The sequence below is a fragment of the Macaca mulatta genome, chromosome 2 (assembly GCF_049350105.2).
Source record: "Macaca mulatta isolate MMU2019108-1 chromosome 2, T2T-MMU8v2.0, whole genome shotgun sequence".
Lineage (NCBI taxonomy): Eukaryota > Metazoa > Chordata > Mammalia > Primates > Cercopithecidae > Macaca > Macaca mulatta.
The window spans coordinates 11,685,001-11,956,033 of NC_133407.1; the positions used below are offsets into that span (position 1 = coordinate 11,685,001).

Genomic DNA, 271,033 nt, shown 5'->3' on the forward strand with positions numbered 1-271,033 from the left:
CCTCTATCCAGGAAAAAATAAATGAATTAATTTCATTCCTCACATCTCCATATTTGTATATGGATAGAAGCGTGGAGGATGGAAGAAAGGATGTGTGAAAGGATAGATGGGGATTGCTTTATATAATAGCTGCTTGGGGATCAGGAGCAGTGGCTCAGACCAGTAATCCCAACACTTTTGGAGGCCGAGGCAGGAGGATCACTTGAACCCAGGAGATCGAGTCTGCAGTGAGCCGTGATCGTGCCACTGCACTCCAGCCTGGGTGACAGAACGAGACACTGTCTCAAAGAATAATAATAATAAATGTTTTAAAGTAAAAGAAAATAACTAATTTCATTATTCTATTTTATAAGGAAAAGGAACTTTTTTTTTTTTTTTTGAAATGGAATCTCACTCTGTTGCCTAGGCTAGAGTGGCGTGATCTCAGCTCACTGCAACCTCCGCTTCCCGGGTTCAAGCCATTCTTCTGCCTCAGCTCCCCCAAGTAGCCAGGATTACAGGCGCCCGCCACCATGCCCAGCTAATTTTTGTATTTTTAGTAGAGACGGGGTTTCACCATGTTGGTCAAGCTGGGCTCGAACTCCTGACCTCAGGTGATCCACCCGCCTTGGCCTACCAAAGTGCAGGGATTACAGGCATGAGCCACTGCGCCCGGCCAGAAAAGGTACACTTCTAATTAAAGTTAACACTTAACATCGCCTCACATCTCCCCTAACCCCCTATTTCTGGTATATTCTTTCTACTTCCTCACATTCTGTTCCTTAGCCCTCACTGCCCATCCCTGCCCGTGCTTAGCTTTGCTTCTCTATTTGAATGGATTAAGAGTTCACCAATTGACCTTTCACTATGCCTTCCTAAGTATGTTTGTTGATTAATCTTTTTCATCCTCAAGTGGGTTTCCTGAGAAGGCCTCGTCAGCGCTAGATTCCCTAAATTCTTGCATGTGTGAGGATGTCTGCCTGAGGTACTTGCAAAGTAATTTGAGTGTAAAATTCTTCAGTCCCATTGCCTTTGTCCCAGAACTCTACAACAATTTTTTTTTTTTCCAAATAGAGACAGGGTGTTGGTCTTTCACCTAGCCCGGAGCACAGTGGCACAATCACAGCTCACTGCAGCCTCGAGCTCATGGGCAAGGGATCCTCCCACATCAGTCTTCCAAGTAGCCAGGACTACAGGCACACACTCCCATACCTAGCTAATGATTTTCATTAGGGTCTCCATACGCTGCCCAAGCTGGTCTCAAAATTTCTGGCCTCAAGCTATCCTCAGGCTTCAGCCTCCCAAAGTGCTGGGATTTCAGGCATGAGCCACCTCACCTGGCCTCTACAATCCTGCTTAGTCACGTGTGAGACCAACATGACTTCCCTTAAAGCAGATACTAGTTGATCCCAATAACCAGGTTTTCCTTTCAGTAGTAGAAAGCTTCCCCCAAATCTGAGTTTTAAGAAGGCATATGGCCTCTCAGCTGGAGACTTTTTCCCACAGTTATTTACAGCCAGCTGTGTCTATCTATGTGACTAAGTCTTGGCCAATGGAATATGAGCAAAAGCAATGCGTGCCTCCGCAGACTCTCCAATTACCTCTCCAGTGACCCTTCTGAAGGGCCACCTTTGTATGATCTTTACATCTTTGATTTAAGTGCTTTATCTTTTTTCTCAGCGTAGGCTGTGATTTTCCTCAAGCCTTCCTTCTCTGTTAGCAATTTAATTTTCAACAGATTCTGTTATGTTTCCTGTTAACTTTTTCTGTAATGACATTGTTTTTATCCTCAATGTCTTCCTTGGCTCTGTAATTACCTTTTTTATTTTACTGTGTAGTTTCATCATCTTGTCTTTGGGATCTGATTAGTTTTCAATAATCTTGATTTTGCATGAATGAATTCCCCATACTGCCTCTTCTACCTGAGAGCCAACTCTAACCCAGGAATTATCTTGGAGGATGGGGAGAATAGGAAAAAGAGGTCCCATTCACCATTAAGCGAGACAATAATTTTGCTCATATGTTATACCCTCCACCTTCGCAACTCCTACTCATCCTTAAAGGGACAGCTCAAGGCCCATTAGCCCACGTTCCTCCAACCAACTGTGATTGTTCCTGTTCCAGTTCCCAAAGGGTTCCCCCAAGCTAAAGGATTCGCAGGCACTACCTGGGCTCACAAATGAACCTGGAGCTTTTGAGAAACACGATGACTCTTCTCCCTCTTCACACATGGTTGGGCACATAAAGATTTTATTTGAAGATTTATGGATTAATGATTGGCTGGATAAAAAGGAAGGTAAACCCTAGAACCAAGCTACAGAAAAGCTGTCAACATCAGACCCACTGGTCCCAATTTAACAAAAAGGTGGATAACACCATGAGGCAGGTGGAAAAAAGAGGATTCGGCAAGGGATGTTGTCCTTGAAACATTAAGAGAGGGAACAATCATCTTAGCCAGCAAGCCAGACCTTCACAGCCTGCCTCTGCGGGCACTGAAGTGGAGGCTGAGACATGGGCTCCAGAGGCAAGCAGGCCTATCAAGTCCACGCAACTGAACACACTCACAGTCTGACTTTGAGCAAGTCATGAATCTCCTTCAGCCTTTGTTTCCTCACCTATTAATTTGAGATAATAGGCCAGCATGGTGGCTCACACCTGTAATCCCAGCACTTTTGGAGGCTGAGGCGGGGGGATCATGAGGTCAGGAGTTTGAGACCAGCCTTACCAATATGGTGAAACTCTGTCTCTACTAAAAATACAAAAATTAGCCAGGCATGGTGGCGTGTACCTGTAATCCCAGCTACTCAGGAGGCTGAGACAGGAGAATGGCTTGAAGCCGGGAGGCAGAGCTTGCAGCGAGCCGAGATCGTGCCACTGTACTCCAGCCTGAGCAACAGAGCAAGACTCCATCTCAAAAAAAAAAAAAAAAAATTAAGATAATAATAGTGTATACAGTGTTATGAAAATTCTATTAAATAATGCATATAATGGTTCCAGCCTCAACTCCCGCCACTTCATATCTCATGCATTTCTCTCCAGGAATATCAACCTGCTAGTGTTTCCCAGACACATACAATGAGCCGTTTCTCACCCTCAAATCTTTGCTCCTGCAGCCTTCCCCGGCCCCAGAAATGCTCATTTCCCCGAGGCTGAGAGCTCCTACCTTCTAAGACCAGCTTGTGTGTTGCCTCTTCCAGAAATCTTTCCCAAACTCACTGTATCTTCTTCCCATCATCTGTGCACACCCAAATCATCACATTTATCACACTATATTGTGATTAATATGTGCACATCCACCTTCAACTAAGCTCTGGAAGGAACAGACTATGGGGATTATTTGGGTCTATGTTCTAAAAATGAGCATCGCAGGCCTGGCAGAGTGGCTCACGCCTGTGATCCCAGCACTTTGGGAGGCTGAGGCGGGTAGATCACCTGAGATCAGCAGTTTGAGACCAGCCTGGCCAACACGGCGAAACCCCATCTCTACTAAAAATACCAAAATTAGTTGGGCGTAGTGTTGGGCCCCTGTAATCCCAGCTACTCGGGAGGCTGAGGCAGGAGAATCGCTTGAACCTAGGAGGTAGAGGTTGCAATGAGCTGAGATCATACCATTGCACTCTAGCCTGGGCAAAAGAGACTCTATCTTAAAAATAAATAAATTTTTTAAAATTTTAAAAATAAAAAAATAGAAATGAGCATTGTGGATGGCCTGCAGCAGGCACTCAATGTTTGTTGAGTGAAAGAACAAAGCAAGGACTATGAGAAAAGAGGAAGAGGGTGATATGGGTGATTTGTCTGCCACTAATCTCCAAGGCTCTGCTAGCTACACTGAATATGTGTGTGTACATATCTACAATGTGTGTTCTTGATGAAGGTATTCCCAATGCTGAGCATATAACAGACATTCAACAAATATTTTATGACCAAATTATTGTTGAATTATTGAATAAACTCTACAAAAGAAGAAATTGCTTAAGAACCTTAAAGCACAACTACAAGATAAGCCATTAACAGTGCTGATACTGAGTTCCATTTACAAGCTTAATTCAGGTAGCCAAGTAGTGGTACCTGTCAATCTACGGCCATGCTCACTAACAGTGTGCTTATTCCCAGTCTGAACTAGATAATGGCTACAGATAGATATCACCGCTTTAAAGGGCAAGGAAAAAATAAAACAAGTGCAAACCAGGCTTGACCCAAATAACTCTTATTAAAAAGAAAAAGGAGCAAAAGTATGCTGAAGCTAAAAGGCATGCTAGTCACACATGACTAGCTCACGAGCTCTTTAATACGTTCTTAAGGAAATGGAAGAAAAACTCTGTAAGGAGAAATTATTCAGTGAAGCCCCCAGTGAACCAAAAGGACTAACCATGTCTCAGACTCAAAGGACTAGGAATTATTAGCAGTGGAAAAACCTGTACTACACCCAATCCCAGCCTCACCATTCAGCAGCAGTGAAACTTTGGATGAGCTTTTAGCCCTTTCTGAAGCTTGGTTTTCTTATTTGCAAAATGGAGCGAATGATACCGAGACAGCAGATCTTGCTATGATGGTTGCATGAGGGAACACACATCATGCCTAATCAGGGCCAGGCACACAGCAAAAGCCCAGAAGATGGTAAATTTTGCCACGTTTCCTTCACCAGACTTGGCTAAGACTCAAGTCAAAACATTATTCTTCATTTGCAGGAAGGAAAGGGATCAGCCTTAAACATGGTGGGTGCCCTCAATTCCAGCACAGAGGACCGTCAAGAGGTTGTAAAGGGTACAGCATTCCTAAAATTAAAGCTGGAAGCTCAGCACTGTGCTGAGAAAGACTCCATCAACCAGGAGATGGATGCAGATTTACAAAGACTGCAATGAAAAAAATGTACAATCATCCTCCTGGGGCAGGTAGTTCTTTTCCAGTTGCCAGATTTCCTGGTCATCTCCTGACAGACCAGATTTCCTGGTCATTTCCTTGCCAGATTTCCTGGTCAAGTGTATGTCATATATCTATTCTGGTGGAAATAATTTATGAATACAAGGCCAAAGGGAGCTGAAGCCAAGGACAGAACAGGGAGAGGGTTGCCAAGATCCAAGGGAAACAAGGCTTAAGCCTCCTTTGATGGCTTCCATCTTATTCCACCTTTTCAGAGCAGGTGAAAATTGCTTCATTACATTGTCTATAACTTGCCCCATCCCTTTAGTTCTAGTCTGCACCTTTCTGCTTCTTGCCCCATAGTCACAGACTCTCAAAGCTGGAGGGGGCCTACGTGGGCGTTGACGTCAACCCCTCTGCAACGCAGAAGTCCTCTGATGGCAAAGAAGTTTACTTGCAACTTTTGCTTGGATCACTTTATGTGATCGGCGCGGCACCCTTGTGACATAGCTTGTTCCATTGTTGGCTAGCTCCGTTAAGTCAGTTCTCATTTGTCTTCCTGCAACTCTTTCCCCTCCTCACCCACCCCCATCTTGCTTCTCCCCTCTGCAGCAGCCACTCAGTGTGCCTCTAATGAAGTGTGATTTCTTCCACATGAAAAGGATGCCTCTTATTTTTATCTCCTGCAGACTAGAAAGTCCTAGTTTCCACATTTATCCCACCTCCGATATGCTGTCCTAAGCCACTGTCTTCCGAGTAGCCAATTTCTGGGTTTGCATCATTTTATCACTCTCTGGAGGGGACCCAGGGAAGCATAACACTCCAGGTAGGTTTGAACAACCAGACAAAGTACAATATAACTATCACAATTCCTCCTCCAGAGCCTGAGATCAAACACTCCTTTCCTCCACTTCTCTCTCCTCCCTCTCTATCACTGAAGTGCCAGTTCTCCCACGAGGTCCGGATCCTGACCCTGAGAACAGAAACAAACTTGGAAGGCCCAAGGATGGTGAGAGGGGGAGGGGAAGGTGATGACGCAGCTCAGTTTTTGCACTTGCAGCTGAGGACACCAAACCAGGCAGGCTACCTCCAAAAATAACCTTCCATGCAAGCAGCCTCTTGGTAGCTTCCTGAGAGCCCTTCCAATCCGCTTTCCAGAGTGCAGACCCCCGTGTTTCTGCGCCCACTCTCTCACCACCCGTTCCAGAACTTGATGGACCAGGTTCATTTGACCCACTGACATTTACAACTATCTTTCCGTAATGTTTGAGGTCTAAAAACACTTAGAAATATATTTTTATGGGAATACATAAATGTCCATCAACAGAAGATTGGTAAGGAAAACACATTCAAAATATAGAATGCAATGCAGCTATGAAAAAAAAAATAAACACTGTTATGGGAAGACCTCCAATACACACAGTAAAATGAAAAAGGCAAGTTTGTAAATGGGTTAGTATAACGTCAGGAATGTCCAATCTTTTGGCTTCCCTGGGCCACACTGGAAGAATCATCTTGGGCCACACATTAAATACACTAACACTAATGATAGCTGATGAGATTAAAGAAAAAAGAAAAATGCAAAAAAAACCTCATAATTTTTAAAGACAGTTTACGAATTTGTGTTGGGCCGCACTCAAGGCCATCATGGGCTACATGCAGCCCCCACGCCATGGGTTGAACAAGTTTGATCGTAATCCATCTACTGAGTTTTAAAAACGTATTTGCATATAACCACAAATACCTATATAAATGTGTACAAAGGAGCTGGAAGGACAGACATCAAACTGCAAACCGTAGTCACTGCAAAGAGAAGTGGAATGAGGGAGGAATGGCATAAGCTGAGGGGTTAACTTTTTACCCCATTTCAATCTTCTAAAAAAAAATCATTTCATTTATTATTTATGTGAAGAAGCCTCCCAGTCTTACATGTATGTTTCATTTGCTGATCTCAGTGCTGGAAGGCGCTGCACAGGGCTGAGCGCTGATTCTCCGAGGTGGCATACCCAGGGTGGCATGCATTTGTCCAACGTCACATAGCTAGCCAGCAACAGCCAGAGACCACAAGTCACAGTCCAGGTGTTGAAATAATGGGTGTCCCAGAGGATTAAGGAGAGGACTTTGACTTGATTACTAAATCAGATCGACTTTCCGATTTTATTTGAGTCAAAAATTCCTACTTGGGTGTAACAGGAAGTTAGAGGAGACGAAGAATCATCAAAGTCAGAGGTGGAGAGGGGACCCTGCCTTCCCATAGAAGGGGTGTGAGAGGGCCTGCTACCAAGGACCGGGACCTTCTCTGGATCCCCTGCCCTCATCCATAAAGCAGAGGAAAGGCACTAACAGAGGGGACGGGAGATTTGCAAGCATGGGGCGTTGTGTGAGTCAGATGCTCATCTGAGCCACCACCACATCTTCGGCATGAGAGACCGGCAGCAACGCTCCCTGAATGCATTCTAGTGAGGCCGCAGCCAGGGACCTCAGCTGCATCTGGAGACTGCCTCTCGGGAAGGGAAGGCTGGGCTCGAGTCTGATTTAGGTCCAACTCCTATTAAGCCACTTCAGCTGTCACATGGATTATCTCATATAATACTCACAAAATGTTTACAAATATGCCCCAAGAAATTCAAAAGTCACTTTCTAAAAGCATACATCCATTAAGGGGTGGGGCCCTTATTTGAAATCAGGTTTCCTGACTCCAAATTCAGTGCTCCTTCCACCCTGTCTGTTCGGGACACAGGAAGGCCTCCTTACTTGGGCAGTAAAACTTAAGAAGTGCCCAGGTTGGAGGCTGGGCATGGTGGCTCATGCCTGTAATCCCAGCACTTTGGGAGGCCACAGCAGGAGGATCACTTGAGCCCGGGAGTTCAAGCCTGGGCAACACAGTGAGACACCCATCTCTACAAAAAATAAAAATAAAATTAACTGGGTGTGGTGGTGCATGCCTGTAGTCCCAGCTACTCAGGAGGCTGAGGCAGGAGGATTGCTTGTGCCTGGGAGGTCAGAGACTGCAGCGAGTCATGATCATCCCACCGCACTCCAGCCCGGGTGACAGTGCAAGACCCTGTCTCAAAACAAAACAAAAAAAACAGTTTCTCGGTTGACTTTCTGTCTCTCTCCTAACTCCCAATCCCCACTACACACACATACACACACACAGTCCCATGACTGCGACAGCAGAGACAGGTTCCTAGCCAGCACAGCTCAGTGCCTCAAACACGCATCATGTGACATATGACTGAAATAGCTATGGCCAGGCTGATAAGATGTCTGGGATGCACTTGCATGTAATCTGGGGTTGATGATGGGGTTACAGATCAGCCTCAAGTTTCAGTCAGAGTTGAAGCCAAGTGATATATAGGGTTCCTTACACTCTTCTCTGTACTTTTGTATGTTTGAAATTTTCCATAATAAAAAAGACTTTTTTTTTTTTTTTTTGACCTATCATGTGAGTGATCATTTGTCTCTCAACTTGTCACTTGGTGGGGGTTTCCATTTTAATTAACTTTCTGCTTCCCTCAGCACAGAAAGCCAAACAATAGCCTGCTGTCATGGTAAGAAAAAATACCAGGAGCAAAAGTGTGCGGCTTGTGAAAACCTCAGTTATAACAATAACAGCTATTACTTAACTGAGTGCTTCCTGTATACCTGGCACTGCACTGAGCCTTTTACCTATGATTTTATCTAATGCTCATAATTGCCTATGAGATAAGGTCTGCTATCCCCATTTTACAGAGAAGGAAATGGAAGCTTAGTAAGCTTAAGTAGCTTGCCCAAATCTACATAGGTGGTACATAGTGGGCAAGAATGCAAATCCCAAATTCATTGTGCTGTTAGTTTCTCCCATTCCCACAATATATATTTAGCTACTTGAAGACTTTATAGGTAATTGAACTAAATCCATGAAGTTTTAAAACTGGTCATACCCTTTAAAGTATAACCCAGTAATCTCAACTTTAGGACTATCCTATGGGAATCATCTGGAAAATGAACAGAGATTTCTTCATAAATATTTTATTTTATTTCATTTCATTTCATTTTGAGACAGAGTCGTGCTCTGTCACCCAGTCTGGAGTGCAGTGGTGAGATCTCAGCTCACTGCAACCTCTGCCTACTGGGTTCTAGCAATTCTCCTGCCTCAGCCTCCCGAGTAGCTGGGATTATAGGCACCCGCCACCATGCCTGGCTGTTTTTTGTATTTTTAGTGGAGACAGGATTTCATCATGTTGGCCAGACTGGTCTCCAACTCCTGACCTCAGGTGATCTGCCTGTCTCAGCCTCCCAAACTGCTGGGATTACAGAAGTGAGCCACCACACCTGGCTCTTCACAGATATTTTAATCACGGTGCCAATAACAGTAAGAGAAAGTTCGATGTGGTTGGCTGTCTAATGTGGCCTCACGCAGGAAGCCTTTCCCACTGCTCCAGTCATTGGTGACTCCCTCCTCACGGTCGCCGGCATCCTGCACTAATCTCTTGTTACCCCTGCCTCCTCCTTTGAACTACGAGCTTCTGAAAAACTAAGCTCTTCTTATTTATCTTTGGTTTAGAGTGGGCACTCAAATATGCGGTGAATAAATTAATACGTGACACTGCAGTTGCTCATTTGACACGTACAGACATGAAGACTGGAGTATTAAAGTTATGTTTTTGAAGGTCACAAGGGCAGACTAGAACTCAAGGCCACGTGCAGGCCTCTTCTCTCCCCACTGTAATACCAGTACCTGTAGACCTCCAAAGAACCCATGGGTGACGGCTGAACACTTGAGACAACGGTGGGAAAGGCAGAGGCAGTTGGAGGCTCCTGAAATTTTACAGGCCCTCACTGAAATGATGAGATCCCAGGGGTCCACATGACCTTGGGGAAGCTGAACAGCTGATATGGGTGATGAATGAAAGGGTACAGCTTTAATACAATGTTAACCATGAAATGTATATATGGGAAAGTTAAGCAAGGAGGCAAGAGACATAACTGCACATACAGTATGTTCACAACCATTTATAAAAAATAAATCCATTTAAAAAAAAAAGAAGGAAAAATGCCAACTGTTAAGAGGGGTTGTCTTTGGATAACGGAATTTTTTTCTGTTTCTCTATGCTTTTTTGTACAGAACTTTCCAAATTATCCTCAACGGGCAATCTTTTTTTTTTATTTGAGACAGAGTCTTGTTCTGTCACCCAGGCTGGAGTGCAGTGGTGCAATCTTGGCTCACTGCAACCTCTGCCTCCCAGGTTCAAATGATTCTCCTGCCTCAGCCTCCAAAGTAGCTGAGATTACAGGCACCCGCCCACCATGCCCGGCTGATTTTTGTGTTTTTAGTAGAGATGGGGTTTCACTACGTTGGCCAGGCTTGTCTTGAACTCCTGACCTCAGGTGATCCAGCTGCCTCGGCCTCCCAAAGTGCTGAAATCACAGGCATGAGCCACTGTGCCTGGACCCTAGCTTTATTTTTATAATCAGAATAAATAAAAATTAAATCACTACATTGATTCTGAAGGCTAACCTGACCTTTCCAGTATAATAATGATTGAGAAAATCATCTCAGTATTTTAATATGGTGACACTGCACTGCTCAATGTTACTGTTACATATAAGTCTATCAAAAATACATCTATAGGAGTCAGAATGCCATCATATAGCTTTCTGCAGACAAGCAAGAAAAAATTCATTGGCCTCTAATTCAGTTCTTACAGAATAAATGACTGATACTACATCGGAGCAACTAACTCCCTGTTCAAATTCTCAGGAATCTAATGGTCCAGAACAATTACTGCGAATTTCATTAATGAATTATTCCTGTATTTTTTTAATGCAACCATGTCCTCATATTTCCAGAGGGCCAGATTTTCTCTGAAGCCTTCCCTCTTCTACTCTGTCATTTACCACCTGCTCTTGCCTTTATTCATGAAGAGAAGGGGACCCCAGAGGTCAATACTGAGATAAATTAGATCAATTTTCTCTGGGCTCCTGAGGGCAATTTCTAAGGGAGAGCCAAAAGTGTTTTAAGCGAGGGTGGTGGAGCTAGGCTGGGCTTTCCTCGGGCAAAGAATGGGTCTCCATGCTCTTTGTAATCTCAGGTTAAGCACAAGACCCCTCCACCCCCAGCACCTGTTTGTCAGGAAACACAGAACACATAAATAGAATGACTCGAGATTTTACTCACTTACGTGTGAAGGTTCTGATTTTAATTTTTTTTTTTTTTTCTAGTTCTGGTCACCTTAGAGTCACACAAACTTCACAACTACTCAAAGCCTCCCTTGACAGCTTGGCAGGCCTTGCTTTACACCTCTTTGTGAAAGATGAGGTTTTTCTAATCTGAGCCCACGAGCTTACCCTATGGGGTCATTCTCCCACTAACATTCTCTACCACTTTAAAAGCTGGTCTCACACCAGTCAGAAGGGATATTATCAGAAAGTCAAAAAGTAACAGATGCTGGCAAGGTTGCAGAGAAAAGGTAATGCTGATACACTGTTGGTGGGAGTGTAAATTAGTTCAACCATTGTAGAAAGCAGTGTGGGGATTCCTCAGAAAACTAACAATAGAACTGCCATTGACCCAGCAATCCCATTACTGAGTAAATACCCAAATGAATATAAATTGTTCTACCATAAAGACACATGCACACATATGTTCACTGCAGCACTATTCACAATAGCAAAGACCTAAATGCCCATCAACAGTAGACTAGATAAAGAAAATGTGGTGCACATGTACCATGGAATACTATGCAGCCATAAAAAAGAATGAGATCATATCCTCTGCAGGAACACGGATGGAGTTGGAGGTCATTATCTTTAGCCAACTAACGCAGGAGCAGAAAACCAAATACCACATGTTCTCACTTATAAGTAGGAGCGAAATAATGAGAACACACCGACACAAAGAGGGGAACAACAGACACCAGGGCCTTCTTGAAGGGTGGAGGGTAGAAGGAGGAAAGGGAGCAGGGAAAATAATTACTGGGTACAAGTTTTAGTACCTGAGTGACTAAATACTCTGTACACCAAAACCCCATGACACAAGTTTACCTGTATAACAAACCTGCACATGTACCCCTGAACCCAAAATAAAAGTTTAAAAAAAAAATTTTTTTTTGAAAGCTGGTAAGCACTCAAGCCTGCCAAGAGGTCTGACCGGTCGTAAGAATGTGTCATGTGACTTAATGCACTCAACAACCCCAGGAGATTCATACACCTTACTCCCGTCACTTTACACAACGCAGAAGCAGCCTGCTGGTGTTCTGTTGTTGTTTTGTTTTGTTTCCTTTTCTGTTTTTGAGACAGGGTCTCGCTCTGTCGCCCAGGCTGGAGTACAGTGGCGAGATCTCAGCTCACTGCAACCTCCACCTCCCAAGCTCCAGCGATTCTCCTGTCTCAGCCTCCCAAGTAGCTGGGACCACAGGAGCGTGCCACGATGCCTGGCTGATTCTGTTCTTTTATTTTTTGTAGAGATGGCGGTGGGGGAGGTGGTCTTACTGTTGCTCAGGCTGATCTCAAACTCCTGAGCTCAAGGAATTCGAACTCTTCCCTCCTCGGCCTCCTTAAGTGCTGGGATTACTGGAGTAAGCCACCGTGCCCGGCCCAGCCTGCTGGTCTTAAAGTAATACTGGAGACAGGAAGATGACCCCAAACCCCTCCTATGGCTCTAAAGCCTGAGCATCTTCCGCTCTGCTGGAACAGCCTGTGCAGAGACTGGGCAAGGAGGGCTCTCACTGCACAAAGAAGGAAACTGGAGCCCAAGAGGTTAAGCAGCATGAACAGCTAAGTGGCGCCTCTCTCTTCTGTCTTCTCACTGCCTCTTGCCTTATGATTTCACACAAAGCAGCCCCTAAATAGGGAAGCACAAGACAGAGAGACATGGAGGAACCCAGCACAAGAGTAAAGTGAACCATTTAGCAAACACTAAAGAAAGCTGATCCCCAGAGATAACTGCAATATTCAGCGTACCTACCACTGGGATCCCTGGCTTTGCTTAATAACCAAACCTATTTAAATCCATAAGGAGCTGGTTCTCTGACTTAAAGGGTGTTGTTATAACAACCATAACTTTGGCTTTTCTGTGGAGTACCAACAACAACTGATTTGATGCAACAATTTCCCTTTTATGCAAAAAGGGGCACCAAAAGTAGACCGTGCATTGTTGTGTATCATTGGGCAAGTAATTTCTCTTCTCTAGGCCTCAGTTTTCCCATCGGGAAAGTAAAAGGGTCCAGTCAGATGATTTCTGAAGTTCCTTACAGGGTCGGCGTCCTGGTGAGAAAACTTTACGGCACGGCCAAGTGGAATTGACGTAGGATTTTTCTTCTTGGTCCTCCGGCCAGCGACGCCCCACCTGTGCTTCCCTGAGCCATGCCAGTGTGTCCCAGCTCACTGTATGATAGCTTGTACCCGCATTCAGTGGTTCTAAGCTCTTGCACCACACCAAAGAATAATGAGGGTACACTGCACATTGAAGGGACAGGAAAGCAGAGAAGAATTTTACTGAGTGATGAAAACAGCTTTCAGCAGAGAGGAGACGCAGGGTTGGTCCCCTACCTGAAGACGGAAAAGCTCCCCAGTGTGGCTGGGTCAAGGGACTTTTATGGACTCAGAATGGGGAATGCATGCTGACCGGGTTTGTGAGTATGCAAAAAAGATTAAAGCAAAGACATCACTCAAAGGTGGGCACGGCAGTGTAGAAAGCCAGTTAGGAAAGGGTAGGTATATGTAAAATAGGTGAAAAGTAGGGATCAATTAGGGGAAAGCATGTCAAACAGAAGTTCACACTCTGGTCTGAGGATTCAACTTGGAGCTTGGCTTTCAGGCTTTAAACTGTCTTTGGCCTGGAGGTGGGGGTTTCACCGGGTACCCCCCGCCCCTATCTGCCTAGGCATTTGGCTGCCTCCTGATGCTACCAGAATCATCATGACACCCTGGAAACTCTAAGGAAAAGAAACAAGTGTAACTAGGAGATAACAGGGACAGTGCAAAACAACATGTTAACTTTGGGGAAATCCGGCTTCTCCGTGTTGTTTTGGTTTTCCTACTTCTCTGCCAAATACAAAAATAAGCAGCTACTTCCATGGGACTCTCATTAAAAAAAAAAAAAAAAAAAAGTAACTTTAATAAAATCAATGGAAACAATGCTCTCACAAGTGACTCAGGAGTAGCTTTCTAAGAGACACTTTCTCCCCGTGCGGCTGATGTCAACAGCCCATGCTTTTGCCCAAACAAAGGCCTCCTGGCACAAGGATGAGAGGCAAAACATCGGAGTCTCCGTAGCTGGCCTTATTCCAATGTGAGGGGAAGGGGCAGCCAGGAGAGAAAAATAACTAAGCTTTTGAAAGGCTAGAAGGAGAGTAAGGAATAACTAAATCTATTTTTTCTCAACAGAATAAAAAACTCTTGAAGGATAATGGAAGGGTGCAGCTTTCGATTTGAATTACTCTTTGTTTAACCCTATTCTGCCTAAGGCCACTGCCTTTTAAGCCAACCACAGAATCCAGGTTTTGCCTTTAGTTGCCGGCAGGGCGATGCAGTGGGAGTTGGGAGACCCACACTCAGTGTTCTTTCTGTGACCTGTTTCACCCGGTTTAAACTTGGACAAGTGGCTGAACTCCCCGGCCTCAGCTTCCTGCCTGTAAAATAAGAAGGCTCCCTAGATGCTCTCTAGACCCTTTCAGTAACAGTGCAATAGGATTGGAGGCTCTCCAGGCCCCCCCCCCCCGGAACAGGTTAATCTTCAGCCACACTAGCCAAGGTGAGCAGCAGGCACACACTGGGGTGGCGACGCCTCCATTCCTGCTCACACTGCACGCCCACAACCTGCACCAACACCATCGCCTCAGAGACCAATTCACCCCGAAACCATCTCCCTGCTGCAGATCGTGTCTGATTAACATCTGCAAAGCTGAGCTGAGCATATGTAAGTAAAGAAAAAGCAACACAAACAAGAGTTCTCTCTTTCCGGGTCTCGGAATTTCTTTCAAATAAACTCAGAACCGAAAATTGTATGTCCCCAGCTAGAACATGAGGTCTCGGCTGGCCTTGCTTGCGAAAATGCATAACAAGCCAAAAGGGGCTAGTGACATCTGGGGTGTCTGGGCACACGGACACGGGCCTCAGAGGTAAAGCACAAGACCGCACTGGGCAACGCGTACATTGACCATTCTTCCCGAAGGCTGAGGAGGCGCCCAAAATATCCCCCACAGACGCAATCGCCAGAGTGCGGGAACAATAGTGCGCCCAGCACTATGTTTTTTTTTTTTTTGAGGGGCACCCTTAGACCCTAACCCAACCCACATCTCTAAGGGCCCTCCAGGAGGTGAAGGTGAGGGGTGGCCCACTTCACCCAAACGAATGCGCCACGGCCGGGGACCGACTCTCAGCCTGGAGTAACGTTTTTGTAGCTGCTTTCTTGTTTTGATTTCCCTTTTAAGTCTGGCAGTTTAGTCTGATGCCCAAGCGGTACCTTTTAAATGTCTCTCTCGCCCTCCTCCAGCAAGTGGCGCCTCTAGAGCCACTCCCTCCCCCTAGGCTGAGACAATGGCCCGGCACCGTAGGGCAGCCCCTAAGGGTTTGCGGTGCGTCCAGATCTCTGGGCAGGGCGCACGTGCGTTTGTTATGGTGCCTGTGCCCCCTCCGCTGCCGCGGGCCCCAATTTGTCGATCCGTAAACCCAGAAGGCAGGATTTGAAGGAACCCGGACTCTGCGAGGCGCACCGCCCCTCCCCACTCCCCCCACCCCCCAGCCAAACACTGACGGTGCGGTGGAGAAATCGGTGTTCCCCGGGGCTGCGCGCACGTGGGTTTGTTGTGGATCCGCAGGCTCGCGGAGCCACAGAGAAACCTGGGTGGCCCTTTGGCCCGGACAAATATACACACACCCCCAGCCAAAAGGCGGCCAGCCCCGGAGCCAAGGCAACTGAGGCGGCGCTGGAGAGAGATTCCCTGCGCCCTAGGCGCGCCACGGGCCCCGCGGCTCCGCTATCCTCCCGCGCCCCTTTGCATCACACTCCTCCCGGGAGAGCCCGGGCCGCGCCGCCGCCCACCGCACCCCCTACTCACTCGCTGCACTCTCGGCCGCGGAGGCTGCGGTTGCTCAGCCCGCTCAGTGGCGGCCGCCCGCTCCGCGCCCACGCCGGTCGGTACCGGCTCCCTTTGTTAGCGCCGGGCAGTGCCCCAGGCGTCTTCCCCAGCCCGGCCCTGCCCAGGACTCCCCTCCCCCAGGTGACTCCAGAAACCGCGCTCGGCAAGGGCAGGAGCGCCCGGGAGCTGGGAACCCCACAAGGGAGTCTCGGAGGAGGGGTCCGCTGGGGAGGAACGGGGGACAGAAGACGCAGACTGGAAGAGACGGGAGAAGGAAGGAAGAGCGCGGCGGAGGGGCGGGAAGGAAGCGAGTCGCCTCCGTATGCAAATAGAGTTGCGAAGACTGGGTCGGTCTCCGCCCCCACTCCACCTCTCGCCACTGGCCACACCGCGCACCAAACCGGCCTGGAGGTCGCTAGCGAGCGGGCTTGGGGTTAAAGATTCCTGATGAAGGCACCGGGTGATGCCACAATCCCGCCTGCCCTCAAGGAGGGTGGATCGAGAACCAAGTGGGAGGGGCTACGCGGCTGCGCAAAGACCCCTAAATGCCTGTTGCCCGCTTGGCCGCGAGGGGTGAATTTAGCAGTGTCGGGCTTTTGGTCCTAATATGCGGGCACTATACACCCGGTCTCTGCTACCGGCTGACTGCGAGACCCTGAGGAAGTCCCTTAACCTCTCTGAAGACTCGTATTCCTCTTATCTAGAATAGGAAAGAACAAAATCTTTCACTGCGTTTGGCATTAACCTCCCAACACTGGGGCATGGCTCGTACTAGGCGCTCTCAAATGGCAAATACAGAGGGAGAGGAGCGCCCTCGAACCCCTGCACCCAGAGGTTTCCACCCCAAGCTGCAAGCTGAAAGACCGAAGCCTCAGCCTGGATGGTGAAGGGAGCGTGGTTCTTTCTTTTCACCCGGACGACGGTGGGGCTGCTGGGGAAGGAAAGAGGATTAACCAAGCTGCGTACTGACCATCCCCGATAGCCCCAGTGCGATTTCCCTTAAGATAGAAAAACTGCCCAACAGGAGGACGGGAGGGGCCTGTAAGGCCTCGACTCCAGCCTTCCATAGCCGAAAGAGAGGATGTGACTACCAGAGGCAATAGTCATATCCCAGTTGTCTACTGAGTGCACGCTAGGCACCAGGCTGTGTGCTGGGTGGGAAGGGGGAAAGGAAGGAGGTACTGAAATGTTTGGGGGTCCTCTGGGAACACAAAGTCCAGTGCACACTTAAAGTGCCTGAAGCCCAGGCCCAAAGTTCTGTCTCCAAATAAGGTGCCTACTCCCCATCACCAACCTTGGAAAGGGAAGTTACATCCGCACCCCGTCCCCAGCACCCTTCTTCCAAACACTGCTTCCTCCCTGTCCTGATCCTGGCTCCCTTCTGTTGATGCTGTCATTCCCTTCCCTACTGCCCCTGAGACATTTTTGCTCGGTACAAAGAGCTCCAATTGAAGAGAGTGCCAGCCAGAGTGAATTCAAATCTTTATAACCAACTAGCTGTGCCTTCTTGGGTGAGTTCCACATCCTGTGAGCCTCCCTTTCCTCTTCTGCAAAATGGAGATACTAAGGAAAGCATTGTTTTCAGGATTATGTGAAATGACCTATGTGAAACACTTAGCTTAGTGTTCGGCATATAGAAGGTGCTCCTAACAGTAAAATGTATGTATGAGTGAATGAATAGAAGCAGACAAGTTCAGAAGACTATTTCTGGAAAGATGCTACATTGAAGAATTTAGGCCCTATTCTAAAAAGGGGGAAAAAAAAGGAGGCTATTAAAAGATTCTGTGCAGTAGCATGACATGCATCTTTGTATTTTACAAGGATTCCTCTGGCACCACACTGGAAAATAGATGGCAGAAGCAGAGAATGCAAGAGACTAGATTGGAAGTTGACATCAGTGGAGATATAATAAGAGCCTGAACTGTGTCAGTGACTGTGTCAAGACAGAAGAAAAGGACATCTAAATAATAGCTACCATTTGGAGATCTGATATGGTTTGACTCTGTGTCGCCACCCAAAAATCTCATCTTGAATTGTAATCCACATGTGTCAGGGGAGGGACCTCATGGGAGGTGATTGGATGATGGGGGCCGTTACTCCATGATGTTCTTGTGATAGGGAGTTCTCGCGCGATCTGGTTGTTTGATAAGTGTCTGGCATCTCCCCTGTATCCTCTCTCTCACCCGCCACCATGTACAATGTGCCCTGCTTCCCCCCAGCTTCCACCATGATTATAAGTTCCTGAGGCCTCCCCAGCCATGCGGAACTGTGAGTCAATTAAACTTCTTTTGTTTATAAATTACCCAGTCTCAGGTAATTTGTAATTTTCTCAGTAGTGTGAAAATGGAGTAATACAGTATTCAAAGCACCTTGCTTATTACACTGTCTCTCCTTTTCATCAGATAAGTAGTGGTCTTTGTCCTATTTTATGGATTAGGAAACTGAAGTCATCTAGGAAGTGAAGAGAGAATTTGACACATTCTTCCACATTCTTTGAAAGCCTTAATCATCTCCTTCATCATCACCCATGTGTCAACACTACTTAAGAACTAAGAACAGCCAGGCGTAGTGGCTCACGTCTGTAATTCCAGCATTTTGGGAGGCCAAGGCGGGCAGATCATGAGGTCAGGAGATCGAGACCATCCTGGCTAGCACAGTGAACCCCTGTCTCTGCTAAAAACACACAAAAAATTAGCCAGGCATGGTGGCAGGCACCTATAGTCCCAGCTGCTCAGGAGGCTGAGGCAGGAGAATGGCGTGAACCCAGGAGACAGAGCTTGCAGTGAGCTGAGATCGCACCGCTGCACTCCAGCCTGGGCAACAGAGCGAGACTCCGTCTCAAAAAACAGAAAAAACTAAGAACAAAAGCAGGAGAGGCTCTTTCAAAGATTGTCCAGTCCCCATTCCACAGTTCTCTTTTCCAGAGAACTGGAAAATCAAATTAAGGAGAAAACAAGGGAAAAGGTTATCTCAACACTGAGATAAGCACAGATGATATGACAGGTGCGAAAATTTCCTGGACCTCTGAGACAGATGAGTGGGCAAGCAGGGGTGCTCCTGGTAAAATTCCAGGATGGGAACCATTGTGGAGCAGCCTCCACTGAGGTTCTCTCTCATCAGTGGGGACCCTCTGACCTATAAATGAGAGGCAGAGGCTGGGGCATTACTTTGGAGATGATCCGGTCCTCCCCAGTCTATACATGTGAGGCTTCTCCTCCCATCGTCTCTGGGGTCCCTGCCTTGACTGGTTGGTTTCGGTTTTTTTGAGGAGTACAGATACCCACTTTCCCTCTGGACAGTATCTCAGTTCTGGGCCCTCCACCCACACCTTCCTGCTATGGTCTGAATGTTGTATCCCCCAAAATTTGTACAATGAATTTCTAACCCCCAAGATGATGGTAGTAGGAGGTGGGGTGTTTGGGGGAGGTAATTAGGTTATGAGGCAGAGCCCTCACGAGTGGAACTAGCACCCTTATAAAAGAGACCCGGGCCAGGGATGGTGGCTCACACCTGTAATCTCAGCATTTTGGGGAATTGAAAAGGGCGGATCACCTGAGGTCAGGAGTTCAAGACTAGCCTGGTCAACATGGCAAAACTTCATCTCTACTAAAAATACAAAAACTTAGCTGGGCATGATGGCACTTGCCTATAGTCCCAGGTACTCAGGATGCTGAGGCAGGAGAATTTCTTGAACCCGGAAGGCAGAGGTTGCAGTGAGCCAAGATCATGCCACTGCACTCCAGCCTAGGCAAGCAGAGCAAGACTCTGTCTCAAAAATAAATAAATAAATATATATATATATATATGTTAAAAAAATAAAATAAAAGAGACTCCAGAGAGCTAGCTAGCCCCTTCCAATATGTGAGCATGCAGCTAGAAGGTACCACTTATGACCAGGAGACTGAGCCTTCTCTAAACACCAAGTCTGTCATCATTTTAATGTCAGACTTACCAGCCTCCAGAACCATAAGCAATAAACTCCTGTTGTTTACAAGCCGTTCAATTTATGGTGTTTTTGTTATAGCAGCCCAAACAGACTAACACATCCCCCATTCCTCCCCCAACCCTTGACCTCAACCTTAGCCAATATATAATATTTTTAGGTAATACATTGTGCAGTCATCATTTCAGACAGCTTAAGGATTAATACACATAATGCCTTACACATAATTTTCATTTACAACAATCCACCTGCAAAGAATACGTTCATAACACTTTTGAATTGGAGGTGATGTTTCATGGGGGGGGGGGAAGACAGTAAGCAATTGAAAATGTCCTCCCAAATCTTTCTTCCCCACCCACTACAGATGCTCATCAAGTTCCTTAAATAAACCTCACAGCTCTCCTCTTCATGTCAGGTCTCCTCTTCAGTACATGTTGTCTAATATGAGGATAGGTTCAGGGGCCTAAAAGAACTGTGGTTTGCCTGTGCCCACCATGTTGGCTTTCAATGCTTCTAGCCTTATGGATAATGACTATATATATATACACAGCTAGTCTAGTAAGTCTGTAGAACTCAAGTTTAAAAGTAGAAAGAAAATAGCAGCATGCTCAGCCCCCTTGCCGTGTGATGCCCTGTGCCACTATGGAACTCTGCAGACTCCCCACCTGCATGAAAGCTCTCACCAGATACAGTCCATTGACCTTGGACTTCTCAGCCTCCATAACTGTAAGAAATGAATTCCTTTGCTTTATTAAAAGAGAGAGAGAGAGAGAATGACAGCATCTCTAATTTAAGCGCACAGGGATGGCTCCTGCTGATTGCTGTGCGGCAGACCTGCACAGATGGGCTGATAAAGCAGAGTGGGGGCAGAAAAGAAGAGTGTTAGAATGCAGGGGCTGGAAACTAGGAATAGGTCTCATGAAAGGATCACAGCCACAAGACTGGGAGGATGGCTGGCCCCACAGCCCCGAGTACAGCAAGAAGTGACTTGCTGGCTCCAGAAACCTCAGAGTAGAACATGGGCATGGTGAGATCAGGATAGGTCAGAGAAATAGACCTATACAGGCCAGGCGCGGTGGCTCAAGCCTGTAATCCCAGCACTTTGGGAGGCCGAGACGGGCGGATCACGAGGTCAGGAGATCGAGACCATCCTAGCTAACCCAGTGAAACCCCGTCTCTACTAAAAAAATACAAAAAACTAGCCAGGCAAGATGGCGGGTGCCTGTAGTCCCAGCTACTCGGGAGGCTGAAGCAGGAGAATGGCGTAAACCCAGGAGGCGGAGTTTGCAGTAAGCTGAGATCCGGCCACTGCACTCCAACCTGGGCAACAGAGCGAGACTCTGTCTCAAAAAAAAAAAAAAAAAAAAAAAAGAAATAGACATATACATATCATGTGGTCACATGAGTAGTTAGGCTGCCCTTCATCCAACTATCTCCTGTGTCCAACCCCATCCTAGGTCCTTGAGAAGACACGAGGAGAAACCAAGACTCTGTTCCCAAATCACATATTTTTAAGCAAAATATCTCCGTTCATAAAAATAATTTTCATGTGTTGAACATCTACTCATAAGCTATGCCCAGGAGACCAGATACACTGATAATGGCAGGGAATACAAGAGCTCGGGGACTCTGAGGAAGCAAAGATGCTTGTAATAAATTCTTTCAAAAAGATTCAGGAAATTGGCTTCTCTTGGGAGACTTCTATCAGAACCAAAGTAGAAATTGCCTCCTATGTATTAATGATCTAAGGATGACAGTTAGAATAACGTGCAGGAATAGTCAGTGTTTTGTGCAAGAGGTTACATGGGTCAATGAAACCTCTTTGCAGTTAATTTCTTTGGGGAGAAAAGAATCAGTATTTGCTGCCTGTTGGTGATCTGTCCCAATCCTGCGTCTGTAAGGTCTCATGTTTTTAGAAATCAGTTTTTAATAGCGTTTTTTCTGATGTTACAGGTAACATTTGCTTTAGAAAATTCGGAAAAGTCAGACAAAGTTAAAGAAGCAAGGGGGAAAAATTGTCAGCCCATCAACCACAAACAGAATTAACCATTTGGCCTATTTTCTTCCAGTTATTTCCTGGGCATTTTTCCACAACTTTCTATAGTTAAAATTATAATGTACATACAGTGATATCCTGCTTTTCTCCCCCATTTAAATATGTCATAAGCATTTCCTATGTGTATTTAACAATAAATGTAGTCATTCAGTTTAGCCCTTATTACATGCAAAGCAAGCATTCTTCAGCAAATTATTCGTGGTTTATTGTACTAATCGTTGGCTATACAAGAGACAGTTTAGTGGTTGAGAGGACTCTTAAGTCAGGTTTGAATCCTGACTCTTCTACCTCCTAGCTTCATGACTTTGGACAAATTACTTAACTTCTCTGGCTCTGTTTCCTTAACTGTAAAGTGAGGATAATAGTATCTGCCCCATAAAGTTATTTTAATTAATAAATGGACTGGGCGTGGTGGTTCACACCTATAATCCCACCACTTTTGGAGGCTGAGACAGATGGATCGACTGAGGTCAGGAGTTCAAGACCAGCCTGGCCAACATGGTGAAACCCCGTCTCTACCAAAAAATACAAAAATTAGCCAGGCGTGGTGGTGGGCACCCATAATCCCACCTACTCAGGAGGCTGAGGCAGGGAGAATCGCTTGAACCCGGGAGGTGGAGGTTGCAGTGAGCTGAGATTGCGCCATTGCATTCCAGCCTGGGCAACAGAGCGAGACTCTGTCTCAAAATAAATAAATAAATAAATAACAAATGAATTAATAACAAGAGAAGTGCTTAAAGCAATATCTGGCACAGTAAGCACAGAATAAGCAGTAGCTATTAACAATATGTGAATGCATCATAAATTATTCAACCATTATCCTGCAGCTGGACATTAAGGTTGTTTTTGGTCACGCCTGTAATCCCAGCACTTTGGGAGGCAGAGGCAGGCAGATCATGAGGTCAAGAGTTCGAGACCAGCCTGGCCAACATAGTGAAACCTTGTCTCTACTAAAAATACAGAAAAATTAGCTGGGCATGGTGGCGGGCGCCTGTATCATGACGAGCTAATTTTTTGTGTTTTTTGTAGAGATGGGGTTTCATCATGTTGCCCAGGCTGGTCTCGAATTTCTGATCTCAAGTCATTTGCCCACTTCACCCTCCCAAAATGCTGGGATTATAGGCATGGGCCATGGCACCCAGCTAGTGAAGCTGAATTCTTTTTTTTTTTTTTTCAGACAGAGTCTCACTCTGTCACTAAGGCTGGAGTGCAGTGGTGCGATCCTGGCTCACTGCAACCTCCACCTCCGAGATTCAAGCGATTCTCTTGCCTCAACCTCTCAAGTTGCTGGGATTACAGGTACCTGCCACCACACCTAGCTAATTTTTGTATTTTAGTAGAGATGGGGTTTCACCATGTTAGCCAGGCTGGTCTTGAACTCCTGACCTCAGGTGATCTGCCCGCCTCAGCCTCCCAAAGTGCTGGATTACAGGCATGAGCCACGGCACTCAGCCAGTGATGCTGAATTGTTAACCAAAATATTTGACTAATTACAGCAAGTGACGACCAGCACTGAGTCCTGGTGACTTGAACATTCAATTCAAAGGATTACGCCATCACTGACTGCGTTTTATTCACATGTGTTTTCTACATCTCTCCCCCAGGAGAGCCAATATTTGATGAGAGAGGCCACATAACACACAGCACACCAGTTTAGGAGTCAACAGGCCGGCATTCCACATTAAACCCTCACAACCCAGCCTGCAGACCTCAGCCAAGGCACTTGCCCTTTCTTGTTCTCAGTTTACTACTTTATGAAACAAGGGCAGTTGGGCAAAAGTTGTTTTCAAGCCTGGCTGAACTTTGGAGCCACCTGCTGAAATTGTTTATAGTATAAATCCTCATTCTCCTCCCCAAGATTTAATGGTTCTGGGGTCAGATGCTGGGTATCTATAATTGTTAACAAATTTCCCAGGCAATGCTGATGAGCTGTAGGATTTACAGACAAGTCAACTGGGTTACCTGTAAGGCTCTTTCTAGCTTCTCACAAAGAAATTCCTCTAAAGGGGAAAAGGCCACCAACCATGCCCGAACATGTTCGTGCTCCATCACCAAGGGAGCCCTCTCTGCGGTGCTGCCCTTTGCCAAGGGACTGTGGGCTTTAGACAGTAGCTGCATGGCTGCAGCCTCAGCCACATTCTCAATGATTATCATCACCGGTAGTTAATTGAGCACAAATAGCTGTGCAATAACCTTTGGAAAAAGCCACATTTGTTATCATTAAGATATTTCCTGCTCTTCTAACTGTAGGTGCTTCAGGAGCCGTGGCTTAAAGTGCAGACATGACCAGGTCCAAGAACCACACCACACACAACCAGTCCTGAAAATGGCACAGAAATGGTATCAAGAAACCCCGATCACAAAGATACGAATCTCTTAAGGGGATGGACCCCAAGTTCCTGAGGAACATGCGCTTTGCGAAGAAGCACAAGAAGGGCCTGAAGAAGATGCGGGCCAACAGTGCCAAGGCCATGAGTGCACGTGCCGAGGCTATCAAGGCCTTGTAAAGCCCAAGGAAGCTAAGCCCAGGATCCCAAAGTACACCCTGAAGTGTGTGCGACTTCAGCCACAAGCTCGATGGACTTGCCTACACTGCCCACCCCAAGCTGGGGAAGCATGCTCGTGCCTGCATTGCCAAGGGGCTCAGGCTATGCTGGCCAAAGGCCAAGGTTAAGGACCAAACCAAGGTCCAGGCTGCAGCTCCAGCTTCAGTTCCAGCTCAGGCTCCCAAAGGTGCCCAGGCCCCTACAAAGGCTTCAGAGTAGGTATCTCTGTGTGCCAACGTGAGGACAGAAGGACTGGTGCAACCACCCCCTCCCCCTGCACCGCCCACCGGCTGCCATCGGTATGGGGCTGGGGTCCTCCTGTGCTGTTTGTACAAATAAACCTGAGGCAGGAAAAAAAAATGTTATTTCCTAAAGTTTAAACGCCTCCCTATGAAACTACATTAATTTTCTGGTCCCTCTTTGTACAGGGCTCAAGGTAAAACCTTTGGCAGCTCCCTATTAGGAATCTGAGTGCACATGGATATTGATTCTGTTTCTTGAAGGAAAAGAAAAAAGAGGAAAAAAAAAATCCCTGAGCATACAGCCTCAGCATCCTCCTGGCAGGAGCTGATGGAGGAGGTGGTGATTTGGATTAACCTATAACCAGCTCTGCTAAGGTCTAAGTGTTCGGACAATAACATGTGCATTTGTGAAGCACTGAAATGGTTCAGTGCAGGAAATAGCCCCTGAACAGTGCAGCCTTTTCCATTACAGTCTTACTTGGTGATATCATAAAGCACTCAACTGTCCAGTTCAATTAGCAAGCAGGCAGTCTATAATAAGAGCCTGCACTTCTCTAACCAGACAGGCTCAGACAAGGCCATGACGTGAAGGCCCCAGAACTTCATCCAGGAAGCAGGGACTCCAGCTCAGGCCCACTGAGGTGGAAGATTTGTGTGTGTTCGTGACTGTCTGGGGGAACGTAAGCACAGGCACGTGTGTTAACCATATATATGATTATATTCAAAGGGTTGGATTCAATCTGCTTGGGGTCCCAACCCACCAGCTGGGCTGTAATTCTACAAACCAAGTTCCTCTGTGAGGCCTTTCTCAAACTTACAGGAAGGATTGTTATTAGGAAACACATTTTCTTCCCCAGAACAGACGCAAAGGTCTTAAATCCATTCAGAGTGGACTATTGAGGAAGTATTTTACTGCAGAATCTGGGACTTCTCTGGTGGTTGGGTTAAGGTAAAAGGGGTACACTGTGCCTGCTTGATTCATCTACTCACTTTAATATGCATTACACATTTAGAGGACTTGCAAGGTGCATTCCTATACATTTTTCAATTGATTCTTATTTTACTGATAAATCAACTGAGTTCTAGAAAGCATAATAACTTACCAAAGATCACCAGCTAATAAGTGGTAGCAGCTGGACTAGAGCCCAGATCTTCTGACTCTGTTGTAAAGGCTAATAAAGGGCCAGAGAGTAGCCCAGAAAAATGTATAAAGAACAAAAGACTTGAGAAAAAGCAGAAATTTCAGTGCTTGCCCTTCATAATGAGGTTCCTGAGAGGAATCAGGACCTGCTCATTATTTTCTGACTTTTCATGCTGCTTGGGGATCATTAGCCTGGGTTTTCAGCCTGTCTTTTCAAAGTGCCAAGAAAAATGTGTAACGTGATAAGTGGAGGTTATAGAGAATGGCCAGAAGTCTGGTGGGATGTTGCTGTTGTTGCTGGGGAGAAGAAAGAAGACACTCATTTGAGATGGCTTTGTGTGAATCTGGACTTATGATAACACATTTCCTTCACCCCAGTGTTTCTGACATAGAGTCGGGGTAGTTTTACTGCTTCAAAGATCTCACTAGCTAGAAGAAATTGTAATTTCCATTGGTTACTGAGGTGAAATAGAGCGTGGTTGAGATTAGGATCTGGATATTCCAGAATGATCTAAGAGATAATAATGACTTCCTCAAATTACTGAAGCAGGAGCTGAAATGGTTATGATATTTAATCCTCATAAAGACCTTGGGAGGTGTGCGTCATTAACCGCATTTGGAAATGAGATTACTAAGGCTTAGCAGGTTTGAATAACTGGCCAAAGGCTTGTAATTGCCAAAGATGGAAATTGAACTAGGATGTGTACGACTTCAGAGCCACTCTTTAACCAATAGGCTCACTCGTTCTTCGTTGGAGGCAAAGTGAGGGGAGGATGACCTGACTGTCTCCTCACTGTCTCTTCCACTAGGACTTGCTTCTTCATTGCTCTGAAAAGCCTCCTTCATCTCTCTCCGCCTTCAAGCCATCCTCTAAGGTCTGGTTCAATCCTAAGCTCCTCCTGGAAGCCTGGCATCCACATTAATCTCTTCCTTCTCTGAAGTAGACACATGCAGAAATTCCTGGGACTGTACCTTTTGTTTTCTCATGTACTTGATGTATAACTAAATGGAATTTGGTTTTTATTTTTTATTCAATGTAATTTATTTATTTATTTATTTATTTTTGAGACAGAGTTTCCCTCTTGTTGCCCAGGCTAGACTGCTTTGGTATGATCTCAGCTCACCACAAACTCCGCCTCCCGGGTTCAAGCAATTCTCCTGCCTCAGCCTCCTTGGTAGCTGGGATTACAGGCACGTGCACCACACCCGGATAATTTTGTATTTTTAGTAGAGCTGGGTTTTCTCGATGTTGATCAGGCTGGTCTCGCACTCCCAACCTCAGGTGATCCACCTGCCTCGGCCTCCCAAAGTGCTGGGATTACAAGCGTGAGCCACCGCGCCTGGCCTGGAATTTGGTTTTTAAAACCCTTTCAGATAAATAGGCATTAGGTGTTTCGTAGAAACACACTTTGTTTTACATAAATAACTCCACAAATAAGGACAAAGTTTTCTTTATCAGATTTAGAGTCATAAATTAAATCAGATCAGAACCTTCCCTCCTCACTTAGCCATTCCCCAAATTTTGGCCTAGGACCACAGAGGTCGGGAGGGAAGGAAGTGTCTCTCCTAGCTCCATTCATGGCCAGGAAATAGGCTTGCTCCTCTTAGTTGACATTTCCATCTCTCATCCCCTCCAAAGTCTTTAATTAAACTCCAAAACGGGCCAGGTGCAGTGGCTCACATCTGTTATCCCAGCACTTTGGGAGGTCGAGGCGGTTGGATCACAAGGTCAGGAGTTCGAGTCCAGCCTGGCCAACATGGTGAAACCCCATCTCTACTAAAAATACAAAAAAATTAGCCAGGCCTGGTGGCACGCACCTGAAATCCCAGCTACTCAGGAGGCTGAGGCAGGAGAATCGCTTGAACGCGGGAGGCAGAGGTTGCAGTGAGCCAAGATTGCACCACTGCACTCCAGCCTGGGAGACAGAGTGAGATTCCATTTCCAAAAAAAAAAAACTCCAAAAAGGCCATGTCTCTGCAGTGTGCCTCTCCATCAGCTGCTAACAGTTCATTCTTTAGGTAACTAATGAGACTGCAGCTAACTCAGTGCTGCGGTGGTGCCTCAGGAGTTCTTTGGGGCCGAAAAGAGTGGAGTTTGCTTCCTGTCTTGCTTTTAATCAGCCAGATAGCTTTTTAAAAGACCCTTAGCTCTCCAAACCTGTGAAATGGAAGTACTTCATTCCTCGAAGGATCACATCAAGGATCAGCAATAACGCTGGTGCATGCAGTGGCAGGCTGTGTGCCTCCTTCTGTGTGTGCCACACAGAAGGAGAAAGGTATTATAATTAATCGATGTAAAACCAGTCAGAAGGAGGTGAACAACTAATTTTTTTTTAACCTTAAGACCAATGCAGAAAAGCCAGATGCCTATGGCCTGGCATAGGAAGCCTCTTTCTCCTCTTCTTCCTCTTTCTTTTTTGTTCCTCTTTCTTCCTTTAATCTCATTCAAAACAAAACACTTGCCTGGGATCAGTGGCTCACACCTGTAATCCCAGAACTTTGGGAGGCTGAGGCAAGTGGATCACTTGAAGTCAGGAGTTCAAGACCAGCCTGGCCAACATGGTGAAACCCCATCTCTACTAAATATACAAAAATTAGCAGGGTGTGGTGGCAGGCATCTGTAGTCCCAGCTACTCAGGAGGCTGAGGCAGGAGAATTGCTCGAATCTGGGAGTTGGAGGTAACAGTGAGCTGAGATCGCACCACTGCACTCCAGCCTGGGCAAGAGAGCGAGACTCTGTCTCAAAACACACACACACACACACACACACACACACACACACATTGTAACTGTGATTACATGTAGCAGTGAGAAAGTTAGCACTGCTTTTTAGCCTCTAAAAGATTTCAGTTCACATCTTTGCATACTGAAAAAGGAGCAGTGTGGAGACAGCTTTCTCATGTTTAACCCAGAAATTACAGGCCATGGGCCAGATCAAAGAGCTCAGGGCCACAGGAGGGTCTTATGTTAGAGTTTCCTCTTTCCAACGTGAGAAAAACCTAAGGTATTATTGGAAGATCTTACCACTCTCTCAGAACATCAAAGATGATCTCATTTCCCTTATGAAGAAACAGACACCAGATTGGTAGAGAAACTTCACCTGTGTTTCACAGTGACAGAAGCAAACCCTGCTCTCCAGGCGCTCAGATCTCTTTCTGCTACCTCCCAGCCATCAGTTTGAGGGCCTTATGAGTAGCCCTTGGGTACTAAGTGTGTGCTTTATGGGAGTGGAAGGCAGAAGGGGACAATATCCCAGCCCTGCAGGAGTACACAGCATGGAAGAGAGTAAGATTTACCCACAGACCGTCATCAGGAAACCGCTCAAGACCCTTTACGATCCAGACTCAGTAGGGCAGCTCAGGCTGTGAATTCGTTCCAGAGGACAGAAGTGTATTTGCTCTGTCTACTTTACTCCCTAGAATAGTCCAGCTGAGGCAGTATTCATAAATGTTAGTACAATTAATGGACTCAGGGCCACAGTAGCGGTGTTAAATCCCAGCTCACCCAAGGAACAGCTGAGCAATCTTTGATAAATTACTTACCCTCTCCATGCTTCAGTTTTCCCATAGGTAAAGCATGGATAGTATTACAAAAATGAAATGATATAATCCATGTAAAGTGCTTTAAAAAGGGCCAACATAGAGTAAGTACTCAATAGGCTTAGCCATAATCATTGTACTAAGCAATCACATTAGAGAAGAAATTAATATTTGATAAAACATATATAAATTTGATATGTCATAAAATAATGTTTGAGGAAAGAAATGAATGAATTGGAGTCAGAGAAGGCAGGGATTCTTGCAGACTGAAAATCTCAGGGTAGGTTTTTTTTTAGCAGAGGCCAACTCTGAGCCTGGCATTTAAGGAGATGCAGGATCTAAGCAGGATGAAAGAAGAGAAGAAAAAAGTTCTACTTTCAGAAGGTCGTTTACACAAAGACTCATGTTTAAAGATGTTTATTAAAGTGTCTTTTTTTTAGCAAAATATTAAGAACTGCCTAAATAACCACTGAGAACATTAAGTACAATTTGATGAATCCATAAATGAATTTCTTTGAATCCATTAAAAGATATTCAAACAATACTTAATGACAAATATGCTGAGATTATAATGCTAAATTACCCCAAAAAAATCCCACATTATAGGATTTTTTAAGTAAAATTAATTACTTAATTGAGTTAAGTAAAAAAAAAGTCCACTCAGATACAGAAAAGAAGAAAAGAAATACATATGTCAAAATATTAGAAAGAATATAAATAACTTTGTTTTTTCTTTAAATCTTTCTTAATTTTCCAAATTGTCTATAATGAGCATGTGTTATTTTACCAATATTGTTTGTTTGTCATTGTGGCAAGACAGACGTAACAAAAAATTTACCATTTTAAACATGTTACTTAATAATATTTTCGAAAGTCTTTTTGTATCTTTATCCAGCAAAGAAGACACCCAGGCGCAAGGAGCTTGCTCATGTTACCGTCCTCTTGGAGTAGCCCTGGCAGGTGCTGTGAATAGAAGCACAGTCACTGGTAGTGCCTAAATGCTGGCCCCCTTCACCCTGGTAAATACCATTATGGTTTTGGAGCACGCAACCGCCTGCTGAGGGTTGGCATTTCGGCCCTCTGGGGTGTGTAATAGTTCCTCCCTGAAGTCCGGGTGTTACAAGCTTGTCACGCTTGGAGAATGAAGGCCTCCTCCATCCCCAAACCTATCCATTCTGTCTCCGCTACTGCCCCACCCAAATGCAGCTTTCAGACATTTCCTCCAACGCTCATGAATCAAGGGAGTTCCACGCAGGCTCCAGAATCCCCCCAAAATTCCTCAGTGCCTTCTGGAAAGTGTACAAAGTGGGGATGTGGAGACTCTTCCCCCAGCTCTGCAGGACTGGCCTCATGCTGCAGCTTGTGTCATGAATCACCGCACAAATTAAAGAGAACACGTTGTGTAACAGAGCCTGGCCAGAGGGAAGAGCTACCTGGCCACAGGCCTGTGTGTCTGTTACGTGCCCAGCTCCAGTGAGGAAATGCCAGCCTTAAAGCAGTTTCTCAGTTTCCTGTAGTTAGTTTCACTATTTCTTGTATCCATTCTCTTCCTTCTCTAGTTTCATGTATCTAATTCATTTACCCAACAATCATTACTTATCTCTTACTACATACTCTGCACCATGTTAGGGATGAGATACTGACACTGAAGATAATGGTAATAATCTTATTAACTTCCAAGCTCTGGGCTAAAACATTTTACCCGCGATATCTCATCTAAACCTTTTAACGACTCCACAAAGAACTATTTCGCTTATTTTATAGATTATAAAGCTGAGGCTCTAGAAGAATAAACCATTTGCACAAGAAAACTTCTGGACAAAGATGGCAAAATGACTCTAGATGATATAATGTCTCTCCTCCCAACATTTAACACAATGAACAGCAAAAGTAAAAGCAACAGAAAAAAAGTACCAGCAATTTTAGCTTTTGGTATGGACAAATAAGCATCTACCAGGTCCTGGTTTCCTACAGATAATAGATAACTCTGTATGAAATAAACAAAGAAACAAACAAAAACAAAAAGCCCGAAGGCACTAAAGAGTAAATAGAAGCAGACAGAATCCGGGGGGAGTCAAATCTTGGATAAGTGAAATGGCAAGGGATGAGTTTCCTATTTTTGTAGTTTTGTAGCCTGAGCACAGGCTGAGGTTGGTACTACGGGGATAGCTAAAACTCTACTACAGCATGCTAGAAAGCAGGGAGTGGGAGGATACTAGAAAGAAATGAGCCAGAGTGAGAAAGACCTGGATCCTGTGTCTAAACTCTGATCAAGATTTGGGCAGATTCCTGAACCACACTCACATAAGGCATGCTCAAAGGGAAAATGACCCGAGAGGTGAGTTGCTGTCCAAAGGATAGAGTTTTGCAGTTTGAGCTCAGCTAAGTTAAGTGCTTGCTAAAACAAAACATCAACATTCTCAGAAGAACATAATAAGATGCAGAATCTCCAGAACATCAAATTTATAATGCCTAAATATACTCCAAAATCACATACCATGCACGGAGCCAGAAAATATGATCCAAAGTTAAGAGGAAAAAAACAGTACAGAGCCAGAGAATATGATCCAGGGTTAAGAGAAAAAACAATGAACTGGGACCCACCCAAGCAGCAGATAAGAACTCTCAAGCACGTATTACAACTCACCTCAACAAAGTAAAGGAAAATGTACTTTAATGAATGAAAGGCAGGAAATCTCAAACAACAAATAGAAACTATATAAAAAAGAACCAATGGAAATTTAGAACTGACAAATGCAATGTTTTAAATTAAAAATTCACTGGACAGACTTGATTTTTTAAAAAAGACAGAGAGAGAGAATTTCTGTAGCCATACAAATTGTCCAGTCTGATAACAACAACAAAAAAAATTGAAAAAATTGAATAGGGTCTCAGGGACCTGTAGTACAATATAAAAATACCTGCATACATGTCATTGAATTCCAGAAGTAGAAGAGGGAATGAGACCAGAAAAAAATTTTCTAAAGAACAAACGGCTTAAATGTTCCCCAATGTGTTGAAAGACATACATTATAAACTCAAGTTCAGTGAACCCCAGGCCTCATACATGTAAATAAAGACACATATAGGCCTATCATAGTCAAACTGCTGAAAACTAAAGGGAGAATTTTGAAAGCAACCAGAGGAAAAACGATACATCACATAGTGGAGGAGCCATTTGAATCACTTTTGAATTCTCATGAGAAAATACGTAGGGCCAGGCACAGTGGCTCACACCTGTAATCCTAGCACTTTGGGAAGCCAAAGCGGATGGATCACCTGAGGACAGGAGTTCGAGACCAGCCTGACCAACATGGAGAAACCCCGTATCTACTAAAAATGCAAAATTAACTGAGCGTGGTGGCACATGCCTGTAATCCCAGCTACTCGGGAGGCTGAGGCAGGAGAATTGCTTGAACCCGGGAGGTGGAGGTTGCAGTGAGCTGAGATCGTGCCATTGCACTCCAGCCTAGGCGACAAGAGTGAAACTCCGTCTCAAAAATAAATAAATAACTAGAAAGAAAGAAAAAGAAAAACTATGAACCTTATTGCTCTCTTACCTCCCATACCCTGAGGTTAAGGAACTTGAAGACTTAATATGATTAATAAATTAATATGCCAGAAATTATGATGCATTTAAAGTGCTTGACACAGTGTCCAGCAAATAGTGCATAGATGTTTGTTTTTATAATAATGGTAATTATCATTATTTAATACTATAGTATGATATTAAAAATGCTATGATAGGCTGGGCACAGTGACTCATGCCTGTAATCCCAGCACTTTGGGAGGCAGAGGCGGGCGGATCACCTGAGGTCAGGAGTTCAAGACCAGCCTGGCCAACATGGCGAAACCTCGTCTCTACTAAAAATGCAAAAAAATTTGTGCTGGCAAGATGGCCGAATAGGAACAGCTCTGGTCTGCAGCTCCCAGTGAGATCATGCAGAGGGCAGGTGATTTCTTCATTTCCAACTGAGGTACCCAGTTCATCTCATGGGACTGGTTGGATAGTGGGTGCAGCCCACGAAGGGCGAGCCAAAGCAGGGTGGGGTGTCGCCTCACCCAGGAAGCACAAGGGGTCAGGGGATTTCCCTCCCCTAGCCAAGGGTAGCCATGAGGGACTGTGCCATGACCAACAGAGCACTCTGGCCCAGATACTGTGCTTTTCCCATGGTCTCCGCAACCCGCAGACAGGGAGATTCCCTCCAGTTGCCCACGTCACCAGGGCTGTGGGTTTCAAGCACAAAACCGGGTGACTGGGCAGACACCGAGCTAGCTGCAGGAGTCGTTTTTTCATAACCCAGTGGCACCTGGAATGCCAGTGAGACAGAATCGTTCACTCCACTGGAAAGGGGGCTGAAGCCAGACAGCCAAGCAGTCTGGCTGGGCGGGTCCCACCCCTACGGAGCCCAGCAAGCTAAGATCCACTGGCTTGAAATTCTCACAGCCAGCACCGCAGTCTGAAGTTGACCTGGGACCCTTCGTGGGGGGAGGGGCATCTGCCATTGCTGAAGCTTGAGTAGGTGGTTTTACCCTCACAGTGTAAACAAAGCTGCCAGGAAGTTCGAACTGGGTGGAGCCTTCCGCAGCTCAGCAAGGCCGCTGTGGCCAGACTGTCTCTCTAGATTCCTCCTCTCTGGGCAGCGTATCTCTGAACAAAAGCCCCAGTGAGGGACTTACGGATAAAACCCCCATCTCCCTGGGACCGAGCACCTGAGGGAAGGGGCATCTGGGGATGCAGCTTCAGCAGACTCAAACATCCCTGCCTGATGGCTCTGAAGAGAGCAGTGGACCTCCCAGCACAGCGTTCGAGCTCTGATAAAAGTCATACTGCCTCCTCAAGTGAATCCCTGACCCCTGTGGATCCTGACTAGGAGACACCTCCCAGTAGGGGCCGACAGACACCTCATACAGGAGAGCTCTGGCTGGCATCTGGCGGGTGCCCCTCTGGGACGAAAGTTCCAGAGGAAGGAACGGTCAACAATCTGCTGTTCTGCAGCCTCTGCTGGTGATACCCAGGCAAACAGGGTCCGTTGTGGACCTCCAGCAAACTCCGGCAGACCTGCAGCAGAGCGTCGTGACTGTTAGAAGGAAAACTAACAAACAGAAAGGAATAGCATCAACATCAACAAAACGGACGTTCACTCAGAGACCCCATCCGAAGGTCACCAACATCCAAGACTGAAGGTAGATAAATCCATGAAGATGGGGAGAAACCAGCACAAAAAGGCTGAAAATTCCAAAAACCAAAATGTCTATTCTCCTCCAAAGGATCACAACTCCTTGCCAGAAAGGGAACAGATCTGGACAGAGAATGGGTTTGATGAATTGACAGAAGCAGGCTTCAGAAGGTGGGTAATAACAAACTCCTCTGAGCTAAACGAGCATGTTGTAATCCAATGCAAGGAAGCTAAGATCCTTGAAAAAAGGTTAGATAAATTGCTCACTAGAATAACTAGTTTATAGAAGAACATAAATGACCTGATACAGCTAAAAAACAGAGCACCAGAACTTCGTGAAGCATACACAAGTATTAGCAGCCTAATCAATCAAGCAGAAGAAAGGATATCACAGATTGAAGACGAACTTAATGAAATAAAGCAAGAAGACAAGATTTGCTTGTTATAATAAAGGTAATTATCATTATTTAATACTACAATATTTTCAAAGAATGAAAAGAAACAAACAAAGCCTCTAAGAAATATGGACTATGTGAAAAGACCAAATCTATGTTTGATTGGTGTACCTGAAAGTGACGGGGAGAATGGAACCAAGTTGGAAAACACTCTTCAGGATATTATCCAGGAGAACTTCCCCAACCTAGCAAGGCAGGCCAACATTCAAATTCAGGAAATACAGAGAACACCACAAAGATACTCCTCGAGAAGAGCAACCACATAATTGTCAAATTCACCAAGGTTGAAATGAAGGAAAAAATGTTAAGGGCAGCCAGAGAGAAAGGTCGGGTTACCCACAAAGGGAAGCCCATCAGACTAAAAACAGATCTCTCAGCAGAAACCCTACAAGCCAGAAGAGAGTGGGGGCCAATATTCAACATCCTTAAAGAAAAGAATTTTCATTTTTTTTTATTATACTTTAAGTTCTAGGGTACATGTGTACAACGTGCAGGTTTGTTACATATGTATACATGTGCCATGTTGGTGTGCTGCACCCATCAACTCGTCAGCACCCATCAACTCGTCATTAACATCAGGTATAACTCCCAATGCCATTCCTCCCCCAACCCCTGAAAATAATTTTCAATCCAGAATTTCATATCCAGCCAAACTGAGCTTCATAAGTGAAGGAGAAATAAAATCCTTTACAGAGAAGCAAATGCTGAGAGATTTTGTCACCACCAGGCCTGCTTTACAAGAGCTCCTGAAGGAAGCACTAAATGTGGAAAGAACAACTGGTATCAGCCACTGCAAAAACATACCAAATTATAAAGACCATCGACACTACGAAGAAACTGCATCAACTAGCAGGCAAAATAACCAGCTACCATCATAATGACAGAATCAAATTCACATATAACAATATTAACCTTATATGTAAATGGACTAAATGCCCCAATTAAAAGACACAGACTGGCAAATTGGATAGTCAAGACTCATCAATGTGCTGTATTCAGGAGACCCATCTCATGTGCAAAGACACACATAAGCTCAAAAGAAAGGGATGGAAGAGTATTTACCAAGCAAACGGAAAGCAAAAAAAAAGCAGCGGTTGCAATCCTAGTCTCTGATAAAACAGACTTTAAACCCACAAATGTCAAAAGAGACAATGAAGGGTATTACATAATCTTAAAGAAATCAATGCAACAAGAAGAGCTAACTATCCTAAATATATATGCACCCAATACAGGAGCACCCAGATTCATAAAGCAAGTTCTTAGAGATCTACAAAGAGACTTAGACTCCCACACAATAATAGTGGGAGACTTTAACACCCCACTGTCAATATTAGACAGATCAACGAGACAGAAAGTTAACAAGGATATCCAGGAATTGAACTCATCTCTGCAGCAAGCAGACCTAATAGACATCTATAGAACTCTCCACCCCAAATAAACAGAATATACATTCTTCTCAGCACCACATCGCACTTATTCTAAAATTGACCACATAATTGAAAGTAAAGCACTCCTCAGCAAACGCAAAAGAACAGAAGTCCTAACAGTCTATCAGACCACAGTGCAATCAAATTAGAACTCAAGATTAAGAAACTCATTCAAAACCACACAACTACATGGAAACTAACAACTTGCTCCTGAATGACTACTGGGTAAATAACGAAATGAAGGCAGAAATAAAGATGTACTTTGAAACCAATGAGAACAAACACACAACATACCAGAATCTCTGGGACACATTTAAAGCAGTGTTTAGAGGGAAATTTATAGCACTAAATGCCCACAAGAGAAAGCAGGAAAGATCTAAACTTGACACCCTAACATCACAATTAAAAGACTAGAGATGCAAGAGCAAACAAATTCAAAAGCCAGCAGAAGACAAGAAGTAACAAAGATCAGAGCAGAACTGAATGGGATAAAGACACAAAAACACCTTCAAAAAAATCAATGAATCCAGAAGTTGGTTTTTTGAAAGATCAACAAAATAGATAGACTGCTAGCCAGACTAATAAAGAAGAAAAGAGAGAAGAATCAAATAGAAGCAATAAAAAATGATAAAGGGGATATGACCACCGATGCCACAGAAATACAAACTACTATCAGAGAATACTATAAACACTCTATGCAAATAAACTAGAAAATCTAGAAGAAAAGGATAAATTCCTGGACGCATACACCCTCTCCAGACTAAACCAAGGAGAAGTCAAGTCCCTGAATAGACCAATACCAAGTTCTGAAATTGAGGCAGTAATTAATAGTTTACCAACCAAAAAAAGTCCAGGATCAGATGGATTCACAGCCGAATTCTAGCAGAGGTACAAAGAGGAGCTGGTACCATTCCTTCTGAAATGATTCCAAACAATAGAAAAAGAGGGAATCCTCCCTAACTCATTTTATGAGGCCAGCATCATCCTGATACCAAAACCTGGAAGAGACACAACAAGAAAATCACAAGCCAATATCCCTGATGAACATCGGTGCTAAAATCCTCAATAAAATACTGGCGAACCAAATCCAACTGCACATTAAAAAACTTATCCACCACGATCAAGTCGGCTTCATCCCCGGGATGCGAGGCTGGTTCAACATATGCAAATCAATAAACATAATCCATCACATAAACAGAACCAATGATAAAAACCACATTATTATCTCAATAGATGCAGAAAAGGCCTTCAATAAAATTTAACAGCCTTTCATGCTAAAAACTCTCAATAAACTCGGCATTGATGGAACATATTTCAAAATAATAAGAGCTACTTATGACAAACCCACAGCCAATATCATACTGAATGGGCAAAAAGCTGGAAGCATTCCCTTTGAAAACCGGAGTAAGACAAGCATGCCCTGTCTTACCACTCCTATTCAACATAGTATTGGAAGTTCTGACCAGGGCAATCAGGCAAGAGAAAGAAATAAAGGGTATTCAATTAGGAAATGAAGAAGTCAAATTGTCCCTGTTTGCAGATGACGTGATTGTATATTTAGAAAACCCCATCATCTCAGCCCAATATCTCCTGAAGCTGATAAGCAACTTCAGCAAAGTCTCAGGATACAAAATCAATGTACAAAAATCACAAGCATTCCTATACACCAATAACAGACAAACAGAGAGCCATTCACAATTGCTACAAAGAGAATAAAATACCTAGGAATCCAGCTGATAAGGAATGTGAAGGGCCTCTTCAAGGAGAACTACAAACCACTGCTCAATGAAATAAGAAAGGACACAAACAAATGCAAGAACATTCCATGCTCATGGATAAGAAGAATCAATATCATGAAAATGGCCACACTGCCCAAAGTAATTTATAGATTCAAAGCTATCCCCATCAAGCTACCATTGATGTTCTTCACAGAATTAGAAAAAAAAACTACTATGAATTTCATATGAAACTAAAAAAGAGCCCACATTGCCAAGACAATCCTAAGCAAAAAGAACAAAGCTGGAGGAATCAGGTTACCTGACTTCAAGCTATAGTACAAGGCTACAGTAACCAAAGCAGCATGGTACTGGTACTGAAACTGATACAAAAACTAACGGAACAGAATAGAGGCCTCAGAAATAATACCACACATCTACAACCATCTGATCTTTGACAAACCTGACAAAAACAAGCAATGGAGAAAGGATTCCCTATTTCATAAATGGTATTGGGAAAACTGGCTAGCCATATGCAGAAAACTGAAACTGGATCCCTTCCTTATACCTTATACAAAAACTAAGTCAAGATGAATTAAAGACTTAAACATAAGACCTAAAACCATAAAAACCCTAGGAGAAAACCTAGGCAATACCATTTAGGACATAGGCATGGGCAAAGACTTCATGACTAAAACACCAAAAGCAATGGCAACAAAAGCCAACATTGACAAATGGATCTAATTAAACTAAAGAACTTCTGCACAGCAAAAGAAACTATCATCAGAGTGAACAGGCAACCTACAGAATGGGAGAAAATTTTTGCAATCTATCCATCTGACAAAGGGCTAATATCCAGAATTTACAACGAACTTTAACAAATTTACAAGAAAAAATCAACCCCATCAAAAAGTGGGCAAAGAATATGAGCAGACACTCCTCAAAAGAAGACATTTATGCAGCCAACAAACATATGAAAAAAAGCTCATCATCACTGGTCATTTGAGAAATGCAAATCAAAACCACAATGAGATACCATCTCACGCCAATTAGAATGGCAATCATTAAAAAGTCAGGAAACAACAGATGCTGGGGAGGATGTGGAGAAATAGGAATGCTTTTACATTGTTGATGGGAGTGTAAATTAGTTTAACCATTGTGGAAGACAGTGTGGTGGTTCCTGAAGGATTTAGAAGTAGAAATACTATTTGACCCAGCAATCCCATTACTGGGTATATACCCAAAGGATTATAAATCATTCTACTATGAAGACACATGCACACGTATGTTTATTGTGGCACTGTTCACAATAGCAAAGACTTGGAACCAACCCAAATGCCCATCAATGATAGACTGGATAAAGAAAATGTGGCACACATACACCATGGAATACTATGCAGCCATAAAAAAGGATGAGTTTTCGTCCTTTGTAGGGACATGGATGAAGCTGGAAACCATCATTCTCAGCAACCTAACATAAGAATAGAAAACCAAACACCACATGTTCTCACTCATAAGTGGTAGTTGAACAATGAGAACACATGGACACAGGGAGGGTAACATCACACACTGGGACCTGTCAGGGGTTGCCAGGGGTAAAGAAGGGATAGCATTAGGAGAAATACTTAATGTAGATTATGGGTTGGTGGGTGCAGCAAACCACCATGGCACATGTATTACCTATGTAACAAACCTGCACGTTCTGCACATGTACCCCAGAACTTAAAGTATAATAATTTTAAAAAATACAAAAAAAAATAGCTGGAAATGGTGGTGTGTGCCTGTAGTCCCAACTACTTGGGAGGATGAGGCTGGAGATTTGCTTGAACCTGGGAGGTGGAATTTACAGTGAGTCAAGATCATGCCACTGCCCTCCAGCCTGGGCAACAGAGCAAGACTCTGTCTCAAAAAAAAAAAAAAATTGCTACAATAGAATTAAGCCCACGATGGCACGGAAATATAGAGAAGGAAAATCTGCTAATCCTGTTGATGAACCAGGAAGATGATCCAGGATGTCTTCCTGGAAGAGGTAACAGAAGTTGACTTTTAAAGAGTAAGTAAAGATTTAGCCAGATAAGAAGTAGGAGATGAGGGTATTCCTGGCAGGGAGAACAGCATGATGGATTAAGAGAACTGGTCTGTTCTGGCTGAATTGGAAGACATGTGGAGAATGTGGCTGGAGAATAGGTGGAAAACATAAGTCATTGCTAGATGCAGAGTTTACATCATATGCCCTATGCTAAGGAGTTTGGACCTTAAAGTCAGTGGGAACTCACTGACGGGTATTAAGCAGAAGAATGTTCCACGGATACTTTTCTGAAAGCTCACTCTGGCTGTGTGGAAGACTGATAGAGGGGACAACTCTGGAGAGAGAGAGAGAGAACTGGCACTACAATAGTCTTCCTAAGAACCGATGAGTCCTAAGGCAGGGGTAGAGTTGGTGGAGAGTTATTTAAGACTGTGGTTATCAAAATGTGGTCTACAGACACTTTCAGGGGGGTCCATGAGGTCACAACTATTTTCACAATTACAGTAAGATCATATTTGGGTTTTTCACTGTATTGATATTTGCACTAATAGTGCGAAAGAAATAATGGGTAAAACTGTTAGTGTCTTAGTACGATGAGGCACTAAAGTCCACTAGTAGTCTTGCGTGCTTCACCACCATCAACTCACAGAGAAAAAAAAAAGTTTTTTAAATATCCTTTATGAAGCAATAAATATTATTTATTTTTATTAAGTCTTGACCTTTGAGTACATATCCTTTTTTTTTCTTTTTTTTTTCTGTCATTCCTGAATCACCAGCCTACTTTTGTTTGTTTGTTTGTTTTTGTTTTTTGGGGTAGGTTTTTGCTCTATTGCTCAGGCTGGAGTGCAGTGGCGTGATCTCTGCTCACTGCAGCTTTGACTACCTGGGCTCAAGCGATTCTCCCACCTCAGCCTTCCTGGTAGTTGGGACCACAGGCATGCACCACCAGGCCCAGCTAATTTTTGTTTGTTTGTTTTGTAAAGACAGGGTCTCACTCTGTTACCCAGATTGGTCTCAAACTCCTGGGCTCAAGTAATCTGCCTGCCTCAGTCTCTCAAAATGCTGGGATTACAGGCGTAAGCCACTGTGCCCACAACCTTTTAATACTCTGTGTGATGCAATATATGAAGGATATACAAGGCATTTTAGTTGCAGAGTAAAATATGATGTTTGTCCCAAGGGAAAGTGCTTTTGTAGTTAAGAACTGAACTAACTGTTTTTTTTTTTCATGGAACATGAAAAAAACTTGTATGTTAAAAGTTTTACCATACTTTTAACTTCTAGTATGGTAAATATGATTTCACCTGAAAGAAAATTACTAGTATAAACTCGGGTTATCAGACTTGCACATTTGGGAGACATTTTCTTAAAAGTCAACAAAGTGAACCTCTCACTTCAGTAATAACAAATTTTTCTAGTTTTTGTTTTAGTGTTTGTTACCAGTTGTATCTTTTGCCAATGATGAAATCTAAGTTTTCGGGTAAAAATTAGAATTTTGGAAGACTTGTATCCACCCCGTGAATCTGACAGCTTCCCAATTCTTGAACATTTTTCTGATGACACTAATGGTTGCTGTGGGTTGAATTGTGGCTCTTAAAAAAGACATGTTGAAGTCCTAATTTTTTATATCTATGATTGTGACCTTGGAAAACAGGGTTTTCAGATACACTTGAGTTACCATGAGGTCATACTGGATTAGAGGAGGCCCCGAATTCTATGAACTGGTGTTATGAGTAGAAATTTGGATACAGAGATGTAGCCACACCCAAGGAAGTAGGCCTGTGAAGAGAGAGGCAGAAATTGATGTAATGCAGCTCCAAGCCAAGAAATACCAAGCACTTCACGCCACCACCAGAAACTCAGACAGCGGCACGAAGGGATTCTCCTTTGGCCCTTTAAGGAGGAAACCACCCTGCCAATATCTTCATCTCAGACTTCCAGCCTTCGAAAATATGACAGAATAGATTTATGTTACTATAAACCACACAATTTGTGGTACTCTGTTATAGCAGCCCTACAAAGCAATACAGTAGTGCAAACATCAAATATGATTATTTGACATTTAGAGAGAAATGGGTCAATGCCAGGAAGATACGCATGACTCAGTGAACAAAATTTCCAAAGCCCAGTACACAATGTCACAAAGTCATGCATTAAGGAGTAAAAGATTCATTCAAAGTATAAAATAACCCAGTAGATTTTAATATAACAGAGTATAAAAAATTCACTGATATGGTTTCAGAATCTACTTTATAGCTAACCTTTAAGAAACTACCACTTGTTGAGCTTTGGGGTAGCAACAAAAGAACGATCTACAATTACCTAAAAAAGATGTTAAAACACCCCTACCTTTTCCATCTACTTATCTGTTTGAGGATGAATTTTTCTCTGTATACTTCAAAAAAATCATTGCATTTTGGTTGCAATTGAACATATTGCAACAGAAGCAGATATTGTAAATCAGTTCCTTCTGTTAAGCAGACATTAAGAGATTTACAAAAATGTAAAACAAGGCAACTCTTCTCAGTTTTTTGGTTTTGGAAAATAGTTTTCTAATAGAAATGTTAGTGTTAATGTGTCAGTGTGTGATTCTTATAAATATGTGGTGGATTTATTACTTATGTCAATATGTGATGGGTTTATGTTAATGTGTCAGTGTATGATTCTTATAAACATGTGGTGGGTTTATTACTTATGTCAATATGTGATGGGTTTATTATTTTAAATAAATATTTAAAAATTTTTTATTTTAGTTTCTAGTATGGTAAATATCTATAAATATGGCTCATTTACTTAGAGCCTCTTTGAGATACCCAATGATTTTTAAGAGCATAAAAGGATTCAGAGACCAAAGTTTGAGACTCACTAGTTTAAAAAGTAGAAATAAGGGCTGGGTGTGGTGGCTCATACCTGTAATGCCAACATTTTGAGAGGCTGAGGTAGGAGGATCCCTCAAGGCCAGGAGTTTGAGACAGCCTGGGCAACATAGCAAGATCACCAGATCACCACACACAACTTTTTTTTTCTAATTAGCCAGGCCTGGTGGCACACACCTATAGTCCTAGCTACTCTGGAGGCTAAAGCAAGAGGGTCACTTGAGTTTAGGAGTTCAAGGCTGCAGTGAGCTATGACTACACCACTGTATTCCAGCCTGGGTGACAGACCAAGATGCTATTTCTGAGAGAAAAAAAAAAAGTAGAAATAAAAGAATTTGGCAAGAGATTGGTGGAGTTGGGAGAGAGAGAAACCTTGATCCAGTCTTAGGAATTATTCTCCTGACTGGGTTATGTCAAAAAGAACTGGCTCTATCAGAGATGGTATGTTCAACCTCGGAAATGATCACTTTAGGTTGCCTAAAAGACACTCTGGCAGAGCCAACCATTACCCAAAGATCTATGGGTTTGGAGTGTGGCTGTCTCATAGCTGCAGTAACTGAAGCCCCAGTAAAGGAGACAATTACTAAGGTAGAGAATCAAGTGAGAAGAGTGGAGTCCAGAGTTATATCAACATGAAGGCATAGCAAGAAAGCTGGCTAGAAACCAATCTATGGGTCTGAAAAAGAGTACTCAGTGGGAAGAGAAACTCCACAGGGAGTGAGGTCACACAAACCAAATAAGGCAGAATTTTCAAGAAGGGAGGGGTCAATATCAGCAAATATTGCAAAGATACCAACTGCGTCATTACTGCCCGACTGGCAGCAGTTTTAGAGGGGGTAAGAGAAGTCATGGAGGGAGCAGGTATGGACTGCTCTTTAAATAATGAGCTTGAATTGGACAGACATTCATTATTTATTTATTTTTTTATTTTGAGACAGCTGATGCCCAAGCTGGAGTGCAGTGGCGCAATCTCAGCTCACTGCAACCTTCGCCTCCCTGGTTTAAGCAATTCTCATGCCTCAGCCTCCCAGGTAGCTGGGATTACAGGTGTGTGCCACCAAGCCCAGCTAAATTTTGTGTGTGTGTATATATACATATATATATATACACACATGTATATACATATATAAAAAATAATACATATAAATACAATATATATTATATATATTTAGTAGAGACAGAGTTTCACCATGTTAGCCAGGCTGGTCTCAAACTCGACCTCAGGTGATCTGCCTGCCTCGGCCTCCCAAAGTGCTGGGATTCCAGGTGTGAGCCACTGCTCCCAGCCACACATCAATAATTTAAACACTGCCTAGCAAGTGGAAAGTATTCAGCCAACTAGTGTTACTGCTGAGAGTGAAGGGAAGGGAGAAATGCTGGCATCCATAGCCCATCCAAGTTCCTAGTTGGAGGGGAAAAGCAGAGCTGGCTCCTGCCTGGCATATGACCCTTTTCTGGAGTAGATATGAGAAGCAGGTGGTCCTGCTGGGGTTTAAGGAAGATGGCATCATTCTAAAGTGTAATGATGGGGCACAAACACAAAATTGTTTTCTTTTTGAGTTACTGTCTTCAACCACCCTTTTTCAGATCCCGCATTCTAGTTTTTTAAAAGGTAGTTTAAAACCTCAGACTCAGCCAGGTGCAGTGGCTCAGGCCTGTAATCCCAACACTTTGGGAAGCTGAGGCGGGCGGATCACGAGGTCAAGAGATCAAGACGATCCTGGCCAACATGGTGAAATCCCGTCTTTACTAAAAATACAAAAATTAGCTGGGCGTGGTGGTGCGTGCCTATAGTCCCAGCTACTTAGGAGGCTGAGGCAAGAGAATCCCATGAACCCAGGAGGCGGAGGTTGCAGTGAGCCGAGATCATGGCACTGCACTCCAGCCTGGGCGACAGAGTGAGAGACTCTGTCTCAAAAATAAATAAAAAATAAATAAAAACAAAAATCTTCAAACTCACTTATTGAGACTGGGGCTGGAATTCTGATGACAACCGGCACTTCCAGTGAGGTGGTGGACAGGAGAGAAGGGCATGGGGTGAATGTCACTATCTAACCAGCCATTGTTGTGATCCTTTCTGTGGTCTCTGTGACCCTCTGGCTAACACAGGCTGGCCCTCTTGCCCTCGCGGTAGCAGGCATTTAGGTGCCCAGTCCGCCATGGTCTCAGGTGAGAGCTCTCCTGGGTGCTCCCAGATGGGAGGTCCACCTCTACTATCCTCCCGCCTTCACTGCTCCCAACCCAATAGTCTGCCCCTCTACTGAGTGGCCTGGCCCAAGGCACAGCCCTCCAGTGTGAGATGCAGCAAGCCATGTCCTGAGGATACTCTGCTGTCTGCCTTGGCCATCCTCCATCACTCTACCTCCCTCCCTTCTCGCCAGACTTGGGATGTGGTGAGGGGTGTTTGTGGTGGTTGGTAGGGCATCAGGGCTGTTCTGCTATCTCTTAAAAAGCCCCAGGAAGGTGGTTGTGCCTAAGTTGGCAGCTCTCTTTAGGAGGGAAGAGTACTGTTGTCTACTGTTTTCAGCTGTTGGCTCCGGTGCGTGGAGCAACAGGAGAAGCCCCCCTCAGACCACTAAGTAGCAATGGTGAGAAGTGGGAAAGGGGCTGACTGAGCCCAGGGCTGCAAGAGATAAGCTGACAGCAAAGCAAGGTCAGATCTCAAGGCAATGATAATTCAAGTTAAGTCATTTGGGCCTGATCCTGAGGTTTAAGGGGAGTCTTTGGAACGTTTTATGGAAGAGAATGACATGATCAGATATGGGTTTCAGAAAGATCAGTCTGGTGAAAGACAAGAAGAATTAGAAGACTACAAAATGATTCAGGAGAAACACGGTAAGGGCCTACATCATGATATGATGGGGAAGAGAACACAGTCACAGTAAAGATGCACATTGCCTTTGACAGGCCCCCTGGAGCTGAGCACCACCGGCCCTTCTGTGTACCGCGCTGTGCGTTGCCCGCCAGTTAGAACATCTCTTCCTCAAGCGGGGCCCCAGAGCCGATGTGGGTTAGACTTGGCCGGAGGGACCTCTTCTTTCTATATCTGCAGCTGGGCCTACTCTCCATCCCCTAACCTTGTCATAGGGTGGGTTCTCCAGCAGACATTAAAAAGGAGTTTGGGGATACAATACGTTTATGAAGTCTCAGCACCTCTGAAAGGAAAGGAAAGAAGCAGGATCAGGCCCAGGAACAAGTTGAACTGTGATGGGGACCTGACAAAATGCTCAGAAGCCCATAGTGGAGATGAGGGGTGAGGGCTGCTTGTCAGCATCTAAGATCAGGTCCCCACTTCACTCGGTCACCAGATGCAGGCTGCCCCAGGAGGGGCATGACTGTGTGTGAGGCCACTTTACAGCTGAGGCAGAGTGCAAATCAGCTAAGCCCTGGAGTCCTTGCAGCTGGGCAGCAAGCCCTCCCTTCGAGGGGAATATAGACAAGACATCTCACTTCTGTCCTGCTCTCGCCTCTGGTCCTCCAGTCAGGACTGCTCCCGGAGCCTGCCTCACTCACCTCTGCAGCACCTACGGCCCAGGGAGCTTTGCCAGAAGGGCTGTGGAGAAGGAAGCAGGAAGAACCTTAGTCTTTGGAAATGCTATTTATCTGTAATTGTAGCCCCACGCATCCATAATTAGGTGGGTAATTTTACTTCTGAAGAAATTATGTCATGCCTTCCCTGCTAAAGCATACTTGGGGATTTTCTGCTCTTACAGATTGTGTCTGACTCCCTTTCTGCATCAAATAACGTAAAATCAAGAGTGCCTTTCATCAAGAAAATAGGGACTTCTTGAGCCTTGGACACCCCTTACTCACCCAGATTTGGGGTTAACACTGACCAGGCCTGTCCTTGTCCAGGAAAACTTGAATTAAACTGGAAATGGGGTTTGAGGAGTAATTTCTGTTAGTCTATAATTCTCCCTGAGGCTCATCCTTAGAATCCAGAGAGTCAAGCCCATTTCTAGGTGCCTAGCAGGAGCATCATTGATATTCATTGAAAGAAACTTCTTTTTTTTTTTTTTTTTTTTTGAGACATAGCCTCGCTATGTGGCCCAGGTTGGAGTGCAGTGGCGTGATCTTGGCTCACCGCAACCTCCACCTCCTGAGTTCAAGTGATTCTCCTGCCTCAGCCTCTTGAATAGCTGGGATTACAGGCATGTGCCACCATGCCTGGCTAATTTTGTATTTTTAGTAGAGATGGGCTTTCTCCATATTGGTCAGGCTGGTCGCGAACTCCTGACCTCAGGAGTTCTACATACGCGCCTGATGTAGAATCAGAAGAATCAGAAGTTTCTAGGTCGGGCGCGGTAACTCACGCCTGTAATCTCAGAACTTTGGGAGGCTGAAATGGGCGGATGACCTGAGGTCGGGAGTTCGAGACCAGCCTGACCAACATGGTGAAATAGTATCACTACTAAAAATACAAAAAGTACCCAGGCACGGTGGCGGGTGCCTGTAATTCCAGGTACTTGGGAGGCTGAGGAAGGAGAATCGCTTGAACCTGGGAGGTGGAGGTTGCGGTGAGCTGAGATCATGCCATTGTACTACAGTCTGGGCAATGAGTGAAACTCCATCTCAGAAAAAAAAGGAAAAAAAAAAGAATCCGATTCTGCCATGAACTTTATCTGAAATGAGCACAGCTCTTAGTTAGCCACCCTAGTCATTAAATTCCTCTAAAAAGGAGAAAGCAGATTTTATTTATTTTATTATTATAGGCAGGCAGTTAGAGGCCGAGACAGACGAGGATGAGGGGACAGAGGATCTTCCCAAAGGGTAGTTTCTGACCTCAGTGTGTAATAGAAAGGCATAAATTGTGGTCCCGTGGCAGTGGCTCACGCCTGTAATCCCAGCACTTTGCAAGACCAAGGTGGGTGGATCATTTGAGGCCAGGAGTTAGAGACCAGCCTGGCCAACAGGGTGAAACTCCACCTCTACTAAAAATACAAAACTTAGCTGGGCTTGGTGGCACACTCCTGTGGTCCCAGCTACTCGGGAGGCTGAGGCAGTAGAATAGCTTGAACCCAAGAGGAGGAGGTTGCAGTGAGCCAAGATTGCGCCATTGCACTCCAGTCTGGGTGACAAGAGCAAGACTCTGTCTCAAAAAATAAAGACAGAAAGACAGAAAGGAGGAAAGAAGGAAGGAAGGAAGGAAGGAAGGAAGGAAGGAAGGAAGGAAGGAAGGAAGGAAAGAGATTATAGGATAGAGACACACACAGAGGGAAGACCATGTGAAGATACAGGGAGAAGACAGTCATCAACATGCCAAGGAGAGAGGCCTCAGAAGAAACCAACCCTGCTGACATCTCAGTCTCAAATTTCTTTCATCCAGAATTGTGAGAAATAAATTTCTCTTCTTAAGCCACACAGTCTGTAGTATTTTGTTATAGCAACCCTAGCTAACTAGGGCTTCAAAAATGTGTATCTTCACCCAAAGATACATATAAGTGTATATTTTATACTATACACTTATGTATATCTTTGGATGAAATATATATATCCCTTTATATTCACAACTTTTAACATATTATAAATACTATCATGCACTTTGCTTTTTTTCATTTTAAACTGCATCTTAGAGATTATTCCAAGTCAGTACATCTAAAGCTCCTTTATTTTTTTTAAAGACTACAGCGTATTCCATTGTGTGAATGTTTGGTAATTTGTTTGACCTCTCTTTGTTTTTTACTTTATTTTATTTTATTTTAGCTTAGTTTAGTTTTTAGAGACGGAGTCTCGCTCTGTCGCTCAGGCTGGAGTGCAGTGGGGCGATCTCAGCTCACTGCAAGCTCCGCCTCCCAGGTTCACGCCATTCTCCTGCCTCAGCCTCCCGAGTAGCTGGGGCTACAGGCGCCTGCCACCAGGCCCGGCTATGTTTTTTTGTATTCTTAATAGAGACGAGGTTTCACCGTGTTAGCCAGGATGGTCTCCATCTCCTGACCTCGTGATCCACCTGCCTCGGCCTCCCAAAGTGCTGGGATTCCAGGCGTGAGCCACTGTGCCCAGCCTTGATCTCTCTTTATTAATGAATTTCAAGTTGTTTACAAAATTTGCTATTACAAAGAAAAATGCTCCAGTGAGTAACCTTGCATACATGTCATTTCATAGATACGTACGCATACGTGTAAGATATTAAATTCTCATTAGAACTGCTTGGCTAAAAATAAACGGATTTAAAATTTTGACAAATATTGCCAAATTGCCTTTCAAAAACTTTGTACCAATTTACCCTCCCACCAGCAAATGCTTCTGGTTTTGCTTTTGTTTTTGTTTGAGACAAGATCTTGCTCTGTCACCTCGGATGAAGGGCAGCGGCACAATCTTGGCTCACTGCAGCCTTGACTTCACAAACTCAAGCAATCCTCCTACCTCAGCCTCCTGAGTAGCTGGGAATACAGGTGTGTGCCACCACACTCTGGTAATTTTTGTATTTTTTTTGTAGAAACGGGTTTCGTCATGTTGCCCAGGCTGGTCTCCAACTCCTGAGCTCAAGAGATTCACCCACCTCAGTCTCCCAAAGTGCTGGGATTATGGGCATGAGCCACCACACCTGTCCAAATGTTTCTGTTTCTCCATAACATTACCAATATGTTGCTTCATAAAACTTTTTTATTATTACCAATATAGTTGATGAAAAATAGTATCTTGTACTTAAGGTTGAGTGATTTTCCACATGTTTAAGTTTTTTATCTAACTTGAGGGTTGAAATTTTGACATTTTTCGTCTTCCACCCTGCATGGAAGTCTGGGTAGCATAACCACTAACCTGGCCCTAGCTATCTGTTACTCTGTAGTATTTGATGTTTTATCTTCCTGCTAAACACAATATTGACTATTTTTTTTTTTTTTTTTTTTGAGACAGAGTCTCACTCTGTTGTCCAGGCTGGAGTGCAGTGGCACGATGGCTCACTGCAACCTCCGCCTCCTGGGTTCAAGCGATTCTCCTGCCTCAGCCTCCCGAGTAGCTGGGACTACAGGTGTGCCACCACGCCCAGCTAATTTATGTATTTTTAGTAGAGACAGGTTTTCACCATATTGGTCAGGCTGGTCTTGAACTCCTGACCTCGTGATATGCCCACCTCAGTCTCCCAAAGTGCTGGGATTACAGGTGTGAGCCACCACACCCAGCCTCAGTATTGACTATTCTTTAATACTACAGTGTGCTTCTTCTGGCTTCTCCACAGCTAAAATCACCATCACTATGGTTGTCACTGAGAAAGTCACAGTCTAGCACATTTAGCAGATGTATAAACAAATATTTGCAATTTTGTATCTACCTGTTGGCGTCCAGGAAGGTTTTAAAGTGGAGGTGATATTTGAAGTACAGATGAAAGTCAGCCAGATAAGAAGCCACCCTAGGCAGTTAAAAAGGCGTAAAATTCAGAACCTAACATACTTAGGACATGAAGTAGTCTGGTAGGACATTGAATGGAAAGCGGGAAAGAATGTGGTTGGACGGCCTCAGCCTCCTTAAAAGGTCTATAAATGGCAGTGATCACAACTGCTTCTGGCATATAAGCCCAGGCTTTGCTCCAGCACCCACAGGTATGACCCACCCCTACCCCTTTCTGGACTTCCCTCTCTTCAAGCAATGTGCTCTCACAAAGAGAGATAAGAAAAAGCAAAACGACTTTAAAAGACCTTTATTGATTTTTCTGATTATAATAGAAAACATTGTATAGAAAAGTCAAGCAATAAAGAACACCATGAAAAAATTTAAAAGAACAAAATACTAACCCCCAGAAGTAACCACTGCAAATATTTTGTTAGTAGTCTTTGCAACGTTCTCCCTAAACATACACCCTAAACATTACACACACACGTAAAATGTTGATTATATGTATTCACATACTATATATAAATTACATAGTGTCTAAAGGTTTTATGTAATTAATATTTTTCACTAAAAAATATAGAAATTTTTCAAGCCAATGAATATAGAACTGCATTACTGCCTACTGCCTCCTGTCTATTGCCTACATAGCATTGCATTCTAAAGGTACTAGAATTCATTGGCCAATGCTCTATCATGGACATTTAGGCTGTTATACAAACATCGCTACAATGGACAACCTTGAATATTTATGTATAACATCAAAGTTATTATATTTTTGGTGTCATGACATGTTTGATTGATCAGGTGACTGTTGAACTGACCCCAAGCTGGCCAGGTCTTCCTGAGAAAGAACAACTTCTCTTCATTGCCTCTTAGACTCCATTCCTCTTGCCATCTTGGTACAAGTTTCAATTTAAGAAGTTTTATTTCAGGCTGGGTGCTGTGGCTCATACCTATAATCCCAGCACTTTGGGAGGCCAAGGCAGGTGGATCACTTGAGGTCAGGAGTTCAAGACCAGCCTGGCCAACATGGTGAAACCCCATCTCTACTAAAAATACAAAAATTAGCCGGGCATGGTGGCACATGACTGTAATCCCAGCTACTCTGGAGGCTGAGGCAAGAGAATTGCTTGAACCCAGGAAGTGGAGGTTGCAGGGAGCTGAGATTGAGCCATTGCACTCCAGCCTGGGCGACTGAGCGAGACTCCGTCTCAAAAAAAAAAAAAGAAGTTTATTCCTCACATCTTCCTCAACGTCAAGGCTCCCAGATTTGTCCTATGCAGAGTGGGCAGCATATCCCTCTTAGTGAGTGAAAATGGAGATGTGAATGGGATGATCATTGGTATCTTTTCCTTCCCTCTTGTTTTGTGATGTTTTTGTGATGAAGTTAGGATCTGAATGGTTCTCCCTGGGCTCTTAGAAACGTGGACATATTATCCTGACCCCCCGAGGACTTGGGCTGCCCTCTAGGTTTGACGTATGTTAGAAAACAGCCCCTTTCATCTGCTACTCCACATAAGTGACTACAGTGCTTCCATTCAGGTTACTTTGCTGTATTGTAGATTCTTGTCATTGGAGAAGGTAACATTGAATGTTTCATCTAGTCACTGAGGATGTCAGATCTATTCAGTGTCACCAATAGCTGACATTTTGTACGTGCCAAGAACTACCCCTATAGATCCTACTATAAGTCACTCCTCTCATTTGAGCCTCATCTTTTCATTTATAAAATGAGATAGTTGGACAAGAAGATTTCTGAAGTCCCTACAGCACTTGAGGCCATAATAATGAATGGACTAAGCCAAATGGATGAATGAACACATGGCTTAAGGACAATTTTCTTATGATTTAACTGGAAATCAGAGATATAAATCGGTGAAAAGTTCAGCAATTTATCACCTCAATAACAGCTCAGGACCACAGTGAAAAAAGTGTCCCAAGGATATTATGAGTAACTATAACAATAAGCACAGTAAGAGGTGACTTTAAGGAGGTAGATATTGAAGCAGGAGGAGGTGGCCAGGGAAGGGAGGCGTCAATCTATTTACAAAGAAGAAATCCTACCCTGAATCCTGTCTCTCCTTACATCTGCAAGGTGTCAGGGTTCCTGTACTCTATTCTTTAGTACCCTGTCCCTAAATCACCCTGTACGTGTTTGAATTATCAGTCTCTTTTCACCCTTCCCCCTGCTTGATGACTCTTCATTCTTACCCCTCCCCTCTGCCCATAACCGGGCTAGAATTCACATGCATACACAGCCGCAATGATATAAATAGAAGTAATAATGGTTCCAAGGAGGAACTGGCAATGTCAACATCTGACTGGAAGAGATAAGGGTCTAATGGGGAGATTGTATGCACTGGTGCAGTCCTGTGAGGGGGAGAGCATGATGGTGCATATTCACGTTTATGGCACCATACTTCATATTAAAAACAAACAGTACCTTAGAAACAAAGCCCTCAAGAAGGAGCACTTAGGACAAAAGAATCAATTACCAAAGGGGACGGAATTCTGATTCTCATTAATTCTTTTATATATATATATGTATGTGTATATATACACACACACACACATATATATACATATATACATATACACATAAATAAGTATATATGCAAATACATATACATATATATTCCTAAATATATATATACTCATATACTCACAGGGTATTATGCTATGTATAATCTATAATTGTCATGCACGTCCGTGTGAAGAGACCACCAAACAGGCTTTGTGTGAGCGGTAAAGCTTTTTAATCACCTGGGTGCAGGTGAGTTGAGTCTGAAAAGAGAGTCAGCGAAGGGAGATGGGGTGGGGCCGTTTTATAGGATTTGGTTAGGTAAAGGAAAATTACAGTCAAAGCAGGGGTTGTTCTCTGGCGGGCAGGAGTGGGGGTCACAAGGTGCTCAGTGGGGGAGCTTTTTGAGCCGGGATGAGCCAGGAAAAGGAATTTCACAAGGTAATGTCATCAGTTAAGGCAAAGACCAGCCATTTTCACTTATTTTGTGGTGGAATGTCATCAGTTAAGGCGGGGGCAGGGTATTTTCACTTCTTTTGTGATTCTTCAGTTACTTCAGGCCATCTGGAGTATACGTGCAAGTCACAGGGGATGCGATGGCTTGGCTTAGGCTCAGAGGCCTGACAATCTTTTAGGATTTGCTCTTTTCATTTAATATTATATTGCTAAGATTCATTTATATTACTGCATGTCATTACAGTTCATTCATTTTGACTCCTGTATAATATTTAATTGCATGAATTTCACTAAGTTTATATTGTTCCTTACCCCACTGAGGGATATTTGGATTCTTCAGATGCCTGCTAGTGTGAGGAATGCTGCTATGAACATTCATATACATCTTATATCTCCTGTTGTTCATGGGCAACTATCTTGGGCGTTCACCTACAAAAGGAGCTTGTGTGTTATATAGAGTGTGTGAATGTTCAACTTTAGGAGGTAATGGTCATGATAAACCATTTTCCAAAGTGACTGCACAAATTTATATTTTCACTAGCAGTGTGTGAAAGCTTCTGAGGATCTACACCTCTTCTCCCATGTTCATTATTACACTTTAAAATTGTTGCCAAGTAAATGATCAGGGACTAATTTTTACTTTCAAGTTATTGGTTCAAGGACTACCCACCCTGGGAAGCAGGAACCCACACCCTTGATTTCCAGGAGTACTGGGTTTGTGTTGCAAATTCTCAGGAGACACTTTTTTACCTTTACCCAGACACAGGCTGAGACAAATGAGTTGCTTTGTTTTTTTTTCCTTGGATGGAGGTGGGACGAGCATTGCTTTCTAGTCCACTCTTATTACGTTCTTAATTTTCACTTCATCAGGCCACAAGTTCTTTACTCCTTTCATTGTAATGTGTTAAAAGCCATGCCCCTGGGTTGCTGAGGCCAAGGCCCCAAGACAGCCTTAGCCTGAGCCCATAATGATTGCTCCAGTTATCTCTCTCTCTATTTTTGGCCCCTGGTAATTTTCTTCACATTTCTGTTAGTTCAGCTGTGCATTTAAAAGAATGTTGACTATATTTTATTGAACTCTTTCAGAGGTTTTGAAGAGGGAACTACTTTAGGTTGTCTAGTATGATGTCATTCCCTTGTTTCCAAGCTGCCAGGGCACATATTTCCCAGAATGCAGGAATTCCTGAGGTTTGCTCTCCATCCCCACACTGAGGAGTTTCTGTGCTGGGTTGGTTGCTCTGTATCTGGGCCCCTGTCTCATGGAGAGGGAACCTGCTCCACAGACAGCCCCATGAGTCATGCTCAAGTTCATTCTTACCAAGCTCAGGACAGTACCCTGGGACCCAGTCTATGTCCACTCCTCATCAGTAATAGGAGCCCCTTACCCACCCGGACTTTTCTGATTTGAGGACTGGGTCAGTAATCATCCATAATGATTGCAACTAGAATTTACTAATTAAGTCTATGCTAGTGGGTCAATAAGGATGGGCTGTGGTCTGAGAAACTATGTGTTTCTCAGGGTGGGGCAACATGAATTCATATGGAATTGCAAGGGACCCCAAAGAGTCAAAACAATCTTAAAGAAGAACAAAGTTAAAGGACTCATTTTCTAATTTCACACTTACTGCTAAGTTACAGTATCAAGACAGAGTAGCCCTGACAAAAGGATAGATATGTAGATCAATGGAATAGAACTGAGAGTCTAGAAATAAATCTCACATTTAGAGTCAACTGATTTTCAGCAAAAGTGCTGAGACAATTCAATCAATGGTGCTGAAACAACTGGATATGTACATGCAAAAGAATGAAGTTGGACTCTTACCCCACACCACACACAAAAGTTAACTCAAAATGGATTAAAGACCTAAACATAAGAGGTGAAACCATAAAACTCTTAGCAGGCTGGGAGTGATGGTTCAAACCTGTAATCCCAGCACTTTGGGAGGTCGAGGTGGGCAGATGGCTTGAGCCCAAGAGTTTGAGACCAGCCTGGGCAACGTGGCAAAACCCTGTCTCTACAAAAAATACAAAAATTAGCCAGGCGTGGTGGCACACAACTGTAGTCCCAGCTACTAGGGAGGCTGAGGTGGGAGGATTGCTGGAGCCTGGGAAGACAAGGCTGCAGTGATCCGTGATCATGCCATTGCACTCCAGCCTGGGAGACAGAGAGAGACTCTATCTTGAAAACTAACTAAACAAACAAATAAAAGCAAGAAAATTGGCACTTCTGCAAAGAAGATACACAAATGGTCAGTAACCACAAAAATAATGCTCAACATCATTAGTTCTCAAGGAACTACAAATCAAAACCACATTGAGATACCACTTCACACCCACTAGGATGGTTATAATTTAAAAGACAGATAAGAGCAAATGTTGATGAGAATGTAGAGAAACTGAAACTCTCATGCACTGATGCCAGGAAGGTAAAATGGTACAATGCCTGGGTGACAGAGTGGAGAATCTGTCTCAAAGAAAAATAAAAATTTTGAAATTCTGTCTTGTGACTTTGGAAAGTCACAAAGTTCTTCAAAATGTTAAACATTTTGGTAGTTCTTCAAAATGTTAAACATAGTTGCCATTCCTAGGTATATACCCAGAGAAATGAAAATATATGCGTACACAAAAACTTGTACCCAAATATTCTTAGCATTATTCATCATGGCCCCAAAGTGGAGAACAACCCAAATGTCCATCAACTAATGAATGGACAAATGTAATGTTGTACAGTAGTGCTTCTTCTTATCCGCAGTTTCACCTTCTGCAGTTTCAGTTACATACAGTCAATTGCAGTGGGAAAATGTGAAATGAAAAATTCCAGAAATAAGGAATTTATAAGTTTTAAATTGTGCGGGCCAGGCGCAGTGGCTCACTCCTGTAATCCCAGCACTTTGGGAGGCCAAGGCAGCCAGATCACTAAAAGCCCAGAGTTCAAAACCAGCCTAGCCAACATGGTGAAACCTCATCTCTACAAAATACACAAAAAGTAGCCAGGCGTGGTGGCGCATGCCTGTGGTCCCAGCTGCTTGGGGGGCTGAGGTGGGAGGATTGCTTGAACTTGGGAGGCAGAGGTTGCAGTGAGCAGAGACTGAGCCACTGCACTCCAGCCTAGGTGACAAGAGTGGAAACGCTGTCTCAAAACAAAACAAAACAAAAGTTTGAAATTGTGCCTTGTTCTGAGTAGCATGATAAAATCTTATGTCATCCCACTCCATCCTTCCCAGGAAGTGAATCATGCCTTTGTCCTACGCATCTGTGCTGTCTGTAACACCTGCCCATTAGTCACTTAGTAACTTATCAGATTGACAGTTACAGTACCACGGTGCTTGTATTCAAGTCACACATATTTTTCTTGATAATGGCCCCAAAGCACAAAGTAGTGATGCTGGCATGTTTTTATAAATTGTTATATTTAGTTATTGCTGTTGTTAATCTCTTACTGAGCCTAATTTATTTTATTTCTATTTTGTCTTATAATTTATAAATTAAACTTTATTATAGGTATCTATGTATAGGAAAAAACATAGTATATACAGGATTTGGTGCTATCTATGGTTTCAAGCATCCACTGGAGAACTTGGAACATATGCCCCCCAGATAAGAGGAAACTACTGTGTATCCACATAAGGGAATATTAAGCAATTGACAGAAATAAAGTGCTGGTAAGTGCTACAACATGGATGAACCTTCAAAACATTATACTAAGTGAAAGAAGCCAGTCATGAAACATCATAGTGTAATGCATTACATGAAATGTCCAGGTTAGGCAATCTATAGGAACAGAAACTAGATTAGGAAAAGCCTAAGACTGGAGGATTTCAGAGGAAATGAGGAGTAACTGCTAATAGGTTTGAGGTTTCCTTTGGGGATGATAAAATTAGTCTAAAATTGGTTGCAGTGATGGTTTCACAATTCTGTATGTAAACTTTATTTCAATAAAGCTGTTACAAGAAAAACAAAAGATGACTATGACATGATTCTTGCTTTGGAAGAGCATGACTCAGACATTTTGAATCCTCTGCATTGCTATAAAAATTTCTGAATTGTTTTAGTGTCTTCCAATGAAAGAGGAAACAGTGGGTACAGAAGAGAATCAATAGAAACATCCCCTAAAATATAAAAAGGATCACAAAATAAAAGAGTTTTACCAACACTCCATGCAATGGGGCTAGAGATTAACATCAGCTCTATTTATAGTGTTTGCACATAATTGCATATGGTTACACATGCTTAAGTTGACTAAAAATTACATCTAGGCCGGGCACGGTGGCTCACACCTATAATCCCAGCACTTTGGGAGGCTGAGGTAGGCAGATCACTTGAGGTCAGGAGTTCGACACCAGCCTGGCCAACATGGTGAAACCCCATCACTACTAAAAATACAAAAATTGGCTGGGTGTGGTGGCTCATGCCTGTAATCCCAGCACTATGGGAGGCCGAGGCTGGCAGATCACGAGGTCAGTAGTTCAAGACCAGCCTGACCAACATGGTGAAACTCCATCTCTACTAAAAATACAAAAATTAGCTGGGTGTGGTGGCAGGCACCTGTAATCCCAGCTACTCAGGAGGCTGAGGTAGGAGAATAGCCTGAACCCAGGAGGCAGAAGTTGCAGTGAGCCAACATTGCACCTCTGCACTCCAGCCTGATGACAGAGTGAGACTCCGTCTCAAAATAAATAAATAAATAAAATACAAAAATTATCTGGATGTGGTTGCGTGCATCTGTAATTTCAGCTACTGGGAGGCTGAGGCACAAGAATTGCTTGAACCCAGGAGGCGGAGGCTGCAGTAAGCTGAGATCGCGCCACTGCACTCCAGTCTGGGTGATGGAGACTCTGACTCAAAAAAATTTTAGAAAATTGTAAAAAATTAAATCCAGGTCAGTGATTCTCAAACCTTAGTGTGCTTACCTGAAGAGCTGTTAAAAACACATATTGCTGGGCTCCACCCCAAAAACTTCTGATTCATTAGGGTTGGGATAGAGCCCAAATTATTTACATTTCTACAAAGTTCCCATGCTGATGCTGCTGGTCTGAGAACCGCTTGGAGAACTACTGACTCAGGCCTTTTCAAGATGTCATTCTCAGCTCATCGTCATCTCATTAGGTTAAAGAAGTCCTCTAGATGTTGGGAAGGTCACGATGCACCAGACAGGCTTGCTGACAATGGTAGCTAACACTCTGGCACTCAGAGAGGGCAAACCAGATGCACCACGGCCTCTTGTGCTTGTTAAAACTATATCTTACACCATGTTATTTCCTATTACCACGGTAGCCCGTGCAATTTTGTTCATTCTGCCCCATATTGCAACAGTGAAAATTCTTTCTGGAGTACCTTTTTTCTGTTGGCGTTTATTGAGAGTGGAGGAAAATAGTGAAAGCCATCACCCCTAACCAAAAGGCATCAAAGCCTGGTTTTACGGGAATGTTTCTCAGCAAGATTTCCTTGAAGAGAAACCAAGGGTTGGTCGTCATTAGAATTTCACCTCTGAAATCTTACCTCACATCTGCAAATCATTCTCTCTCTCACTCACTCTCACTATACCTACTTTTTCTCTTCGCATTTCTGTTATGTTGTCTCCTCCTTTCTACCAATCTGTTGAACCTGGGTAGGCCTCCGTGGCTGTACCCTATTGTTGAATACCTAAGCTATTTTCACAGGCCTCCTAGGGTCCAGCACCCTACCTGTCCAGTGCTAAATTGGTGCTATAACCACCACTTTTCCAGGCCTACACCTGAGCCCTTTCTTTTACCCTCTCAATCTTCCACCAGACGAGAGGGGGCAGTCATCATGCTGCAGGTTTAGCGTAGAATTGAAACCAGCTTGTCTTTTTTAAGCGCAAATTTACTCCTATTGCAAGAGATACTTGGTGCTGCCAATTCCTGAATCTTTCGTGTGTTTTGGGAAACATCTATAATACTTCTTTCCATTTTCCCTGCCACCTTAAGAGTAACTTTTTCAGTCTGCTAAATCATTATCATTAGTTATGCCTGAAAGTTGTTATTGCTCCTGTCTACTCTCTTCTTCATTTGCTTTTGTGCAAACAATTATGCTTTTTAAAAAAATTTGCTGTTGTTTTAGTGGAATTTGGAGAAAGAGTAGAGGCAAATATATGTGTTAATTTCAGCATCTTTATCAAAAGTCTCGCATGTTTCCTCCGAGAGAGAGAGAGAGAGAGTGTGTGTGTGTGTGTGTGTGTGTAATGATTGTGAGATTTATGAGACTGACGCTTGTGGTTTTAGGTCATTCAATATTACTGTCTTACAGTATTCTATTGTTTGACAGTATTTTCTAAACAATATTTGTAAGACAATACTATTGTCTTACAGTATTCTATATGAAACTTTATTTATTCTCTTTCTGATGTACATTTGGGTTGTTTCCCAAGTTTTGCTCTTACAAAACAATCTGCTATAAAAATTATTGTGTGTGTCTCCTTGTACACCTGCATGGGATTTTCTCTTAAAATGGTGGAAGAGAGAATGGATTGTAAACTATAAGCCTCTTCAGTTCTACCAGATAATATGAAATGGATTTCCAAAGTGGAAATCCATTGGATCTATCTATCCATGCAAAATCCAATGGATCAACTTACACTCCTACCAGCAATTAATAATGACTTTGCACTTACGTTAACCCTTGGTATTATCAGATTTTTAAAAAAATTTTGCCAATCTAGTAGGTTTAAAAGGAACAAGTGATCATTGGTGGATGCCAAAACTGTTGCTTGTAAATTGCAAAAAGAAAAATGTACCACTACAATGGAGAGATCTGTCTGTCACCACCTTAGCTGAGTGACTACATTTGGCATCACTAACAATAAGACTATCTGGCATGATGGGTCTCCTGATGTAATGCAACATTAATTATCATGGATTTACCTATAGAATAATTCTTGTCAGAAATTATAACCTGAATCAATCAAGCTCCAGAAGCTTCCACTTTACAAGAAGGTAAAGGGAATCAAGTAACAAGGTGAATGTTACTATGAGGAAACAGACAAAGCCAGAATACGGGACTTTCCACATCTGGTGTGTTGACTTTAGAAAATCAATATCATAAGGGAGGAAGGTAACTGTGTTAGATTAAATGAGACTAAAAGGACAAAACAAAACATACTTCTTGATTGAATCCTAATTGAGATAGAAGAGAAATTTGGAGACTGGGAAAGTTGGAGCATTGGGCAGATAAAAGATAATATTAATGAATTATTGTTAATTTATGCAGGTATAAAAATGTAATAGATATTGATAAACTTAATAATTAGAATAAATATAATTATAAATTTAATAGTTTATTCCAGTGTATGTGTATATTGTTAAAATTGTACATTGTAAAAATTTTACTATATTTGCTTAATAATGGTTAAATCTAGATAATGCAGAATGGATATAAAGAGAATAATTATATGGTTCTATTTTTATATCTCTTTCAAATTTTTAATTACATATAATAATTTTTAAAATGTATATCAGGCTGGGCATGGTGACTCATGCCTGTAATCCTAGCACTTTGGTAGGCCAACGCAGGTGGATCACCTGAGGTCAGGAGTTGGAGACCTGCCTGGCCAACATGGTGAAACCCTGTCTCTACTAAAATACAAAAATTAGGCAGGCATGGCGGTCTGTGCCTGTAATCCCAGCTACTCAGGAGGCTGAGGCAGGAGAATCACTTGAACCCAGGAGGCAGAGGTTGCAGTGAGCCAAGATTGCACCACTGCACTCCAGCCTGGCCGACGGAGCCAGACTCTGTCTCAAAAAAAAAAAGAAAAGAAAAAGAAAAATGTATCTCATTTTTTTTTATTGTGGTTAAACATACATAACATACAATTTAGCATTTTAACCACTCAAGTCTCCAGTGGCATTAAATACACTCACGTTGCTGTGTTCCTCATTGTGTTTTTAATCGACTTTACTGAAGTATAATTTACATACAATAAAATACACGTGTTTTAAGCATATGAGGCAGTAAGCTTTGAAAAGTGGAAATTCCCATGTAACCATCACTGCATCAAAATAAAGATTTCCGCCCGTAATCCCAGCACTTTGGGAGGCTGAGGCAGGCGGAACACGAGGTCAAAAGATGGAGACCGTCCTGGCCAACATGGTGAAACCCCTGTTTCTACTAAATATACAAAAAGTAGCTGGGCATGGTACCACGTGCCTGTAGTTCCAGCTTGGAAGGCAGAGGCAGGAGAAACTTGAACCTGGGAGGCAGAGGTTGCAGTGAGCCAGATCGTGCCACTGCACTCCAGCCTGGGTGACAGAACAAGACTCCCTCTCAAAAAACTAGATAGATAGATAGATACATAGATACATAGATAGATACATAGATAGATTTCCGGCCAGGCACAGTGGCTCATGCCTGTAATCCCAGCACTTTGGGAGGCCAAGGTAGGTGGATCACAAGGTCAGAAGTTCAAGAACAGCCTGGCCAATATGATGAAAACCCGTCTCTACTAAAAATACAAAAAAATTAGCGGGGCGTAGTGGTGCATGCCTGTAATCCAAGCTACTTGGGAGGCTGAGGCAGGAGACTTGGTTGAACCCAGGAGGCAGAGGTTGCAGTGAGCCAAGATGGCACCACTGCACTCCAGCCTGGGCCACAGAGCAAGAACCTGTCTCAAAAAAATATAGATAGATAGATAGATAGATAGATAGATAGATAGATAGATAGATAGATTTCCTTCATGTTCTTTTACAGCCAGTTCCTCCTCACCATCACCACCACCTTATGTGGCAACCACTGATCTTATTTCTAACATCCTACATTTATTCTGCACAATCTACACCTATATATATAAAGGGAATCATACAGTATTTACAATTCTGAATTCAGCTTTCTTTCACCCAGTATAACATTTTTTTGATTACTCTATACTATACTATTTCAAATATCAGAAATGTGGTCCTTTTAATTGCTGAGTGGGTGAATACACAACAGTTTGTTTACTATTTGGCTGTAGATGGAGATTTGGGTTGTTTTTAGAGGCCATTACGAGTGGTGAATAAACCCAATATGAATATTCATGTACAACTTTTTTACAGACGGATGTTTTCATTTCTCCGGGTTGGGTGGTAAATATATAACTTTATAAGGAACTATCAAACTGCTTTTCTATAGTGGTTGGCTATTTTACATTTCTAACAATAAAGTAACAGAGTTCCAGTGGCTTCACATTTTCACCAATACTTGGCATAGTCAGACTTTTTAATTTTAGTCATTCTAGTGCTTATGAAGGGTTATTCATGATTTTAATTTACATTTTCCTAATGATTCATTATTTTGAACATATTTTTATTAACTCATTGGACATTCATATATCTTTGTTCATGTTTCTCTTTTTAAAAGTATGGTTATTCGTCTTTTTATTATTGAGTTATTAGTGTTCTAATGTGTAGGTCTAATTCTGGGTTCTCTATTCTTATCTATTGATCTATATGGCTATTCTCTGCCAATACCATGCACTCTTGATTTCTGTCCCGTAAGTCTCCCAATTTGATTCTTTTTTTTCCCCAAAATTGTTTTGGTTGTTCTAGGTCTTTTGCATTTCCAAGTAAATTTTAGAATGAGCTCGTGAAATCCTACCAAAAAAGACTGGTGGCATTTGGACAGGGATTAAATTGAATGTACAGATCAATTTGGGGAGAATTGATTTCTTAGTAATATTGAAACTTTCAGTCCATAAACATGATATATTTTCATTTACTTTGATTTTTTAAAATATCAGCATGTTTTATAGTTTTCAATGTAGATTCTTTAGTTTGATGTTACTATAAATTAAACTTTTTAGATGGTATCTTATTGTGGTTTTAGTTTTAATTTCCTAAATTACTTATAAGAATAGCCATCTTTTTGTACCTTAATGACCAATCATGCATCTTTTGATACTTTTATTTAATTTTTTATGACTGGTTTTTATTCCTTCATGTTTTCTGAATGCTAATTTTTTACCAGTGATATGTGGTGCAAATAACTTTCCTCCAATTCGCGGCTTGTCTCTTTCACTTTCTTGAAGATTATTTTCTGATTAACAGAAGTTTTTTTGGTTTTTTTTGTTTGTTTGTTTGTTTGTTTTTTGAGACAGAGTCTCGCTCTGTCGCCCAGGCTGGAGTGCAGTGGCCGGATCTCAGCTCACTGCAAGCTCCGCCTCCCGGGTTCTCGCCATTCTCCTGCCTCAGCCTCCCGAGTAGCTGGGACTACAGGCGCCCGCCGCCTCGCCCGGCTAATTTTTTGTGTTTTTTGGTAGAGACGGGGTTTCATCGTGTTAGCTAGGATGGTCTTGATCTCCTGACCTCATGATCCGCCCGCCTTGGCCTCCCAAAGTGCTGGGATTACAGGGTTGAGCCACCGCGCCCGGCCAACAGAAGTTTTTAATGTTACTATATTTTCCTCTATTGTTTATATCTTTTGAGTCATGTTTATAAAATATTTTCTTACCTTCATATTTTCTTTTAAAGTTTTAGCCAAACCTGGTGGCATGTACCTGTAGTCCCAGCCAGTTGGGAAGCTGAGGCTGGAGGATCCCTTGTGCCCAGGATTTGAGGCTGTAGTGAGCTACAATTGTGCCACTGTACTCCAGCCTAGGCAACAGAGCAAGACTCTATCTCTAAAATATAAATAAGTAAAATGTTAAAGTTTTTATTTAATATTTAAGTATTTAACTTTCTTGGAATTAACTTCTTTGTATGGAGCAAGAAAGGAATTCAACTTCATGGTTTGAAAAATCTATAGAGTCAATGATCCCAGCATCAGTAATTAAATTATCTATAATTTTCCCACTGATCTTTTAAGCAACCTTCATTATGAATTATTTTGCATGAACATGTGAAATAAAAGTCTCACATATTCACCGATTCATGTCTGGTTCTATTTATTTTTTTGTCCATGAACTAAGCTTCATTGTTTTAATTACTATGGCTTTGTAATAAGTCTTATTATCCAGAAGGACAAACTCTCTATCCATGTTCTTTATTTAGAAAAATTTGGCTTTTCTCAGCCCTCTCATCCTTCCTAAAAATGTTAGAATCAGCCTGGAAAATTCCATGAAAACTTTGTCGGGATTTAATTAAAATTGTATTGATCGTATGGATTAACTTGGAAGGGTGGAAATGACCTATTTATACTAATGAGTTTTTCTGTCCATGAACTGTGTCTCACTTTCAAACTCATCTTTTGATCTCCATCAACCAACCCAATAACTGGCCCAGAAAAGAAAGAAAAGGAGAAATGGATGATTTGGGAGACCATCAAAACTGTTTTAAAATTTTTTTTTCTTTAGTCAAAACCAATTTAAACAAAACAAAGGTTTTGTTCAATGTGTTTAATAATCAAAACTGACAGAATCACTTTTATTTCTATTGTTATAGAAAAGGGTCCAAGTAAAGTGTTCATCTTAACCCCGTGAAAAATTTAGTTTTACAGATTTTAATACATTGCAGTCTTAAGAAAAGATTAGTAAACTTACTGTTTAACATTTACATAAACTAACACAGTTTTCATCATCAGTTCTCCTACGAAGACACCAGTTTATGATACATAATGTAAACAATGTTTTTGTTTATTTTATTTTACAGACAAGAGTCTCACTCTGTCACCCAGGCTGAGGTGCAGTGGTGTGATCATAACTCACTACAGCCTCAAACTCCTGGGCTCAAAAGATCTTCCCACATCAACCTCCCAAGTAGCTGAGGGTGGCATGTGTCACTGTGTTTAGCAAATAATATGAACAATGTAACAAAAACATTTTTTGAAAAAGACATTTGGCATATCAAAAAATAAGCTATTGTTATGGTCTGAATGTATACCCCCAAATTTATGTATTGGAAACTCAATCCCCAATGCAACAGCGTGGGGAGGTAGGGTCTTTTGGAAGGTATTTAAGTCATGAGGGCTCTTCCCTAATGAATTCATGAACGCCATTATTATGAAAAGCTTGTTGGAGCAGGTTTCCTGTCTTCTGCTCTTCTGCCACGTGAGGGCAGGCACCGCGTTTCTCCCATCTGAAGGATGCAGCATGCAAGGCGCCATCTTGGAGGCAGAAAACAGACCCTCACCAAATGCCAGCACCGTGATCTTGGACTGTTCTTTATAAATTACTCGGTCTCAGGTATTCTACTATAGTAGCATAAAATGGACTAAGACAGCTATCAAATTTATGATCACTAGAAGAAAACTCTTCCCCTGATAAAATTGTCAGTGGCTCAAGAAAAAAAATTACCAGTCATATAAAGGAGGTAGTAGAAATGTATTCACTTTGAAGCATTTTTATCCTGCAACCTTGTATATAAGCACTAGACTAATTAGAAGCAATCTGACACTCCTAAATGAGAAATGTTTATTTCTAATCTTAGTTAACTTTCATGGAGAGCTTTTTGCCTATCAGTGTCTCCTGTCATGACACACAGCCCTGTGCAGAAGGAAGGGATAGCAGGGTGTGTGCCCTGGATATGGCACCCCCATCTAATTCTTGAACTTTCCATATCCCAGACAAATTGTAAAACTTCAAATTCTCTCTCCATGGCTGGCCTTACTAATTTCTTCTGCTTGATTTCATGTTTGATTTATGGAAGATTTTGCTCAGAAACAGGAAACCATTAGGAAAGTGCTGATTTGGGGGAAAAAAACAGGGATAAGAAAAGGATGTTTACCCAATCAAGGAGGAAGCCAGACTCAGTGATAAGTTGACAAAGGGAAGTGGTACGTCTGGATTATCTGGCCAACTGACTGCTCTATGCACTTCCTGCCTCTTTCTGAGAAACCATAATTGACCCGAACATTTGCTTGGATAGGCTGAAAAGTAAATCAGAAATACCATCATAATTGGAGAACCAGGCTCTTACTGGTTGTGATCAACCCCTGAAAGGTCTTCATCGAAGGGCTTCCACTAACCTCAGAAGACACTGTCATAAGGCTTATAGTTATATAAATCCCGAGTACCTCACCCCTGACTACTCATAACATCATCCCTCAATGTACAGAGAGCCCTTTGTTAAGATAACTTGCAGAACAGCGTGAAAATCTAAGATGACAAAATAAATGCACTAAAAAGCACTAATTCTCAATACAAAGGTAGCATCCAGAGGACACATTTAATAAAGTGGGCTTCCTAAGAGGAAGCACTCTTCCTGTAATTTCAATTGCTCAGATGTTAGGGAGGTCACAGAGGATTTTCCTGAATGGACTGATATATACACCACTTTCTCAAGAGCACAGGCCCCATCTAATAGGACAGAGATATGTAGCAAACTCTGTGTCTGTTTATTCTCTGAGAGTAGAGGCCAAGTCTTCTACCTCCACCTGACACACACTCATACTTTCACCTGGCTCATACCCACATTCCAATGGAATTAAACAGCAGTGGTCTATTCTTTTATATCCTACCCGTATAATTCTAATACAGACATTTCTCCAGGACTGAGTCTTTAATTCAATTACCACTGCTTTTGTCTTCATTTACTGGGACCAATAACAAATACCTTCCAGTTATCAGTAACTCCAGCAGGTGACCTCGACATAATGTCAATCTGATCATATTGTGCTCCTGCTTAAAAGTTCTTTGTTGGCCTCCATCATGGAAAGATGAAGTCCAGATCCTTTCTACCCTATCTGCTTTGCTTGGCCATACTCAACTTTATCTCTGACCTTTTGTCTTACATATTGTTTTTCTCAGCCATACTGAACTTCTCACCTTGCCTTATCAACTTATTTATGTTTTGTTTGTTTTTTGACTTTGCATCTGCTCTTCACTATAAATGGAATATCTTCCTTTACTCCTCAGTTTAGCAAGACCTAGTTCAAATGTCATCCCCAACACAAAGACCTTCTGACAATTCCATCAACCTAAAGCATTCCCCCTCTTAAGTCCTGTATCATATTTTATAAATTTTTATTAAGTTAAAAGGAAATTACGAGTTTATGTGTCTAGATGCACTAGACAAGATGGAGGAAAAGGCAGGTTATAACGGTAGCTTCTTTTGCTGTATCTGGGAAATCATGCCATACCACTTAGAGAGATCTTTTTTGCTTTTTTTTTTTCTTTTTAATTTTATTTAACAGAGTGTCAGGCAAGCATCACTTGGAAATACCTTAAATCTCTATCACACCTGAGTTCCGCTCAGTATTCTTTCTTTTTATTACTGAAGAAAGGGGTATGCTAATGCCTGGACTGTGTCACAATTTCCAGTTTCCAGAGAAAACACTCATTGAAAGCAGTTTGGCATGCAGACATTACAGCATTTATAGCAATGATACAGCATTGTTTCATTCCTCACAGAATCATCCATCATGAAATTATTCTGAGAGGAAGTTTTCCAGGGTGGGAAAGCAACTCAGTCAAACTTTGTCTTCGGTTGAATACCAGAATTCATTCTCCTATTTTACGGCTGTGATTTTTGTCATGGATAAGGAAGACAGTAAGGCCTTTGTGTTTAAGGCTGAGATGTAATGTATTCATATTTACTGAAAGGTGTCTGCCAAGTAAGCAAGACTAGGAGTCAGATAATATCTTGCTTCCAATAAGTGAAAAGGAATGTGTGAATCTGAGAAAGGGCTGCTACTTCAACTCTTAACACTGATTTGCCTTTGCCAAACCTCAGCCAGTTAACAGATATGTGTGTGCCAACAGTGGAATATTAAGGAAGTTTTCTACAAGCTCAAATTATACAAAATAGTTGAGCTTTTATAGGTCTGGATTTGATAATTTACTCCGTTAATTGCATCATACAAACACATTCATGAGTCTGTGAGGCATTCTCCCCATCTCCCTTTTCCAGTTATGACTAACACTGAGCCAATCGGCTCAGACTGGAGATGTCCAAGTCATTTGGGCTCTGACACCATTCTCCAAAGTAGTCAGACGTTTTGCTCCATCTACATGCACATTGCCGACAAGTCTCATTTCTAGGCATAAACATTGCTCACATAAATCATAGTGACATTCATGTAATGAAACATTATGCATCCACATACAAATCACATTGGAAAGAAATCACATTTGAAAATTATATTTTGTCAGCCATAAAAAAGGATGAGTTCGTGTCCTTTGTAGGGGCATGGATGCAGCTGGAAACCATCATTCTCAGCAAACTATCGCAAGAACAGAAAACCAAACACCGCACGTTCTCACTGATAGGTGGGAATTGAACAATGAGATCACTTGGACACAGGAAGGGGAACATCACACACCGGGGCCTATTGTGGGGAGGGGGAAGAGGGGAGAGATAGCATTAGGAGATATACCTAATGTAAATGACGAGTTAATGGGTACAGCACACCAACATGGCACATGTATACATATGTAACAAACCTGCACGTTGTGCACATGTACCCTAGAACTTAAAGTATAATAAAAAAAAATTAAAAAATAAAAAAAGAAAATTATATTTTGTGATATAGAAAAACATTCAAGTCATTTGAAAAGGCAGGACAAACAATAGATGTTCAGGATGATCCCAATTTTTAAAAAAATTTTTTGTAGAGACAAGGTCTCCCTGTTTCGCCCAGGCTGGCGTCAAACTCCTGAACTCAAGAGATTCTCTCCCTTCCCAAAGCGCTGGGATTACAGGCATGAGATCCCAATTTTTTAACAAATATATTTTGTAACCCAAGTTTATCATTCCTTCCATTCCTTTGAAAGGATCTGTTTTGTCTAAGAAGAATAATGGGACTGGGCGTGGTGGCTCATGCCTGTAATCCCAGCGCTTTGGGAGGCCAAGGTGGGGAGATCAACTGAAGTCAGGAGTTCAAGACCAGCCTGGCCAGCATGGTGAAACCCCATCTCTACTAAAAATACAAAAATTAGCCGGGCATGGTGGCGTGCACCTGTAGTCCCAGCTACTCTGGAGGCTGAGGCAGGAAAATCACTTGAACCCGGGAGGTGGAGGTTGCAGTGAGGTGAGATCGTGCCATTGCACTCCAGCCTGGGCAACAAGAGTGGAACTCCATCTCAAAAAAAAAAAAGAATAATAGGAAAGCAAAAGTTGTGTCTTAGGTCACCCCAAGTGACTTACACTCACCTCTCGTAAGGGCAGTGGTTCTGCTGCAACTTTTCCCAGCTCAGCCACAGGCTACCTCTTCCCTGCCAACCACCTCCTAGTCCTCACAATTTACAGCTTCTTCTCCATGAACACTAAAGGTTGACCTAGGGCAAGCCTCACCTTGCTTGCTTGTCTTGTTCCTTTCTTATCCTTAACACCACCACAAAAGAAAAGAAAAAAAAAACCTGTGTCAAAGGACTCCTCTGGTCAAGGAATTTTTAGTACCTCCCGCATTCAGGTTTGATGCCTTGCAATTTTGGCCATTTTTTATAAAGCCCTGAAATTTAAAGTTTTATGTAGCCACATCTATTTATCTTTTCTTCTTTTTCTTCTTCTCTTATTTTAAACTTAGAAGGTCTCCTGTCTGATCTAGAGACTTAGTAGCCATTTTTATATACTTTTAGAGTGGTTTTTTTATGGGTTCATTTTTCACCCTTAAGTTAATTTAACTACTTGATTTATTTGCAATATTTTTCAAGCATGTGTGAGGAAGAGGCCACGAGTGTTCCTTTATTTCTAAATAACTAAAGTGCATAAATCTTTTATCACATATTAAAGTTCCACATACCTTCAGGTCTAATTCTGGTCACTCTTTCATTAACCTGTCTGTCCATTCTTCGCTAGAGATACTCTGTTTTTGGGGTTTTGTTTGTTTGTTTGCTTTTATGAGATGGAGTCTCACTGTTGCCCAGGCTGCAGTGCAGCGGCACAGTCTCGGCTTACTGAAGCCTCCACCTCCCAGGTTCAAGCAATTCTCCTGCCTCGGCCTCCTGAGTAGCTGGGACTACATACATGTCCACCATGCCTGGCTAATTTTTTAATTTTTAGTAGAGACGGGGTTTTACCATGTTGGCCAGGCTGGTCTCGAACCCCTGACCTCAAGTGATCTGCCCACCTCGCTCTCCCAAAGTGCTGAAGCCACTGCACCTGGCCCAGGATACTCTGTTTTAACTGCTATGATTTTGTAATATGTTTCAGTACCTAGCAAGGCTAGCTGCCTATCCCACCTAAATTACTATTTTTAAAAATTCTTATACAATCTCACCTGTGTGCTCTTTCTTTTTTATTTTATTTTATTTTATTATACTTTAAGTTCTATGGTACATGTGCACAACATGCAGGTTTGTTACATTACATTAGGTATATCTCCTAATGCTATCCCTCCCACTTCTCCCTACCCCACAACAGGCCCCAATGTGTGATGTTCCCCACCCTGTGTCCAAGTGTTCTCATTGTTCAGTTCCCATCTATGAGTGAGAACATGCAGTGTTTGGTTTTCTGTCCTGGAGATAGTTTGCTGAGAATGATGATTTCCAGGTTCATCCACATCCCTACAAAGGACATGAACTCATCCTTTTTTATGGCTGCATAGTATTCCATGGTGTATATGTGCCACCTTTTCTTAATCCAGTCTATCATTGATGGACACTTGGGCTGGTTCCAAGTCTTTGCTATTGTGAATAGTGCCGCAATAAACATACATGTGCATGTGTGTTTATAGCAGCATGATTTATAATCCTTTGGGATATATACCCAGTAATGGGATGGCTGGGTCAAATGATATTTCTAGTTCTAGATCCTTGAGGAATAGCCACACTGTCTTCCACAATGGTTGAACTAGTTTACAGCCCCACCAACAGTGTAAAAGCGTTCCTATTTCTCCACATCCTCTCCAGCACCTGTTGTATCCTTGTTTTGTACCAATTTTAATAGGGATTTATTTAGTGTTTTGCTATTAGTTATAATGTTGGATATTATTTACAATTTGTTATTCTTTATCATACTAGGGAAATAGTATTCTACTTTTAAGTTATAGTTTTTTGTTTGTTTGTTTTGTTTTGTTTGAGATGGAGTCTCACTCTGTCGTCCAGGCTGGAGTGCAATGGCACTATCTTGTCTCACAGCAACCTCTGTCTCCCGGGTTCCAGTGATTCTCCTGCCTCAGCCTCCTGAGTAGCTGGGATTACAGGTGCCCGCCAAAAACATGCCCAGTTAGTTTTTGTATTTTTAGTAGAGACAGGGTTTCACCATGTTGCCCAGGCTGATCTCAAACTCCTGACCTCAAGTGATCCATCAGCCTCTGCCTCTCAGAGTGCTGGGATTACAGGTGTGAGCCACTGCACCTGGACTTAAGTTACAGAATTTTTTTTTTTTTTTTTTTTTTTTTTTTTTTTTTGAGACGGAGTCTCGCTCTGTCGCCCAGGCTGGAGTGCAGTGGCCGGATCTCAGCTCACTGCAAGCTCCGCCTCCCGGGTTTACGCCATTCTCCTGCCTCAGCCTCCCGAGTAGCTGGGACTACAGGCGCCCGCCACCTCGCCCGGCTAGTTTTTTTGTATTTTTTTTTTTTTTTTAGTAGAGACGGGGTTTCACTGTGTTAGCCAGGATGGTCTTGATCTCCTGACCTCGTGATCCGCCCGTCTCGGCCTCCCAAAGTGCTGGGATTACAGGCTTGAGCCACCGCGCCCTGCCAAGTTACAGAATTTTTTAAACAAAGAAAAGTTGAGCATTAACCTATTTCAGCTGGCATGAACAACTATTTTGGAAGACCCTTATTTTCTTGCACCACACTACAAAGAACCTCAGTGCAGTCCCCAGAACTTGCCCACATGAATGATTGAGTGAGACATTTCATCATATTTTCTTTAAACAACCAGACTTTCTGCCACATAACAAATTCAATGACTCATTTTACAAAGGCAAGTTCTTCCATTACTGGTATTTACAGGATTGCTAACATTAAGGCTACAGGTTATATAAATGCTCTATCCCCCAATGTCTTGAAACTATAAAGAAAAAAATGTCCAATGAAATTGGGGTTTATTTTTCGTAACAGCATGGCTTTTGGTATCAGGCAGCTCTGACTATGATTCTTTGCTCTACAATTTACTAGCTGCAGCTTTGAGCCAGTTAATTATCTTCTCTAAGCTTCAGTTTTCTTATCTAACAAGGGGGTCAATGGTATTTAACGTACAGGATGTTGTAAGAAGTAAATAAAATAATGTATTTCAAGCAGCTACTTCAAAATGGTAATTATATTATCATTTCTAAGATTATGATGTGCCTAATACAAAGTAGACAATAAATATTTACTGAATAAATCAATGATCTTTGTAAAGAATTCAAAGATGAAATCCACAGTCTCTGTCCACAAGGGATTTCTAAGCTAGGAGGTTAATTGCTAATAAAATTCATGTAAATGAAGCTAGGGTTTTAGGTTTGACCTTATGAGGGCCTAATGACTTGACTCTATTATCCTGTTGCCAAGTCTTCTTCCTAACTAAGCCTGAGCTTGGTGCCTGGGCACAGTCACAGTATAATTTCTAATCCTGTGTACTTTTTATTTTTATTTATTTATTTTTTTGAGGCAGAGTCTTGCTCTGTTGCCCAGGCTGGAGTGCAGTGGCACTATCTTGGCTCACTGCAACCTCTGTCTCCCAGGTTCAAGTGATTCTCCTGCCTCAGCCTCTCAAGTAGCTGGGATTACAGATGCTCGCCACCACAACCAGCTAATTTTTGTATTTTCAGTTTCACCATGTTGGCCAGGCTGGTCTCAAACTCCTGACCTCAAGTGATCTGCCCACCTTGGCCTTCCAAAATGCTGGTATTACAGGTGTGAGCCACTGAGCTTGACCCACTGTGTACTTTCTAGATGTACATAAAAGAAATAAATTCAAGCTAACTTACATTAAAAGGAGAGATGGCATAAAAATACAGGAACTGGTGTCTTATGGCACCTTGGGTTGGGATATAGTCAAATCTCAGGTAGGACTGAACCAAAAAGTGGAAAGCATCCAAGATGTTACTCTCTCTCTCTCTCACTTTCGATTCTGTTTCTCTCAAAGCCTCTACCTTTCTCACAGCTGGGCCTCTCCTTATTCTACACTGCAGGGCAGAAGGACCCATGAGTCCTGAATCTGCGTGTTTTACGTCCATCCTAATTCATATTCCTGGAGGAATCTGGTCGACCCAGTATCTTAGCGCATTTTGTGCTTCTATAGCAGAATACCACAGACTGGGTAATTTATAAAGAAAAGAAATTTGTTGGCTCACAGTTCTGAGGGCCAGAAAATCCAGTGGCTCAGACCTATAATCCCAGCACTTTGGGAAGCCAAGGCAGGAGGATTACTCGAGCCCAGAAGTTTGAGACCAGCCTGGGCAACATAGCAACATCCCAGTCTCAAAAATAAAAATAAAAAATGTCTGCAGAAAATGTCCTAAATTTGCTTAAAGATCTGTATTTATAGATTCAAGAAGCTTAATGAACCTTAAAATAGGTGAAACTTGAAAACACCCAGACACATCAAAATCAAATTGTTGAAAATCAGAGGTAAACAAAGCATCTCGAAAGCAGCTGGAAGGAAAAATGATAAATTACACAAAAGAGAAAACTGTGACTGCAGGTTACTCATCTGAAACCATAGAACCTTTGAGATAAAGGGAAAATATATATATATATACACACACACACATACACATACACACACACACACACACACACACACACACACACCATGGGTCCCAGAAGACAGAAACATCTTTAAAGCACTGAAAAAAATTAAACTAAATAAAATAAAGTGCTAGAAGAAAGAACTATCCGCTCAGAATTCCATATCCAGCAAAAATGTATTTCAGGAATGCAGAAAAGATGAAGGCATTCTCAGATGAAGAAAAACTAAGAGAATTCATCATCAACAGACTTGCTCTAAAATAAATGCTAAATAAAGTTTTTCAGGTTGAGAAATTACACCAGAAACATAGAACATTAGAAATTAATAAAGAATGAAAGAAATGATTAAGATCCTAATAAGCAAAGTATTTTTCTCCTCTTAAATTCTTTAAAAAATATATATAACTGTTGAATGCAAAAATCATAATATTGCCTATAATGTTTCAATGTATATAGATGTAATATACATGACGACTATAACATAAAAGGAAATGGATAGAAGAACTAATATGATTATAAGCCGTCTGTGGTTTACTGGAAGTGGCAAAATATTAACTCTATGTATACTGTGAAAAGTTAAGTACACTGTAATCCCTCAAGCAACCATCAAAAAGTACCACAGAGTTATAGGCAAAAACCCAATAAATAAATTAAGATAAAATATTATGAAATATTTAAATAATCCAAAAGAATTCTGGAAAGAGACTAAAACAGAAGTGGTGAATAGAAGACAAATAAAATGGCTATCCATCTGAAATTCAACAATTTTATTAAGTATAAATTGTTTAAACACCAATTAAAAGACAGATGTTTTTAGACTGGATAAAAATGATACCAACTACATACAGTCTGTAAGAAACACATTTTAAATACAATAATATAGATATATCTAAAGTAACATGATGTAAAAAGATAAACCGTGAAAACACTAATCAAAAGAAAGTTAGCTGGGCGTGGTGGTTCATGCCTGTAATCCCAGCACTTTGGGAGGCCAAGGTGGGTGGATCACAAAGTCAGGAGTTTGAGACCAGCCTGACCAATATGGTGAAATCCCGTCTCTACTAAAAATACAAAAATTAGCCAGGCACAGTGGCATGTGCCTGTAGTCCCAGCTACTCGGGAGGCTGAGACAGGAGAATTGCTCATGGAGGAGGTTGCAGTGAGCCAAGATCACATCACTGCACTCCAGCCTGGGCCACAGAATGAGACTCTGTCTCAAAAACAGAAGGAAAGAAAGAAAGAAAGAAGGAAGGAAGGAAGGAAGGAAGGAAGGAAGGAAGGAAGGAAGGAAGGAAGGAAGGAAGGAAGGGGAAAGAAAAGAAAGTTGAAAAGAAAAGAAAGTCTTATTTTTAGACAAAGTAGACTTCAGAACACAGAAAATTATCAGAGATAAAGGACATTAAGTAATGATAAGAGAGTAAATGCATCAAGAAGACATAATACTAAATGTGTATGTATCTAACAATAGAGCACTAAAATATATGAAGCAAAAGCTGACAGAACTAAAGAGAACTGGACAAATCCACAATTATATCTCAAAGCATCACAGGACCATGAATCCTAAAATCTTGACCTCAGTTTCTCTCAGGCCTGTTTTGGCCTCAGTTGACACTCTCTGTTCCTCTAGTTCCACAAAGGAATAACCCGGCCCCAGAGAATTTAGGGTAACTGTGAAAGCGTATTCTGTGAGGAGCCCACCCCAACCAGATGTGAGACTGTGAGTATGGCCAGACATTAGCTACTTGTTGAAATTTTAGAGAAAATCAATAGGAATTTTCCAGCAATGTCTCTCTGGGAAACTCAGGAAAGCTCAAACACAGCATTAAGAGTTTGTTGTGGACAGGTATTATTTTGCTTCTATCATCCATTCTCCCACTTCTGATAAGAGTGTTTCAATTTTGCTTTAGGGAAAATACCTCTACATACCCCTAGCTTAAACTGCAATTAAGTCGATATGAATATTTCATCCTCCTGACTCAGTGATTGGTCAGAGACAGGCACACAACTCAGCCAGAGCCAATGAGATGCAAGGTTATACTTGCTGGGGCATCTGGGAAAGAGAGCTTCCTCTCTCTTCTTTGGGCACCACCAGAAAACATGATGTCCATTTAGCCCGATGGTGTGGCGTGGGGATGCGAGAGCTGGGCGGGCCACAGCCTTTTTGATATCAGGAGGGAAACCCTAGAACTATACTGTGTAGTGCCTGAGGCTAAAGCCTACACTGCAGAAGGAAGAGCAGAAGGACATACAAAAAAGGGTCTTGATTGTTCTGAACCTTTGTTTCAAACCTTATCTAAAGACAGAACAACTCTGGTAATTTCTATTATGCAAAGGAATAAATGTTTCCATTTTTCCATTATTTTTCTTGCTTACAATAGTTTGCATAATATTTTGGGTTTTCTGTTGTGAATGACATTCACAACATGAGTCCTGACTAACACAAGGCTTACTCTCACCTCTTCATCCCTCCGAAAAGCTCATATCTATCTTTCTCAAAAAATAAAAACAAAAGTGGAGGCGGGTGGATCATAAGATCAGGAGTTCGAGACCAGCCTGGCCCACATGATGAAACTCCGTCTCTACTAAAAATACAAAAATTAGCTGGTCGTGGTGATAGGCACCTGTGGTCCCAGCTACTCAGGAGGCTGAGGCAGGAAAATTGCTTGAACCTGGGAGGCAAAGATTGCAGTGAGCTGAAATTGCGCCACTGCACTCTAGTCTGGGCAACAGAGTGAGACTCTATCTCAAAGAGAAAAACACAAAAAGTGATGTGCAGCAAGTGTTTTTATGTTTAATGCTGGATAGTATCTTTACTTGTAGAAAATAATATGCGAGGCCGGGCGCAGTGGCTCACGCTTGTAATCCCAGCACTTTGGGAGGCTGAGGTGGGCGGATCATGAGGTCAGGAGATCGAGAACATCCTGGCCAACATGGTGAAACCCTGTCTCTACTAAAAGTACAAAAATTAGCCAGGTGTGGTGGCGTGTGCCAGTAGTCCCAGCTACTCGGAAGGCTGAGGCAGGAGAGTCGCTGAGGCAGGAGAGTCGCTTAAACCTGGGAGGTGGAGGTTGCAGTAAGCCAAGATCAAGCCACTGCATTCCAGCCTGGTGACAGAGTGAGACTCCATCTAAAAAACAAAAAAAGAACGAAGGAAGGAAGGAAGGAAGAAAGAGAGAGAGACAGGGAGGGAGGGGGGAAGGAAGGAAGGAAGGAAGGAAGGAAGGAAGGAAGGAAGGAAGGAAGGAAGGAAGGAAGGGAAAGAAAGAAAGAGAAAGAAATAAAATAATACGCAAGCATTTTAAAAGACAAAGCTTTATATGTGGAAAAAATAATACCTTAATGATTAGCAATACACATAAATGAGAGAATTATTATTCAGAATTTAAAACTGTAAGCAAAAAAAAAATAGGTTTTTTAATATATTGATAGAGAATGCTATTAACTCAGTTTTTGCTAAAATCTTTGAAAAGCATCACTGGAATTACTGTCTCCTGAGAGAATGTTTACCACCATCAACTACCTCAACCTGTAATTCCTAAAGAACAAGAATAAATTCAGGAGGCCCAGTCTTCCCTGACCCTGTTGGTACTCAAGGGAAGAATGGCTTCAAAATTCCTCCATGGGTTTTGCATTTCAGGCTCAAGCTACTTTCTTGATGGAAAATTCTTTAAGTGTTCTGAAAATCACAGTCCTCCCTAACTTCAGTGGAAAAGATTCATATTGTCCAGCTGAACGAGGATTGGATACTTAAAACCAGGGATTTCCTAAAATGAAAACGTTTCTGTGGATAAAACTGGTTACATGCCGAGACTGGAATGGAGTTAATTCTGGGTAGATATGGGATTCAAGAGATTGGTCTTCACGAGGCATTTACAAGGGATTCAGAGGTGGAGGGAGCACAGTCCTTCCTGGGCAGTTGCCTCTAGCCTGGTGGGAGGTGTTCCTCACACCCCGGACTCTCATGCAGGGCAAAAAAAAAAAAAAAAAAAAAGTGAGATATTGAGTGGGCACGGTGGCTCACACCTGTAATTCCAGCAATTTGGGAGGTTTAGGTGGGCGGATCACCGAGGCAGGGAGTTCCAGACCAGCCTGGCCAACATGGCGAAACCCCATTTCTACCAAAAATACAAAAATTAGCCAGGTGTGGTGGTGTGAGCCTGTAGTCTCAGCTACTCGGGAGGCTGAGGCACCAGAATTGCTTGGACCCAGGAGAAGGAGGCTGCAGGGAGCTGAGATCATGTCACTGTACTCCAGACTGGGTGATAGAGTGAGACTCCATCTCAAAAAAAACAAAACAAAACAAAACAAAACAAAAACAGTGGCTATCACATCAGAGAAGCTCCTGGCCAGGCAGCCTGGAGGAACAGGGATGAGTTCAGCACATTGAGATGGAGTTGGCTTTCCCAGTTGGAGGGAAGAGCATGAGAAGGGACATAGGTAAAAGTAGAGTAGTGCAGGGGCCACTGAGTAATAGTCCTTTCAAGACAGGACTTCATCATAGAACCACTTTCTCTGAGGGAGCTCTGCTGGAGGAGGTTTGCCTTTTGAATTGCAAAACCAGGGTTGATGGTGCCAGCACAGAAAGGGCTGGCAGGGTGGAGGGTCTATGATAGAGACCTATAGGAGATAAAGATGGAGTTGAATTTATGGGAGCCTGCCTGTCTGTGGGAGATAGAAGGGGAAAGGCAAATTCAATGAGTCTCAGGTGAGGTGGGCAACAGATACCTACCAACACTCCAAAGAGACCACGTGCTTCTATAAAAGGGCATGGTCTAGTGAGCAAAGCCCACAGCTCTGGGTTTGATTTCTAGCACTGTCACTTAATACTTGTGTGACCTTAGACATTCACTTAACTCTCTCAGCCTCAGGACCCAATCTGTAAAAACAGGAGAAAGCTTGTTCCCTGTGCTTTACAGGATTGACATGAGCATCGGGAGAAACAGTGGGCACAAAAGAGCATTGTCAACTGCTTCTTTCTAGTCAGTTATCTGGTCATGTTTCTGAAACTCCCCAGGACTGGGAACATAGCATATGGTTTTTTTTAAGTTACTTGATGAATGAATGAATACATGAATGAGTGAATGAATGAATAATATTCAAAGGCCTCCAACTAAATAATAGTCTCCTAACTGTACTGAAAGCCTTTAATTGACTTTGGGGCTGTTTGGCCTGGGACAAGGCTCTGAGTTAGTGGTGATCAGTTGGTGTCGTGGTAGAGAAGAAAGCCTGTGAAGGTGGAGTCATTGTCATTATCAGCATAGAGTCCATTACGCTCTCCTTCCCCATACACCTGGAGCCAGACTTGGTCGCCCACCTCCAGATGCAGGAGCACAGAGCCGGAGGCCTGGTCCACGTTATTTTCCTGGTACTGGTCATAGGTGAAGAGCATAGCCTTGTCCTTCTTGAAGAGGCTGACCTTCACATCCTTCATATAGACTGTGATGTGGTAGGCAAAGTAGTACAGCCCAGGAATGTTGCAGTGGAATTTACCAGTGGAGCCATCATAGTGGTTTTGCTGATTGTAGAAGATCTTGGTAAAGCGAATGGGCATGTTGGGGACAGTAACGTAGGTCTCCAATCCCACACTGAATGCTGAGCGGTATACATAGGCACCTTCTCCAGGTTCTCCTTTCCTGCCTTGGATTCCCGGAAAGCCTCGGGGACCTTCAGCCCCGGTTACTCCAGTTTCACCAGTGTCTCCCTTAGGACCGATAAGACCTAAGGAATGAGAAGACCTCAGTGACCACAAAGAACAGAACTCCTGCCTAGGTTGGTTACAGCCTAAATTACCATCCCTGTGGCTCCCACTCACAACCTTCTTGACTTATAGAGCAAGAAACCAATAAGAGCTCCCAAAAGGAGAGAGATGTTACCTCCTCCTTCTATATCTCCCACAGACAGGCAGGCTCCCATAAATTCAACTCCATCTTTATCCCCTATAGGTCTCTGTCATAGACCCTCCACCCTGCCAGCCCTTTCTGTGCTGGCACCATCAACCCTGGTTTTGCAATTCTACCCCCTCTATCTAGGCTGTCTCTCCTCCTCTATTCTGCCTATCCATCGTTCAAGGCCTAGTTGAAGCTCTGCTTCCTCCTTGAAGCTTTCATTCTTCATCCAGGTCCATGGTGAGTACACTTTCTCTATGCTCCATACTTAGAATACTCGTTCACATTCAGTTTGACATTTTCAGAGTAGACTATCTTGTAGTAACCACCAACAGAGCCTTGCACATTAGACATCTTACCTAGATCAAGAGTTCCCCAAAGGCAAGATTGTGCCCTTCGGGGGGTGTGCAGGTGTGCAGTAAATGTGGTTGAATGCCACTGGATGGAATAGAAGTTAGCTAGACAGAAAGAGGAATCAGAATATGAATGCATTGGGAATAAGGATGAGGGTGAAGATGGGAAAGGGGATGGAAAAGGACATGCAGATGCAGCAAAGTCAAAGTCTTCATTATAGAGGCACCACCTATTCTCATCCTTGGAAGACCAACCTCAAATCCACTTCAAGTCGCTTATGGTTTACATAAAAAAGCTTTGCTTTCTCCCTGCGTCTAGGCCTTAGTTAATAACGAATGCCTTCATGTAGTTTATATCAGTTAAGGAGGTATGTGATGAAAGAGGCCAAAAACATTCTTACCTGGATCTCCTTTCTCACCCTTCTCGCCAGGGGTGCCATCTCTGCCATCACGACCTGGGACCCCATTATGGCCTGGATGCCCTGGGATGCCTGCCATCCAACCTGTGCAGGCCCCCTTGGGCAGAGGAAGCAGGACTCCGGGCCCTTGAGTTGTGGTATCCTGGCCATGACTGGGCAGAGCTAATAGCAGTAGAACAGCTCCCAGCAACATCCTGAGTCCTGGAATCCACATGTGCACTGTCAGCCATGGAGAGACAGACCCCACACAGCACACCCAGCTGATACCTACACAGGACTCCATCCGCCTCAGCAGATTCCACTTCAAGGAGCTGCTTTCTCAGTATTCAACTCTTTCAGGAAGACTTTTCTGAATATTGCAGCCCACCTTGATCTCTTTCTGCCCCCAAATTTGTAATACTTAACATTATTCCTTTGTGTAGTCTCCTTTCCTCACCAAGATTATGAATTCAGTGATTGCACAGATGACACTCCTCTAATTTTTCCATATCGGAGCACAGGAACAAGCACAGGGAAAGCTCCAAGAGTCAACTTGCCAAGAATCCATCCTTGAGTTTCCCAAGTACGATGACACAGATTGCTCCAATCAGTGCTAACCAGCTTCTCTCCCCTGGCTCCTTTCTTCTTTTTCTTTCCCCTCTTTTCTCTCATTTTCTGTGTCTATTCCTCCTTCTTACTCTCTCATTCTTTCTTCCTCTACCCTTCTCCTGGGGCACATGTTTGACCATTTGGTATATTACATTTGCACACACACACACACACACACACACACACACACACACACACACACAGAGAGAGAGAGAGAGAAAGAGAGAGAGACTCACCTTCAGTTAAACAGACAACAAGAGACACATCATCCCATGAACATATCCGCTGGCCCTTTGTTTGCCTGGGCCACCTTTAGCTGCCCCTCCTCTCCTGTCTGATCTCTATTCAGGACCCAGTTCGGATGTCATCTCTTTCAGGAAGTCCTTCTTCTCCATCTCACTCCTTGGTTTGTTCTTTCACCTCTGTGTTTCTCCAGTGCCCTGGTAATATGGTTTGGGTCTGTGTCCCCACCCAAATATCATGTCGACATGTGTTGGAGAAGGGGCCTGGTGGGAGGTGATGGAATCATGGAGGCTGACTTCCCCCTTGCTGTTCTCATGATAGTAGGTGAATTCTCACAAGATCTGGTTGAAAGTGTGTAGCACTTCCCCTATATGTGCTCTCTCTCTCTCTCTCTCTCTCTCCCCCCTCTCTCTCACTCTCTCTCCTGCCGCCATATAATGTGCTTGCTTCCCCTTCGCTCTTCCACCATGATTGTAAGTTATCTGAGGGCTCCCCAGCCATGCCCACTGTACCATCTGTGGAACTGTGAATCAATTAAACCTCTTTTCTTTATAAATTACACAGTCTCAAGTAGTTTTTCATAGCAGTGTGAGAATGGATTTATACACCTAGCTTAGCTCTATTGCGTTCTATTGCACTCTGCTGTAATTTCTGTTTCGCTCACCCATTTCTCCATTAAACAGCAAGTACCAGGGGGCAAAGACTAACACACTAATAGCAGAGTAAGGACTAAATAAGTACTTTCATAATGAGGAAAAGAAATCCTGAGAGAGCCAGAGAAAGGAAGGGAAGGAAGGAAAAGAAGAAAGGAAGAAAAAAGGAAAAGTGGAAGAGGGAAGGAAGGAGGGAGTGGGGAACGTATTTGAAATACGTATTCTGGAGCCCTAGCAAACAGCTCAAGTGGCACAGGTAGTCAAAGGACTCCCTGTCTCAAAATCATTCTTCAATATCCCCCTCCCAGAAAAGGGCCCAATACAAGTATAGGGACTTTTGTCCCCTCTCAGAGTCTGCCTCTGATCTTAGGGGGATCTTAGGCCCCCACCTCTGATTGCTGAGGTCTTAGTCTTCCCACTCTCACCAAGGAGTTGGGAGAAAGCATCTCACAGAGAGAAACAGGCCCTAGGATCCTGGATTAGAGGCATCACTAAGACCCTCTGTGGGTTAATGTGGCTAATCCCAAGAATCTGATTCTAAACAAAGCGTAGTCCATGTGCTTTATTTTACCTTAAAGATTCACTATTTTTCATCAGTTTGCTTGTCTCTTCTAGATTATTTGACGTCTCCAGAATTAGGTTTGTCTTCAGGACAACTGAAGGTTTGTTGAAGACAAACCTATTCCTCTGTGAGGGATGGAAGAAAGACCGTGATTCGCCTGGTATCTGGAATCCCACTCCTAGGCTCCATTACCTGGGCGCTATACTGCCCTCTTCACATGGCACAACCAACTCATCTTTCATCTTTATCAAATACATGAGATAAACTTTGTATATACATATAAACTATATGTATATATTACATATATAGTTCATTAAAAATAATAGTTATGTAGTTCTTTGGAAATGACAGAAAAGAAAACAATCCTCAACCCCAAGAATGTCTCTGTTTATTTTTAAACATAGTGGAAATCATACTTTATGTAAAACTTTATTCCTCTATTTTTCCCTTGTCATTTTCTAGTTTTTATAATCACTATTTGTAATGTCTCAGAGTGCTAGTCTAGTAAGTGGATATAATCAATATATATTCGACCATTTATATTTCATCAAACTTTTAGCATATTTTCATTTTTAAATATTATTTTATATTCTTTAAGAAATTATACTTTGATTTTTAAATAATATTTTAAATATCCTTAGGTATATAGCTTTCCCCAAGATTATGATTCTGTTATGACAGATTCCCAGAAGTAAAATACTGGACCAAAAGGTATGTACAGTTTTAAGTCTCCTGAAACATAGCCCCACATGGCAGTGTATGTTATACATTAGTGTGTGTATAAAAGGGCATACCTTAACTACCCTCATTAGCTTTGGGTATTATAAAAAACATGTGTGTGTTGTCAGTTTAGTGAGCAAAAGAAATAATGGTACCTCCCAGCTCTAGTTTGCTTTTTTTTTTTTTTTTTTTTTTGAGAGAGGGTTTCACTCTGTCACCCAGGCTGAAGTGCAGTGGCACAATCTGGGCTCACTACAGCCTCTACCTTCCGGGTTCAAGCGATTCTTATGCCTTAGCCTCCCAAGCAGCTGAGATTACAGGCATGCACCACCACACTCGGCTAATTTTTGCATGTTTTAGTAGAGAGGGGGTTTCACCGTGTTGGCCAGGCTACTCTCAAATTCCAGACCTCAGGAGATCCTCCTGCCTTGGGCTCCCAAAGTGCTGGGATTAAAGGCATAAGCTACCACACCCGGGCCTTGCATCTAAGTGTTAAGCAGTTGTTATTCATGCTAAGATTTAGTAAGTATTCAATTTTCTTCCATTGTTTGATATAGTTAAAGTTTCACTCTTTAATGTAGCTCTGATTTTCTGTTTTGATGTAAGGTGTGACCTAAGGTACTCAAATGATTTCTCCCCACTTGAAGACTAGCTGTTACAACAACTTTAATTGCATTTTTTCCTTCACTATAGATCTGATGCATCATTTATCAAATATCAGGTTCTAATATGATCTTATAAGTAAAGTAACAATTGAGAATGAAATGGCAGACAGAGAGAAGAGAGGCAGAAACAGCAATAGAAACAGGTGCAATCAGACTCAGGTGCTGCCCTTTTAGGTGTCATGAGTCTTTATTTAAGACCCGCTACTATCATTTATATGTACATTTGTCGCCCTCTACTGAATTTGAAGAGTTCAGGAGAGTGTTCTCAATAGCTGCTGGAAATAAAATGAGAATCAGCTTAGGTTTGACTAGTCTCAAGATAAGAAAAAAGAGGTGAGCTACATGAGAAGCTAAGGAGAGACCAGCAAAGCCCCTTTTGTATTTTAGGAGAATTCTTGTTTTGAGACTTTAAAGATTTCACGCATCTTTAAACTTCCTGACTGCTTGTCACCTCTGCCTTTTCTTATTATGGCTTTGGCAATAAAACTGAGAACTTTGAGCTCCATGCGTGTTTTTCTCCAGAAATGGGAAGAATCTGTGAGGCTCCATCATTTTCCACTGGGAAATAGGAGGAGAGAATCCAGAATATGTGAACGGGTGGAGGCAGCTAAAGAAGGCCCCAGAGATAAAGGGTGAATGGGGGCTTACCCCAAAACCTTGGAGAGAGGACAAACTCAGGGGTCTCTGGAGTTTAATGGCTCCTCCCCCTTTGATAAAAATAAAGATCCCTTTCTCCTACCTTAAGGGAACACCCTTTGTCCCCACATTTCAGTACTATGGACAGATTTCTCCACTAATAGGTGCAATCAGCCTAGGTTCCATGACAGTGGCATGGGGTAGAGGTGCTGGAAATACAAGAGCACGATGAGCACAGGAGCCTCGGAAGTTTCCAAGACTAAGAATGGACTCTGATTGAAAAAGAAAGTTGCATTCCAACTTAATTCTGGGTGGGAAATTGGCAATTAATAACAATTGAAGACCAGTGCAAACATGCCTAATTAAAAAAAAAATTCTTTCAGAATTATTTGTGTTCTTTTTTATTTTACTTATTTATTTATTTGGAGATGGAGTCTTGCTCTGTCGCTAGCATCTTGCCCTCTCCAAGTCTCAGGTTCTCCTACACATTAGAGTCAAAAGCAGGGCTTTGGGAAGATTAAGTAGAATAAGTTTTAAAAATACCACATGAAAATTGTACTCCAAGAAACCCTCACCAATGTCAGCGTTCTCATGTTCCTCACCTCACATGATCCCGTTTAGCGGATTAGGAAGCTGACACTAGAAAGTTCTGTGTAATGCTTTCGGAGGCACCGTGATATGATAGAAAGCTCACTGATTTAGAAGTCAGAACAGAGTCTCTCAGCGATCATTTCCTTAATCTCTCAGTTTCCTCATCTCTAAAGTTGGGGTCATATATATAAAATTACAAACATACAAAAATATCTGTTTTTTTAGATATTGCCATTGCTACACTTTGTTTCCCTCCCTCCCTCCCTCCCTCCCTCCCTCCCTTCCTTCCTTCCTTCCTTCCTTCCTTCCTTCCTTCCTTCCTTCCTTCCTTCCTTCCTTCCTTCTTTCCTTCCTTCCTTCCTTCCTTTCTCTCTCTCTCTCTCTCTCTCTCTCTCTCTCTCTCTCTCTCTTTTTCTGAGGCAGAGTCTCGCTTTGTGGGCCAGACTGGAGTGCAGTGGCCCCATCTCAGCTAACTGCAACCTCTGCCTCCCGGGTTCAAGCGCCTCCTGCCTCACCCTCTCAAGTAGCTGGGATTACAGGCATCCACAACCACACCTGGCTAATTTTTGGTATTTTTAGTAGAGATGGGATTTCACCATGTTGGCCGGGCTGGTCTCAAACTCCTGACCTCAAGTGATCCGCCCGCCTCGGCCTCCCAAAGTGCTGGGATTATAGGCGTGAGCCACTGTGCCCAGCCTGTTACACTCTATTTCTATCAGAAAAAAAATATTACTAAGTAATATTGAGTACTATGATCTAAAACTCAATTATGCCTATAAAGAAAACTTTTACATGGATCAAGAAGTTAAATCTCAAGTGTTACAATTCTTTGCCTTTGTAAAATGCTATTTGTTGTGTCCCTGTAGACTTAGCATGGCACCAAAATTCCTAAGTCTCAACTCTGTTATGTGTCCTTCAGTAACTCAGGAATCTGCTTAATTGTTTTTGGTGACAAAGCTTTTGGCAACAAAGGAGTTACACAGCTAAGTGCACCCTTGAAATGTCATTAAAAAGAAATTTGAGGTTTTATGATTAGCTGTACAGTTAAAGCAATAAAAAATCCAGGCAGACCTTCTGATTCACCATAATCAATTTAAGATTTCTTAATATTTCTTTCCTGGCAGCATACAAAAAGGCAAAATTAATAAATAACATAGTTGTTAAATAACAAATTTTGTTACTTTTTATAAAATAAAGGGATCTATTTTATCTGTATTCAAACTAAAAATTTTGCGGACTTTTAAAATTTTTGAAAATGCTGTTTATAAAACCCTTTCCTCACTTGGTATCTCGTTCAATTCTCACAACTATTTTGAGAGACAGGAAATTAAACTCTGGTCTTCAGAACCCAATAACAGACTCTTAGACATAGTCCAGGAGGAGAAAAGTATTGTGGTCACACATCCTGCCTTTCAATATTCCACCCTATGGGGTGAGGGATACAAGAAAAAAGTAGCATAAAAAGACTTCCACTGTAATCTCAGCACTTTGGGAGGCCGAGGAGGGAGGATCACCTGAGGTCCGGAGTTTGAGACCAGCCTGACCAACATAGTGAAACCCTGTCTCTACTAAAAACACAAAATTAGCCAGGCATGGTGGTGCATGCCTATAATCCCAGCTACTCGGGAGGCTGAGGCAGGAGAATTGCTTGAACCTGGGAGGCAGCAGTTGCAGTGATCTGAGATCGCACCATTGTAGTCCAGCCTGTGCAACAAAAGCAAAACTCTATCTCAATTAAAAAAAAGAAAAGAAAAATAAAAAAATAACTTGCAGATTATGAAGCAAGTGACCTGGCTTCCACTCTAGGCTTCACCTAACTCTCTGGGTGAATTTCCAGCCTTCATCCAACCTCCCCAACTTCATGCTCTTTGCCTATAAATGTGGGACAGTAATCCTCATTTAACCTATTTTACAATAGCATTGTGAGAACCAACTGATAGAAAGTATGAAGAAGTAATTTATAAACTCATAAAGTGCTCCACACATAAGTGAAGAGAAAGGAAGCAAACAAATATGTATGGACCACTGCTACACAGCCATCACCCCTTTAACCTCAATGTGACCACACAACTCCCAGAGGTAGGACGCAGTTCCCACAGAAGAAATCCGAAGACCAAACAGGTTCAGTAATTTCTGCCCAAAGATATCAAGTAAAAGAGGGCAGAGGTGAGATCTGAAGTCCAAATGGCTGTACTGGTTTTCTCCTGCACTGGCTTTCCTGGCAAACCTCACCAGGCATGAATTCATCTGTCGTTAAAATTATACAAGGGGATGACCATGATGTTCTCTGGATCCTCAACGGCCATACTGTGATCATTTATCTTCGTGTTAAAATGTATGAGAAATTTCAGTTTGACCTACTGGAATTTCAGTTGCAACAGCAGAATCCTGCAAAATGCAGGGACAGGGTCCCCTCTGGGACTGGTAGGAGGCAGAGCTGTATGGGGGAAGAGGTCACCAAACCTGGTGCCAATTCTTCCAGCAGAAAAGGGCATTAAAGCACACAAAATTGGCCAGGCACAGTAGCTCACACCTGTAATCTCAGCACTTTGGGAGGCTGAGATGGGTGGGTCACATGAAGTCAGGAGTTCAAGACCAGCCTGGCCAATATGGCAAAACCCTGTCTCTACTGAAAAAAAAAACCACACACACACACACAAAATAGCTGGGGGTGGAGGCGCCTGCCTGTAATCCCAGGTACTCAGGAGGTTGAGACATAAGAATCGCTTGAGCCTGGGAGGTGGAATTTGAGGTGAGCTGCACCCCAGCCTGGGTGACAGAGCAAGACTCTGTCTCAAAACAAAGCATACAAAATCCTCAAATGTCAGAGTCAAAAGGGGCCCCCAAAATCACTTCCCTCCAGCCTTGCTTTTACAAATGGGAAGGCTGAGGGGAAGGAGTAGGAATGCACTTATTAGAACCTTATAGAAGCCAGCTCCCATGCTAGATTTTACACATTATTTATTTTCATCTTTACAATAACTCCATGAAGGAAGGAAATGACCCCAACTTTAGAGATGAGGAAACTGACAGATTAAGGAAATGCGATCCCTGAGAGACTCCGTTCTGACTTCCAAACCAGTGAGATTTCCATCACGTCACAGGGCCTCCGAAAGCATTACACGGAGCTTCTCAGACTCAGCTTCCTAATCCACTAAATGTGATCATGTGAGATGAGGAACATGAAAAACTGACGCTGGCGCGAGTTCCTTGGAGTATAATTTTCATAAGGCATTTTCAAAATTGATTTTACTTAATCTTCCCATAGCCCTGCTTTTGACTCTAACATGTAGGAGAACCTGAGACTTGGAGAGAGAAAGATGCTAGCTAATTCAACCACTGGATTGAATTATATCAAACTCCCATTTTTAAAAGTCAAAATAGGCTGGGCACAGTGACTCATGCCTGTAATTCCAGCATTTTGGGAGGCCAAGGTGGGTGGATCACCTGAGGTCAGCAGTTTCAGACCAGCCTGGCCAACATGGTGAAACCCCGTCTCTACTAAAAACACAAAAATTTGTCGGGCATGGTGGCGGGCGCCTGTAATTCCAGCTACTTGGGAGGCTGAGGCAGGAGAATCACTTGAACCCATGAGGCAGAGGTTGCAGTGAGCCGAGATTGTGCCACTGCACTCCAGCGTAGGCGATAAGGGTGAAACTCTGTCTCAAAAAAAAATAAATAAATAAAAATAAAAATAAATAAAAGTCAAAGTGTAGAATATTGGCAGTTTCTCACAGTGCAACCCTATAATAAATGGCATAACCAGGAATCAACTCAGCTTTGCCTAGCTACCAGGAGATTTGCCCAAAAGCCTTCACTCAGCCCTGGGAGAGCTGTCAATATCTCCATGCCCAACACACACACATACCCGCCCCCATACACACACCTCTACCTACGCACGTGCACACCCACACACCACATCCACACATCCACACACATATGCACCGCCCCCACACACACATACACACCCTTCCACATGAGCTCTCACACACACACACACACGTACCCTCAAGGAACTAATAAAACAGAGCATCCCCCACCACCACATTTTTAGGATAAGTCTCTCTCCACATGATGGAGTTTCTGATGGAAATTCCTGATTGAAAGCATCTACTCTCCAAAAGACATCACCTCTTGACTTTAGCCGTATGTCTGGGACCACCGGTCCACTGGCTTGACAAGGAGTAGGTGGAAGTCCCTACAGCCACCTTAAAAAGAGCAAGGATATAATCCCAGCCCTTTGGGAGGCTGAGATGGGAAGACTGCTGAGCCCAGGAGTTTGAGGCCAGCCCAGCCAACATAGTGAGATCCTGTCTCTACAAAAAATTTTTAAAAATTAGGCAGGCATGGTGGCACACACTTGTAGTCCCACCTACTCAGGAGGCTTAGATGGGAGGGTCACTTGAGCCCAGGAAATTGAGGCTGCAGTGAGCTGTGATTGCACCACTGCACTCTAGCCTGGGTGACAGAGTGAGACCCTGTCCCAGAAAAAAAAAAAAAAAAAAGGAGCCAGTCTTGTGTCTACTCTTTTTTTTTTTTTTTTTTTTTTTTTTTGAGATGCAATTTTGCTCTTTTTACCCAGGCTGGAGTGCAATGCTGTGATCTCAGCTTAAGACTCCTCAGCTGGGCGCAGTGGCTCATGCCTGTAACACCAGCACTTTGGGAGGCCAAGGCAGGTGGAACATGAGGTCAAGAGATCGAGACCATCCTGGCCAACATGGTGAAACCTCATCGCTACTAAAAATACAAAAATTAGCTGGGCATGGTGGCGCATGCCTGTAGTCTCAGCTACTTGGGAGACTGAGGCAGGAGAATCGCTTGAACCCGGGAGGTAGAAGTTGCAGTGAGCCTAGATTATGCCAAAAAAACTCCTCAAGACTTAAGGAAGAGTGGCAGCAGGGACTGCTAGGGAAGCTGCAGGACTCCCTGTGTACCACTGGCCCTCCTGAACCAAGCTGACACCATCATGCTCCTTCCGACATATTCTGCTAGCATAAAGGGACCCCCGTCTCCCCAACTGAATTAGGCAGAGCTGGCCTTCCTTCTAGCGGAGTCCCTAGGAGTGAGGTGGTGCCGCCCTTTGCGAGGCTTGATCTAAAAACCAGAACCTCTCCAGACCAGGGATCCACGTCCTCTAACACAAGAGAGGCTGACCTAACCTGTAAAATCCCTCCCACTCTGACCTTCAGCATCTACAGCTCAAAACCACCAGGATGCCTCAGAAACAGCACTCCCTGGGGTGACCGGGATTAGGCTGCACAAAAACCAGGTAGATCCAGTTTCTCCTGTCAGAAAATGTTTTTTTAATTATAATTTTTCATAAGTTCCAACTATACGCCAGGCTCTTCTCATTTTATCTCATTAGAAGCTTCCTTCCTTCCTTCCTTCCTTCCTTCCTTCCTTCCTTCCTTCCTTCCTTCCTTCCTTCCTTCCTTCCTTCCTTCCTTCCTTCCTTTCTCTCTCTCTCTCTCTCTCTCTCTCTCTTTCTTTCTCTCTCTCTCTCTCTCTCTCTCTCTCTCTCTCTCTCTCTTTCTTTCTTTCTTTCTTTCTGACACGAAGTCTCGCTCTGTCACCCAGGCTTGAATGCAGTGGCAGGATCTCGCCTCACTGTGACCTCCGCCTCCCAGGTTCAGGCAATTCTCCTGCCTCAGCCTCCCAAGTAGCTGGGATTACAGGCACCTGCCACCACACCCGGCTATTTTTGTATTTTTAGTGGAGGCAGGGTTTCACCATGTTGGTCAGGCTAGTCTGGAACTACTGACCTCAGGTGATCCGCCCGCCTCAGTCTCCCAAAGTGCTGGGATTACAGGTGTGAGCCACCATGCCTGTCCTCATTAGAACCTCTTGATTACCTTGTAAGATATCCCCATACCTACAGATATCCCCAAATCTATAGACAACAACCATGTCACACTCATCATTGTATCTCGTGAACCCAACCCACTGTCTGGACCATAGGATCTGCTCAGTAAATATTTGCTGAATAGAATAAAGTGGCAGAGCTGGATTCCAAATTCCGGTCTGAAGTCAGCACTCAGCTTGACTTTTCTCAAGCTGCCTTCACATATGCTTCTTCCTTTGCCCTACCTGGTCAAGCTAAGAGGCAATGTATTCTCTTATCCCCCTTAATCAAATTGGACTTCATCTGTGGACAAACCCTCCCACCTTACTGACCCTAACTTTTCCTCAATAGGTATCCTGCCACAGAGAGAACTGGGAAAAATTCAGAATGGTTCCAGGCATCTTAGAAGGAATGCCTGAAATAACCCTCTCTCTCTTGGGGTTGTGGGAGAATTGAGGAAGAAGCCCAGTGCATATCTGCCTCCACCAGTGCTGCTCTGACCAGAGTATCCACCTATATCCACTCCCACACTGCTATGGACAGGAAAGCCTGGGTGATCCCAGACAGAGGCTATGCACGTACCCTTCACCCAGCCTGCAACTTCACAGAATTGCTCTTACCCTCTGGTATGGAATCAGAACCACAGACTGCAGTCAGAATGGAAGTGAGGAGGAGATGGCCCAGCCTCAACAGCCTGGTACTCATGGGGGCAGGCAGTCCCCACCTCACAATTGTCCTTTCCCATTGGCCAGCTTAGTGAGGGCCAGAGGCCAGTGGGCAGGCACATGTCCCTGGCAGCTGCCCACAGCCTCCACCCTAGGGAACCTGGTGCAACCCAGCTTGGGCTTGGGAAGCCAAGTGGAGCTTCAGTCAAAACACTTGTGTCTCCAGGCCTTGACCCTTATTTTGCCTCCTACAACAGCAACAGAAGATGAGGCAAAGGTCAAAACCACAGCAGAAAACAAGATTTTTTTTCCTGCAACTGACAGAGAAACATCCTAATGTAAATGAATTGCTCAGTGGTCCAGGAAGCCTCCCCCGCCCATAGATTTGCCCTAAAATAAGTCAGGACACCAATGACCACATCACAGTCCTGCCCACTGTGCGTAATTAAGTGTGAGACCGCGCAAGTTCAGACAGTGAGTGCTTCAGAAGGGAGCACTCTCAAAGGGTCTGCAATCGGGTAAGAAATAGAGCACATCCTCCACTCTCTGGCCTGGACCCTAGATTTAGGAAAGACCTTGTGTATGAATTCTGAGAACTGGGCTGTGGGGAAGTTCCTGGAGTGGTGTGGGGCTTGGCACGTTAAAAAGGCCCTGAATTCTAAAAGCTTGTGGCCTCAAATCGCAATTTGAATCTAATACAATAGAAAACTTACATAAAATGTGATATTGGAATACCATCTTTCAAGATTTTTTGGTTCCAAAATTCAGGATAAGATTTTGACAGCTACCTTGGCGGGTGTGTGTGTGTGAGAGAGAGAGAGAGAGAGAGAGAGAGAGAGAGAGAGCCTGTTTTGCCAGTTCCTTAAGCATAGATATGCCTATTCTGCCTCTTGTGGAACCCAGCTCTGGCCCAGAAGCAGCCTAGAGAACTGGAAGCTGCTTCCCACTTAGGTGTTCCTAGAAAGTTTAGGCTTGAAGTGGCAACATTCAACACCTCGGACTTCCTTGGCACACTCATGTTTTGTTTTTGAAGGGCAGGATCTGAGCCGGTTCTTGCAAGCCACACATTCTGATGAATTAAATTATGACCCCAGCAAGGGCTTAGGATGTCAGCAACAACTTCAACAAGACATCCAAAACAGAATTTTCTCAGACAGAGGCAGGGCAAGTGTCTGTCTGTCCCCCAAATGTCATCTCCACAGTCCACAGAGAGCCTAAAAATCAACCAGTAAAGTCAAGTCCACCATTAAAGTAAAGCAAAGATCTGGTCTAAAGCCTAGGCTTCCTGCTAATGTCCAAATATTTCAAGAGAAGTCACATTAGGCCATTGAGATTAGAGACACGAGAGACTTTCCAAGGTCCCCTGGCTTAGATAAGTGGCCCATGAAAATGAGGTTCCATATAGTTTAGCAGGCTGACTGAACCAAGAAGACAACAGAGAGAAATAGAAGCAATTCTCAATTATATCACTGCTTTATTTTGTTATGGTGTTTTCCTGTTTATTTTGGTTTATGTTACTGTCTGTTGCTACTTATTAGAACGTAAACTTCAGGTCAGGTGCAGTGGCTCATGCCTGTAATGCCAGCACTTTGGGAGGCCGAGACAGGCAGATCACCTGAAGTCAAGAGTTTGAGACCAGACTGGCCAACATGGTGAAACTCCATCTCTACTAAAAATGCAAAAATAGCCGGGCGTGGTGGCACATGCCTGTAGTCCCAGCTACTTGGGAGGCTGAGACAGGAGAATCACTTGAACCCAAAAGGTAGAGGTTGCAGTGAGCCAAGTGCACCATTGCGCTCCAGCCTGGCTGACAAGAGTGAAACTCAGTCTCAAAAAAAAAAAAAAAAAAAAAAAGGAAACTTCAGGAGAGCAGAGATTTTGCCTATTCAAAGTTGTATCCCTTAGTTCCTAGAACAGAACCTGGCACAAAGTAGGCAATAATAAATGTTGAATTAATGAATAAATGAATGATCATATTCAACTTTCCTTTGGAGATAACTATTATTGTCTTTCATTTTACAAATAAGGAATCTAGAGTTCAATGAGGGTAAGTAATTTGTTCAAGGCACAAGTCTAGGATTTGAACCAGATCTGTCTAACTGCAAAATCCCTATGCTTTCTAATTCCTCATGGCCTTCACCCCTCCTGATGGACTGTGAGGCCTCAAGGTTGATGTACGTGCTTCAGGGTAGTTTCAGGGCTGGCATAAAAAGTATTTTCTTTGGCTGGGCACAGTAGCTCATGCCTGTAATCCCAGCACTTTGGGAGGCTGAGGCGGGCGGATCACTTGAGGTCAGGAGTTTGAGACCAGCCTGACCAACATGGTGAAACCCCGTCTCCACTAAAAATACAAAAAAAAAATTAGCCGGGTATGGTGGCAGGCACTCGTAATCCCAGCCACTCGGGGGGCTGAGGCATTAGAATCGTTTGAACCCGGGAGGCGGAAGTTGTGGTGAGCTGGAGATCGCGCACTCCAATCTGGGTGACAGAGCAAGAATCCATCTAAAAAAAAAAAATTTTTTTTCTTCTAACCTTATAAGAAAGGAGCTGGTTAGAGAAAGCTTTAGCTATTGCACAAGGTGGAATAACTTTAGCCCCACAATCCCATCAAGACTGTGCTGGGCCTGGCTGTCGGTCAGCGACATTGTGAAAGCCTAGCATTTTGTGAGGCCTCAGGGAAATCTGCCATACACCACAAAGGCCGTCATATGGAAAGAAGCAGTTCTGTGGCATACTGGTTTAAAGACTGTAATTGAAAAACGTTCAATCAGAAATGCCCTGAGGCTAGTCTTTTTCCCAGGACAGAATTATTACTACCTAGACCAAAAAAACCAAATAAATGCAATCTTTTCCTCCAGGGTACTGTAGCTACAGGTCAAGCCCCTGTTAGCATGTGAGTTGGGATACTGAAACAGGCCAAATCACTTAGTTTATCTTAAGTATGGTTAAGTATTGCCATATATTTTTGCCTAATTATGATTTTTAAAAACAATCTTTTTTTCTTTCTTTCTTTTTTCTTTTCTGAGACGGAGTCTCACTCTGTCCCCCAGGCTGAAGTACAGTGGCACAATCTCGGCTCACTGCAACCTCCGCCTCCCGGGTTCACGCCATTCTCCTGCCTCAGCCTCCCGAGTAGCTAGGACTACAGGCGCCCACCACCACTCCCGGCTAATTTTTTGTATTTTCAGTAGAGACGGAGTTTCGCCGTGTTAGCCAGGATGGTCTCGATCTCCAGACCTCATGATCCACCAGCCTCGGTTTCCCAAAGTGCTGGGATTACAGGTGTGAGCCACCGCGCACTGGCAGAAATAATCTTAACTGAAGTAACCAAGCATAAGCACTGTATTTTGAAAAATAAAAATTGGAGCAAGATGGTAGAGTGAGCATGTCCTGTAGCAATGTACGCAATCCCCAAACCCCTAGAAATGGCAAGAAACGAGAACATTTTCTTTTTCTTTTTTTCTTTTTCTTTTTTTTTTGAGACGAGGTTTCACTCTTGTTGTCCAGACTGGAGTACAATGGCATGATCTCAGCTCACCACAACCTCTGCCTCTCTGGTTCAAGCAATTCTTCTGCCTCAGCCTCCCAAGTAGCTGGGATTATGGGCATGTGCCACCATGACTGGCTAATTTTGTATTTTTAGTAGAGACGGGGTTTCTCCATGTTGGTCAGGCTGGTCTCGAACTCCCGACCTCAGGTGATCTGCCCGCCTCAGTCCCTCAAAGTGCTGGGATTACAGGTGTGAGCCACCACTCCTGGCCAGGAGAATATTTCTTTATCTCTTCTGAAGACATAGCTACAGCTGTACTTCCTCCAAAGTACCTCAGATGATAATTTAAGTATCTAGTTTACTACTGCATGCTTTGGACTGTCACCTCCTGCCACCAGCCAGAAGGCCATCATGATTCAGGCCCAGTCAATGCAGGCAGGCACCCCTGCATTCATACTTTTTAAAGCCTGTGTCCTTGGACCACTCCCGATACTAAAAAAATTGTACTAGGCAAGGGATTTGTTACAATAATTTTAGAAAGGCTAGAGAAACAAAGAGAGATGGTATTGCCTAAAGACCAGGAATTGGTGACTGTCCCTGGGCCACAGCCTATGAGCCTGCACTTACTGCGTGTCTTGCTAGCTGCTCCACCATTGCCACTGAACAGGAGCCACTGTCACCGCCATTGCCAAGGGCACCCACTGAAACACAAGAGCTCCTCTCTTCTTCCCCACTTCAATCTTTTCATGGTTGTCTCCCATGAGAACAAGCTAACTGGTACCCATCTGACAAAGGAATGTAGGATGTATCATTTTAGTCATCAAGCTCCAGGAATACAAAAGGGATTATGGAGAGGTGAATGGATGGCTAAGTAGTAATTGACATGATCTGGCATAGGTCACAATGTCAAAAAAAAAAGAAGTGACACCCAAGGAAACAAAGCTAATAGAAAAAAGGGGGAAGCTTAAGAATAACTATAATTATTATATTCAAAAAGATGTGATAGGAATAACATACATTAAAATAATTAATGTCTAGTCTGCCCACAGTAGGAGGTCAAAATAAATTTCTGACTTTTTGTCACTAAATTCGTGGTGCTTTGCTATGGCAACCTTAGGAAACCAGTACAAGGATCTAGGGCCAGTGAAGAGTTCTTATATATGACAACAAAAGCACGATCCACTAAAGAAAAAAATGAAAGATGAAATTTCAACAAAACTAAAACTTTTGCTCTGTGAAACATCCTGTTAAGAGGAGGAAAAGGCAATCTATGAATTAGAGGAAAGTATTTGCAAACCATATTTGAGACAAGAGATCTGGATCTAGATTGTATAAAGAAATCTCAAAACTAAATGGTTAAAAAAATTCAATTAGAAAATGGACAAAGGACATGAACAATTATTTCACTGAGTAGGAAACACAAATGACAAACAAGCACATGCAAAGATGTTTAGCATTATTAACCATTATGGAAGTGCAAATTAAAATCACCGTGAGATATCACTACATGCCTACTAGAATGGCTAAAATTAAAAATAGGAATACTATAATGGTAGATACGTGTGGATACATACAATCGTCAAAACCCATAGAATGTACAACACTAGGCCAGGCACGGTGGCTCATGCCTGTAATCACAGCACTTTGGGAGGCTGAGGCAGGCAGATCACTTGAGGTCAGGAGTTGGAGACCAGCCTGGCCAAAATGGTGAAACCCTATCTCTACTAAAAATACAAAATTAGCTGGGTGTGGTGGGATGCGCCTGTAATCCCAGCTACCTGGGAGGCTGAGGCAGAAGAATCACTTGAACCCAGGAGGTGACGATTTTGGTGAGCCAAGATCGCGCCATTGCACTCAGCCTGGGCAAAAAAGAGAGAAACTCCATCTCATTAAAAAAAAAAAAGAGAGAGAGAGAGAAATTGTAAAACACTAAGTTAATCCTAATACAAACTAGGGACTTTAGATGATTAAAAAGAATAAAAAGATGTGGAGAATAGAGAACACAAACTTTTTTTGAACTAAAAATAGTGAGACTGGCCAGGCACAGTGGTGCACGCCTGTAACCCCAGCACTTTGGGAGGCAGAGGCAGGTGGATCGGTTGAGGTCAAGAGTTTGAGACCAGCCTGGGCAACATGGTGGAACTCCACCTCTATTAAGAATACAAAAAAAATTAGCCACGGGTGGTAGCACTCACCTGTAGTCTCAGCTACTCAGGACGCTGAGATGTGAGGATCGCTTGAGCCTGGGAGTCAGGGGTTGCAGTGAGCCGAGATAGTGCCACTTCCAGCCTGGGCAACTGAACGAGACTCTGCCTAAAAAAAAAAAAAAAAGGTGAAAATACTAAATTTGGGAAAGAATGCATAAAAATAGATTACTCATATTTTGCTGATGGGAATGGAAAATAATGCAGCCACTCTGAAAAATAGTTTGGCAGTTTATTTGAAGATTAAATAGCAGTAACACTCCTGGGCATTTATCCCAAAGAACTAAAAATTATATCCATATGGCCGGGCTCGGTGGCACACGCCTGTAATCCCAGCACTTTGGGAGGCCGAGACGGGCAAATCACCTGAGGCCAGGAGTTCGAGACCAGCCTGGCCAACATGGTGAAACTCTGTCTCTACTAAAAATATAAAAACGACTCGGGTGTGGTGGTGCATGCCAGCTACTTGAGTCTGAGGCAGGAGAATTGCTTGAACCCGGGAGGCAGAGGTTGCAGTGAGCCGAGATCACGCCACTGCACTCCAGCCTGGGCGACAGAGTGAGACTCCATCTAAAAAAAAAACAAACAAAAAAAAACACAAAAAACTACGTCCATACAAAAATCTGTACATAAAAATCTGAACATCCCTGTACATAAATGTCTCTGCTCATTTGTAAGTAAATATTTATGATAAATTTCTAGAAGTGGCATTGCAGGGTAAAGAGATATGCACATCTTAAATTGATACTGAATCTCAAGAATCCACTGTTGATTTATATTTCTCCCAGTGTAGGATGAGAGTACCCATTTCTCTATATCCTCACCAATACCCGATTCTGTCAAACTTAAATATATGGTATTCTAATAGATGTGTTAAAAGTGCCTCATTTTTATTTGTATTTCTTCTATTATATGTGATTAAATGCATCACATATTTATTGATTATTTGTATTTTTTCCTGGAATTGTGTGTTTCTATCCTTGTCCATTTTCCTTATTGAATTATTCTTATTAATTTTGAAAATCTTTTTATTAACACATAATGTACATATTTTTGGGATACATGTAATAATTTGGCATATTCATATAATGTGTAAAGATCTAAAAAAGTCGGGTACGGTGGCTAACGCTTGTCATCCCAGCACTTTGGGAGGCCGAGGTGGGTGGCTCACCTGAGATCAGGAGTTCCAGACCAGTCTGACCAGCATGATGAAACCCCATTCCTGCTAAAAATACCGGCATGGCGGTGGGCACCTGGAATCCCAGCTACTCGGGAGGGTGAGACAGGAGAATCACTGGAACCCAGGAGGCGGAGGTTGCAGTGAGCCAAAATTACACCACTGCACTTTAGCCTGGGCAACAGAATGAGACTCTGTCTGGGAAAAAATAAAAAAGTAATTAGGATATTCATCACCTGCAATATTTATCTTGTTTAATGCTAGGAACATTTGAATTGTTCTCTTCTAGCTATTTTGACGGGTACAATAGATGATCTTGAACTATGGTCACCCTACTGATCTACAAAACACTAGGTCTTATTCTTCTACCTAACTATATTTGTACCCATTTCAACCTCTCATTGAATTATTCTTATTAATTTTTAAAAGATCATTGTATACCAAGGAAATTAATTCTTTGTGATTTGTTTTGAAAATGTTTCTGTCTGTTCACTTTTAAAAATGTTGCATATAAAATTTTTGGCTTGCTATGCAGCCTAACTTATTAACATTTTACTTTGTCTTCTGGATCTCATGTTTTGTCTGAAAAGACTCCTCCCATTGCAAGGGTTTGGTTTGTTTTTTTTTTCAACTTTTATTTTAGATTTGGGGCGGGGTACATGTGCAGGTTTGTTACAAGGGTATATTGCATGATGCTGAAGTTTGGATACGATTGGACCCATCACTCAAGTACTGAGCATAGCACCCAACAGGTAGTTTTTCAGTCCTTGTCCCCCTCCCTTCTCTTGTAGTCCCCAGTGTCTATTGTTCCCATTTTATGTCCATGTGTACTCACTTGGTTCCCACTTATAAGTGAGAACATGTGATATTTGCTTTTCTGTTTCTGCGTTAGTTTACTTAGGATAATGGTCCTAGCTGCATCCATGTTGCTGCAAAGGCCATGATTTCATTCTTTTTTCTGACTGCGTACTATTCCATGGTGTATATGTACCACATTTTCTTTATCCACTCCTCTGTTGATTAACACCTTGGTTGTTTCCATGTATTTGCTATTGTGAATAGTGCTGTGATGAACCTACAGGTGCATGTGTCTTTTTGATAGAACAATTTATTTTCCTTTGGATGTATATCTAGTAATGGGATTGTTGGTTTGAATGATACTTTTAGTTCTTTGAGAAATCTCCTGCTTTCCACAGTAGCTAAATGAATTTACATTCCCCCCAACGGTGCATAAGCAATCCCTTTTCTCTGCAGCACTGCCAACATCTGTTATTTTTAGTAATAGCCATTTTGAATGGTGTGTGATGATGTTTCATTGTGGTTTTGACTTGCTTGTCTCTGATGATTAGTGATGATAAGCATTTTTTCATATGATCATTTGTCACTTGGATGTCTTCTTTTGAGAATTGTCCAAAAAGTAAGCAAAGGACATAAATGGGGTTATTTGTTTTTTTGCTTGTTTATTTAAGTTCCTTATAGATTCTGAATATTAGACCTTAGTCAGATACATAGTTTGTGCATGTTGTCTTCCATTCTGTAGGTTGTCTGCTTACTCTGTTGATAGTTTCTTTTGCTGTGCAGTCAAGGTTACTTTTTAAAATATGTTTTCTTTTTCAGCAGTAAAGCTCAAACAAAAGTTTTCTTCTAGAATGTCCATGATTTCTTTTTCTTTTAGTTATCTTACTTGACCAAGCTTTAATTATTTTCTTTGACAGAAAAAATAGAATTAATCAAAGGCTGTTTATTCAAAACTTGCTGTTACAAGGTAGTCAGCTACCATCACAGCAGAGGTTGGAAGGGATTTGAAAGAAGAGTAAGTTTTTTTTGTTTTATTGTTTGTTTGGTTGTTTGTTTTGAGATAGAATCTCACTCTGTTGCCCAGGCTGGAGTGCAGTGGCACGATCTCAGCTTACTACAAGCTCCGCCTCCCAGGTTGAAGCGATTCTCCTGCCTCAGCCTCCCGAGTAGCTGGGACTACAGGCGCCCACCACCACTCCCAGCTAACTTTTGCATTTTTAGTAGAGACGGGGTTTCACCATGTTTGCCAGGCTGGTCTCAAACTCCTGACCTCAGGTGATCCACCTGCCTTGGCCTCCCAAAGTGCTGGGATTACAGGCATGAGCCACTGTGCCCAATCTATAAGAGTAAGTTTTACAGACTACAAGGAGGAAGACTTAAGCCAATCTTTGGTGAGTGTTCTTTTAGGGTGAGATATTCTAGTTCCAATAGGGTAAAAGATACTTGGAATGAGGGAGTCTTTCTGGTTGCCTTTAAAGTGTAGATAGTAGTCTTTGATTGCTTCACAATCTATTGGTACATAAGTGGGGGGCTTTCCAGGCTGCATGACGACTGAAAGACAATCTGCTTCTCAGCTTTGGAGTCTTGCATAAGCAATTCCTTGTTCAAGAGGAAACTGAAGGGAAATCTAGCATTATTTGATTAGTTAGTTAGTGGACCCAACACCCTCCTTTTTAATGCATATTTAGCTTTTTGGTTATATTTTTTAAATGACCCTTTTATATACCCATTTTTCAAATGCATTGGGATCTCTTTCAGGATTCTCTACTCTGTTCATTATATGTGTTAATCCCTCACCAAGAATATGTATGTTCTTGGCAAATGAAAGGAGCATCATGCAAAGCTATCAGATAATTTGGGATAGCTTTACGAAACTATCTGAACGTTTATCCACTAACAAAGCTTGATACTAGAGTAAATATGTAATTAGGGGGTTCTGTTTTGTAAGACTTTCCACTCTCATACTGACATAGAGCTTGGCACACAGGAGGACCCCATATATGTCGGCTGAACACAGTCAGTCAGTCCTCACTTAATGTCATCAATAGGTTCTTGGAAATTTGGACTTCAAGCAAAACTATGTAAGCAGGTCCTCAAATAATGTTACTTAGTTACAACACTGATGAGAAATTTCAAAATTGATTTCATTATACATGATTTCACTTAAAATTGCAGTTTCCAAGAACCTGCTGATAACATTGAGGACTTACTGTACAGAAATACTAGTGTGGTAATGGGAACTCTGAACTAGGAGTTGGAAGACCTGGCTTCTAGCCCCTGCTCTGTTGCAGGCTGCTGGGGCAACCATGATACACATTAACAGACTTGTAGCTGTCAGAAATCATGTAGAAATACCTCCCCATTAGGGACCATAATTCCTACTCCTCCTTGATAATTCCCACCCCTCCTGAAGTGAGGAGTGGTCACATGACTAAGTTTTCACTAATGGAATGTGAGAGAAGGTGATGTGTGCCACTTCCAGGTTGAGTCTTAAAATACTGCACATGTAATCCTCAGTCTCTTTCCCCTACCTGTGAACACAGATATGCACGTAACTCAGTTTGGACCATACAGATAAAGACATTGTTCTAGGACATGATGGAAAACCCAGATGGAAGAAGTTTGCAAATCCTGAATAACTGTGTGGAGCAAGCAGCTTCCTATCTGCCCTGGACTGTGACATGAGACAGAAGTAAACTTATTATTTAAGTCATTATATGGCTGAGTCTCTGGTGTAGCACCTTACTAACATACATGCCATGTGGCATTCCACCATGATTTCTGGGTTCAAAGAGTTTGGGAAATGATGTGGTTATCATAAGTATGCAGACTTTCTTCCTGTAGAATTTCTTTGAGCCTGGGTAATTTTTTTTTCCTATAGAACAACTTGAGGGAGAAAACTGCTGATCTCTTGCATTATCTTGCTTGGTCTGAAAAACACTCTGGAAATGCTGATTTGGATGACTTCTACTTCCTTTAAATATTGCATAATGCACAGCTAGTGTTTAGCTTGTTTCAGAACACCACCAAATAGTACAGAATCAAAGCTGCCTTTAGTCCCACCATTCCATCCAAAGCATGGTACCTGAGCCCCTTTGGGGGACAATAGCAAAATTATAACACTATAGAGGACATGAACAATTTTTCCAAAAGTTTTTGGAGACTTTAATCTCATTATTCTGTGTTCTTTCTCATGTAAACAAGTGGAAAGATGACCAAAGCTTTACCCACAGAAGAGTCATTCTTTTTTTTCTCACTTTCAAAGAGTTTTAAGAATGTACCACAACAATTCATTTCGCAACTATTTCCTGAGCAGCTACAGTGAACAAGGGCCTGAAGAAGAAGACACAATATCCACTGGACTGGAATGGAAAGACAGAGTAGACAGAGTAGATATGGTCCATAGCACCTGAGGACAACACCCCAGAAACATCCAGCAATGACTGGTATTGGAATGGCTCCTCTGGTCACCCACCTGCCATCTAAGATTTGCAGAGGGTTCATCCTATGAAGCATGGGAGGTTTGGGCACTTCACACTCTGCCAGCATCATCCAGTATGGACATTTTCATAGATCCAGAAAAGGGCTGAGGTCCAAAAGGTTGAGAATGCTTTGGGCTGTGTTTCCATAGCGAGTGGCTGGCTATTCAGTGGTCAAATGTGTTTGACAGGATCCAAGTGATGTGCTTCCTGAGGCAAGTGGCTAGAACCCAGGAGACTCCTCTGTTCAGCTACAGCATGAAACATCTGAAATTCTTACATATTCTCACACAGAAATAGATTATCATAGAGAAATGGATATATTGTGATAGGATAATCAGAGATGCTGTCGTAGCCCATTTGAGCTGCTATAAAAAAATACTATAAACTGGGTGGTTTATAAACAACAGAAACTGGCCAGGCACAGTGGCTCACGCTGGTAATCCCAGCACTTTGGGAGGCCAAGGTGGGCAGACCACTTGAGGTCAGGAGTTCAAGACCAGCCTGGCCAACATGGTAAAACCTTGTCTTTACTAAAAATACAAAAATTAGCCAGGCGTGGTAGCATGCACCTGTAATCCCAGCTAACTGGGAGGCTGAGGCACGAGAATCACTTGAACCCAGGAGGCAGAGGTTGCAGTGAGCCGAGATTGCACCACTGCACTCCAGCCTGGGTGATAAAGTGAGACTCAGTCTCAGAAAAAGAAAAACAAACAGGCCGGGCGCGGTGGCTCAAGCCTGTAATCCCAGCACTTTGGGAGGCCGAGACTGGCGGATCACGAGGTCAGGAGATCGAGACCATCCTGGCTAACACGGTGAAACCCCATCTCTACTAAAAAATACAAAAAACTAGCCGGGCGAGGTGGCGGGCGCCTATAGTCCCAGCTACTCGGGAGGCTGAGGCAGGAGAATGGCGTGAACCCGGGAGGCGGAGCTTGCAGTGAGCTGAGATCCGGCCACCGCACTCCAGCCTGGGCGACAGAGCGAGACTCTGTCTCAAAAAAAAAAAAAAAAAGAAAAACAAACAAACAAACAAAACCCCCAGAAACTTATTGCTTACAGTTCTGGAGGCTGGGAAGTCCAAGATCAAGACACCAGGAGATTTGGCATCTAGCAAGGGCCTTTTTTCTGGTCCATAGGTGGTGCCTTCTCACTGTGTCCCTACACAGTGGAAGGGGCAAGGGAGTCTCTCTCTCAGGCCCCCTTTATAAGGATAATAATCCCATTCATGAAATCTCTGCCCTCGCCGGGCGCGGTGGCTCAAGCCTGTAATCCCAGCACTTTGGGAGGCCGAGACGGGCGGATCACGAGGTCAGGAGATCGAGACCATCCTGGGTAACACAGTGAAACCCCGTCTCTACTAAAAATACAAAAAACTAGCCGGGCGAGGTGGCGGGCGCCTGTGGTCCCAGCTACTCGGGAGGCTGAGGCAGGAGAATGGCATGAACCCGGAGGCGGAGCTTGCAGTGAGCTGAGATCCGGCCACTGCACTCCAGCCTGGGCGACAGAGCGAGACTCCGTCTCAAAAAAAAAAAAAAAAAAAAAAAAAAAGAAATCTCTGCCCTCATGACCTTATCACCTCCCTATGTCCCCACCTTCTAACACCATCATCACCCGGGGGGTTAGGATTTCAACAAGTGAATTTGGGGGGAACATAAACAATCAGACCATAGCAGAGGCCAAAACAGAGAAGTCTGCTGGAAAACTTTTTAATGCATTGTAATGCATTCAGTGTGTTAAGTTAGTCTCACACACACACACACACACACACACAAGACTGAATGCATAGATGTATATTATAAAAAGTGTGAAAACATAACACCGCGGATTGTGTAGGACCATATATGTGTGTGTGTGTGTGTGTGTGTGTGTGTGTGTTTACTTGGTAGACATGTCCATTGTTGTTAGTGCAGTGAAGGGCTCTGTGTGCTTTTAAAAATTCCAGTCTGTTACATTCACAAGCCTGGGTTGGATCTAAAGCAGTTTCCCCCTTTGGGAAAGGCATCCTCATGACCTTACAATGGTTGCTGAATACAGTTGGAGGCAGTCATGGTTGGTGATGTCCGCAGCCCACTCCCCACCGTGTTGGTCTGAAGAACTTCTGCACACCATTCCCACAAGCAGGTCTCCTCTGCTCTGCTCTTCTCCACCTCCCTTTTCAGCTAAAGTCTCCTGTGCTTCACACCTTGCTGGTCTCAACCCTCCTCCATCTCTACATATGTTTAAGAAGCAGGAATCAAAAGGTGAAGGAAGGAGGAACTCATCTTCAATAGACAAATGAAAATAAGGATGGGAGAAGGAGAAAGTTGGGAAGGCGCTTAAGATACCCAGAAATGTAAACTGTGTTAGGAGAAGCATGGGACTCCTGAGGTTGCTCCCTACTATCTTGCAGACTTGCTGCAGGAACAAATGAGGCAGGATCTGTCAAGCAACAGGGTCAACCCTTAAGCTTAGTGCCTTTCTGAACCCTGTGACCCAGCAGTCCCCATCAACTCGTCCCACCTGCCATGCACAGCTCCTCTGTGCCCCTGTACCTGAGCTCATGCTGTTCCCTCTGCCAGGGTGCCCTTCTCCTTCTCCACCGGGAGAAGACACTTGCCTGTAAGACCCAGTTCCAGTGTCACCCCTTTCTGACTGTATCAGGAAGAGTCAGTGACGGTGTTTTGTGCTCCCAGAGAATTTGCCACATTGTGTTGTGATTCTGTTTCCACATCTGCCTCCCCCACTGGACTGAATGCTTCACTCACTTTCACACCTCCCTGGTCTCTACCTGGTGCCAGACCCATCCTCAGGGCAGGGGAGTGCTCAGGAAATAGGTGTTGAATAAAGGGAGTGCATACATACATACATACATACATACATACATACATATGTACATACATATGTAAATGTTCTGATGGTCAAATGGAACAATGTGGGCTGAAGGATAATGCAGGTAGAAGAACCTAAGATTACACATTATTGATTTGGGAGGAACTTTGTTTTATTGCACAAACAATCTACAGCTTCAAAACAAGAAAGGCACTGTGTAGTTAGGAAGGACAGTGGGAGAGGGTGGCCCCACAAAACAGCGTCAAGTTTTAAGAATTTGAAAGAGGAACACTCTGCAGGACACTGTTCCAAGGGCCCCTCCCTAAGAGTCTGTCGCTTAGGCTCTGCCCCTTTTTGGCCACTTTGTCAAAGGGCTTCTTTATGAACCAAGTGAAACACGTTATTTTCGTTTTCTTGAATTCTAAAGTGATCGTCTTAAGTTTCCTGGGACAGACTCCTATGGGGTGTTCGTGACCCACTCCATTCCAGAAACAAGACCAGGAGACTAAAGGCTCCGCCAGATCCCGCATGTAGTGAAAAAGTGAAATCAAATCACCCCTAACAATTCCAAAACTAACTGAATCCTAACGGAGCTCTAAGTAACTCCAAAGCTAAGTGTGCTGGATAGTTAAGCCATGGTCCTCAGCTTTTACACCCCCTACCCCCCACCCCTGCCCCTGCTCTGTGGTGCAGGGTCACGATGGGCTCCTTCTTGTGCTCCTGGGCTCCTGTCAGCATTCTTTTAGCAATGGGTCTCCAGCCTGAGAATGACAGTTGGTGTCAGTAGCAGCAGTTGGTTCCAGCTTGCCTTTTCCCAACACTTCCATAACCAGCCTGATGATGCCCATTCAGAGACACCAGCATGGGCTGGGCACGTTCCCGTCCGAGTTCTGCATCCAGCTCCCAGACCCGGGCTCTGAGCAGTGTCTCCTCCTCAGAGAACAACCCCCAGCCCTGGGCCATCTTCAGACTTCTGAGTTTTGATCATTTCAACTTCTTCTTGTTCCCTTAGCTCTTGAGGTGGTAGCTGCTTCTTGCAGTTGAAATCTTCATGACATCTCAACATCATCCTTTTCTTTTTTCTTTTTTCTCTTTTTCTTTTTTTTTTCTTTTGCCTTTTTAGTTTTCCAATAGTTGGGTAACAATTCCTTACATTAAATTTCTGTTAAAATAATTGGTGTGGAGTCCATTTCAGTGATTGGACCCTGACATTGGACCCTGACTGACAGCAATGTTAAACCTAAGAAATTCTGAAGATAAATACACCTTAAAACTACATAAGTAAAAATTAAAATCAGAAAAGTTAATTTGCAACTTAAAAAAAAAAAAAAAAAAGGAAACCTGACAAGTTAAGTCTGAAAATAAATAAAAAACTAAATAGGTGCAAACCTCTGACGAAAATTTCTGAAAATCGGCAGGCCCCGGTGGCTCACACCTGTAATCACAGCACTTTGGGAAGCCGAGGCGGGCGGATTACCTGAGGTCAGTAGTTCGAGACCAGCCTGGTCAACATGGTGAAACCCTGACTCTACTAAAAATACAAAAATCAGCCGGGCGTGGTGGCACATGCCTGTAATCCCAGCTTCTCGGGAGGCTGAGGCAGGAGAATTGCGTGAACATGTGAGGAGGAGGTTGCAGTGAACCAAGATCATGCCACTGCACTCCAGCCTGGGCGACAGGTAGAGACTGTCTCAAAAAAATAAACAAACAACTGGAAAACTAATTTTTAAACTAACAAATCTAAACGTAAATCTCTCAGCAGTTACCTTAGAACTACCCCCTTTGAATTAACCTGTCAGGTGCTAAGTGGCTTGCGCACCACTGCGAGGCTGGGCCCCGGCGCTGGCGGGTGGGAGCAGCCCCGAGCCAGCTCCGGCTCCTCCTAGGCTCGGCCGAGCCCCAGGGGGCGTGGCCTCCGCGAGCGTCTGCCTCCGCCCGCCGCGCTCGCGCAGGCGCACTGGGGGTCCCGGTCCCGCGAGGTCCTTCGCTGGCGGGTGGGCGGGGGAAGAGTGGGCTCTGCGGGCCGGAGCTAGACGAGCATCCAGCGCACCCCTCGGACTCCCGGGAGGTGGCCCTGGGCGTCCCCTTTCTGCCACCGCCGCGGCGCCGGCTGCTTTCTGCGTAGCTGGGCAGGCCCCGGCCCCCACACCGCCTCTCCCGGGAATGCGGGCGCTCTGGAGCCGAGGAACGGGGGCGTCCGCAAGGAGGTCAGCTCTCCGGGGCGGAGTTCCTCGGGCGCAGCGCCCTCGCCTGGAAACCAGCCGTCGCCCCCGCAGGAGCCAGCCGGCCCGTGGACGCCCCAGAGCGCTCCTTCTCGGTGCTGCCGGTCGTCCTGCAGTTCCGCGAGGAAGGTCAGAGACGCGGTGGCCCACAGAGGCGCTTAGTCTTTCCTCGCTCACACTCACGTTTCCTCCTCATCGCGTTCTTCTTTTTCTCCCTGCGTTCTTTCTCCCCTCTCCAGGAAAGCGGATTTGGAGGAACAGGTTTCGTGACTGTCATCAGACTGGAAAAGGCCCCGCGAGCTGGAAGGGAGGGGACGGGGGCACCCTCAGAGTTACTGCTGGAGGCTGTGGCCAGGCCGGGCAAGGTGGTGACTCCCGCTGGCAGGCTGCAGCACCCCCCCCAACCCTCCCACCTGCGCCACGGGGCTCCAGGCGGGAACCCCAGTTATGACCGGACACCAGCGCACCGCCAAGGAGACAGCCACGTGGGGACACGCCGGGCTAGCAGGGTCAGAGCCACTTTGAGGACTTGTGACCTCGGCTCCCTGGCTTAGCCAGGTCCTTCTGGGGGAGAATCCTGAGGAGGGGGAGAGGGGTTGGGGGAGAGGGACAGGAGGCAGGAGGAGATGATGAGTAGGAAGGAGGAAGAAGATGAAAGAAACAAGAAAGAAATTACATTCAGAGCGCTGCTCACCTTTTACATGTCTTCTGCACCCTCATAACCTTCAAAGGTGTCCATGGAGCTAAACTCCCTGCTGGAGCAGCCTTGGGGAGAGAAAGGGAAGGATGGGGCCTCTGTGGGGTGGGAGCACAGCCCCTCTGCCCGTGGCAGGGTGTAGCAGGCAGTGCCTGTTGCAGGCACGGTCCTCTCTAACTCCTGCTCTCCCAGGGCCTGTACGTCCCTGGTCTGTGAAGGGGATCTGTGATTTTCAGGCTTATTCCAGCGCTGAAATGCCATAATTCACTGAGAAGAAGCGTCCACTTGCTGTTCATGGCCCTACGTCCTTGTTCCTCCAAGAAAACAGTCGTCTTTATTGCTTGCCAGTCTTCTAACCATGCCTCCTTCCTTTCTTCCTCCCCTGTCTCTTTCTCACCCTCTTCCTCTTCTTGCTTCACTTTCCCGTAATTAATGTCAATTTCCCATCTCCCTGGCAGCCTTTGCCAAGTGTCACTGCTCCGCATAAGGGAAAATCAGAGGAACAAGCAAGTGCATCCATCCTGCCTCTCTCCCCAGTGAACTGATAAACCCATCAGTCTTGTCCGTGGTGCACCTGTTACATCCCCAGGCGATGTTGGAGACTGTGGGGAACAGCGGCCACTGCCAAATACTCAGCGACTGCCCTGTGCCTGGTGGGATGGTAGGCGTTTGTCAGACTTTAAGCCTCACAAGCCTGTAAGGGTCTCAGCCCCCTTTACAGTTGGGGAAACAGACAGCAATGGTCACTTGACCAAGTCTTCTTGGCCTGTGGCAGGGCAGCTGGCATCTCCAGCACCCCTGCTCTTTACCCTCGCTCTGAGTGAGATGCAGTTTCTGCACTACACGGCTCACAGGCCAGGGTAGGGAGCCGAGCATCTGCATAAAGGTGCCAGCACAGGGCAGCCCCAGACTGAGGCTCAACTGAGTCATCCACGCGGCGGGAATCGTGCAGGAGAGTGTCTGCTCAGGCGAGAATTCAGGGAGATTTGGGCAGGCCTTGAGGGGCGGGCAGAACTGGAGAGGGAGGGCATTCTGGGCAGAGGCATGGCCGGAGGGTGATAGGCGGCAGTGGAGGAAGCTGCAGTTATCTGGGTGAGCAGGCGGTGAACAAGTGATATCTCCCGGCCTGCTGCCCCAGGCCCCCCTAGAAGCCGCGTTCTGGGCCCCCAGCCCTCCCCAGAGTAGATCAGTGGGGGCTGTGTGAGCAACACGGGGGGCAATTGGGCAGCGCCTCCCTGGAGGTCCCTCTGAAATCCCGCCGGACGCTGGCAGGCTCCAAGGGGGCTGGACACCATCCTCTCAGGTTGAAGCAAGTCCTGGCTGAGTTCCTAGTCCAGGAACTCAGGAGGGGCAAGGGGTGGAGGGCAGAGGAGAAACTGCGTCAGCGATGTGCCCCCCGCCTTCATCCTCCAGACAGGACTTGGCAGCGTCTGCGGGACCCCAATAGATTCCTCTTTAGGGAAGTCATCCAGCCCTGGGGTCCCCTTACGCCAGGAGCAAACAGTGAGGACAGAAGAATGACCATCTATCTTGTTGAAAGCTCTGTGAGGGAGGAACGGAAGGAGCTGCGTCCTTGACCATCCCCTGAGTGTCCATGGCCTCTGTGCCCCGGATGATGCTGGGGCTGCCAGGGACCACAGAGCCACCCACTGGGAGGCGGGGGGGTTGGCCTGGCTCAGGGGCCTTCGTCAGCCATGGACACCCACAGCATGTGATGGGAAGGGCTGGGAGGTAACACAGGAACTGAAAAACCTGAGAAGTTCCAGCCACTCTGTAGGGTAAGTTGCTCCTGGGGTAAAATGATTATCTGGTTCCAGCCCCTCTGCAGTGTAAGTGGCACCTGGGGTAAAATAACTGCCTGGAGCCGGCAGCTGCTTTCTCTGCTCTCCCCAAGGCCCTGCGGGAAGGTGGCACAGGGCTGGACCCAGAGGAGCTCTCACATGCTGAACTGGACTGTTTCAGGGGTCATCTAGTCCATTCTCTGCCTCCAGGTGAGGATTTGCCTGAGCCTGAAGGATCCTCCCAGCACTGTCAAGCCCCAGATTCCACCTCCCTGTGGGTGGACTGTCAGCGCAGGCCCTGACAACACAGAGAAAGACACAGGACCCAGCTGGGCCAGTAGCTCCTGCAGTAGCTCCTGGTGCCACAGGTGAGGGTGGGGATGCCTGGAGCACCATGGGGGTCCTTGTTTAGTCTACAGCAGGGTCTTGAAATAGGTTATAAGTGTTACATCTTGACACAGTGTACACATGCTGACACACATATTAAAACAAATTTTACACAACAGTATTATCCTGAGTATGAGTGATGCCTTTTAATGAGTTTATATTCTATTCACTTTTTAAAATGCTGGTCTACATCCACTGAATTGATTTTATGACCTACTAATAATATGTTATAACCCACAATTAGAAAGGCATCGTTCTAGGGCAGGACAGAGGAAGATAGAAAAGAAAGAGAAGCAGAAAGGAAATAATAAGGACAAAGGGAAGGAAGAACAGAGAAAGGACAGAGTGGAGGAGGGTGTTTTGTGGGAGGTCACACAAATGCCTGCCATGATGTCCCTTCAGGCTTCTCCTAACATAAACTACATCCCATTCTGTGTCTGCCCTTGTCTTTTCCATTGGACCCTGGATTTATATTCTATTAATATAAAAGAACATATTTTTGGTGGAAGGGATATATAATAGAATATATAATATAGATAAGATATATATAATAGAATATATGTTTGGTGGAAGGACTATCTTTTCCACCTCTGTAAACCCACAGCTTCTAGCAGAAGAATTAGAATCAGGCAGAAAGCTTAGCGAACACCCCACCCCTAAGTCAAAAAATTCTCCATTTTGCAGGAATGGAAATTGTGACTCATAATGGTCAGCCAGACAGTCAATGATTATCCCCACCAGGCCCTGGTGCATCAAGATTTGCTAGTAGGTGGTCATAAGCATCTGTTTTTTTAAATCTAAAGTGAAGACAATGATATCTACTTTGGAGATTTGGTGGAAGGATTAGCAAAATGTACACCAAGAACAGGGTCTGGCCCGGGCAGGGTGGCTCACGCCTGTAATCCCAGCCTTGGGAGGCTGAGGCAAATGGATCACCAGAGGTTAGGAGTTCAAGACCAGCCTGGCCAACATGGTGAAACCCTGTGTCTACTAAAAAAATATAAAAATTAGCTGGGCGCAGTGGTGGGAACCTATAAATCTAGCTACTTGGGAAGCTGAGACAGGAGAATCGCTTGAACCTGGGAGGTGGAGGTTGCAATGATCCGAGATCGTGCCGTTGCACTCCAGTCTGGGAGATAGAGCGAGACTCCATCTTGGGAAAAAAAAAAAAAAACAAAAAGCACCGGGTCTGGTACACCATAGAAGCTCAATAAATAACATTTGCTAGTAATAAGAGTAATAACCAGCCAGGTATGTTGGCTCACACCTGTAATCCTAACACTTTGGGAGGTCAAGGCAAGAGGATCTCTTGAGCCCAGGAGCCTGGGTAACATAGGGAGACCCCGTGTCTAAAAAAACTTTAAAAATTAGCTGGGTATGGTGGCCCATGCTGTAATCCTAGCACATTGGGAGGCCGAGCCAGGAGGATTGCTTGAGCCTGGGACGTCGAGGCTGCAGTGAGCCAAAATCATGTCATCACACTCAGCCTGGGTGACAGAGCAAGACTCTGTTTCAAAAAAAGAGTAACAGCCTCAGAATAAAACCAGTCACTTCAGGTATGCTGCTGTTATTAACTTTTCAGGGAGTTTTGGCTGCCAATGTCTTCATCCTAGACAATGGAAATCATCACAAATACCCAGATAATGTCCACGGAAATCAAAACAAAGGAAACACATGCATACATACACCAGCAAAAAATGAATTCAAGCACACAGGCCTTAACAAATGCCTTGGTTACATAAACTTTTTTGTTGAGACGAAGTCTCACTCTGTGTCACCAGACTGGAGTGCAGTGGCACGATCTCAGCTCACAGCAACCTCCGCCTCCCTGGTTCAAGTAATTCTCTTGCTTCAGCCTCCTGAGTAGCTGGGACTACAGGCATGCACCACCATGCCCAGCTAATTTTTGTATTTTTAGTAGAGACAGGGTTTCACCATGTTAGCCAGGATAGTCTCAATCTCTTGACCTTGTGATCCACCTGCCTCAGCCTCCCAAAGTGCTGGGATTACAGGCTTGAGCCACCGCACCTGGATACATCAACATTTCAAGTGAGTGTACGTTTTTGAAAAATGAATGGAATGATCTTATTCCTCCACTGATTTTGCTCAGTATTTTGGGAAAGACATAATCCTCAGGGACTTTGGGCTACTCCCAGGCTATGTGCCAAAATAAGCATAAAGAGTATGTGGAGAAATGGATAATATAAGCGGGAAAGGGAGGGGCAGGAAAATTATGATAATAAGAACTCAAGAACGTTCTCTCTTTCCTCTGCAGATCTTTGAAATTCATAGTTTATAAATATAAATATTTTGGAAAATTTAGTTTTAGTGCTTAGTGTTTAGAATACTGTGTGGTTTTTTCTTTACAAAGTGAATCTATTAACAAGCAAATTTAGTAGATAATTTAAATTATGCTAATCAGAAAACACAGCCTGCTGCCGCGGTTCATGCCTGTAATCCCAGTGACTGGAAGGTTGAAGTGGGAGGATCACTTCAGCCCAGGAGCTCCAGGCTGTTGAGCTATGACCACGCTGCTTGCACTCCAGCCTAGGTAACAGAGCAAGACCCTAACTTTAAAACACAAAAAACAAAAGAACACACTTTTTTGTAAATTAAAGATGGAAGTATTTTGGTCTAAATTTGTCTTTTCCCTTCCACTAGATGGCAGAATGGAGCCACTCTAGATAGTGCTAGCAAGGCAGCAGCTCTTCTCCCAACATTTTAAATGGTCAAACTGTATTTTTGTTTTGGTTCCCTCTCTCGTTTAATGAAAAAGAAAGGTAAACATTGCGTATGCAAATTTCAGGACCATTTCATTTTGACTGAAAGAGCTGGAGTTGCCTTAAGGAAACTTCGTGGTCCACGCGGTGGCTCACGCCTGTAATCCCAGCACTTTGGGAGGCCCAGGCGGGCGGATCAGGAGGTCAGGAGAACGAGACCATCCTGGCTAACACAGTGAAACCCCGTCTCTTCTAAAAAATACAAAAAATTAGCTGGGCGTGGTGGTGGGCGCCTGTAGTCCCAGCTACTCGGGAGGCTGAGGAAGGAGAATGGCGTGAAACTGGGAGGCTGAGCTTGCAGTGAGGCTGAGCTTGCAGTGACCCGAGATTGTGCCACTGCACTCCAGCCTGGGTGTCAGAGTGAGACCGTTTCTCAAAAAGAAAAAAACTTAAATTAAAAAAAATTTAAAAATACCTTGTAGTAAGCTTAGAAAATCAGTAATCTGCTTGAACTCTCAAAACATTTTGCTGAGGCAGGAGGGTTGCCTGAGCTCAGGAGTTCGAGGCTGTAATACGCTATGATTGCATCACTGCACTGGGCAACAGAGTAAGACCCTGTCTCTAAAATGTGTGTGTGTGTGTGTGTGTGTGTGTGTGTGTGTACTGTCTACCCAAGCCAGCAATTTTTGCATGTTTCACACAAAGACTGATTTCAGGTTGAAAGGAAGAAATCAGCATTCAAATGGAAAACAATTTTAACTTATTTTATATATACACCTATTTGAGTAAGCAAGTATTAAAGGAATTAGGCCACCACACATAAAATGCTGTTACCACGTATTTACATGTATATATTTGGTCTTCTTTTCTCTTTCATACATTCAGAAAAAGTTGCTTCAGTCCCTGGCTCACTTGGTTCTGGCATCCTCTCCCACTTCTCCAGCCCATCCTGGTGAGTTCCCTGCATGCCTTGATTAGGGGCCAACCAAGTTTTAACAGCCAGTTCCGTTAATATTGAGTTAGGCAGTATCAGTATGCCCACCAAATTCTCCAATCTTCTATGTTGCAAAGGGAACAGAGATGAGCCCAAACCATGTAAGTTTGTGGAGGAAAACTCACACATCCCCAGAACAGTGATCATATTCTTTGTTCGCGTTTTCGTGTGTTGTCTCAGGTCTACAAAGAAAGCCATGTGTGAGCTCAGCCTCCAGGGGCTCCGCATTGCCTGCAACAGCACAAAAGCCAAACCCTTCAGCCCAACATTTGAGGCCTACCTGCCCCCAGTCTTATTTCCATCCACCCTATCCCTGACTCTCCCAGACTGGGCTCCAGATCATCACTGAATGTGCTCATTTCGAGGCAGCTCTGTGATTTTCAAGGTTCCTGGGCCCACCTTTTACTACCAATGTGACTGGCACGTGTTGCCCAGTTGCTAGGATGGGACAGTGGCCTTGATTTCTGCCAGGACTGGGGCTTTGCCTTGTTTCCCACCCTCTCTGCTGCCTGCCCTGCACTCTTCTGGGTGGGGTCTGACCTTTCCCCGCAGTCTCCCTGCGCCTCCTGATCACAGGTAGTCATGCCACAGCTGAGGAGCTTGTCCCAAACCTCAGTGCCTGCCTCTCTCCTCGACTTCTTGTGCTGCTGTGTCTCGCCCATCAGTGACACTCTTCTCTTCCCTGCCCAAGCCCTAGCTGACTCCATACACCTGGTACAATGTCCTCTTCTGCCTGGTTGTCTCCGAGAGGCCCTCTCTCTACACCCCTCATTGGCTCCCAGTGTCCTTCTTCTCACCCATGGCCCTGAGGTCCCTGTATGCTTTGCCCAGTGATAGGATTATTATGCTTAACAATTCCCAAAGGTTAATAGGTATTGTAGGGTGGTGTAAGAATGAACTGAGGTGATAATATTTATATGTTAGAGCTTTGTAAAGTGCTAGACAGATGTGAGGTACTGCTATTCCCAGTATTTCTAATCTTGGAATCTTGGACACCACCCTCCCACCATTGCCTGGATATCCCTGAGTCTGCATTCTGCTCCTAGAGTCTCATCCCCTTTTAGGCACTGGCTCCTGCTCCCTCACCATCCACTGTGGATCCTGGCTGAGTTCTTAGAGCCCTCGCTGTTTGCATCACTCACCATGACATATCATCAGACCCTGCTAGTGCACCAGGCACAGGAGATTCAGCTCTGCTGTCAACAAGTTGTATGAAGTTGACGCCCTGTCTGCACTTCTGTAAAAGAAAGGGACTGGGACAATACCTCTGGGCCTTTTAGTTACAATGATTTATGTGCAGTAGCCCCCTCTTATCCGCAGTTCACTTTCTGCAGATTTAATTACCCTCAGTGAACTGCAGTTCAAAAATATTAAATTACAGGCAGTGGCTCATGCCTGTAATTCCAGCACTTTGGGAGGCCGAAGCGGGTGGATCATCTGAGGTCAGGAGTTCAAGACCAGCCTGGCCAACATGGTGAAACCCCATTTCTACTAAAAATACAAAAATTAGCCTGGTGTGATAGTGCACACCTGTAATTCCAGCTTCTAGGGAGGCTGAGGCAGGAGAATTTCTTGAAACCAGGAGGTAGAGGTTGCAGTGAGCCAAGGTCGCGCCATTGCACTCCAGCCTGGGCAACAGAGCGAAACTCCATCTCAAAACAAACAAACAAAAAATATTAACTGGACGGTACAGTAAAGATATTTTGAGAGAGAGGCCACATTCACAGAACTTTTATTACAGGATGTTATTATGATTGTTCTGTTTTATTGTTGTTGTTAATCTGTTACTGTGCCTAATTTCTAAATTACACTTTATCAGAGGTATGTATGTATAGGAAACAACATAGCATATGCAGCGTTCAGTACTAGCCACGGTTTCAGCATCCACTGAGGGTCTTGGAACACATCCCCCACAGATAATGGGGGACTACCATGTATCGATTTTTATTTTCCTCTTCATCTAAACGTCATGCTGTTGATTTCTACCCACAACCTAGAGCACAATGCCAGGCTCACATGGGACCCTGTAAATGAGGTTCTGTGTTGGTAACGGAACAGTGGATTTGTGCAACTGATGCAGTTTGGATATTTGTCCCTGCCCACATCTGATGTTGAAATGTAATCCCCAGCGTCGGAGGTAGGGCCAGGCCGGAAGTGTCTGGGTCATGGGGGCAGATTCCTCCTGGCTTGGTGCTGTCTTCACAATAGCGAGTGAGTTCTCATAAAATCTAGTTGTGTGGCACCTCCCCCCCCCAACCCAATCCCCTTGCTGCTGCTTTCACCACGTGAGATGCCAGCTTTCCCTTTGCCTTCTGCCATGAGGAAAAGCTCCCTGAGGCTTCCCCAGAAGTGAAACAAATCCTGGTGCCATGCTTCCTGTATAGCCTGCAGAACTGTGAGCCAGTTCACCTCTTTTCTTTATAAATTACTCCATCTCAGCTATTTCTTACGGCAATGCAAGCATATCACCTACTGATGTGGTGATTTTTCAACACACCTACTGATATGTAAGGTGATTTTTCAACACACCAACTGATATGATAAGGTGATTTTTCAACACACCTACTGATATGTAAGGTGATTTTTCCATTTGCCTACACCTAACTTATATTTTCATTTTCTATCTTGTAACAACCGAATTGTTTTCTGGGAGAAATTTAGTTAGAATATTGAATAACGTTGTGAAAGGCCACTCTCTTAGTCCATTTTGTGCTGCTATAAGAGATCAGATTCTGAATCATTTTGTCTAGGCGGGAACTGGAAATCCGCACTTGTAACAAGCCCCGGAAGTGTTCTGTTGCGGTGGCCCTAAACCATTATTTGAGAAACACTAGGAAGTGAGGATTTTTTAAAACAATCTGGAGAGCAGAATTTTGTTTTCAGAGGAAACAACTAAACTTTTCTTTCTCTGTGGAAGAGGTTGGTTGATCTCGTTGAGGGGTGATGCCACAGAGGGCGAGGAGTGCTTGTCACTGGCTTCTGTATATGTTACAATTTTCAGCAGTGAAAGTTCTTTTTTTTTTTTTTTTTAGATGCTCTGTCGCCCAGGCTAGAGTTCAGTGGCGTGATCTCGGCTCACTGTGACGTCCGTCTCCTGGGTTCAGGTAATTCTCTTGCCTCAGCTTCCCTAGTGGCTGGGATTACAGGCGTGTGCTACCATGCCCAGCTAATTTTTTTTTCTTTTTTTCTTTTTTGAGACGGAGTTTCACTCTTGTTGCCCAGGCTGGAGTGCAATAACACGATCTCAGCTCACCGCAACCTTTGCTTCCCAGGTTCAAGCGATTCTCCTGCCTCAGCCTCCCGAGTAGCTGGGATTACAGAGGTCTGCCACCATACTCGGCTAATTTTGTAATTTTAGTAGGGAAGGGGTTTCTCTATGTTGGTCAGGCTGGTCTCGAACACCCAACCTCAGGTGATCCACCCACTTCAGCCTTCCAAAGTGCTGGGATTACAGGCGTGAACCATTGCACCTGACCATATTTTTGTATTTTTAGTAGAGACGGGGTTTCACCATGTTGGCCAGGCTGGTCTCAAACTCCTGACCTCAAGTGATCCACCCACCTCGGCCTCTCAAAGTTCTGGGATTGCAGGTATGAGCCAACGTGCCTGGCTAGCAGTGAAAGTTCTAACATATACAGTCTAACCTTTTGTCAGGTTAGACTATCAGTAGTGCAGTAGCTATAACAATTCATGCTGTTGGATTCATGTATAGTGTCCATCTTTGCCACCATGACTACCGTGTTCATGAACTTATTATGCCAACACTAGGGCAGCTGAGGGAAGAAGGTGGTTGAGAATAACTGGAAAAGTCATTCTGTTTCATTGCTTGATGAGTGTCTCCTTATAGGAAATGCTGTCTGCTGGGTGTTAACATATGTTACAAAGATGTTCACATTCCATTCCCGCTGCCTTAGTACACTTGCCACGCACCTCTTCCCCAGACACCTTCATCCCTGATCTTCCAATCTTCCTCCTTTCAAGTCCCTGACCAACTGGCCAAGTTACTCACTCTGCCCATAAGTCTTCTGTATGTCCTTGCCTCAGGCCCCTTCTCTGCCTTCACAAAGTGTATGAATAAATGCACTGTGTGATGCTCTGTCCATTAGGAGGACATTCCTTCACTGCTGTCCCTGAGGTCTACCCTTAAGTGAAGCTGTAGCCCAGCAGCTGCCCATTTTTGTCTGATACCTACGTACCAACGGACCCATCCATGAACCAGGCTTAGCCTTTTTCTCCTCTGTCAGCCGGTCATAGGAATCCTCCATGTATTCTGCACCAGGCGGACTCTACAGTGGCTCCCATGGTCCCTACCTCCAGGTGTTCACACTTGTGGGTAATCACCTCCCCTTCAGTGGTGGTGGAGTGGAGAAGAGGGTGAAAAGATGGCAGATGAGTGGAGATATGTGTTGTCTTACAAAGCAGAAGCTTGTACATATATCCTTAAGAGAGGAACATCAGCACTTAACATAGAAGAATGGGCTACTTCTGTAGATCAACAGCATTCAGAGGAATCTGGAAATTTAAGATTTTCAAATGCATTGAACCAGCTGGCCCCATTTCAAATCTCAGCATCTCAGTTTTTGGTTTTTTTCCCCCCCAATCAGGGTCTTGAACTTGGTGTGGTAGATTTACTGGAGTTGAGAATTTAACCTTCTCTCAAACCCTGCCACTAATATAATTGATTTTTGGGGTCTGGCTCATAAATTGTTTTCCCCTCTGGTTGTAGGATATGTTATTAAGTTTATATGCTGCCAAGTTTATATGCTGACTTTTTCTTTTTCTTTCTTTCTTTTTTTTTTTTTTCTTGAGACAGTTTCGCTCGTCGCCCAGGCTGGAGTGCAATAGCGTGATCTCGGCTCACTGCATCCTCCGCCTCCCAGGTTCTAGTGATTCTCATGCCTCAGCCTCCTGAGTAGCTGGGATTACAGGCACACGCCACCACACCAAGCTAATTTTTGTGTTTTTAGTAGAGTCAAGGTTTCACCAGGTTGGCCAGGGTGGTCTCAAACTCCTGACCTCAGGTGATCCACCCACTTCAGCCTCCCAAAGTGCTGGGATTACAAGTGTAAGCCACCACTCCTTGCCAGACCCTCTGGATTTCATCCTTGGTATCATTGGCAATTGGTGACACTCGACCCTTCATTATCTTTAAGGAATTAATAACATCCCCACCAGCCATGTCCACCCAATTCCAAAGTTCTTATAATTACTCTTTCTTACAACCCCTGAGATATTACATCTGCTATGCATTTCCTTCCACTGGCACCCCCTTCCAGTTTGCCACTGATGAACATTTTAACAATTGCCGTAGGATGCCAGGGGCTATGGGGGCTCTACCACCACCAGTGATGGGGTTTCCCTTGCCAACAGGTTGGGAGGGGATACAGCTTCACAAATCCCATCTTAGAGCCTTTTTCAAGGACCACTTCTGCATTGGATTCCTTAGGAAACAGATTTTGCGATTTGCCTGCAGGCTTTTAACAGTGTGGTACTCTAAGAAACAATGCATGAGAGGGATGAGGGAGGCAGGACTGGGCAGAAGTTGTATTGTGATGCAGGTGCAGTGAAGATCTGGAGCTGGAATAACGCATAAGAACGGTGCCACCTTAAGACAAGGGCTAAACCTTTATACCCCTCTGTCTTTGTCCATTTTGTCACTATTACAGACTGTTAGGCCGGGTCATTTATTAAGAACAGAGATTTCTTTAGCTCACAATTCTGGTAGCTGCAAAGTCCAAGAGCATGGTGCCAGGCTGTTCAGCTTCTGGTGAGGGCCTCAGGCTGCCTCGTAACATGGAGGAGAAGCAGAAAGGTGAGCCGGCATGTGCTGAGTGAGGGGACCCAGGAGGCTGACCCACTTCATAACAACTTGCTTTCTCAGGAGCTAATCCGTTTCCGTGAGAACGAATCCAGTCTCCCAGGAACAAGAACTCACTACCTTGAGAATGACACCAATCTATTCATGAGGGATCCACCCCAGGGAGCCAAACATCTCGCACTAGGCCCCGCCTCCAACACTACCACACTGGCCATTAAACTTCAACATGAGTTTGGGCAGGAACAAACCACATCCAAACTATAGCATCCTCCTAGACTAGCCCTTGGAGGTGGGCTGCCTCCACGAAAGGAATGCAATTTTTGATAAAGTGGTTTTGTTGGCTGAAGACAGTTGCTGGACAGGGACTCGTTCAGGAGTTGTTGGCTGGCAACGCTCCCAGCAGCTGGGGGAGTGAATATGTCAGTCCTGAAAGGTAGCATACCAGAGCATCCAGTACACCTGCAGTTTCTGATTTTTTTTCTATTTTATTTATTTGTTATTTTTGTAGAGATGGGGGTCTCAGGTGTGTTGCCCAGACTGGTCTCAAACTCCTGCGCTCAAGTTATCCTCCCACCTTGGCCTATCAAAGGATTATAGGCCTGAACTACTGTACGCAGCCTGCATTTTCTGATTTCAAAATGACACTATCATCCACTATCTGATCTTTCCCACTTCTGGCAGCTCCCTTTTTTCATTTGCTACCCAAGTCTTTTCCTTTCCTAGTGACCTTATAAAATATCATCCAGGCCAGGCACAGTGGCTCAAGCCTGTAATCCCAGCACTTTAGGAGGCTGAGGCGGGAGAATCACTTGAGGTCAGGAGTTTTGAGACCAGCCTGAACAACGTGGTAAAACCCTGTCTCCACTAAAAATACAAAAGTTAGCCGTGTGTGGCGGCATGTGTCTGTAATTGAGTGGCTGAGGCACGAGAATCACTTGAATCCAAAAGGTGGAGGTTGCAGTGAGCTGAGTTAGTGCCACCGCACCCAGCCTGAGCAACAGGGTGAGACTCTGTCTCAAAAAATTTTAAAGAAAACATAATCCAGGGCTGGAGGCAGTGGCTCACACCTGTAATCCCAGCACTTTGGGAGGCTGAGGTGGGCGGATCCCTTGAGCCAAGGAGTTCAAGACTAAACATAGGGAGATCTCTCTCTCTCTCTCATTCTCTCTCTCCCTTCAATTCTTCAACTACCTGGCTTAGGATGCTGCCTATAGTTGTGTACAATAACGGAGTAGTCAGCTGAGGGGGCAAGTGGAGATAGAAATCCAGCCCAATCTCTTATCAAGTCTTTCATCCCACCAAGGGCTGAATGTACCTGGAGAAAGATGGCACTTTTTAAAAACCAATTGCCAACACAAGATACCAGTCAGGTCTCTCTTTTCTATCTAACATTAAGGCATCTCTATGCCAGCCCTGAACCTGCCCAGTGACTGATCACAAGCTATGAGTCTGGAGTCAGACAGTTCAGAGTCTGGATTATGGCTTTGCCACTTATTTGCTATTAACCTTTGTTGTAGTCTGAATGTTTGTCCCCATACCCCCAAGTTATAGTTATTGAAATTATAACTCCCAAGGTGATGATATCAGGAGGTGGAGCCTTTGGGAGGTGACTGAGTCATTAGAGTGGAACCCTCATGAATGGGAGACATGCCTTTATAAAGGAGATAGATGGAGAAAACTAGTTAGCCCTTTCCACCACATGAGGTTACAGCAGTAAGACAGCTGTCAGTGAGGAAGTGAACCCTCACCAGTCAATGAATCTTACGGTGCCTTGATCTTGGACTTCCCAGCCACTAAAACTGTGAGAAATAAATTTATGATGTTTATAAGCCACCCAATCTATGGTATTTTGCTATAGCAGCCAAAATGGACAAAGACCACTTATCCATCAGCTTGTCTGTTTTGTTTGTTTTTGAGACGGAGTTTTGCTCTGTCACCCAGGCTGGAATGCAATGGCGCAATCTTGGCTCCACCTCCCGTGTTCAAGTGATTCTCCTGCCTCAGCCTCCCAAGTAGCTGAGATTATAGGCCCCCGCCATCATACCTGGCTAATTTTTGTATTTTTGTAGAGATGGAATTTCACCATGTTGTCCAGGCTGGTCTTGAACTCCTGACCTCAGGTGATCCGCTGGCCTCGACCTCCCAAAGTGCTGTGATTACAGGCGGGAGCCACCGCACCCAGCCCAGCTTGTCTGTTAAATGAGATCATAACATCCCCCTCTCTGTGATTGTGCTGTTCGTTCAGGTAGCAAATGAATACTATCTGTTTTCACAGATCTTTGTTTTATCAACTGTATTGTGGTATAATTTACATAAAATGTACAAGCATTAAGTATACAGTTTGATGAGGTATGGTAATGTAAACCAGTGACCAGATAGGTAACCTGTGTGCTTTTTATACTGTCCAGAGATTGTATCAGACCCTGCGGAAGTTACAAAGTAGCATAAAGCATCCTTACTCTGGTTAAACCCTTGATTGGGTTAGGCCTGGGATGTAAGTTCTCACAGCCCCCTACTTCCTCTGCATAACCACACATCACATTGTCTGTCACTTTCCTAGTCTGTAAAGCTACTTGAGGGCATCTTCTAGCGTTTTCCCTGCTGTATCTGCAGGCATCTAGCACAGTGCGTGGACATTCCGTAAGCATTTGTTGCAAGATAAATGAAAAAAACGTGCAGTTAACAATGGATATCATGCTGAGTTTGTGCCAAACAAAACAGTCATTTGAAGAAGACCCGGATCAACCTTATGGGTTAGTAATTAGTAAAGGCCTGTAGAGAAGGCGGCCTTTGAGAAGGGTCAGGTTTCAATAGGATTAAGAAGCATTTCAGACTAAACCAAGTACTTGGAAGAGAGAAAAGCAGTGGTGTCAGACACCTGCCTAGAAGCCACAGTGCATGAACCTTGGTGGGGCTAAACATGATTATCGATCTTTTAACTTTTATTGAACGCCTGCACTTCCAGATTTCTAAGTGGGGCTCAGGAATTATAATAGATGTCCACAGCTGCATGGTCTTCCCTCTCCACAACAGGCAGACACTATTAGAAGTAAAAGCCACGTGCCCTCAAGAGGGCAAGGCAAGGCATCTTCAGATGTCTCTGCCCTTAAAGCACATGCGTTCTGCTCTGCGACGAAGCAGGACAAGGACAGGGACCTGCACCTCCGGAGGCCCGCACCTACGAAGATAGCGGGCTCGGGACCTTCGGTGGACCCGCAGGGCTCCAGAGGCCCGCGCGCCGCTGCCCCGCCCCCATTGCTGAGCCTGCAAGGTAAGCGGCCCCAGCGCCGTGCCCGCGCGACCTTCGGGGAGGGTCGCGCTCACGTCTCAAGTGGGAGCAATGCACCGGGACAGGGACACCTCCTAGGTCATGCCTGTTCCAGTCCAGTTCTCCCTGAAAGTCCGGCTGGCTCATTACCTGCTTAAATAAAACCATATACGTGCAAACTCTCCCCGCTGGCAGCGCGCCCCAGGACCGGAAGTGACGCGTTACGTGCCCGCGTATTCCTACCGGCGTATTCCCGGCCTGCTTTTCGCTTGCCGTTCCGTGGCGGGAACTGAGGCGACTGTGGGGACGGCGGTGATCGTAAGTCTCCTGGGCCCGTTATTCTCAGATTAGGGAACGGAACTAAGACTTTGAGACCATCTTGTCCTTTTTGTATCCCAGAAACCTCGGGAACTAGCCGGCGGCGGTGACCTGCACGAGAAGCCAGGCTCACCGGTAACCGGCTGGAGGAATTGCAAGCCCGCTTCGCCTTCCCCACTCCTGCCCTTGATGCCCCTGTGAGGGCTTCCACGTCCTTCGGGGCCCCAACCTAGCCGCGCTTTCATGCCCTGGCCTCGCCCTTTGGTGAAATGGTGGTTCCGGACAGCATCCTGCAGACCCCGGCTTTGGGCTGTATTCGTGTTTAACAGCCCGAGGCAGGGATGGACTAATCCAATAACGTTATAAAAACCTTGGCTGCCAATAGATATTAACAATTTATTTTATTTTATTGAGTATATTCCCATATGCCAAGCAAGGAACTATGTATTTGCATACATTATTTTATTTAACTCGGTTGTCCTATGGAATAGGCCTTAGCTCCTTTAACAGAAAAGGAAACCGGGTGTCATGGATGGTAATTCATTCACCAAATATTATGGGGCATCTACCATGTACCAGGCACTGTTCTCGGCACCAGGGCTTGTAGCAATGAAAAAAAATAGAATTAACTGGGGATTTTTCAGGCAAGCTAATGATGCTTTTTATCCCTGAAAACACCCTGGAAGAATGTTTACCTGCATGTTAGAAATAGTTACCTTCTGGGTGGGATTTTGTATTACTCTTTAAAATCCCTGATGCTTTTCTGCATTGTTTTGATTTCTTCAAGTGAGTGTGTTATGAGAAAAACAGCTGTTTCTATTTTAACAACAGAGTCCCCCACCTTCCTTTCCCCACAGAAAGTCTCTGAAGGTAGGTGGGCATTGACTCTGCCATTAAAATAGGTCCCTGGCCAGGCGTGATGGCTCACACCTGTAATCCCAGCACTTTGGGAGGCCGGGGCAAGAGGATTACTTGAGCCCAGGAGTTCCAGACTAGCCTGGGCAACATGGTGAAACCCTGTCTCTACCAAAAATTAAAAATTAGCTGGGGATGGTGGCGCGCACCTGTTGTCCTAGCTACTGGGGAGGCTGAAATGGGAAGATCACAGGAGCCTGGGATGTCCAGGCTGCAGTGAGCCATGATTGTGACACTGCACTCCATCCTAGGCAAAACAGTGAGACCCTGTCTCAAAAAAAACAACAACCAAAAAAGGTCTTCGAGTGAGTTCTGACAAGGAAAGGAGTGAAGGTTCTCATTTGTGGTGCAAGCACAGCACTTTTAATTGCTGAAGAGTCCATTTCAGGGTCTGAGCTAAAGCTAGGCCCATGACTGTGAAAGAAGCCATGGAGGCCCATGTGGTTTGGTCATTAGCGACATCATATTTATCAATGCATTTGGAACTCATTAAACATTTTTGTGACATATGATCTTTGTTCTATAACTCCTGCACTATAAATAGATTCTAAGTTCCTTAAGGACTTTGACCACTTTTCTGTCCTCGTAGCCCTCAGTACAGTGCATTCAGAGTGTTCTAGGTCATGTGGTGATGTCCTTTATTATGTAACACCTTTGCACAAGGCTAAGTGTGTTTTCAGGCTGTACTTTCTCATAATGGTTCTCCCCCCACCCCACTTTCCTATGGTGCTGATTCTGAAAATGGTTTTGATAAAAGCTTTTTTTTTTTTTCTGTCTTGCACCTGACCAGGATGAAGTAACCATGCAGGCATTTCTTAAAGGCACATCCATCAGTACTAAATCCCTGCTGACCAAGGATCGAGGAGTAGCTGCCACTGCGGGAAGTAGTGGAGAGAACAAGAAAGCCAAACCCGTTCCCTGGGTGGAAAAATAGTAAGAACACTTGTGTCTTTGTTAAAATAATTAATAAATTCTTTCTCTAACCAGTTCTGATCACTTTTTTTTTTAAACTTATGGAGGAATACTGTGTTCTGTTTAGAAGTTGTCTTTGAAAAAATCACCTGATTATATAAGTCATAGAACCCTGGAACTGAAGTTACTTGAGAATAATCTAGTTTAATTCCTTTATTTTGTAGATAAACTGAGATCTCTACAAGCAGAGGCTTCCATTGTAGGGACTGGGATACAAAAGTGAAGAAAACAAGTTTCAGTAAACTGGCTATAAATACTTGGTTAGGAGTTCTTTTTTTTTTGAGTCGGAGTCTCACTCTGTCACTCAGGCTGGAGTGCAATGGCACAATCTCTGGCTCAATGTAACCTCTGCCTCCCGGGTTCAAGCAGTTCTCCTGCCTCAGCCTCCTGAGTAGCTGGGATTACAGGCACCCACCACCATACCCGGCTATTTTTGTATTTTTAGTGGAGACAGGTTTTCACCATATTGGCCAGGCTGGTCTCAAACTCCTGACCTCATGATCCACCCGCCTCAGCCTCCCAAAGTGCTGGGATTACAGGCTTGAGCCACTATGCCCAGCCAGGAGTTCTACTTAAATCCAAATATGTAATCTGTTTCCCATTTTCATTACAATAGGTGGAGATTATTACTATTATTACTATTTTTGAGATGGAGTCTCACTCTGTTGCCCAGGCTGGAGTGCAGTGGCATGATCTTGACTCACTGCACCCTCTGCCTCCTGGGTTCAGGCGGTTATCCTGCCTCAGCCTCCCGAGTAGCTGGGATTACAGGTGCCCACCACCACACCTGGCTAATTTTTTGTATTTTTAGTAGAGAGGGGGTTTCAGCCAGCCCTGGAAATTCAGTTTTGGTTAGCTCATACATTTTTGTCCAAACAACACTTGAATTGGCATTTAAATTGTCAGTCACTACCTAGCACGGTGGCTTACGCCTGTAATCCTGTAATCCCAGCAATTTGGGAGGCCAAGGTGGGAGGATCACTTGAGGCCAGGAGTTCCAGACCAGCCTGGCCAACATGGTGAAAGCCCCTCTCTACTAAAAAAAAAAAAAAAAATTAGCCAGGTGTGTTGGCGGGCACCTGTAATCCCAGCTACCTAGGAGGCTGAGGCACGAGAATCACTTGAACCTGGGAGGCAGAAATTGCAGTGAGCTGAGGTCACGCCACTGCATTCCAGCCTGGGTGACAGAGCAAGACTCTGTTTCAAATAAATAATGTCAGTCATCTAAGTGATACTACCACAAGTAATTGTAACTATTGGTTGAATGTAGCCTCAGTAATTACCAATGTTTACAGATTATCTATAGGCCGAGTAAGGCCTTCCTATGTTTTTTGTGTTTTTGTTTGTTTTTTTTTTTTCTTGAGACTGATTCTCGCTTTGTCGCCCAGGCTGGAGTGCAGCAGCGTTACCTCAGCTCACTGCAACCTCTGCCTCCCAGGTTCAAGTGATTCTCCTGCCTCAGCCTCCCGAGTAGCTGGGATTACAGACATGCGCCACCACACTGAGCTAATTTTTGTATTTTTAGTAGAGATGAGGTTTTACCATGTTGGCCAGGCTGGTCTTCACATCCAACCAATATTAATGCTTTCTAAGCAGTTGTTCACTTTAATTTTTTTTTTTTTTTTTTTGAGATGAAGTTTCGCTCTTGTTGCCCAGGTTGGAGTGCAGTGATACGATCTCGGCTCACTGCAACCTCTGCGTCTGGGATTCAAGCGATTCTCCTGCGTCAGCCTCCCGAGTAACTGGGATTACAGGCATGCGCCACCATGCCCAGCTAATTTTGTATTTTTAGTAGAGACAGGGTTTCTCCATGTTGGTCAGTCTGATCTCGAACTCCTGACCTCAGGTGATCCACCTGCTTTAGCCTCCCTAAGTGTTGGTATTACAGGTGTGAGCCACCACACTCAGCCCCACTTTAGTTTCTTTTTTTTTTTTTTTTTTTTTTTTTGAGATGGAGTCTCTCTCTGTCGCCCAGGCTGGAGTGCAGTGGCGCAGTCTCGGCTCACTGCAAGCTCTGCCTCCTGAGTTCACATTGTTCTCCTGCCTCAGCCTCCTGAGTAGCTGGAACTACAGGCGCCTGCCACCATGCCCAGCTAATTTTTTTTTTTTTTTTTCGAGACAGAGTCTTGCTGTGTCACCCAGGCTGGAGTGTAGTGGCGCAATCTCAGCTCACTGCAAGCTCTGGTTCCTGGGTTCACACATTCTCCTGCCTCAGCCTCCCAAGTAGCTGGGACAACAGGCACCCGCCACCACGCCCAGCTAATTTTTTGTATTTTTTAGTAGAGACAAAGTTTCACCATGTTAGCCAGGATGGTCTCGATCTCCTGACGTCGTGATCCACCCGCCTCGGCCTCCCAAAGTGCTGGGATTACAGGCGTGAGCTGCCGTGCCCGGCCTGGCCTAGCTAATTTTTTATATTTTCATTAAGATGGGGTTTCAGGCCGGGCGCGATGGCTCAAGCCTGTAATCCCAGCACTTTGGGAGGCCGAGATGGGTGGATCACGAGGTCAGGAGATCGAGACCATCCTGGCTAACATGGTGAAACCACGTCTCTACTAAAAAATGCAAAAAACTAGCTGGGCGAGGTGGCGGGCGCCTGTAGTCCCAGCTACTCAGGAGGCTGAGGCTGGAGAATGGCGTGAACCCGGGAGGCGGAGCTTGCAGTGAGCTGAGATCCGGCCACTGCACTCCAGCCTGGGCGACAGAGTGAGACTCCGTCTCAAAAAAAAAAAAAAAAGATGGGGTTTCACCGTGTTAGCCAGGATGGTCTCGATCCCCCACTTTAATTTCTAATTAGTGTTTGTAGTGTATAAAATAAAATCCTTTTGCTTAATTTTTGTGGGTATAACAGAGTCAAGTAATGCAGATAGGAAGTAAAACATTATTTCACTCTTTCAGGGTGTGTTTGCTTATGGTAACAACAAATGGGGTTTCCACCTATTTCCAATTATGAAAAAGTTTCTCATTTCATTGCTGATGTTTGAGAATTCTCATTAGTATTTTAGTAGAAAGAACACTTGAGAGTTTTCTGTGGTTACTATAATATACTAAATAACCTCTTTCCTCCTCCCCACCCTGCAAGTCGCCCAAAATGTGTGGATGAAGTTGCTTTCCAGGAAGAAGTGGTTGCAGTGCTGAAAAAGTCTTTAGAAGGAGCCGACGTGAGTTGCAAATGGTGTTTAATGTCATTGGGATATTTAAGACTTAATTTATTCACCCTCTTTCTTCCTTTGTAACTTCTAGCCTTCATTAAATATCATGCTCTATGTACAGTAGGTCCTTGATAACTATGATACTTAGTACTTATGATAATTACTACAATGATAATTAGTTCAAATATTTATTGAGCATCTCCTATTTAGTCTTACATAGCAGTGTTACATAGTATTCAAGTAAAAGTCATAGTAATTAAGACAGGCTATGAAACATAGACGTAGAACAAGACATAAAACATAGAACAAGACGAACTATGCCCCTTTTTCATGGGTTTTTATTGGTAAGAGGGAATAAACAAGTAAACCAATAAATAATTCTAGGTAGTAATATGTGCTATAAAGAAGAGCCAGAGATTCCTCTAAAGTATAATTGCTTACTAACTTTAGGATTTGGATTGACCTATAATACAAAAAAAAAAAAAAACAAAAAAACAGAGCTTTGAATTCTGCTTATAGCACTCTCTTCTGCTGTGATATGGAGGATAAAATATCCATGAATGGTTTGCACCGTAAATTATTCTGAGATAAGATAAACCCATGTGGAGAATTAGCAACTTAAAGTTGTGTTACGATGAATGCCCAAAGTGCTTCAACAGCTCAGTAAAGTGGTGAAGTGGGATGTAGTTTTTGCTTTAGTTTCAAGATTTGCTTCCTTCCTCTCAATCTGGCTGCTTTTAATTAGAGGTTCTTTTGGGTTTTGCTGCCATCATTCTCTTGCTGAAATTATATTACTACAGGACACATTTTGAAAGAAGTTAAATTTATAAAACTATTTAGAATCTTTTTCTTTACCAGTATGTGTTTTGATTTGATTCGTATACTCATACCTTTTTGGCCAGGCACAGTGGCTTACGCCTGTAATCCCAGCGCTTTGGGAGGCTGAGATGGGAAGATCACTTGAGGTCAGGAGTTTGAGACCAGCCTGGCCAACATGGTGAAACCCCATCTCTACCAAAAATTAGAAAAAGCAGCCAGGCGTGGTGGCACACACCTGTAGTCCCAGCTACTCAGGATGCTAAAGCGGGAGAATCACTTGAAACTGGGAGGCAGAGGTTGCAGTGAGCCAAGATCGTGCCACTGTATTCCAGCCTGGGTGACAGAGTGAGACTCTGGTCTCAAAAATAAATAAATAAATAATAAAAAAATAAGTAACACAAATACTCTTACACCTTTTAATTCTATCATAGTATGCCATTTTATTTTTTGATATATTCTGCTTGTATATCTTGGTAACAGTATATACCATTTTAATTGCAGTTGCGTAGTAATTACACAGATTGCAGGATAATACCTAATTTAATTACTAGTATCTTCAGCAAATGTAGTGAGATTAAGATCCAGTTCTTTTTTTTTTTTTTCAATTGAGACAGAGTCTTGATCTCTCACCCAGGCTGGAGTGCAGTGGTGTGGTATCAACTCACTGCACCCTCTGCCTCCCAGGCTCAAATGATCCTCCCACCTCAGCCTCCCGACTAGCTGGGACTACAGGCATGCACTACCACACATAGCTCATTTTTGTGTTTTTAATAGAGACAGTGTTTAGCCATGTCAAGTGACCTGCCCACTTTGGCCTCCTAAAATGCTGGGATTACAGGTGTGAGCCATCATGCCCAACCTAAGATCTAGTTCTTGACTTTATGCCATGTAATTTATGAGGCTGAAGTAAGAACTTCAGTTTAATATTTTGTGCATCTTTTCAGACTAACTTTTGTAAAGAGGTGAAATAGTTTTTTTAATTCAAAAGAGTAAAGGAAAACAATTCATTCAATTTACTTTGAAAGGTTTTACTGTAGTCCCAGCTACTTGGGAGGCTGAGGTAGGAGAATGGCATGAACCTGGGAGGCGGAGCTTGCAGTGAGCCGAGATGGTGCCACTGCACTCCAGCCTGGGCAACAGAGCAAGACTCGTCTCAAAAAAAAAAAAAAAAGAAAAAGGTTTGAAAGAATTATAAGAAGATAATTTTTTCAGAAATTGATTTTCTTTTAAGAACTGGTATTCCACATACAGTTCTTGAATGTACTATATATATTAGACTAGTGTATAATGTAAGGTTTAATAAGTTTACTCTGTTTCAAAGAATTTAAATTATTGTATCTGATAGTTAACCTGGATGAATTACTACATTGTTAAGGGACGCACAGATCAAAATAATAGTTGTAGACCTTAATTACTAAGAAGCCTAGGAGGTTTTTAGGTTATGAATCTCATAGTTTGTACTATAAGCTGTATGTTATGAATGTAACAGTAATAGTCTTCTAATTAACATATTTGTCTATGTATTGGTTTATTCATTCATTTGGCCAACATTGACTACTGTAGTAGATGCTAGGATACAGATGTGAATAGAACAAATAAGTTTCTTGGTCTTTTAATGAAGTAGGCAGGCATTTTACAATTAAGCCCCACAGTTAAATAGCAATAAACCAATGCAAAATGCAACAAATACTAATGAGATAATAGGAGAGACCTACTTTAGCCTGAATGGTTTCTGATTTGTAATGCATTAGGAGTTGGCCAGGCAGAAAGAAGAGGATCAGACTCCAGGTCATGGGAACAACATATGTTAGGGCCAGAAAGTGCCAGGCTGTTAGAGGCCATTGTAAGCTGGAGCCTGGAAGGTGAAGGGGCTGGTAGGCAGATCATGGAAGTCCTTTAGGCCATGGTAAAAAGCTGAGGGTTTTTTTGTTTGTTTTTGTTTTTCTAAGTGGAATAGTTTTAAGTAGCAAGCAGAGTGGTATCTGATTTAGGTGAAGAATGAATGGGCGGGAAGAGGGAGGGTTAGGCAAGAGTGGAAACAAACTCTAATGCCTAGTTTCCTGTGTACAGTGATTTCCTTATGTGAAAGGACATACTGAAGAATGTACAGTTTCATAGCAGAGCTCATTAGAATTTAGTTGACTTATTAATTTTCACCTCAGATCAGTCAACTGCTTGATAGGAGCCAAACTATCTAGATATAAGGTATAAAAGAAGGTAGCTAGTTATTTAATCTTATCCTTTCCTCTTCTAATGAATTGTCCCTGATACATGCAAGCATCCTTACAGAGTACATAATCATGATGTGGGACAGTGCCTAGCACTTAATGTATGTCTAGTTTTGTATTTTTTGTTACTATTTCTGTTCTTGGTACTTCTGCTCATTCAAAGCCCTGATTATGTCTTTTTTAGTCCTTTTTCCTCAGTTTTGGCCAAATCCCATTACTCTTTTGATCTGCTTCCCCTTTGAAGCAGCTGATGTTTTGTGTAATATAAAGTCTTACCTAATCTTGAGCATAGAGGTGTGATAGGAAACTGAGATTCCCTTTAGAAATAAAAGGTTTCTCATTCCAGCTTTGAAAATTTCACCTAAGTGGATTAGCTATAGAGCAAACATAAATATTGGTTCAGCTTAAGAGATTAAAAAGACACTTGGGGAAAAAAGTGGTAGTATATGAAAAAGCAGGATTTAGATCTGTCAACACTATGATGTCAGTTATATTAAGAAATCTTTATACTTAGAAGTTACGTGCCCTATTAGAGAAGTTGTTGCACTGTTCCACAGACAGTTTTTTCAATCTTCCTTTTCATCTATTTGTGCCAGAAAACCATTTATTAAAAACAAATTTAATTTCTACAGCTTCCTAATCTCTTGTTTTATGGACCGCCTGGAACTGGAAAAACATCCACTATTTTGGCAGCAGCTAGAGAACTCTTTGGGTACGTTGCAATCAGTCTGTTTTTCTTTTTTAAAAGATTTGACACCAAAATTCTCTGATACTGCTTTTTTTTCCTCTAAAAATTTGCATTTCATTTTCTGTAGGACAGTTTTCTTTCTATTTCTGATTTTTTAAAATCCCATGAGCCCATTTTGTTCCTCCCTCACTCCCCTGAAGAAATCAGCTTGCCTGCATCTTTTGTAACCTTCATTCTGAATCTTGTTCACGTGTTTGAATGTACTACAACACTGGGAGCCTATGATTTTTTCCATCACTTTCTTTAAATTTTCTATTATAATTTTGGAGTCCAGAGGGTCCAACTTAATGTTCAATTGTGCTGATAGTTTTATAACCCTCTTAATGATTGTGTTCACATCTGTGTGGCTGTATGATAGAATCTGCTGTTTCTGATGGTACTATTTGTACCATCCATTCTTGAGTCCTGCTCTAGACTTCCTAGGCTGTGACTCTGGAGTGGCCAGGCCAGCTCCTTGCCTCAGGTCTCCTGAGCATAAGTGGTATTTGATGTAGTATGATTCCAGGTACACCAGAAAATCTTCCTGTGAGTCACCTTCTTAGGTTCCTCTTCCTAGATTGACCATCTTGGCTTAACCAGCCATTCTAGAGGAGCCCTTTACCTGGAGTTGAAAGATGTGTAGTGGGCTGGGTCTGATATACATGAAACATGCACCAACATAACAAAGGCTGTCTTGAGTTTTTCCAGAATTAATATTAGACATACAACTGATAAAAATATCTGAAATCCTACATATGAAAATAGGCCAGGCGCGGTGGCTCACATCTGTAATCCCAGCACTTTGGGAGGCCAAGGCGGGTGAATCACCTAGGGTGAGGAGTTCCAATCCAGCCTGGCCAACATGGTGAAACCCCATCTCTACTAAAAATACAAAAATTTGCCAGGCATGGTGGCATGCGCCTGTAGTCCCAGCTACTCAGGAGGCTGAGGCAGGAGAATTGCTTGAACCTGGGAGGTGGAGGTTGCAGTGAGCCGAGATCACGCCACTGCACTCCAGCCTGGGTGACAGAGTGAGACTCGGTCTCAAAAAAAAAAAAAAAAGGATGCCACTGAAATCACCAAATGTATAAGGATTATTAGTTATGTCAAAATGTAAAAGACAAACGGAGAAGCTGCTGTGTGCCTAATATTTTATTTGACAGCAACTTTTGATGCTCAGTAAAATTATAAAAGAACTTTTTTGATTATTCCTCAACTCAGTCAGATAGAACCAATCTGAATCAGCCTTAACAGTTGTTTATTATTACTTAGAGTAGGTCAGTCCAGATTATACAACTTTTTCTATATTCTTTGTAAAATAATGTTTGTCTTTAAAGAACTTACTTTAACAGTGAATTTCATATTTAATATTGTGATTTTAAAATAGAAAATAGATGCATGTAAATGTTTATGTCCATAAGCATGCTTAGGATACCATGCTGATTAGGAAAAATAGAGATGAAACTAAATCACAACTCTTGTTTTTTATTTAAAAATGTGTGTGTGTGTGTGTGTGTAAAAGACTAGAGAGAAGTTTCAAAACAGTGCTTTGACAGTGTGCCCTTTTTTTTTCTTTTGATTTATCAGATTTCTCTATAGTAAGCATATATTACTTTTAGTAATTTTTATTAAAACTCACTTTAAAAACCTGCTCATGTTTTAATCTATTAATTTTCCTTAATCTAGTAAGTTTCCTTATAGCAAACTACCCTTTGGAATTTATTTATTTATTTGTTTGTTTGTTTGTTTATTTACTTATTTTTGAGATGGTGTCTTGCTCTGTCGCCCAGGCTGGAGTGCAGTGGTGCGATCTTGACTCACTGCAATCTCTGCATCCCGAGTTCAAGTGATTCTCTTGCCTCAGCCTCCTGAGTAGCTGGGACTGCAGGCGCCTGTCACCACGCCCAGCTAATTTTTGTATTTTTAGTAGAGACAGGGTTTCACCATGTTGGTCAGGCTGGTCTCGAACTCCTGACCTCATGATCCACCTGTTTCGGCCTCCCAAAGTGCTGGGATTACAGGCATGAGCCACTACACTCGTCTGGAAATAATTTAAAATGTGCTATATTCTAACATTGTTTAAAATTACAACATTTAAAACTGTCTAGATTCTAACAATAGAAGAATGTTAAGTAAATGATGGTACAGTCATAAGATGGAATATCATACGACTGTTAAAATGTTATTTACAGTGGTTTTGATAATATGCCGAGATACTTATTATAAATGCGAAGTGGAAAATCAATTTAGAATTTTATATGTGGGGCCAGGTGTGGTGCCTCACACCTGTAATCCCAACATTTTGGGAGGCCAAAGTCGAAGGATCACTTGAGACCAGCATGGCAACATAATGAGTCCCTGCCTCTATAAAAAGTAAACAAAATTAGCCAGGTGTGATGGCATGTGCCTATAGTCCCAGCTAGTTGGGAGGCTAAGGTGGGAGGATCACTTGAGCCCAGGAGTGCAAGGCTGCAGTGAGCCATCATCATGCCATTGTTCTCCAGCCTGGGTGACAGAGCAAGACCTTGTCTCCAAAAAAATAAAAAGAAAAGAAATTGTATATTTTATGTAATAATGTCTACATTTTTTTAAATGCATGGAAAAAAGCCAAAATGGTAACTGCAGCACTCTACCGAGAGAGAATACAAAAGTGATTGTGTGCCTTCTATCCATATTGTTTACTAAGTGGATTTTAAACATCTGCAAAGTGTGCAAATGTTAAAACGTGATTTAAGCCTCCTTGTGCTCTATGTTTCATATTTGTTTCATTTTGAGATAGACCTGAACTTTTCCGATTAAGAGTTCTTGAGTTAAATGCATCTGATGAACGTGGAATACAAGTAGTTCGAGAGAAAGTGAAAAATTTTGCTCAGTTAACTGTGTCGGGAAGTCGTTCAGAGTAAGTAAATTTGCCCTGCCTCCTCCATAGCATGTATTATCTTAAATATGTGTTTCTGCCATCGCTCCTCAGCCTTTTGGCTAAGATCAAGTGTATTTTTGCCAAATTGTCAACTCCCTTTTCATGTTAGAAGACTATCCTGCCTGAGGTAAACTGATTTAATCAACTATTTATGCTCCTTAGGTGGCAAAGGTCCAGAATTACATTGGTGGTACCTAAACATATATGTAAAATTTACATGAGCACATTTCAAAATTTATGAAAGTGAATGACTAATTTTTGATATCCACCTTGAATTGATGGTGCAGTCAGTCACAACCTCTATAGCACCTAATTTATTTTTATGTGAAATGAAGACTGGGAGGTGGACTAAAAGACTCTGAGATCCCTTCTACCATTAATACTTGAAATCTGTTTTCTTGGTATAATTTTCATATAATTATGTTAATGCCACTTTTGGTGGGAGAAAAATTTTAATGGCAGATTACCAAAAATCAATGTGCAGAAGGTCATAACCCACAAAATGGGAGAAAATACAAATCATATATCTAAAAAGTACTTATGTCTAGAACATATGAAGAACTTTAAAAACTCAGTAATAAAAACAAATAACCCAGTTAAAAAATGGGCAAAGGATCTGCATAGACATTTCTCCAAAGAATATATGCATGCCTAATAAGCACATGAGAAGATGCTCATCAACATCATTATCTATTTGGGAAATGAAAATCAAAACCACACTGAAGTACCAGGTAACTCCCACTAGGATGGCTATGATAAAAAAAATACAGAAAATAACAAGCATTGACAAGGCTGTGGAGGAATGGTAAACCTTATACATTGCTGTTTGGAATGTAAAATAAAATGGTGCAGCCTCTTGGAAAACATATCTGCTCAAAAACGTACACAAATGTTCATAGCAGCGTTAGTCCTAATAGCCAAAACATGGAGACAACCCAAATGTCCAACTGATTAATGGATGAATAAATGTGGCATATCCGTTTGCCATAGTATTTGATAATACAAAGGAATGAAGCAAACACATGCTACAACATGGATGAATCTGCCATAGTATTTGACAATACAAAGGAATGAAGCAAACACATGCTACAACATGGATGAATCTTTAAAATATGTTAAGTGAAAGAAGTCAGCCACAGAAGACTGCATATTATATGGTTCCATTCATACAATGTCCAGAATAGACAAATCTATAGAGACGAAAGTAGACTAGTGATTGCCTAGAGCTGGGAAAGACTGGGGGAAGAAGAGTGACTCCTAATAGGTACAAAGTTTCTTTTAGTGATAAAAATGTTCTAAAATTAGATTGTGGTAGTGGTTGCACAACTTCGTGAATATACAGAAAAACACTGAATTGTACATTTTAAATGGGTGAATTGTATGGTATGTATATTTCAACAAAGCTGTTGAAACCAATAGACCTATTAATGTTCAACTCTTACGTGTTTCTCTGAATCAGTGGGAAGCCGTGTCCACCTTTTAAGATTGTGATTCTGGATGAAGCAGATTCTATGACCTCAGCTGCTCAGGCAGCTTTAAGACGTACCATGGAGAAGGAGTCTAAAACCACCCGATTCTGTCTTATCTGTAACTATGTCAGTCGGTATGTATATTGCCCTGAAGACAGATGCTAGGCAGCCTCATTTTCTTTTTTTTTTTTTTTTTTTTTTTTTTTTTTTTTTTTTTTTTGAGACGGAGTCTTGCTCTGTCACCCAGGCTGGAGTGCAGTGGCCGGATCTCAGCTCACTGCAAGCTCCGCCTCCCGGGTTTACGCCATTCTCCTGCCTCAGCCTCCCGAGTAGCTGGGACTACAGGCGCCCGCCACCGCGCCCGGCTAGTTTTTTTGTATTTTTAGTAGAGACGGGGTTTCACCGTGTTAGCCAGGATGGTCTCGATCTCCTGACCTCGTGATCCGCCCGCCTTGGCCTCCCAAAGTGCTGGGATTACAGGCTTGAGCCACCGCGCCCGGCCCCTCATTTTCATAACCCAATTAGGGGAAGGAAATTTAGAATTTTCAAGGCTACGTTAATTTTTCCTCCATCAAATCTTGATTTGTTCTTCATAAAAATGAGTTCTTTTGGGGAAATTCTTTCTTTAGACACCAACTTGGTTTTTCTCATCTTCCACAGAATAATTGAACCTCTGACCTCTAGATGTTCAAAATTCCGCTTCAAGCCTCTGTCAGATAAAATTCAACAGCAGCGATTACTAGACATTGCTGAGAAGGAAAATGTCAAAATTAGTGATGAGGTAATTACTAATTATTACAATTATTAGAGTTACTAATTCCTTCAATGAATGCATCTAAAGAGACCCTGAAGGATTTAAATATGTGTTGCCTCAATCCTGATGCCAGTTTTTCAGACAAACTTAAGCTAAAGGGGCAACAATTGAAATGTGTAGGAATTACAAGGTTTAGCTTTTCTATTACTTTTTGAGTTAATTACTTTTAATATATCAAAGACCCAAAACTGAGGTGGATTTCATACATATAATACAAATTATGCAATATAAATCTCTGCATGCTGACAAGATTTTAGTCTTCTAGCTCATACTTCAGTACTTCCCTAAAATTGATAGAAACATAAGGCCCTTATTAATTATAACAGAATTTAAGCATAATTTGAATTTGCTCTATGTGAGCAAGAAAATGGGATAAATATGGAACATTTTTTCATCTCTGCAGATTTATTTCAGAAGCAAGACATCTCTATCCTTCCATCGTACCCGGCCTCTAGACTGATCAGATTTTATTCCAAAACACACATGGGTGTTCTCATTAACTCTAGACTAAAACATAGGGCTTTTCACTTTTATTAAACACTTTAAAATTAAAGTTATAAATCCTTAATTGGCCATGATAGGTTAAAAACAACTTTTTTGTCTTCAGGGAATAGCTTATCTTGTTAAAGTGTCAGAAGGAGACTTAAGAAAAGCCATTACATTTCTTCAAAGCGCTACTCGATTAACAGGTGGAAAGGAGATCACAGAGAGAGTGATCACAGACATTGCTGGGGTAAGAGTACTGGATATTCCAAATTTCTTTTTAGTTGGCTTTTTTGTGGCTTTTAGGAAATTTTCATCCAACAAATACTGAATGTTTAGTAAGTGCCAAGTACTGCACTAGGAAGTATAAGGGAATAACCTGGGAGTATCAGAGTGTTTCAGGTGAGGAGATGACACTTACTTTTCAGTTTGTCAGGCATGTAATAGACATTTCAGGAAAGAAAAGGACACTTTCAGTCCTTAGATTTTCTTTTTTTTTTTTGAGACGGAGTCTTGATCTGTCGCCCAGGCTGGAGTGCAGTGACGCAATACTAGCTCACTGCAACCTCTGCCTCCCACCTCACCCTCCCAAGTAGCTGGGATTACAGGCACCTGCCACCATGCCCAGCTAATTTTTGTATTTTTAATAGAGATGGAGTTTCACGATGTTGGTTGGCCAGGCTGGTCTTGAATTCCTGACCTCAGGTGATCTGCCCCCCTTAGCCTTCCAAAGTGCTGGGATTACAGGTGGGAGCCACAGTGCCCAGCCTTCAGTTTTTAGATTTTTTTAAGAGATGCCTTTGGCAGTTACATCAATTTTAGCAGATGTTCTTATACATGAAAACTATTTTGCCAGTTGTATATAAACAAAAGGCATATCCAACTTACAGTAATCATTAAAGAGAATGGAGTACCCCACCTGTCTTTGGATACTCCCATGTCAAAACTCACCTCAGAACCACTACTACTTAAAAACGTAGGCCTTCCATATGACAAGACTGGTACCACTAATCATCTTAAATTTTCTGGATATTGTGGACTTTTTAAACCAATCTCATTAGTGGCATATTTACATGGATTTTTAGAGAAAAGGCACTTCCCCTTTAAAGAAATCAGTCTCTTTGGCTGATCTTGGCCACTAGTCTTCATCCACTGACCAGAACAAGCTATAACCCGTGTGTGTCCAAACTTGGGCTTTAAAAGCACAACTGTTAGCACCTTGGTTACTTCAGTGGTGACTGGAGTTACTCTGGCTGTTCTCCCAAAGCCTTCCCAACTTTACAGGGTTATCACAACATTAGCTAAGTATGGAACTTAGCTGTGGAACAAAAAGGACTGGGGGGACTGTTATGTGTTAGTCTCACCTAGAAACATCTTTAATACTGAACGTTCAATTATCTAGGTAATACCAGCTGAGAAAATTGATGGAGTATTTGCTGCCTGTCAGAGTGGCTCTTTTGACAAACTAGAAGCTGTGGTCAAGGTAAAGTCAGCTTACTAACTTTGGGGAAAGGAATATTAAATGATCATACCAAAAGTTTTTTTTTTAATAGGACTTAATAGATGAGGGTCATGCAGCAACTCAGTTCGTCAGTCAACTCCATGATGTGGTTGTAGAGAATAATTTATCTGATAAACAGAAGTCCATTATTACAGAAAAACTTGCCGTAAGTAGGTACTTTGCACATGTCAATTAAACATTTAACTACCTGAAGGATGCTAATTTCTTAAATTTTTCTTGTAGGAAGTTGACAAATGCCTAGCAGATGGTGCTGATGAACATTTGCAACTTATCAGCCTTTGTGCAACTGTGATGCAGCAATTATCTCAGAATTGTTAAAAAGTGAATATATTTTGATGTGGGGTTTTGTAAATAAGGGGGTTGTAATAAAAATGACCAAAAGCACCTTTAAAGTGAATATACAATTTATTTAACATTCAAACTTCATTAAGACATGTGCAATATGGCAATTTTACTGGGGATTAAACCCTACCTAGGATGATTGCTTGCTGGGGCTTAGCAACAGGGTCCAGTTCACACTTAGCACTAATTAAATACTTTATTGAATAAATACAATACCAAACAAAATGCATTCAAATGCTTTCTAAAAAAATTTTAAAGGCCTTTCTACTCAGGCTAATGACAAACACAATAAAGGCAGATATGCTAGTTTAACATAATTGGCTGATTTTATACAGCACTTATATCTTTTAGTCCACAAGTATATTATTAAATGATAGAGAACATCTAATACAACCATTTCTACAGAACTAGGAAATAAATTTCTAAGAAAGAAAGGTTTTACAGACCCCATCTTTTATACCCACCCCAACAGTCTAACTCTAAAGAGGATAAAGCCAATGACTTTCCTCACAAGAGCTCACGACTAATGTCGCTTTGCTATCAAAATCTGTATTTCTGATCCGTTATGAGCATTGAGACAAGATTCAAATATTCCCAAAGAAAGAAGCACAATGCACGTTGTGATCGCCTATTCAGCAACAGCGAGCACTGCATCCAAAACTCTCATCCCAGGAATTAAATAAGGTCAGCCACATTCATGGGCATCTCCTCCACTGTAGTATTGTAGAAAGTCTCAATGTCACGAAGAATCCTCTTGTCTTCTTCAGTAACAAAGTTTATAGCCACACCTTTCCTCCCAAATCGACCCCCTCTGCCAATTCTGTGTAAGAAAAAAACAATCAGAATGTTACTTCTCACATAATTTATGAACTACTGAACATGACGATCCACTTGTTAACCATCAGCTGCTGTTTACTTATCAAGGTTATAGTTCGTGCTTCTAACTGGAGCACTAGCTGCTAATGCATATCTAGAGAAAAAAATCTTCCTTTGCAGTTAGTGCCAAAAGGATTCAAGGCTTGTCTGGCTGCAAAATGAGATTTTTATCAGGCATCTTGAGCATTATTATAAAGCAGATGACAGTATTGTGTTTGGGGTAGTGAAATTAAAGCCCATACCAAAGTGGGCCAGCCAAGAGCAGGTGTCAGCCTGGGACAGATGTAAACACCAGGAATAAAAGAGCAGTTATGTAATCCATTTCGACGCACTTCTGGAACTGTAAACTGTAAACAAATGCTGCAAAGGTTAACTATTTTCTAAAACTTACTTTTTTCCAGTGGGAAAACAAATATTTGGTATGGTAACCCAAACTTATCACTGCTTTTTTGCTCAGTTTCACACGTTGTAACTCAAATTACTCAAAACGTGTTTAACCGCCAAACAGCTACCTTCATGTTAGAAACCAGACAATACAAACCACCTAGTAAGAAAAGTTCCCTAACAGAAATACTGATACAAAAGATGCCTCAGCTGGAGCAACTTAAAATAAATAATCATGACAAAAGAAAAACAAATATAAATACCGACTCGCTCTTTATTCAAACAGTGTGCTGTTTCGCTTATGATTCCACGTCCTAAATTACGTCAACGCCGTTTCTGAGTGCCATCTCGTCATCAACTGCTGCTATCGACTCCTGTATTTTTTAAAAAGTCTTTTTTTACATCACATAACAAAGTACGATTCAATTTATTTAGGGATAAAGCCACTATAACTAAACCAGGGTTCACTCAAATTGCTACCAGGCGACACCAAGAAAATCCCAACTATGGAAAAAATCAAGAAAAAGCACATGGACACAAGAACATCACTAAAAGCTCAAGCATAAGCTAAGACCAACAATTGCGGGGGAAAAAAAAACCTATGCCCACAATCTGAGCAATGTTTACAAGTTTTCCCACTTTGTTCTCGTCAGCCTTCCCCTAGTACAAATTACATCATCTTACTGAACACTACTGACTTGACTGAATCTATTCCTTGATTTGATGTTACCTTTCATACAAATCACAGTAGAAAAATGTATGAATTTTTTTTCAATACATCCAAGATGCTGGCTTCTCACCTGTGAATATAGTTTTCACGATTGGTAGGTAGATCATAATTTATAACCAAAGACACTTGTTGCACATCAATCCCGCGAGCCTGAAACACAATGGCATATGTTAAAAATTCTAATTCAAAAAACATGGTACCTGTCATGTAGGCCACAAAATAGTAGCGAACTATACTAAGTGGTATAGCCCACTGTGGAGTGTGGTCCTTTTACTCTTCCAAATAGCCCAAGCTGGCAAAGGTTACTTAAAAACCTTCCCCCCAAAAAGCTAACTTTTGGTAGATTTTTAAAAAGCATTAAGAGACTTACCAACAAGTCAGTAGTGATCAGAACACGACTTGACCCTGACCGGAATTCCCTCATGATAACATCTCTCTCCTTCTGGTCCATGTCACCATGCTGCAAATTAATAAACCTTAATTCAAGAATCACCAGTCAGGTCAGTAATTTTAATCAACATGTATGAGACCAAGCGTCCCTGGCTGCTACAGGGATATAGCAGACAGGTATAGTTAAGAAACAACTTTATTTTGAGCAGGGGGAACGACAACACAGCACTTAGCAGCTATATTGTAGTCTGAATCCTGCTTTAGTGGAAATCCAGACATTTTAGAACACCTCTTACCAGAGCAGAAACTGTGAAGTCTCTGGCATGCATTTTCTCAGTCAGCCAGTCCACCTTGCGCCTTGTATTGAGAAAAATAACAGCTTGCGTAATGGTCAGTGTCTCGTACAAGTCACAAAGTGTATCCAACTTCCATTCCTATAATGTTTAGAAGAGAAAGTTAACAGTCATTTAGCTTTTCCAACTTTCTTCAGTTAAAAATACATTCTGGGCCAGGCACAGTGCTTATGCCCATAATCCCAGCACTTCGGGATCCCAACACTTGAGCCCAGGAGTTCCAACCAGTTTCCAGATAGTGAAACCCTGTCTCTACCCAAAATACCAAAATTGGCCCCTCTTAGCCAGTCTCAAAACGTAGAAATTATAAAAATTAACTTCATTCTATCAGGTCTAATGAGATATTGCACCAAATCTTAAGACAAAGGACATTGGACATTAAGAAAGAGGTCCATCCCAGTCTTTACAATCTAGTGCTGTTACTTTTCTTCTTGTGTGTACTCTGCTAGCATTATTGCAAAAACCAAGACATAGTCCTAGTGTCTGCAATTTTAGCACAGTGCTTATACAAGAAGGTAAAATAATGTCTAACAATCAGTTACCTCTCTCTCAACATTAATATAAAACTGTTTGATTCCTTCAAGGGTCAATTCTTCCTTTTTCACCAGAATTCGAATTGGATCTCTCATGAATTTTTTGGTCACTTCCAACACATCAGTTGGCATTGTGGCAGAAAGCAACACAACCTTAAAAAGAGAAAATTATGTTGTAGAACAACTTACACAGTAATACCCAAGAGAAAATGTTTGAAGCCAAGCGTCTCTGTCTCACTACAGAATGGAGTTAGACAAAGATAGTTATGCATCAAGTGCTTTAAGCAGGGGGAACGACAATAAAACACGTCAGTTGTATTGTAACAGTACCTGCATTAAACCCCATCTGTACCTTTAAGAGGGGAGTGAAGTAATGCTTACCTGAATACTTGTATTTAGTTTTTGGAAAATCTCATAGATTTGATCCTTAAACCCACGGCTCAACATTTCATCTGCTTCATCCAAAACAAACATTTTGATCCATTTTGGAGCTGTTAGAAACAAAGTCATACTGTCACTTCTAGATCTACTCAGTAATATGACTTTTCAACTGTAACAATAAAAAAAAAAAAAAAAAAAAAAAACTCTTTTAAAGACAATACTTACAAAGATATCTTCTGTTTAACATATCAAAAACTCTCCCAGGTGTACCAACAACAATATGTGGTGCTTCGGCCTGCAGTTTTTGCATTTCATTTCGAACATTTGTTCCACCAATGCAGGCATGACAAGTTGCTCCCATATAGTCTCCAAGTGCCAGAATTACCTTTTGGATCTAAAAACCAAGCCTTAATTATTATCCTGAAGAACTCCAGGATCAATGACTACTTTTTAAAGCATAATGGCAAATTTAAACTGGTCTGCCAACAGCTTTTATGCATGCACAGCACGAAACTACTTCCAAGCTTAAAACGCAGACTGACCTAACTGCTTCAAGGTAAAACTCCCTTAATGTCTTTCTTCTGCCTTGTCAAACTTGGGATGCTGCTGCCCCACGCATCAGCTAGACAATTCAAGAATAACATTTCCTACATTATTCTTCACTGTGTGTAGGGAGTACATAGTGAAATATATGTTCTGTAATTACAGCTAGGGCAAATAATTTTTTTCCCCCAGAGGGTATTGTGCTTTATATAATCTTGACCTCAATAAAGCCTCCAGCTTTATTAGGAAGGTTTACTTCAAAGCCAACATAGCAGTGAGCTTTGAAAACATAGCATGCAACAGATGCATCACAAACTACGGAGACAGTCAAATGGTAACATGTCACTGCAGTTTTCATGTTGCACAACTGCATTCAAACTTAAAAAATGGGGACAGATCTAGTACATCCAAGAGTGTTTCGGATTCTCAATCTGTTAGTATACAACCCTACAAACCATACCTGCATACCCAGTTCTTTTAAAGCTTTCAACAAAAACTCCCTGCATGCATGGACAATTAAAAGGAAGGATCTGGTAGGACCAATTTATACTAAGTTTTAAATTCTTCACAGTTGTGAAACCTGAAACCTATGCAACACGCAAGCAGTTTTTTTGAACTACACTATCAATACCTGTTGAGCCAGTTCTCTGGTGGGGGCCAATACTAGTGCTTGGGTCTCCTTGAACTCAATCTCCAACTGTTGCAGGATGGAAATAGCAAATGTGGCTGTCTTGCCAGTACCTGACTGAGCTTGAGCAATCACATCATACCCTAAAAAAAGTAGGATACATATTTACCGATCCCACACCAAATTGTCACTTCTACTTTACACCATGTATTCCATTTGGAACATGAATTATGCCCAAATAATAAGTGATCAGCAATGAGTATTCTCTTCATTTCAGGTCAGTCCCGAAAGATGATTGCCATCATTTCACTTTAAGGAATACAAACAGGTGCTAGTCCCCCAGAGGTTACTTTCCCTTTTACGGTCCATGACTATGTAGAATAAAGTCATTTCCTAAAAATTTCAGTTTCTTTTACCTTTAATACAGGGAATAATAGCTCTCTGCTGAATAGCGGAAGGCTTCTCAAAACCGTAAGCATAGATGCCACGAAGAAGAGACTCCTTTAAATTCATATCATCAAAGTTATCAACAATCTCATTCCAGTTGCTCTGTAAGTTAGAAAAAATAATGCACGCATGAGTGAGATGAACACATTCACCTTTTCAAAGCTTCAACATCCACAACCGTTTCTTACCTCGATGACACCATCGGGGTCCATTCCCTCTGGGCCGCCATGTTCTCTGCTGACAAGAATACTGCAGTCAGACATCCCTTCCAAGCCACCTTAACTGCATCTTAAAGGGATAGCCCTTTGCAACCCGTCTCAGCACATTAGCCTCCCCTGCACAAGTTAAAGCAGCAGCTGCAGGACGAATATCACACTGCGCGCCTTCCCTAAAGGTCGGGGGCCGCGGATGTCCGGAAAGGCAGCCCCCCAGGCCCCAGCGCATGGGGATCCCGTTTCGGCGGCGGAGCGTCTCGCGAGAGCTCGGGGCGACGAGCTCCGCCCCCAACAATGCGCAAGCCGGGTGATTGACGCGGGCGGAGCGGCCTGGCGAGAGCGATGCCAACGGTTCGCCGGCACCCGTGCCGGTCCGGTCCCATCGCCTCCGCGCCGTGGCCGAGTGGAGACCGCTGCCTCCAACCCTTCCCCAACTGAAGCCAAGGACCCCCAACTCCTGTGGTTGACCAAAAATAAAGCTTCGGGTCCTGGTTACACTGTACCGAACGCGGACTGCGCCACGGCTGTTTACTGCATGTTTCCCGTGCTCTACACTGGGAGGGGAAGCAGCCAAAATTCCGTAATGTCTTAGGGAGGAGAAACGCCCTTTAGCCACTGCTTTCGCACCATCGTCCTGTCTCCCCACAATCCGGGCCCTACCCATCATGGAAGCTTCTGGAAGGGCACAGGGGTGCTGTACCCTAAGGAAACGTGCACTAAGTTGGAGTTTTTGCCTCCATGCCATCCACTATAATCTCTCCTGGCGCCCTACGACCTTCACTACAGACCGCGACCGCCAACAGAGCGCCATACCTGTTATAATCCGCGGAGCCACCAGACATGATCCGAAAAACCACTCAGCGCCCGACTGAAAAGACAGCAGAGCCCCGCCACCCGTTTTTTATAGGCTCGTGGCCGGAACCCGTTTCTTGCGGAGGAATTTTCTCGCCGTGCTTCGGTCAGCCACAAAATTGTGATCCTGGGGTCGTTACGTCGGATAAAATCCTAAGCAAGACGGTTGGAAAATCCAAATGTGGTAATTTCTCGATATTATAGGGTCGCTGGAAATCCTAGGGCCCGGGGTTGGGTTGGGATTCTTTACCTCGCGGCGGAAGAATATCGCTGCGGCGTTAGTCAAACACCACTTTCCCCGCCCGCCCTGCTCCTACGGGGTTTCCGCGTCCCTGACGCAGAGGCGGGCCGGGGGAGTGGAGCTGGAGCCGGAGCCGGAGGCGGAAGCCGGAGACGCTGCCCGCTGGGCGTCTGGGTCTTCCCGCGTGCGAGGGGTCCCGACTCGCGGCTCGCTGCCGGCGCTCAGGTGCGGGAGGGGAACTCGGTTATTCCACTTGCTCCCACCGCTGTTTAATTTGACAGTGAAGACCTGCCTGGCATTTAGCCCGACCATTAACATCCATTCAGATCTTGGAAACGTAAAATTCCTGCTAGGGAAAATGTCGGCCACCCAGCGAGTCCCGGAAAGTTTGGTTTACCGGTACATTTTGCAGCGAGAAAAAAAAAATGGAGTGTCATTTGCAGATGTCTCTGGAGTAGCCAATTCTATTCTCATATCGTTTCCGGTCTCTCGCTTTCTTTTTAAAAGAGTGTTAATGATTTTAACCTAACAGGTGTGAGGAATGCCTGAAAAAAATCATAAACTTTTGCAAATGGATAGAAGCTAAGGAGCAGTAATTTTCCGTGGAACGCACGAATTTAAATGGACGCTTTGGCAGATACAGCTCTGTGCCGCTTTGGGACTACATCGGTGTTGATTCCGTCTATATTGGTCATTTTTTAAGGGCTTTGAGCTTTACCGATATATAGTGAAATGTTGATTTATTGAAATTCAGAGCAATAATATCCTTGCTGCGTAAACTGCACGAGTCTTTAAGCTCCAGATGTTTTCAATTAGCCCCATCTCAGGTCCCTTCACAGCAACAAAAAAACAATATATGTAGTCATTTAACTTTAAAATACAACCCTACCCATGGTGCAAAATATCATCGAGAATATCTGGAAACATTTTATCATATTTCAGAAGGCCAACTTAAAGAATCATTACTGGGAAAGCTGACTCAATTTTCTGTATTATTGAAGATACTTGGTTCTAAATACTATTTTAATACGAAAATTATTTATTCATTTGAAAATTCTTATCGTGCCAGGAATTGGGACAAAGATGAAGAATACCAAAATGGCAAAGTGGGCCTGGCCCTCAGTCTATTGGTACTGCTCCTCATTCATTCCTCTGTAATGTTCGAAAGCCATATTTGAGGTGATGCCAGACATTTTCTGAGAATGATGTTTGTCAGAGATCCTTGTTGTCTCATCCAAAATATACTAAAACTATCCTGAGGTCTAAGAAATTGAAAAATATACTAAATCAAAAAAGTGACCAACCGTTTGGTTTCACTTGGGTGAAAACAGTTGGTCACAGGGTGATACCAATCAACAATTAACACTTAATTGTTGGTTGTTTTCTTTAGGATTAGCACTACACTAGATGCTGTGGAGGATTTTCAAGCCTCTTAAGAAGAAGTCTATCCTGGCTAACATGGTGAAACCCCGTCTCTACTAAAAATACAAAAAACTAGCCGGGCGTGGTGGCGAGCGCCTGTAGTCTCAGCTACTTGGGAGGCTGAGGCGGGAGAATGGCGTGAACCCGGGAGGCGGAGTTTGCAGTGAGCCGAGATCACGCCACTGCACTCCAGCCTGGGAGACACAGCGAGACTCCGTCTCAAAAAAAAAAAAAAAGAAGAAGAAGTAAGGGCTAAACTCTGTGGTATAGGTTTGCAAGTGCTGAGTAAGTTTCAAGGTAAGAAAACTTCAAATACAGTCAAAATCCACACCCACACTGCCTGTAACCTTACAGTGTATTCCTAATAAGTGCAGTGCTTACCACATTTGCCTGTGCTTACTAAATAGTAAACATTAGTAACTAATAAATGTATTAAAGATCAAAACGTATACTTTAACAAAGTTTTGCGTATCAACACAGAGCGTGCTCTTTTAAATTTAAGTGATTCTGCTTACCTGGAATTTGAAATTAGATAGCCTTCTCAGTGGACTATAAATGCTTCTTTGTCAAACTTTAGTGTTTGAAACCATTTATACTGCAAATAATCCTAAAGCTCAGATTATTTCCATATCTAAGCCAACTAAGGTAGTTTCGTTTTGCTCTTCAAGAGCATCAGCTAACAATTCTAAAGCCAATTAGCAACCAGAGAAGCAAAGAATTAGTACAAATCTGTCAGTGCTACATGGAAAAACAATAACAAAACCTTAAAAGAATATGCATTCAACCAGGCACGGTGGTTCATGCCTGTAATCCCAGCACTTTGGGAGGCCGAGATGGGCAGATCACGAGGTCAGGAGATTGAGATCATCCTGGCCAACATGGTGAAACCCTGTCTCTACTGAAAGTACAAAAATTAGCCGGGTGTGGTGGCGGGCACCTGTAGTCCCAGCTACTCTGGAGGCTGAGGCAGGAGAATCGCTTGAACACGGGAGGTGGAGATTGCACTCCAGCCTGAACCCGGGAGGCGGAGGTTGCCGTGAGCAGAGATGGTGCCACTGCACTCCAGCCTGGGTGACAGAGCAAGACTCCACCGGGAGGAAGGAAGGAAGGAAGGGAGGGAGGGAGGAAAAAAAAAAAGAAAGAAAAACAAAAGAAAAAAGAACTGCCTGGAGCTGGATAGAGATGTTGGTGCTACTCACTTCTTTTTTTTTTTTTTTCTTTTCCTTTTTGGCAAACCCAGGATAATCTCTGTAACTTCTTTTTATTACACAGTTTTTGAGGAAATTAGAGGCTAGGTTCTGCTTGCCTGTGACCCCTGACGCAATTTGGAGGGTGGCATTTACTGCCGTGTTCTTACACTATAACTTAGAAAACATTTGTGGTTGGGTGTGATGGCTCACGCCTGTGATCCCAGCACTTTAGAAGGCCGAGGTGAGCCGAACAACCGAGATTAGGAGTTCGAGACCAGCCTGGCATACATGGAGAAATCCAGTCTCTACTAAAAATATAAAAATTACGCCAGGCGTGGTGGCTCACACCTAATCCCAACACTTTGGGAGGCCAAGGCGGGCAGGTCACTTGAGGTCAGGAGTTCGTGGCCAGCCTGGCCAACCCGGTGAAACTCCCTCTCTAGTAAAAATACAAAAATCAATCTGACGTGGTGGCGTACGCCTGTAATCCCAGCTACTTGGGAGGCTGAGGCAGGAGAATTGCTTGAACCCGGGAGGCGGAGGTTGCGGTGAGCCGAGATTGTGCCACTGCACTCTAGCCTGGGTGACAGAGCGAGACTCCGTCTCGGGGAAAAAAAATATATATATGTATATACAAAAATTAGCCAGTTGTGGCAGCGCACACCTGTAATCCCAAGTACTCAGGCAAGAGAATCACTTGAATTCGGGAGGCGGAGGTTGCAGTGAGCTGGGATCCCACCACTGCACTCCAACCTAGGCGACAGAGAAAGATTATGTCTCAAAATAATAATAATAATAATTTGCATGAAGATAGGTAAAGATATTAACAGAGTTGAAGAAAATAGAGAAAACTGAGGAGGACCACGGAAGGACTTTTAAACTAGCTAAGAACTCGGTTTGAATCCACTGATCCAAGGTTATTAAACTCTATTGTGTAGCCAAGATACAGAAGTTTTTCTACCTTTATAGAGGAAGACTGAAATAAAAGTACATTGCTGTACTTCAAATCAGGTGATCAGAAACTGTGGTATGCATAAAAATCAATGGGAACATCTATTTGAAATGCAGATACTTGTGGACTCTGCCCTCTCACCCAGATTCACTGGATCTGAACTGAGGTGGGGCCAGCTTTTTATTTTGAAAAATTAAGGTTGGGAGCAGTGGCTCATGCCTGTAATTCCAGCCCTCTGGGAGGCCGAGGTGGGCGGATCACTTGAGATTAGTAGTTTGAGACCAGCGAGGCCAACATGGTGAAACCCCATCTCTCCAAAAATACAAAAATTAGCTGGGCATGGTGGCACACACCTGTGGTCCCAGCTACTCGGGAGGCTGAGGCAGGAAAGCAGGATAATCACTTGAATCTGGGAGACAGAGGGTACAATGGCATGATGGTGGCACTCCAGCCTGGGCAACATCTTTATTTTACCTCAAAGATTCAATATTTTGGCCAGGCATGGTGACTCACACCTGTAATCCCAGCACTTTGGGAGGCCAAATGGCTTGAACTCAGGAGGTGGAGGTTGCAGTTTGAGGAGATCACGCCACTGCATTCCAGCCTGGGTGACAGAGCAAGACTCTGTCTCAAAGAAAAAAAAAATCACTGTTTTTCATCAATTTGCATGTCTCTTCTAGATTACATGAAGTCTCCAGGATTAAGTTTGTCCTCAGGACAAACCTACACCTCTGTGAGGGATGGAAGAAAGACCTTGATTGGCAATCTCACCCCTAAAATGTAGGCCTGGTATCTGGAATCCCACTCCTATGCCCCATTACCTGGGGCTCTATACTGCCCTCTTCATGTGACACAACCAACTCACCTTTCATGCTTGTTTGTTTTCTTTTTGAGACAGTTTCGCTCTTGTTGCCCAGGCTGGAGTACAGTGGTGCAATTTCGGCTCACCTCAGCCTCTGCCTCCCGGGTTCAAGTGATTCTCGTGCCTCAGCCTCCCGAGTAGCTATGATTACAGGCATCCACCACCATGCCCAGCTAATTTTGTATTTTTAGTACAGACGGGGTTTCTCCATGTTGGTCAGACTGGTCTCAAACTCCTGACCTCAGGTGATCTGCCTGCCTCGGCCTCCCAAAGTGCTGCAATTATAGGCGTGAGTCACCATGCCCGGTCAAGAATTTATCTCTTTTAATTCTCATAACACGCCTGGCCTCATCTTTCATCTTTACCATATATATGAGATAAAGTTTATATATATATATATATATAAACTATATATATTCCTATATAGTTCATTAAAAGTAATAGTTATATTGTTTTTTGGAAATGACAAAAAAGAAAACAATCACCAATCCCAAGAATGTCTGTTTATTTTTAAACATAATGGAAATCATACTTTAGGTAAAAAGTTTTTCCTCTATTTTTTTTTCTTTTCTCTTTTTGTTTGTTTGTTTGTTTTTGTTGTTTGAGGCAGAGTCTCTCTCTGTTGCCCAGGCTGGAGCGCAAATGGTGCGATTTGGCTCACTGCAACCTCTACCTCCCAGATTCAAGTGGTTCTCCTGTTTCATCCTCCCAGGTAGCTGGGATTACAGGTGCACGCCACCACACCCAGCTAATTTTTGTATTTTAGTAGAGATGGGGTTGCACCATGTCGGCCGGGCTGGTCTCGAACTCCTGACTTCAGGTGATCCACCTGCCTTGGCCTCCCAAAGTGCTGGGATTATAGGCATGAGTCACCGCACCCAGCCCTTCATTATTTTAGTAGGAAAAAAAAGCTATTGAAATAATAAAACTATAAACAACCTAAATGGCTGTCAAAAGGAGATGGGTTAGTAAATTGTATGCTGTGTATTAGTCATTAAAAACAATGAGGTCTACTTCTACTTCTAGAAAGATGGAGTAGACAACATTTTTCCTGTTCCTCCTACTAAGTGCAACTAAACACCCTGGACATTACATTATAAAGCAAACACGAGAAGACTCTGGGAGGTGGGGAAAAGAAGGCAGATAGGTAGGAACCTCAAGATACACATGATAGTGAATTCCCTGGGTTTTCTTCTTGCTTCACCCATCCTGAGTTGAAACTGAAGAAGCTAGCAACCCAGAAAAGCCAACAGGCATAGACAAGAAAAGCCCCAGCAAAGGGCTGCTTTCTCTACCCAGGACAGAGGCATTCTAGGAAGATAGAAAAGTTTTAGACAGTAATTCCATTATTTCAGCTAAATACCACAGAAACAGCTGTGGTCCTACCCACACCCATGCCAGCAAAAGCCAACTGAAGAGCCCATGATTCTACCCTTAGGAGGCTGTAATGAGGTTCTCTGACAACCTCCACCTCCAGAGCCCCGCCACTACCACTACCACATTGTCAGAGGAGACCACGGAGTAGCTTCAACTTCCAGGCCCACCGGGCAGGAACAAAGGTGATCCTTCAGATCCCACTAAGGTGGTGTCATAGAAGGCCTGCTGGGAAATCAGGACTTTATCGCACAGTCGTCATGAGACCACCTCATTGTAGTGTCGGTGGAGACCACATGAGGAACTCCAGCCCCCACCCAGCAGTAACAAGGATCATCCCCTCTGGTGTGAGTGAGAAATCTGGACTTCCACCCCCTGCTGGCAGTAGGGAGGCTGTGCTGTCCTTCCCCTGCCAGAGCGGCATCAGAGAAAGCCAGCAAGAGCCAGAGATTGAAGTAAGATCTAATGAGCATGTGAAAAATGCTCAGTACCACTAATCATTAGAGGAATGCAAATCAAAACCACGATGAGATACCACTTCACACCCATTAAGATGGCTATTATTATTTTAAATAGAGAAGGGGTGGGAAGGGTTGGGAGGCGAGTCTCAATATGTTGCTCAGGCTGATCGTGAACTCCTAGGCTTAAGCGATCCTCCTGCCTCCGGCCTCCCAAAGTGCTGGGATTACAGGGGCGAGCCAGCTTGGCTGACCAAAATGACTATTTTTTTTTTTTAAATAGAAAATAACAATTGTTAGTGTGGATGTGGAAAACCAAAATCCTTGTCCATTGCTGGTAGAAATGTAAAATGTAGCCACTATGAACAGTATGGCAGTGACTCCAAAAATTACAAAATTACCATATGATCTACCAATTCCACTTCTGAGTATATACCTAAAATAATTGAGAGCAGGGATGCAAACAGATATTTGTACACCAGTGTTCATAGCAGCATTATTCACAATAGCCAAAAGGTGACAGCAACCCAAGCATCCATTGATGGATTAGTAGATAAAACAAATGTGGCTGGGCGCGGTGGTTCACGCCTGTAATTTCAGCACTCTGGGAGGCTGAGACATGAAGATCCATTGAACCCGGAAGTTTGAGACCAGCCTGGGCGATGTAGGAAGACCCCATCTCTACAAAAATATCAAATAATTAGCCAGGTGTGGTGGCATGTGCCTGGGGTCCCAGCTACTCAGGGAAGGCTGAGGCAGGAGGCTTGCTTGAGCCTGGGAGGTGAAGGCAGCAGTGAGCCATGATCACGCCACTGCACTCAAGCCCGGGGGCAACAGAACAATATCCTGTCTCCAAAAAACAAACAACACAAAAAATCAAATTGTGCTTTATACATCAATGGAATATTATTCAGCCTTAAAAAGGAATGAAATTCCGATCAATCCTACAGTACGAATGCACCTTTGAAGACATTATGCTAACTGAAATAAGCCACACACAGAAGGACAAGTAGTATATGATTCAATTTATATGAGCATAGAAACAGAAAGTAGGAGGGTTACCAGGGACTGGGGGAGGAGGAATGGGGAGTTACTGTTTAATGTGTACAGAGTTCCAGTTTGGGGAGAAAGGTTTGCAGATGAATACCCGTCATGGTTGTATCATATCATGAATGTGCGGAATGCTACTGATGTCTACACTTAAAAATGGTTAAAATGGGCCGGGCGCGGTGGCTCATGCCTGTAATCCCAGCACTTTGGGAGGCCGAGGTGGGCAGATCACAAGGCCAGGAGATCAAGACCATCCTGGCTAAAACGGTGAAACCCTGTCTCTACTAAAAATACAAAAAATTAGCGCAGTGTGGTGGCGGGCACCTGTAGTCCCAGCTACTCGGGAGGCTGAGGCAGGAGAATGGCGTGAACCCAGCAGGCAGAGCTTGCAGTGAGCCGAGATCGCGCCGCTGCACTCCAGCCTGGACAACAGAGTGATACTCCATCTCAAAAAAAAAAAAAAAAAAAAAAGAGGTTAAAATGGTACCTTTTATGTGTTATGCCTATTTTACCAAAATAAAAATATATTCCTAGCCAGATAATCTAGTTAGAATGAAGTTAATCCATTAGAATATTTTCCCACCTACTTGTAGTTGTTAGTCTACTGATTTAAAAAACAGGCTGGGCACGGTGGTGGTAGTTCACGCCTGTAATCCCAAGACTTTGGGAGGCTGAGGTGGGTGGACCACTTGAGGTCAGGAGTTCGAGACCAGCATGGCCAACATGGTGAAATCCCATCTTCACTAAAAATACAAAAATTATCCGGGCTTGATGTCACACGCCTGTAATCCCAGCTAGTTGGGAGGCTGAGGCAGGAGAATCACTTGAACCCAGGAGGCGGAGGTTGCAGTGAGTTGAGATCACGCCATTGCACTCCAGACTGGGTGACTGAGTGAGACTCCATCTCAAAAAACAAAGAGAAGAGAAGAGAAGAGAAGAAAAGAAGGAGGGAGGGAGGGAAGAAAGAAACACAGAGAGAAAAAAAAGATCTTGAGTCACATAACAATACAGAAGTCTCCAGAGTTCAATAGAAAATCACTTAAGCCAAAAATTGTGGCCGGGCGTGGTGTTTCACACCTGTAATGTCAGCACTTTGGGAAACCGAAGTGGGAGGATCACCTGAGGTCAGGAGTTCAAGACCAGCCTAGCCAACGTGGTGAAACCCCATCTCCACAAAAATACCAAAAAAATTAGCCGGACATGATGCCTGGTGCCTGTAATCCCAGCTACTCGGGAGGCTGAGGTGGGAGAATCGCTTGAACCCAGGAGGTGGAAGTTGCAGTGAGCCGAGATTGTGCCATTGCACTCCAGTCTGGGTGACAGAGGGAGACTCCGTCTCAAAAACAAAACAAAACAAAACAAAACAAAACAAAACAAAACGTGAAGATTTCAAACTGAATGAAAAAGACAATGGATGCCAACTCTGAGATAGAAATGTTGGAATTATGTGGTCAAGGTTGTAAAGCAGCCATAACGAAAATTCTTCAGTGACCAATTATGAACATGCTTGAGACAAATGAAAAAATAAAAAGGAAAAATTGATAAATTGGACTTATCCTGAAAACCCTTTGCTCTCTTCTTCATTCCTCCTCCTTCTCCATCTCCTCCTTTTCCTTCTACTTCTCCCAATGGCAAGTAGATTATATTGGCCTTGGACTGGGACACTCGGGGGGAACCCACACCCATGGTGCGTGTGTGGGCAGGGCGAGATTGAAGCTATCTCATGGTCACTTGCAGCCTAACAGGTTCTGGCTGTGCTGGATGATGAGTCGCTGAGGGCCTGGTTGGTTGATAGCTGCAAAGCCCAGACGTTCCTGCTGGCGGCATCTTCACGGGAGCTGGGATTAGGCAAGGAGTCTAGGGCCTGGATGCAGAGGCTGGGGATGTATGGGGGTCAGGGAGGATGGACCAGAGAAACCCGTGTGCTGGTTAGCATGGTCTATCTGCGGTTTCAAAGACAAAGCACCACCAGAGGAGGAACCCTGTTTGGGTGTGCTGAAAGTGGCCCAGCAGATCATAAGGCTGTGGCTGGGACATTTATGCACCTCAGGGAGCACTGAACTGCTCTGAGCTGCTGACTAGGGCCATAGGCTAGCTATGTGGGTCCGTACTGAGGTGGGGGTGCTGAGCAGTCCCAGCGGCACCGCCCAGGCTGCCTGCTCTGGGGTCCCTGCAAAAGCCGCCGCTGAGCCCACGGACTTCCGGGTCGCAAGTACGTGGGGTCTGAAAATCTGCTTGGCTGGGTCAGCTGCTATGACAATGCCCGGGCGATCGTGCCCTCCAGCGCTGCCTGCTGCCCGCACGCGGAGGAGGCGGCGAGTCCCCGCCTGAATAATCGGGCTCTGCCGGCCCACAGCGGATGTGAGAGGTCAGGTCGCTCTGCTCCTTTCGCCTCGGTTTTTCTTCCTCATGGAAACTTTCTAGAGCTGCAGAAAAAGCTGGTCCTTCTCTTTCTGCCGGGCCCACAGCTTCTCCTGCAGCGTCAGAATTTGTTCCTTCCGTCTCCTCTGGTGACATTCTCCCTTCCATCTCCTTTCTCTTCCTTCGTCTGCTCTTCCTCCATCTTCTCGCCATCACCTTATCCGCCTCCTCCTCTTCCTCCTCGCCCCGCAGCCTGCGCTCCCGCTGGGGGCGCTCCGGGCACACTGCCTGCGCGACCCCCCGCTGGACCCGGCGCAGGCCAGCTCGTCCCGTCGGCCACAGGGCCTGGGGGCACCCGCCACCAGCCCAGCTGGCAGCCACAGCTCCTCCGAGTGCACAGGAAAACCTTGGCTTTTGAAAGACCCTGTTAAAATAAGGATGAAAAGATAAGCTATAGAGGAGAAAATATGTGCAAACCACATATCTGGCAAAGTACTGGTATCTAGAATAGATAAAAACTCGCACAAAACTCAACAGTAAAAAAACAACAGTTTTGGCCGGGCGCGGTGGCTCACGCCTCTAATCCCAGCACTTTGGGAGCCTGAGGAGGGCAGATGGCCTGAGGTTTGGGAGTTCGAGACCAGCCTGGCCAGCATGGTGAAATCCCGTCTCTAATAAAAATACAAAAATGCCGGGCGCGGTGGCTCAAGCCTGTAATCCCAGCACTTTGGGAGGCCGAGACGGGCGGATCACGAGGTCAGGAGATCGAGACCATCCTGGCTAACACAGTGAAACCCCGTCTCTACTAAAAATACAAAAACTTAGCCGGGCGAGGTGGCAGGCGCCTGTAGTCCCAGCTACTCGGGAGGCTGAGGCAGGAGAATGGCGTGAACCCGGGAGGCGGAGCTTGCAGTGAGCTGAGATCCGGCCAATGCACTCCAGCCTGGGTGACAGAGCGAGACTCCGTCTCAAAAAAAAAAAAAAAAAAAAAAAAAAAATACAAAAATTGGCCGGGCATGGTGGCAGACGCCTGTAATCCCAGCTACTGGGGAAGCCGAGGCAGGAGAATCTCTTGAACCCGGGAGACGGAAGTTGCAATGAGCCCAGATCCAGCCACTGCACTCCTGCCTGGGCAACAGAGCGAGAGACTCTGTCTCAAAAACAAAAACAAAAACAAAACAGTCCTAATACAGCATGAGTGAAAGATTTGAAAAACAGTCTGTGCTCACTTCTGCACATATACACTAAAAAATCGGAACGATAGAGAGGTTAGCATGGGCCCTGCACATAGATGACACGCAAATTCATGAAGTGTTGCATATTTTTAACAAATTAAACAAAATTTAAAAAGGAAAACAAACATTTCGCTGAGGAGGATATACAGATGGCAAACAAGCACACAAAAAGATGTTTAACACTATTAGCCATTTGAGAAATGCAAATAAAAACCATAATGAAATATTGCTATACACCTATTAGAATGGCTAAAATAACAGTGACAACAAATTCTGACAAGGAAGCAGAGAAACTGAATCTGTCGTCCTCTGCTGGTGGAAATGTAAAATGAAGTGTAGCCACCTGGAAAGCAGTAATAGTTTCGTTTCGTTTCTTTCTTTCTTTTTCTTTTCTTTTCTTTTCTTTTCTTTTCTTTTCTTTTCTTTTCTTTTCTTTTCTTTTCTTATGGAGTTTTGCTGTGTTGCCCAGGCTGGAGTGCAGTTTCATGGTCTTCGCTTACTGCAACCTCCACCTCCCAGGCTCAGTGATTCTTCTGTCTCAGCCTCTGGAGTAGCTGGGATTACAGGAACCTGCCACCATGCCTGGCTAATTTTTGTATTTTTAGTAGAGACAGGGTTTCACCATATTGGCCAGGCTGGTCTCAAACTCCCGACCTCAGATAATCCACCCGCCTTGGCCTCCCAAACTGCTGGGATTACAGATGTGAGCCACTGCACCTGGCCACAGTAATAGTTTCTTAAAAAGCTAAACAGGTAACCACCACCATACCATGTGATCCAGCAATTTCACTCGGGCATTTAGATGAGAGAAATGGAGACTTATGTTCTCACAAAGACTCTGATATGAATGCTCGTAGCAGCTTTATTTATAATAGGCAGAAACTGAAAACAATCCAGATGTCTTCCAATGGATGAATGGTTAAACTGTGACATATTCATACTGTGGAATACTACTCAGTAATAAAAAGAAAGGGTCTATTTATTATTACATATCACAACTTGCATGAATCTCCAGAATTATGCTGAATTTTAAGTCCATGCTAAAAAGTTACCCCCTGGCCGGGCGCGGTACCTCATGCCTGTAATCCCAGCACTTTGGGAGGCCTAGGCAGGTTGATCACTTGAGGTCAAGAGTTCGAGACCAGCCTGGCCAACATGGGGAAACCCCATTTCTACTAAAAATACAAAAATTAGCTGGGCATGGTGGCACATGACTGTAATCCCAGCTACTCTGGAGGCTGAGGCAAGAGAATTGCTTGAACCCAGGAGGTGGAGGTTGCAGTGAGCCAAGATCATGCCACTGCACTCCAGCCTGGGTGATAGAGTGAGACTCCGTCTCTAAATAAATAAATAAATAGTTACCTCCTGCATGATATAACATTTTTGAAAAGACAAAATTATAGAAATAGAAAACAGTAGTGGTTGTTAGGGGTTAAGGAGAGATTGGGGGCAGGAGAGAGATGAACTGTGGCTATTAAAGGGCAACATGGGCCAGGCCCGGTGACTCACGCCTGTAATCCCAACACTTTGGGAGGCTGAGGCAGGTGGATCACCTGAGGTCAGGAGTTTGAGGCCAGCCTGACCAACATGTTGAAACCTGGTCTCTACTAAAAATATAAAAATTAGCTGGGCATGGTGCTGTGCACCTGTAGTCCCAAACACCCGGGAGGCTGAGGCAGGAGAGTCACTTGAACCCAGGAGGGGGAGTTTGCAGGGAGCCGAGATCACACCACTGCACTCCAGCCTGCGTGACAGAGCAAGACTCCATCTCAATAATAATAATAATAATAATAATAAATAAAAGTTAATACATAAAAATTTAAAAATAAAAAATTATCTGAGTGTAGTAGTGCACGCCTGTAGTCCCAGCCTCTTGAGAAACTGAGGTGGGAGGATTGCTTGAACCCAGGAGTCCGAGTGAGCAGTGAGCTGGGATTGTGCCACTGCACTCCAGCCTGGGTGACAGAATGAGACTGTCTCCAAAAAAAATAAAGAGAGAGAATGATTGTTAAATGTAAAATGGTCTCCTAGAGTGAATCCTGGTACAATAGAATTGCCAGAGGCATTCTAAATAGACTCCATCTTGTGCGAGGGCTAGGAAAATGAGGCTGGAACTTGCTGGGCTGCTTTACCAGAACGGTATTCCTAGCCTCTAGGTGTTTACTAAAGGAATAAATTGATAATGTTTACTAAACAGCCCCAGATGTGGGAGTGTCCTAATATCCCAATATCTTGAGAACAAAGGCATTCCTAATTTTGCTTTAAAGATAATAAGATCATTCTTACAAAATAAAGTAATTAAGAAAATTAATCCTTTATCACAAACCCTTGAGCACAGCACATCTTCCCATGATCTTTTTTTATTCTACATATACAAGTATTGTACCTAGGGTGGACGCGTTTCTCCTCTTACTTTTGGGAACGTCATACTCTGTCTATGGAATAGCTGTACTTTCACTACTTTACTTTCTTAATGAAGTTGCTTCTACTTTGCACGATGAGCTCATCCTGAATTCTTTCTTTTGTGAGATCCAAGAACCCTCTCTTGGGGTCTGGATCGGGAACCCCTTCCTGTAACAAAATGACATTAGTGAAAAACAACAGTAACAATGAAGTCACTAGATCTCTGTGTACCAGTATACAAAGATGTTTACATATTGTAAATGCTCAAAGATCATTATATTTTGCAAGATCCTGTTTGTGTGAAAAAATGGAGGAGTAGGCCAGGTGCAGTGGCTCACGCCTGTAATCCCAGCACTTTGGGAGGCTGAGGCAGGCGAATCACCTGAGCTCAGGAGTTCAAGACCAGCCTGGCCAACATGGCGAAATCCTGTCTCTACTAAAAATACAAAAATGAGCCGGACACCTGTATGGTGGTGCACACCTGTAATCCCAGCTACTCAGGAGGCTGAGGTAGGAGAATCGCTTGAACCTAGGAGGCAGAGGATGCAGTGAGCCAAGACTGTGTCACTGCAGTCCAGCCTGGGCAACAGAGCTAGACTCTGTCTCAAAAATAGTAATAATTAAAAAAATGGATGGTAAGCAGGGCATAGTGACTCGTGCCTGTAATCCCAGCACTTTGGGAGGCTGAGGTGGGAGGATTGCTTCAGCCCAGGAGTTTGCGACAAGCCTGGGCAACATAGTAAGACCCTATCTCTATATTTTAAAAAAATGGATGGGTACATGTGTAGGTTTATGCAAAGAAACATATATTGTACGTAATTATTTCAATCAAACATTTCTAGAAGGAAACAGTGATTTCCTCTAATAGGGAGTGCAAATGGGAAACAGACAGGAAAAACTTACTTTTTTTTGAGACAGACTCGCTCTGTCACTCAGGTTGGAGTGCATTGGCAGGTTCTCAGCTCACTGCAACTTCTGCCTCCCAGGTTCCAGCTATTCTCCTGCCTCACCCTCCTAAGTAGCTGGGATTACAGGCGTGCACCACCATGCCTGGCTAATTTTTGTATTTTTAGTAGAGATGGGGTTTCACCATGTTGGCGAGGCTGGTCTTGAACTCCTGACCTCAGGTGATCCGCCCCCACTTGGCGTCCCAAAGTGCTGAGATTGCAGACATGAGCCACCGCACCTGGCCAGAAAACTTACCTTTTGCTTGACACACTACTGTTCTGTTTGTATTTTTTTAGTACCATGAGCATATATTACAACCATATATATATATATAAAAATTATTTTTTTTTTAGACAAAGTCAGCCTCTGTTGCCGGGCTGAAGTACAGTGGCTCAATCATAGCTCACTGCTACCTCAAACTCCTGGGCTCAAACCATCCTTCCACCGCAGCTTCCTAAGTAGCTGGGACTACAGGCAGGTGCCACCATGCCTGGTGATTTTTTCATTTTTATTTTTGTGGAGATAAGGCCTTGCCCTGTCACCCAGGCTGGTCTTGAACTCTTGGCCTCAAGTAATCCTCTCACCTCCGCTTCCCAAACTGCTGGGATTACAGGCATAAGCCACCGGACCCAGTGACATTTATAATTTTTAAAACTGTAATTACAATGCTGTCATCATTTAGGTCCAAGCAAATCTAATTGTGTCTTCCTTAGAACAGAAGATATATTACGGCATGATTATTTTTTATTATAGGAGTATTTCCTTTATCAATGACTAATAATAGGTTTATTTAAAAATGCCTTATATTGTGATTTAATTTGTAAAAATGTGCCACTTTGTCCACCTTTTTTTGTTTGTCTCTTAAAATTTACTTATTGGCTGGGCGCGGTGGCTCACGCCTGTAATCCCAGCACTTTGGGAGGCTGAGGCGGGTGGATCACAGGTCAAGAGATCGAGACCATCCTGGCCAACATGGTGAAACCCTGTCTCTACTAAAAATACAAAAAATTAGCTGGGTGTGGTGGCACGTGCCTGTAGTCCCAGCTACTCAGGAGGCTGAGGCAGGAGAATCACTTGAACCCAGGAGGCAGAGGTTGCAGTGAGCCGAGATGGTGCCACTGCGCCCCAGCCTGGGCGACAGAGACTCCATTAAAAAAAAAAAAAAATTACTTATCTTGCCTGGGTGCAGTGGCTCACATTTGTAGTCCAAACTACTCAGGAGGCTGAGGTGAGTGGATAACTTGAGCTCAGGAGGCGGAGGCTGCAGTGAGCCGAGATCTGGGTGGATAACTTGAACCCAGGAGGTGGAGGCTGCAGTGAGCCGAGATCACGCCACTGCACTCCAGCTTGGGTGACAGAGCGAGACCATGTCCCCAAAAAGAAAAAGAAAATTTACATTATCCTTTTAAGATCAGCTCAAAAACCTCCTCCTCCACTATGAATAACCCTAGAAACAGTGATTTCTTTCCTTTGGACTCCGACAGCCATTCTTTCTGCTGCTTTTATGATATTCATCATGTTCTAGCTTATTTAGTAATGTGTTTCGTCTCTTCTAAATTGTATCCACCTTGAGAGGGTAGATTATGTTTTATTAATCTTTGTGTCTCTCACAATATAAAGCCCAGTGCCTTGGTGCTTGTATTAGTTTTCTGTTGCTGCTGTAACTAAAACTGCTAACTCAGTGACTTAAAAACAACACAAATTTAGTATCTTTTTTTTTTTTTTTTTTGAGATGGAGTTTCACTCTGTCACCTAGGCTGGAGTGCAGTGGCATGATCTCGGCTCACTGCAACCTCTGCCTCCCGGGTTCAAGCGATTCTTCTGCCTCAGCCTCCCAAATAGCTGAGATTACAGGCGCCCGACACCACGGCCGGCTAATTTTTGTTTTTTTAGTAGAGACGGGGTTTCACCATGTTGGTCTCGAACTCCTGACCTCAGGTGATCCACCCGCCTCAGCCTCCCAAAGGGCTGGGATTACAGGTGTGAGCCACTGCACCCGGCCGCAAATTTAGTATCTTACAGCTCTGGATATTAAAAATCTGAAATGGTCTCCTTGAAGTCTGAATATTTAGTTAAAAAAACCCGAAGATCTGAAATGGGTCTCACAGCTGAAATCAAGCAGCAGGCAGAGATGTGTTCCTTCTGGAGACTCCGGGGCAGGCCTTTTTCATTATCTAGAGACTGCCTGCATTTCTTGGCTCGTAGCCACATCACTCTGACCTCTGCTTTCATCATTGTTACACCTTTGACTCTGACCCTCTTGCCTCCTTCTTTTTTTTTTTTTGAGACGGAGTCTTGCTTTGTCGCCCAGGTTGGAGTACGGTGATGCGATCTCAGCTCACTGCAAGCTACGCTTCCTGATTCATGCCATTCTCCTGACTCAGCCTCCTAAGTAACCAGGACTAGCAGGCACCTGCCACCACGCCCGGCTAATTTTTTGTATTTTTAGTAGAGACAGGGTTTCTCTGTGTTAGCCAGGCTGGCCTCAATCTCCTGACCTCACGATCCGCCTGCCTCGGCCTCCCAATGTCCTGCCTCCCTCTTATAAGGACTTTGTGATTCCACTGGGCCCACTTGAATAATCCAGGATAATCTTTCCATCTCAAGATCGGTTTTGTTTTTTTTTTTTGAGACAGAGTCTCACTCTGTTACACAGGCTGGAGTGCACTGGCACCATCTCGGCTCACTGCAACCTCTGCTTTCTGGGCTTGAGTGATCCTCCTGCCTCAGCCCCGCAAGTAGCAGGGAGGCACAAGCCACCATGCCTGGCTAATTTTTGTACTTTTAGTAGAGATGGGGTTTTACCATGTTGGCCAGGCTGGTCTCGAACTCCAGACCTCAAGCAATCCACCTACCTCAGACTCCCAAAGTGCTGGGATTACAGGTGTGAGCCACCGCGCCCAGCCTGTGTGTGGTGTTTTTTTTTTTTTTTTGAGACAGGGTCTTGTTCTGTCGCCCAGGCTGGAGTTCAGTGGCACCATCTTCACTCACTGCTACCTCTGCCTCCTACTATATTAAGGAACCAGGCTCAGGGTGACAGAATAGTTCGTCCTATTTACTCCCACATGAGTTGTTTTGTTTGTTACTTCTGCTGATACTATCTGTAGACGTTGTATGGTGTTTGCCCAAATTCAAAGCTGAGCCTATGTCATGGGTTGGTAAGGGTGCCCCTTAAATGTAGTCCCTGCATCTAAGGCTGAGGTGCAGCCAACTCAGAAGCAAAGCAGCAGTTTACAGACCTTATTTTTGTTGGTATAAATCCAGTCATTCTTCAGTTATTCAGGCTTCATAATTTTTGCTATACCTGAATACTCTTTGACATATTTACCTAATTTTTCTTTTTTTCTTTCCTTTTTTTTTTTTTTTTTTTTTAAGAGATGCGGTCTTACCCAGGCTGGTCTCAAACTCCTGGCCTCAAGCAGTCCTCCCACCTCAGCCTCCCAAAGTGCTGGGATGGCTAATTTTTCTTAACAAATTATTGTAACTATAAGTTACAATTTGCATTTACTTAGCTTCAGTGAAATCACAGGTTTAATTTGTTATCTTTTTTCAATGCTGATTAAAATAATCAGATAAGTATCAAAATGAATACTGTATCTGAAATCTTCTGACTGTTTGGGATATGCTGGTACTGACAGATTGTAGCCTACTGGAATCTGTAGTCATTAGCCAAATCATGGCAGAGCCAAAGGTAAATTTTTTTTTTTTTTTTGAGACAGAGCCTCGCTCTGTCTCCCAGGCTAGAGTGCAATGGCGCGACCCTAGCTCACTGCAACCTCCACCTCCCAGGTTTAAGCAATTCTCCTGCCTCAGCCTCCCTAGTAGCTGAGATTACAGGCACCCACCACCATGCCTGGCTAATTTTTTGTATTTTTAGTAGAGACGGGGTTTCTCCATGTTAGCCAGGCTGGTCTCAAACTCCCGACCTCAGGTGATCTGCCTGCCTCGGCCTCCCAAAGGGCTGGGATTATAGGCATGAGCCACCTCACCCAGCTAGATATTGTTTTCTAAATAGTGGGACTGCTGAAGTCTGTAACTAGCCACATAAGTATTTTCAGTTGTTGCTGGTGAAGATTATTTTTGATTATGCTACTAGGATTTGGGGGAAAAAATATCTCCTAGAACCACCACTATGCCACTTTCCTGTCTGTCCCCATTGAAACACTTGAAGTGATGTATAAGTCGCTGGTGCTTTCTGATACTATCTCCTAGAAGATCTTTGAGTCTTCCCTAAAGAGAGAAAAGAGTCAGGGGTAGTGCCCTTTCATTTTTATTTTCCTTTAAAATTTTGGGCTTAGCCTTGATCTAAACGAAAGAAACTGTAAGTTAAAATATCACTTAATATGTGTTGTAAGAAAGCTATTATGTCAAGTACTTCAAATTTTCAAAGTATTCACCATTACTTTGTTATCCTCCACTGCACTCCAGCCTGGGTGACAGAGTGAGACCCTGTCTCAAAAAATAAATAAACAAAACAATACATAAATAAAATAAAATAAATAAAAAGAAGGGGTGAGGAATATGTACAGTCTGGTGAGATCAGGATTAAAGGAAACAGATTGGTGAAGAAAAACTTCATTATAATTTATCAGGCTTGGGATTTTTTTTCTTTCAACATTTTATTTTTTAGTTTCCGAAATACAAATCAAAATACATTTTTGTTACATATCATTTTAACAAGCTTAACATTCTTTTCAATACAAGATTACTCGATATAGGTATTTTAAAACTTCCTTTTTAAAAAAGTCATACATTTTATTTTAAATAGCTCATCAAAAAAATACGTGGGTACATGGGCTATTATTGTTTATTATTTTAGAGCACTCCCTCCAACTTAAAATTTGGTCCACTAAAATGTGTAAATGTTCATCTGGGCACAGTGGCTCACGCCTGTAATCCCAGCACTTTGGGAAACCAAGGCAGGTGGATCACCTGAAGTCAGGAGTTCAAGACCAGCCTGGCCAACACGGTGAAACCCCGTCTCTACTAAAAATACAAAAAAAGATTAGCCATGCATGGTGGCACATGCTTGTAGTCCCAGCTACCTGGGAGGCTGAGGCAGGAGAATCACTTGAACCCGGGAGGCAGAGGTTTCAGTGAGCTGAGATCACGCCATTGCACTCCAGCCTGGGTGCAAGAGTGAAACTCCATCTCAAAAAAAAGAAATGGGCCGGGCGCGGTGGCTCAAGCCTGTAATCCCAGCACTTTGGGAGGACGAGACGGGCAGATCACGAGGTCAGGAGATCGAGACCATCCTGGCTAACACGGTGAAACCCCGTCTCTACTAAAAAATACAAAAAACTAGCCGGGCGAGGTGGCGGGCGCCTGTAGTCCCAGCTACTCGGGAGGCTGAGACAGGAGAATGGCGTAAACCCGGGAGGCGGAGCTTGCAGTGAGCCGAGATCGCAGCCACTGCACTCCAGCCTGGGTGACAGAGCCAGACTCCGTCTCAAAAAAAAAAAAAAAAGAAAAAGAAAAGAAATGTTCCTCCTATCACAGAAATAAATTAAATCTCATGGCTGAACAAAACAGAAATGTGGCTGGGCACAGTGGCTCACATCTGTAATCCCAGCACTTTGGGAGGCGGAGGCTGGCAGATCATGAGGTCAGGAGTTCAAGACCAGCCTGACCAACGTGGTGAAAAACCATCTCTACTAAAAATACAAAAACTAGCCAGGCGTGGTGGCACGCGCCTATAATTCCAGCTACTTAGCAGGCTAAGGCAAGAGAATTGTTTGAACCCGGGAGGAAGGGTTGCAGTGAGCCGAGATCACGCCACTGCACTCCTGCCTGGGTGACAGAGCGAGACTCCGTCTCAAAAAACAAAACAATAGCCGGGCGCGGTGGCTCACGCCTGTAATCCCAGCACTTTGGGAGGCCGAGGCAGGCGGATCACCTGAGGTCAGGAGTTCGAGACCAGCCTGACCAATATGATGAAACCCCGTCTCTACTTAAAATACAAAAATTAGCTGGGCGTGGTGTCATGTGCCTGTAATCCCAGCAACTTAGGAGGTTGAGACAGGAGAATTGCTTGAACCCAGGAGGCAGAGGTTGCAATGAGCTGAGATCGCACCATTGCACTCTAGCCTGGGCAACAAAAGTGAAACTCCATCTCAAAAAAAAAAAACAAAAACAAAAAACCCAAAAAAACAAAAACAAAAACAAAAGAACAAAACCAGAAATGTTGGCGTAGGCCTGAGTAAGAGTGAACAACAAGTTACGGTGTTTTAACTGTATGGAGGCACATTACAGAATCCACATAGAAACATCTGGCAGAACCGCTGGCTTATTTCTATTGGAGCTGTTTCAAAAAGGGATATAAGGTACATGGGAGGGTGCTGAAAACCCACAACAGCCACAGAATTAGTTACTCAAAATTAACCAGAATTCAATACACAAGAATATATGACAGCAGTAGAGCAATCTCAACAGTTACTCGATGCCTGGAAAGCAGGCTGTAAGCTTAGAACAAGTAACTCAGCAGGTCAACGTGTTTATACGACTTTGAAGGTGAGAAAACTTTATCGTTCATAGATGATGTCTTGTGCACAAGTACATTAGTTTCCAGGACACTGGGAACAACAACAACACAACATACAAAGTAAGAATAGGGCCGGGCACGGTGGCTCATGCCTGTAATCCCAGCACTTTGGGAGGCTGAGGCAGCCAGATCACTTGAGGTCAGGAGTTCGAGACCAGCCTGGCCAAGATGGTGCAAGCCCGTCTCTACTAAAAATACAAAAAATTAGCCGGGCGTGGTGGCACATGCCTGTAGTCCCAGCTACTCAGGAGGCTGAGGCAGGAGAATTGCTTGAACCCGGGAGGCGGAGGTTGCAGTGAGCCGAGATTGTGCCACTGCACTCCAGTCTGGGTGACAGAGCAAGACACTGTCTCAAAAAAAAAAAAAAAAAAAAGTTAAGAATAAATCCAAGCTGTTTAACCTTCCACCATTCTCTTGAGTATTAAACCCAGGCCACCTTTGGCCGCTCGCAGGGGTGTCTTTTCTTCTTCTCAGTGTAAATACTCGCTCCTTGGGACACCAGTAGTTTTGCTTCTTCCACTCTCTCCTCATCACAGGCTAAGTGTAGAGGAGTGTTACCCTCAGTGTCTGGATGTTCGTGGATGTTCTGTAGTACAGAAGGATGGGAATCATCTTCAAGTTACCTTTGGCTGCTGCCTGGTGCATTGCTGTAGCCTCACAACGGTCCTCAGCAGCTGGATCAGCCCCGCCTTCTAGTAAAACGACAGCAATCTCATGCCTGTGTTTGGAAGCTGTATAATGTAGGGGAGTACAGCCATTTTGACTGACAGCATTTACTTGAGCACATTTTCCCAGAAGGGCTTTTACAATCTCATCCTGCCCAGCGGAAGCCGCAGTATGAAGAGGAGACCAACCTGCATCGCCTTTATCATTCACTGGCACTCCAAGTTGCAACAAAAATTCAACAATTTCTGCCTGTCTGGCTGAGCATGCCCAGTGCAATGCAGTTCTGCTGTTCTGTTCAGTTCTACTAGCCAGGAATTAATAGCCCAGAATACTCTCCTTCAACTCTTCCAGCTTCCTCTGTAGGCCAGGTTGCAGACCATTAGGTTAGACACACACCCATCCATTTTGCTTTCCCAGGAACTTGTGATACTAGTGTGTGTGTGTGTGTGTGTGTGTGTATGTGTGTGTTTTATTTACTTATTTATTTATTTTTAGAGATGAGGTCTCACTATGTTACCCAGGCTGTTCTAGAACTCCTGAGCTCGAGTGATCCTCCCACCTCAGCCTCCCAAAGTGCTATAGGATTACAGTTGTGAGCCACAGCACCTGGCCAATATATGCGTTTTCATCCGTGGTTCGTGACTTATAACTCCCATAGCCCATGTCACAGTAAACAGACTCTCTCTCTTTGACCTTCTCTTGCCTTCTTTCACTTGCCTGACACAGGACTCTAATTGTGAGTCATAAAACTCTCCATTCCAGAGGAAGTTCTGCCTCATAACCTGGAGGTAAGAATGCTGCACTGAAGAGCCAAGAAGAATCTGAACAGACAGGCCTTGCTGGGTTTAGATCATTCCCTTTTTGTCCAATCACATTTCAACATGGTTGTCCATGCTTCGGTCATGCCTATCCAAGAAGTCTCCATGAAAGGCCCAAGAGGACAGGGTTTAGGGAGTTCTGGAGACCTGAACACATGGAGGCTGACAGGAAGGTGAATAAGAACTCGTTGAACAGCCAGGCACGGTGGCTCGTGCCCTTAATCCCAACACTTTCGGAGGCCGAGGCGGGTGTATCACCTGAGGTGGGGGTTCGAGACCAGCATGGAGAAACCCCGTCTCTACTAAAAATACAAAATTAGCTGGGCGTGGTGGCGGGTGCCTGTAATCCCATCTACTCAGGAGGCTGAGACAGGAGAATCGCCTGAACCTGGGAGGCAGAGGTTGCAGTGAGCTGAAATCACGCCATTGCACTCCAGTCTGGGCAACAAGAGTGAAACTCCATCTCAAAAAAAATAAAAAGAACTATTTCAACCAACTCTTCAGGCACAGAAGTTCCTGTGCTCAGGACCCTTCCAGACCTCTCAGTATGTAGGTATGTATCAATATCTCTTCATCTGTTTATTCATATTTTTAAAAAATCCTTATAATAAACCAGTAAACTTAAATGTTTCCTTGAGTTGTATGAGCCACTTTAGCAAATTAATCAAACCCAAAGAGGAGTTTGTGGGAACCCCAACCTGAAGCCTGTTGGTCAGAAGTTCCTGAGGCATGGACTTGTGAATGGTGAGAAGGGGTGGCGCAGACTTGCAGGACTGAGCCCTCAACCTGTGGTTTCTGAGGCTATCCAGGAAGATAACGTCAGAATTAAACTGGAAGACACTCAGCTGGTGTCCTCTGCTTGGTGTGTGGGGGGACATCTCCACACGTCTGGTGAGAGAAGTCTTCTGTGTTGATTGTTGTAGTGAGACATTAGAGAAAAAAAGTTTTGTTTGTTTGTTTGTTTTCTAACACAAGGCTCTGTCTCTCATTATATATAATAAGAAATACTGAAACTTTTCCTGAGCTGTTCACTCTGCCCCCTGGGCTCAAGTGATCCTCTCACGTCAGCCTCCCAAGTAGTTGGGATTACAGGCACATGCCACCATGTCCAGTCTTTTTTTTTTTTTCTTTTTTCTTTTTTGAAGACAGGGTCTCACTCTGTGGCCCAGGTTGGAGTGCAGTGGCATGATCGTGGCTCACTGTAGCCTCAACCTCCTGGGCTCAAGCCATCCTCCTGCCTCAGCACCCCTGCCCCCCAGTAGCTGGGACTACAGGCACGTACTACCACACCCAGCTAATTTTGGTATTTTGTGTAGAGACAGGGTTTTTGCCACATTGTCCAGGCTGGTCTCAAACTCCTGGTCTTAAGCTGCCTGGCCCAGGGTGCTTCTAATATGAACACAGCTCAAAACTTGGTTTTCGGATAAGGCTGGTGCTGTGATAAACTCAGTTGGCAAACTCCCTGCAGAAAGCAAAGGAGATGCTCCCTGTCTGAACTCCCTCATTCCAGAATAAGTAAAAGGCAAAAGATCCTTTGGAGTTCTTCAACAGGAACTTCATGATTTTCCTGCCTTCAACTGTTGAATCTATTAGATTCACTGAAGTAGATATTGAAAGGAAAATCTATCGAAAGTGAACTAAGTATGGCCTGGCACAGTGGCTCACGCCTGTAATCCAAGCACTTTGGGAGGCTGAGGCGGGCGGATCACCTGAGGTCAGGAGTTCAAGACCAGCCTGACCACATGGAGAAACACTGTCTCTACCAAAAATACAAAAAATTAGCCAGGCATGGTGAGACATGCCTGTAATCCCAGCTACTCAGGAGACTGAGGCAGGAGAATCACTTGAATCCGGGAGGCGGAGGTTGCGGTGAGCTGAGATCGCGCCATCGTACTCCATTCTGGGCAACAAGAGCGGAACCCCATCTCAAAAAATAAAAAAATAAAGTGAACTGAGTAGGCCAGGCACGGTGGCTCACACCTGTAATCCCAGCACTCTAGGAGTCCAAAGTGGGTGGATCACTGGAGGCCGGAGTTCGAGACCAGCCTGGCCAACATAGCGAAACCCTGGCTCCACTGAAAATACAAAAAAGTTAGCCAGGTGTGGTGGCAGGCGCCTGTAATCCTAGTTACTCTGGAGGCTGAGGTGCCAACATTGCTTGAATCCAGGAATTGAAGGTTTCAGTGAACCGAGATCGCAGCATTGCACTCCAGCTTGGGCAACAGAGTGAAACCCTGTTTCAAAAAAAAAGAAAGAGAACCTAGTGATGTTCCAGGTTTCAAAAGCAGAGTCAGGGCATGTATTTCTGTAAGTATATGGGAATTTAGATTAATCAGATCTAAGTCAGTCTGATAAAATAGAGGTACTCAATCTCTATCTGATGTCTCAGCTGTGTTCGTAGACAGTGAGGAATCATTAGGAATGGATGTTCAACAGGGTACACCTGAGGCATAATTACTAACTATGCCTTCGGGGCACCTATTTTCCAACTTTGGCCACTTTCTTTGCAGTCCCCTTGGTTCTTATAAGTAAAAGGCCTGGAAAGGGTTGGATTGTATGGATATTAAAGGATTTATCTCAAGATAGTTGCTTAAGTGCTGTGCTTGAGTGAACCGAAATGTGAGTTCCCCAGGGCAATCCTGTAGGCTAATTAGTGAGAACTGAGGTTTCAGGGCTTCCCAGGGAACTCTGAATAGTGTGTGGATCTAGGTGGATTTCGAGGCTCCCAGGGGCTCCCATGGCCCTACCTTCGCTCCTTCTTGCCCTTCCTCTTCAAACGGAATTTCGTCTCTATGGATTACAGTCTTGAATTTTGGTTAAAATCGGAATATTGCTATTTAACTTCTACTCTCTCCTGAAAGCTCACTAAAGTACAGTAAAAAGTGTTATTAAAAAGGACTTAAAGGCCGGGCATGGTGGCTCACATCTGTAATCCCAGCACTTTGGGAGGCTGATGCAGGTGGATGCCTTGAGCCCAGGAGTTTGAAACTAGCCTAGGCAACATGACGAAACCCCACCTCTACAAAAAAAAACAAAAACAAAAACAAAAAAAACAAAAAATGAGCTGGGTGTGGTATTACAGGTGGGAAGATCACCTGAGTCCGGGGAGGTGGAGGCTGCTGTCAGTCAAGATCATGCCACTGCATTCCTGCCTGGGTGACAGAGAAAAACCCTGTCTCAAAAAAAAAAATTGGAAAAGAGACAACAGCCCACAAAGCTGCTTAAATTGGAAAGCAAATGGGAAAACGATGACGAAATTAGCAGATGGGAGAAAGCTTAGTCCTAAAAGGGAAGTGAGGAAAGCTGATAAGCAACTTCATCTAAGCTGCGGAAAGACCCAAAGACCAGGAACTGGTGGCACCAGGCGCCTTTGGACATGGGGACGTGAGAGTAAAACACAGACGCGGGTTGAAAATCTGTTGAAAATCTGTTGAAAATGCAGTGGAACTTCAGGAATTTCTCCCCCTGCCCCAGGTAATTAGGCAACTTTCCCTCCTCCACTCTGGCTAGAGGTTTATTCTCCAAAAATAGTGAATAAAAAGACCTCTGGATTGAGGGCCCTCGTGAAGGTACACCTGACATTTGGTGATCATGTAGAGAACTGTTTTTTTTTTTTCTGTGTCATATTGTTAGACTTGGGGAGGGCCATGTGTGCACTCAAAAGCCTACCTAGTATCCCACGAAGAGGTTTTTGCTATGCCGTAGTGATTTACTTCTCCCTTCTGTTTGCTGCTATTGTTGACACCAAACTGAGAATTTTGTTTGGGTCATATTAAGTCTGACACTCAAACAGGGATGTTGAGTGGGCAGTTATATAAAGTTGTATATGTAAGCCTGCAACAGGGACTGGGAGTGAGAAATCAGGTTGGAAGATCTCAGTGTGGGAGTCATTGACATATATATGGCATTGAAAATCACTGGACTGGATGGGATCAAATAGAGAATGAGCATAGAATTATGAGACTGGATAGAGGACTGAGTCCAGAAATATTCAACACTTATTTTTACTTATTTAATTTTTTTGAGATGCAGTTTCACTCTTGTTGCCCAGGCTGGAGTGCGATGGCAAGGTCTTGGCTCACTGCATCCTCCGCCTCCGGGGTTCAAGTGATTCCCTTGCCTCAGCCTCTCGAGTAGCTGGGATTACAGGTGCCTGCGACCGTGCCCGGCTAATTTTTGTATTTTTAGTAGAGACAGGGTTTCACCTTGTTGGCCAGACTGGTCTCGAACTCCTGACCTCAGGTGATCCGCCCATCTCGGCCTCCCAAAGTGCAGGGATTACAGGCGTGAGCCAACGCGCCCGGCCATATTCAACATTTAAAGGTCAGCAAAGGGGTATGAGTCCACAGAGAAGACTGAGGAGAGGTAGGAAAAAGAAGAGAGTGTGACAAACCAAGAGAATATGGAGTTTCAAGGAGGGATTTCTCAAAGGTTTAAATGCTGATGAAATATTAATATGACTACTAAGAAATGACCCCTGGATTTGCAAGATGGATGCTATTGGTAATGTTGACTAGAACAAATTCAGTGGTAGGGATGAAAGCTTGATTAGTGCCGGTTAAAGAGAAAATGTGGAATTAAGGCTATGTGTAGTGAATTAACATGACCTGATAACTTTCACAAATACTAGATAAATTATGACACAATTTTTCTTTTTCAGAGGCAGGGTCTTGGCCTGTTGCCCAGGTTGGAGTGCAGTGGTGCAATCGTAGCTCACCACAGCCTCAAACTCCTGGGCTCAAGCTATAGTCTCACCTTAGTCTCCTTAGTAGCTGGGACTACAGACGTGTGCCACCACACCTGGCTAATTTTTTAAGAAATGGGGATCTTGCTATATTGCCTAGACTGGTCTTGAATTCCTGATCTCAACCAATCCTCCTGTCTCAGCCTCCTGAGTCACTGGTATTACAGATGTGAGCCACTGAACCTGGTGAACACAAATTATTTTAAATTCATAGCTGAGCGTGCAAGGCAAAAGTACTATTGGCAGATATATCAAATGAGGAGGAAAGTGAAGACCAACAAGGATATAAGCTGACTCTGACTACTGTAAGCCAAAAGGTATCTGAGACAGGTCTCATTCAATTTAGAAACTTTATTTTGTGAAGGTTAAGGATGCACCTGTGACACAGCCTCAGGACATCCTGACAACAGGTGCCCCAAGGTGGTTTGGGCACAGTTTGGCTTTATACACTGTAGGGAGGCATGAGACATGTCAGATGTACATTGTAAGATGTACATTGTAAGGTGTACATTGGTTCAGTCCAGAAAGGCGGGACAACTCGAAGCAAGGAGGAGGTTTTCAGGTCATAGGTAGATAAGAGACAAATGTTTTCTTTTGAGTTTCTGATTAGCCTTTCACTGAAGGCACAATTTACCAGAATAGTCACTTATGTCTTAGTCTGGCTTGGTGAAACGGCAGGGCAAAGGAAGCAATCAGATATGCATTTGTCTCATGTGAGCAGAGCGATGACTTTGAGTTCAGCCTGTACTTTGTCCGCAGGGAATTTCCTGGTGGGCAGATTGCGAGGGAGGTGTGTAGCTTTTTAAACTCTTTGTAGCTATCTTATTTAGGAATGGAATGGGAGGCAGGTTTGCCCTACGCAGTTCCCAGCTTGACTTTGATTTTGGGGAGATTTATTTTCCTTCCAAACGACCTAAGGGTTGAATTGGCTTTAGTAATCTAGGGGCTTCGTTAAAAAAAAAAAAAAAATATATATATATATATATATATATATATATATGTGTGTGTGTGTGTGTGTGTGTGTGTGTACATATGCATACATATATGAGACAGAGTCTCACTTTGTCGCCCCAGCTGAAGTGCAGTGGCACAATCTCAGCTCCCTGCAACCTTTGCCTCCCAGGTTCAAGCAATTCTCCTGCCTCAGCCTCCCGAGTAGCTGGGATTACAGGCATGCGCCATCACACCCGGCTAATTTTTGTATTTTTAGTAGAGACGGGGTTTCGCCATGGTGGCCAGGCTGGTCTCAAACTCCTGATCTCAAGTGGTTCACCCTCCTCGGCCTCCCGAAGTGCTGGGATTACAGGCATGAGCCACTGTGCCCGGCCTAAAAAATACTTTTTATTTTGGAATAACTGTAAGTTTGCAGAAAAGCTAAAGGTAGTACACAGAGTTTCTCCATATTCGTTTCACCCGTGTTCCCTCACTGTTAACATCTCAGAGTTTAGTTTCTCATAGGCGTTTAGAGTTTGAATTTTTTTTGCCTATGTGGTACCCCAAACTCTAATATGAGAACTTATAGAAATGTGTACAAGCCCAGTGACGTTCCAAGACTCTCGGCAGAAGTCAACAGAGAACAGACGTGCCAGGACTCTTTCTCACGATGAATTCTCTCAGGAAAAAGCAAGCCCTGCTACCGATGAACTTGTGCTCCAGACATGCATGGAAACTGCTCACCATGCCTGTGAGTCAGTCCCAACAAAAAACAGCCAGGTGCATGGTCGTGAATTTCGGATTATGGAAAGATTATCTAAAAGAGAACATGCAATGAGCACATTTAAAATGACTAAAATACGCTGGGCACAGTGGCTCATGCCTGTAATCCCAGCACTTTGGGAGGCTGAGGCAGGAGGATTTCCTGAACTCAGGAGTTAGAGACCAGCCTGAGTAATACGACAAAAACCCATCTCTGTTAAAAAAAATAATAATAAAAATAAAAAATAATAAAAAAAAGACTAAGACATAGAAGAATTGAATCCCTAAGATAGTAATTATATACTACACAAAAAAGAAAACGTGGGCCAGGTGTGGTGGCTCACACCTGTAATCCTAGTGCTTTGGAAGGCCAAGGTGGGCAGATCACCTGAGGTTGGGAGTTTGAGACCAGCCTGACCAACATGGAGACACCCCATCTCTACTAAAAATACAAAATTAGCCGGTCGTGGTGGCGCATGCCTGTAATCCCAGCTACTCAGGAGGCTGAGGCAGGAGAATCGCTTGAACCCGGGAGGCAAAGGTTGCAGTGAGCTGAAATTGTGCCATTGCACTCCAACCTGGGCAACAAGAGTGACACTCTGTCTAAAAAAAAAAAAAAAATTGAGCCCAAGCATGATGACTCAAGCCTGTAATCCCCACACTTTGGGATACCCAGGTGACCAGATTACTTAAGGCCAAGAGTTTGAGACTAGCCTGGGCAACATAGCAGAGACCTCGTCTCTACTAAAATACAAAAATTAGCCAGGTATGGTGGCACATGTCTGTAGCCCCAACTACTCAGGAGGCTAAGATGGGAGGATCGCTTGAGCCCAGGAGAGGTCACGGCTCCAGAATGAGACCCTGTCTCAAGAGAAGAAGAAAGAAAAAAAATGGAAGCGAGAGTCTTCCCCTTTCTCTCTCCTTTCTCCTCCACTTCCTTCTTTTTAACCAACATAAATGTGAGAGAAGCACCAAAAATCCTTTGCTGGCTTAATTAAGAAAATTCACAAGTATTTCTATGTTTTAGAAAAAAGACAACGATTTAAATATTATTATAAGATCAATTACTTATTAAGAATGTCAACCAAGAGGACACAAAACTTTAGAGGATAAAGGTAATGCATATAAGACACAACAATTTCTGAACTAACACATTCCCAATTTAATATAAAATTTGTCAACCCCTAATTCCCTGAAAACCTATTGATCTAGGTCCCAGCTCTCTGGGTAGTACAATTTGACAACTTATTTTTGCTTACAAGGTTTTATCTTTTGTGTTTTCAATGCTATGACATCTGAGGGATCTCTTCAATGTGAAGTTTTTCTGGAGACATCACTTTATCTGGGACATCTTTATCCTTTTTTTCACAATCATGTTCCACATTTATGTCAATAAATTCCCCTTCACAAAATTCCTCTGGCTTCATATCTTATCTCAAGAATGACAGCAGGATCAACATTTCCCAAGTGGGGTATCTTGTACTCACATCCAATTCCACTTCTAACAATATCACTTTTTCTTTCTTTGCTTCACTTTCATCTTCATTGAGCAATTCCCTCTCTCTTTTTTTTTTTTTTTTTTTTTTGAGACAGAATCTCACTCTGTCATCCAGGCTGGAGTGCAGTGGTGCAATCTTGGCTCACTGCAACCTCTGCCTCCCGGTTCAAGTGATTCTCCTGCCTCAGCCTCCTGAGTAGCTGGGATTACAGGTGCACGCCACCATTCCTGGCTAATGAGCAGTACCCTCTTTTTAAATTAAATTTTTTTTTTTTTTTTTTTTTTTTTTTTGCAGTCAGGGTTTCACTGTATTGCCCAGGCTGCTCTCTAACTCGGGCTCAAGCGATCCTCCCACCTCAGCCTCCCCAGTAGCTGGGATTACAGGTGCTAGCCACTACCCAGCTCCTCCCTTTTTTGATGACCTATTTTTGCAAACTGTCATGTGGATTTATCACTTGGAGACAAAGAAGCAACTACATACTCTGCTAGACTGTGGATGAACCAAATAACAAGTGCACAGTGACTCATCAATACACTTTGAAAGAATTGATGTGACTGGTAACTGCTCACAACACATATCTGTTATTTGAAGACAGTGAAATTTGTACTTTATGTAAGTGGTTATAGATAAATGTACTTTGGTAACTGCAATTTGCACTGTGTTGTGGGAGGACTGGTCATATCTACGTGAAATTTTTGCATATTGGAACCATGCAAAGAGAAGATTGCCTATATTGATTTCTTTTTTCTTTCTTTCTTTCTTTTTTTTTTTTTTTTTGTGAGACGTAGTCTAGCTCTGCCGCCCAGGCTGGACTGCAGTGGCACGATCTCGGCTCACTGCAAGCTCCACCTTCCCAGGTTGACGCCATTCTCCTGCCTCAGCCTCCCAAGTAGCTGGGACTACAGGCACCCACCACCATGCCCGGCTAATTTTTTGTATTTTTAGTAGAGACGGGGTTTCACCGTGTTAGTTAGGATGGTCTTGATCTACCTTGTGATCTGCCCACCTCGGCCTCCCAAAGTGCTGGGATTACAGGCGTGATCCACTGCGCCCGACCTGCCTACATTGATTTCTTGACAAGAGAATGATCAAATTGGTTTCTGGCAGAAGAGGCTATCAATATATTAGGTGTATGTAAATTGTTTTGTAGTTTTTGGAAACAGTTCACTCAGGTCAAAGGTGGCCAAGTCCAAACCTTGCTGTGTCACAAAGGTGAGTCTGTACTTACGAGAAACAAACTGCAATCTAATTTTTTTTTTCATTTTTTAAAATTTTCTGAGACAAAGTCTCACTCTGTTGCCCACGCTGGAGTGCCGTGGTGTGATCTCGGCTCACTGCAACCTCTGCCTCCTGGGTTCAAGCAGTTCTTCTGTCTCAGCCTCCCAAGTAGTTGGGACTACAGGCACATGCCACCACGCCTAGCTAATTTTTGTATTTTCAGTAGAGGTGGAGTTTCACCATGTTGGCCAGGATGGTCTCGAACTCCTGACCTTGTGATCCACCTGTCTCCAGCTGCACTCCAACCTGGGCGACAGAGCGAGACTCCATCTCAGAAAAATAAAAGAAATCAATGTAGGCAATCCTCTCTCTGCATGGTTCCAATATGCAAAAATGTCAGGTAGACATGACCAGTCCTCCCACAACACAGTGCAAATTTTAGTTACCAAAGTACATTTATCTGTAACGACTTACATAAAGTACAAATTACACTGTCCTCAAAGTGCTGGGATTACAGGCGTGAGTCACCGCGGCCAGCCGGTACAATCTAAGTTATTAAAAACAAAGTCTGAAACAAGACCTTCCTGTTAACAGTCAGCTTGAATGTCCCATTGGAATTTTGTTTTTTTTTTTTGAGATGGAGTCTCACTCTGGCACCCAGGCTGGAGTACAGTGGCGTGATCAAGGCTCACTGCAACCTTCACCTCCTGGGTTCAAGTGATTCTTCTGCCTCAGCCTCCTGAGTAGCTGGGACTATAGGTGCGTGCCACCACGCCCAGCTACTTTTTGTATTTTTTTTTTTTTTTTTGAGACGGAGTCTCGCTCTGTCGCCCAGGCTGGAGTGCAGTGGCCTGATCTCAGCTCACTGCAAACTCCGCCTCCTGGGTTCACGCCATTCTCCTGCCTCAGCCTCCCGAGTAGGTGGGACTACAGGCGCCCGCCACCTCGCCTGGCCAGTTTTTTGTATTTTTTTAGTAGAGACGGGGTTTCACCGTGTTAGCCAGGATGGTCTCGATCTCCTGACCTCGTGATCCGCCCGTCTCGGCCTCCCAAAGTGCTGGGATTACAGGCTTGAGCCACTGCGCCCGGCCTAGTTTTTGTATTTTTAGTAGAGACGGTGTTTCACCATGTTGGTCTCGAACTCCTGACCTTGTGATCTGCCCGCCTCGACCTCCCAAAGTGCTGGGATTACAGGCGTGAGCCACCGCCCCCCGCCAGTACAATCTAAATTCTTAAAAACAAAGTGTGAAACAGACCTTCCTGTTAACAGTCAGGTTGAATGTCCCATTGGAATTTTTTTCTCTTTTAGTCTCTTCTTCCCCTCACCTCCTTTTGTCATCAAGACAACTCTTTAAATCAGAAATTCTTAAATTTTCGCCTTCAGAATCACCCAATTCTGTTAAAACATAGGTTGCTGGGAATTTGCGTTTCTAACAAGTTCCCAGATAATGCTGGTGCTGCTGATCTGAGGACTACACTTTGAGAACCACTGTTTTTGATGAGAGACTTAGGAATGGAATCTTTACAATTAAGTGGATAATTATAGTTTCTTACTTTCAAAACCTGTGATTGGCCGGGCACAGCAGCTCACGCCTTTAATCCCAACACTTTGGGAGACCAACATGGTAGGATCACTTGAGGCCAGGAGTTCAAGACCAGCCTGGATAACAGAGTGAGACTCTGTTTCTACAAAAAAAAAAAAAAAAAAAAAAAAAAAAATTAGCTGGACACAGTGGCACTTGCCTGTAGTCCCAGTTGCTTGGGAGGCTGAAGTAGGAAGATCAAGTTTGGGACTGCAGTGAGCTATTGTCACACCACTGTAATCCAGCCTGGGCCGCAGACTGCGATCTTGTCTCTGAAAACAAAAAAAGAAAAAGAAAAAAACCCACCTTGTGATCAAGTGACAAAACAGATAAAAGTCTTTCTCAGGTGATAATCTAAGGGATCCTTTAAGCCAAACTCCTAATTTTATAACGTGCCACTTTTTCCAATATAAATTGTATGTTTTATTGTTTACATATATGAAAATTTAAAAATCTTCAGAATATCATCTAGTATTTTAAACATTTGCAAAAATATTTGTGACAGAAAGTTAAAATTTAAATACAAAATCACTGCTGTACAGCTCCAACCTCCGGTGATCTGCCTCCCTCGGCCTTCCACAGGGCTGGGATTACAGGCATGAGCCACTGCACCCAACCAAGTAGGTTTTAAAACATAACTTAAAAGCTCACAGGAAATTAGGTGTGTGTGGTGGTGCACACCTGTAATCCCAGCTACTCCAGAGGCTGAGGCACGAAAATCACTTGAACCCAGGAGGCAGAGGTTGGAGTGTGCCAAGATCGTAGCACTTCAGCCAGCCTGGGTGACAGAGCGAGACTCTGTCTCAAAAATAAAAATAAAAATAGGCTGGGCACTGTGGCTTATGCCTGTAATTCCAACACTTTGGGAGAACGAGGTGGGCGGATCACTTGAGGTCAGGAATTCGAGACCAGCCTAGCCAACATGGTGAAACCCTGTCTCTACTAAAATTACAAAAATTAGCTGGGCATGGTGGCACACACCTGTAGTTCCAGCTACTCAGGAGGCTGAGGCGGGAGAATCCCTTGAACCTGGGAGGTGGAGGTTGCAGTAAGCCGAGATGGCGCCACTGCACTCCGCCTGGGTAACAAAGCAAGACACTGTCTCAATAATAATAATAATAAAATAAAATGAATAAAAGCTCACTGGGAACCAGAATAAAATCTGTAGTTTTGTTAATAGCATTGCGCCAATGTTAATATCTTAGTTTTGATCATTGTACTCTGATCCTGTAAGGTGTTAACATTAAGAGAAGCTGCTGGGGGAGGTGAGGAGGGAGGATTACTTGAACCTGGGAGGTCAAGGCTGTGGTCAGGCTGGTCTCTAACTCCCGACCTCAGGTGATCCACCCGCCTTGGCCACCCAAAGTGCTGGGATTGCAGGTGTGAGCCACCGTGCCCAGCCAATTTATATCTTTTAAATATTATTTTGGTCACATATAGTTTTTACTCTCATCTGAACTTAAGTTTTTCCTCTTGGAAATAATGTTTTCCTAGTCAAAATTTTTGTTTGCTTTTCCACCACAGGTTCTATAGTAATCTTTAGATTATTTTAAAAAGAAAAAATATACATTTAAAAAAAGTTTTTAAAGATTTTTTTACTTTTTATTTATTTATTTATTTGAGATAGAGTCTCTCGGTGACGCCCAGGCTGGAGTGCAATGGTGCGATCTCGGCTCACTATAATCCCCGCCTCCTGGGTTCAAGAGATTCTCTTGCCTCAGCCTTTCGAGTAGCTGAGACTACCGGTGCCCGCCACCACACCTGGCTAATTTTTGTATTTTTGGTAGAGATGGGGTTTCACCATATTGGCCAGGCTGGTCTTGAACTCCTAACCTTAAGTTATCTGCCTGCCTCAGCCTCCCAAAGTGCTGGAATTAACAGGTGTGAGCCATAGCGCCTGGCCTAAATAAAGTTTTTTAAAGTTTTCATCTTCTGAAGACGAGCATGTACTGGATGCATTTCCATAAGGCATAGAGTGTAATTTTACTGCTGGGCACCTATAGACAAGGTAACAGAAGAGCATTTACCTTTTCCTTTCAGGTTTTATTATTCACCTTTTTTTTTTTTTTTTTTTTTTTTTGAGATGGGGTCTTGCTCTGTCGCCCAGGCTGGAGTGCAGTGGTGCAATCTTGGCTCACTGCAAACTCCCCCTACCAGGTTCAAGCGATTCTCCTGCCTCAGCTTCCCAGGTAGCTGGGATTACAGGTGCCCGCCACCACGCCCAGCTTATTTATTTATTTATTTATTGTATTTTATTAGAGACGGGGTTTCACCATATTGGCCAGCCTGGTCTCAAACTCCTGACCTCAGGTGATCCACCTGCCTCAGCCTCCCGAAGTGCTGGGATTACAGGCATGAGCCACCATGCCCGGCCTCTTCTTGATAATCTTTACGACTGTTTTTCTTAGATATGTGTAATGTCTTAATGGTCTTTTGAAAGCAATTGTAAAAGCCCCCTCGAATTTAGGTACTTTACTGGACTTGACTTTCTCATTTTTCCATGGGTGAGTTATTCTATATTTAAGTCAAAGGCCTCTCTCGAAGGAGGCTCCTGCCTCTGTTATTTGTGACACATCCACAGCAATTCTCCAGGAATAGAAAGATTTTACTACTGAAGTCTTCAGAAAGGGTGGAGTCCCTTTTGGAGTCACAGGTCCTCCCAGATACATATGGGCTTCAGGAAAAAAAAAAAAATCACAGGCAGATAACAAAAGAAATTAGAAAACTCTTGGGTAAACTGAAATTACACAGAAACCCTGTAAGAACAAGAAAAAGAAAGAAGGGAAATGCATTCATTAAGAAGGGAAACACATTCAGTGGCCACGGGCTTCGCATTAAGACCTTCACTGTGCATTTATCCTCTGGGAGGCAGCAGTTCCCTGCGAAGGAGGAAAGGTAACCTTGGGAAGGGAGTTCTGCATTGAGTCCCTCCATTTCCTATTTTACTAGCAACGAGGAAAAGCACTCTACCAGTGCTCCAAGTTCACAATCCTTACTCGAACAAGATTAAAAATGTAAGTTGAATCACCTCACAAATGTAGAAACACCTATTCAGAGAGTAAACATTGTTGGTTCCTCTTGAGTCAGCTACTAATGACTCACAGATGAGTCTCCACCTATTTTATGGATCCACACTTCATGACGGCAGCCTCAGGACAGTACAATAATAACAATGACAAATACCATACAGACTGACTTTTCTTACCCACTGCAGTTTTCCGGCAGTGCATCATTATTAAAAGATATTCACGGCCGGGCGCGGTGGCTCACACCTGTAATCCCAGCACTTTGGGAGGCCGAGGCAGGTGGATCACAAGGTCAGGAGATCGAGACCATCCTGGCTAACATGGTGAAACCCCGTCTCTACTAAAAATACAAAAAATTAGCTGGGCTTGGTGGCGGGCGCCTGTAGTCCCAGTTACTCAGGAGAGTGAAACAGAAGAATGGTGTGAAGCCAGGAGGCAGAACTTGCGGTAAGCCGAGATCGTGCCACTGCACTCCAGCCTGGGCAACAGAGCGAGACTCCATCTCAAAAAAAAAAAAAAAAAAAAAGTATTCACATATTTATAATTATAAAATAATTTATAGGAGTTAAATCTAAAGACTTAAAAAAGATCACAATATATCAAGTAAAAAATAGAGATTACATATTGTATTTACAGCCTGATTTCGTTTTTGGAATACATACATACACTTGGAGAAAACATTTCTGAAAGTCATAACCAAAATTTATTTTTTTTAATTTAGTTTTTAATTTATTTATTTATTTATTTTTTGAGATGGAGTTTCACCCTTGGTATCCAGGCTGAAGTGCAATGGCATGATCTCCGCTCACTGAACCTCCTCCTTCCAGGTTCAAATGATTCTCCTGCCTCAGCCTCCTGAGTAGCTGGGATTATAGGTGCTCACCACCACACCCAACTAATTTTTGTATTTTTAGTAGAAACGGGGTTTCACCATGTTGGCCAGGCTGATCTTGAACTCCTGACCTCAGTTGATCCACATGCCTCAGCCTCCCAAAGTGCTGGGATTACAGGTGTGAGCCACCATGCCTGGCCTTATTTATTTATTTATTTAATTAGAGGTGAGGTCTCAGTGTGTTGTCCAGGCTGGTCTTGAGCTCTTGAGCTCAAGCGATCCTCCCACCTCAGCCTCCCAAAGTGCTAGGATTATAGCCATGAGCCGCCACACCCAGCCCAAAATTTCAACAGTAGTTTCCTTTGGCCAGTGAGATTACAATAGTTTTTATTTCCTTCTTTGCATTATTCTGTATTTTCTAAATTTTCCACATTAAACACTAAAGTGTATAATATAAACTAGCATATGAAAAGAAAGAATACACGTATCAGGAAACTTGGAGAAAAATTAATCATGATTTTAACACTTAAATGAATAAATATGGTAGCCTCTGTCCTACATTTTCCTGGCTCTTATCTGTGAATATTTATAGAGCATGATAACTAGCATAAAGTTGTTTTTGGATGGATAAGATTTCAGGACCAAGCAGTAGATGTTCAAAAAAGAACTAAATGCTGTAAATGAGCATATGCTCATTATTCTTTGAGGGCAACTCTGAGCAAATGTCAGCGCTCCTATTTTTCTCCTTTTCCTCTTGAAAGGTTTCTACAAATAAAGCAGCCATCAGGTTCTAGATTGCCTCATTCTACAATTCTAGGCTCTTGGAGGAAGGTGGGCCACAGTGATCATCTCATCCTGCCCTCCTACCTAGCTCAGAAATCCCTCCTAGTATACCTCTAACTTCCTGCCTCTCCTTTGGCATCTCCAGAGGTGTGGAGCTCAGTATTTAAATGCTTTTCCTCCTTTGCCTGCCTGGAGAACTTCTACTCACCATTCAATATTCAAATCAGGGGCAGTGTTTCTGTGAGGCCCATGTGGTGCTGACATATGATGGTTATAAGCATGGACTCTGTTGTCAGAGATACCTGGGTTCAATCCCTCCTCCCCTACTAATGCTTGCTTATTATGAGTATTTATTTTTGTATTTTTTATTTTTTTAGATGGAGGCTCGCTCTGTCACCCAGACTGGAGTGCAGTGGTGTGATCTCGGCTCACTGCAACCTCTGCCTCCCGGGTTCAAGTGATTCTCCTGCCTCAGCCACCCGGCTAATTGTTTATAGTTTTAGTAGAGGCGGGGTTTCACCGTGTTAGCCAGGATGGTCTCGATCTCCTGACTTTGTGATCCACTTGCCTTGGCCCCCGAAGTGCTGGGATTACAGGTGTGAGCCACTGCGCCTAGGATGCTCTTTTTTTTTTTTTAGATAGGATCTTGCTCTGTCACTCAGGCTGGAGTGCAGTAGTACAATCAAGGCTCACTATTGCCTCAACCTCCTGGAATCAAGCAATCTTCTCACTTCAGCCTCCCGAGTAGCTGGGACTACAGGTAAACACCTATACTATACTGTATATCATGCCTGGCTAATTTTTTTTTTTTTTTTTTTTTTTGAGACAGGGTCTCACTCCATTGCCCACACCTTAATGCAGTGACACACTCTTGGCTCACTGTAACCTCTGCCTCACAGGCTCAAGTGATCCTCCCATCTCAGCCTCCTGAGTAGCTGGGACCATAGGCACATGCCACCATGCCTGGCTAATTTTTTGTATTTTTTAGTAGAAATGGGTTAAAAAAAAAGAACTCTACATTTTTTAGTAGAGATGTTGCCCAGGCTGGTCTCGAACTCCTGAGTTCAGACGATCTATCTGCCTTGGCCTCTCAAAGTACTGGGATTACAGGCATGAGCCACTGCACCCAACCAGCACCTTGCTAGTTAATTTTTTTTTTGTAGAGACAGGGTCTCCCTATATTGCCCAGGCTGGTCTTGAACTACTGAGCTCAAGTGATCTTTCCACCTTGTCTTTCCAAAGTACTGGAATTACAGGTGTGACCCACTGTGCTGGCCTTATATGATCTCAGCCAGTTTATCTCACTTCTCTGAGCCTCAGTTTTCTCATCTGTAAAATGGGGTTCCTAAATGTCATAATATGTATTAGATCTTCAAGTGGTGTCTGTTACATAGCAAGCAAGCAAATAATATTAACTACTCCTATTTGTCATATCAGTGGTTTCAGTGCTGACCTGCACATTAAAATTACCTTTAATAGGTTTGGGCTGATGCTCCTAGCAGGGTATTTTTTAAAGTTAGGCAAGTGATTCCAGTGTGTAGCCAGTGTTGAGAACTATTGCACTTGACCGGTAGCTCTGAAAGTATGCAACCCAGACCAATAGCACCAACATTTCCTGGGAAACTGTCAGAAATACCAATTCTAGGGCCCCACCACAGACCTGCTGAATGGGAAACTCTGAAAATGGGCTCCAGCAGTTGGGGTTTTAATAAGTTTTCTTTTTTTCTTTTTCTTTTTTGGGACAGAGTTTTGCTCTTGTTGCCCAGGCTGGAGTGCAATTCGCAATCTCTGCTTACTGCAACCTCCGGCTCCCAGGTTCAAGCAATTCTCCTACCTCAGCCTACCTAGTAGCTGGAATTACAGGCATGCACCACCACGTCCAGCTAATTTTTGTATTTTTAGTAGAGATGGGGTTTCCCCTTGTTGGTCAGGCTGGTCTTGAACTCCTGACCTCAGGTAATCCGCCTGCCTCAACCTCCCAAAGTGCTGGGATCACAGGCGTGAGCCACTGCACCTGGCCAGTTTTCATAAGTTTTCTAGAAGATTCTGATGGGTGCTAAAATTTGTGAAGAACTGCACTAGATTGTAAGCTGAGCAAAGGTGTGAACTGTCTGGTTTTTCGTTTTCATTTTTGTTTCTTTTCAGAGACAGGGTCTTGCTCTGTCACCCAGGCTGGAGTGCAGTGGTATAATCATGTCTCTTTGCAGCCTTGCACTCCTGAACTCAAGCAGTCTTCTCTTCTCAGCCTGCTGAGTAGCTAGGAGTATAGGCACATGCCACCACATCTGGGGTTTTTTTTTTGTTGTTATTTTTTGTAGAGATGGGATCTTGCTATGTTGCCCAGGCAGGTCTTGAACTCCTGACCTCAAGTTATTCTCCTGCCTTGGCATCCCAAAGTGCTGGGATTACAGGTGTGAGTCACTGCACCCGGCTTGTGTTGTTAATGCCGCATTCCTAGGGCTAAACACTGTGTTGTGAACAAATTCAGTTTAACTCAATTCAACTCAAGAAATATTTATTGAGCACTAATTTTTTGTTAGGCATTGTGCCTGGGCCCTGGGAATATGATGCTGTGTGAGATAGGTCTTTGCCCTCTTAGCTTCTTCCAGCTTTTCAGACTTGATTCTTCCTTCTCTACGCTTTCACTGCAGCTTAAACACTCTACCATTGGAATTTTTATGCTGATTTATGTATTTTTTAATGTGTCTGTACTTCTCCTTAAAGTGTGATATTGAGGGCAGGAACAGCCTTTAATCCTTTTCTTTCTCTCTCTTTCTCTCTTTCTCTCTTTCTCTCTTTCTCTCTTTCTCTCTTTCTCTCTTTCTCTCTTTCTCTCTCTCTCTCTCTCTCTCTCTCTCTCTCTCTCTCTCTTTCTCTCTTTCTCTCTTTCTCTCTTTCTTTCTTTCATGGAGTTTTGCCCAGTTGCCTGGACCGGAGTGCAATGGTGCGATCTCGGCTCACTGCAACCTCTGGCTCCTGGGCCTCCCGGGTTCAAGTGATTCTCCCACCTCAGTCTCCTGAGTAGCTAGGATTACAGGCACCCGCCATCATGCCCAGCTAATTTTTGTATTTTTAGTAGAGACAGGGTTTCACCTTGTTGGCCAGGCTGGTCTTGAACTCCTGACCTCAGATGATCCACCCACCTTGGCCTCCTGAAGTTCTGGGATTACAGGCATGAGTCACCGCACCCTGCCAGCCTTTAATCATTTTCTTAGAAGATGCTCAGATGCAGTTGCATTGCCGGACCTGGTCGTGTGTTTGAAAGCAATAGGATGTGTTCTCCTAATATACCTCTGAAACTGGTCCAATTGTCCCATAGAACTGATATTTATGGCTTCTTTTGAATAAACATGGAAATTGATCTTCCCAGTTTTGAAACTTGAGGAAGTTACATTTATCTTTTCTCAGTTTCTTCCTCAGGCATCCAACCATCAGGCCTCCTAGATAGTGTCAATAAACTGAAACTTACCAGATCACTGCATCCAGACAATAAGACATCAGACCCCTCACCTACCATGGTTGCCTAAGTGACTACCTGCTTCCTGTTGAACAGCTCCTCTTCCTTACCCCCCCAATTCCTGTTTTCCTGTATGTAGTTACATTTCTTCCCTGCTATATAATCCCCTAATTTTAGCCAGTCAGGGAGATGGATTTGAGACTAATCTCCCATCTCCTTGGCTGCAGCACCCAATTAAAGCCTTCTTAACTGGCAACACTCGTGTCAGTGATTGGCTTTTTGTGTGGCAAGCAGCAGAACCTAGACCTAAGCCTTGGTGTTTTGGTAACAAATTGATAGGGTGAAAAAAAGGCTGGTTCATCAGTCCAGGTTTCGTCAAGGAAGCAGAACCACTGGGAATCCTATGGCGTAGGGGATTTATCTAAATCTAATGCCATTGTGGGAGGAGCTAGGAAAATAACGTCCAGGGAAAGGGAGTTGGAGGATCTGAGGAAGGTTACTAATCGGCCTTCCAAAAGCATTGGTGCTCCTGGACAAGTCAGAGCTTTTAGGGAAAACTGGACAGGCACATATAGCTGCCAAGGGACTGCACAGGGGAGTTAGTGGAGAAATCTGTGGAAGGCCCTTGCCCTGTTAGGTGTACTATGGCTATGCCAGCAGTGGAAGAAGAATTGAGTGCCAAACAGGGGCGAGGGAGAACAGGCTGGAACCCTTTGGCATCCCTGCATCCATCTCTCACTGCAGCTTTTCTTTTCTTTGTTCTTTTTTTTTTTGAGATGGAGTCTCGCTCTGTCATCCAGGCTGGAGTGCAGTGGCGCAATCTTGGCTCACTGCAACCTCCACCTTCCAGGTTCAAGCTGGGATTACAGGCGCCTGTCACCATGCCCGGCTAATTTTTGTGCTTTTTAGTAGAGACGGGGTTTCGCCATACTGGCTAGGCTAGTCTCAAACTCCTGACCTCGGGTGATTCGTCCGTCTCAGCCTCCCAAAGTGCTGGAATTACTGGCATGAGCAACTGTGTCCAGCCCTCTCACTGCATGTTACCCCGATGACTTTCAGAGAATAGTGGCTGCTGCTTTGTTCGTCTTCCAAATCTCACACAAATTTCTTCTTTGGCTAACTCTAACCCAGACCCATGTAGGAAAGGGGCTCCTTAAAAGCGTAATTCCTGCTGAGTTGAGTTGGCACAGAGCAAAATGACCCAGCTGGTAAATACCGCTTACCTAAAAAGCTGCTACCTATGTGTTTTTTTCCAAGACTACTATTTTATCCATTTTTAATGGATGCATTGAATCGTGTTATTTCTATACACTCAATGTGGTACCGTCTCTAATTGCCATAAAGAGAAAGACAATTAGAGACCAAAGACTTTTGCTAGAATCATATTTCTAATTCAGTAGTAGAGACAGAAGTGAAGATTATTTTCAGAGAATAATTTCTTTACTTTCTGTTCTTTTTGATATGATGAGGATTCTTGTAATGCAGTTTCCCACATGTTTTCCACAAGGTTAGTTCACGAATATCTAAGGATACTATCCTGTTTGTATGGCAAGTGCCATGGATATTAGAGTTAATGACATGACTCTAATCATTAGACTTCGATTATTTGAGCCGGGATGTAGTAGTGTTTTACACTCCATTTGTGTATTGATTTTGTATGTTTATGCATGCAGCTATTGAAATGTTTTAAATTATGTGCATTTTAAGTCAGTCTGTTACTTTATGAGCTACTAGAAAGCACAGTTTCCTTGTTTGTGTCAATGTCATCATTCCTGAAGGCACCGGACTGAAAAATATATTGTCCTCTTCAATTTATTCCTCTCTTTCATTCTTCATACTCAGTAAGTGATTTATGTCTTTTATTTATTATTATTATTTCTTGAGACAGAGTCTTGCTCTGTCACCCAGGCTGGAGTGTAGTGGTGTGATCTCGGCTCACTGCAACCTCCCCCTCCCAGGTTCAAGCGATTCCCCTGCCTCAGCCTGCCAAGTAGCTGGGACTACAGGCACACGCCACCATGCCCAGCTAATTTTTGTAATTTTGGTAGAGACGGGATTTCATTATATTGGTCAGGCTGGTCTTGAACTCCTGACCTCAGGTGATCCGCCTGTCTTGGCCTCCCAAAGTGCTGGGCTTACAGACGTTAGCCACCATGTCCCGCTGGTATAGATATTTAAAAAATAAGAAAGTTAGTTTCTGGGTCGCAGGAAACTCATGTTTATGTTACCTAACAAAGGCCTGAAGTGGAAATACTTCATGTTGTTGAGTAAACTGAGAGGTATAGGCTTTATATATCAGCCCTTAGTCATTATTTTTCTGCTAAAACATGATCGTCAGGAAATACCCAGAGCAGCACCCTGACTCCATTCTCTCTTCTCATTCTGGTCCACCCTACGCAGAACCTTCAGAATCATCTATCTCAAATACTCTCTGAGTATGGTGAAGACTGTAGAAGGAACTCGACTGCATATTTCAGCCTAAACTCCCAATTGGGCTACATGCTACCTTTCACAGCTGATTCCTCTACCTTGTCAACTTCTTCCAATCACATTGGTTGCGTTCACTCGCTGTTCCACAAAAGACTGCAGCCGGATCAAGTCTTCATTCCATATGCTTTCATCTTGACTTACCAGTGGGATTGCAAGATCTTTGAGGGAAAGGATTTATGTCTTTTAAAATTTATTTCTTTTCCTCTCAGGACCTCATGTAAAGCATATGGTAAATAGTTAGTGACTGCTGCTTAACTCAGTTTATCCTGACCAATACTTAGAACAGCACCAGCCACAATTAGGTATTTAATAAGGATATTTTGGATTGAGACAAGGATCCTCTCAGAGTCAGAAATTATCTTGGCGTGTCTTTTTTTTTTTTTTTTTTTTTTAATTGGGTCTCTGTGACTGTAGTCAGTGACTTGGTGTGTCTTTTGTAATGACAGCATTAATAATAAAGCCTTCAGATGACATGGTATAATGGAGTTCAAAAGGTCTAAGTCTGAATGCCAGCCCTGTCACTTATTAACTATGTGACCCTGGGCCGGGCACTGTGAACTACAGTTTCCTTGTAAAAGAATGATGACCACGAGGGCCTTAGAGTGGTTGTGAGGATTAAGTTATATGCCAAAAGTAAATTATCTAGCACAGCAAATGGCTGTATTAGATGTTCAATAAATGTGTTTTTTTTTTTTCCTTTTTTTTTGAGCCTGAGTTTTGTTTCATTTTGTCACCCAGGCTGGAGTGCAGTAGTTCAACTTCTGCAAGTGCAACCTCTGCCTCTCAGGCTAAAGTGATTCTCCTGCTTCAGCCTCTGGAGTAGCTTGGATTACAGGCATGTGCCACCACGCCTGGCTAATTTTGTATTTTTATTAGACATGGGGTTTTGCCATGTGGCCAGGCTGGTCTCAAACTCCTGACCCCGGGTCATCCCCCCACTTTGGCCTCCCAAAGTGCTGGGATTACACGCGTGAGCGACCATGCCCAGCCCAATAAATGTTTTTATTACAGAAAATTTAAAATGTCTGTCACTTTTTATTTTATTGATTTTCTATTTGCTTCTTTACCTGGATCAGAAAGATAATTTCAAATTTCTTTGGAGGTTAGGTATTTTCTGATAATGAGAAGTTGGTAGACATCATATTAACAGAGATGATTTTAAAAATTATTTTTGGTAATTAACTGGACTATAAGAAAACAATACTAAACAAGCCAAATTACTCTTAGCTAAGGCTTGGAAATCTGGATAAAGAGGAAGAAGAGAAGGTAGAGAGAGTCCTTAGATTAGTAGCATGACCTACTAACTCTTCTTTTAGCACCCACGGTGCTAAAAGGAAGTCCCGCCAAAGCACTTCTGCCTTGGTTAGAGAATGTTCCAGTGTTGGGTTATGAACCTCCATGGCAGAGCCACAGCACTGACTCTCTGACCAGCTGGAATTTGCTGCAGGATGGGTATGGCCGAAAGGAGACCACTGTGAATTAACCAGGAGTAAGAACATCAAGACTGATCTTTATTTCACCCAGAGGCAGAGTGATAAAATGGCATTCTTCTCTATTTAAATTCTATCCCATCTTTCTTCTTGTCCTTCCTCTCAAGGTTGCTGGCAGAGGTGGTTGGGGCTATGTGCCTGGAGTGAAGATTCTGCCCATTGGTCAAGAGACCTCCCTCTCAGATGCTGGCTCTGCCCCTGCCTTTGGGGGTCGACCCTTGTACTCGCAGGACCTTAGGTGACTCTGTAAGTATAGTAAAATGCAGTTAATCTGATGTTATCATTCAATCTTTTTTAAAAAATGGAGCAACCAGTTGACAAGGTAAGACTTTTTCCTGACATCTGTGGTTGTTTATTTAAAAGAACAGACAATATTTAAAATGAAAGACAAACTCAGAGGTTCAAATGCATCCAAAAAGTTGAAGCAGCAGTGACATATACATCCAAAGATGATTGTAGCTATTTAAAGCCATATCTTGTTTCTCTAGGCAAAAAGACAACATTGGTTATAAAGCATATACCTTCTTTGCAGTATAAGGCAATGAAAGATAATCCTATTATTCTCTTTCTCAAAAGTCAGTGGTCTTCAAAGTCATAGCAAAAAGATTATAAAGTGAGACTAGAGAATAATTTCCTCATAAAAGTTCTGAACAAACTTTGCATCACATTCCATGATATTCCCTTGTCAATTATTTAAAAAGTTTTCTTAGCAAGCCTGCTTCTGTGTTGCTCCCTCTGCTTTTCATCCTTATCATTAAGCTCGGAGCTTCTGTAAACTAAGAATTACTCAATCTAGGTTCAGCAAAAATAAACAGAATACTCCTCTATGAAAGCCTGTTGCAAAGTGTAGTTAATGAGTAAACAGAAGTTACTGACTTGTGAGAAACACTCTCACTCAGAAAGGGAAGTGGGAGTACTTATTTGATATAACTAGCCCATTTTGGGAACAGAAAGTCAATTAATTGATGTCCCCCCTTTTCTCCCTTTGGCCAACCTGTCTTTCTTTCTTGTCACTTCTCTTTGACATCTGGAAGCTTTTCTTACTTCTATTGCATTAATAAGTTCACCATTTAATCTCTTGACTTCCCTTATTTTCACACACATTCAAAGACCAGGTGCCACAGTTTATTAAGAATGTCAAGAATCTTCGTATGAAAATTCATGACATATGTTGCAAGGTACATAATTGTTATCAGAGAAGCCAACTGCAGCGGGCCATAAGGCACATTAGTTTGTTTATTTACTGTGCTAGTTTAGAAAACTTGGGGAGAAGATTCAGAAAAGATTCAGAACTGTGGCATACAATTTTATGCAGTCCATGGAGACTGATGGTGTCTCCACCGAGAGTCTCACCACTTCTCTTTAGATTGTTCTGAAGCTGCACAGTTTTTGGTGCATTATATCAGGATATTTTCATTTAGACAATGGAAAGAGGGATATTGATACTTTAATAAAGTATTAAAGAAATACCCATAGCTGCATACATTAATAAAGGGCATCAGCAAGATTGAAATCATAAGATTCTTTCATTTTTGTGGTTGGGTTATTTTCACTAACTGACTTCCAGGGGCGTCCAGGACATTTGGGGGAGGTTGTGTCTGGAAAATCTGATATTGGGTTAAATGAAAGCCCATTTGGTTCTATCTGGATGTCAGGGATCCAATCGTCATCACTCTCTGTGGGAGTTGGTGGTATAGGAGGCGTCATAGTTACAATGAGATCAGAGTCCTGAAAGTCAGAAAAGGTATCTGCTACACCTGGCTGGGCTAGGGAAGGGATGGGTGTTGGCCCTTCTGTCTTCTCTTGTATCTGTGCAGAAGGTGTAGTACTGTCTTCAGAAGAGCTTGCCAAATGCTCTGTTTTCCAACCATTGTGCTTTCCATTCTTTTTGCCTTTATTTTTATGTTTTCCATGGCCATGACCATGCTTATGCTTATGTCCATGGTCAAGGACATGGCCCCCTTGGTGTTCAAGATCATCATCAAGTTTGAACTTATGTCCATGACCAAGACCATGCTGTTGTTGGTGTCCACGGCCGAGGCCATGTCCCCTTTGATGCCCATGCCCTTGGTCACATTCATGTTTATGGCCATGGCCGAGATTACATTTTCTTTGTTTTTCATGGCCCCAGTCATGTCTATGAGTACGCCCTTGTTCTTTTCCTGACTCCCGCTCTTCATCTTGTGCAGGTGCCATGGAAGTGTGGGGTGGACTTACAGTTGTTTCTTCTTTTATTTCCCCTACTTGTGTTGATCGGAAAGGTGAAAAACCTGGAGGCCTTTTCATCAATGAGATCTAAACAGAAAATATTAAGATGAAAGTATTACTGCAAAAATCATGCTATCAATGAAGGAAAGAAACACTGAGATCTGGCAGTGCTATTTTAGTTTACAATGGGGGAGGTGTTTTCCAGAGTTTAAATACTGTATTAATATTCCAGAAAGGATGAATAATATTTTTTTGTCTTTTGATTGACCTTAAAATTTGTGGACATTGATTATTGTTCTTAATAATACTGTAAAATGGCCAGGCACAGTGGCTCACGCCTGTAATCTAAGCACTTTGGGAGGCCAAGGCGGGCAGATCACTTGAGGTCAGGAGTTTGAGACCAGCCTGGCCAACATAGTGAAACCCCAACTCTACTAAAAATACAAAAATTAGCTGGGTGTGGTGGCACATGCCTGTAATCCCAGCTACTCAGGAGGTTGAGGTAGGAGAATCACTTGAACCCAGTACGTGGAGGTTGCGGTGGGCTGAGATGGTACCACTGCACTCCAGCCTAGATGACAGTGACTCTATCAAAAAAAAAAAAAAACCCAAGACAAACCAAACCAACCAACCAAACAAAAACCAAACAACAAAAAACACTGTAAAATAAGCTGAGCATTTTTTCTTCATCTGGAAAAATTGGGTGGTTAAGCTAGCTAATCTCTAGGGTATCTTCTTCTTTTTATTTTTATTTTTGAGATGGAGTCTCACTCTGTTGCCCAGGCTGGAGTGCAGTGGCGCAATCTTGGCTCACTGCAAGCTCCGCCTCCCGGGTTCACGCCATTCTCCTGCCTCAGCCTCCCGAGGAGCTGGGACTACAGGTGCCCACCACCACGCCCGGCTAATTTTTTTGTAGTTTTTAGTAGAGACGGGGTTTCACCGTGTTAGCCAGGATGGTCTCAATCTCCTGACCTCGTGATCCGCCTGCCTAAAGTGCTGGGATTACAGGCGTGAGCCATGACGCCCGGCCATCTCTAGGGTATCTTCTAGGCCTATGTTTATGCAAGCACAGTATTTAATTGGTGATACTACTGTTATTACCACCATCACTGCTTTTATCCTAAAAGGCCCTAAGTGGATTATGAACTGAATATATGGGGAGCATGTATCCATGATCACTTTGTTGTACTGAAGTACACTGAGACATATTTGCAAACTTGAAATGCAGCCTTAGTACAATGTTTGTGTTAGACTATCTACATACTTACGCACAACAAAAGACCAAATCAGAAGAGAGGGAGAAGAGGCAACTTGCATCAAAGAAGTTGATTTGTGGATTGATTCTACCTACACTTTTGCTACCTGTGAGAATGTGTTAATTGGAGGCAGTGTTTGGTGATGCAAAGAACATGGTCATTGCAGTCAAGCCAGACCCTACTGGTAATCAGCATCGTGATGAAAAGGGTAGACTCTGAATTGACCAAGATTTGAATCCAAGTGCCACCAGCTTCACTTTTGTCTTCTGTAAAATAGAAATAATAGCAGCACCTGCCTCACAGAGTTATAAGGAGGACTGGAAAATGTAGGTGAAGCCTTCAGTATAGTGCCTGGGACAGAGGAAGCATTTGATAATGTCATTATTCACTCAGGACCTCAGAGTCTTTCTAATTTTTAGTGTCTCATCCTTGACAATAAGGAAAGTGTTACTATGTCCCAGAGTTCTTTTAAGACTTAAAATAGAAAAATGACATCAAGAATGCTTCTCAAACTTGATTCATGCATATGAATCCCCCGGGGATCTCGTTAAAATTCAGTAGCTGTGAAGTGGGGTTTGCAAGTCTGAATTTTTCTTTTCTTTTCTTTTCTTTTCTTTTCTTTTCTTTTCTTTTCTTTTCTTTCTTTCTTTTTTTTCTTTGAAGACACAGTTTCGCTCTTTGTTGCCCAGGCTGGAGTGCAGTGGCAGGATCTCGGCTCACTGCAACCTCCACCTCCTGGGTTCAAGAGATTCTCCTGCCTCAGCCTCCCGAGTAGCTGGGATTACATGCGTGCGCCACCACACCCGGCTAATTTTTGTAGTTTTAGTAGAGACAGGGTTTTCACCATGTTGGCCAGGTTAGTCTTGAACTCCTGACCTCAGGTGATCTGCCTGCCTTGGCCTCCCAAAGTGCTGGGATTACAGGAATGAGCCACCGCTCCCGGCCATGCATTTTTCGCATGGTCCTTGCATGTCAGCAGAATGCAGTGGAGTGCTGTATCTGGCCTCAGGTACACCTGGCATAGCCAATGATGCTCCCTCACAGCAGGACTGCAATGCACTCGGAGAGAGTCTATAGAAGCTTCACTGAGACACTGACAATGTGTGAGAAGTGATCAGGAGGATTGTTACTCTCCTTTCTCGCCATTAAACAGACGTCAGCACAGAAGTGTGAGAGTTACTCCGCGTTTAAAAAGATAGCTCCCCAATTCATTTCAGTAACGGTTCATTTTCAACCCCCAAATATGGATTTTCAGAATGAGCAGAACCGCCCCCACGCTGACTGTAATTAGAATCATACCATTCCCAGTGGTTGACAGTTGACAGTAGGGTAAATTTTCTTCTCCCAGGGTACCACATAAACTTCAGCATTGCAATCTAGGCTTTGCTATCCATAAAAACAGAAGTCAAAAGAGAGACAGTGTTATTTATGAGATACTTGAACAAATGATTCAAAAACATCCAATAGACTTCCAGTGAAAAAGTAGACAGGTGCATGACTACTCACACCAAGTTTTTTGGTCTCACAGCTTTCGGTCAACTCTTCATTACTTTCCTTGGAACATGTGGTTTCCCTGGCCACAAAGTCAATAAAATATTTCTTGCCAGCCACCACCTGAAAAATTAATTAGTACAAAGTAAACACTTAAAAATATTTGCATAATAAATCATTTATCTTCAAGAAATTTTAAGGGAGAATCTTGAAATTTTAATTGACCAACTTAGAGAGTTACATAAAAAAAGTACAAATGTTTGGCATTAAATCTTGGCATGCATATTTAAAATATTTGGCTGTCGGTTGCTCCCATTTCCTTTTCTAAATGGGGGAAGAAATAAGCAAGCTATAATTTTTTTTTTCTTTTTTTGAGACAGTTTGGCTCTTGTTGCCCAGGCTGGAGTGCAGTGGCATGATCTTGGCTCACCGCAACCGCTACCTCCTGGATTCAAGCAATTCTCCTGCCTCAGCCTCCTGAGTAGCTGGGATTATAGTTGCCTGCCACCACGCCTGGCTAATTTTGTATTTTTAGTAGAGATGGGGTTTCTCCATGTTGATCAGGCTGGTCTCGAACTCCCGAGCTCAGGTGATCCACCCGCCTCGGCCTCCCAAAGTACTGGGATTACAGGCATGAGCCACCATGCCTGGCCTATAATCTTTATTTATTTATGTATTTATTTGAGTTTTATTGTCCAACAGCTGTTAAATTCACTAGTAATTCAAGGGCTCAAGTTGTAATATCTAAGAATCGAACAGGAATAGGAAGAAAAACTTAAAATGTTTTTAAACATGCCTTATTGTCCTGCCAAATCTTGAATTGGTGAAATACTGAGTTAGTACTATTATAGAAATTATGTGGATTAAATTTTGTAATTAGAAAAATTATTTGGGGTTTTTATTGTTCTCTTACTATTTTTAATATTAAGAAATTATTTTAGGCTGGGCGTGGTGGTTCGTGCCTGTAATTCCAGCACTTTGGGAGGCTGAGGCAGGTGGATCACTTAAAGCAGGCTGTTCAAGACCAGCCTGACCAACATGGTGAAACCCCACCTCTACTAAAAATATGAAAATTAGATGGGCATCGTGGTGCACACCTGTAATCCCAGCTATTTGACAGGCTGAGGCAGGGGAGTTACTGGAACCCAGGAGGCGGAGGTTGCGGTAAGCCGAGATCATGCCACTGCACTCCAACCTGGGTGACAGAGTGAGACTCCTTCTCAAAAAGAAAAAAAATTATTTTAATCTCTAGCAACAGTTTTAATCACTACTCAATGCTATCTTCCATTAAATATTTTGTGGCCCAATTTCTCAACCAAATTATTTAGTATTAAATTGTAGTATTTAAACAGTGACTCCTGCCTGTAATCCCAAGCACCTTGGGGGCCTGAGGCATGTAGATCACCTGAGGTCAGGGGTTTGAGACCATCCTGGCCAACATATAGTGAATCCCTGTCTCTACTAAAAATACTAAAACTTAGCCAGGCATGGTGGCAGGCATCTGTAATCCCGGCTACTTGGGAGGCTGAGGCAGGAGAATTGCTTGAACCTGGGTGGCAGAGGTTACGGTGAGCCAAGATTGTGCCACTATACTCCAGCCTGGGTGACAGAGTGAGACTCTGTTTCGGGAAACAAAACAAAAACAAACAAACAACAAAAACACAACTAAACTAAAACAAATAAATAAATATTCACCAAAACTCAGTATGAGGAAGACCTTTCTTAGATGAAAAGCAGAGGAAAGAAATCTAAAGGAAGGGGAAAATATTAAAACTTGACTAGAGAAAAATGAGAACTGCTTCTGAAAAATCACAATAAGCAAAATAGAAAGGCAAGCTGGGAAAATTATGATATAGAATCAATATCTGTATGCATATAAAGCCCAACACTAAAAAATGGACAAAAGCCATGAGCAGGTATTTCAGAGAAGAAGTTAAAATGGTCATTAAGCCAGAAAAAAAGTTTAACTTCATTAATAAACAAAAACATGCACATTAAAAAAGCAATGAGACATCATTGTTAGCCTTCCATGCAGGCAAAGATGAAAACAAAAATTGATGATACGTGGCATTGGCCAGGCATAGGAATCAAGCAGCCTCAGTCACTGCTGGTAGGAAGAGAATTTAAATTAAGAACCTCAAATGGTGTCTTTTTGCTTTTATTTTTTGAGACGGAGTCTCACTCTGTCATCCAGGCTGGAGTGCGGTGACACCATCTTGGCTCACTGCAACCTCCGCCTCCTGAGTTCAGGTGATTCTCCTGCCTCAACCCCCGCAAGTAGCTGAGATTACAGGCAAGTATCACCATGACCAGCTAATTTTTGTATTTTTTGTAGAATGTAGAATGTATTTTTTGTAGAATGTTGGCTAGACTGGTCCCAAACTCCTGACCTCAGGTGATCCACCCGCCTCTGCCCCCGAAAGTGCTGGGATTACAGGCGTGAGCTACCACACCTGGCCTCAACTGGTGTCTTATACCCAGGTGATGTGAGTGTAAATTGGCATCATTGCAAATATTTAGTGATTTTGGCAATTTGCATCAAGTCTTAGATATATACGTATTCTTTGACATTTCTAGGACTTTGTCAAAGGAAAAATTTCTCCACGTGCACACATAGATCTTGGAAGTTTATTCATCTCCGCAGAGGCAGACAGGAGCATCAACAGCCTTGGGGATAGCAGCAGTGGCGGCAGGGCAAAATAAAACGTATATGAAACTGCAATCACTAACGTGTGAAAATGGAAGATTCAGAAAGTGTTTGGTATCTGAAATGTGAACCCAACATGGAATCAACATGCATCCAAACAGGACTAAATGTGCAAACCCAGGGCAAGATTAAAACTATAAAATATATATTTAGCAATTTGGCAAATTGGTCGTTTGGAGACTAGCTTTTAGCAAATTCATCATATGTTTAATTGATTTCCAGTCAATTGGCTGCTTCCACCAAGGCTGCCTTGGGTGACTATGTCCAAGCAGCCAAATTGCTCTCTTTAAATGCAAAAATCAGTTAAGATTCATCTCTCTAAAGTAAGTTTGAAATTCTCACAATATTCAGATTCACTTGGCAACTAACTGATGGGTTACCTCTTTGTGTCTCCCTGGCATCCTTAATGTAGACACACACACATACTAGAATGTTGATTTGTTAATCTACAGAAAAAACTGTAACTACTAAGAAGACTAGATATTCATGCTTGAGAATGAGTGGTTCTGTTTTTGATGGCAAACCTCTGACATACAACACGTGGTGGCCTATTCCTACAACATTCAGAATAGAGAATAAGGGAGCTGGGAGCAGTGGTGTGCGCCTGTAATCCTAGCTACTTGGGAGGTTGAGATGGGCACATTGCTTGCTCCCGGGAGTTCGAGTCCAGCCTGGGCATCACAGTGAGACCCCCATCTCTCTCTCACACTCTCTCTCTTTTTTTGTTTGCCCTGTTGCCCAAAGGGTCTTGCTCTGTCACCTAGGCTGGAGTGCAGTGGCATGATCACAGCTCACTGCAGTCTTGACCTCCCAGTCTCAAGCAATCCTCCCACTTCAGCTTCCCAAAGTAGTTGGGACTACAAGCACATGCCACCATACCCAGCTAATTTTTTAATTCTTTTTTTTTTTTAAATTATTTTTTGAGATGGAGTTTCACTCTTGTCGCCCAGGCTAGAGTGCAATGGCGTGATCTCGGCTCACTTCACCTCCGCTTCTTGAGTTCAAGTGATTCTCCTGCCTCAGCCTCCCGAGTAGCTGGGATTATAGGCACCCACCACCATGCCCAGCTGATTTTTGTATTTTTAGTAGAGATGGTTTTTTATCATGTTGGTCAGGCTGGTCTCGAACTCCTGATCTCAGGTGATCCACCTGCCTTGGCCTCCCAAAGTGCTGGGATTACAGGCATGAGCCACTACGTCTGGCCTTTAATTCTTTTCTTGTAGAGACAGGGTCTTGCTATGTTGCTTAGGCTGGTCTCGCTCCTGGGCTCAAGTGATCCTCCTGTCTTGACCTCCCAAAGTACTGGGATCACAGGCATGAGCTACCACGTCTGGCCCCTGTCTCTCTTAAAAAACAACAATGAGAAAAACAAAAAAAGAATTTCACAAAAAAGCAAAAATATAAAGTGAGAATTAAAAGCTGACAAGAGCATGAATAGCATAGATTGGCATTCCTTTCAAGTAAACCTAACATGGCCATGTGGCAATGAAATCAGAGAGAGAGGGTGGTGGTGTCTGGGATAGAAACCAGTGCTCAAGTAGCAGAGAGATCAAAGTGTCAGTATTGATTTACTTTAATCTAGTTTGTTTACTTTTTTCAGTTACAAAAGTAACACAGAAAATTAGAAAGTTTAAAGTAGCCTGTTATTCCATTATCTAAAAATCTCCCCTATGACTATGAGACATTTGTTTTTTTGTTTGTTTCCAGACGGAGTCTGACTCTGTCGCCCAGGCTGAAGTGCAGTGGCATGATCTCGACCCACTGCAACCTCTGCCTCCCGGGTCCAAGCCATTCTTGTGCCTTAGCCTCCTGAGTAGCTGGGATTGCAGGTGTGTACCATCACACCCTGCTAATTTTGGAATTTTTATTAGGTTGATGCAAAAGTAATTGTGATTTTGCCATTACTTTGGCAAAAACTACAACTACTTTTGCACCAACCTAATAGTGTAGATGGAGTTGCACCATGTTGCCCAGGCTGGTCTCAAACTCCTGACCTCAAGCAACCCACCCACTTCGGCCTCCCAAAGTGTTGGGATTACAGGCGTGAGCCACCTTTTTTTTTTAACATTATTTTCTGTCCTTTAAAATAACACAACTGATAACATCGCGTATATTCAATTTTATGACTCCTTTTTTTATTGAATATTGTAACACAAGACATTCCCCATATCAAGAGCTCCTCACAAAGATACTTTTAAATTGCTGCTTAACACTCTATTCTGAGGATATGCCAGGCATGATCTAATCATTCTCATATTAATCATTTTGACAGTTTACTATTTTTGCTGTTATACTTAAAACTGCAGTGAATATCATTGTATATAAAGACTCCTATTTTAGATTCCTAGAAATTCAATTCTGAGCCAAAAGCATGAACTTTTTAGTGAGAATTTTTTCACCAGATTATGAGGAGTATGTTGGCTTGCTGTAACAATTTGGTTCTATTTTGATTATTTTTCTTTAGCTTGTATTTAGGGAAGCCAATTTTGGGTCCCTAAAACAGGGATATGTCCATAATCATATCAGTTAGAGATTATTGGAGTTGCTAGAAATGTAGGCTCTTCTCTTTTTTTGAGACGGAGTTTTGCTCTAGTTGCCCAGGCTGGAGAGCAATGGCGCAATCTCAGCTCATTGCAACCTCCACCTCCCGGGTTCAAGTGATTCTCTTGCCTTAGCCTCCCGAGTAGCTGAGATTAAGGCATGCATCACCACGCCCGGCTAGTTTTGTATTTTTAGTAGAGACGAGGTTTCTCCACGGTCAGGCTGGTCTGGAATTCCTGACCTCAGGTGATTTGCCTACCTCGGCCTCCCAGAGTGCTGGGATTACAGGCATGAGCCACTATGCCCGGCAAATGTAGTCTCTTCTAATATAGTTACTTATTTTACAAATGGGGCCACAAAGGCTTAGAACATTTGAATGACCACCCAGAGTGATCTGGCATGTGAGTGGCAGATGCTATGGTGGAACTGAGTCTCCTGACTCCCAGGAGACACTCCTGTCAATCTTCTTTTGACAGGGCATGAAAGGAAGATGAATCCCCAGAGGGTACATTTGCAGGAGAGCGGGATCCCAGGCAGAGAGAACAGTGGGTGAAAGACATGGAGGCAAGAGAGTTTGGAGCCTGGGCAGTGATAGATTGCCTGATGTGGCCGAGCCCAAGGCATTATGTGGTATTATAATGAGAGATGAGTCTAGAAAGACATAGAGTAAGTCTTGCTGGCCCTAGCCCTGAATTTTATTAATTGTATCACTGTTGCTATTGTATTTATTTATTTATTTATTTAGACAGAGTCTCACTGTGTTGCCAGGCTGCAGTGCAGTGGCGCAATCTTGGCTCACTGAAACCTCTGCCTCCCAGGTTCAAACGATTCTCCTGCCTCAGCCTCCTGAGTAGCTGGGACTATAGGTGCACACCACCACGCCCAGCTAATTTTTGTATTTTTAGTAGAGACAGGGTTTCACCATGTTGGCCAGGACGGTCTCGATCTCTTGACCTTGTGATCCACCCGCCTCGAACTCCCAAAGTGCTGGTATTACAGGTGTGAGCCACCGCGCCCAGCCGCTATTGAATTTATATAGCGTTTTACAGTTTGAAAAAGTGATATGACATATATTAACTTATTTGATCCTCACCTCAGTCCTTCACATATAGAAAACAGAGAGAATGTTGTAAAACACTTGCCCAGGATCAAGCATACAGGGAGACTGGCACTTAATTAAATCTAATGCACCAAATCACATCAAATGTATCATTTCCTAATCCAGAGCCAAGATCAGTGGCAAAATTAGTAAGCAATTTGCACATAGACTATAGTGTTACTGCTTTTGTAGCATAATTTACAAACCTGTACTCTTGCTTTTTTCACATTGTCAATCTTGAAATAGAAAGTTGCGTTATTCTCCGCATTAAGCTTTGTGATGGTGTGAGTCAGTGTCTCCTCCAGCTCTGGGCTGTTGGTGGGTATATCTCTGGGGCAGCCCACGCAAATCTTGGAAGGTGGTTGTACAAAATCCTCCCCTGAAAGGATCAGGTTTTAAGTCAGCATGTACACTGAAGTAGCAGCCTGGCCTAGCATCCCTCCTGCACAAGAACCAGCATCCACATGTATAAAGGGCCACATGGGAGCCCAGGCCCAGTAGTGAGTGGGTGAAGGTTGTCTGTCTGACTTTCACGTCCTGCCTCTCTTCTTTTCCCCTCCTCAGAGCACAGTGTATTTAGGGAAACATTTTCAATAGGAAGGTGCGAGTAACTCAATCAAAATGCTACACTTTTCCTGAATTTTTGCATTTTTGATGGAAACCGTAAAAAGCAATGCTTAATTTAAAGGAGTGACTCTCATGAGAAAAATTTAAGTGCTGTGGTTCTGGTGAACAGGCAGCTTCAGACTACTCATGGTGGAACACATACAAGTGTTTTCCAAGTATGAGAAAAACACACCCTTGTTATCAGAAACACTGACCTGACCACAAACTCAACACTATCTCCATTTCCTCCCATTATAACATGCAGGAAAAAAAACCCCTTAATTGAAAGGGTTTTATTCTGAGTGCTAAGAAATAAAATACAGGTCTCTCCAATTTACAACATCTGACTTAAGGACAACTTGTAGAGAAGAGAGACCAGTTGGCATTGTACCCAAAGGCCAACTTTACCCAGGAGTCACAAATTTCCCTTCTGTCTTCATAACCCGTTCTGGCCACTTGCAGAACAGTCTGAGCTGCAGCACAACTGGGCAGGGAAGGGGTCCAGTGTTCTCATCAAGGGGTGCATCTGTGTCTGCAGGTTACACAGACTTTGGAGTATATCATGGGAACTAAAACACAACTTACAGGAAAAGACCCAGCTAGTTGTCTGGGACCGCTATTCCTCTATTGTGGTGCCGACGTGTGTTACTCCTTACCTGGATAAATGTCACACTTCTGTGAGAAGGAAGCAATTTGTAGCTGAGTATCGACGTATGCATTATCTGTACATTCACCGGTATCCTGGTTTTTAAAAAGCATATAAGTGCTCAGTTAAAAACATTTTTTAGAGCCTTTAAAGCAAACAACTAGTAAAATTGAAAAACAGGGATGTGTACTTTCCAAATCATTGCGTAGCAAAGAAAGAAAGAAACAAAACATAGTCTTACTGCGAAAGAGATACTAAAATACAGTTCGGTATTAGTATCAATAGCATCAACAAATACATGCATATACACAAGCACATGGAAAGCAGGAAATAAGATAATAAGAAGATCTAGTATAGACATAACAGCCATGTAAGTAAAAAGGTAAATTTCTAAAAAAAGAAGGTAAGACTTTCAGACTGTTAAAACACCAAATCAATGTATTACGGTTTCAAGAATCATCTTATAATAGAAACAATGTATAGAGCTTAAAAATAAAAGATGAACAAAGCTACATGGGACAAATATAAACATAGCAGGAACTAGAGTATTAGTAATATTGGACAAAGTAAAATTCATGATAACGAAAACACTCATAAAGGTAGCAAAAATGATAATTTTATTTTTCAAAAGCATGGACCGGAAGGCATGGAATCAAAATACATAAAGTAGAAAAAATTACACATGTGAAGAGAAGTGGATAGAAATAATTATGGTGGGGAAATTTAGTATGCAATTACAAATCTAAGAAAGGGTAAGAGAAAAAATAATAAGACCATAGAAGATTTGAATAACTTAATAAAGATTTATTTAAATGGTATTTTCATATGCTACATATGATTTAAAATACTTTCATAAGTATCATAAAATTTGTATGTATTTGTGTGTGTGTGTATATATATATTTTTTTTTTGAGATAGTGTCTCTGTCACCAAGGTTGGAGTGCAGTGGTGCAATCTTGGCTCATTGCAACCTCTGCCTCCTGGATTCAAGTGATTCTCCTGCCTCAGCCTCCCAAGTATCTGGGATTACAGGTGTGTGCAACCACACCCAGCTTTTTTTTTTTTGTTTTTTTTAGTAGAGATGAGGTTTTGCCATGTTGGCCAGGCTGGTCTCGAACTTCTGATCTCAAGTGATCCACCCACCTCGGCCTCCCAAACTGCTGGGATTACAGGCATGAACTATTGTGCCCAGCCAGTATCATACAAATATTGTTCATTGTTTTTACACCAGGTCACAAAAAGATTCAATAAATTTTACAAAGCATAAACAATACAGAACATGTTCTTTCACCTCAGCACCAAAAAGAAAAAATAAACTGTAAAAATTAATAGCATGTTTAAACAAACAAAAATGATATACTTGGAAATAAAAACATGCTTGCCAAAAAAGTTAGGGTCTTTCTTGGATAAGGAAAAATAAAACAACCAAAATAACAAAAATGAGAATTCCATATAATGTTATCAGAACAGCATTTTAAGTTAATTTTTGACTTGACATGAGTTCATAGTTTAAAAACAGCGGGAGAAAAACAAATAGAAAAACCTATGCCTAGGTCCCCAGAAGTGAGGAGAAAAAAGAATAATAAACAAACATAGCCAAGTGCTGTGTGATAAATGTGATAAAACATGTATAGTATAAAATCTGCAATTTTAACCGTTGTAAAGGATATAGTTCAGTGGCACTAATTCCATTCACAATGTCATGCAACCCATCACCATTTCCAAAAGTTTTCATCACCCCAAACAGAAATTCTCTACCCACTGAGCAATACACCCCCATTCTCTCCTCCTCTCCACTCACAAATTCACATCTACTCACTGTCTCTATGAATTTGCTTATTCTAGATGTTTCATGTAAGTGGAATCATACCATATTTTGTGTGTGTGTCTGGCTTATTTCACTTAACATCATATTTTCAAGCTTCATCCACATTGTAGCATGTATCAGAATTTCATTGTTTTTAAAGGGTGAACAGTGTTTCATTGTGTATATATATGATAGCACATTTTCTTTTTTTTTTTTTTTTTGAGACGGAGCCTGGCTCAGTCACCCAGGCTGGAGGTGCAGTGGCGCGATCTTGGCTCACTGCAAGCTCCGCCTCCCGGGTTCACGCCATTCTCCTGCCTCAGCCTCCGGAGTAGCTGGGACTACAGGCGCCCGCCATCATGTCCGGCTAATTTTTTGTATTTTTAGTAGAGACGGGGTTTCACTGTGTTAGCCAGAATGGTCTCGATCTCCTGACCTCGTGATCCGCCTGCCTCGACCTCCCAAAGTGCTGGGACTACAGGCGTGAGCCACCGCGCCCGGCCTGATAGCACATTTTCTTTATCCATTCACCTGTTGATGGACACTTGGGTTGTTTCGACTTTCTGGCTATTATGAATTTTGCTGCTATAAATATTCACGTGTAAGCATGTGTTTGAATATGCGTTTCAATTTCTTTGGGCATATACCTAAGAGAGCAACTTCTGGATCATATAGTAATTCTATAGTTAAGTTTTTCAGAAATTGCCAAATTATTTTCTATAATGGTTGCAGCATTTTACAGTCCTACTGGCAATGCACAGAAGTTCTAATTTCTCCATGCCCTTTCTAATACTTGTTATTTTGTGAACAAAAAGAGGTTTTTTATATATTCTGCATGTTAAACTCTTGTCAGATACATGATTTGCAAATATTTTCTCTCATTCTGTGAGTTGTATTTTTACTCCCTTGATAGCGTTCTTTTTACTTTTTTCTCAATAAAATAAATGCATGCTCAATTAGAAAACTCGGGAAGTATCAAAAAGTTCCAAAAAATATAAAGAATCAGAAAAAGCGGCTGGGCGTGGTGGCTCGCACCTGTAATACCAGCACTTTGGAAGGCCAAGGTGGCTGGATCACCTGATGTCAGGAGTTCGAACCCAGCCTGGCCAACACGGTGAAACCCCCATCTGTACTAAAAATACAAAAATTTGCCGGGCATGGCAGCGGGCGCCTGTAATCCCAGCTACTCAGGGAGGCTGAGGCATGAGAATCACTTGAACTCTGGAGGCGGAGGTTGCAGTGAGCTGAGATTGCACCACTGCACTCCAGCCTGGGTGACAGAGCAAGACCCCTTCTCAAAAAAAAAAAAAAAAAAAAAAAAAAGAAAGAAAGAAAGAAAGAAAGAAAGAGCACCCAAAATTCCAAATGAAAGTTAACTACATTCTATATTTTGTCGTAATTTGTTTTCCATCACTTTTTATATTTATATTTATTTTACATATTTAAATAAATCTGCATGTATAGCTTTGTATCCCACTTTTTTTGTTTTTTACTTAACATTGTAACCATTTCACTATGTCACTAAAAATTAAAAATTTTTGACAGCTGTATCATGTTAAACTCTTGCAAATATTTTCTCTCATTCTGTGGGTTGTATTTTTACTCTGTATGGATATACTGTAATTTACTTAACCATTCTCTAATGTTGCATAAACAATTTATTTACAATATTTTTCTATTAAAAAGCAACTGAAATTAACATCTTATGGTCTGGATTTCCCATATAAAAGAATTAGCAGCAGAATTACTAGATCAAAGGACTTGCAGCAATTCCTTGCCTAAAGCACAGTCTTCTGCTCACATGCAAACATCCCTGGGCACATATCATGTCTTAGCCATCTTAACATTCACTGGCTACTACTACCTTGAGAGACACCATTTTAATATAATTTTGGTTCAGATAACAAGATACGATGCTAGGAAGGACCACTAAGGGCTAGAGACTCAGGGTCTGTTTATTAAAGATAAAGGTAGGGAAGAGAAGATGAGAAAACAAGCAGAGGAAAGTTTGACATGAAGAATAACCCTGGGGAGAGCAAGGGAATACCATATGGGCATTGAGCACACGGGGAAGAAAAGGAAATAGGAAAGTGTGGAGACATAATGAAGATACACTTGACAGTTCAAGCATTTTGTCTATTCGTCATCCCTGGTTACACTCTGTAAATACTTACTGCTGGCCAGGCGCGGTGGCTCACGCCTGTAATTCCAGCACTTTGGGAGACCAAGGTGGGCGGATCACCTGAGATCAGGAGTTCCAGACCACCCTGGCCAACACGGTAAAACCCTGTCTCTACTATAAATACAAAAATTAGCCATGCATGGTGGTTGGCGCCTGTAGTCCTAGCTACTTGGGAGGCTGAGGCAGGAGAATAGCTTGAACCTGGGAGGTGGAGGCTGCAGTGAGACGAGATTGCACCACTGCACTCCAGCATGGGGAACAGAGTGAGACTCTGTCTCAAAAAATAAATAAAATAAAATAAAGTTATAAAAAAATACTTAATGCTAGCTGTGCAGATTCTTTGGCCAGGTAGGTAAGGCAGCTTGACCAGTGATGTGAGCTTTAGGCTTCCCGAGTGAATGTGAATATGAATTGCTGAATGTCATCTAAAATTTTCGTGACGGTCTTCCCACTCAGCTTGATAGTTACCATCAAAATGTAAACAAAATGCTAAGAACTTTATCATTAAATTTTTGCCCACTTACACCATTCCAAAGGGACTTGCAGTCTGGAGTTAAGAACAGAAAATTCTCTTTGGAACAATTCGTTTGCACAATTGAGTAGGTAATTAGAAAGTTCCATCCAGCCACCACCTGAAACAATTTCAGATTGAATATTTAAAGGGCGGTTTAAACATTATTCGCTGTGGGATATGAATGTTATGAGGAGGTTAGAAAACTGTGTGGCAATATAAAAAGTGCTCAAGAAATATAAATTATTATTATTACTAGGCAAAAAAATGCTGAATAAACATTGAGCACCTTAACACTCACATCTCTCACACAAACACACATACACTATACACACACACACACACACACCACTAGCCATCTGAAAATGACAAGCAATATATATATTTTGCTATTTTTCAGCCAGGTTTGGAACATGGATTTCTTTAAGTAAATCCTAACAATGGTCCCCCTGCCAGGCTGCAGAGAGAAATGTTTACTGAATTTCATAAAATAATAATGCCCTTCTAGATGGACAAAGAAAACTTTGGAGGGGAGTGGTCTTTACTGCTGGGTCCTCAGGCTCCCAGGTTACCAAGTAGTAAGATTTCTCCTACTTTAGTCTGGGCCTCTCCCACCCTGATAGCTCTATATGGACATCATTGAGTAAAGCATGCTCACATGAAAGCAAGTTGTAAGGTTTATTAAATGCAGAGAATGTTGCTGACCAAAGGGAATCACTCATAATAAGAGGCTGAAATATAAGCGACCCAGTCAACTATCAGAAAAGTCTGCGTGGGCCAGGCGTGGTGGCTCATGCCTGTAATCCTAGCACTTTGGGAGAGCGAGATAGGTGGATCACCTGAGGTCAGGAGTTCAAGACCAGCCTGGCCAACTTGGGGAAACCTTGTCTCTACCGAAAATACAAAAATTAGCCGAGTGTGGTGGCGGGTGCCTGTAAGCCCAGCTATTCGGGAGGCTGAGGCAGGAGATCTCTTAAACTTGGGAGGTGGAGGTTGCAGTGAACTGAGATAGCACCACTGTACTCCAGCCTAGGCAAAAGAACAAGACTCTGTCTCAAAAAAAAAAAAAAAAGGAAGAAATTCTGGTTGTACTGAATCATTAAGAAGATTTGTAGCTGAGCACAGTGGCTCAGGCCTGTAATCCCAGCACTTTGGGAGGCCGAGGTGGGAGGATGACTTGAGGTTGGGAGTTCGAGACCAGCCTGGCCAACATGGTGACCCCTCATGTACTAAAAGTACAAAAATTAGCCAGATGTGGTGACGCGTGCCTGTAATCCCAGTTCCTCGGGAGGCTGAGGCAGGAGAATCACTTGAACCTGGGAGGCAGAGGTTACAGTGAGCCAAGATCGTACCATTGCTCCAGCCTAGGCAACAGAGTGAGACTGTCAAAAAAAAAAAAAAAAAAAAAAAAACCACACACAAAAAAAACAAAAAAAAAAACAAAAAACAGATTTATGGATATTTACTTTTTTTTTTTTCTGTTGATATGGGAACTGTAACTTAGTGGGTAGCCAGAAAGCCATGCCGACCATTGTAGACACAATGTAATATTTTGGAGCTGTGTTAACTCATGATGGCTAGGTGATAGTAGAGTTTTCTGAAAATCCTAAGGCCACTATGACTTTCCTTTTCACTGTCTCTAGGAAGAGCCTGTAATGACGATTACCCATTTGTTAAAATCAAACGTCAAAGGAAGGGAGTCTGATTAGACATCTTTTCTCACTTTATATGTATCCAACTCACTTTGACTAAGGAGAAAGCCCTTTGCTTCCTGTGCTAGTTACATGAAAACACCACCAGCCATGCAATCATACATTTTAAACGTAAAGATCTAACACATTTTAGTAATACTAGGTGACCTAGAGAATTAAAGAACAAACCTGTCTTTGGGCCCGTTTTACTTCACTAAGCGTGAAGAGGGAGGAATGTTGAGTCTTGTTGTTAAAGTACTGAACGCCGTGTCTCAGAATGGGCTCCAGGTCTGGGCTCTGCGTTGATATAGGATGCACACAGCCAAGGCAGTTATACTGGGCTGTCACCACAGGGCCCTCGGCTTAACAAAGAACAGACAAAAACGCAGCATTAATGATTACAATCAGCATTCACATACATTGCCCTAAACAAAGAAGAGGCTGGGCATGGTGGCTCACTCCTGTAAAATCAGCACTTTAGGAGGCAGAGGCGGGTAGATCACCTGAGGTCAGGAGTTCAAAACCAGCCTGGCCAACATGGTGAAACCCCATCTCTCCTAAAAATACAAAAATTAGCCGGGTGTGGTGGCGTATGCCTGTAGTCAAAGCTACATGGGACGCTGAGGCAGGAGTATTGCTTGAACCCAGGAGATGGAGGTTGCAGTGAGCCGAGATCATGCCACTGCACTCCAGCCTGGGAGACAGAGCAAGACTCTGTCTCAAAAGAAAAAAAAATTTTTTGCAAACCATTCATCCCACAAGGGACTAACATCCAGCATATACAAGGAATTTAATTAACTCACCAATTAAAAAACCAAGTAGTCCCATTAAAAAGTGGGCAAAGGATCTCAGTAGGCATTTCTCAAAAGAAGACATACAAATGGCCAACAGATATGTGAAAAAATGCCCAATATCACTAAGCATTAGGGAAATGCAAATCGAAACCATTATGAGATGAGATATCATCTTACCCATTAGAATGGCTATTATTAAAAAGAGTTTGTATTAAATTACCAAGTAATGTTCATAACAGATAGCCCTAACCTACTGGTCAATAGAGGCAAAGTCCATAAAAAGGTAACGTAGCTGAAGAGTGAGCGGCACACCTGGAGGGACCCCCTGGGAGCCTGGGCTTCTTCACCCACCAAGCTCTCGCTGCTTGCTGTGTAAGCGGCAAACACAGCTAGGAGGGTATGGAGAAAAGGGAACGCTTATGCACTGTTGGTAAGAATGTAAATTAGTACAACCACTATGGAAAATAGTGTGGAGATTTCTCAAGAAATGAAAACACCAAATACCATATATCCAGTAGTCCAGCTACTGGGCATCTACCCAGACGAAAAGAAATCAGTCTATCAAAGGGGTACTTCCACTCCCAGGTTGGTCGCAGCAGTATTCACAATAGCAAAGATATGAAATCAACTTAAGTGTCCATCAAAAGGTTAATGAATAAAGAAAATGTGGGGGACCAGGTGCGGTGGCTCACACCTGTAATCCCAGCAGTATGGGAGGCTAAGGTGGGCAGATCACCTGAGGTCAGAAGTTCGAGACCGGCCTGGCCAACATGGTGAAACCCCATCTCTACTAAAAATACAAAAATTATCTGGGCGTGGTGGCGGGTGCCCATAATCCTAGCTATTCAGGAGGCTGAGGCTGGAGAATTGCTTGAACCCCAGAGGTTGCAGTGAGCCAAGATCGTGCCACTGTACCCCAGCCTGGGTGACAGTGCGAGACTCCATCTCAAAAAGAAAAAAAAAGAAAATGTGGTATATATGCATAATGAAATACTATTTGACCATAAACAAAGAATGAAATCATATCATTTAAAGCCACATGGACAGAACTGGAGGTTGTTCAGTGAAACAACCGAAGCACAGAAAGACAAACTGCATATTGTTCTCACTCATATTTGGAAGGTAAAACACTTAATCACATGGAGATAGAGGAGAGAAGAGAATGACGGATACCAGAGGCTGAGCAGGGCAGGGAAGTAGAAGGGGGAAATGAAGAGCTTGGTAAAATAGGTACTGAATTATAGTTAGATAGAAGAAATACGTTCTAATGTTATATAGCAGACTAGGCTGACTATAGTTAGCAACAATATATTGTATGTTTCAAAGTAGCTAGAAGAGAGGACTTGAAATATCACCAATTCATAGACATGATAAATATTCCAGGTGATGGGTACCCCAAATACTCTGACTTGATCATTACATGTTCAAGGCATGTAAAAAACACTTACATGTACCTCATAAATATGTAAAATATAATGTATCAGTAAAAGAAAAAAAGAAGGAGAAGTTAATACATGTAAGGAGCTTCGAGTCATGGCTGGGACATAAGGACTCAATACATGTTAGCTATTATCTTTATCCTGATTGTTGCTAATATGTTATTATGATTAATATGTTAGTATGTTGATTGTACCTCCAGACATATCATCTCATTTCAGCCTCACGACAGTCCTGTGAGCTGGGAAGTACTGTTACCTCCCTTTTCTAGACAACGAAAAGGACAGCCAAGAAGGTGAGGAGCTCTGAAAGATTCCAGGCCAGGGCTGCCCTCAAAGCCTATGCACTCCTCACTCTGGGATGCTGCCTACAATAGAGGGCAGGCAGGTCTTGTGCCTCCTGGTCCTTCTGCAGAGCCCTTGCACATACTGGGTACAATGCAGCACACGGGAAGAGTTGGGATAGTCCTAAGGGGATGATGGTCACAAGCCTGGCCCACCCTCCGGGCTCTGCCGCTCCACCCAATGCTCCCTAATTGTGCAAATGGCTTTACTACTGCCGCCCTCTGGGAGCAAGCAGAGCCTGGTCAAGGTTGTGTTCCTGGCACACAGAAGCGGTTAATTTCCCACCAGGGCAGTGCCAGAGGATAAACCAGCTACCTGGAGTAATCTGGCAGGTCTGGGTAGCCACAGAGAATTTCATACTCGCCCTCTTCCCCACGGTTGCCGTGCATTCTCCAGTGGCCTAAAAAGAAAAGAAAGATAATTTATCCTAATCTTTCAGATGGGAAAGTCTACCTAGTACTGTTGCTAAATGTGGCTTTCCTTAAAAAAACAAAACAAAACAGAACTTGTGAAGATTTTATCCAAAAGAGTTTTGAGACATGAGAATAAATGTTTTTTTTTATAGCCTAATGATTACATAAGCCTCTGATATTCATAAGATGTTGGAGGAAAGACAGTGTAAAAAGGTTTTAAAGGTTGAGTCTTTGTTTTGAGCCCTGGAGGTATTTCTTTTTTCTTTTTCTTTTCTTTTTTCTTTTTATTTTTTTGAGACAGAGTGTCACTCTTGTTACCCAGACTGGAGTGCAATAGTGCGATCTCGGCTCACTGCAACCTCTGCCTCCCAGATTCAAGCGATTCTTCTGCCTCAGCCTCCCAAGTAGCTGAGATTACATGTGCATGCCACCACGCCCAGCTAATTTTGTATTTTTAGTAGAGACGGGGTTTCACTACGTTGGTCACGCTGGTCTCAAACCCCTGACCTCAAATGATCCAATAACCTCGGCCTCCCAAAGTGTTAGGATTGCAGGCGTGAACCACTGTGCCTGGCTGAGCCCTGGAGCTATTTCTTTCTAACCAAGATGGGTGCAGAGGTCTAGTACCAGCCTGGTAAACACTCCTGTTATCTACTTCTCAACTTTAGTGAGTTAATACTGTTCATATAAACTTCATTTTAGCTTAATAGAAAGGGCAAGGACCTTGGCATCAAAATGTTTTTCAGTTCCAGCCTTGTCACTTGCTAGCTGTTACCTATGTCATGTCCCGTTGACTCTCGGAGTCTCAGTTTACCCATCTTGTAGGAGATAGGACACATCTATCTCTTAGAGTTGTTGTGAACAGTATGTGTGCAAACACACGCTGTGTTTGCCTACTAGAGGCCCACCACAGAGCAGGCACTTAACAATAGGCAGTTGTTTAATTGTTATTGTTGAACACTGTTTTTGTTTTGTTTTGTCTTGTCATTCTTCAGTCATATCCATTGGATTCTAAGTGACAGATATTATTCCATCAGGATAGAGCACACCTCCCTTTATCCACACAGCTCCTAGAAGCAGGCAGCACAGGGCACAGCAGCTACTTATCCCCACCTTGCAGATGAGACGATTGAGAAGGGACAACCAGCACTGCAAACTCCTGGACTCCTGACTTGGAGTTCAGTGCTGTTCGGTAACCGCAGATGACTTGACAGTCATCTTTTACGTTCTGACATAAAAGAAGGGAATCAATCCATGAAAAACAAGGCTTGCTTCCGAGGCAGATACTGTCTGAAGTCTTCCTTAATTAAAGCAAAACAACCGGCTACGGTGTGCCAGGCCTATATGTTAGGCATTTGGTTAAGATAGGCATTGTTATCAAAGTTATTTGCATAATTCATCTAATTTCATCCTCTGACAACCTGATGAGGTCAGTATTATCTCCCATATACAGTGGAGAGTGCCAGTTCTGAGAGGTCACAGCTCACCCGCTATCACACAGCTAATGGAAGGCAGAGTCAAGATTTGCACTCAAGGTTGTGCAATGGAAGCACCCAGGCCCTCCCCTCGCCAGCCCTTCGGCTTGGCCCAAATGTCCATCTGTTGTCTCTCTGGAGTCTGAGCCACATGTTCTGACTGGACACTAGAGCTCCCTTCTCATGGAAAGGCTTTCTCCATGTTTAACTGCTGGCCTCTCCATAATTTTTCTGTCTATACAAGAACACAGATACAAAGCATCTGACTTTTCTACACATTAGAATGTTTATTTGCATTTCTCATAAACAGGCTCACCAGTAGTCATCATTTCTGCAGGAGTAAAAAAATCTGGCAGAGTCAACAGAGAAAACAGAAGGCCCAAGAATGGCCAATACACTTACCGCTTCTGCAGCATCCTTGTAGTCACAGTCCTGCCAGGTTTTGCCACTTTGAACAGGACAATCCCCCTCCTTGATTTCGTACTTGAAGGAATAAAATGTGTCAGAGCGAACCTGAAAAGCAGCCAAAGATACTTAGGGTTCATCCAACTGACCCGATAGCAAATAATTCTAGTGGGTTCCAGTAAAGTTAGGAATATTGATCTTTGACTTGAGAGCAAAGCATTCACTTAAAATATATTTATATTTGTATCATAAACATTTATGTGAAAGAATGTTTATAACATACTCACAATGTCGTTTTAAAGGTTATAAAGCAGTATGCATAGTATTAGCCCATTTTTGTAAAAACTGGTTTATATATAAATCTATGTTTTTTAAAAGTCTGGAAAGATGCACAGCAAGCTGTTAAAATGTTTGTCTGTCAGTGGTGAGATTATAATTATCTTTCACATTCTTCTTCAAGCAAACATTTCTAAGTGACCTTTTTCCCCTGATGAACATATGTGACTTTTACGAATTAGAAAAAGCAAACAAGAAAACCTTAAACAAATGTTAACAGTTATCTCTGTATGGTGGCATTAATTATGGGTGATTTTAGTACTTTTATTTGGTTTGTTTTGTTTCCTACTTTTTCTTTTTTAAACAGCTTTATTGAGATATAATTTACGTGCCATAAAATTTACCCTCTAAAGGTATGCAGTTTAATGTTTTTTGTATATTTACAACCGTACCCACCACAATCTATTGGGTACCACACCACAAATAAACTGTTGCTTGAGATTACCATGAAGCAGAATTTCTCACATGACTGTACTAGATTGTGAAACAAAATGGCTCAATTTTATTTTCAGAAAAAATAACATGTCCACTGTGTTTATTTTCTTTTATCCCCATGTTGTCACATGGTTAGTTTTTTTTTTTTTTCTGCTAAAGTAACCAATTGCTTAGCTGTCCCAGAGAGGTAGTCTTTTATAGTGAAATTTGTTTAAACATACTCTTGAAAGATTGGTATTTCTTTGAACCATGCATCCTGCAAGGATTTATCTCCTACTGGAGTACATCATTACAATAATATCAAAAACAAACATTGCTGTTAAAGCTGGTACATTCAGCCATACAGACTTCTGTCTAATTCCGTAGAATTGCACTAAACTCATTCCTGACTCCTCTTAGACATGACCCATTAAGTATCCCCTCCCATTTAAGGTTTGGAGGTCTATATTTTTTAGCCTAGGGCCAGAGACCCAGTGAATTCTTTTGCTGCAGTCTAACTAAATTCCTAAATTCTCCCACTCTAGTTGGTCCTGTTCAGATTTCTCCATTTACTTTTGTTTCATTTCACCCTACATTCTACTTCTCTGATCAGGAAGCCCATCTGCCTGAGGATGAGTCATACTCTGCCCTCCCACCCCAGGCCAGAGACTGGTATCGGTCTTTCCACAAGTTGTAAACTTCTGCCTTTGATGATCACATCTTTGGTGGTGGTGGTGGTGGGGTGGTGGTGCTGGGTAGTGGTGGTGGTGGGTGGTGCTGGGTAGTGGTGGTGGTGGGTGGTGGTGGTGTGGGGTGGTGGTGGTGGTGGTGGGTGGTGGTGGGTGGTGGTGGTGGTGGTGTAGTGGTGGTGGTGGTGGGGAGTGGTGGGTGGTGGTGATGTTGGGGGGTGGTGGTGATAGGTGGTGGTGGTGGGTGGTGGTGATGGGGGGTGTGGTGGTGATGGTGCGGGGTGGTGGTGGTGGTGGTGGTGGGGTGTGTGTGTGTGTGTGTGTGTGTGAGGCCTGGGCTCCTAGTGACAGTACAAATCCCAAGTGACTTCAAGGTTAAACACAGTTCACTCACCATCTTAGTGGCTTCAGTTATGCGGTACAGTACGAACTGGTTGTTACTTTGGTTTTGACTGTTATATTTCTTCAGAGCAGCATCCACAGCTTTAAATAAATCCTTATCATTGCAGTCAATTTCCTCGGACTGTGATTCCTGGGTTAAACTTAGTAGCAGCCTGGAGCAGAAGAAAAGGATGATAATTAGTTTCATGATCTAACAGTCTCCCTCTAGGAGCTGAGGGATGGTTTCACCAAGAATCAAGAGCCAACTGGGATACTGAATTTGACAATCTCCAGCCTCTCGTTTTCTGTCCTCCTCTCTGCCTCAGCACTCAGGGCACTGGTTGGATTCCTGCTGCCATACGCTAGTTGCCCTGTTCCCAAAGGTTAAATGGCTCTGCTGGGTTATCCAAACATATTTACGGCTAGAACATTGCAACACTGGGGTTGTTAACCTGCTCATTTGCATTTGAAAATCACGAGGGAGCACAGTGCATATTTCCAGGTGATTATACAACTTTATGTAGCAAATCAGAGCAGAATCTGATGAAGGAGGGGAATAAAGTACTTACTAACTCGGTTATTCCCCTGTGACTTTCACAAAGCCATTTTTGAAGGTCACTACATGGGTAAACAATGCAAGAATGAGTACAATGTGCAGACATGTTTCCTGCAGAATCTCTTGGCAGGATACCTACCTGCACAAAAGCAGACTGCTATTAATTCTATTACATGCCTAAGAAGCTCATGCACAGGGGCAGCCAGTGAGTTCCGGGAGTCTCATACAGGATGTTGACACAACTGAAAATAAAACATGGGTGTCCTATCTGGTCTCTGGACAGGCCAGCTTTTTTATGCTCAATTGCATTAGTTCTGTAAAAGAAAATTGCTCCCAGGGTGGAGGCGATAGAGGAGAAGCATAGGAAGAGACGGGTTGGGTGAAGCCCTGGATTCCCTCTGCTTGCTTCTTTCTGGTTTGGTGGTGTTGGTTTGGCGCAGAAAAAGATAGCCCCAAATATGGCTTTTTGGCATGCCGAGTACTTCGAACTGAAGGACATTAAAAAGGCTGCAAAAACAAAGCCTCTTTCTTGCTTTCTCCTGCCTGTCTTTCTCCTGCTCCACTTCTTCCCTCAAGGCAGGCCACGGAAGCTAGAATTTCTCTTCCCCAAGGCGGGTCATAGAACCCTTCTCCCTCAAAATCAGCAATAAAACTTTATTATTCTTATTTTCCTCACATCAACACAGAGTGGGGAAACTATATTACAGAATGGCCCCCATCTGTAGGCCAACATTGGAAAACTACAGTTGATCATCTCAACAGACGTGTGAGGCTTGATGGTATCAACATCCTTACTCCTAAAGGATAAAAACTGGCCGGGTGCGGTGGCTCACGCCTGTAATCCCAGCACTTTGGGAGGCCGAGGCGGGTGGATCACCTGAGATCAGGAGTTCGAGGCCAGCCTGACCAACATGGAGAAAGTCCATCTCCACTAAAAATACAAAATTAGCCGGGCGTAGTGGCACATGCCTGTAATCCCAGCTGCTTGGGAAGCTGAGGCAGGAGAATTGCTGGAACCTGGGAGGTGGAGATTGCAGTGAGCTGAGATGACACCATTGCACTCCAGCCTGGACAAAAAGAGCAAAACTCTGTCCAAAAAAAAAAAAAAAAAAAAAAAATCGGCCTATTCACTCTGCTCCTTGTTTAGACTTTAATTTTTAAAAAAATCTGTAGAGCCATGTTCATGATGACAAACCTACTTTTTCTTTCTTTTTTCCTTTTTCCTTTTTTTTTTTTTTTTGACATAGGACGTAGATGTTTGGACTATTTTTAATCTTTTTTTTCTGATAAAAAAATTCTGTAAAGAAAATCTTTATGCTCACCTATAAAATAGAACAAAGATTTCTTGGAGAGATGTAAAACATGGCTGTGCATCTTATTTTATATACACTTATATAATAAATTTCAGGTTAATTTATTCTTAGATTCTATGCCTAATTTTTTTTTTTTTTGAGACAGAGTCTTGCTCTGTGGCCCAGGCTGGGGTGCAGTGGTGCAATCTCAGCTCATTGGACCTCCCAGGCTCAAGCAATTCTTCTGCCTCAGCCTCCCAAGTAGCTGGGATTACAGGGACTTGCCACCACACCCAGCTAATTTTTGTATTTTTAGTAGAGATGGGGTTTCACCATGTTGGCAGGCTGGTCTTGAACTCCTGACCTCCATTGATCTCCCTGCCTTGGCCTCCCAAAGTGCTGGAATTACAGGTGTGAGCCACTGCACCCGAATGCTGTGCCTAATATTAAAAGCTAGCAACGACTAAGCCTCAGCCTTGGAGTCCTAACTACAGGGAGCATCTTTAAATTCATTCAAGGTTGATTGAACTGGATATGACTTTACTTTTCTGCCAAATCATATTACTCCCTAATTCTTGGAAAAGTTTTCATACTTTTTGTGTGATACTAGCAATTGCACTCTTTTCCCCAGAAGTGTTGTATCTCTCCCCCTGCTTCTTCCTCACACACACCCACACACACACCCCCAGAGCCATAAGAACGAAATACACTATGTGTGTGCAAATACCACTTAGTCTGGTACTGCTCATAACAAAGCGTACTAGAAAACCCACCTGAGGGTTGAAGACTTCACAGTTTATTACATCGTAGGACAAATCTGCTCTGCAGAATCCAAAGACTTTCAAAGAAGAGAGAAGCCTGTGTGTGTGTGTGTGTGTGTGTGCACATGGGGAACTGAAGATGCCCAGCCAGAGTTGTGAGCGTCCAGTCATTCAGCAAAGGAAGAGGAGCTTTAGAAAAATCAGAGTAATATGATCAGATAGCCCCACCAGTGGGTCACCAGTCTCCCCTCATGTACACGCTGATGAAAGCCCAGGTGGTGAAGGGTGTCATTTAAGTTGTTGTGGTTTTCTTCCACGGAGGAAAGTGTTGAACAAAAGGGAACCTGTATAGCATAAAGATGGATTTTCATGGACCCTGCCAAGATAAGTGTCTGCTGGCTCTACCCTGTGTACAAGGGCTACAATTGGCTGGCACGCCTGTGCTCCAGAGGCCCCTAAACCCAGCTGTGAAAGATAAACTGAGACAGGAGGATGGCTGCCTGCTAGACATGAGCAGGCACCAGCACTGGGCTTCCCCATGAGTGGTGGTGAGGAAAACCACATCAGCCCTTCTGCACTGGAGACTTCAGTTGCCTGTGCTTCAACACTATTCTTCACTCTGCCTTTCACAAAATGTACCACCTAAGTGATAAGGTGAATACTATTTCACTGAAAAGGTTCAAATGATATGAACATAAGCAGAGTGTGAAAAATCACCCGTCCCGCACCTCAGCTTCTTCTCAGAGGTACCACTGTCATTCATTTTATATGCTTCTCCTTCTAGCCTTCTATTCACTTCACAGCTTGTATACACTGCAGTCTATTTAACTTTGCATTTTCTTTTCTTTCTTTCTTTCTTTTTTTTTTTTTGAGATGGAGTCTCACTCTGCCGCCCAAGCTGGAGTGCAGTGGCGCGATCTCGACTAACTGCAACTTTCACCCCTGAGGGTCAAGCGATTCTTCTGCCTCAGCCTCCCAAGTAGCTGGGTGTACAGGTGCACACCACCACACTTGGTTAATTTTTTTTTGTATTTTTAGTAGAAACGGGGTTTCACCATGTTGCCCTGGGTGGTCTTGAACTCCTGACCTCAGGCAACCTTGGCCTCCCAAAGTGCTGCGATTACAGGCATAAGCCACCGTGCCTGGTCTGGCTTTGCATTTTCTAAATGCATGACAAACATCAACCAACTGGCAATATCTCTCATGTCTATTCCTCATTCTCATTGCCCTAATTCCCACTGCTCGGGTCTGGCCCTCATTCCTGCGTACATAAGATAACTTCCAAGTTCATGTCCCTGTCTCCTGCCTCAGTTTCCTCAGGTACACTGGGGCCTCTCCCGCTCACCCACTCTGTGTGCTAGCTCTCAGAGGTAGCTCTGTGCTGACGCATGCTGTGCTATAACCTGGAGCAGAGTCTGGGATGGGAGTAAGGGTCACTGAATGGAATCCTAAATTCCAGCACTCCTGTTCTCTGCAACTTGCAGCGCTCCCTCTGTGATACATTAAGAAGGGTACATTGCTTTGCAGTACTCCTGCAGTACTCTGTAGTACTCCTGGTCTGTCCTCCTGATTTCAGTTGTTTCACCAAAGAGGGAGTAGTTTATTTTGGGAGAGAGGACGGAGGCTTCATGTCTTTCCATAGTGTCTATCAGCCACTCAGTCCACTCCAGGTAAGCAAATAATCGAAGTGAAAACAGTAGCCTTGCTTTGCCTTAAGATGAGCCCGGAGGCTCATCTCCCAAATAATGACAGCTCCAGAGCCCACTAAGAACTTCTGGAACCCCCCTGCTTATATTCACTTGTTCCCCAACACCCTTCTTTCTGATTCCCTACTCACCTAGAAGTAGTGGTGCCAGGAATTCACCAAGAATGCCTTTACCCAGACCCTCTTCCTATGCAAATCCTACCCATGTATGGCTACCAAGCTGAAGCCTCCCCACATGCAATCCTTTTTTTTTTTTTTGAGAACGGAGTCTCGCTTTCTCGTCCAGCCTGGAGTGCAGTGGCACAATCTTGGCTCACTGCAAGCTGTGCCTCCCAGGTTCACGCCATTCTCCTGCCTCAGCCTCCCAAGTAGCTGGGACTACAGGCGCCCGCCACCGCGCCCAGCTAATTTTTTTTGTATTTTTGGTAGAGACGGGGTTTCACCATGTTTGGCAGGATGGTCTCAAATTCCTGACCTTGTGATCCGCCCGCCTCGGCCTCCCAAAGTGCTGGTATTACAGGCGTGAGCCACCGCTCCCGTCCCCCATGCAATCCTAATAGATACCCCTTTATTACATAGCCCTAGGACATTTACCACTCCCATGTTCACTCGAATATTGTTGGGACCCAGAACACAATATTCCAGACTATGGTGCCTTGATATGCTGAGTCCTTTGAACTGAAGGAAACCAAAAGGGCCTCAGAAGCGAGATCTGTTTGACCTTTTCCCACTCCACTTTCTCCTGCTCTCCTTTCTCTCTTAAGGCAACATAGAAACTAGAATTCTTCTTCCCCCAGGCAGGTCACAGAAAGTGAAATACCTCTGCCCCCAAATAACCATAAAACCTAAAATATAGCTCTACCCTCCCCGCTGCGTCTGTCTTTGTAGGGGCTGGCTGTAAAGAAATTCTAGGATTTACTGTCTGATAATAGGTCCTCAGATCCACATTCCAGAGGGTTTGGGCCCCTATACCCAGGAGCAAGAACTGCCACACAGAGGGGCCACGGAGAACTCAAACTGAAGCCCTGGCTGGGTTTCCCCTGACAGTCTATTACTATGGGATCTTTCCCTATTTATCCAATCACATTTTATACTGTTGTACAGTCTTCATCGACTTAAGCCTAACGATCAACAGTGTCACTTGTGTGTTTGGGTCTTCATTCTGAAGATTTCCACCCTATAAAAACTTGGATTAAATTAATATGCTATGCTTTCCTCTGTTAACCCTTTTTGTTGTTGTAAGAGGCCCAGCTGTGACCCTTATGGTGGGTAAGGAAAGGCATCACACCTATTTGCCCCTACAGTGGATATCGTGTTTTACATTCACAAAACCTAAGCAAACTTTTAAATAAATTTAGACTATTCAGAGAGAGGAGTTTTTTTTGTTTTTGTTTTTGTTTTTTTTTTTTTTTTTTTTTTTTTTTTTGAGACGGAGTCTCGCTCTGTCGCCCAGGCTGGAGTGCAGTGGCCTGATCTCAGCTCACTGCAAGCTCCGCCTCCCGGGTTCCCGCCATTCTCCTGCCTCAACCTCCTGAGTAGCTGGGACTACAGGCGCCCGCCACCTCGCCCGCCAAGTTTTTTGTGTTTTTAGTGGAGACGGGGTTTCACCGTGTTAGCCAGGATGGTCTCCATCTCCTGACCTCGTGATCCGCCCGCCTCGGCCTCCCAAAGTGCTGGGATTATAGGCGTGAGGCCCCGCGCCGGTATCTTCAAGTCTTACAAACATAAAGGTTGAAGTTTCCTTGTGTTAGGATCTCTAACTTGTCAGTTGATTCTCTCTGGAGTCCCTGGAGAAGGGTCAGTGGGAGCAAATGGGACTATTGTAGGGGTGGGGCAGGAACATGAGCTTGCGGTCAGTCCAACCTGGATTCCAATCTAGCTCTGCTACTTATCTATGTGACCGCAAGCAAGACAGGGTCACATAACCTTTCTGACCTTAAGTTTCTCACCTGTAAATGGTAGAAAATCATAATATTTTACCAGGGTGTTTTTGAGAAGTGATGAGGTAATATTAATATATGTGCAGGGCGTGGTGATTAGTTCTTATATTAGTTCTCCAATGCTAGGGAAAGGTGTCTAAGAATCCCTGCCTGACTGAAATAGGTTCAAGTGCATTGTCACGGGAGAAGGCAGATTTCAACGGGGACTTGTGTGGAAAATATGAAAAATGGAAGCGATTTTGCGAAGTTCCGAGGCAGAGAGGAAGGAGGAGAAGTAGAGATGCAGAAGCTGGAGACTGGGAGGATGGGGAAATGCATGAGGATCTCTGTCCAGGGGGAAGTGGACAGGAGTGGTCGAGGCTGACCAGCAAGTGTGTTTCCAGTGAAGGCTCACGAACAGGCCGGGCGTGGTGGCTCACACCTGTAATCCCAGCACTTTGGGAGACGGAGGTGGGCGAATCACTTGGGGTCAGGAGTGTGAGACAACATGGCCTGGCCAACATGTCTACTAAAAATACAAAAATTAGCTGGGCTTGGTGGCGAGTGCCTGGAATTGCAGCTACTTGGGAAGCTGAGGCAGGAGAATCTCTTGAACCCAGGAAGGGGGAGGTTGCAGTGAGCCAAGATCACACCACTGCACTCCAGCCTGGGTGACAAGGGGGAAACTCCATCTCAAAACAACAACAACAACAGCAACAAAAGAAACAGGCCTGGGCAGCGTCTGCCGGCAGTGTCAGCAAGAAGACAGCATGTGGCCGTGGTGGAGGCCAGTCAAGGTTCTAATCCCAGTCCCACTTTTCTGACTGTAAGCCTAAGCAAGTAATTCAACCTCTTTGGTTCTCCTCTTTCTTCCCTAAGAAATGGTGATCATGCAGCCCATTTTCCCACCTATGTCCCTTTCCTCCTTGAAGTACAGGCAGACTTCATTTCCCCATCTCCCTTGCGTTAGGTGTGGCCATATGACTGAGTTCTAGCCAGTGAAATGTGAGCATGAATCATGCATGTGCCTTCCAGGCCTGGCCCACAGAAACCACCTTTCTGATCCTCCAGTCTCTCCCGATGTGGGCTAGATGCAGAGGATCCAAGAGACAATTCTGAGGCCAAGGGGAAGGCAGAGCCACAGACAAAAGGGGCCTGGCACTCCAAATCACCATGTGGATGACCGCCTGCTGATAACCCATATTGACCTGTAACATGAGAGAGAAATCAAATTCTCCATCCTTAGGCCACTGAGTTTGTTTGTTCCAGCAACTGACCTATTTTGATACAATGATATTTTCTGTATAAGGGACTTGTTGGTAAAGATGAAATTACAAAACAAAAAAAATTCAGAATCATAATAAATTTTTACTGTACCAGGTCATTAAATAAACATTTCTTGAACCCTTAGTGTTTGGTAGGCGCTTTAGTGAACAAACCAGACAACGTCTGTGCTGTTATAGGGATGAAGAAGAAGAGAGAATCAAGAAGTATTTCTCTGCTATAGGACGTAAAGAATAGTTGTGCCACTGACAGCAAGAGTGATGGTAGATGTGGGAGAAATTTTCTAGAGAAGAGTGAGGCGATTGGGCTTTAGACATTTGAGGAGGCAGTTATATTCCCTCTATGAACATCACCTGTGAAAGTTTACAGAATATTTGCAAAGATTCATAGCCTTGTTAGCCATGATGACATATAAAGTCTAGAAAGGCAAGGATACATGGTGTATTGTCTAAAGCCTCTAGTAGAACGTATGCTCTCAGGGTGGGAATGGTTTCTTATCTCGTTATTCCCCTGCAGTATTGGGTGTGCATGTGAAGAATGCATTTAATTGAAATGAATTGAGAACTTCAACTCCTCTGTATTCAAGGTAATACTGTCATTAATTCAAGCAATGTTTATGAAAGTACTTTGTAAATTATTGAACCCTACTAGTGCTTCTGCAGGAGGATACATTCCGAGTTATTAACTTCTGTATCTTTTGTCCTCCCTGGTTCTCACCTTTCTCTTCTGCCCATTCAAGCAGCTGACCTGGTGTCCATGCCTCTAGGAGGAATGTAATTTTACAGGGCCACATTCAGCTGCATCTGTCAGAGTGGCCACACTGGTTGTTTATGGATGGCAGCTATTCTGATTCGTTGTTTTGTCTGGTCTGATTGGTCAGTGCTTGTTTCATATTGGTTATGCAATACTTTGAGTATCACCATTGTACTTGGAAGGCATAGAGAATCTGAATTCTTTTAGTTTGTTTCAAATGATTGAGCCCTGGTTTGAGAAGAAAATGAATATTTCAGCATGGAAAAAGAGTCTTCTGGCCCTAAAAATAAATAAAGTGAAGTTACCTGAGACTAGAAAGAGAGCCCTCAGCCGAGGAAGAAGATAGAAGAAGAGCAGCGAGGTCTGGGGTCTTTGAAGCAGAGAACACCTCTGCCCTGCTTTCTGGGCCTGTAGCCAGGAAGGCAGCAAGAAGCCAGGAGAGAATAGTAACATGCCTTACCTTAGCAGTCACGTCCATTGCTAGTTACAGACGCTCCTGTATCCACACTTTGCTACAGAAGTAGCAGATAAACAAGACTCAGATAGTCACCACTCAGGGCGGTGGAGTGGTGACTATCCCTCAACAGGGGCAACTGTTGGGCTCATGATCAAGGATCAGACCTCCTTCTGGTGGTCACTACCCAGACAGCTTGGCACTGTGTGAGATTCTAGAACTGTGGCCCAACTTTGTGCGGAAAATTGCAGGGCAGGGCAAGGAGAATCCAAGAAGGCCTGGGGTTAAATTTCCCACTAGGCTAGTAGGATGGCAACCTGAAATTGAAATAAATTTGTTCTGAACATAAAGTGATATTTCTTGTGAACATGAATTTATGATCATGATTTATGCCAGCAAACTTCTTTCGAATTTATAGCCAGAGGTTTGTTTGCTTCATGATTGAGTTCAGAACTTATTTTTCCAAGAGGAAATTTATATAACTAGAAATAATCACTAGGAGAGAATTTGCATCACTTTTATAATAATAATAATAATCATCATCACTATCATCTTCCATCCTTTAAGTACCATCCTTTCTTGGTATGCCCACATGTAGCCCAAGCAGTAATAGAGACTGTAGAATTAGAGTTAAGTCCAAAAGAGAAAGAAATTTGAAAGGTCATAGATTTGCCTCAAGTGATGTAGTGGAGAGTGACAGAATTAACTACTGATTGGCAGCACTGAGCTCTTTCCTTTTCATTTGATATCTCGCTCATGTGATCTCCTTTCCCATCCATATTTTGCTGCATCTTGAGTAAGCATGTAAGGTGAGAGGAACTGAGATTTTCATTATTACTGGTCATTTCATTTGTGGTTCTAGTTCAAAATATTTTAATATTTTTCCCATCTAAGGAATCACATTTTATTTTGGAAATCTACATGCAAAAACTTGGAAACTTGTGGAAACTCACTCTTGAACTTCCCTGGACATGATTCAGAGGCAGATTGAGGGAGGGCTGAAAGTTTGGCTTTAGAGGGTTTTTGTTGTGCAGCTATGGGAAGCTGGGAAAATTGACTTCAGGAAGACTCAGCACCTCTCCTTCCTTTAGAAGGGAGTGGGAACGCAGATACGACAGTTTGTCTGGCAATGGAAGAGAAAGTGTCCTTTACCTGGATCTCATCCTTCTGAGTGCCCAGGTGGTGGGCCATGGCTATGGCGATGGTGACCTTGGGAACCTTGGCTATGGGGTGGTGGGTCATAGGGTCCATCCTCATGGAAGTGATGGCCATGGTGATGATGTGCATAGGGATGGTGTCCATGCAGATGGTGTCCTTGGGGATGACGGTCATGAAGATGGACCTCTCTGTAATTATGATTATGAGGGTGATTTTGGGTCCTGTTTGTGCCAGAAGGGGTGTGATGACCTGTTGACCAAGAAGAGGGCAATTGTGAAGGAGTCCTTTTGTTGAAGTAGAGGTCTGTCCAAGTGATCTTTTTCATCTAGGAGAGGTGGGAATCCAAGTTCTTGTAGCTTGTGGGGATGATGATGATCTCTGGACCCATGGGGCTTAAATGGAAGTTTAGCAGTAGGAGAATGCTCATGCCCACCAGAGTGAAAGGGATAACCCAAATGGGGGTTACATCATTGATGATTCTATATTCCTGGTATGGAACACAGAAAAGTGAATATCATCATGTAACATGCAATGAGAAGTTAGACGTTTAACTACATTTAGACCAATGGTGCCCAGATCTTGGGTTCCACAAATGAATTTGAAAAGTAGAATTTAAAAAGGTGTTCTGAAATTGTCATTTAACCCAGTTGATATTTAAAATATAAACCACAACTGTTATCTTCCATCATCATTTCACAAAAGAGTCAGAAATACAACTTTGGAGTAAAAGATAGTCCTACAGATGGATAATTGTTAGATACGAAAAACATTGTTACCAGCCAGATATGGTGGCTCATGCCTGTAATCCCAGCACTTTGGGAGGTCCAGGTGGGCAGATCACTTGAGCTCAGGAGTTCGAGACCAGCCTGGGCAACACGGCAAGACCTCATCTCTATGAAAACAAAAACAAAAACAAAAAACATTATTATCCTCATTTTTCTCATTTTAACAGAGAGTGGTGAAACTATATTATGGCCTGGAAACCATGTGTGGACCAACACTGGGGAGCTAGTGCCTTATAATTGATATTCTTGATAGAGGTCTGAGGCTTAATGGTATCGATATCCCTTACTCCCCAAGGCTGAACACTTAACCTGTTCCCCCTCTTTCTTGTTTAGAGTTTAATTTTTAAAAATATCTACAGAGTTATGTTCATGGTGACAACCCTGCCCTTTGTTTCTCTTTCTTTCTTTTTTTAATTTGGGATATGGATGTTTGGAATATTTTCAGTTTTGTTTCTGATATAAAAAATTCCATGAAGCAAATCTTTGTACTCATGTAAAAAATAGAACTAAGATTTCTGGGACAGAAGTAAAATATAGTTTTGCATCTTATTTTATGTACATTTATATAATAAATTTGAGGTTAATTTATTCCCCTTGGATTCTGTGCCTAATAATAAAAACTAGGAATGACTAAGTCTCGGTACTGGAGTCCTGACTGCAAGGAGCATTTTCAAATTCATTCAAGGTTGAGTGAATTGGACATGATTTTACTTTTCTTCCAAATCTTGTTCCTCCCCAATTCTTGGAAAAGTATTTGTACTTTTTGTGTGATAATAGCCATTGCACTCCTTTCCCCAGTATGGGGCACTCTCTGTAACTCTTTTCTTGTGTTTCTCTCTCTCTCACACACATGTGCACGCACAATCTCTGTTACAGAGCCATAAGAACCAATTACACTATGTGTGTGCAAATGTCACTTAGTCTGGCACTGCTCGTGACAAAGTCTGCTTAGACAAGTCACCTGAGGGTTGAATACTTTGCACATTATGACAAGGTCTTTTGCGCTTTTCAAGTCCAAGCCTCCTGCATCATAGGACAAATATACTCTGCAGACTCCATAGACTTTCAAAGGAGAGATAAACCCGTTAGTGTGTGTGTGTATGTGTGGTGTATATGTGCGCACATGGGGAAATGAAGATGCCCAGCCAGAGGTGTGAACTTCCAGACATTCAGGAAAGGAAGAAGAGCTTTAGAGAAAATACGAGTAATGGGATCAGATAGCCCCACCAGTTGTTCAGCAGTCTTTCCTTGTTAACACTTTGAGGAAAGTGCAGGTGGCAAAGGGTATCGCTTAAGTTGCTATGGTTTTTTTCATGAGCAGGCACCAGCACTGGGCTTCCCCATGGGTGATGGTGAGGAAAACCACATCATTGCTGCCTTGCCTTTAGGCCAACCCTTCTGCCCTGGAGACCTGAGTTGCCCGTGCCTAGAAACAATGAAGAATGGTATTGAAGAGGGATTTTTGCAACTGCAGCTAGTGCCTTGGAGGAAAGTGTTGGACAGGAAGGAACCTGCGTAGCATAAAGATGGGTTTTCATGGACACTGTCAAGGCAAGTGTCTGCTGGTTCCACCATAGGTACAAGCGCTACAACTGGGTGGCACTCCTGTGCTCCAGAGGTCCCTAACCCCAGCTGTGAAAGATCGCCTAGGACAAGAGGATGGCTGTCTGCTAGAAGAAACTGTTAAGCATTGAGGTTCCGAGTACAGTTTGGGAATCAGAGAGACCTGCATTAATCCTGGCTTCTCCATTTCCTAGTTGTGAGTTTGGGAAAGTTACACAAAATTTCTGAAAGCCAGCCATTGTAAAATGGGTATAATATATACTCACAGGTGTAGGAAGGCTCTATTATTATTATTATTATTATTGAGACAGAATCTCACTCTGTCACCCAGGCTGGAGTGCCGTGGTGAGATCTCAGTTTACTGCAAACTCCGCCTCCTGGGTTCAAGCGATTATCTCACCTCAGCCTCCCAAGCACTTGGGACTACAGGAGCCTGTCACCACGCCCTGCTAATTTTTGTATTTTCTGGTAGAGACAGGGTTTTACCATGTTGGCCAGGCTGGTCTCGAACTCCTGACCTCAAGTGACCTGCCTGCCTCTGCCTCCCAAAGTGCTGGGATTACAGGCGTCACACCCAGCACCAGAGGGCTCAGAAATGAGAGTATGCTATAAAACACTTAGGCCCGACCCTCTTCTCCGGCTTCCATGGTTCGCCGCTGGGCTTATGTTACCCACACCAAACCCATGAAGAGTTAGTTGGGGATGGGGATGGGGGAAGGAGGTGTCTTTTCTGGTGGCCACTAAGCAGAATGCTACAATTGGTTCAGGTTGAAAATTTCCACAGCCTGTAAAGGAACTAATATATGATTCATTCCTTCTAGCTATGAATGATATGTTGTCAAACCTTAGAAAAATCCTCAACGTGAAATCAGAATTAAAATTCCGTGTCCTAAAACGTTCTAGATAATTGCCCTTTGGTAGGTGTTTAAAACTCTAGGCCACCTTTTCCCAAGAAAGAGGAGGCAGACACTTGCTTTTCCTTGTCAGTGGCATTATCGTGAGGTTCTGAAATGGCAGTAATATATGTGACAGTGTTTTGTAAACTGTAGGTCACCATGCAAATACCAGTTATTTTTAGCAACATTTCCCCACAGGTACATGGGTATCAATTTGTAAATAATCAGGGGAAAAATCCCACAGGACTTTCCATTGCATGGAAAGAAATGGATTTTAACCTCAGTTAAATTGTGAATATTGGCAAGACCCTTCATTTGTTGAGCATCAGTTACCTCCTCATTTATCAAATGGGATCTTTGTGGGTATCAATCAGTTGGAATTAATAAAAATACTTGCTGTGTAGGGTCTTATAAAAGTTGGTTATAAACATAGGGAAAAAGCTCAATATCACGAATCATTAGAGAAATGCAAATCAAAACCACAATGAGATACCGTCTCATGCCAGTCAGAATGCCAATTATTAAAAAGTCAAGAAGTAACAGATGCTGGCAAAGTTGTGAAGAAATAGGAACACTTTTACACTGTTGGTGGGAATGTAAATTAGTTCAACCGTTGTGGAAGACAGTGTGGTGATTCCTCAAAGACCTGGAACCAGAAATACCATTTGACCCAGCCATCCCATTACTGGGTATATATTCAAAGGAATATATATCTTCTTTTATAAAGATACATGCATGCATATATTCATTGGAGTACTATTCACAATAGCAAAGACATGGAATCGACCCAAATGCCCATCAGTGATAGACTGGATAAAGAAAATACGGTACATATACACCATGGAATACTATGCAGCCATAGAAAGGAACAAGATTATGTCCTTGCAGGGACATGGTTGGAGCTGGAAGCCATTATCCTCAGCAAACTAACACAGGAACAGAAAACCAAACACCACGTGTTCTCACTTATAAGTGGGAGCTGAACAATAAGAACACATGGACACAGGGAGGGGGACAACACACACTGGGGCCTCTGGGGAGTGTGGGGGCAGGGAGAGCATCAGGAAAAATAGCGAATGCATGCCGGACTTAATACTTAGGTGATGGGTTGATAGGTAAAACAAATCACCATGGCACACATGTACCTGTGTAACCTGCACATTCTGCACATGTACCCAGAACTTAAAATTTAAAAAAATTAAAAAAAAGTTGGTTGTTAGTTTTAGCTAAGCCTTTAATCTGATTTATGTGATATATGACATTATATGAAAATTATATGATTTAAAAATATATATGATATATACCTAAACTTAAAACTGAGTTTTTTTTTTTTTCTTTCCTTAGAAGGGAGGAAGGATGATTCACAACTTCTCTGGCCTCAGGTTTCCCATCTGCAAACGGGATAAAAATAGTACCTATCTCAGTATCTTGGCTGATCACGGTGGCTCACGCCTGTAATACCAGCACTTTGGGAGGCTAAGGTGGGTGGATCAAAAGGTTAGGAATTCAAGACCATCCTGGCCAACATGGTGAAACCTCATCTCTACTAAAAATACAAAAAAAAAAAAAAAAAAAAAAAAAAAGCCGGGCTCAGTGGCTCATGCCTGTAATCCCAGCACTTTGGGAGGCTGAGGCGGGCGGATCACCTGAGGTCGGGAGTTCAAGACCAGCCTGACCAACATGGAGAAACCCCGTCTCTACTAAAAGTACAAAATTAGGCGGGTGTGGTGGTGGGGATCTGTAATCCCAGCTACTAGGGAGGCCGAGGCAGGAGAATCGCTTGTACCTGGGAGGCGGAGGTTGCGGTGAGCCGAGATCGCGCCATTGCACTCTAGCCTGGGCAACAAGAGCGAAACTCCATCTCAAAAAAAAAAAAAAAAAAAAAAAATTAGCTGGGCATGGTGGCACACGCCTGTAATCCCAGCTACTCAGGAGGCGGAGGCAGGAGAATTGCTTGAACCCGAGTGGCGGAGGTTGCAGTGAGCTGAGATCACACCATTGCATCCAGCCTGGGTGACAGAGAGAGACTCATCTCAAAAAAAAAAAAAAAAAAAAAAGTATCTATCTCATAGGGTGGTGGGAGGGCTAATAATTTACCATACGTGTAAAGCACTCATAAGAATGCCTGGCAGATAATAAGTGCTCTCACGATAATTTTTTGGCCGAGACATTTTTACACTGACATTGGGGTGTCTGGGAAAATGGTGCCTGGAGCAGTTCCTCACAGAGAAGTCCACATAGTAATTGGCTCGTTTCCCTCTTCTCTAGAACAGGTGGGAACAAAACAGTTTCAGGAACAAAACAGTTTTCAGTGAGAAGGAAAAAATAAAGCAGCAGATACCTACCATCCAACATGTTGTAAAGCACTAGGAGGATTCAAAACCACCAATATGTGCCATTTTTCTTGTGGATTCTGCCTTCTAAAAATATATCACCTAAGTGACAAGGTGAACACCTGAACACCATTTCAGTGAAAAGGTTCAAATAATATGAACACAATGAAGCAGGATGTGAAAAAAAAAACCCTTCCTGCACCCCAACTTCTGCTTTTCAGAGATTTCACTCATTTGGTTCATGTGTTTTTCCTTCTAGACTTTTCCTAGATATGTAGCACACATACAGGTAAACCTAAGTAATTACTATAAATGGGTTAATTTTCTAAATATTGTTCTGTAACCCTTTCCCATAACAATATGTCTTGAAACTCTTTCAAATGCACATGAGTTCAAACATTCTTTGAGCAACTTCACTTGAGCATGTTATTTAATTCTAACAAGAATTCAAAAAGCTAACATTGTTCCTATCCTGATTTTACAAGTGAGAAAAGGTTAAAAAGTTTAAGTAACTTCTGCCTTGTGTAGTTTTATGTAACTCCTAAGTGATGAGGTTCAGATTCAAACTAAAGCAAGTCTGGCTCCGGAGCCTATGTCTCTGTGGCACTATCCTACCTCTCATAAATCTCTATTTTTATGTCTTGAATGTCTTTAGAGGACGATGTACCAGTACCGGGGGAATCTGTCTCCCTTCTATTCTCTGGAGGGTGAGTAATGAAGTCCACGAGGGCAGGGACCCTTTCTTTCATGTACCTCATGGCATTATGAGATGATACCACTGTATGATTGAATTTATATTAATCAAGAATTAATTAGCAATTTAACAGATTACCATACCACAACTTGTGGTGCAGTCAAAGTCAATCACTCTGAGATCCTGAGATTGATGGGAATGTCTTGTAGCTATTACCTTACATTGTCTGATCACCTGTAAGAATGAGACTCTTGAGTCTGGGCATGGTGGCTCACGCCTGTAATTCCAGCACTTTGGGAGGCCAAGGCAGGCAGATCACCTGAGGTCAGGAGTTTGAGACCAGCTGGGCCAACACGGTGAAACCCCATCTCTACTAAAAATACAAAAATTCGCCAGGCATGGTGGCATGGCCTGTAATCCCAGTTACTCTGGGGGCTGAGGCAGGAGAATTGATTGAGCCTGGAAGGTGGAGGTTGCAGTGAGCTGACATCAGGTCACTGCACTCCAGCCAGGGTGACATAGCAAGACTCCATCTCCAAAAAATCTAAAATTAAAACAAAAAATAAAAAATAAAGAGGCTCTTGCGGCTTTGCTGAGTCACTGTGTCCTGCCTTCCTCAGGTCAAATATGAGAGAGCAAAAAGAAGCAACATCCTCCTACTGTCCATTTAAAATGCATTTGGGGTTTTCTTCATCAAAGCTTGTCTCAAAACCTGCATTTTTTTAGTCAGTTTCTGTGTGCTGCATCCTGTTGGCACCAAAAATGCTCAGGAGAACCAGTGAGAAACTATTTAAAGCATCATGACCATACCCCAAACATTTTCAAGGGAAAAAGTGATGAAACTCCCAGCAGTGCGAACCTCTCATTTTCTGGAAATGAAGTCTTGAATCTGAGCGTATTCGTCTTCATGTTCTCCACCTGTGTCAGAGAGCCTGGCATTTGAGTACCCACCTCCCACTTGCACAATGAAACCCTCTTCCTCAGTGTATGTGCAAGGCACAGAAGCAGACCCGAGAACTCATGTGTCCCCTCGTAATTCGCAACTGACTCATTTGGCCATTCCTCAAAACAGGACCAGTGTTCAAAGGACACAATTACAAGTTCATAGACTTTTTTTTTTTTTGATTTAAAAGATATCATCAATCATTTATTTAACTAAGCACTGGCCTTCATTTTGAATGATAAATTCAAGTTGGAACTTCCTACTCAAGAATTAAATTCCAAACCCAACACTGCAGGGATCTTTTGCTGAAGATTGGGTTTTACTACCACAGAATGCTCTTGATTTTTAACTCAATCGGCTCCTTGATTAGAGAGATCACAGTCCTTTAGCCTCCAGTTGTGATCAGTGCCTAAGAAAACCAAGGCCCAGATGGACAAACAGTATTAAGACACCGCAGCCATGCTCCTCTCAATTTCCATTCGGTAATGAACAGGAGTTAGGAGCCTGTGGCAAGAGACAACATGTCACATGGGACACTCTGCCTCCAGATGGGAGGTACTAGAAGTGGACATGATGAACAATGCTGTGTTCTTGCTGAAAACACTTAGCTGAGTTTTATCAGGAGGCAATCATCACACATGTGAGGAATTGAGAACATTGAACAGGACAACTGATCTGTCTCCTTCAAATGGTCAATGTCACCAGGCATAAGAAAACGAAAAGGAGAAGAGACATTTTGGATTCAAAGAGAGTAAAAAGATTATGTAGCTATACTCCTTTAGTCATTTTTGAACCCGAAATATCTCCTTCTCTTTTTGTTGTTGTCATTGATTTTGGTGACATTGACTTGTTTGTGAAGGAAAGTTCAGGTGTCTGGCTCAATGGTCTACATTCTGAAGTTGTTTGATAATTTCCTCATAATTAAATTCAGACTGAACATCTTGCCAAGAACATTACATAGTTAATGTTCACCCATCACCATTTTCGTGATACTAGGACTGGTTACTTGGTTAAGGAGGTGTCTAGGAGAGCTGTCCATTGTAAAGATATCTTATTCATAATTGTGAAGTAGCTTGGGAAGTGCTACTTTGAAAATGTATAAATATCTTGTATTCTAACACTCTTCCTCTAAAAATTTTATCATCCATTAATCATCCCTGCCTGTGACAAGTATTATATTAGCACTTGTACATTGGTAATTTTATTTCCAATCCTTTGTATGTACTTGTTTTTGCTGGCATTCTGCTACCATAAATTTCCTCCCCAAATTTTAATTTTAATGCAAATTTTATTTTAATCTGTACAATTATATTGCATATCACTCTGCGCTAGTGAAATAAAATTCAATGTTGTAATCTTTTATTATGATGATTTTTTGGTAAATAGCAATAAGATTAACATAACATTCTATTTTTTATGTTCTAAACTCTTCTATAGTTTTAGGCTATGTTTACCATATGCAATAAATTGTACATACTGTGTTTCCTTGTCTATGTTATTTGTTTTTTGTGTGTGTATGCGTGTGTGTGTTTTTGTGTGCCTGTCTTTTGAATGGTATTCAGGAAGGGTCGTATAGCTCATGTAAAGTTTAAGATTGCACTAAAACCCTTTCTGAGATCATTAGTCCCCTTTTACTTGCCACATTTCTAATATTTGGTTTCTACATTTTAAATTATATTTTTCAACTTTAAATTTGCCACCGTGACAATCAATCACATGATTTTCCTGTTTTCTACTTTCTTCACCTGCCACTTCTTATAGTGTTATTTCAACCCAGACATATACCAGTGACACACTCTTTTCCCATCTTGCTTCTAATTGTTTTAGATTTACAATGAAATGTTCTTTGATGATCTTGACAGGAACAACTTTATGGGAGACTTGGAGGGAGTCGAAAAAGCAAGAACGACTCTTGCGAATGTTTGCTACACAGAAGTTTTACCTCTCTGTCTGCTAGTTACTTCTCCATCTTGGCATTTGATCCCGTTGGACTTACCACAACAGAACCCAGGATGCTTGTCTTTGGCTGTGAGACATCTCCAGGGCTAAAAATGGGGACAATGTATGTAAGCTTCTCAGTTCAAAAAGTCAACCTCTTGGCTTTATTTTTAATAACAGAAATGGCTGGTGTGTGAGACGCCTTGGACTGTCCTGGCAGGGTGTGAGTTATAACGTTATAGTTATGAATAGATAAGTGCATTATGGGTGTGTTTGACCTTAAGAGGAAAGCTACACAGGTGAAACACGAGAAGATTGTACATCCCACAATGAAGTCATTTCCCCCACACTTTTAGCCGTTGTTTAGCACAGTGTCTCTCAATCTTTTATTCATATTTGTCCCATTAAAGGACTGTTTAGATGTATTTTCTTCACTACCACTCCAATCATGACATTTCAAATCACAGATATACTGTATATCTGTTTGTGTATTATATGTGTATCTTTGCTTTATAAATGAAATGATTAATTTTTAAAATTCCCCTAAAAATCCATTTTTTTTTTGTGATATCACCTCTTTTGAGAATGCGTGGTCTAGCATAATAACGTTTTACCATTTGTAATAGGGGTTCGCAAAGCTTTTCTGTAAAGGACTAGATTGTATTTTATGCTTTGCAGGTCCACGCAGTCTCTGGTCTCTGTGATACATTCTTTCATTTTTTAAGTAACCCTTTTAAAATACAAATCTATTTCTAGCTTGCTGGGTATAAAAACAGACTGTGGGCTGGATTTGACCCATATACCATATTTATTGACTCCTTGATTTATAACTATAAAAAGATCAAATTTAAGAGTTAAAATTTTTTTTTGCAGGCATATTGCTTGGCTCTTTGAAATGCAGATACTCTTCTGCTTATGCTGGTGATACATCCCAATAAACACATCATAAGTAAAAATATTATAAGTTGAAAATGCATTTACTATGCCTAACCTACCAAACATCATAACTTAGCCCAGACCGCCTTACACAGGCTCAGAACACTACATTAGCCTATAGTTGAGCAAAATCACTTAACACAAAGTCTATTTTATAATACAGTGTTGAATATCTCTTGCAGTTTATTGAGTGCGGTCCATTATGTCAAAATTGTGATGATTTCTCACCATCGTAAAATGCAAAATTATAAGTCAAACCATTGCAAGTGAGGGAATGTTTGTATATGATTTAGTTATAGATTCAAAAGGTACACATAATTCATTTATTTAATTGCCAAATAATGATTGAGAACTTCTTGTGTGCACAATGTATGTGTAATGTCTATATTATGGCAAAACAAAGAACTAAGAAACTAAGTGTTAGAATGAGTAAAAACAGGCAGGGAGGAGCAGAGCAGAATGATGATGGGGGAAAGCTAGAGTGGTGTAAAAGGACTGACTTGGGGAATAGGCTCAGATTGACTTGGGTTTGTATCTACACCCACCTCAGTCCAGCCTCATGACCTTGAATAAGGCATTTAGCCTATCAGAGCCTTAGTCTCTTTAGCTTGACAATGCAGGTAGCAATAAAATCACCACTACAGGGTTTCTAGGAGGATTAACTACAGCTAAGTATGCAAGATGCTGGGTCCATTACAGCCGTTCCATCTTGTTAACTTCCTTTTTCTTTCCTTTGCTCTTAACATGACTGAGCTAAGTTTTTATGAGTATTGTTATAAATTATGTCAGAAAATCAATTATATAGCCATTCAGAGATGGAGACAACTGGAGACATGATGTCTGTAAGACGAGGACGCTCATGGATTCAGGAACCACCTGGAAAGTCTGGTTTGGGAGGTCTCAGAGGCATCTGGGAATTTTCAGTTTTAAAGCAGCCCAGGTGATTTTGATGCAGGTAGTACAAGGGCTGCCCTTTGGGAAACATTCCCCTATTTTTAAACAGAAAGGATTGGTTGAGGTTCCCAAATCCCAGAAATATGTAGTTTTTCTACCAAATTTCCAGAGACCTCATCAGCTGCACAAGGGTGAAAGTGCCAGGACTGGGTCCAGGGGTGTAACCTGGATATCTAAGTGGACTCTCCACTGGGGTGGCCAGTCGCCTACAAAAGGAAATAAAGTCTAGCTTGATCCAGGCCCAGGTTGACATCCTAGGGTGCTTAGTCAGGTGATTAGGCCTAGTAGGCAACAGAAACACCAGCCTGACTCTAGATAGTATGACTGGTTTGGAGAAGGACTTTCGACAGTTGAAGTTTCAGGAAACAGGATTGAAGTCAGGAAGAGGAAGATGACAAGAACAAGATGGGATTCTTAGGTCTCGGCCATAGTCCGACTTTGTACATGGGGGATGAGACAACCAGCTTTATTATTTATTAATTGTGTAATAACTTCTCAGGTCCTCATTTTTCATATCTATAAAATGGGATAATAATTCCTACTTTACAGTGATACTGTGAGGATTGATATAAGGTATTTAAAGCACCCAGTATGGTATCTGGTACACTGTAGGTTCTTAACATACAGGGGTGGTTGTTATAATCATTATAGGGTAGAGTTCTGGTTCTAGCTCAACTCTAGAGAGCTAATCAGAAAATCAGACTCAGGCCAGCTTAGTAAGAATGGGAGAATGTATGAAGATAAATATATGGAAGATTAATATAGGAAGATAAATGAGAATAGTGGTATTCTCACCTTTTAGGGTTTTTAGTACCCTTTTGAATGTTTGGAAACACACTGTAAAGGATCACAGGAATCAACCTGGCACTGGCAAGCAACCACTCCAGTGTAATCCCCACCACCATGCAACAATGTCTCATGCTGCTTTTAAAAGCCTCCCATCACTCCACCAGTCTCTGGTTTGCCTCTCAGAATCATGCTTATAATTGAGCTAAACTGTTACTACTCTGACCACACTCTTGACTATACACAGAGAGTAAACTTCTTGCATTCTTCCTTTGAGTCCTGTTTGGGTTTCTGCTGTGCTGCCTACCTCTCATTCCCAGCACGTTGTGCTTCTTTCTGTATTGAGCCACGTGTCATATGCAACTCAAAGTGTCAACTGCTGGACTGGATCTTAACAGCGTGTATCCCCTGTTGTAGCAAGTGCAGATGTTCAACAGTTAATTATAGTGGTCAACAGTTGGGGGCATATTTGTGTGGCAGTTTTCTGGAGCATGAGGCTTACAGCCATTGGCATAGACAGATGGGAGAGGGAGGGATATGCAGAGCACCAAAGTGGGAGGGGACATCATTTGGTAGCGGTGAAAGAGCAAAAATATTTCCATGAAAATTGTAAACCAAAAATAAAGTTCTAAGCTCCTCAACTGACTGAATGGACTCCCCTCTTGGCTAAGGGGAGGATTCTAAAGAAACCTGAAAAACTAGTTCAGACCATGACGGAAGAGGGGAGTCAAGACATGCCTCATTACTCCCTCTCCCTCTTGGAGTTTAGACACAACTGACCAGCATTTACATAAAAATGCAGATCCTAAGACTGACAGCATAGCCCCTTTGTAGAAATAAGATACTAACTCCAACCTGACTCTGGTGTAATATCACTTGACAGATAACAGGCCCTAAAGGAAATCAAAGAATTTTTCCCCAAAATATATTTATTTAACATATTTTGGAATGGCCCTTGACATAGTTTGGATGTGTGTTCCCCTCGACATTTCATGTTGAAATGTAATCCCCAGAATTGGAGGTGGGGTCTGGTGGAAGGTGACTGGGTCATGGAGGCCGATGTCCCATGGCTTGGTGCTGTCGTCATGATAGTGAGTTCTCCAAAATCTGGTTGTTTAAGTGTGTGGCACCTCCCCCTCCCCACTCTCTGTCTCTTGCTCCTGCTTTTGCCATGTGATGCGCCCACTCCTGTTTCTCCTTCTGCAGTGAGTAAAAGCTCCCTGAGATCGCCCCAGAAACCAAGCTGATGCCAGCACCATGCTTCCTGTGCAGCCTGCAGAACCACGAGCCAATTAAACCTCTTTTCCTTATAAATTACACAGTCTCAGATATTTCTTTATAGCAATGCAAGAATGACCTAATAGAACTCTGCAAAGCCATCTATTGGGGAAATAATTTACATTCTGTAGAGAATCCCCTTCCCTTTCCAGGCCTTTTTCCAAACCTGGAGAAATTTACCAGAGTCTGATACCTTTTAAGGTACGATAAGAAGCAGTCACCCATTCACCATATATTCTCTCTGAAGTTAGCTACCTGGAGGCTTCATCTATATAACAGGAACTTTGACTTCCACAACCCCCTTATGTTAACCCCGAGCATTTCTTTCTGCTGACTTCAACTCTTTAGGATGTCCTACCTTTCAAGGCCAAACCAATGTATACCTTATATGCGTTGATTTACGTCTTTGCCTGTAACTTGAGTCTCCCTAAAATGTATAAAGTCAAGATGTAACCCGATCACCTTGGGCACATGTTCTCAGGACTTCTGAGGATGTGTCATGGGTTATTGTCCTCATATTTGTCTCAGAATAAACCACTGTATCTGTATTTTACAGAGTTTGGCTTTTTTTTTTTTTTTTTTTTTTAATCCACAAAATCTTCTATTTTTACAGAAGTAAGAGGTTGGGAACAATTCCCAAGTCAAGGTGAGAACCCAGTGTCTCACTTCACTGACATCATGGAGGTAATAACATGTGCCTATGTATGGACTCTATACATCCCTTTATTAGCTGGCTTGTCCACAGTGCTGGAGATTCTTAGCCAGTGAGCATGGATTCAGTAATTAGAGTATGAATTGAAATAACTCTTTAGAATTCACTGCCATTTCTCCTCTGGGGGACCCCAGGGTTTATTCTTGCAGTTCTCTCTCTTTTGTTTGCTGGTGAAAGTCAATATGTTCATGTTAATTGGATTTGTCTGATTGAAACTGTTTTCTGCTATCATAATGAATGTAAAATGACAACCATTATTTACAAGAACTTCAAACAGAAACGCGCTTTTTATAAGGGAATGTAATGTTAATGTGTGGAAACAGCATAATTTTAAAACTAAAGACACAAATGTCTGTCAGCACTTTTGCCATCTGCGTGGGTTTGGAGGCATAAGCGATCTAATGCATTGCCCCAAATATGCTAACTTTTCGCAGATCTTTGAGCGACTCTCTGGTAAAAAGGCTGTGTCTCTTTACCTTGAGTTTTGCAGAATGAAAGTACTGACAGACCAATTTTTCAGGTCCTATGGGTCAGTGCTATTCAAAGTGTGGTGTAAAGACTGTGCCAGGCTGTCAGCTGTTTGTGAGTGGCCCAGGAGGATATGAGTACAGAAATGGAGAGGACTTTGCTAGCAATTTGCCATTCCTGCTGCGTCTAAGCAACGATCGGTGACTTTGTCTTTGAATGGAATAGAGGATCAGTTCTGGCGGTGAACTTGCATGGTGAGTCACATGTGGCATGAGCTGCAAACTAGTAATGACCAGTAGGGCCACGTTACTAATAAAAGTTAATAATGAATATCTCAGACTTGTTGAAATTGCTTTAAACTCTGTTCTTCCATTTCTGTCAACATATCTCTGTGGGACTGATTTATCTACTATTAGTGCTATTAAAACAAAAATATAGAAATAATTTAGATATATAGTATTCCCTGTGAATAGTATCAATCTAATTTAAGTTAGCGAATTGTTTGTTACATCAAAACTGTTCGATGTTGACATACTGGTGTTTACTTAATATGTGCACAAAAGTGCTTAATGTGGAAAATTGCTAACCTGTAATTTTTAGTTTAGTTCTAAGTGTAAAATGACAAAAAGTTATGACTGTACTAAAGATTTTCTATGTTTACGTTTGCTATGCACACTTTCAAGGTATACGATGCATGAATTTTATTCTTTTTCTGTGTCATGCTTGCTCTGATTATGTTTGATTATTTGATATATGTATTGATATGTAATCTTTTTTAATTTTAAATTTTTGTGGGTGTATAGCAGGTGTATATAATTATGGGGAACATGAGATGTTTTGATACAGGCATGCAATGTGAAATAATCACATCATGAGGAAGGAGGTATCCGTCCCCTCAAGCATTTATCATTCCTGTTAGAAACAATCCAATTATACCCTTTCAGTTATTTAAAAATGTACAATCAAGTTATTGGTGACTATAGTCACCCTGTTGTGCTATCAAATAGTAGGTCTTATTCATTCTTTCTATTTGTTTATACCCTTTAAGCATCTTCACCTCCACCCATACCACCCATACTACCTTTCCCAGCATCTGATAACCATGCTTCTACTCTCTATGTCCATGAATTCAATTGTTTTGATTTTTAGATCAATGAGAAATGTGATGTTTGTCTTTCTGTGCCTGGTTTATTTCACTTAATGTACTCCAGTTCTATCCATGTTGTTGCAAATAACTGAATCTCATTCTTTTTTATGACTGAATATTACTCCATTGTGTATATGTATCACATTTCTTTTAAATTATTATTATTTTTATCATACTTTAAGTTCTAGGGTACATATGCACAACATGCAGATTTGTTATGTCGGTATACACGTGCCATGTTGGTTTGCTGCATCCATCAACTCGTCATTTACGTGAGGTATTTCTCCTAATGCTATCCCTCCCCCAGCCCCCCAGCCCCCGACAGGCCCGAGGGTGTGATGTTCCCTGCCCTGTGTTCAAGTGATCTCACTGTTCAGTACCCACCTATAAGTGAGAACATGTGGTGTTTGATTTTCTGTCCTTGTGATTGTTTGCTCAGAATGATGGTTTCCAGCTGCATCCATGTCCCTGCAAAGAACATGAAGTCATTCTTTTTTATGGCTGCATAGTATTCCATGGTGTATATGTGCCACATTTTCTTAATGTAGTCTATCGTTGATGGACATTTGGGTTGATTCCAAGTCTTTGCTATTGTGAATAGTGCCACAATAAACATAAGTGTGCATGTGTGTTTATAGTAGCATGATTTATAATCCTTTGGGTATATACCCAGTAATGGGATCACTGGGTCAAATGGTATTTCTGGTTCTAGATCCTTGAGGAATCGCCACACTATCTTCCACAATTGTTGAACTAGTTTACACTCCTACCAACAGTGTAAATGCGTTTCTATTCACCACATCCTTTCCAGCATCTATTGTTTCCTGACTTTTTAATGATCGCCATTCTAACTGGTGTGAGATACTATCTCATTGTGGTTTTGATTTGCATTTCTCTGATGAAAAGTGATGATGAGTATTTTTTCATGTGTCTGTTGGCTGCATAAATATCTTCTTTTAAGAACTGTCTGTTGGTATCCTTCCCCCACTTTTTGTTGGGGTTGTTTGATTTTTTCTTGTAAATTTGTTTAAGTTCTTTGTAGATTCTGGATATTAGCCCTTTGTCAGATGGGGAGATTGCAAAAGTTTTCTCCCATTCTGTAGGTTGCCTGTTCACTCTGATGGTAGTTTCCTTTGCTGTGCAGAAGCTCTTTAGTTTAATTAGATCCCATTTGTCTATTTTGCCTTTTGTTGCCATTGCTTTTGGTGTTTTAATCATGAAGTCCTTGCTCATGCCTATGTCCTGAATGGTATTGCCTAGTTTTCTTCTAGGGTTTTTAGGTTTCAGTTCTAACATTTAAGTCTTTAATCCATCTTGAGCTAATTTTTGTATAAGGTGTAAGGGAGGGATCCAGTTTCAGCTTTCTACATATGGCTAGCCAGTTTTCCCAGCACCATTTACTAAATAGGGAATCCTTTCCCCATTTCTTGTTTTTGTCAGGTTTGTCAAAGATCAGATGGTTGTAGATGTGTGGTGTTGTTTCGGAGGCCTCTGTTCTGTTCCATTGGCCTATATCTCTGTTTTAGTACCAGTACCATGCTGTTTTGGTTACTGTAGCCTTGTAGTATACTTTGAAGTCAGGTAGCATGATGCCTCCACCTTTTTCTTTTTGCTTAGGCTCACCTTGGCAATGCGGGCTCTTTTTTGGTTCCATATGAACTTTAAAGTAGTTTTTTCCAATTCTGTGAAGAAAGTCATTGGGAGCTTGATGGGGATGGCATTGAATCTATAAATTACCTTTGGCAGTATGGCCATTTTCGCAATATTGATTCTTGCTAACCATGAGCATGGAATGTTCTTCCATTTGTTTGTGTCCTCTTTTATTTTGTTGAGTAGTGGTTTGTAGTTCTCCTTGAAGAGGTCCTGCACATCCCTTGTAAGTTGGATTCCTAAGTATTTTATTCTGTTTGTAACAATTGTGAATGGGAGTTCACTCATGATTTGGCTCTCTGTGTATTATTGGTGTATGGGAATGTTTGTGATGTTTGCATATTGATTTTGTATCCTGAGACTTTGCTGAAGTTGCTTATCAGCTTAAGGAGATTTTGGGCTGAAACGATGGGGTTTTCTAAATATACAATCATGTCACCTGCAAAGAGACAATTTGGCTCCCTCTTTTCCTAATTGAATACCCTTTATTTCTTTCTCCTGCCTGATTGCCCTGGCCAGAACTTCCAACACTATGTTTAATAGGAGTGATTGAGAGAGGGCATCCCGCTTTTATGCCAGTTTTCAAAGGGAATGCTTCCAGATTTTGCCCATTCAGTATGATATTGGCTGTGGGTTTGTCATAAGTAGCTCTTATTATTTTGAGATAAGTTCCACCAATACCTAGTTTATTGAGAGCTTTTAGCATGAAGGGCTGTTGAATTTTGTTGAAGGCTTTTTCTGCATCTATTGAGATAATCATGTGGTTTTTGTCATTGGTTCTATTTATGTGATGGATTATGGTTATTGATTTGCATATGTTGAACCAGTCTTGCATCCCAGGGATGAAGCTGACTTGATCGTGGTGGATAAGCTTTTTGATGTGCTGCTGGATTTGGTTTGCCAGTATTTTATTGAGGACTTTTGCATCAATGTTCATCAGGGATATTGGTCTAAAATTCTCTTTTTTTGTTGTGTCTCTACCAGGCTTTGATATCAGGATGATGTTGGCCTCATAAAATGAGTTAGGGAGGAGTCGCTCTTTTTCTATTGGTTGGAAGAGTTTCAGAAGGAATGGTATCAGCTCCTCTTTGTACCTCTGGTAGAATTCAGCTGTGAATTCGTCTGCTCCTGGACTTTTTTTGGTTGCTAGGCTATTAATTATTGCCTCAATTTCAGAGCCTGTTATTGGTCTATTCAGAGATTCAACTTCTTCCTGGGTTAGTCTTGGGAGAGTGTATGTGTCCAGGAATTTATCCATTTCTTCTAGATTTTTTAGTTTATTTGTGTAGAGGTGTTTATAGTATTCTCTGATGGTAGTTTGTATTTCTGTGGGATTGGTGGTGATATCCACTTTATCATTTTTTATTGCATCTATTTGATTCTTCTCTCTTTTCTTCTTTATTAGTCTTGATAACAGTCTATCAATTGTGTTGATCTTTTTTTTTAAAAAAAAATCTCCTGGATTCATTGATTTTTTGAAGGGTTTTTTGTGTCTCTATGTCCTTCAGTTCTGCTCTGATCTTAGTTATTTCTTGCCTTCTTTTAGCTTTTGAATTTGTTTGCTCTTGCTTCTCTAGTTCTTTTAATTGTGATGGTAGGGTGTCGATTTTAGATCTTTCCTGCTTTCTCTTGTGGGCATTTAGTGTTATAAATTTCCCTCTACACACTGCTTTAAATGTGTCCCAGAGATTCTGGTACATCGTGTCATTGTTCTCATTGATTTCAAAGAACATCTTTATTTCTGCCTTCATTTTGTCGTTTACCCAGTAGTCATTTAGGAGCAGGCTGTTCAGTTTCCACGTAGTTGTGCAATTTTGAGTGAGTTTCTTAATTCTGAGTTCTAATTTGATTGCACTGTGGTCTGAGAGACAGTTTGTTGTGATTTCTCTTCTTTTACACTTGCTGAGGAGTGCTTTACTTCCAACTATGTGGTCAATTTTGGAATAAGTGCGATGTGGTGCTGAGAAGAATGTATATTCTCTTGATTTGTGGTGGAGAGTTCTATAGAGTCTATTAGGTCTGCTTGATGCAGAGCTGAGTTCAAGTCCTGGATATCCTTATTAACCTTCTGTCTTGTTGATCTGTCAAATGTTGACAGTGGGGTGTTAAAGTCTCCCAGTATTATTGTGTGGGAGTCTGTCTATTTGTAGGTCTCTAAGGACTTGCTTTATGATTCTGGGTTCTCCTGTATTGGGTGCATATGTATTTAGGATAGTTAGCTCTTCTTGTTGAATTGATCCCTTTACCATTTTGTGATGGCCTTCTTTGTCTGTTTTGGTCTTTGTTGGTTTAAAGTCTGTTTATCAGAGACTAGGGTTGCAACCCCTGCTTTTTTTTTACTTTCCATTTGCTTGGTAGATCTTCCTCCATCCCTTTATTTTGAGCCTATGTGTGTCTTTGCACCCAGGAGATGGGTCTCCTGAATACAGCACACTGATGGGTCTTGACTCTTTATCCAATTTTCCAGTCTGTGTCTTTTAATTAGGGCATTTAGCCCATTTACATTTAAGGTTAATATTGTTATGTGGGAGTTTGATCCTGTCATTATGATGTTAGCTGATTATTTTGGCCCTTAGTTTGTGCAGTTTCTTCATAGCATTGATGGTTGTTATAATTTGGCATTATTTTGGCTGATACCAGTTGTTCCTTTCCATGTTTACTGTGTCCTTCAGGAGCTCTTGTAAGGCAGGCCTAGTGGTGACAAAATCTCTCAGCATTTGCTTGTCTGTAAAGGATTTTATTTCTCCTTCACTTATGAAGCTTAGTTTGGCTGGATATGAAATTCTGGGTTGAAAATTCTTTTCTTTAAGAATGTTGAATATTTGCCCCCACTCTCTTCTGGCTTGTAGAATTTCTGCTGAGAGATCCACTGTTAGTCTGATGGGCTTCCCTCTGTGGGTAACCTGACCTTTCTCTTTGGCTGCCCTTAACATTTTTTCCTTCATTTCAATCTTGGTGAATCTGACAATTATGTGTCTTGGGTTTACTCTTCTCAAGGAGTATCTTTGTGTTGTTCTCTGTATTTCCTGAATTCGAATGTTTGCCTGCCTTGCTAGGTTGGGGAAGTTCTCCTGGATAATTTCCTGCAGAGTGTTTTCCAACTTGGTTCCATTCTCCCTGTCACTTTCAGGTACACCAATGAAACGTAGATTTGGTCTTTTCACATAGTCCCATATTTCTTGGAGGCTTTGTTCATTTATTTTTACTCTTTTTTTGGTAAACTTCTCTTCTCGCTTTATTTCATTAATTTGATCTTCAGTCACTGATACCCAGTCACTGATACCCTTTCTTCCACTTGATCAAATCTGCTATTGAAGCTTTTGCATGTGTCACATCTCTCATGCCATGGTTTTCAGCTCTATCAGGTCATTTAAGGACTTCTCTACACTATTTATTCTAGTTAGCCATTTGTCTAATCTATTTTCAAGGTTTTTAGCTTCCTTGTGATGAGTTCGAACTTCCTCCTTTAGCTCAGAGAAGTTTGTTATTACTGACCTTCTGAAGCCTACTTCTGTCAGTTTGTCAAAGTCATTCTCCATCCAGCTCTGTTCCATTGCTGGCGAGGAACTGTGATCCTTTGGAGGAGAAGAGACACTCTGGTTTTTAGAATGTTCAACTTTTGTGCTCTGGTTTTTCCCCATCTTTGTGGTTTTATCTACCTTTGGTCTTTGATGTTGGTGACCAACAGATGAGGTTTGTTGTAGATGTCCTTTTTGTTGACGTTGATGCTATTCCTTTCTGTTTGTTAGTTTTCCTTCTAACAGTCAGTTCCCTTAGCTGCAGGTCTGTTGGAGTTTGCTGGAGGTTCACTCCTGACCCTGTTTGTGGGGGTACCATCAGCAGAGGCTGCAGAACAGCAAATATTACAGAACGACAAATATCGCTGCCTGATCCTTCCTCTGGAAGCTTCTTCCCAGAGGGGCATCCACCTATATGAGGTGTCAGTCAGCCCCTACTGGGAGATGTCTCTCAGTTAGGCTACATGTGGGTCAGAGACCCACTTGAGGAGGCAGTCTGTCCATTCTCTGAGCTCAAACACCATGCTGGGAGAACTACTGCTCTCTTCAGGGCTGTCAGATAGGGATGTTTAGGTCTGCAGAAGTTTCTGCTGCCTTTTATTTAGCTATGCCCTGCTCCCTGAGGTGGAGTCTACAGAGGCAGGAGGCCTTGCTGAGCTGTAGTGGGCTCCACCCAGTTCAAGCTTCCCTGGCTGCTTTGTTTACCTATTCAAGCCTCAGCAATGGCAGATTCCCCTCCCATTGCCAGGCTGCTGCCTGGCAGGATGATCTCAGACTGCTGCACTAGCAGTGAGCAAAGCTCCATGGGCATGGGACTTGCCGAGCCAGCTGCAGGATATAATCTCCTGGTGTGCCATTTGTTAAGGCCATTGGAAAAGCACAGTATTTGGGTGGGAATATCCCATTTTTCCAGGTACCATCTGTCACCACTTTCCTTAGCTAGGAAAAGGAAATCCTGACCCCTTGTGCTTCCCAGGTGAAACAATGCCCCACCCTGCTTCAGCTCGCCCTCCATGAGCTGCACCCACTGTCCAACCAGTCCCAATGAGATGAACCAGTTACCTCAGTTAGTAATGCAGAAATCACCCATCTTCTGTGTTGATCATGCTGGGAGCTGCAGATCGGAGCTGTTCCTGTTTGGCCATCTTGGAATGGAAATCCCCGTATCACATTTCTTTATGCATTCATCTGTTGATGGACACTTACGTTTTTTCCAAATCTTAGCTACTGTGAACAGTGCTGAAACAAAAATGGGAGTGCAGATAACTCCTTAATATACTGATTTTCTTTCTTTTGGGTATATACCCAGCAGTGGAATTGCAGGATCATATGGTAGCTCCATTTTTATTATTTTGAGGAACCTTTAAGCTGTTCTTCATAGTAGGTGTACTATGTACATTCCTACTAACGGTGTATGAGGGTTCCCTTTTCTCTACATCCTCACCAGCATTGGTTATTGCCTGACTTTTGGATAAAAGCCATTTTAACTGGGGTGAAATGATATTTCATTATAGTTTTGATTTGCATTTCCCTGATGATCAGTGATGTTGAGGACCTTCACATGCCTGCTTATGATTTGCATGTCTTCTTTTGAGAAATGCCTGTTCAAATACTTTGCCCATCTTTTGATCAATTATCAGATTTTTTTACTATAGAGTTGTTTGAGCTCCTTGTAATTCTGGTTAACAATCACTTGGTAGATAGGTAGTTTGCAAATATTTTCTCCCATTCTGTGGGTTGTCACTTAACTTTATCGATTGTATTCTTGGCTGTGCAGAAGCTTTTTAACTTTTTATGATCCTATTTGTCTATTTTTACTTTGGTTGCCTATATTTGTGGGGTATTTCTCAAGAAATTTTTACCCAGATCAATGTCCTGAAGATTTCCCCCAACGTTTTCTCATAGTAGTTTCATAGTTTGAGGTCTTATATTTAAGTCTTTAATCAATGTTGACTTGATTTTTGTATATAATGATAGATAGGGGTCTAGTTTTATTCTTCTGCGTATGGATATCCAGTTTTCCCAGCACCATTTATTGAAGAGATTGTCTTTTCCTGAGTGTGTCTTCTTGGCACCTTTGTCAAAAATGAGTTCACTATAGGTGTATGGGTTTGTTTCTGGGTTCTCTATTCTGTTGCGTTGGTCTATGTGTCTGTTTTTATGCCAGCACCATGCAGTTTTGATGGCTATATCTCTGTAGTATGCTTTGAAGTCAAGTAAAGTCATTCCTCTAGTTTTGTTCTTTTGCTTAGGATACCTTTAATTATTCTGGGTCTTTCGTGGTTTCACATAAATTTAATTTTTTTTTCTCTATTTCTGTGGAGAATATTTTGATATAGATTGCATTCGATCTATATATTGCTTTAGGTAGCATGAACATTTTAACAAAATTGATTAAATCCATGAATGTGAAATGTTTTCCCATTTTTTGGTGTCCTTTTTGATTTGTTTCATCAGTATTTTATAGTTTTCATTATAGAGATCCTTCACTTTTTTGGTTAATTCCTAGACATTTAATTTTTTGTTACTTTTGTAGATGGGATTCTTTTTTTCTTTCTTTTTCAGATTGTTCACTGTTGGCATGCAGAAATGCTACTGATTGTTGTATGTTGATTTTGTATCCTGCAACTTGACTGAATTTGTTTATTAGTTCTACATAGTTTTGTTGTGGAAACTATAGGTTTTTCTCAAGTATGAGATCATATCATCTGCAAACAAGGATAATGGGACTTCTTTCTTTACAACTGGGATTCCCTTTATTTCTTTATCTTGTCTGATTGCTCTAGCAAGGACTTCAAGTACTATGTGGAATAGCAGTGGTGAAAATGGCCATCCTTGTTGTGTTCCAGATCTTAGAGGAAAGGGTTTCAGTTTTTACATTCAATATGGTACTAACTGTGGGTTGGTTGTATATGGCTTTTTTCTGTTGAGGTATGTTCCTTCTACACCCAGTTTTTTGGAGGGTTTTCATCATGAAGGGGTGTCAAATTTTATCAAATACCTTTTCAGCATCATATTAGTTCATTCTATTCTCACACTGCTATGAAGAACTAGCTGATACTGGGTTCTTTATGAAGAAAAGAGGTTTAATTCACTCACAGTTCCACAGGTTGCATAGGAAGCATGGTTGTGGAGCCCTCTGGAAACTTGTAATCATGGCAGAAGGGCGAAGGAGAAGCAAACACCTTCTTCACATAGCAGAGCAGGAGAGAGGGTGAAGGGGGAAGTGCTACACACTTTTAAAGAACCAGATCTCGTGAAAACTCACTCATTATCACAAGAAGAGCAAGGAGAACATCCACCCCGATGATAAAATCATCTCCCACTAGGTCCCTCCCCCAACATTGGGAATCATGATTTGACATGAGATTTGGGTGGGAACATAGAGCCAAACCATATCAAGCATCAGTTGAAATGATCAGATGGTTTTTGTCCTTCCTTCTGTTGATATGATGTATCACGTTGATTGATTTGCTTATGTTGAAACATCCTTGCATCCCAGGGATAAATCCCTCTTGTTCATGATGAATGATCTTTCTAATGTATTGCTGAATTCGGTTTGCAAGGATTTTGTTAATGATTTTTGCATCAATATTCATCAGAGATATTGGCCTACAGTTTTCTTTTTTGTGTGTGTGTGTATCTTTGTCTGATTTTGGTATCAGGGTATATTTGGTATATTGGCCTTGTAAAATTAGTTTGGAAATATTCCCTCCTTCACTAGTTTTCAGAGTAGTTTTAGTAGGATTGTTATTAGTTCTTCTTTAAATGTTTGGTAGAATTCAGCAGTAAAGCCAGTGGGTCCCAGGCTTTTGTCCTGGGAGGCTATTTGTTATGGCTTTGATCTTGTTATTGTTATTGGTCTGTTCTGGATTTCTTCCTGGCTCAGTAATGGCAGGTTGTAATGTGTCTAGGTATTTGTCCATTTCTTCTGTATTTTCCAATTTATTGGCAGATTGTTGCTCATCGTATCCACTAATTATCCTTTGAATTTCTGCAGTATCACTTGTAATGTCTCTTCCTCATCTCTGATTATATTTATTTGTATCTTCTTTTTTCTTAATTAGTTTGGCTTAAGGTTTGCCAATTTTGTTTAACTTTTCAAAAAACCAACTTTTAGTTTCATTGATCTTTTATATTGTTTTCTTCATTTCAATTTCATTTATTTCAGCTCTGATCTTTATTACTTCTTCTACCAATTTTGTGTTTGGGTTGCTCTTGCTTTTCTAGTTCTTTAAGATGCATCATTAGATTGTTTATTTGAAGTTTATCCTCCTTTTTGACATAGGACTTATAGCTGTAAAGTTTTCTCATTGTACTACTTTTGCTATACTTCATAGGTTTTGGTATGTTGTATTTTCATTGCCATTTGTTTCAAGAACTTTTTGAATTTTTTTCTCAATTTCTTCATTGACCCACTGGTCATTCAGGAGCATATTGCTTGATTTCCATGTATTTATATATTTTCTAAACTTTCTTTTGTTATGATTTCTAGTTTTATTCCACTGTGGTCAGAGAAGATGCTTGGTATTATTTCAAATTTTTTTGAATGTCTTAAGATTTGTTTTGTGACCTAACATATGGTCTAGCCTTAAGAATGATTCATATGCTGAGAAAAAGAATGTGTATTCCACAGATTTTGGATGAAATGTTCTATAAATATCTACTAGATCCATTTGGTCTATAGTGCAGATTAAGTCTGACCTTTCCTTCTTGATTTACTGTCTGGAAGATCTGTCCAATGCTGAAAGGGGGGTGTTGAAATCTCTGACTATTATGGTATTGTGACCTCTCTCTCTCTTTAGCTCTAATAATATTTGTTTTATATATCTGGGTGCTCCAATGTTGGCTGCATATATATTAAAAAGTTTTATATTCTCTTGCTGAATTGACCCTTTTTTCATTATATAATGACCTTCTTTGTTTCTTCTTATAGGTTTTGTCTTGAAATTTATTTTTGTCTGATGTAAGTATAGCTAATCTTGCTCTTTTTTTTTTGTTCTAATTTGCATGGAGTATCTTTTTCCATTCCTTTGTTTTCAGTTTTTGTGTGTCTTTATAGGTGAAGTGTGTTTATTGTAGGCAGCAGATAAATGGTTCTTGTTCTTACATTTATTCAGCTGCTCCATATCTTTTGGTTGGAGAGTTTAGTTCATTGACATTCAATGTTATCATTGATTAGTAAGGACTTAGTCTTACCATTTTGATATTTGTTTTCTGGTTGTTTCGTGGTCTTCTTTCTTTCTTTTCTTCTTGTCTTCTTTTAGTGAAGGTGATTTTCTCTAGTGATATGAGTTCGTTTCTTGGTTTTTATTTTTTATGTATCCACTGTATGTGTTTTGGCTTGATGTTATCATGCAGCATGCAAATGCTATCTTATGACACATTATTTTAACCTGATAACAACTTAACACTGTTTCCATAAATGAACAAAGAAGCAAAAACCAAAACCAAAAACAAATTAATAAAAACTCTATGTCTTAGCTTCATTACCCTGCTTTGTAACTTTTTGTTGTTTCTATTTATATCTTATACTATCTCTTGAAAAATTACTGTAGTTGTTATTTTTGATTGGTTCATCATTTACTCTTTCTACTTAGTATAAGAGAGTTTACACACTACAGTCACAGTGTTATAATAGTCCGTATTTTTCTGTAAACTTACTATTACCAGTGAGTTTTGTGCCTTCACATTACTTCTTACTGCTCATTTATGTCTTTTTTTTCTGATTGAAATACTCCCTTTAGCATTTCATATAGGACAGTTCTGATGTCGATGAAATATCTTAGCTTTTGTTTGTCTGGGAAAGTCTTTATTTCTCCTTCATGTTGGAAGGATATCTTCCCTGAATATACTATTCTAGGGTAAAAGTTTTTTTTTTTCTTCAACACTTTAAATATGTCATGCCGCTCTCTCTCCTGTTCTGTAGTGTTTCCACTGAGAAGTCTGCTGCCAGATGTATTGCAGCTCCATTGTATGTTATTTGTTTCTTTTCTCTTATTGCTTTTAGGGTGCTTTTTTAATCCTTGGGCCTTTGGGAGTTTGATTATTAAATGCCTTGAGGTAGCCTTCTTTGGGTTAAATCTGCTTGGTGTTGTTCTTATACTTGGATACTGATATCTTTATCTAGGTCTGGGAAGTTCTATGTTATTATATCTTTGAATAAACTTTCTATCCCTATGTCTAACACAAAGGATAAAGGCTTGAGGGTATGAAAATAAACGTCGTTGCATGCCTGTATCAAAGCATCTCATGTACCCCATAAATATATACAATTACTATGTACCCAAAATAATTAAAAATAAAAAATTTAAAACTGAAATTTATTTTAGATTCAGGGTGTACATGTGTAGTCTTTTTTTTTTTTTTTTTTTTTTTTTTTTTTTTAACAAAGGTTTATTGCATGATGCTAAGTTTTGGCTTCTATTGATCTCATCACCCATGTAGTGAACTGTGAATACAGTACCCAACAGGAAGTTCTTTAGCCCTTGCCCCCTCTCTCTGCCTCTCCACTTTGGGAAACCCCAGTGTCTATTGTTATTATTTTTATGTCCATGTGTACCCAATAGCCCCCATTTATAAGTAAGAACATATAATATTTGGTTGTCTGTTTTTTGTGTTAATTCATTTTTGTGTTAATTCATTTAGGATAGTAGCCTCTAGCTGCATCCATGTTGCTGCAAAGGACATGATTTCATTCTTTTTTTATGGCTGTTTAGTACTCCATGATATATAGTACCCCAATTTCTTTATCCAGTCCATTGTTGATGGGCACCTAGGTTGTTCCATGTGTTTGCTATTGTGAATAGTGCTGTGATAAGTGCAGGTGTCTTTTTGGTAGAAGGTTTTATTGTTCTTTGGGTATGTACCCAGTAAAGGAATTGCTGGGTGGAATAGTGTTCTATTTTTAGTTCTTTGAGAAATCTCCAAACTGCTTTCCACAGGGGCTAAACTAATTTACATCCCCACTGACAATGTGAAAGCATTCCCTTTTCTCTGCAATCTTACCACCATCTCTTATTTTTTGACTATCTAACAATAATTATCTGACTGATATGAGATGGTTTCTCATTGTGGATTTGATTTGCATTTTTCTGATGATTGGTGATGTGGAGCATCTTTTCATGTTTTTTTGCCACTTGTACGTCTTTTTTTGAGAAGTGTCTGTTCATCTCATTTGCCCACTTTCTAATGGGGTCATTTGTTTTCTTCTTGTTGGTTTCTTTAAGTTCCTTATAGATTCTGGATATTAGACTTTTGTTGTATGCATAGTTTGCACGTATTTTCTCTCATTCTGTAGGTTGTCAGTTTTCTCTGTTGAATGTTTCTTTTGCTGCGCAGAAGCTCTTTAGTTTAATTAGGTCCCAATTGTTGATGTTTGTTTTCAATGAATTGCTTTTGCAGACTAGGTCATAAACTCTTTGCCTAAGCTGATGTTCAGAAGAGGGTTTTCTTTTAGGATTGTTATAGCTTGACGTCTTACATTTAACTTGTTAATCCATCTCCAGTTAATTTTTGTATATTATAAAGCTCTGGGGTCCAGTTTCATTCTTCTGCATAAGGTTAGCCAATTATAACAGCACCATTTATTGAATAGGAAGTCCTTTCCCCATTGCTGATTTTTGTCAGCTTTTCCAAAGATCAGTTGGTTGTAGGTATGTAGCTTTATTTCTGGGTACTCTATTCTGTTCCATTGGTCTATGTATGTATTTTTGTACCAGTACCATGCTGTTTTGGTTGCTGTAGGCTTGTAGTATAGTTTGAAGTTGAGTAATGTGATGCCTCTAGATTTGTTCTTTTTGCTTAGGATTTTTTTTTTTTTTGCAGCGGGGTGGGGGGAGTTTCATATAAATTTTTGAATAGTATTTTCTAATTATGTGAAAACTGATGTTGGCAGTTTGATAGGAGTAGTGTTGGATCTGTAAATATCTTTGGAAAATATGGACATTTTAACAATATTGATTCTTCCAATCCGTGAGAATGGAATGTTTTCCCATTTGTTTGTGTTGTCTTTAATTTCTTTCAGCAGTGTCTTGTAGTTCTTCCATAGTTTTTCAGTCAACTTTTTGGTTTGGTGTATTCCCAGGTATTTTAGTTTTTTGTGACTATTGTAAATATAATTGTGTTCTTGATTTGGCTCTCAGCTTGAATGTTATAAGGATATAATGTGGCGTATAAAGATGCCACTGATTTTGTACATTGATTTTGTACCCTGAAAGTTTACTAGAGTTGTTTAAAGTTTACTAAAGTTGTTTATCAGATCTAAGAGCCTTTTGGCAGAGTCTTAAGGTTTTCTAGGTCTAGAGTCATATTATCAGTGAAGAGAGATAATTTGACTTCCTCTTTTCCTATTTGGATGCCTTTTTTTTTTTTCTCTTGCCTGATTACTCTGGCTAGGACTCCTAATACTGTGTTGAACAGGAATGATAAAAGTGTGCATCTCTGTCTTGCTCTGTCTTGTTCTAGTTCTTAGGGGAAATGCTTGCAACTTTTACCCATTCAGTATGATGTTGGCTATGGGTGTGTCATAGATGGCTCTTATTATTTTGAGGTATGTTCCTTTGATGCCTAGTTTGTTGTGAGTTATTATCATGAAGGGATGTTGGATTTTATCAAATGCTTTTTCTGTGTCAATTGAGATGATCATATGATTTTTGTTTTTAATTCTGTTTATGTGGTGAATTATTGATTTGTCTATGTTGAACCAAACTTGCATCCCAGGAATAAAGCCTACTTTACTTGATCAAGGTGAATTAACTTTTTGATGTGCAGTGGATTTTGTGTGCTTGTATATCTTTTTTCTATATAAAAATTAAAATAAGTATGTATACTTCTAAAACTACCTACAGATATTGTTATAAAAATTCTGTTAAATTTACAAATTAATTCAGAGAGATTTGACATCATTATGATGTTGAATCTTCCTATACTGTAAAATGGTATACCTTTCTATTTTTTCAAATTTTCTTTTGAGTTAGTTACTAGAATTTGAAGATTTTCTTATTGTAGTTATTGAATATTGCTTGCTAAGACTATGAGTAGTTATTTTATATTATTTCTCATGTAAATGGGCTAATTTCTTTCATTATATCTTCTTACTGTTGAGTATTTATATACCTGAAAGCCATTGATTTCTATATTTTATATTTGTTCCTTGCTAAGTTAGTAAAATTCATTGTCATAAATTTTCAGTCAGTTTATGGGGGAAGACACTCCAGGTATTAAATAAAATGATTTGTACACAGTGAAAGTGTTACATCTTTCTTTCCAATTTTAATCCTGCAGTATCTTTTGTTGTTTGATCACACTGGGCAGGACCTAGAGTATGATGTAATGCATTAGTGGTTATAGTAAATGTCCTCATCTCATTCTGACTTGATGTTTCTCTATAAGCTTAAGACTGGCATGTGGGTTGAAAAGCACATCTTTAATCACGTTACAGTAGTATACATTTAGACATTTGTATGGAATATTTTTGTTATTTATTCATTTATGCACATCAAGAATGGTTGCCAAATTTTGTCAAATGCCATTTCATTGTCTACAGAGAGAATCATATGTTTTTTCTCTTTACTTATGTAAGTATGGTAGAATATACTAATAGATCCTAATACTGAACCATCCTTGAACAAACCTACATGGTCAGTATGTATTGTTCCTTGTGCTGCTAGATTGTCTTTCCTAATATTTTAATAACAATTTTACACTGATACACATAAGTGAAAGTCACTTAAGTTTTTCTGTTTTGGGCCATCTTTATGATCTGTATCAAATTTTGCTATTAATATTATAATCATATAATTTTTTTAAAAATGTGAATATTTTATTTCTTTTCCTTTTGTTTTTTATCTTTTTCATATTTTGAAACAATCCCTGTAAATGGCCTGTACTTAGGACTCTTTTCAGAGTTGGTAAATTAATTGTTTTTTTTTTTTCTAAATTTTCTTTCAAAATCAGTCTATATAGAATTTCTTCATTTCCTGGCATCAGTTTTTATAAATTATACTCTCTTAGGAAAATATATATTTCATTCATGTTTTCATAGAGTTAAGCAATGAAGTCTAGTGTTATCCTTTAAATTTTTTCACTTTCTTTGTTTATTTACCCTTTTCTATTTCATATTTTTTTGGTAAAACTATTTTTGTAATAAAAATTTTTACAAAGTTTTTATAATTTTTATAAAACGTATTCTCTATCTTCAGAATATAGAGTTAGATCTATCACAGTCATGCCTATCTTGTTAACTCTGTCAGTCAGTCCCCTTTGGCTCCATTCGTCTTTGGCCCAGAAGAATTTGGTGGGTGGTTCAGTAGGAGGGCCAGACCAGGGCCTTCCAAAGCCTATGGCCTAGAGTAGGTTATTGTTTTTCCTGGGTCTAGGATAATACTGTTATCCACACATCAGAAGAGTTAAGATTAAAGACTGACAATATAAAGTATGGGTGATAAGGCAGGGCTTCTGGAACCCCAAACACTGCTGATAGTAAATTGGTATGTAAATTGATATAAACACTTTGGAAAACTCTTTGGCAGCATCCAATAAAGTCTGTGACAGAAATTCTACTCTAGGTATCTACCCAACAGAACTGTATACATATATGTGCTAAAAGTCAGTACAATAACATTTGTAGTGTTTTTGTTCATAGTAGTTCCAAACTACAAATACACCAAAAGTCCATCAGCATTAGAATGAATAAATAAATTATGCAATATTCATTCATTCATTAAATGGAATACTATACAGAAATATAAATGAATGAGATACATGTGACAATATGGAAAGGTCTCACAATGTTGAGCTAGAGAAATGTGACCCAAAATCATATGTTCTGTGTAATTTCATTTATATAAAACTCAAACGTAGACAAACTACTGTCTGGGGACAGAAGTCAGGTTTCCTTCGAGGAGGAGGGAGAGGCTGCTAATCGGGGGCACTTGAGGGGGATTTCTGGCATGCTGGTAATGTTGTATTTCTGAATCTGAGTGGTTGATAGATGGGTGTGCTTTTCTGTGATGAGCCATCAACCTATACGTGTTAATTTTGAACTCTTCTATACATATGCTATAGTTTAACAAAAAGATCATTTGAAAAAATCCTGGGCTCCCATATATCTGTTAGATTTTCCCTGTCCTGGGAAGATCAGCCTTCTTTTGCAACTCTTTTGACTCTTACTCTCTTGTGTCTTCTTGCTTAAGGAACTGAGAAGGTGGAGGGCTCTGTGTCCACACTCTGAGATGGCTGAGTATGGATGCTGCAGCCCCATACAGATGATCTGTCACATCTTCCCTCCTGGTAGTTCTGGGAGGGCCATGTAGTTTAGGATAAGAGGACCAGACCTTGACTGGGTGGATTCATTGAAAATTAGGCAGATCTATAGAGCAGGTACAAGTTTTTGTGCAGACACAGCAACAAACTCCAAATTGGAGCGGCTGAATCAGGTATAAAGAGTGAGTACTGATCTGAACACAGGAAATGAAGCCAGCGAGGCAGGAGCCAGAACAGATGGAGCTGGGGTTGAGTACCAGGGTAAAGCATGAGGGTGAGGATTGACTGAGGCACTCACTGCTGCCTCCCTGTAGGGGCACAGACTATTTAGGGAGCAGGCTGGGAGAGGATATAGGGGATGAGCACCTGACCCATGACACCTTCCATATTTTAACCTGCAAATGGTCTTGAAACAACATTTGTTCTAAGCTCAGACTTCAACATTTATAAAAACAAGCGTATGCTCATGACAGCATGCACAGCATCCATTGAATGGAACACCTGGAGGTTAGCTGTCTTCTCCAGGGAATTAAAATAAACGTTTTCTGGCAAGGTGCTTATATCAATTGCTGCCCATGGTACAGTTAGAGCTTAAAATAGCAGAGGGGCCAGGAGTGGGAGTTGCATTGAACTTTGTTTGTCTTTACATTTTGTTAGGGTTGGAGTAAAACACAAGAGAAAATGTTTTGCAAAAACCAGGAAGTCAGAAAGTATTTTTATTCCAGAACAGTTCAGTTGATGTTAAAATACCAATTAAATCAGCAGATGGTTAGCTATCCTTCTTTCTAAGGTCAATTATGTAATTTCAGAATTAAAAGGCTGACAAATCGAGCACACGTCCATTCCATTTCTTCATCTAAATATATGAGACATGTCTTTAAGTTGATTCAATAAATATTTGCCGCTTATCTTCCCCCCTCCTCCCCCAAACCCTCCAATATACTTGGTAATGAAATAGTCATGGAGCTAGGGCATGGGAATTACTTCATTTAGTTTGTCTTGGCCTGACTGTATTATTATCTCAGCTTTTCTACCTGATGGATGATGTTTCTTTTTTAAATGGTGTTGCAAAATGGAAGAAATGAAAACAAGAAACTTGTCCAAAGTCACTCAGATAGATATTGGCAGAACTAGAACTAGAATTCAGGCATTCTTGTTGTAGCCACTGAGGATTTATTCAATGGATGGGTTTGACATGGGGTCTTGCCCAGATATACCTGTTCACTACTTAAGTTGTCAAGTCACAGAAAAGCATTTAACAGTCGCATGGAAAGTCCAATCTGGACAGGACACACTAACAGAAGCCAGCGTATCTTATTTATTGGTGTTTAGACCTAATCTGGAGATAGCAAGGAAGCAATAGAGGCTCTTATCTCTGACAGAAGCTGGGCAGGGCAAGTCAACAAATTGTGAGAGAGATAGAAAACAACAAGGGCTACTGGCCTCATCTGGTTCTCTTTTTATTTATTCTTGACAAATGTGATTTATGAATCCCAGATCTCTTGTCCCATTATAGGATGGAGCTATCTGCTTTGTGCCCTGACACTATAATTTTGTTCTAAGCCATTCTGTCTACTCTTGTGCATTTCCTGGCCACATTTGTACACCCACTTGTCAGTTCCATAAATCATTACAGATAAGCAAATCCTTCTCTTAACCTTTGGAAAGATAACATGACCAATATTTTCTGAACACATTCTTGCCAGACTTGCTTTGGGGAGATAAATGTGGCCTGTCTTGATGGTGCATCACTACACAATGAGTGATTTATGAAGGGGGAGTGGGGCTTATTCATTGTGGCTTACCCGGAGACTTTTCAAATGTCTTTTTTTTTTTTTTTTGAAGAACGCTGGTGAGTTGTACGAAGACATAGTAAAGATATTCGACAAAGACCTTGTGATTGGGGTTTTTGCAGTTCTTTTTATGTATCAAAGTGGTGGTAGAATGTGAAAGTTTTATTACAGTCACTTGAATTATCCAGATGTTCTTTTTGAGGAATATGAATGTTAGTTGTATATTTTTTCTGTGTGTTTACACAGACACCACCAAAAGTAGCCTCTTTCCAGCTTCAAAAGCCACATATTTGCCGTCTGCCTCTAGAATGAAGAAAACTCAACTAAGATTCAGAGGAAAAAATGAAATGTATGTGGCCCATGGGAAGAGCGCTTTACTACAACATAACCATAATATTGCACATCAATAGAAAACCACATCCAGCATAAGCTTCAGAAAAGAAAATTGTGTTATGGTGGAGACACAGGCTGTGGAACCAATAGGGGTGGGGTTTCATCCCTATTTGTCAGTGGAGTGAACTTACACAAGTACCTATCTTGAGTTCACCTTTTTCGCTCCCTAATAAAATGAGGATAATGTATATCTCGGTCTTGTAAGGATTAAAAGAGAGAATATCCTGGCTTTCAGTGAAGAATATTTTTTCCACCTAGGTATGGAGTATTGGAATGATCATCCCCATTCCTCAGTTTGTAGTACATGATTATCCTTATTTCCTGCACAGTCTTTTATTATTTAATCTATTGTCCCTTCATCTCCCATGCCCAATCTTGTTTCCTGTTCCCAATGGACACTCTTGTGTGTCATTCCAGAGGCTCACCCAGCTTCTGATGTAAGCTCTTATAAGCAAGGGTAAATCAGAGGCACCTGCATCATGGTCTTCAAATCATCCCACCTACTGCCCTGTGCTCAAGAGCTGGGAAGCTGAGCTTCAGCTCCAGGGCTGTCTTTAATTCAGTTCAATCCAGAGAATCTATGGAATGCCAGGTGATACACTTCAGTGTTGGCAGAATGAGGTGAGGGCTTTATTAGCTTCAAGATATAAATACACACACACATACGCACTCACACACAGAGGATAGACATATGTATGTACACACATAAACATATAAATGTATATTCTGAAACAAAGTATACATATATAAACACATCAAGTATACACACATGCATATATATATATATATGCTTTTTTTCTTTTCCTTTAAAAAGGATATCATGTTTTTTTTTCATAGCATTCATTTAGTCTTCTCATGTAGATCTGCAGGTTTTTTTTTTTTTAATAGTGCCCCTCCCCGCTTTTTTTCCTTTTTGCTGCTGGAATAAGGAAAGCCCTTTCTGGATATGGTCTTTACCACTTGTTGGGGTGGGAACTGATTCCCTTGGTCCTGTTCTAAGTCCATGCAGGTTCTGCTGGAATTTTCTTTGGAGGTGGATGAATGCGATTAAATCCCAGCCTGGTTCATTCTGGGTCCCTTGGTAGGGGAAACATGGAATCAGAGAATATTTTTTTTTAACTTCCACTGTCTTTTTTTTCCTTAAACAAATGGGGTTCATAACAATCTTTAGTCTTTATTATCTACTGCTATTAGAGCATACAGGGCCTCCTTTTTTGGGGACCTTTTCTCTGCAGACTGTCAGCTTCCCCTTCTCTTCCTCTAGGGTTGTTTTCTTGGAGTTGCAGGTGCAATTAGGTGTAGGAATAAAGATTCAGAGGGAGGTGGGAGTTGTGAGTGGGTGGGTACAGCACCCTGATGGCCACAAAACAAGCTACAGCAATAACAGAAGTTTTGTTTTGTAAACTTTGAGGCTATTAACAGATAAAGTTTCCCAATTTGGTTTAATTTTAATTATAATTATAGAGCCTGCTTTATAAAATGACCCTTTCATGCCTTTAATTCTGTTTAATTAGATGTTTATATTACCAACAGTTTTCTTTATTATTATTGTTTTGTCAATAGTTTAACTTTTAATCTCTTTGTGCCATTTTATTTCAGGTGTCCTTCCTTATATGTAGGATATAGTTGGGTTTACTTTTTAAAACAATCCGAGAATTTTCCCCCTTTGATAGGGGAATTTAACACTTGCAATTTATTTTTCAAAATTATTATTTATTTTTGTAAGTACTTAATAGGTGTATATATTTATGTGGAACATAAAATATTTTGATATAGGCATACAATGACAATAATCCCATCAGGGTAAATGGGTTGTCATCACCTCAAGTATTTATTCTTTCTTTGTGTTACAAACATTCCACTTATATTCTCTTAGTTACTTTAAAATGTACAATAAATTATTGTTGACTATAGTCACCCTGTTGTACTATCAAATTCTAGATCTTACTCATTCTATCTAACTGTATTTTTGTACCCATTAACCATTTCTACTCCCCCCACCTCAACTACCCTTCCCAGTCTCTGGTTACCATACTTCTACTCTCTATTTCCATGAGTTCAATTGTTTTAATTTCTAGCTCCCACAAGTAAGTGAGAACATGAGAAATTTATATTTCTGTGCCTGGATTATTTCTCCAGTTCCATCTATGTTGTTGCAAATGTCAGGATCTCAGTCTTTTTTATGGCTGAATAGTATTCCATTGTGTATATGTACCAAATTTTCTTTATTCATTCGTCTATTGACAGACACTTAGGTTGCTTCCAAATCTTAGCTATTGTAAACAGTGTGGCAATAAACAGGAGAGTAAAGATAGCTCTTTGAATTACTGATTTCCTTTCTTTTGAGTGTATACTCAGTAGTGAGATTGCTGGGTCATATGGTAGTTCCATTTTTAGTATTTTGAGCAACCTCCAAACTGTTCTTCATAGTGGGCGTACTAATTTACACTCCCACCAACAGTGTATGAAGAATCTCTTTTCTCTACATCCTTGACAGCATTTGTTATTGCTGGATGAAAGTCATTTTGGATAAAAGTCATTTTAATTGGGATAAGATAATATCTCATTGTAGTTTTAGTCTGCACTTCACTGATGATCAGTGATGTTGCACACCTTTTATATGCTTGTTTGCAATTTGTATGTCTTCTTTTGAGAAATGTCTATTCAAATTTTGTACTCATTTTAAAATCAGATGATTCTTCTTTTCCCATTGAGTTGTTTGAGCTCCTTATATATTCTGATTATTAATCACTTATCAGATGGGTAGTTTGCAAATATTTTCTCCCATTCTGTGGATTGTCTCTTCCGTTTGCTGATTTTGCTGAACAGACACTGTTTAACTTGATATGATCCCACATAAACATTTTGCTTTGGTTGCCTATGCTTGTGGGGTATTACTCAAGAAATCTTTGCCTAGACCAATGTCCTGAAGAGTTTCGCCAATGTTTTCTTTTTGTAGATTCATAGTTTGAGGTCTTAGATTTAAGTCTTTAATCAAATTTTCTTTCATTTTTGTATATGGCAAGAGATAGGGGTCTAGTTTCATTCTTCTGCATATGGATATACAGCTTTCCCAGCACCACTGATTGAAGAGACTGTCCATGCCCTAGTGCATGTTCTTGGAACTTTTGTTGAAGAAGATAGCTCAGGCCATTTTTGTTCTAATTGAAGTATTTAGTCTTTTAACAGCTTTCTTATCTGCTTGTTCGTCTACATACTTTCTTTACTTTTAATTTCCCCCATCACTTGTTATGTCAGCTTTCAGTTTTGCTTTTGTAGTTCAACTTTACTAAGACACATTAATCTCCATTTGTTCTTTAAAATTTAAGATCAATTAAATGATCATGTCTTTCCTAAGTTATTCTTAGAATTAAAATTGCATATATTTATCTCATTTATCATACCATTTCCTGATTTTTGACACTCTAATTTGGGATTATAAATCAGACTATTAGTATTGTTTAATCATGTTTTAATATTACACTGTCTATAGATTTGATCCTGTTCTTTATAAACATCAAAACAGAAATCAACTCTGACTTTGTGTTTTTGGTTCCTTGGCCTATTTTCTCACATGAAACAATGGCTTCTTAATTTTTCCAGTAAGCTTTTAATTCCAGCCCATATTTTAGCCTATTAATTTTCAATTTGATTTTGCACTTTTAAAACAAAGTTGATAATTCTTATATTTTAAAGAAAGCACAAATCAGACTTATACAAATAGTTTTTTTTTAAATGTTTTTTATCAGCTTCTTCCAAATGTTTGCTATGCTTCTGAATCATGCAGGTAATAGAGGAAAAGATGAATGAAAGATAGCTCCTAGGTATTTGGTGGGGGGAATCTGGTGGACTCTTTTGCCATTAGAACATTCCATTTTGGACATGTTAAATTCCTGGTATCTCCTAGATAATCCTCTGGTGCCATCTAACGTTTAAAGCTCATAAGAGAGTTCAAAGCTGGAGATGTAAATGTAGTTGTCACCTATATGTAGGTCCTATTAGAAACAACAATACTTGAGTTTATCGGGGAGGGTATACAGAGAGAAGTAAGGATCTGGTCCTGAGGAAGGCCAAAATTTAGATTTAGGGTAGAAGGGGAAGGGTGTGCAAAGAAGCAGAGAAGGAGCCAATAATGTACGAAGAAAATGAGGAGATGATATATTACAGAATCCAAGAAAGGATTCACCAAAGATTCAAGGAATCTGAAAAAAGATTCTATAATAGGTTTCTGTTAAAGGCTACTTTTATTCATTTAGGTGTACCATTAAATTAGCCATTTAGACAATATAGATTTGCCAGAGTAAGTCAAATTCATTGAGCCACATATAAAATTGAACATAAGCTTGCTGGAATAAAGTGAATAGCCTTCTAGTTAATGTTGGAATATCAGGAAAAAAATTAACCTGTCTTATCTCCAGAATTTGTTGTTCGTTCTGTGAGAATAGGCAGCATCATGTTTTTGGACTGAAGGGTACAGCAGTTGCAATAAGGATTTAAAAGATTTTATATTGTGTCTAAACATCTTCTACTTCTTGAACAATGTATGGCTCACCCTTTTAAGCTAGTTTAGAGAAAAGAAAGTTATTGAACACGCAGAGAATCAGGCTTGGGGGATTAATAGGAAGAAAAACCAAAATGGTATTTTCTAGGACACCTTCAGGCACATTTCTGTGATGATGGGCACATGCCCCACAGTTTTCACAGAGGACAGTGACCTACATGGCTTCGAAATCCCCTAACATTCCAGATGCTGAAAGCTTATTTTTTCTCTTCCAAGCTCCCTCTCCCTTTCCAATAAGATGGATTCAGTGCTGCATCTTTTCTTGTCTTGTTTTCTTCCTTGAAATCTGTGTCTGTTTTGCCTCCTTGTGCCCTGATTGTAAGGGAGGTGGGGGAAGCAAGTTCTCTGGTTTCTATCTTGCACAGGTGGGTCTCACAGTCTGAAGAATTACCAAAATACAGGATGGGTATTCAAAAGATTCTGGAAATCCACAAATATGACAAATACAGAAAGTAAAGTGAACCCTAATAAGGTCACCTAAAGTTTCAGCTGTGGGAAAACTGAAGATTGCTTAAGAAAATAGGTCCTGATGCAGTTTTGTAATCATTTTGTGGTGTTTCCCATCATGAGATTTTGAAACTAGCTTCTATCTTGCTAAAAAGAAGGAAAAACATTAATTTCTAAAGTTTGATTTTTCTAGAACATGAGAATAATAAATAAGCATGAGTCTTGTTTTTTCTAACTTGCTTTATGTGTATTTGCTTCTTTTTATTTAGTTTTTTAAAATGTCACTGTCTGGAATGGACTCTGAGATGATAATTTGAATGCCAGAGGTTTTCTGGTGGTTCTCTTGGAAAGAAGAACTTTGCCACAACTTTGGGAATGGTCATTCCCTGTGGCTGAGGGCAATTCCTCTCAAGGGACGTAAATGAGCTGTCAACAGCCAACACTCCTAACAGTTGGATTGGGAGTGGAGAATGTACCTCGGTTCTACAGGGAAGATCTTGACATGTACCACAGAATCCTCTACAGTCTACCAAAATAAATCTGCTTATACAGATTATATAAGCAATTTATAGTGCATAGTTGAAAGTATTCCATCAAGACAGGAAGGAACGTCAAAGTTCTTGTTTAATCAGAACTAAAACAATGGAGGACTTATCTGCAGTGGTGTAATCAGCAAGTTTCTCTTCTTTTTTTCTTGCTTGCTGTCACACCAATGAGAATTGAGTAGGTCAATGTGGTAGGTAAATTTTAGCACCACCCAACAATTTAATATGTCTTACTGCTCTGTATTCAGGTGTTCGATTCATATTCTAGACTGACCAGTGGGTGGCATGATGCTTAGAGAAACTTTTTGGGACTCTTCTTTCTTTTTATAGAATTGAGGTCATGTGACCTCCACTCACACATCACTTTCCTACTCCATTAATAACATCATCATTAGCTCAAAAACATTCCTGATTGTTGTTGTAATGTTTGGAAAGTTTTGAAATTTTAAACTTTAGGCTGAGAAGTTAGCTTTTACTTGGACCAGAATGGCTTATGTTTTCGGAAGTCCCTGTTGTTAGTTGAAGCAAAAGGGTACTTTCAAAAACTTATTATGCTTAAACATTTTTAATTTTTTTTTTAGCAGCTCAACTAGCAAACAAACTCTGAAATTAGCATTCTTCTAACAGCAGCAGTCAGAGGTATTTGTCTCATTTCCTGTGTCCAATTAGCGGCTAGTCTTCTAGGATAGTACAATTTTAGAGAAAGAAAATAACAAAATTTATTGAGCACCAATTATGTGGTAAACACAATTAACTTGATTCTCATAAGGAGCCTGTTTTGTGTTCACCTTGCAGAATCAGAATAAATTCTCACCTGGAATTTGGTTTGAATATTGAGGCTGATGACACTGAATACCAAGAAAACTTGAGAGAAAGCTTATTGTTCAAACAGGGGACTCCTAGAGGAAACTTCAAAGGCACAAGCAGGTCTGGGCAGGCTCAGGAAAAGTAGGAGTGGATTGGACCATTATAGTGGCTAGCAGGTGGGACTGGGGAAAATGTTCTGCCAAAGCTATAGGAGGAGTTGCGTGCAGGTGCTTTCTTACCCGCTTGACCATATGTGGGGCCAAAGGAGGAGTGAGTGAAACTTAACAAGAAGTCAGTAGTCAAACACCAAAAATGGACTCAGACTCTATTACAGAGCTTGAAATACAATTAGTGGGAGCTCCATTTTAAAAAGGAGGTTGCTTAAGGGTCACACAGTCAGTGAATACTGGAGCAAGAAAGATTCAAAATCTGTGATATTTCCAAATCCCATCATATATATATACACATACACACACACACCCATGCTCTATAAGGATTATATATATATTTATATAAAAAAGACCTATGATTATATATAGATTATATAATATATAATTTATATATCATTAATTATATAATATATAATTTATATATCTATAATTATATATCTGTAATTATATAGAGCATTATATATAATGTTCTATGAGAGTTTATATATATATAATACATTGCTCTATAAGAGTTGTATGGTTGATAGAGGAATGAGTGATGAATCGAACTATCATTTCCAAAATGTGTTAGCATTTCTTGAACTGTAAATAAGTATTTATTTATTCTTTGTAAGTATAAATAAAGGAGCTTCATTTAAATAAGATTGGAAAATGCTGGGTTAAACCCATTACACTGTTTCTTCTTTTTAAACAGAATTCGTGCCTTGCGAATCTTCAAGAGGAGCCTGCAGAATGTCCCAATTTATTTGACTATGAAATGTGCTTTTTCCTAGCAATACACTTTTGGGAAATGCTGGGTTACACTAATTCCACTTGCTTTTATGTACATGGAATTAAGAGCCCTCCAGAAGCAGGATCTCAATGTGTAGATAATCCTCCATCTACTTCGTTATTTACAAAATAATATAGCTTTTCTTTCATGGAAAAGCAATTCATTTTTATTTTCCAACTTGCATAAATGAAAGGGTAGTCAAAAGAACCTATAACCTTACATTTGTAGACCACCATTAACACTTTGATGCATATTCTTTCAGAAATTTAAAAAACATATATATTTATAATTACCAAAATATGAGATTATACTTTATTTTGTGCCCTGGTTTTTCACTGAATAATATATGATAGACAGATTTTTATTTCAAAATCATACACCCAGTAGATTATTTTAAATTATTGTTTAGATGTAATTTATTTAATTCATTTCATATTGTTGAATATTTATCTGCATTCTGACTATTAAAATCTTACCAGTGTTAAAAATGGTGCTGTAATAAACGTTCCTGTTGCTAGATCTTTACATACATACTTAACAACATCTTTAGGATAAATCTTCGGGAAATTAGTTAAACTTTCTCATTCTTCAGTTTTCTCAACTGTAAAACGGGACTTTTAATAGCATCTGTCTCGGAGAGCTGATATGAAGATTAAAGTAAGTATTCTGTGTGTGTGTTTAGATCCCTGCCTAGCACGTATTTATCACTCAGAAGGTGTTGGTGATTATTATTTTATTGCCACACTTAGTAACTTGTAATCCTACCTGGCTGTGCTCATTATTCTCTTGATTCACCTGGTTCTTCAGCAGCAGGTCAGCTGCAGCGGCCCTCTCTCCCACAAGGCCATCTTCTGTGCCATATTTAGCCTTGTCCTGTGTAAGTCCAAATAAGTCCAACATCTTCAGAGGCCTGAAGAGGGAGATCTGGGGAAGTTGTGACTGTTACGGGACATACCTCAGCCTCACAAGAGTCCACAGGGACTGAGCCAACAGAACTCCCCAGTCAGTTCCCTGTCATGATTTTTCCAGTTCCCAACCCAACAACCCACAGGTTTCTGAACTGATACCCTGGGAGGATAAGTATCAGGTGGGTGCCTTGCTTGCATTAGCCTCTCTTTCTTTGTAAAAGGAGAAGTACGGTGTGTTTGTGAGTACTTTTTGTCACTGCTGCAGAGTTCTCTTTTTCACCACAACTGAAAAAACATAATTGGGGTGTGGAGTGAAAGGCCATTTTACCTTTAAAGCCCAGAACACTCCTGTGTTTGTTCTGGAATCTCTTCTTGTGAAACCCCAATATCAGAGTTGGGGGGTCTGGGGTTGGGGCTCAGCAATTCTAATTGTGATCAGGCTTGCTACACTGGAAACAAATGGAGGGCTGACCCGGGCTGGCTTTAACAAGGTGCTGTTTGGGTTGAAAAGGTCTCTTAGTCACTCTCCTGGGATGACTTGTCAGAACACTGATGATGTAATCCCTCCTGTAGCGGCTCAGGTCCGCCCGGTGATCCTCTTCCCAGTGCCATCGTTTGATCAGCTTTGCTACAGCCCTTTATTTATTCTTCCTTTAGATAAAACGTCACACATGGAGGAATTTGGATAGTGCCTCAAGTTTTTGATCCAGACCATATCTGAACTTACCTTAAACCACTTTAACACTGACCTGTTCGGCCTGGATTTGTCCCTTCAAGCTGCTGCCCCCCAGCCACAATATGACTTGTAGGAAGACCCTCCTGTCTGAACAGAGGACCTCTTGCCTTTCTGTCCACTTGTGGTCATCCTGGCCCTTCCCCTCTTAGCTGGGAACTCTGACCTAGGCATAAACATATAGAAATAGAACAACCTTAACCAGGGCTCCAGTTCCCTTGGGTCCTCCCTTTCATGCCTGCTACTTTGTGTATGATCACTTCATGCTTTTTTTTCCCATGGCAGACTGGGTTAGATATCCACCTATGAGCAAATAGTTGGTGGTCAGGGAAGCTGACAGTTTCAAATATGGCAATACCTGTTGGAATCACATACGTGAGAGATGGAGAAGGGGAAGTTCTGTGAAGAAGGGGGATGGTCCTTGGCAGATCATCCCTTATTGATCATTATAGTGATAAACTTTTAGATGGGCAGGAAAACAGGTGCTAGGTATTAGTTATCTTTTGCTGCAGTAACAAACAACTAAATTCTCAACAGAATAAAACCAAACACTTATTTCTTTCTGACATTACATGAAATCCACAAATTGGCTGTGATTGTGGAGAGCTTTCCTGGCTTCCAGGCATCTTCTCATCCCAGCACTCAGGCTAAAGGAGTAGCCTCTATTTTTTGTACTGCTCTTGTAGAAAAAGGCAAAAATGCAATAGGCTAATCTGACTGAAAAAGCACATTTAAAGTTTCTGCTCACATGTGGCAAATCTCATGTTTGTCCACATTCCATTGTCCCACTGCAGTCATGTGGCTAACATGAGCGGAGGGGTAAGTAGTAAGTAGTACTCTACTTTACTACTGCAAGTAGA

At 42.5% G+C, this 271,033-nt stretch overlaps 5 protein-coding genes, 1 long non-coding RNA gene, 6 other non-coding genes and 2 pseudogenes across 32 annotated transcripts; 5 read left to right on the forward strand and 9 right to left on the reverse strand.

The window, feature by feature from the left end:
* The first annotated feature begins 24,186 nt into the window (after positions 1-24,186).
* On the forward strand, positions 24,187-24,669 carry LOC712239 (large ribosomal subunit protein eL29 pseudogene; annotated as a pseudogene).
* Positions 24,670-71,323: 46,654 nt separating this feature from the next.
* Positions 71,324-81,888, forward strand: LOC144339003 (uncharacterized). Its single transcript, XR_013413527.1, has 5 exons — positions 71,324-71,462; positions 77,482-78,395; positions 78,520-79,613; positions 79,874-79,969; positions 80,514-81,888. It is a non-coding gene; the product is annotated as an uncharacterized LOC144339003 (long non-coding RNA).
* Positions 77,141-91,778, reverse strand: ADIPOQ (adiponectin, C1Q and collagen domain containing). 2 transcript variants are annotated; one of them, XM_015132413.3, is made up of 3 exons: positions 91,622-91,778; positions 80,484-80,702; positions 77,141-79,562 (listed from the first exon to the last, which is right to left on the reverse strand). In XM_015132413.3, the coding sequence occupies exons 1-3, from the start codon at positions 91,704-91,706 to the stop codon at positions 79,042-79,044; spliced, it is 825 nt and encodes a 274-aa protein (XP_014987899.3). In that variant the 5' UTR covers positions 91,707-91,778; the 3' UTR covers positions 77,141-79,041. The 2 variants fall into 2 exon arrangements, with proteins under 2 accessions (XP_014987899.3, NP_001028043.1); NM_001032871.1 differs by lacking the exon at positions 91,622-91,778 and having other exon boundaries at positions 79,040-79,562; positions 80,484-80,694.
* Positions 91,779-98,599: 6,821 nt separating this feature from the next.
* Positions 98,600-110,833, forward strand: LOC106997162 (uncharacterized). The gene is made up of 4 exons (XM_077994065.1): positions 98,600-98,605; positions 107,659-107,976; positions 108,087-108,356; positions 109,003-110,833. Exons 1-4 carry the CDS (start codon positions 98,600-98,602, stop codon positions 109,087-109,089), a joined length of 681 nt encoding a protein of 226 aa, XP_077850191.1. The 3' UTR covers positions 109,090-110,833.
* Positions 110,834-123,772: 12,939 nt separating this feature from the next.
* RFC4 (replication factor C subunit 4) lies at positions 123,773-140,243 on the forward strand. 4 transcript variants are annotated; one of them, XM_077989845.1, is made up of 12 exons: positions 123,773-123,830; positions 123,912-124,027; positions 125,536-125,678; positions 128,800-128,878; positions 132,549-132,628; positions 135,423-135,542; positions 137,023-137,166; positions 137,693-137,813; positions 138,454-138,579; positions 139,732-139,812; positions 139,883-139,996; positions 140,074-140,243. In XM_077989845.1, the coding sequence occupies exons 3-12, from the start codon at positions 125,548-125,550 to the stop codon at positions 140,167-140,169; spliced, it is 1,092 nt and encodes a 363-aa protein (XP_077845971.1). In that variant the 5' UTR covers positions 123,773-123,830; positions 123,912-124,027; positions 125,536-125,547; the 3' UTR covers positions 140,170-140,243.
* On the reverse strand, positions 140,238-146,549 carry EIF4A2 (eukaryotic translation initiation factor 4A2). 4 transcript variants are annotated; one of them, XR_003726938.2, is made up of 12 exons: positions 146,487-146,549; positions 145,647-145,692; positions 145,428-145,560; positions 145,015-145,154; positions 144,066-144,234; positions 143,841-143,950; positions 143,469-143,612; positions 142,870-143,007; positions 142,554-142,643; positions 142,254-142,333; positions 141,717-141,827; positions 140,238-141,013 (listed from the first exon to the last, which is right to left on the reverse strand). XR_003726938.2 is itself a non-coding variant. In XM_015132415.3 (11 exons), exons 1-11 carry the CDS (start codon positions 146,513-146,515, stop codon positions 140,869-140,871), a joined length of 1,227 nt encoding a protein of 408 aa, XP_014987901.1. In that variant the 5' UTR covers positions 146,516-146,549; the 3' UTR covers positions 140,238-140,868.
* LOC114676589 (small nucleolar RNA SNORA4) lies at positions 142,388-142,526 on the reverse strand. The gene has a single exon (XR_003727640.1). It is a non-coding gene; the product is annotated as a small nucleolar RNA SNORA4 (small nucleolar RNA).
* LOC114676573 (small nucleolar RNA SNORA63) lies at positions 142,703-142,834 on the reverse strand. The gene has a single exon (XR_003727624.1). It is a non-coding gene; the product is annotated as a small nucleolar RNA SNORA63 (small nucleolar RNA).
* On the reverse strand, positions 143,266-143,443 carry LOC114676642 (small nucleolar RNA SNORA81). Its single transcript, XR_003727689.2, has one exon. It is a non-coding gene; the product is annotated as a small nucleolar RNA SNORA81 (small nucleolar RNA).
* Positions 143,669-143,795, reverse strand: LOC114676574 (small nucleolar RNA SNORA63). The gene has a single exon (XR_003727625.2). It is a non-coding gene; the product is annotated as a small nucleolar RNA SNORA63 (small nucleolar RNA).
* Positions 145,255-145,323, reverse strand: LOC114676647 (small nucleolar RNA SNORD2). Its single transcript, XR_003727693.1, has one exon. It is a non-coding gene; the product is annotated as a small nucleolar RNA SNORD2 (small nucleolar RNA).
* Positions 146,550-157,654: 11,105 nt separating the features above from the next.
* Positions 157,655-157,761, forward strand: LOC114676542 (U6 spliceosomal RNA). The gene has a single exon (XR_003727605.2). It is a non-coding gene; the product is annotated as a U6 spliceosomal RNA (small nuclear RNA).
* A 10,196-nt stretch (positions 157,762-167,957) lies between these two features.
* LOC707573 (uncharacterized) lies at positions 167,958-168,632 on the reverse strand (annotated as a pseudogene).
* A 23,231-nt stretch (positions 168,633-191,863) lies between these two features.
* KNG1 (kininogen 1) lies at positions 191,864-217,786 on the reverse strand. Of its 14 annotated transcripts, none has more exons than XR_013413521.1 (11): positions 217,310-217,786; positions 215,474-215,584; positions 213,499-213,583; positions 210,798-210,970; positions 208,931-209,038; positions 204,428-204,512; positions 203,372-203,544; positions 196,834-196,941; positions 196,604-196,713; positions 194,081-194,203; positions 191,864-192,107 (listed from the first exon to the last, which is right to left on the reverse strand). XR_013413521.1 is itself a non-coding variant. In XM_077991243.1 (11 exons), exons 1-11 carry the CDS (start codon positions 217,502-217,504, stop codon positions 192,027-192,029), a joined length of 1,284 nt encoding a protein of 427 aa, XP_077847369.1. In that variant the 5' UTR covers positions 217,505-217,786; the 3' UTR covers positions 191,864-192,026. The 14 variants fall into 14 exon arrangements, 13 of the variants coding, with proteins under 13 accessions (XP_077847369.1, XP_077847368.1, XP_077847372.1 ...); XM_077991243.1 differs by having other exon boundaries at positions 194,081-194,158; positions 196,627-196,713; XM_077991242.1 differs by having other exon boundaries at positions 194,081-194,158; positions 196,627-196,713; positions 215,474-215,604; positions 217,270-217,710.
* Positions 217,787-271,033: the final 53,247 nt, after the last annotated feature.

Bases quoted from the DNA above. Each gene is read 5' to 3' on its own strand.
- KNG1 (XM_077991236.1), bottom strand. From the start codon at position 217,504: ATGAAACTAATTATCATCCTTTTCTTCTGCTCCAGGCTGCTACTAAGT. The intron at 209,039-210,797 runs GTTTGTTCTTTA...AAATTGTTTCAG, and splicing joins TAAAACGGGCCCAAAGACAG to GTGGTGGCTGGATGGAACTT. The intron at 203,545-204,427 runs GTAAGGAGTAAC...TGATCCTTTCAG, and splicing joins GAAGTGTGACATTTATCCAG to GGGAGGATTTTGTACAACCA.
- LOC106997162 (XM_077994065.1), top strand. The intron at 107,977-108,086 runs GTCAGAGACGCG...TCCCCTCTCCAG, and splicing joins CCTGCAGTTCCGCGAGGAAG to GAAAGCGGATTTGGAGGAAC. The intron at 108,357-109,002 runs GTCAGAGCCACT...TCTCCCTGGCAG, and splicing joins GGACACGCCGGGCTAGCAGG to CCTTTGCCAAGTGTCACTGC.
- RFC4 (XM_077989845.1), top strand. From the start codon at position 125,548: ATGCAGGCATTTCTTAAAGGCACATCCATCAGTACTAAATCCCTGCTG. The intron at 132,629-135,422 runs GTACGTTGCAAT...ATTTTGAGATAG, and splicing joins GCAGCTAGAGAACTCTTTGG to ACCTGAACTTTTCCGATTAA. The intron at 135,543-137,022 runs GTAAGTAAATTT...TCTCTGAATCAG, and splicing joins GTGTCGGGAAGTCGTTCAGA to TGGGAAGCCGTGTCCACCTT.
- ADIPOQ (XM_015132413.3), bottom strand. From the start codon at position 91,706: ATGAGTACCAGGCTGTTGAGGCTGGGCCATCTCCTCCTCACTTCCATT. The intron at 80,703-91,621 runs GTAAGAGCAATT...TGTGGATTCCAG, and splicing joins TTCTGATTCCATACCAGAGG to GACTCAGGATGTTGCTGGGA. The intron at 79,563-80,483 runs GTAAGAATGTTT...CTCATTCCTTAG, and splicing joins GGGTGAGAAAGGAGATCCAG to GTCTTATCGGTCCTAAGGGA.
- EIF4A2 (XM_015132415.3), bottom strand. From the start codon at position 146,515: ATGTCTGGTGGCTCCGCGGATTATAACAG. The intron at 143,008-143,468 runs GTAACTGATTGT...TAAACATTATAG, and splicing joins ATATTAATGTTGAGAGAGAG to GAATGGAAGTTGGATACACT. The intron at 142,644-142,869 runs GTAAGAGGTGTT...ATTAATTTGCAG, and splicing joins ACTTCACAGTTTCTGCTCTG to CATGGTGACATGGACCAGAA.